The sequence below is a fragment of the Cryptomeria japonica genome, chromosome 7 (genome assembly GCF_030272615.1).
Source record: "Cryptomeria japonica chromosome 7, Sugi_1.0, whole genome shotgun sequence".
NCBI classification, from domain to species: domain Eukaryota; kingdom Viridiplantae; phylum Streptophyta; class Pinopsida; order Cupressales; family Cupressaceae; genus Cryptomeria; species Cryptomeria japonica.
In genome coordinates this window covers 604,613,761-604,902,118 of record NC_081411.1, presented here as the reverse complement: position 1 = coordinate 604,902,118, position 288,358 = coordinate 604,613,761, and the positions used below count along the sequence as shown (strand labels likewise).

The following is a 288,358-nucleotide window of genomic DNA, read 5'->3' as shown; positions in this document are numbered from 1 at the left end:
TAGGGTTTATGATTTAATGATTTATTGGAGGAATAAAATAAAAAGGGGCACACTTTGGTTAAAGAGCCCAATTTTATGATGTGGGGATTGACGAAATATGACTTTAGATTTAATTAATTAAATACTTAAAAGAGATTAGAAATGCAGGATGCAAAACACACTAAGGCGAGTGCTAAACCAAGCATGGAATTGTACCACCCTAGCAAGGGTATACAATTTATGACGTTGCAATTGTCTTACACAAGGTTACACACACAAGATGTTCCCGATACCAGCCACACCTTTGCATTTTCATTTCATGTCTTACATAGGTTGTTGCATACTCTAAACCAAAGAAAAAAAACTCTTATATGTGATTCTTAACACCTGAAACCAAACATAACTTGCACAGACGCACGAGGGTGAGTGGAACTAGCAAAATGCAACTAGGCTATTCCTACTCTACTCCCCAACATGAATCGTGTAGAAAAACACATCTAGAATGTGTATCCATGTTTCTTCCTTTCTTCTCATGAGCTCATAGATTTTCTATTTGTAGTTCATGGATGATGTGTGCTCTTGCTCTTTTCATGTGATCACTTGTGTTCTTAAGATGACAGGTTCAAGAATGATAAGTTGTTGAGACACTGTTGGGTGAATATTTTGTCACTAGCATACTAATGACAAAATATATAATTAACACACAGCTATGTTGAGAAATTAATCTCTCCTCTCAGGAAGGGGAGGTTCCCTTTGAAATTTATTCTCTAATTAACAAGAAACTAAAATCTGTGGATAAGTTTCGGGCATAAAACTCTCTTTTTTCAGAGTTTATGTATTGTCCCTCCACTTGTTACAATTATCTATCACTTATGATACTCGAAGAAATGAACAAACTAATTCTAACAATTATACCCGAACTTCAATCAAGAAGCACAAAGTCTTTCTTAAATGCAATTCTAGCTAAACTAATGATTACAAATGATAAGAAATTTAACTTGCAGCTCAAAGTCTTCAAGTGTAATTTCCCAATACTTAAAACTAAAAGGAATAGAAACAATACAAAGCCTACCACTAATCACTTAACATGAGAAAATTTCCCAAATATATTGTTAGCTCAAAGTCTACTCAACACACTTGGAAATCTCTTTCAATAACATAGACAAATTTTCCACAAAATTTTAATATATATAAGAAAGATTGTCAGAAGTAAACATAGGAGTAATTCCAATCACAACCACAATCTTCTACTCACTCAAAGTTGAGGTCTAATGGATTGCTTTCTTATATTACTTTGAATCCAATTTTACATCCAAAAAGCTCAAAGTCTTAGTTGGCACAAAATTTTGGCAGAGTTTTGCTAAGCATATAAAAGATAAATATTTACAAATGAGGGTCCTCTATATATAGGAGAGGAAAGGAGAAAAATGTGGGCACAGTTGACTAATTCAACAGCATAGTCCCACTTGACTACAACTACAGCATAAAGGGAATATGCAGCTGCGAGAAAACTTACAACATCTAAAAATGCAACTACATTAAAAATGCATCTACATGAAAAACTAAGTGTCAATGTGACACTTTATTCATTCTCTTCCTCATTCTTTTTTAAATTCTTCAAACTTAGCCAAGATAGATTTCGTCTCAACTTCATTTGGCAGGGCGATGGAACTTGATATGGCATTGATCCAGAATATGGCATCTCTGGTCTTCACATGCTGCTTCTTTCCATCCTTGAGCAAAGAGGCAAGCAACTCTAAACCAACCTGTATTTCAAGAAGTTTATCAAAGGCGTTTAGAGTGAAGTCTTGCTCTATCCAACGTGAGATTAGAGAGTGGAATTCCTGAATGATGGTATCACTTGAGACCAATTGTTGATTATCCTTACCACATAGGAAGCAAGGGATATCAGCTATTCTTGCTGAAATTTGATCAATATTAGTATCACAACTCTTGATCTCACCTTCAAGATCAGTGACCATATGCTTGATCAATTTATTTATGTGTGCTACTAAAGACAAAACTTGAATATACTTCCCTCTTGTTTCTAGCACTTTATTTTCTACAAGGAAATCAATGTCAAAGTCCTCCATCTTTCTCCACATCTGCATGTTTCTTTCATTCTCATCTATCTCTTGTGTGAAAGTGGTTTTGATTCCTTGTATTTGAATTTGCATGATTTCAAAGTCTTTCAACACATTGATAGTTGAATCTAGGAGGAGTGAGCCTTCAGATTTCAACCTTTCAATCCATTGATCCACCACTCGACCCTTAACCTCCACTTGTTCCATTCTTTTGAGTGCTTATGTATCAACGAATGAAACAATTGGTTCTACCTGTTAAGAGTTCTGGGTCACTTTGATCAAAACATTGGTTAGTTGCTCACACTTTTCCTTCAATTTCATCTTTTCATCACGTTCTTCATCAAGTCTTCTCATGATAGCCTCATTCGTAGCTCTTGAATCCTGCTTCACGCTCTCATGATTTTCTTCCCCAAGCTCGATAGTTTGAACTGTATAATCTGCAGGTTGAATGTTCTCTTTGGTTTTACCTGCAGCTGGCACAATCACTTCAACACATTTTATTTTACTTACAGGATCAACCAGCACCCTTGATATTGTCTTTGACTTCTTGGCCACCTTTGCCTTCGAACGAGCTAACTGTTTGAAGTCGAAGTCATCTGGTGAGACAACTTGCTTCTTCCTTTTTGGTGCCACTATGTCTAACCAAGGAGGTAAGACTAATTGTGTGGTTGGAGTAGTGACCCCCACTTGTGTAACCGCAGGCAAACTAGTAGGTGGCTAACTGGAAGATACTGTTGTTGTTGATGGTCCCACTTGTACTAAGGTCATTGTAGTAATAGGCATTTTAGAAGTAGTTACAAATGGAATTGTAGAAACTGATGCTGGTGGTGGCAGCAACATAGAAGTTGGTAAGACATTAATTGTCCCAACTGTTGTATCTACCGGTGGCGTTGATGTAATAACAGAAGTTGTTGTTGCAGAAATCACAATTGTGCTCACTAGGGGTGGATTTTCTGTAATGGTAGCAAAAGTAGGTAGACTTACTACCTGTTGCTCCTGAGTAACATGTTCCATGGCTTTAGTAAAATCCAAGATTGATGACTCAGTCATGGAAGTTGGAATGTCATCAAATCTAGGAATGCTAGAAAGAGTAACAAATTCTTCATTGCCACCCTCTTGATCTTGTTCATCATTCAACTCAATATTTTCTCCTTCTTTGTCATGTTCTTGCACCTCTTCATCAGAATCAGAGTCAATGGAATGAATCACAATGCGAGTTGATGATGATGTTTGAGAGGTGGTAGGAGTAGAACTTTCTCCTCGTTCCTGTTCTTCTCCATTATGAGGAATTTCTCCCTCTTATTGTTCTTATTCTTCTTCCTCAGTTCGATCAAGCCCTTGGGTTGATTCTTGTTGCACGGACATGGAGGAAGATTCCCCTTCTTCAGGCCTTTTACCTTTGAATTTGAATTTAGGTGCCTTCCCTTTAGATTTTGGTGGTGAAACCCGTGGTGGGGAAACCTGGTTATCTTCCTTATTCTTGGTTCTTACTTTTGAAGTCTTCCCCACTGGACCATCATTATCTTCCTCGCCAGAGCTAGCAGGAATTGATTTCATCCGGATTCCCTTCTTCAGTAGCCATTGGTTTGTATTTTCCATGATAGGCACAAACCTCTTTGAAATTGATTTGCTTTCTTTCTTTGACCATTGATTAGAGGTAAGGAAGTATCAACAATTTTCCACTCATAGTAGACAAGGTCCACTATATCACTTGTATCCTCCATGGTGTCTGGGATCTTGGCCAAGTCCAAGTTCTCTATTTGCTCTAATGTAAGATGACTGTAGTCCATCCTTCTTGTATCTTCATCACTTTTGCAATCTGCCCAGACATCTTCAAGCCTATGCACATGTACATAACTCCTTTTGATTTTTCTTCTCATGTTACGAAAAAACAAAGTTCTCTCGAGCTTTGAACCTCCTCATTGTGACCCATAACATTTCATTCTCCATGTTCTCAGCCTTTGGCATGGATACCAGCCAATAGACTTAGGCCATTTGAGACCTGTCTTATGAGCAGAAGCTTGTCTCGCATGTATATGTACCAATTGACGACACAGTTCCATGAGGACAATCTTATTTGATGGGTACTGAGGCAACATGAATGATTCACGTTTGAAGCATCCAATGCGGATATATGTAAATGTAGGAAATTATAAGAAAACACAACCAAAAGAAGACACCAAGTCATATGCTGCTTCTGAAATTCTCTCCTTGTGCAGATTCTTATCAAACAAACATCTCCACACAGCGAAGAAGGCATCATTGACTCTGCGGAAATGAGACTTCTGATTATTGATGGTTAACTGATCAAAATATTCACCCAACAGACATTATGATATCGAGGTCTCTTAGACTAGTTGACTTGAGGTCTTATTTTTGGTTTTTAGCTTTTGCATGTTGTGTTTCTTTTTGTCTTTTGTCTTTTTGTCTTTTGTCTTTTTGTCTTTGTTTGAATTTGTTTGCCTTTTTGTTTTTGACTTATTTTTTGTGCCCTTGCATGCGATTGAGTGAGTTAAGATCCTAACATTGAAGGCTTGGTTTATGAAAATTAGTGATGTCTTATACTGCTTGTGATTGTGCTCCTAATTTCTCCTCTCTTTCATCTCTTCATCTACTTTATCGAGAGTATTTGCATAGGATCATACTCTCATTAAAGTGGGGGCTTAATATAGTGTCGTAAATTATCACCGCACCAATTTACACCTCATGTTTGTGCCCCTACTTTAGTGTGTCCTATTCTCATCACCTATTTAGATTCGTTTTATGTCCATCCTTTAGTTATGATGCCATGAACACCCATTGATGGATTCCCTGGTGGGGTGCCCTTCTCCCTGAGGATTCATTTTCATCCCTTCTTGAGTGTCATGGTCCCTCTTAGTGGGACCCAAATTTCAAATAGGGCAGGGGTCATATCTCTCATGTGGGAATTCATCTTTGTGGCTTTGCATGACCGTTGGAGGTTGTCCTGATTGGTAATTTATCTAGATAACCCTATATAAAGACATTTGATCAACCTAATTTCATCTATCCGGTCTAAGTCTCCATCTACATTCAACCCAAAGCATTCATTATCAAGCATTTTTAGAGATCTTCAAGGTTGCATATTCTCATTCAATCATTGTGGAGCAAAATTACATCATTCATATGCAAGTATGTGTGTGCGATTGGGGATTGTCATGTTCATGAAATTTCATACAAAATATGTGATTACATTCAAGAAGAAAATCATCATCATCAACAGTTACAGATCTGAGGTATATTTTTCCATTGTTTATTTCAGTATTTGCATTGTTTCATTCAAAGTTAATTCCTAAACCATGGTTTGACTTAGGCAAAACTCTATTCGCAACCATTTTCCCCTTTTCACTATGTGCGGGAATAGTTTCAGAGCTACGTTTTAGAGGTATGATTGGATTCACAAAGACAAACAAGTTCCCTTTTGGACGAGGAAAATTTAGGAGGACCATGGCGACCACCACCACAGTCCCGACAATTTAGGTCGAATTTCAAGGAGCGGGTCCGAATCATATTCCTTTGACCAAATCTAGGTTTGTGGCTCTATGTGATAATTTTAGCTCATTGTTTATGCTCAATCTCTTTAACTGTTGTTTATGCTGGATCCTTTTAGAATAGTAGGGCTGAATCGACTGGTTCAACTGCGACTTATGATTCGGATCAACAGAAGCAACAGCCTAATCTTAAACCTATACTACTGGGGTTATATCTCTAACTGGAAGGGATGCTGGTCAAGAGATGGATGGTGGTGCTGAAACGACTGAAGCAACAGAAACAACTGTCTCTCTTGGCTCTGCTCTATCCACATATTTAGCCTAATTTCAGCATCTTCAATAATTTGACACAATTCAATCTAAGGAGGAAAAAGAGCCCAATCAAAAGGGCCTAGAATCAGATCGAAATCTAGGTCTATTAGGCTTAGGTCTATCAAATTGCTATCTCCTCCTTAATGTATGATCCCTAAGAAAAATTGGTGGTTTTAAATGCATTTTATGGTGAAACCCTAATTTTCCACCATTATAATATGTATATCAAAATCTGATCTTATTCCCTTCGATCTATCTTCTATTTTAGAACCCTACTTCTTGATTTTCCAATTTTCTCCTTATTTAATGAGATCTAATTCCACTTCCTATTTGATGTCCTTCTCCAAGAATAGACTTGCCCTTTATATTCCTAATGAAGGGATGAAGAGTCACCATTCTTCACAAAGGGCACAATTCCCTCATGTGACGTGTCCCTTGATGCAAACCTCTACTCTTTCCTAAACACTGTTAGGTTTATTTAATTAATATGTTATTTGATAATTATTACCCCCTCTCTATCTTTGTCGGCCCCTATATTGAAATTTGGTTATATTTTATTTTTATTTTGTTATGTTTTTTGGTTAGCCCTACATGAGTTTTATGGCTATGATTTATTTCAATGGGCTAAAATTTAGCGAGAGTATGACACCAGGTTATCCATTTACCTTGCAAACCACTATCATTACCATATATAGAGGTTGCGATTTGAGTTAGGGACATGACACGAGGTCTGTTTTGTCTTAATATTTTATCTATAAAATTTTCCCTACAAAACCCTCATATGAAAGCCCATTTCATGAAACCCTTTTGATCCAACTTTTTTCAAACCCCAAATCTAAAACAAACCCATTAATAATAAACCAAGTACCCTCATATCTACAATAAAACAACTTGAAAATGTGTTCCATACCTTTTAATGTCTCATATATTTCTTTCATAGCCATGACTTCAACTTTGCACCAAATCCACTCAAGCTAGGGTTATAACACAAAATCCAACCATGAAAGCTTTGTTACCACTTGTTAGGAGATAATGCAACATTACTCAATTCATTTAATTCATTTCCTACATAACCTATGAGATAAAATCATGAATACAAGCTTACAAAAGAAGCATCATACCAAGATCAAATAGACATGTCATAAGATAACACAAGATACACTTAGGAAAACCCTAAAGAGAGAAACGCTCCATCTTATAATTCAACAATAAAGTAATACAAAACACTTACAAAGTTACAATGAATACATTTGAAACATCAAGCCTCTCCATGCATTCTCTATGTATTCTCCAGGTGTCCAAGCATGAATCCACATATCCCATGTCAATGTGCTTCACATATGCAGTCCTCAGAAAGACTCAATAATATGACAATCCACTTACCTGAATCACTAAACACGTGCTTGCTTCTATAGACATAAGCTGACACAAATAAAACCAAGGGGTAAAGTAAAACCATGTGAATGTAATGCCATTAACCCCTCATTTAATATTGGATACTAAGCTTTTACTTTATTAATATTTCCTCAATATTAAATTAAATACATTCTCCCAATATGAGACCCCACATTAAATAAATTTTCCAATGTTGCATACAACACATAATTGGCCCCAAGAATGTTAACTCCTAGCTAAAATGCACATAAATCTAGGTCCCCCTAGGTGCACCACACGTAATAATAAATTAAATATTATAAAAATTATGTGAAGTGTACAACACATTAACTCGACAATTTTTAGGAGACTCATATTGCAAATTTGGAGGATTATTTTGAGGACATTAATCTCCTCTTCATTGATATCCACGTTATCATTGTTGACCTGTCATCATTACCTTTGGAGCTTGTTCTACATCAGCCTTCACATGATTTTTGATTGACATCATCTCATTGCAACATGTGGACATTTGAGCAGTATTCAAGGCCATTCATCATTTGGATTTGGATTCACTATTTATTTAGCTTATGTGAATGGCTTCTTCAATCACTAATGGATTTGTTTCTTTCATAAGGGAGAAATATTCTTTTTTGGCTTCTCCAATCACCAAAGGGTCTATTTATTCCTAAGGGAATAATTGATGTTTGCAGTTAGTGGATCATATTATGTCTTTCAACATAGGGGCTACTTCTTTATGGGGGATTTGTATCCTCATTTTATCTCTTATTAGGGGAGCATCCATTGTACTTATGTGACAAAAGCAATTCTTGGGGGGTCACATTGAGCCCCCCTTTCCTTCTTTCACTAGTACATATTTATTTCATTTTTCTCTCTTTTGGAGAGGAATTTTTCCCATCAGATTTTCTCCCTTTTTCGATTGTGAGAGATCTATGTGTTTGTACATAGGTACCTCATCATTCCAAGTAGTTGGGACCCATTCATGCATCCATTATTGCATTCATCATTAGTTTTTTAGCTTCTCCCTTAGTTGAACTTAAAGAAGGGGTATTAGAGTAAAATAGATAATCACCCAATAAATTAATTAATCAACAATTAATTAATTAGTTCCCCTTTTTACCTTATTACACTTAAGCTACACTTATGAGTGTTTTTCTTATTTTTGGTCATGTTGTCTCATAGCATAGGATAAGGAAACTTGTCATGATCTAATTTAATCCTTGCCTAGGGTTTCATCTAGGGTATCCTTTTTCCTTTTATTGGCACTCATTATTGTACATTATAATCATATAATCCATTTATCCAATACAATAGCTCAATCATGTTGTTTTTTTGGATCAATTCTCTTCTAAAGTTTTCATAGTGCAATCAATGACTTTTTTCTCTCTAGATGTGATAAGCATTTTGGTTGCAGGTGATTCTAGGGAATTGTGGGGTTCACTATAAACTCCAACATTTATCCTCTCTAAGTTATTACCAAAGCCTTGAAGCATGTAGGAAAAAAATCAATAAACTTATAAGCTAACAAGATGAGCTTGAGAGTCATCCAAAGTTCCTTGAGTTCAATACCCATAGGATCAAACATATTGTTCCTCCTTTAAGAAACATCAAAATTTAGGTGCATCCACACAAAAGCTTGTTGACCTCAAATGCTATATACAGATGTTGTAGATTAATGTGTAACCTTCTAAACCCTATCTAGAAACCATAATGAACTAGAAATGCAAACTATAAATATCCCCCTTGTTAGTGAATACAAGCAATTAGGCTTATCTTGGGTAACCCATTGTCTAAAGCCTATGCCAAGAGAAGCCTACAACCAAATGCCTAGTTTGGAGGGCAAGAATATTCACAAGGAGATGCACATGTGCAATCATATTCTACTTTTATGGAGGAATTTAGTTTGAAACATATGGATGAAGTTTTTTATTAGTTCCTTAAGTGGGGGTGCTAAAAAATGGCTTGGTAATTTTCCAAGTTATCACTTTTCTTCACGGGACAACCTTATTTCAACTTTTATTAAGGAATATACTTGTGGTACTAACCCTTCTCTTCTTGCCCAAGAGTTAGAAAATATCAAAAGGCAAGATGTATAGCCAATTTTAATTTTTTTTGTCAAAGGTTTGTGGATACACTGTCTTGCATATCTAGGGAGGATAGACCTAAGGAAAATGCATGCATTGATTTATTGTGAGGCTTTATAGTTGGGTTCAATTTTGTCACCCAATGAATCTAAACCTACAATTATAAACCAATTTTTTGGGTGGGCAAAAAATTTTCAAGCATCATATGTTATGGTTTTGAAATCTTTAAGTGTTGATAATGAAGTGGTAGTTTTAAATAAGCAACTTGAAGGTATATCTAGTCTCAACGATGCTCATGTAGAGCAAGCTACAAGTGAGTGTTCCAAAGAGGCTAAAAAATGTGCTTCTACATTTCATGGTAGTCATGTCAATGAAGAGAGGGATACATGCATAAACATTTAGCTTGATAGAGTTATTTTCAATAATGATAATGCTGACGTGTGCACAAATGTTCAATCAAAGGAATAAGAACATAGCTGCTTGTTTGATGTTCTTCTAAGCTTTATCTCCAATAATGATTTTAATACTAATGAAGACCCTTAATAGACTTTTTCTTATCCCTATGGAGTGATAATAACCCTCTAAACCACACCCCAAACCTTCCTCACATGTAAAAACCTATCTCCGCCTCATTTTTCATCCTTTGGTAGGACCACAAGTACTCATATCCCTTGAATCCACACTTTTTTTTCACCCAAATACTTACCTTTTCGAACCCAAAAATCTTAATTTGCCTCCAAATTAAAAAGGGGTTGGAGAAAGAGTTTAAAGAGATAGAGTATAGAAGGACTTAAGGTATCGAATGAGACCACCCCATAGTCAGGTTACAATCCTCATTGTAACATCCTACACCTAGCCTTGGACCACACACATCCAAGCTTACCTCATCTAAATGTTGAATCAACTTGAGGATCCCTTATGCACCAATTTTAGACATTGGAAGTGAATGTCAAAGGTGCAAGTAAATCAACTAGTTGCAATAGGTTTTAGAAAATCACATATGACACCATCGCACTTGTACAAGACTTCAACATGCCCAAAAGATGCTAATACATGAAACCAAACATGACTACTTCAACTAGTTTCCCAAAAAAATGATAATAACACACAAAAATCTAAAGTTGATGCCAATAGTATTGCCTTCTTCCCTCATTCCTATTAGAAAGCAAATAATTCGAACTATACAAAATAGTCATGCATTTTTTTCCTCCCTTATTTGTCTTGATTTTCTATTCTAATGCTATCTCAATTGTATAGTTTCAATTATGTTGAAATCTAAAACATATTGTTAAACATTGCTTGTCATTATTATTATTAAGATGTTAAAAGAAAAGGAAACTACATTTTAATTGAAAAGTAGACCTTAGGATTCTTATGGTTAGTCAAGAGTGTAATATGCTCATCTTTTCTAAAAGTATAATTGAGTTTTGTAAAGGTTAGGGACCTTCAATCTCCATTGGTCAAGAACCTTCAATCTCCTTCTTGTTCCCTTGTAGCTACTCGATTGCTTCTATCTAGCCATTTGAAGGGAAGTTATAGTCTATTGATGCCATCAATGCCAAGGTGCATTCTAATGGATGGACATATGTTGCCAAGGGATGGGTCATATTTTAGCAAGTCTGACACAAAAAAACATTGAATTTCTTATTTTCATACTTTTATTTTCTAATTAATTGGTGGATCAATGACCTTTGTTTGAATTCAATGAGTTTAGGGACACAAATATTTTTTGTGCTTGGAGGTGTTTGACACTAGGTTGAGACCTTAAAATTTATTTTTGTCAGATTAACTACCACTTTAATTCTACAATTTCAAACTATCGCTACTTGAATTCTATGTTCTGTTTCTTTTTATGCACAACTACTTTATTTCTTGTTTGAATCTAGAATAAAAATTTATGTTACTATTTTGTATTGATGCTATAAGTTAAAGTTCTTGTGAACCTAACATAAGCCACACAATGGGCATTACTATTCTTGATACATAGCATAGACAATGATAGCATACACATCTTTCTCATTACTGGGAATATAATGACTACTTTCTTCTTGGGGAAGGCTTCAATTCTGAAGTATTCAATGAACCAACTAGTAAGATATCCTTAAAATTTGCACTTAATCATTGTTGTGTTTGACCATCCATCCATATATCATATACTCTTACAACTTCAAATAGTTTGTTTCTTACATAGTTTCTTCTACAAGTGATTCCCTTTTGTTCATATATTCATGTTCTTGTGCCCTCAACTTATGTGCTCTACTTGCAAATTAGCATTTCATGTAGAGAAGCAAAAATCTCCAAAAAAATACCAATTATTCTCGATTTTTTGCGAATTTGTCTTGCAAATGATTTTTTTCCTCCGAAAAATATAGTTTTTTTTTTAAATGTTGACTGCAATTTTCAACAATTTTTTTCATTAAATTGCATCTAAAACCTTAATCAATATCCTGCCAACTTGTAAAACCTTTGAAACTTATGAAATGATGAAATATTTTATGAATAGTGTAGTTGTGCAATATTTTTAGGGCACAACTATAAACGGGACCTCGTTGGGACATGCATAGAAGGCACAACTATTGAAAATTTGCAAGGAGTTGAGAAGCAATGCCTATGAGTCAATGGTAGGCAATTTTTCGTTGTAACACTACTACAAATACATTATATAACTTCACACCATATAAATAGTATTTACACAAAATTCAACCAGTGCATACAACTAGGTGAATGAATCGTTAAATATAGTTTTCAATGTGCACATCACAAGTATATTTCAATTTAAATTAACAATATAAAAAACATATATATATATATATATATATATATCTGTGTGTGTGTGTGTGTGTTTTCTCTTTTGTTTGTTTGTATATTTATAATTTATAGTTTTATTTTTATATTTGATTTTACTAATTTTTTATTTCCTTTTTTAGCTTTCTTTTTGTCTTTTCACCTTTCTTGGTTTTTAGTCTTTTTTTTTTTTACATACATACATACATCCATACATCCATACATATATGTATATGTATATGTATACTTATATGTATTTTTTTTCTCATCTGTTTGTTGGTTTATATATAATTTTTAATGTTTTTTTATTCTTGTTTATATATGTATGTATGTATGTATGTATGTATGTACTTACATACATACATATACGTATATGTATATTTTCTCTCGTTTGTGTGTGTGTACACATATACATATACATATACATACATATACTTATGTATATGTATATTTTCTCATATGTATATGTATATGTATGCATATGCATACATATATATATACATACATATATATACATACTTATATTCTCTCATTTGTTTGTTTGTATATATTTGATTTTTTATTTTTATTTATTTTAATATTTGCTATTAAAAAAATTTATTTCCTTATTTAGCTTTCTTGTTTTTTAAGCTCTTTTTATTTCTTTTGCATTATTAGTTTTTAATTTTTTAACTTAGTTGTTTACAATTGTTTTCCTTCTTTTGTTGTAGTCTTGTGTTTCTTTGTCTCCTTTCCTCCTCGTTCCTTGTACATCCTCCCAAACACCCCCCTCCCCCCTCAAATACCCCTTAAGTGAGCCTTTGTTTGCAATTTATTTTTTACATCTCTTGACACTCTCTTTCATCCTGATGATGGATCACAGAGTATGATCTGAAACGTTGATGCAAAAAAGATATACACAATCAAATCCAAAAACAACTTACTTCTTTTAAGATAAAAAACGTCAAATCTATCTTATTTTGGTTGAGTTTTCATCCAAAGAGAGAGTATTTTAATTTTATGACAAACAAATGGTCAATATTCCAAGGTTACATCTTTGTTCGCTATTCTTACTTCATATTTTGTGTCTACTATTCTTACTTCATATTTTATGACAAGCAAATGGTCAATATTCCAAGGTTACATCTTTGTTCGCAATTTATTTTTTACATCTCTTGACACTCTCTTTCATCCTGATGATGGATCACAGAGTATGATCTGAAACGTTGATGCAAAAAAAGATATACACAATCAAACCCAAAAACAGCTTACTTTTTTTAATATAAAAAACGTCAAATCTATCTTATTTTGGTTGAGTTTCCATCCAAAGAGATAATATTTTAATTTTATGATAAGAAAATGGTCAATATTCCAAGGTTACATCTTTGTTCGCTATGCTTACTTCATATTTTGTGTCTACTTTATCATAATATAATTTTATGTATATTTTAGATGCTAGGATTTTTGTCAATACTGTCACTACGTTATCACACGTGATTTAATTTTATGTCTACTTCTTATCTAAGTTGAATATTATTTGATTTTCAATATGAACATCATAATGATCTTTCAGTTTAAACTAACAAGATAAAAACATTAAATCTATTTTATTTTGGTGAGGCTTCCATCCAAAAAAAGTATTTTACTATTATGATAGTTGAACGGTCTATATTCTAAGGTTATATTTTAGCTCATTGTCTACTTCATATTTTATTTCTACCTTATCATGGTTTAATTTTGTGTCTACTACTATCTTGATTTTTTGCACAGTTAAATTGTTATTATGAAAATCGGTTGGTTATTTGGTCCAAACAACATTTGATGGTCTGTCTTTTCCTGTAGTGGTAGCCTTGTAAATTAGTTCTCTAAAAATAAATAATTCATACTCTTGGCTAAATGGCTTGAATTTAATGCTAATTTAGTCTCTCTATCATGTCATTGCTTTGCTTGATGAATATAACAATGCTAGAATTTCATTTTTTAACAGTCTCATTACTAGAAGTGAAGAGGTAATCTTATGTGTAGGTCATCTTTATCTTCATAACATTTTATCGTTCTCTCAAGTTGTAGTAGAAAAACCCTCGGCTGAATAAAAACATCAACTTAATGTTAATATGTAACCTAGTATTGCACCAAGTTGTCCAATCTTTGTTATGCCAAAATCTTGGTCATTGTAATTTTGTATGCTTATTTTGAATTATGCATATCTATCCTAAAATGTGTTTTGTGTTTATCTTCTACTTCTACTTATGAGTTAGTACTTTGACTAAATTTGAAGGTTTGGTTTAATAGCAAAGCTTTGGAATATGACTTTGTTTCGTACCTTGAATATTTGAAAATGCATAATTCATGCCCATTTGACTCTACCTATTATGAGAAATTGTTTATCTTTTATTGATTGATTAGATTTTTATTTGGACGATATATTCTTTGAAAATTCCTACTTGAAAATTTCACAATAATAAAATGTTTTTTTCTTTTATCTTACTAGGATGTAAACATGTTTATGAGGTCTTACTAAGTTTCTCGAGTTTGTTATGATCTATGATTAAATATTATTTTGATATTAATAATAATTTGGAATGCAGTGTTGTGACATTTTACCATCCAGAAATTTTGATTGATATTGACATCTCCACACCTCTTACTAGGGATGCAGTTCTCATGGTTGGAAATAGACCATGGAGTCAATTACTAAATTGTGAGGTCCTCCCCTTTCAACACTTGTTCATGAATTGTTCTCTCTTGCATCAAAAAGGCTTTGCTACTTGGTGGAAGGACGCTAATGGTGATCACTTGTTTGTCTAGGCTACCAATTCTTCTTATGATCACACTCCTCCCAGACTGTTGATGGGCCTCTTGTTGGTATGACCTATGCATGCCCTTTGGTCCCTGTTAGAGAAACTCCTACCCAATGCATGCTTCCTACTTTGTATGTTGCCCATATTCAACCCCGACCTTTAGTGACCAGTTATTTGTGGGGGTTTCCCTGTTGACTTGGTCAACACCTCCTTCGGGATTTGCGACATGTGCTTCCTCCCACCTCCTATGGATCCTTGTCTAGCTCGAGCTTTTGGCATAACGACAGTGGTGATTCCAACAAGTGGTATCAAAACGCTGGGTTACGGGTTCGAATCCCAGGAGGCCTCCTTCATTCTATCAGTGTGAAACCCTCAGTCGAAGCTGAGGAGGAGATTGTTGACTTGATCAGCACCTCCTTCGAGATTCGCAACATGTGCTTCCTCCTGCCCCTCGTGGATCCTTGTCTCTGGCCGCTCTCCCGTTCGTTGACAGCTCGAGCTTTTGGCATAACAACAACGGTGATTCCAACAGTCCCCTCATGGTTCCCCTTGTATTGGTGTTCCAAATGATAGTATTGATTGGGTTGTTGTTAGTCAATGGAGGAATGGTCCTTCCTCTTCTCCCCAAACTCTTCCCCGAATTGTGTGCATGAGTCCTACCCACTATTGATGTTGGTTGCTTGTAGCCTATAAGTGGTTTGTTCATGGCCTAGGTATTGTTATAAGTGGTTGGTTAATGGCTTGTGTTTCTTTACCTTTAGAGTTTTTTATTGTAAAGTGCTAGTACCCTAGTTTCTTGTTATTAATCAAAAACATTTTACCATCCATTTTACCAATATTTACTCACTTATTCATTTACCAATGTTTACTCACTTATCATTCATTGAACCGTTTTATTGTTATCTTAGCAATAACTTTATTAACTCCATACAGAACTTTCGTACACTGCACTCTACTATTTTAGACATACTTCTCATCTGGACAATTCATGAGCTAAATTCACTATTCTAGACAGTTCATGAGCTAAACTATCTAATTTATTTGTTCTCTATATCCCTATACTATGGAAATGTGTTTAAATTTAAAAACAAGTAGCTTTTGTCTCTTTTTCGAACATATATATATATATAATACGATTTTTTCGTGTTTAACGTATAGGAATGTCGAATGATAAAGACTTCATAGTAATTTCGCAAATATTTCATTTAGAGGAACGGTAAATAAATAGGTTGTCATTTTCAGCAACTCGGACACAAACGAACTTATCAATAGAAGTAGCCATCAATTATAAAGTTCACTGTTTAAAATAAAGCCCTCCTCTTTTGTGTCCAACACATACGTAAGAAGTTGAAGGAGACATGTAAGAGACTGGGAACTACGCTCTTTGCAAACATGTTTCAGTTCATTATAAATAAAATAGGTCCTCATATCGTTATCCATACATTTTCCAATCCATATCTAGACATCATTTGAAATTATATTTTTAGGTATGTTGCATATGTATTCATCGCAGCATTTTTTTCCATGTATATAGGGATGGTATTATTAGAGACTATAAGTTATCGGCATCTGGCATAACTTGGAGATTGGGTGAGCAGATTTGATTCATTTTGAAGGCTCATGCATGAGTACATATTTACAAGTAAATTTTCAGGTATGTTACATATGAATTCATCACAGTATTTTTTTTCATGTATATTGGGTTGGTGTTATTAGAGTCTATAAGAAATTGACATCTGTGATTGACTTAGAGATTCAGCGAGCAGATATGATTGGTTTCGAAGGCTCATGCATGAGCACAAAAGCACAAACGAAGTAGCATCAGAATACAATTTAAGTTTCAAGGCTTTTAAGATATCAAAAGAACTAGTCACTCACAGAAGTTAGTAATGGATTGCAAAGGTTCAGCTATCTATCCTTGTTTTGTTGGGTCTCCTAAAAAAGAGTTAAAAAGAAGACGTACCAATCAACGTACTAGACTTTTTAGATTCTTGATCGTGAGATGTATATTACGATAAATTTTTAATCTTGAAAATACTGCCAAAATGTTAAACTAGGATGTGTTCTATCACTATGCATGTTCTTCCAAGTTCTTTCGAAACACATTCTCTTCTATAATCAAGCTAAAAGTAATTTATAACTAGTTTTGGAAACACGGCTTGATTCGACAACACTATCAGGATACTCATATCTTGTTAAATACCGTTGTATTGTAGTATATTTATAACCAAGGGGTAATCATAGCTGATAAGCAAAATCAATGTATGTAACAAGATTGTAAATAGATGTCGAGACATTCAACCATCTGTGAACATGCTAGAACAACCCAAACTTGTTATTGAAAATAATTTAGTATAAACATAAGTTGCACTACAGAAAATTTCACTAAGATGCACAAGGCACCATCTCAGGTAGAGTGTGAAAGGATAAACTGAGCTTAAAATTTAACTATATAAAAGCAGAGTTTCTGTGTATTGTACAACTTTGACAAAAGCACGGTCCTCAAAAATCTTGGTATAGCCTATGGTCATCACAACTTGGCAATGTGGCTCTCTAAAATTGATGAAATGAGATCTTCTCTTGACTGTGAGCGCCGACTCTGCAGCCGTGTTTGACTTCTATGAGGTGTCCAGATGGTTCCAGAATCATTTTGTAACTGCCCCAAATTACTGTTTGAGAAATAATCTCCAATGGATGTAGGTGACTGATGCATTCCAGAATCAATGTGCTGGGCACTTCCACCTGCAAGGGTCTGTCCGAGTCCAAATGGCTGCTGACCTGAAGACGTTGAAGGACTAAGGGGAATCTTTATTCTTCCATCAGCTGAGGATGATAAAGATAAGAATAATGGTCACAATAGAAAATAGAATGTGTTAGAATCAGACAACAGAACTCTAGCAACATTAGTGCCATATGCATTTGACTGCATCAAAACTTCCCAGACAGCATCAAAAGTAATCGAGCAATCCACATAAGCAATATCATAGTTAAGAAATATGGCACATAAACATTAGCATCATGGTTTACTCGTCTCCTCCAAAATAGTAACCCAGCATAAGTGAGTTTGACATTTTCCTTACCTTTTCCTGTTTTGAATATTCACAGATAGGATGTCCCACAAAAGTAATATTTTTTTTTTTTTTTCACATTATGTTGGGACTAAAATTCAATTACAATCACCAATCATGAAAATACAACAATCTGCAACGGTTTGTAATTATTATTAAGTACTTATGATCTATTTCAGAGACATGACAATATGCAATAGGATAAATATATCAAAAGCAAAAATCTTGTCCAAAACTGATGTTGGGATAAGAATCTGGACTAGTTACCAAAACAAATTTCTATCTTGCTCACTGAGCTTTAAGAACTAAGCATATTGTCAATAAAAGGAAGAAGCTTCTCCAGTAGACACTTGCTGGGAACAACATTACAACACAAAAATAAGAAGAAGAAAAAAAAGGACAAAACGGGAAATTTTTCCCCAGACTCAACTATGCTATATATAGAGAACCATAATTTGCACAAAAACAATTCTATATATATAACCATAATTTGCAAAAACACAATTCTATGTATATAACCATAACTTACACAAAAAAATTGAAGGATAGAGAAAACAGCCTTTTTAAATATTTTTTAAGCATTCCCTGACCTGTGCATTCTGTATTCAGATTGGGTATGTCTAATTCTGGATGGACCCAGCCTGGTTTACCTTGGGTAAATCCACGGATATGGAAGAACCAGGTAACGTAGTAGATATCAGTGGTTAGTTTTTTAGTTGCAATAATGTGACCGTCTCCACTGTCAATGAGTTGTTGAATATGACAAAAATATACCTCAACAATGTTACTGATTCAACAGAACAAAAGCCCAGATCACTGTCCAATTTGAACCAGGTCCAGGTACTGAAATGGTGCACCAGCGGGGCCATCCAGGGTCCTCTCAAAATGGCCTGGATTCAATCTATTGGGATTAAAGTGTCTCAACCTTAGAGTCCTAACATGTTGAATTATTATTTAATTGTTGCATAAATGATTTATCCTAAGTTATTAACTTCCCTAGTTATCATTCACTTGTGGGTGCTCTTGGTGAGGTGGCATCCTACATGGCAAGTGATGAGATGGCATATTCCTTATTTTTCAGGAAGTTGGCACCCACTAAGAAATGTTTTGGAGAGATATTGTCATATATTTTCATTTTGGAGTAGAAATTAATTTGGCAATTTCCTATGTTGACTAAAGAGTCTTGGTCTTCAATTTCTATTATGTATTGGAGTTGTATTTTAGCTATTGGCATTTATGGCGGAGTTCACTTTTGACAAGTGGTGTGAGGTAAGTGTTGTGACGTATTCACACATCGCCCCATTGCAAATGGGGACCCCTACTCTTTGTTTTCTAGGGTTTGTTTTCTTGGTCTTTTAGGTTCTGGGCTACTAGTCTTTGCATTGAAGGGTCACTAGGGGGCTCATTAGGATAGCAGGCTATACTTGAGTCAGGTTGATCTCCTCAAGAGGTCAGGTCAATTGAGTGATTAGGGGTTATTTAGATCATTCCTAGGGTGTTTTTTGTGTACTATCCAGTCGCACTTCAAGTTGCTAAATCAAACCTTGGTTGAATGCATAATGTCCTCCTAGGTCACATCCCTTACATCAAGGGCAGATCGAATTTGCCTTGAGAAGTCTGGAATGTCATCCTGATCCTCAAATGTCCTGAAATCTGGCTAAGTCTGGAATGTCATCCTGATCCTCAAATTTGACTAAGTCTGGAAAATTGAAGAATCCTCCAAAAACTAGATTTTGCATTATAACTCCTGGAGGTCCGAAACCACTCTCAAACATCCTGACAATATATATGGAATATAACTTAAAGTATAAGAAAAAATATAACTTAAAGTATATGAATCCTGACAAAGAGGCTAAAATGTCAAATTTCGCTCCTGACCCTTCCAAAGGGTCCGGAGCGAAATTTCACAAAGGACCTAAGATTTCACCTAAGTCATTGGTCGGTTGGATTGATTTGCAAGGATATGGAAGGAAATGCATCAAAAGGTTGAGTCTAAGGCGAAGTCAAGCCAATTTCAAGGTGAATTAAGCCTAGAATAGGAATTTCTCTCCTGACCCTTCCAAAGGATCCAGAGCGAATTCCTCTATAGGACACTCTACATTGCCCAAAACTATGAATTAATCCATGTCCCAGGTATTATTGAAGGCAATTCACTTGTTTGGATGAAGAAATGTGGGAGATGAAGTCAAAATTTGAGCCTAAGGGTGAATTTCACTCCTGACCCTTCCAAAGGGTTCAAAGCGAAATTCTTGTAAGACCCTATTTCTTCACAAAATCTTGAACTAAATGCCAATTCAAGGAGCAAATTCACTTGATCATGATAGGAGGAGGCCTGAGAAGTTATATCCAAGCCAAGGAAAGGAGAAAGGAAGTGAGAAATGAGCCTAAAATGAAAATTTTGCTCCTGACCCTTCCAAAGGGTCCAGAGCGAAATTCACATATCCTCTATGTTGCTACTTGTTATGGCCAAGTTTTTTGACTTCTGGGGAATGGATGGAAGGACTTTGATGTGTTCTAGCCTTTGAAAGGTGGATTGAGGCGATGGAATAGTGAAAATCAACCCAAAATAAGAATTTCACTTCTGACCCTTCCAAAGGGTCCAAAGCGAAATCCTCAATTTGACACTCTATTTTGCGTAAGACATTGAAATGTGAGGATTTTGAGCTAAGCGGATGGCAAATAGACTTGATTGTGGTGAGGAAAGGTGAGTTTGATCAAGTTTGAAGGTGGATTGAAGGGAAGAAGTGTGAAATCAACCTAGAACAAGAATTTCGCTCCTGACCCTTCAAAAGGGTCTAGAGCGAAATTCTCCATAAGCACTATTTTCTTCCTTGTTTTGACCAAAAGCCTTGTTCCTTGGACATAATGGGAGTAAATTGACATGTTTTTGCCTTTTGAAGTGATAGAAATTAAAGAAGATAAAGGATTTTGTCCAAGATAATGAATTTCGCTCCTGACCCTTCCAAAGGGTCCAGAGTGAAATTCTTGAAAACACCTATTTTCTCTTTAGATGAGGTCCAAACCTTGGTTCCTATGGCGTGGTTGAAGGTGGCGTGATGTATTTTTGCTTTGCAAGATGAATTGAAGTTAAGGAAATGAAGGATCAAGTCTAAAACTTGAATTTCACTCCTGACCCTTCCAAAGGGTCCAAAGCGAAATTCTCAAAATCTCTTTTTTCTTCAAATTTTGTGTCAAGACAAACGTTGATCAAGGTGAATTGAACTTGAAGATACCCCTAGGCATGCCTTTGAATAGCTTGTGACCACCAAATGTGAAGGAATTGAGTTAAAACTTGAATTTCGCTCCTGACCCTTCCAAAGGGTCCAGAGCGAAATTCTCTATAGGTCATGTCCTTGGCCATGATTTGGAGCGAATTTCTCCTTTCAGGCCTTCTTAGGGGTCAAACAAGTGTTGCCTTCATGAGAGAGGGATCCAAAGATGAGAGTCCAGGTAGAAGAAAGTGAGAAGGATAGAGCTAAGTGAGAGAAATCAAGCAAATCATGAATTTCGCTCCTGACCCTTCCAAAGGGTCCAAAGCAAAATTCCCAAAATCACCTAATTTGCTCATGATGGAGGCTAAGATATGGATTCCTAGGCCTTGGTGGAGAGAAGACTAGTTATGAGATCATGATGGGAGGAGGTTTGAAGGTTAAGTCTAGGATTCGGAAATGTTGTAGGAAATGGTCTAATTGAGCAAAATAGAAAAAATCGCTCTTGACCCTTCCAAAGGGTCCAGAGCGAAATTCTTATAGGGCTTGTACCTGGGGAGAATCCTAAAGCAAATTCCATTTTGATCCCTTTTTGTTAATGATTTGAGGTAAAAAATGCTATGACCAAGATAAATATATCATGTGTGCTTAATTATCTTTTGGTTTGTTTTGCAGATGGAAGAAGGTCAGGACAAGGACAACCTATTCCAGTCCCATCATCATCAAGGACACTCCAAATGCATGGAGCAAGACTTCAAGTGTTCGAGAAAAGCATTGGGAGATTTCTAGTGTTCAAGGAGTTCTAAGCTATCCTCAGACTCCATTCTACCACATAAAGGAACCACATGATGACAGACAAGAATGACCTTACCAACACTTCAAGGCGAGGTATGCTACCGGAGAAAGAAAACTTGACAGTAAGGAAGCCTCATCAAGCACATAGAGAATCAAGGAGTGCATCTTTCTTCGCATCAAGGACAGAGGAGGATCAACCAAGATACAAACGTCAGACAAGGTAGCATCCAAGTCATTTTTCCTCCAGTCGGATTGGTCCACCTTAGCATGTCTAGATTCAATGTACCTATTTTATCGGGGACGGCACTAACTTCGATGTACCTACCCCTACTTCCTATTAGTCCTCACTCCTTGAATGTAATTTTCTCATTGGCTAAGGAAGTTTGTTATAACAAACCCTAATTAGGGTTTCTATCTTGTAATCCTAGCCATTGATTCTAAGTCAATCAGAACCGTCAATTTGTAAAGGGCTCTCTATATAAAGCCCTGGCTCTTCATTTGTGAAGGTTAATAGTTAGGAGTTAGCAAAAGAGAGATAGTCAACAATTAGTAGCTCAATAGTAGATAGCATTTTTAGAGTAGAGTAGAAAGAGAAGGCAAAGATTGTTGTCAAGACATTGTTGCAAAAGACATGTAAACTTCATTGAAGAAATGGTGAATTCTATGTGTCGAATCTACAATTTGCATGGTCTCTATACTTCTCAAATTTAATTTCATGTTATTAGATGAATGGAAGGAATTTGTATGATCAATGGTGAAATTTGTATATACATACTACTAGCGGTTTGTGGATTGCAAACTTGCCTTGCGTAGTCAACTGGAATCATTCAGCTTAAAGCTTAACTCCAATTATTGCTTCTTCATCGATATGCATCAACTTGACAGTGTCTATGCTTGTAGAGGTGATTTGAACATCATAAAGTCCTTAGAAGATCGCACTAGCCTTGTGGAGATGATCATAGCATGTCAAAGCAAGACTTAGTTAGAGTTTCATCAAAGGTTATCCATTGCTCCTACATTCTTAGTGTTAGAATTAGATCCCTCTCCAACCCTTATCCTTTTTTCCTTTTTAAAAAATCAAGGATCAGTAAAGACCCACATTCCAGTGATATCCAAAGTAAATTAGACGCTCAGGTCATCAAATGTAAGTCCCCTTGTGATTCCAGCAAAATCACATCATACTGCAAGAGCTTATCCACAAGTAGAGAACCTACATACAAGAACCTTGGAGTTGCCTCGATTGATCCTTCGGCGAAATCTTCAGCATTCGGGGAAACTTTGTTCAAGAGAGGATAAGATACCTTGGTATTTTATTCTATGTTCGCATGTGCATAAAAGACACATCAACAGTAAGGAAAGCACCTATTCCTGGTCATAAAAATTTTATATGCTGTATTTACATTGTATTTGGCAAGATGAGCATTATTGATGAGATAAGTGTTGTTGCCTTGGAAGTTGCTATGAGCAACGTGTCATGGGATTAGCAAGATGTTGTTTATGACACAAATTACCTCTTAGCCATTGAAGATGGTTTTGGAAACCATGGGTGCCTACCTCTTTGTGTTGAACTCTCTCTCTCTATATATATATATGTTGATACCTTCGCTGATTTATGAGAGGTGATGAGTTCATTTCATAGGGGTTATGCTATCAGATTTTCTCCACAATGGAACAAAATGTAAATCTCTATGTAAAGGCTTCGAGCTTGAAAATGTATTGTAACTTATTGTTGAATAATACATTGGCTCGATGATTTGGAGTGTGGGGTTTTTTATCCGAAAGGGTTTTCTCCGCGTATATTTGTGTTTTTTCTCTTTTGTCTCATTCTTCTTGTTTTATGATTTTGAAGTATTAAATCTATATGCCATAATACTGCTGAAATTTTCTTAAATCTGTAAATTGCAATCACTTTCCTCGGTTTTAATAGTGGGAAATTAACTGTCTGTTTCCGCTTTTATAGCATAGTAGTATGTGCTAGTATCAGTTTGTTGGAATCTATTTTGAAGAATCATTGGATATTTGATGTGCATACTGATCTTAGATGGCTTTCTGGGATGCCCTTATTTCCCTTCAATTGGTATCTAAGCTTTGTTCCATGATTATCATGGTGCTTCTGGTTCTGGATATTTCTTCTATTAAGATTTCTTAGCTTAAAAAACTTGAGAAAATTTGTTTTAAAAGAATTGGCTGATGATTATGATTAATCCTTTGATAAGTGGACGTCTTGCAGTTGATTTAGTTTTTTAGGAGACAGCAGGCATTTTTGAAGGATGGCAAAGATGAAATTTCGTGAAGTTGATCATGTGCTTTCATTTAATATGATATTGATCTAGAGCTCCTGTTTGACAGCATTATAACCCTAATGCATGGTGGTGATGTTACATTTCATGGTTGTGGGCAGCAAAGTTTTCATGTTGGGTGTTTGTTTTACGCTCCCTAGCAATATGAAGAAACTTGGGGTTGTCCAAACTATGGTGTAAATGTGTTTATATTGGGTGATTGTTTTAGTCCCTAATATTGCAAGGCATTGTTTCATTATCCCCGAATGCATGGAGGCTACGGAGTTGATCATTAAATGATTTGGAAGCTTCTCGAATAGCCTATCTCCCTTGGGTGCATGTACTGGTGGTGGTTGTGGAGTTGGCCTAAAAATGGGCATGGAGTTCTTGAACTACTTTTTACTTATGGATGGTTGTACTTGCATGGCTTAGATTCATGTTCCTTGGATCTAAAAGTTTTAAAGATTTTTCTATTCAAAAATCTATGGTGATGCTCATCTATGATAGTTCTATTGTTCTGGTTTAACCTTTTTTGGTGTTTTCAAACTTTTGAGTCTTCCAGATGTGAAGTGGGTATGGGTGTGCATGGGTGTTCTCAAACACAGTGGTTTTTTAGGTTTTACATGGTGTTTTCAGACTTTTGAGTCTTCCAGATGTGAAGTGGGTATGGGTGTGCATGGGTGTTCTCAAACACAATGGTTTTGTAGGTTTTATATGTTCAAGAAAAACTTGTGGTTTTGTGGATGTACTAAAGAGCTATTTTCTAGACCCTAGTTTCTTTGGGGTAGCTTTGGATGACATAGTTGCAACTCTACATGTATGCTTTGAGCACAGTGAGAGGAAGTGTGATGCTTTCTTTGCATGGAGATGTTGGTATGTGATTAGTCCCTTAGCATTTTTGTGGTGATGCTTGATGGATTCCTAGACTATGGTACTTGATGTGGACATAATTGGCAAATTGGGTATGTTCTTGATTCAGTTTTTGAGTGAGTCATGTTATCTACATGATTGTTCTCTTCGAAGACTGGAATTTGCAATTTATTGATGCGAGAGTGAATTTGCATATTTATCTACGAGTTATGCAGTATTCAGTTGCAATGGAATAACTCGGATGTGGATTATCTATATCAATGAGGTCTGATTCGGTGTTTATGTGGACTTGTTAGCTAGCCTTGTCTGTGGTCACTTGTGCATTGGTGTGGTTGCTTTTAAGATAAGAGGATGGATGATAAGTGAGTGCCTAAATAGTCAATTATGGGGTCCTGTAGCATGGTGTATTTCCTTGGTTGGAGATCTTGGTTTCACTTGGTGTGATTAGTTGTACACTTGTATATATGAACTTGGTAGATTTTCAAATTTGGGAGATGGTGTGTCATGATGCTTGGAGAGCTCAGTACCATGGTTCAATGGGAGCTTTAGCAGTGACTGTGTATTCATCATGTGGTGATGGATGATCTTCTTTAGTGATGCAAATGGTTTGGAGGGATTCTTAGATCTTGTTGCTGCAGAAGGATTCTTTCACCTTTGCATGTACATTATTTTAGGATGGATAACATCTCGAGGCCATGAAGGAATCTTGGAGTTTTTGGTTGAGGTGTTAATGGTGCTTGAAGGTTTTGATGGTTTAGAGTATGTTGGTATTATGTCATAGTATACTCGTGATTGCACATTAGTTTTGGCATGATATATTGCTCTTGAGACCGTGGTATGTTCACTTGGCACATGTGATCTCCTAGGAGGGGATGGTTGGATCACAATGTCATGATGGGTTCCTAACTCTGTAGTTGGTGCTTGACAAGGGTCTAGCGGGTTCTCTTTGTATTGGTTGCATTGGTCACATTTCTTGGAGCTTCATGAGAGTGCATAGATGCTTTTAGAGTTTAACATGGATTGATCATTTGTTGGTACTCATAGATGCATGGAGACTTAGGTGAGGTTGTAGTTCTCTTGAGATGAGAGACATGTGCTTAGATAGTTGCTCTTTATGAGATTTCAACCAAAAGTCCGAGGAGTCTGAACCTTGGTTGGACACGAGATCAATAGAGACCTATGAGGAGATTGTTCTTGGATGAGTCATGTTGACCTGGATATCTTGGAGAAGCATTCTCATCCCCCACTCTTGGTCTATTTGGTGGTTTTATCACTTCATAGGTATTGCTAATTATTTCTCTCAAGTGCTTTATGTTTTTATTTCATATTCATGGATCTTGAGCTATAGTCGGATGGTTTTGGATGATTCATTGTGAGAGATGGACATCATAGTTATCTCATTGGTATGTGTTTTCTTTTATAATGATCATAGGGGATGGTAGGGGGCTGATTTCCTGAAATGGGAAATGGAGTAGTTTGATCTTCTTTGAGAGTCTTACATCCATATAGATACATGGTATATATGTTATCTTTGATCTCTTGAGGTTGAATAGGTTTGTATGTTGCTATGGATTTTCTCTTGGGGTTGTGAAGGAGATCATACTTGACAAAATTTGCATTTAGAGGTGTATGTAGAGGGCCATGCTAAATGCTTATGATTTGCAAGTTCTCTCTTTGGTCTTGGTTATTTTCCTGGATGTTTGGCTTTGCATAATATTGTTTTTTGAGATCTTAAGACGGAGCTATGGTGATCACTATTTTGCGGTCATGTGTTGTCACTTGTACTTTATTGTTTTTTGGTGATGACATGGAGGTTCCTCTATCTCTTTCCTTTGTTGGATGTGGAGAACTTGGGAGAGTTGTGGAGACTCGTTGGGAGAGATGTTTTTTGTAGCAGTTTTGTTTGTAGGATGTGCATATCTTTGTGAATGGGTCCTTGGTACTACATGGTTACAATTTCTTTGGGTTGTGATTGGTAGACTTAGTATGCCTTTGATCTTTTAAATTTGACATTACCCATGCAGTGGGAGTTTTTGGATGTGTTTGGTCTTCGTTGAGTCATTTGGACATGAAGTTTGTGGTTGCAGTATATGGGTTAGTTATGCTGGTGCCATGAGTTTACTGATGTCAAATACCTTTGAGATATGTGTGATTGGATGGGTTCGCACTTGTTGTGGGTGCTATATTTCAATCCTGTGGGTTTTATCAGTTGGATGAGAGCAGTCATTTTGGTTGTTGTTCTAGTTGATGTTCCATCTTGTTTTTTGGAGGATTTCTTTGTAGTTGTGCTCAATTACGAGCTTTGAAGTTGATGTTTTTTCTTCTATATAGCTCGCGAGCACAATGGAGTGGTGGCAGTATCGTGTAACCTTTGTTATCACTGGAATCTTATGCTTGTGTTCTTTGGATTGGTGTCTCAACGGAGCGCGAGAACATGTTTGACATTTGTGTGGCTTTATGGATGGTTGTGATTATGTAGTTTCATCATTTTGGCTCCTAAGAAGTTGATGTTGTAGACTCTTGATAGGTCCTCGACAAGTGGGAGAATGTTGGGATGAAAGTGTCTCAACCTTAGAGTCCTAACATGTTGAATTATTTAGTTAATTGTTGCATAATTGATTTATCCTAATTTATTAACTTCCTAAGTTATCATTCACTTTGTGGGACCTCTTGGTGAGGTGGCATCCTACATGGCAAGTGATGCAATGGCATATTCCCTATTTTTTATGAAGTTGGCACCCACTTGGAAGATGCTATGTGGAAGATATTGTCATATATTTTCATGTTGTAGTAGAAATTGATTTGGCAATTTCCTATTTTGACTAAAAGTCTTAGTTTTCAATTTCTATTATGTATTGGAGTTGTATTTTAGCAATTGAAATTTATGGTGGAGTTCACTTTTGACAAGTGGTGTGAGGTAAGGAAGGCACCTATTCTTGGTCATAGTAATTTCATATGTTATACTTCCATTGTACTTGACAAGATGACCGATATGGATGAGATAGGTGTTGTTGCCTTGGAAGTTGCTATGAGCAATGTGTCATGGGATTAGCAAGATGTTGTTTATGACAAGTTACCTCTTAGGCATTGAAGATGGTTTTGGAAACCATGGGTGCCTACATCTTTGTGTTGAGCTCTATATATATGTTGATGGCTTAGCTGATTTATGAGAGGAAAGGAGTTCATTTCACAAGGGTTATGCTATCGAATTTTCTCCAGGATGGAACAAGATGTAAATCTCCATGTGAAGGTTCAGAGCCTGAAAATGTATTGTAACTTATTGTTGAATAATACATTGGCTAAATGTTTTGGAGCGTGGAGGTTTTTATCCAAAGGGTTTTCCCCACATATATCTATGTTTTTCTCTTCAATCTCGTTCTTCTTGTTTTATGATTTTGAAGTATTAAATCTATATGTGGTAATGCTGCTGAAATTTTCTTGGATCTGTAAATTGCAATCACTTTCCTCTGAGGTTTTAATAGTGGGAAATAAACTATGTTTGTTTCCGCTTTTATGGTATAGTAGTATGTGCTTGTATCAGTTTGTTGGAATCTATTTTGAAGAATCATTGGATACTTGATGTGCATACTGATCTTAGATGGCTTTCTGGGATGCCCTTATTTCCCTTCACAATCAGAACAAACCCAGGCATACCTGCAATTTTAAAATGTGATAAAAAAAATGGCAGCATATGTTTATGATATTAGAATTTAGAGTTGCGTCTTTGTTGTCTATACTCATTATTTTTTTAAATAAGGCCAGCTTTGGTTTTGTTAAACTTGACTCACCTTTCCTAGTAATCGGGGATCAAACTTTGAAAGATGTAATAAGTGGGAATAAGTATTTGCACCTTCAACTTGGATTTAATGGCGAAGATGGGTGTTTTAAAAATGAGTGCTTCCTTCTTAATGGGGCACAGCTACAAGAATTAGAAAGGCAATATGTATATATTTCTGATTTTATATATTCTTTTATTGGACAAACCCAACCCCAAAAAATGTAGATACATCCACATACAAAAACCTGAAGCAGTAATTTAGTACCTCAAAATAGTTTTGTGCACAAAATGCAGAATTCTTGGTCAGTTAGATTATATTCTGATTCTTACAATGTATCTCCATTGCTCCCAATGAATGACTCACAAATCAGCAAGTCATATGCTCAACTGAGCTGCTCCACAAGCTGTGAGGGAAGCAGTTTTATACTCCACTTCATGTTTAATATGTTTTGTATAATTTGCATATTTCACACTCGTTAAATACTGTACACCTTGCCATGATAGCAAGGTCCAAGTAGCACTTGCATCCCCCCGGCTGGGATTATCAGGGCTAATCTCCCCATGAGGGGGTTTGTAGGTGGGAGCTAACAAGGAAACTTTTTAGGCAACTATGGGCAGTTTTTTCCCATGGTTTTATATCCATCATATTGTAATACCACTTAGCAGTTTCCTGCATCGGTGTTCTTATAAATACTCGCACGGATTGGAATTTCAACGAGTCTAAATATCATACTGTATTGTTAACGGTTGAATTAATTTTGAGCGCTATTTTTGCTAGCTTTTTCCCTGAACAGATTTCCAAGAGTACACTCACTTGTTATATTTGTGAGTATGCCCTTGTTTCTTTCTGATGCATTTAAGATTTTGTTACTTCTGTTTCTCCTGTTTAGGTTTATTGGTATTTTTCTCTTCACTTCATTGGAGGAATGAGAATTGTATATTGCTTTTTGCTACCTCATTGAACAAATCGTGTTCCCAGGCCACAAGCATGCCCAATTGCAGATTTCCTATCATTTGTTGAACCCAAAGAAGCAAAAATTGTTTGGGGAAAAAATCGGCAAATCAAAAGTATTAAGGCTTTTTGAAAAAATCAGAATTTACTCAGGAAAAAATCGGGAATATAAAATATATGTTATAATAAATTATTATTATTTTATAATTAGTATTATTATATAATTATAATAATAATATATTACTTTATTGTTAGAATATAAATTTTAAAAAATGAAATCTAAACTTAATAAAAGTTGAAAGGTTAAAAAAAACTGATGTGGACAAGGTCAACGCTTTGCCGCACGATTGTTACCTTCACTACACCATTAGCAATTCCAGGGGAAGAGAGCAGTGATAAAGTTATTCCAGGGCGGATGCATTCTGCTGCACTCAAAGCATTCATAATAACTGAAAATCCAGCCCTGTAATTCTCCATGTCAGCCGTAATTCTTACTCTAGAGGAAGGCTTATATATTTTGCTGGCACTGAGATGTTTGTGGTTAGAGATAAAAAATTGTAAATAAAAAAATTTCCACAATCACTGCCATCTTTTTTTAAACCCTAGTCTAGAAAAATTGAGGGTTCTTTGGGTTTTTTTTTTGCAGGTTTGTGCAGACTGTTTTGGCCTTTTTTTGCCCTTTTTTGGTGATTATTGCATGATTTTATCACTATCTAAACGTAAAAAATCTTTGACCAGATGGTCAACGACTTTTTTGCAAATCGCAACTATTTCAGGGAAAAAATCACCTACCCTCATGACTTGCAATTATAAGCGATTTTTTGCAGACTTGCTATTTTGGACTTGAAACTGCCCAATCAAGAATCAGTGAAACAAACAAGCTGAAATTGAAAACGACCAACTATACCAAATGCCAAACTCTATTGTGTCTTGTACATAATTGATAATTCATTTTATTGCTGTCCATCGTCCCATCTTTGGTTCACACATGAACCAGTACAGCTCACAGCAACACAGATCAGACCTTGCAGCTGTGAGGTATATCAAGTTGCCCACCAACTTCAGAAAAGTTGACTCGTGGGTCTCTTAAGAATCACTGTTGGCTGGTAAGTTCAAACCAGCCTACAGATGCCACTTACCCTCATGCATCTAAACTTTCTTCAACAAATTTCTGGGATACTTCATTTGAGAAATAAAAATTCTATTATTAGTCTGTCAAAACTTTATTCCTATACAGTGATAAAAGACAGCTTAATCTATCATGTCAAAACTAGAGCAAAAAACTGACCTTGCCTGCAGATATGCACTAATCTTGTTCCATGTGATGAATATGTCATCCACAAAGGAAATTTGACTATCACCTGAATTCATGACATATTGATTTGGATGGAAGGGCATTTTATGAATCCTGAACTAATAAGATGGAGGTTGATTTTGATACACAAAGCTCATGGAGCCAACTTCAAACTTTAAAGAGATATGACTAGCTTAAAAATGAGAGATTCTTTGCCTGCAGCTTGGAATCCTTGCAGCGGAGTCATATATGCTGCCACCAAATACCCATTGAGGCATACGAAAATCTCATGAGATATTGTTTCTCACTGTAGGTACTTAGAAATTCACAAAAACATTTGTGATATTTTGGCTTAAAAAAGTGGTCAAACAATATTTTGGCCAAAATATTCCTAATGCAATCCAAGAAGATCCAATATTAGCATTTTTAACTCATTCCGCTATGAGACTTTTAAGATTGTGCTCTGCAATTTTGGAATTGTCTTCAGAGGAGAAAACCCCATAAAAATTGTCTTCATCTAAGTTACCAGTCTGGATTCATCTTAAAGGTTCAAGTACATCCATACAGCCAAAAAATAGAGCAATATATATATATATATATTTGCAGCCTTCACAAATAAATTAAGTTCATCATATCACACATAGCGCATGTATATAACAAACAAAACCACCATAAAAATTAAAAATACTAGAATGTCATGATAGGTATTCATTATCAATATTACAATAATGAATTCGGCAATCAGCCTCACATGGTCCTCCATAAAGATCATCATCATCATTAACATTAGATGCTGTAGGTAGAACAGAAGAACTACAAAGAGTGCTAGTAGCAATCACCCTATAAGTATGGTGGCTATCATACTCAAAAAATGAAGACTGTTGAGCAGCAGAAGCTTCTAAGATAGTCTGATTTAGCTCTACATACTTGTAGTCATTTGTTTGTGTGAAGAAAATGCGAGTTGGAGTGCATGTACATTATCTCCTCTATCTTAGTCAATTACAATCGGTTGCACTTTACTGAATAAATGAATATGGACTCCAATTCTGCCCAAATGAAGACAAACTAACAACTTATTGAGGCAAAGTTAGATAGTCGTTGGTAAACAAATTTGTCACTGTGAAAGCTTCTTCAAAAATGACCCTATTTGCCCTGCGAGCAGTGACAAATGTTCCAACAGTTGGAGAGATTGCGGTGAAACCACAATCTTCCTCTGCATTTGAGAGGGGCAGCTCCCTCGTATGATGGAGGTATTTGATATTTTTGTGTACTTTTAACATGAAAGTACAAAAAGGAGAGAAAACTAAACTAAAACAAGGTGAATAACAGAAACCCCAATGGTAGACATACGAACACCAAATAGGATTTCACAAATGATGACATATACAAAATACAAAGGGGGTTTAAGCACAAAATATGTCTGATATGCAATGACAAAAGAAGGATAACAAATCTCAACATATGAGGAAATAGGTTATCTTATCACATTCAAACCAAGATACCAGGGTATGACTGTGTTTCATCATATACATATATCATTTGATCTGAAGATCGATATATGATGAAACACAGTCATACCCTGGTATCTTGGTTTGAATGTGATAAGATAACCTATTTCCTCGTATGTTGAGATTTGTTATCTTTCTTTTGTCATTGCATATTGTTGTGACGTATTCACACATTGCCCCATTGCAAATGGGGACCCCTACTTTTTTTGCTTTCTGGGGTTTGCTTTCTAGATGTTTAGGGTTTGTCTGTTAGCCATTGAATTTTGAGTGTCGCCAGGGGATCAATAGGATGGTAGGTTTTGCTTGAGCCAGGGGAGTCAGCAGGTGCTCCAGGTTAGGGTTTCTTTGAGAGTCTTCCTTAGGGCCTGGTTTTGCTCTTGTTGCTAATTGTGTCTTGCTTTGTGAGTGGGTATCATTCTTGAAGGTTCGAGCTAGGTCAAGTTGGTGAGTGATGAAGTCTGGAATGTCATCTTGATCTTCAAATGCCCTGAAATTTGGCTAAGTCTGGAATGCCCTGATCCTGAAATTTGGCTGTCTGGAATGTCCTGATCCTGAAATTTGACTAAGTCTGGAAAACTGAAGAATCCTCCAAAAACTAGATTTTGCAATATAACTCCTGGAGGTCCGAAACCACTCTCAAACATCCTGGAAGTATATATGGAATATAACTTAAAGGATTATACTTAAATGTTATATTCCATAAAATGATCCTGACGGAGAGTCCAAAATGTCAAATTTCGCTCTTGACCCTTCCAAAGGGTCCAGAGCGAAATTCTCCATAAGACATTCTACTTTGACCAAAACCTACAACTAACGCATTCCCAAGCTTGAATGAAGGTAAAGCGCTTGTTTGAATGAAGAAATGTGAAAATGAAGTCAAGATCTTGACCAAGAATAGGGATTTCGCTCCTGACCCTTCCAAAGGGTCCAGAGCGAAAATCCTTGAAGACCTCAAATTCTCACTTATCAAGGCCAAATTTCTAGTTCCTAAGGCATGTTTGAAGGTATTTTTGAATGTTCTAGCCTTGTCAAGATTGCAAGATGAAGGATTTTAGTCAAGAAATTGAATTTCGCTCCTGACCCTTCCAAAGGGTCCAGAGCGAAATTCTTCATCTACCTATTTCCTCCTTGTGTCAAGTCAAGACTTAGAGTCCTAAGGCATAGTTGGGATGGAAGGATGTTATTTAGCCTTGCAAGATAGATTGGAGTGAAGAAGATGAAGGATCAAGCTTAACACTTGAATTTCGCTCCTGACCCTTCCAAAGGGTCTAGAGCGAAATTCCCAAAATCACCTAGTTTGCCCATGAGGAAGGTCAAGTTGTGGACTCCTAGCCTTTGGTGAGGAGAAGGATAGCGTATGCTTGCCTTGGAAGACATTTTGGAGTAGAGAAATGATGGAATTTGTCCAAAAATGCAAAATTCGCTCCTGACCCTTCCAGAGGGTCCAAGGCGAAATCTTTTGAAACTACTATTTTTCACCTTGTTTGGGCCAGGTGAGGAGCTGGTTGTGAGGTGACGTTGAAAAGAGGTCCAAGTTGGCCAGGAATGCTAATTTCGCTCCTGACCCTTCCAGAGGGTCCAAGGCAAAATTCTTATAGGGCCTGTCCCTGGAAAGAGTCTTGAACTAACTTCATTTTAATATCATTTGATGATGATTTAAGGTGTGAAATACTATGTTGAAATGAATTTATTATGTCCTTAATCATCTTTTGATTTGTTTTTGCAGATGAAAGAAGATCAAGCCGAGACAAGGACGACCTTCTCCAGTCCAGCATCAACAAGGACGGCCTTCTCCAGTCCAGCATCAACAAGGACGACCTCTTCCAGTCCAGCATTTGAAGGAAAGGTACACCATGCATCCTACACATCAAAGACAAAGGAGGTTAAAGAAAGGGTTCGTTGAAGAAGCACACAATTCCAGAAGAGTTAATTAAAGTTAGCTTCTCAGCATCATCAAATTGAGCATCTACCAAGTTACAAGTGTCAGACAAGGTGGCATCCCAGTCATCACTCCTCCAGTCCGATTGGTCCACCTCAGTGTGTCCAGATTCAATGTACCTGACTCATTGGAGATGGCACAAACTTCGATGTACCTACCCCCGTTCTCTATTGGTCGAATATTCCAAAGAAGACATGTGTCCAAATAATGCAATTATTGCATTGGCCAGAATTGAATTTGTTGTAACAAACCCTAATTAGGGTTTTCATTGTAAAATCTCGGCCATTGATCTCAAGTTGATCTAAGCCATTGAATTGTATCGAGGGCGCTATATAAGTCCTGGCTTCTCACTTGTAAAGGCTAATAGTTAGTCAATGGTTAGCTAATAGACAATAGTGAGAAAATAGTTGATAGTCTGTGAATAGGTAGTTGAATAGCAAATAGAATAGCAATTAGAGTAGACTAGGAAGAGAAGACAAGACATTGTTGCCTTAATTGTAAAGACTTCTTTTTCATTGAAGACATGGTGAAATATGTTGTTTCGTTGCAATATGCATGGTCTCTTGTTGAATCTTCATTTTAGATGATAGATAATTAAATTGAATGAAAGAAGTTGTTGAATGCACCTGTGTGGAATCCGTCTAATCCATACCACTAGCCTCTTACTGATTGTAAGCGCGCCCTGCGTGGTCAACTGGCATAAAATGAGCTTAATCTCAAGTCGTTACACGTCTATTGTTCATGCATTAACTTGAATGATGATCAGTATCTGATGGTGTCCGATTTGAATGTATTTGAAGCATACCCCAGAAGATCGCACTGAGTTGGTGTTGAATTGTTCAACCTGATGGTGAGACCCAGCCCAGTAGGACTCCACCTAGTCGTTCATCCATCTTCTCGCATTCTAGGTAGTAGAGTAGACTTTCTGAACCCTGCATCTTTTGTCATTTGTTTGTCTTCCAGTTAGTTAATAGGACTTGTGATTCCAGCAAATCAGACGTTTAGGTCATTGAGTGTAAGTCCCCTTGTGATTCCAGCAAATCACATCATACCGCGAAGAGCTTATCCACATGTAGAGATCCTACATAACAAAACCTTGGAGTTACTCCGATTGATCCTTCAGCGAGATCTTCAGCAGTCGGGAACTTTGTTCAAGAGAGGATAAGATACTTCGGTATTTTATTCTGTGTTTGGTCGTGTACAAAATACACATCAACACATATCAAACATATTTTGTGCTTATACCCCTTTTGTATTTTGTATATGTCATCTTTGTGAAATCTTATTTGGTGTTCGTATGTCTACCGTTGGGGTTTCTGTTATTCACCTTGTTTTAGTTTAGTTTTCTCTCCTTTTTGTACTTTCAGGTTAAAAGTACACAAAAATATCAAATACATCTATCATATGAGGGAGCTGCCCCTCTCAAATGCAGAGGAAGATTGTGGTTTCACCGCAATCTCTCCAACTATTGGAACATTTGTCACTGTCATTTTTGAAGAAGCTTTCGCAGTGACAAATCTGTTTACCAACGACTATCTATCTTTGCCTCAATAAGTTGTTAGTTTGTCTTCATTTGGGCAGAACTGGAGTCCATATTCATTTATTCAGTAAAGTGCAACCGATTATAATTTAACATACGAGAAATTGATGATGATAATTGAGAAGCACATTCAAGACATTCAAATTAAATGCATTCTTGATTATTCTTTTATTTCATGACCATACCATTTCTTTTCATAATGGGAAGGCTTGTACGATGGCATGAATGATTCTTTTGCATTCATACATTGTATATTTCATCAATCATATTTTGAAGAATATTTGTATTTGTAGACGTATAAATCTGACTACTTTCCTAAGTGAATATTTAATATTCATTTTAACCCTATTCCTCCTATTAATTAAATTCTATTTAATTAATTTCTTCACATTCATCTATTTGATTAAATAAATTACTCAATTTATTTAATTAAGTTCACCTAAGCCTTTTCTAGCCTTTAATTAAATAAATCACTTTATTTAATGAATTCCCCTTTCTCCCTTTTTAATTAAATTTACATTGAATTAAATTGATCCTTGCAAATAAATAAATCTAATTTATTTATTAAATCCCCCACTTGTATTTATGCAAGTTGCATCTATTTAATTGAAATAAAGTAATTTTATTTTAATTAAAATCATTTTTCCTCCACTTGCATTTTCCTACATCTCTCACTTGCCTCCTTAACCCCCTTCTAGATTCTTCTAATCACTTCCAATTTAGCCTAATCCATCTCCTAAATAATGTCACAATCCTAAGCAAAGGGAAGTCACTTCTCAAAGTCTCTCCAATCTTTGAAAACCATTAAAGGCTTTATGTCCTCAACAAGTTAACCCTCAAAGTCTTCTAAACCATTTAAGGCTCTTACATAACCATTAATGGTTAACTCAACCTTCTTGCATGATTAAAGACTTTCTCTCTAACTCAACCCTCATCTAACCCAAGGGTCTCATCAAGCATTCATGGCTTTAACCTTGGTTATCCCTTTAACCCTTGCACAAGAGTTTACCCCTTGGGTAAAAGCTTTATTCAATGGATAACCCTAGTCTAACCTTAACCCTTACCTCCTAAGGTAACCTTCATGTCTTCTCAAGCATTTAATGCTTCTTTCATCTCCTCTCAAGCAACCTCTTGTTGACAATTTTCACCATTTCATTGGTGAAAATTGTGAACATGGATTGATTAACTTTCAATCCTGGCCCTTGTTAAGATTATCCAATCTTGACCATCCATTGCCCTATTTTTCCTATAAATAGAGCTCTCTTTCTCTCATTTTGATATCCAAGTTTTATGCATCTAACTTATAGTCATTTTACTAAGCATCTAGCCTCTCTTTGTTAAATCACACTAAGCATTTAGAAGCATTTTCAATATCATAGCATATCCATGTTAGACTAGCATATCTTGTTAGGATAGGATTACTAATCTTTATCATAGCATCATATTCATACTAGTTTAAATCATTCTAGTTTCAATATCATACATGTTGTAGGAATGCATTCATGCTTATAAACAAACATCACTCGTTCTTGGAGTTTTCATTCCTAAGCCACTTTGCTCAGTGATCTGAGAGCAATAGTGAGAGCATAGGAATCTTGTGAGATAGAGAACAATGGGACACCCCTTGGGAAGTTGAGCTATTCAATATAGCTCCTATAACTTGCACCAAGAGTCTCATTGGTGTGTGGACCCTTTGAAACTCGACTTTCACATTTATGTCGCCATCATTTTCCGCACACAGTATCCATGCACAAAATATTGTCTAAACATGTCCTCTCAATGGCATAACTAGATCTTCTGACCAAGCGTGAGATTAACACATGTCATGCTGACATAGGTATCATATCCAAATGGCAAGTTGGTTAAAAAGTGGTGTGCATTTGCAACCCATGCTTCTTCCTTCTTCTTGGATTCACTTGCATTATAGTTTAATGATCAACTATGGATGTAATTCAATAACTATTACTCATGTGATTAAAGTATGTGCACCCATCTTCCACTAAAATAGAACACAAACAAAATGGTTCGAGAGTCCATTAATTCAAAGATCTTGATAGCTCCACTGCAAAATCCATTTTGCATAAGTCATGTTTCAACATTTTGCATTGCATGCCTATAGAAGCATTTCCAACTATAACCTTTGACGAAAATCCCGAATTCTATTATGCTTTGGTGGACGTTCATACCACATAAGAAGCTAGAGAAGGTTGTGGCGTTTGAATTTACATCTACCAATTTGCATTTGCTAGATATTTTCTAAAGTCCTTGTTGCGAATCTTGCAAACATTGCATTCCGTGAGATTACATCTCTTTCAAGGCATTCTGTCAAACAAGTTTGGTGTTGGAATGAGCTTTATGTTGGCCATTGCATTTGATTGAGAGTTTCTTAAATCATTCACCAAACATAATTTGTTCAAATTCCTGTGATCATTGCCTACTTTGTGTCAAATAATTTATGTGACATGGCTATGTTTCAAAACTTCGTAAGGCTAATCATCAGGCCATGATACAACATTCCATCAAGATATTTTATCAAACACTCTAAGTTTTCATTTTGGCACAAACTGGGAGCATGCTAGTAGAAGACGAGGGGCTTTCTTTAATAGCAACCAAGTGCATTTTTGAAACAATTCTATCATGTATGCAACCTGCAATCATGGCATTCCATTCCTTATAATGATATCTCTTTAAGGTACCCTGTGAAACAATCCAAGAGCTTCCACATTTTGCATGCCCATTGCAAAGAATTTTTAACTATAATATCTGGTAGTCTTGCCTTCCGTTATGTCTTGATGGGTGCCCATAACCTGCTTCCAAGTTGCCCACCTTATGTGACGCATTTTCTTGCAAATTTCTAAAGCCTTTTCAACACGTACAAATTTTGTGCAATCCCTTAATCATTGCGCTGTGAAGCAAAATCTCTTTAAGATATTCTACAAAACAATTTTGGAGCCTTAAGTCTCTTCTTACACATTGTGCATGCATGTCTTCCATAACCGCAGAGATTGGTGGGATTGGTTTTACAACTAACAATGTTATTAGCTTAGATTTGCTTCGTATTGTATGCTTTTCCCATTTGAGACCTTCAAATGCATTCTATGTTTCTAAGTCGGTTATAATAACTAACTTACGTATCACCTTCTTGATTGCTAACACAAACTCACTGATTCCCAACAACTCCTCCTCATTCGATGGATTGATGATCACCCACAACTCCATCGACATTTTGTTCAACTTTCACAACTTGCTCAAATTGCCGATGTACAAGTTATAATAACTAAATTTTTTTAATGAATGAGAATACATCGATGTCTTTCAAAACAATGAGAAGGAACTAGCTAAGTTGTCGATAAATGTGGATGGTGGAATGACTGGGTCTTCTCAAGCCAATCTTCATCTCATCGGTAACTTTTGAAAGTGCCACAAGTTGTCGATATTTGAATGGATAACGAACCCAGGTGCGTCTTCGCTCCATCGGTGATTTGTGAAAGCGCCACAACTCGCCGATATAAACATTATGACCCTGCTTACTCCTTATTATCATTCACTTAGCATGTGGTATGTTGGTGTTTTCGCTATCATTCCAAAGTCACCGATAGAATACAAATTTGTTTTTGTTTCAAGATCATATTGGTGTTTGGAGAAGGTTAAACAAATCACCGGTAAAGTGTGTTGAATTCTACCAACAACTTGCCTCTAGACCAATGCAGGAGGTCCTTTGTAAACCAACTTGCCAATGGATCAATAGAATCACGAATCTTAATTGCTTATTCTGCGCTTCAAAGAAGGTGATGTGTCGGTTATAAGAACTACCTTGTTCTCATGCCATTGGCATTTTAAATCACTTAAGCAACTAAGTAAAGAGGTTGATTGATATTTCATCACCGACATTTCAAATATTTGATAAATCATAGAAGATGACCAATGTGATGCATTTGTATCAGTAAAGAGGTAGCTTTGGCCACTTTGACAATTACTTTGAAAGGCTGAAATAAACATATTATCATTCCTTTATTGCCACCTTAGCCATCTCCCCAAGTATCATAGGATCCAACTTTTGATTGTCAATATGGATGCAAAATACCTTTACCGAGTAACTTGGGAATTAAATTTGAAATCTTCCATTTTGCAAGTAATCAACAAGATGAGCATCAGTCATTTTGACACTTTGAAGTGAGTGATCAAAATAGATGTTACCATGGATAGTAATGGGTATTGATTTTCACATAATTTTTTATGCTTGTGATCACATGGGAATGCCATAAAATCCCCTTTGTCAATGCTTCAAAACCATTTGAGTCATTTCTTGATATGAAAAATGAGTATCATCCATTACCTTTGTTTTGCCAACATGATCAATTACAAAGCCAAATTTCGATCACTTTGAGGGCTTTGACTAGAGCGAAGGATGGCCCTTCCTTGAACTATTATACCTTCCAAAGTGAATTGAATCAACAATGACCATTTGAAGATTGATGAAGACAATGAAAGCCATGGGAAACATGTGCGAGTATCTTTTGACAACCATAATTGACTTGTGAAAGCTTTCAATGGTCAACAATATTTATCATTTTGAAACGAAAAGTTAAAATTTTCACCATTTCAAAGATGGAGCAAACAATAGTCAAAATTATAAATGAAACTAAAAATTTGAACCAAAAATATTTCAAAATAAAAAGAATTCAAATAAAGATAGTTTTAAATAAAAAAACTAAAAAATTTACATGCGATAAAACTTTGATTCCAAGAGACTATTGGTGTTGAAATGTTTGACAACGGAGGTACCACCAATTGTGAACATCCTCCTTATACTTGTTACAAAGAGTGGAAATCCTATGACCATTGGAGCATACAAAATCAGCAAATTCATAAGATTTAAGTCGAGGAAGAATCTAGCAAATGTCAACTTGCACCCTTCATTGACTTCTATAATTATGAATGGTGCAAGCCTCCTCAACAAAAACAAATCTCAATGTTGTAATATTTTAAAGTCAATGCAAAAGCAAGATGTAGTAGGGTTGTCATTTTGATCCATTACTCAACAAGACTTGTATCTATTTAAAGAAAAAAATTCAAAATCTTGTTCTTTCTCATTTATGATGGTCCTTATTTTCTCAATCATTGAATCAATCCAATTATAGACCTCTCTCAAACATAGCTTATTCATGTTAGTTGAATAGATTATACTCAAGATGGACTCAGTAAAAATAATTTATTCCACACAATCCAACAAGTCTCATCTAGAATCATCTACTTAATGTTTGTTGCCCTTTAGCTATTGGTTTGCCTCCATGCAAAGCAAAGTTAGCTAATTACTGTGCTAAAAAGTGTCCCTTGCACCTTCACAAGTCATTGTAAGATGATTCTATTGGAAAAAAATTGGGTTTCAAACTCATTCAAAAATTTAAAACGAAGGGAAAAATACTATATAGTTGTTATATAGTTGTTATCTTTAATATCTCCAATTCCAAGAATGGTTTAAAAAGCCCTATGATGTATGGTAGTTAGTGAAGAACATTTGGATCTCTTTGGCCTTACATACACCTATTTGATCCAATCAACTTTGTTGCCCATATTTTGTAACAAAAGATTGAGCGAGTTGAGAGCACAAGGTAACCAAAAGTGTGTGAATAACATGCCTCAACTGACAAACAACCTAATCGCTCTACATTTTTTCATTTGTCCATTATGACTTGAACAAGTCTCATCTAGAATCATCTACTTAATGTTTGTTGACCTTTAGCTATTGGTTTGCCTCCATGCAAAGCAAAGTTAGCTAATGACTGTGCTAAAAAGTGTCCCTTGCACCTTCACAAGTCATTGTAAGATGATTCTATTGGAAAAAAATTGGGTTTCAAAACTCATTCAAAAATTTAAAACGAAGGGAAAAATACTATATAGTTGTTATATAGTTGTTATCTTTAATATCTCCAATTCCAAGAATGGTTTAAAAAGCCCTATGATGTATGGTAGTTAGTGAAGAACATTTGGATCTCTTTGGCCTTACATACACCTATTTGATCCAATCAACTTTGTTGCCCATATTTTGTAACAAAAGATTGAGCGAGTTGAGAGCACAAGGTAACCAAAAGTGTGTGAATAACATGCCTCAACTGACAAACAACCTAATCGCTCTACATTTTTTCATTTGTCCATTATGATTTGAACAATGTTACTAAGCCCCACTTTATGAGAATGTCAACAATAAATTGTGCATCATTTGTCCATTCCTCACAGTCCACAACCTTTCAAAGCTTTGGCCTTGTTGATTTACAATGTCAACAATAAAATGTACATCATTTATCCACTCCTCACAATCCACAACCTTCAAAAGCTTTGGCCTTGTTTATTTACAAGTTGAAACTACTACAATAAAATTTTCAGGAAGTGTATGCAAATCTAAAAAAAATTAATTAACAAGGATTACCATATGATAAATATTATGTGATTGCAAAATCAACAATAAGGAATAAATCAACAAACCATAAATGATACAAGATTTACATGGAGAAACCCTTTTAAGAAAAAATTCCACAAGAGAGAGGACAAGTATGTATTAATTTTAAAAGTAGAGATAACTGCACACACTAACACTCTGAACTCTGAAAACACTCATGCACCCATAAAATAAACTTATAAAACTACCATCTCATGCCTCCAAAATATAGAGGAATGGGAGAGGAATACCACAGATGGTTTTTCAAAATAATGTACTATTAAACCATGGTAAAATACAAAATCTCTCACATACAAAATGAAAACGTTTTTCTAAGTATAGTAAAAGCAGCTCCCAATGAGCCATGAATAGAAAAAATAACCTCCATACTAATAATAGATGGCATCTTCAACTTGTAACTCCTCCATAATGGCCCATATCCCAAGGCAGGCATCCAAAATCATCTCCCAACTCATATGAAACCCACCAATAACATTCAAGATACCCCACTACTCAATTCTCATGCCCAAGTTGAGAGATTTACTAAATGTAGCTTTGTACTGCCACAGCCAACTCCCCCTTCATGAACGCACTAAAATGTTAAAACCTACTATCAAGATTCTAAGAGAATAGAAATTACAAATTAATTTTTCAATAACAGCTTGTGTTGGAGACAAATGAATAATAGATAAGATTGCAAGGTAAATGTCACCATGATCCTAACAAGCCCTTTAAGGGCCACTACAATCACATTGATCAAGGAACAACTTTTGGCATCCCTTTATCCAGTGAAAGTAATGACTATAGTGAATCTTTTACAAGTTTCACTTCATTTGCCAATAAACTATTATGCACCTTCTCAAACCTAGGCCCTTGTACCTTTTAAGAGCATCATTAAATTTCATCATTTCTTTCCAATACAATTAGCAAACAACAATCAAATTATAGATTCCAACACTTTAGAAACCAATGCCCTTTTCATAACAAATACTATACAATTATGGAGTGTGCCTATCAGTATGTGTCAGATGCAGATTAAGACGCTTCACACTGTAATCAGAATTTTCATTATGAAAATGTAGTTTTGTTTTCAGATGCAGAATCTGCTGTTATCAAACATGTCAAAGCCCACCAAAATGGAAAAAGAAAAATGAAATAGAAAGTGAAAGCATAAATCTACTTATGGTTACAAATGAAAAAAATTGTTGGAAGTTGAGAGATTCCCGTTCAACAAAATGAAGTGACATATGGATCCAGCGATATATAGGCAGCTTGATAAGTGAATGAACAGAAAAATGACTAAACCAAGTAAACCCTTTGAACAAAAACAGATGCTAAAAACATATCTTTGAAATAAGCATGTCCCTGAAGGATTTCTCTACTTTCTGATGTCCTATACTATGAAAGACTAGTACAGAACTGTTGAAGATAAAAACAATTAGTAAATGAACTTACCAGAACGTCCTGCAGAAACTCCATTGCTAGAAGGACTGCGTGATTGGAAGCGGAAAGGTGATGGAATCTTGGGGATGGGACTGCTGCTTGAAGTGTAATGTCCAAAAAGAGGTAAATGCGGTTTACGCCATAACCTCAAAATCCATTTGCGGGTGCAAGACACAGCAAACATGATGATAATAAGAAATATGATGAACACAGCCATTAGAGTAGTTAGACCTAGAAAAAAATGGTCATTTTTAAATATGTAAAGCCTAGCCTGGCTTCTTGTTCTCATCTTTCCTGAGAACAAAGGTCCAGCTTCTAGTAATGCAGCACCTAAAGTCCAAGTAATACTGCCAGACCCAACAACTACTTGTTGATTCTTCAAATGTAAACCATCTCTTAGGAGTGATACCACATATGGTGCACGAAAACAATATTGTTCTATGAAAGGCTGTTTAACTACACTCCGCTCAGCATCATGCCAGGTTTTCTTGCAGAATGACCTACCTCTCTCTATTACTTCATCAAGTGTTGCATCAGAAGATAGGTTAAAAAACTTGTACACAACAAAGAATCCTGACATTGCGTAGAATTGGCCCTGAGGTTGTGGCTGATTCTTATTGAGAGCACAAGGGTATTGCTTGCAATCTATTCCTGCAATCGATTGTGATGATTCAGACGCATTGACAGTGGATTTTGCTAGTGATTCACATTTTTCCCAGTTGGGACTACCAATTAACTCGATAACCACTTGAGAACCTTTGCCATTCATGTCCTTTCCACTGACCAAGGGACTTCCATCTTGATGCAGTAAAGAACACTGTGAACACAAGTATTTCTGGATGTAACCAAAATGTAAGCAAGGATGATGGAGCTGCAGTTGACCGTCAATTATTTTCCGTCTGTGAACATTTGAAAATTGTCTAAGCAGCAGGACAACTGACCTCTCAAAAGCATCATTCAAGCCATAACCAGAAAGAGAATATGCATTAAGATGGTAGTCCATTGCTCCAATACTCAGATTTAAACCATTACCACCTTGTACTGACTCTTTTGCCTCAAATGTGACCTGTAGGGATGAGCCCCCTAAGTCAAGTGCACCAAATGTTTCTTGCACTGGAAATTTTCCCAATCTATTCTTATTATAATTAAGAGCTACCCATCCATAGTAAGCCTCTTCTTCCCCAGTAATTATTCTAACCCAGCTTCTTCGACACATAAATGAAGATTCTTCTAGTATTGACCATGCTTTATCAAGAATCCATTCTGAATCAGTAGTTTGCAACCTGCGAAGCCCTGCTGTAGCCAATAGGAAAAGAGGACTGTTTCTATGAGCATGAGCTGGTATTTGCTTCTCTGCCCATCGAAGCAGTGGTTCTATGGCTGTCCTCAATCCTGATTCATTATGTAGTAATTTATCAAAACCAGGCTCAGTTTCCATGCGATGATAGGCACGACCATTTTGCTGACCTGTCTTGCTATCAACCAATTGGGGAAATGGATGTAACACCATAGGGAGCTTTCCATGATCCTTACCATCATTCTGAACCCATTCATACACATGAATTCGGGTACCAGTACTCCCACAGTCCAAAACAATAGAAAACTGTGAAGCCTCGGTTCTCCAATAAGATCTTAACCGTCCAGAACCTAAAAAAATCAGAGTAAGAAGTATGAAAAAAAGTGAAAACCCCACAGCCATCTTTAGCCATCTTCGACTTTTCACTGAGGTTGAAGACAAAGCCTTTTCCTTTGAAAAACTACTGGCTCCCAAATTCCCTTCCCTTAACAACTGCAATGGTGAAGGTTTTGACCGAAGCACGCCAGCACCAACTCCCAGAGCTAAATCTGTTTCCTCTGTACTGACTTTGCGATAAGTTGAAAAATCTTGGAGAGATGATGAAAGTCGCAAACCGCCTGTCCTTCCACGGCCAGCCCATGCAGACCTAAAGGGAGAACCCAATGGTGGCAATGTAGAAGTTGAAACAGGAGATCCAGAAGATGATGATGGCGAGAAATGACTCAAAGTTGCAGCAAAAACTGCAGCCACTCGATCAAGCCCCATTCAAACTTTATTCTCTACTTATGTGCCTTTCCAAGGCAGACTGAATTTAGAACTGTCAATACTCAGATCATTGCTTATATCAACGTACAACTCCTCCATCAAGCCATACGGTATAACATAATACAAAAAGCTACATATCATTTCAACATGGAGAACTTTTATACTGCATTACACCCGTTGCAACTGGGATGACCTGAATCCTGATAAAGCCAATAAATGTAATACTAAAATCATTTAGTTTTTAAATATGCAATAATGTGTTTCAAAAGTACCATGTATTACATCAAATTTAAAATGAGCTTTCATTCTTATCAAATATATGGTTAGACCCTATTGCCAACCACTGTTAACAGAAAGGCAGAAAAGAAGGAATAAAATGCACTCAGATACATGATCCTATAAAAGACCGATTTGAAATCCTTCTCACCCTTCTAAGTTTGATAGTAATTATGTTCCAATCGTGCTTTTGTGCAAGACTATAAGACAAGGTGTAAGGTGATTCTGAACAAGCCTCAGAAGCATTCTCATTTGAGGCAATATATACTAAATATTTCACACTTTTATAGACATTTGGTTACATTGCAGATATGCCTGGACCTGTTTTGTAAATGTTCATATATAATGTAATTGACATTTGCAACTGAAACAAACAAAAACTTGTCAGTTTCCCCATGATTCAGAACCATTGAAAATAGCAAAATCGTTGGCCATCCGTCATAGTATATGTCAGATACTACCAAAAATTCAAATGAAGCCTCGTCATATGTCTTCTTCATTTAGATCTTCTAGATCTATCATGCAAACAATTCATTCCTCTCCAAAAGAGGACTTGAGTAAATGACCAAATATAGCACCATGGTTGCCAAAAATGCAAAGCCTTGAAACACTAGATGTAAAGCAAAATAGTAAGGGAATTCGATCGACAAAAATATATTCTTCTCAAAATGCCAGTCTTTTGCTACAAAACAATAGACCGTATTAAAAAGACAATAAAATGCTTTGGTTTTCTAGCCAAAAAGTGCAAAACTTAGAAACAAAACTCAGGCATCTAAACAGATTTATAACTGGTGTCTGAACTTCTCCAACATCATAAGAACTAAAATAGGTAATTAAATCTACGTTAGGGATTCGATATGTAAGCAGAAGATGATGCACATAAATATGCCAAACTCTTATAATAATAAAATTTCCTACTTAATGTACAAAAATAATCCCATATAATAAAGAGATGACACCATAGGACGAGAGAAATGGAAAAATCATTGTCAGAAATGAAAGTTGTAGGCTAAATCCCCAAATCAAAAATGCCGGATTTGACTTGAAATGGTTTTGAGTAGCCCAAGAACCGAGTTGATACCCCTGTAAATGCAGTTTTTGACTTCCTCCCCATAGGCTATTTCTAAGAGATTGATATTTTCATGAAGCAAAAGCCTGCTAGTGAGAGGATGTTACTCCATTATGTGACCCAAGTTAAAATGTCATTTACGTTCAAAAACTTTGTTAAATGCACAAATTGATCAAAACATTGCAAAATGCCTACAACAAAATTGATAGGTTTAACTTTTTAACACGTACCACACATCACCATTGATCAATTTCCCATTCTCGTCACAACCAAATAAACTGAAAGCAAACAATTGTATCACGTGATAAACTTCACAATATTTGCAAACTGTATTGAAAACTTCGATACCACAGATCGAGAAAACCTGCAAAAATTCCAGCAAAAACGAGACAAAAAAGGCAAAACAAGCTTCTTCGGCATCAAATTTTGAATTTCTGATACACATTTACCGTTACTCACATGAATTGGAACCTAAATTGCATGAGCTACAGAGCATAATAACCTAGGGCACAATAAGAATGACTACGCCTCAACTCCGGCTGGCAATAGCCGTGCATAACAACAGAAATTAATCTAAGGGAATTTCTGATCCAAGTTAATATAAGGGGATCAACCCTCCCAAAGAAGCAACATTGTTCTAAACATCCAACCCTATCGATAACTGTATCATATGGGGCGACGTATACCAATGGGCCTCGTAGAAATTCAAACAATCTGATTAAAAACCACATTTGAACAAATAAATACAATCCCACACGAAAGAAATTCGCATTCTCAACTAAAACTCAAAAAACATAACCCGACCTTAAATCTAAGAAAAACCAAAACCAAAAGTTCAAACCCTAGATCAGACTCACCTGATGCCGAACGCTGCAACTATCATTTTCCTTTAGTCTGATCATGACGCCACTTTTGCTGTGAACAAAAATTGCTGGGGCGCAACATCAGCGCCCCAGCGATTCGAACTTGCGTAAACTCTCCGCCCTATATGCTCTGTAAACAGGTTCCCCACAATTCTCTTCTCTTCTCCTCGGAAATTTTTTCAGGCCTTGAAAAAAGCGTGTTGCAGCTTTTACTCGATTGATTGTTTATCAAATTAATTTACTACAATGGTTAAATTCTAACAGCATTTAGAGTTTTGTGTAATAATTAATATGTGTTTCAGAATTAGAATTATTGTCTGACTCGGTATGCTCGTATTTATAGTGTGCTCAAACGAGGCCACGTGGAAGACAGTGTTCAAACGTTAAGCCAGTCAAATTCCGCGGATACCTAACGTTATACTGGTGGCGTCGACTCATTCCCCTTATTCCCATTGCCTGGTAACTTTGAAACTTGGAATAGAATACAAGAGAATTATAGCTATGTGTTTTTTTTTATAATTAAAAAAAAAAACTATGTGCTTTTTTAGATTCATGTTTCAGATAAGGTCAAGGATAGTTTATTTATTTATTTAAGTGTTGATCTTCGATTATTCAATTTGATAATGATTTTTTTTGTTTTAATAGATTTTGAAATGAAATTGTTGTTAAATTACTTGTGTATTTAGTTTATTGGATGTTATTGTGAGTCTTATATTCTAAATAAAAATGTTTTTTTTTTTCATTTTCATTATTTCAATTATGCAATCTATACAAATTATCTTCTCCTACTTTTTTTGGCTTTTTCCATCTACTTGTTTCACTTCAAAGAGGATGCAAGTTATTCCTTAACTAAGCTGGAATTTTTGCTCTCGAAGAGACATTGACCTCTAAATAAGGCATTTTCCTGCATAGACTTGTGAAAGTTATCTACAACAACTATTTTATTTATTTGTCGTTATTAGAACAAGCATTTAAGTGAATGTGTCATTTAGTCATCCACTTGTAGTTTTGCTTCATCTGTGACTTCTTTATTTTGCTCAAAACGTCTTTAAAGACAATATTAAACCATTGATTTGCTTTTGTTTGCCCAATTTTTTTCAAGTTTTTTAAAAGATGCATCATAGCAATGGCTTCAATAGGAACTATACCTATTCTAACAAGAAGAATATCATAGGGGACTGGAGTTTTTCATTTGAATTTTCTTCTAATTATGCATTTGTGGATTTCCCCTATTTGCAAATATTTGGTATTTAAATATTGCTTGCCCATATTTCACACCCATAAAGTACCACCATAATTACTAGTATCCAAAATAAAGTATGAAACTTTTTTAATTGCACAACTTGTTTCTTTGCTTCTATTTTGAAGGGCAAAAAGTACTCTCGATGCTTCCAATTTTTTATTTCTTTTCTAGCAAGATTTCCAACAAGCTTATTGTTAAAGTCAATCTCAAGGTATTTAAATTTTGTTGCTTCATATAGAATACATCATTCAAAATAAAAATTGAACTGGCTCTTTTTTCTTTCTGTTAGAGAAGGCCATGATCTTAATCTTACTCTTGCTACTATTAACTTGCATACCCATATATTTGCAAAAGTTTTCAAGGATAAATTAGTGTTCGTGTAACCCTTGAGTGGACCTAACAATCAAAATAAGATCAATAGAGTACAAAAGAAGCTTGACAACATATTCCCATAGAACACCATCTTCACCTTTCAAAATCAACCATTCTTCAAGTTTGTTGATATAGGCTAAAAGGTGTAGGAGAAAATAGGCAACCTTACTTAACTCTAATGTTGCTCCTAAAACTTTCTAAAGCACCTACCGGAGTTAAATTTTTTACCTAATCTTCTTCACAAATCCTATGGATGTCCACTATAAATTATAATGGGATCATATCAAGATCCTTCATTCTACAACATAACTTATTCCTAAGAAACATGTCAAAATTCTTCTTCACATCAAAAAAACAGCAATAAACACCCTTTTTTCATACCAAAAATTTTCAATGGTATACCTCTTTGATTCCATGATCAACTATTAAGTGCTTTAGAATGATTTATTTTCTTGTCCTTTTGCTTTCTTTTTTTCGATTTGTACATTTTATGCTCAACCATGTTTCCAAACAACTTTGCAAACAAAGGTTTAACCATGATGACCTCCAATATTTGAAAGGATTATTAACATTCCCTCTTAAAAAGGGTATTGTTAAGTTGGCAATCCAATATCTTGGAAACTCTTGTTGAATGATATTGTTGAAAATTTTCACAATTTGAGGGGTGATGATTTTCATTCTCAATTTAAGATATTCTATTAGGTGATTCAATGTAAAGACATCTAATGAAAAACTAAAATATTAGGTAGCAAGGAAGATAACAATCCTCTATGGCTTACTAAATATAAAAATCACCAATGGTCTAGGTGTTAAGTGCATAATGGGGATTTTAACCATTTTTTTGAAGAATTAATTGTTAGATGTGGCGCTTTTGATTTAATTATTTGCAATGGTTCAAGTAGATTGAAGAGCTCCATAAACTACGTGTTTTTTATTTTATCCTTAAGATTAGGTTATAAGTGTGATCTGGTATCTAGTTTTTTAATTATAGCTTTTCTATTGTTCAAGATTGATAATCACAAGATATGATAGTTATCAATGGTATGAAAAATTAAAGGTTTATTTTTTGTAACATCCTTCATTGTGGACCCTTTTCAAAGAAAATATTTTGATAACAAAAAAGAAGAGCCTAAAGGTGTCATCAAATGGTTGATAGATACATACTTTTTTAGGACTCTTTAAATGTAATGTATAGCCCACACTCTATAGTGAATCTTGTTAATCTATCAATACTTAATTTATATTATATTTAATAACATTATATTAGAAAGAGCAATTAATGCTACTTTTCAAAATGGATAGTCAATATCTTACAAATGGACTAGTCTACTATAATATAGACTAAAATTATGAATTATGAATCATGAATAATTAATTTAATTGGATGGATAAGATGTATATAGGGAGGTATTCTAATCCTCTTCATAGAACCTGTAGGTATCCTCTTTAAATGGTAGTGGGATACCAAGATCCTTCATTCTACAATATAACATGTTTCTAAGAATCATGTCAAAAGCCTTCTTGACATCAAAAAATAGCAATAAGAATCTTGTTTCTCATACCAAAAATTTTCAAGGTTATGCCTTCAATTTGATTCTATGGTTAATTATTAAGTGTTTTGGCTTGATTTATTTGTTTTTGAATAAGGAACAAACAAGTTTTGAGGGAACCCGAAACCTTATAAGGCAAGTTTTGAAGGGACCCAAAACCCAGTACAAGAAAGAAACGCTGCCATAAAGATGAGCATCAAACAACAGGCAACCCACACCAAGCAGATTAGGAAAATCAACAATAATAAACCATCTGCACCATAAGGAAGCCCAAAAAAATCCCAACAACTCACCTTAAATAAGGTTAATGAGTTTTACATTGGCTCCCAAAACCAGCAATAAAGAAGGCATCAACAAATTATTAGCATTCCTACAGCCAAGACCCATAAACAAGCCCAAAAAAATCCCAACAACTCACCTTAAATAAGGTTAATGAGTTTTACATTGGCTCCCAAAAATAGCAATAAAGAAGGCATCAACAAATTATTAGCATTCCTACAGCCAAGACCCATAAACAGGGCAGCAAAAGCCCCATGTTTATAAAAAAAAAAAAATTATATCAGCATTCCTGCAGCCAAGACCCATTTATTTGTTTTCCCTTTTTATAAATGTCTTTTTTAATTTTGTCCACTTGTAAATTTTATGTTCAGCCATGCTTCTAAACAAATCTAAAAACAAAGCTATAATCATAATGGTCTAGTAGTTGGAAGTATTGTTAGCATCCCCACTTTTATAAAGGGTATTGCTAAGTTGGTAATCCAATCTCTTGGAAACTCAAATTGAATGATATTGCTAAGGATTTTCACAATGTGAGGTGTGAGGATTTTCATCCCCCATTTAATGTATTATATTAGGTGATTTCAATGCAAGGACATCTACTGAAAAAACTAACATACTATGTAACAAGAAGGATAACAATCTTATGTGGCTTACTAAATATAAAAATCACCAATAGTTAAGGTGTTAAGTGAGTAATGGGAATATTAACCATTTTTGCAAAGAATTAATTGCTCTTTGTGGCACTTTTGATTTGATTATTTGCAATGGTACAAGTAGATGGAAGAGCTCCATAAACTATACATGTGTGGTTTTGTCCTTAAGATTGGGTTATAAGTGTGATCTAATATCTAGCTTTCAAGCTATATTTTTTGTATTGCTCAAGATTGATATAATCATGAGATATGATAAATATTAATGGTATGAAAACTCAAAAGTTTCAATTGTCGTAACATCCTTCATTGTGGACCCTTTTTTAATAAAATATTTCAATAACTAAAAAAATTACCTAAAGATATCATCAAATGGTCGATATGTACATATTTTTTTAAGAGTCTTTTAATATAATGCCTAGCTCTCATTTTATAACAAATCTTGTTGATCTATGAATACTTAATTTCTATACAATATTCAATGACATTATATTAGAGCTTGAACAATTAATTTTATTTTTTTAAATGGATAGTCAATGTCTTACAAATAGATTAATCTAATATAATATAATCACTTGTAATAGTAAAATTTGGAACTAGGGTTTCACCAAGTAGGATAAGACCACTAATTAACCAAATTAGCTAATACATTGAAAGAGGGTTGAACCTAATAGATATAGGCTCAATCCAAATAAGGAAAGGGTTGAAATTCTGATTAGATTCATCGATTAGGGTTGTGTTCCCTCTTTCTTGATTGAAATGGATTTGTAATTGTAAAATTAGGGCAAAATGAGGGATAATTGAGGTAAATTGATAGAAACACTAATCTAAAAATATCCCATGGAGCCACCAGCTGAGATCTAGGAAAAAGAAGATGCTTAGAACTTATTCCCAGAAGTTTGGCCTGATTTTTTGAGACTAGGTAGCACTGCCTTGGTCCTTTGAATTTTTGTCGTTGAAAGTTGAACCTATTCGTCACTGTTGATACTGCCAAAATTCTTGAGTATAACTCATGCACATAGAAAGAAAGGGAAAGATGAACTGTGGATAGGGGTTTGCCTAAGTCAAACCCTGATTTAGGAATTAACCTTGATGAAATAAGACATATTGAAATAAAGGTTAAGGATATATACCTCAGATCTTCAACTGTTGATGATGATGCAATGCTCTTTGAACGTAATCACAAATATTGAATGTAATGGCCTAACAAACACATTAACATAAAAAACCCTAATCACACACACACATGCTTGTATGAAGATTGATGTAACTTTTCTCCACAATGCTTGAAGGATGAAACGTAGCCTTGAATCTTTAAGAATGCTTGATGATGAATGCCTCATAGATGCACAAATAATTGGGTATATGATTGATGTCAAAATGAATTGATTGGATATCTTTATTTAGGGTTCCCTAGGGAAAAAAATTTGATTAAGCTAACCTCCAACAGTCATGTGTAGCCCCGGGAATCAAATGTTATTGGGGAGATATAGCACCTACCCCATTTCAAATTGGGTCCTTTTTGAGAGACCAGGGCGTCCCGCATCCTAGTCCTTCTACAAATAGGACCAAAATAAGTAGCCAAAGGGGATGGTATCCCATGATAGGACCCACCAAAGGGTGTTCATGACATCAAAGTTGGAAAATAGGGTCAAATCAGACCTAGAGAGGGGATGGTGATAAGAGACGCAAAAGTAGGAGTACAAACATGAGGTGTAAATTGAACCGGTTATAATTTACGGTGCTACATTTATCCCCACTTTAATGGGAGTATGAGCCTACGCAAATGCTTATGGTAAAGTAGAAAGACGAGAGAGAGAGAGAGAGAGAGAGAGAGAGAGAGAGAGAGAGAGAGAGAGAGAGAGAGAGAGAGAGAGAGAGAGAGAGAAGACATCACTAATTTCAAGGAACCAAGCCCCCAATCTTAGGATCGTAACTCACACAATCAAATGCAAGGACACACAAAACAAACATAAAAAGATAAACAAAGACAAAAGACACAAAAATTCTCCAAGTCAACTAGTTGAGGGTTAGTGCAGGATCATGGGGGGCCAAAAAGTGGCGATGTGAAAAAAATAGCCTTCTCCACTTGCCTAAAAACACAAAAATTCATGTTGACTTTTTGCTTGGCCTGGGTGTCAATACACCTTGGCATGGTAAACACCTAAGCAAATCGAATATTTGATTTTTATTTGTAATTTTAAATTAAAAAATAAATTATATAATATATAATGTAATATAATTATATAATATATAATATATAATATATTATTATATTATATTATATATTATATAATACATAATACATAATATAATATTCGATTATAAAATATTATATTATATTATATAATAATATATTATATATTATATTATTATATTATATATTATATTATTATATTATATATTATATTATTATATTATATAATACATATAATGTAATAATATATCATACAATTATATAATATAATAATATATTATATTAACCCGTTAATGGGTCTTTGGGGGTTGCTCCTTTGTCAGATATAGGGGAGGTCATATGGGAACCACCTAGTAAAGAGTGGATAAAGGTCAATTTTGATGGTGCTTCTAGAGGAAATCCGGGAATCTGAGGTGTTGGGGTAGTGGCGAGGGATGATAACGGATCTATCCTCTTCAAAGGAGCACAACACTTGCAAGATGGTATGAATAACGAAGTGAAGGTTCAGGCGACACTTCTAGCAACTGAGTTGGCTTTAAATATGAAAGTCCAACGACTGCATTTGGAAGGAGACTCTCAAGTAGTCATTAACACAATTGCTAAAGGCAACACTCCATGCTGGAAATTAAACTGTTGGGTGTCTATTATCCGAGAGAAACTCAAATCATTTTGTGGAATTTTGTGTCTCCCATGTCAGGTGAGGAGCAAATGCAGTGGCAAATTTGCTCTCTAATATTGGTTGTGATATGGATAGTTATATGGCCAAGTGGTGGAAAGGAGATGGAAGACTGTGGAGGTGGTCTTAAATGCAGTCTTAGGAATTCGCAGCCTACAATATGCAAGCAAAGGAAATTTTTTGGCAAGTACACCATGCAAGCTGGCGCTTGCTCTTTGAAAGTGGTAGTTATACATGACAGGTCGCACGTTTTAGAGAGGGTGGCGGATGGCAGCAAATCTTTTGTGCAATCTCATGGCTTTTACGTCATCACTCCTGCATTTATTACTCATCCCAAATGATGGCAGAGGAATTTATTTCCTTTTGGTTTGCGAGCTAGGGGCTGTGTTTTTTTTTAATTGATGCAATACTTTGTGGCTCTTATGACAATGTTATTGCAGAAGCTGGAGCGATTTCACTCTGCAGGTGATCATGGAAGCAAACTTCACCCTGGGCACAGATAAGAAATTGGTGCCATTCCTGGGCAAAGTGACGGAGAAGAGGATGCAGGGACTCTTCCGTTACAAGGCGGAGAAGCTGCGGAGTGGGGCTTGCCTCATGCTTGCAGAAGAGGTGGTGTATATCCATTATTGCTACTAGACGAATATGGAGGTGTACTCCTTTATTCTGGCATGTGCATGCGAATTTGAGCTGGAGGTGGAGAAAATCATACTCACATTGACCAAACTGATTGATGGGGAGTACTTGATCAACCTCGACTCACTTATGGAGTGGGTTGTGCCTCGATTAGGCATTTGCATCAAGGAGGGAGATGATGAGGAGGAGTTGTTGCCTTTTGTCCGTGGGCCGGAGGATGACATATAGGAACAATATCGTGAACGTGCTCACATTGGATGGGAAGCTATGAAGCTACGTGTAAAACTAATTAGGGCAAATGAAGTCTTGAAGGATTTAAAGGTGGTTGCACAGATGGAGGTCGGTAGGGAGCTGAGAGACAGGTTTGAGGAAGGTCGGGCTTTTCAGTTGCTGGCGAGCTTGGAAGGTGACCCCGACTTCGAATGTTTGGATTGCATCCCAAAGATGAAACGTGAAGCAGCAAGGGGTAAAGCTCCGGTCGACAAGGTGGATGGGGAGAAGGAGAACCAGAGTGAGAGCGAGTGAGTGGTCATTTGGCCATTTGGCCATTGTTTTTTATATGCTTTACTAAATCACTGTTAATAGTAGCTTTTAAAACTATATTTCTGTAATATTTGGTTGGTGGGAGAAGCACTGGACTGGTTCATTTTTTGGCTTGCATAGGTTGTATTGTTGTGGGTAGTTTGGGGGTTTTTGTTTACTGCATGTAAATGGTTTATGGGAGATGGTATCTATGTATGTTTTTAAATTATGCATTAATATAATACAAAAACTATTACCGATCAAAAAAATAAAATATTATATTAATATATTATATATATTATATATATTATATATATTATATCATAATATAATAATATATTATATAATATATAATATATTATTATATTATATTATATTATATAATATATTATTATATTATATTATATTATATTATATATTATATAATATATTATTATATTATATTATATATTATATAATATAATAATATATTATTATATTATATAATATATTATTATATTATATAATATATTATTATATTATATAATATATTATTATATTATATAATATAATGTTATTTTAAAATAATTTAAGTATAAAAATCGGATATCCGATTTTGTGAGACAATATATTTGGACTGTGACAGCCCATGAGTTATTTTTAACCCATGGGCTACATGATTTTTGGGAATCTGATATCCGATTGGATTCGATATCCGGTTTTTTGCCTAAAAATTGCTAAAAAATACATTGAAAGGTAAGATTTTTATTGTTTTCAATCATTTTCATTCAATTTTTTTAATTTTTTTTTAATGTTTATTTGTTTTTTCATTGAAAATATGGTTTTTTTTATGAAAACTAGGTTTTTTTAAATCAAATACAAAATTGTTTAAATTTGTTAACTAAATTCAATTGTTTACATTCAGGTAGGTTAAAAATGGGGGATAACAGTGAAAACATTAATCAACCATAACCGCAACAACCAAACCCTCCTTTGTCAAACCCCCCCTCAATTCAGGATTTAATTGCACAGAATTTGAACGAGTTGAGGGGGATTGCAGATGTATATCGTAGGATCCCTCGCCTAAACCCAATGTTTGATCCTCTCACATCGATCATAAAGAATATGGAAACCATGATTGAGAAGCACAATGTCGCCCTTTTGTGGCAAGATTCTATGAGGGAACAATATGCAAATGGCTTGTCCTATAAGGAGATCAAGGATCTTGAGATATCCAAAGCCGCTATCGCCTCATTGTTTGTGAATCCCCGCACTGGTCAACCTGTAGACCCCAAAAAAACAAAACTTTCTATTAAATGGTGCACAAATGATGGTATTGTGAGAAACTTTTGGGATCGTTGGTGGATGGTTTTCGACAAACCACCCAACAACAATCTTGATGTCCCCTTCTACTTCATAAAAAAATTGCATGTTGAGTTTGTTTTAGGAAAACATGTGAACTACTTTGACATCCAACCTTTCCAGGGTGTGGGTTTAGGTATGCCCCAAAATAGACCTGGGGCAGTCAGAGTAGTCCAGGGCCCATATGTCCCCCCTCCTCCTGTTGATCCCCCACCTCCAGTGCAGCATCCATATATCATTTGTGAGGCAACATCACGGACCATATTGTCTATTCACTCTTTGAGTAGCCTTTTGGTTTGTCAGGCTGAGTCAGTAGCTCAGCCTACTTTTGATGGTAGCGGTGCATCCGACGGCGCTGACACGTCATCCTCGGCTCCACACATTTGTGTGCCCCATAGTTGTGTCATGTGTGGGCACGTATGCTTGGGTCCATTTGGACGGCCTGTTGATCCTCCTGCAGACAGTGCAGATTATGAGGTGCATGAGATGCATGATACACCAGATGTTATGACACAGACTGGAGGATACCCTAGGGAGTCCTTGCATGCTAGAGGCGAGGAGGCACCGTCATCATACATTGATGATGTAGTGGTAAGATTTGTATTTTCACAGTTCATGTTATATTTTAAATGAATATTTATAATCTAGATAATATTAAGTACTAATTTTTATTTACATGCTCTATTTAACAGTTGATGATCGAGGAGGAGTTGACACAGATTCAAGAGGGCACCTAGACAGCCATTTCATTTGGCCTTGATAGCTTGATGATACATATAATATTGCACCTACTCGTTTGTATTTTATTGCACATACATGTTCATCATTTATATTGGTATTAATTAGATTATGTAGTAACTTGCATGTATATCTTATTTTACTCTTGTAGGGCACAAGCAGCACGAGTGCGGGGTAGTGCGATTTACGATCTGGTAGTCAGTTGGAGACAAGGGAAAGGTACTTGAATGCAAATATGATTGAATGAATAGTTTAAATAACTTATAGTGATTATACACGTCTAGACATAGATTGATAGGTTCGTATACTTGTTGTGTATATGTACAGAGAATTCTTGGCTTCCCATCCTTGTTGACTACACCCAGTATACCTGAAGATGATGAAGAAGAAGAGATGCCTCAAGTACATGTGTGTTTATTTTATTTTGTGTTTAGTAGATATAATTTGTTATTTTTAGTGACAATTATATGCTAACTTGTATCAATGTCATGTTTGTGAACATATGTAGGTTGTGTATGAAAATATTGAAAACATGCCTCCTCTACCAAAGACATACATCAAGAGTCCTGCAAAGCCGAAGATAAAATGTGGAGATGAGGTAAACAAGAATAGTTCAATTATAGTTCATTTTTATGTTAACTTTTTGAATGTGAGTTATATAATATAACTAATCTTAATCGTGGTTTGTTTTTTCTTGTGTAGGATCCTTTAGAGCCGAGTAGTGCAGTGAAGAGGATCGATTTTGATGATCCATCATCAGCTTAAGATGTTATAGATAGTTTTGGGATGCTTACATGTCTAGTTGGCATGTATATTTTGTATATGGACATACATTCACGTATATAGACATACATTTCGTTTGAGTTGGCGTTTATGCCATATTTGTGTATGGACATACACTTGTAATCATTTGACATTTTCATATATACAGAAGTTGACATTTGATCATATAAATTGTTGCTCATATGTGCATGGTGTTATCATGGAAATCTTTAATCTTCAATCCAATAATTAACAATGGCTAGTAATGGTTATTTAATGAACAATACAATCCATTTCATTTCATCGTAAGTGTTGTTTGTATAATGAACAATAAAATTCATTTAATGAACAATACAATACAATTCATTTAATGAACAATACTTGATACAATTCATTATTACCCTATGCATTCTCCTATTTTTCTCCCACATTCAGTCGAACGCTCGGGGTCATACCCTACCGGTGTCGTCCCTTGAGCACCCTAAGTGCTAAAAATTATCAAAATTTGATGGGCCCTAACTCAGAATCCGTGGCACCTGCGAACAGTCCATTTGAACCTATAGGTCCATAAGAGGGGTCCCTACAAAAGCCTATCTCGGTTTTTCAAGTTTCCCTACGGTTTTATCAGGGCATCATTTTTTCGGTTGGCAAAAAAATTGTCAGTCTCATTCAATCAAATGTTGTCGCGTGGCCAATTTCTCATTCTGCTCATCGTGATAATGAACTGTCGGCTCCAACATGTCCAGTTAGGCATTATTACCCTATGCATTCTCCTATTTCCCCCCCCACTTGGTCGAATGCTCGGGGTCATACCCTACTGGCATCGTCCCTTGAGCACCCTAAGTGCTAAAAATTGTCAAACTTTGGCGGGCCCTAACTCGGAATTCGTGGCACCTGCAAATGATCTGTTTGAACCTATGGGTCCACGAGAGGGGTCCCTACAAAATCCTATCTCACTTTTTCAATTTTCCCTACGATTTTATTAGGGCATCATTTTTTCGGTTGGCAAAAAAATCGTTAGTCTCATTCAATCAAATCTTGTCGCGTGGCCAATTTCTTGTTCTGCTTGTCGTGATAATGAATTGTCGGCTCCGACATGTCCTGTATATGGTGAAAATGGATAACAATAATAATGATATTGAAAGGCTAAATGAATCCAACCACAAAAACCCTAGCCTAACAACAACAAAGATCCACCATAACATATGAAGATTACCTGAGACAATGCAAATCAAATGAAATCACAAAGATTATACCATCACATGTCCAATAGGGTTTGGATCTCCATTCTTCCTATCTCCATTGATCTTGCTTGATATATTTGCTCTCAGATTTTATGTGCACAAGAGCTCAACAAAGAATGGAATGTGGTTGCAAGTAGGATCGTAGTGTAGTCAAGTGCATAAGTTAATTCCTTAGACTCAGTGATTAGGATGCTTGATTAGGGTTTGATAATGAAGGAAGCATCTCCTTATATAGAAGACACTATATGAAATGGAGGGATAAGATTGAGAGGTGTAAAAAGAGGTCGGCTATGATTAGAGGGTAGGTAAAAGAAATAATAAAATAATGAAAGGGGTAGGTAGTGTATGAATTAAGAGATGAATGGCATGTGTCATAGGTAGAAAAGGTTAATGAATTAATTAAACAAATAAAGATTTATTTAATTAATAGAAGAATAGGGATCAATTAAATAAATAAAATATTTATTTAATTTAGGAAAAGGATAATTTAAATAAATAAATGTATTTATTTAAATGAGAAATAAGGCTAGAAGAGGATAAATGAATTAATTAAATAAATAAAGATTTATTTAATTAATAGAAGAATTAGGCTTAGATAATTAAATAAATAAAGTATTTATTTAATTAGACATGACAATTTTAGGTGTCTACATTTTGCCTCTCTTTGAGACAATGCGGCTTGTCCGTTGTTTCAAAGAAGATAAGATGAACTGATACAGAGTTGCCCCAGGATGGGAATAATATGCCCCCTCGAGAGATTGGATGAAAATGTCTAAAAAGATTGCAGACAATCTCTCGATAAGAAAGATAGGCTAGAATGGATTGACCGGATAAAGTGACAAAGTCACGGGATAAAGAAGACTGACTCGGGAAACGAAGGCTAGGGGTAGTCTATAAGATAGACCACGAGGGAAAATACATCCTCATTGTCATCTACACATCCACGAGAGCATATTGCAGAGTGAAAATAGAGCAGCAGCAGTTAGCAGCGATGGCTTTCACTCACAGATTCGACCGTGTTCGCCAATTCCAGAGGCCAACAGAGGCAGGAGAGCCGGTAAGTACCACCAAACCTCCTCGTACTTTGATGCATTTAATTTTGTAATTAATGCATGCTAGGTAGAGCAATAAATGCGCTTAGACTAAGGTCCAAAAAAGTCCAAAAATGTTTAGGCGCGTCTGCGTTGGTGCCAGGCGCATCTGTGTTCGCTAGGCGCGTCTGTGTTTGTGCCAGGCGCGTCTATGTCTGGACCCACGTCTGTGTCAATTGCGGCCACATCTGCGATGTTCAGGCGCGTTTGTGCCAAGAAGGCATGTCTGTGCATCCCAGGCGCGTCTATGCAGAGTATAGGCACGTCTGTGTCAAGCAGGTGCGTCTGTGTTTTTCAGGCGCGTCTATGCAGTCTTTGAGCGCGTTTATGTCATTTAAGCGCGTTTGCGTTTGAAAAGTATGAATTTGCATCTTCTAGGTCAAATCGACAGTTCTGTGATGAACATACGCTGTCGATTGGATAAGCTGCTAAGAGGATACACTCAAGCAGGTCCTCGAGGAAGACTAGAATAGATCAAGGCACTTTGTGATGAACAGTGAGTACCAAGATAGAGTACTTTGTGATGAACAGGGAGTACTGAAATATGAGCAGCACTTTGTGATGAACAGAGAGTGCAAATGTGAGTAACACTTTGTGATGAACAGTGAGTGTCACACGCGTAGTACTTTGTGATGAACAAGGAGTACTACTAGAATAAATAGCAACACTTTGTGATGAACAGTGAGTGTCACTAGGGTAGATAGCAAGATGCATTTAGATAAAAAGTAGCATTTTGTGATGAACAATGAATGCCACTATGACTGACATGATTGATTTGCTTGACTGCAGGAGTATTTGCCGATGCTAGAGTCACGGGAGAGATTCCCGTCTACTCAGAGGTTGCGACCTGAGCTGACAGCCGAGGAGTGAGCTGCTATCGAGGAGATGGGATTGAGACATGTGCTTTATGTGCCTGAGTTTTGGGCGAACATGGGTTTGCTGACTGCACTAGTTGAGAGATGGCACTCTGAGACGTGCATGTTTCATCTACCGATGGGTGAGATGATAGTCACCCTGGAGGATGTCTACAGGATATTGAGGATACTGATCGATGGGGAGCTGATCCCATACAATCAAGATGGCGACAGAGAGGCCCTGAGACGAGTATTCCAGGACCCTGGACTGGAGATGAGGGCAGGACACGTGGCATGGGACACCATGACAGCCACAGGGTTAGCATTGCCGACAGTGATAGGAGGAGCTATCAGTGGGTTCCTGTGTCCGGATAGGGCGACACGGGGGTTGGCTATGGGCTGGGGAGGAGCACTGGAGACGCTGGTGACACAGCACACCAGATATGCTTGGGGACCATGTGTGCTGGCCCATTTGTATTATGAGCTTCATCAGTTTGTTTATCATGGATCAGTGGGATTGGGCTGTGGAGTTACATTGCTGCAGGTATGGGCCTATGAGCATCTGCCGATTACCCGACTGATACACTTCAGGGGCAGGGGACATGGACGCAGCTTTGTACATTTGTATGATATGATCACATCGCAGCCATGGATTGGCAGGCTAGAGTATTGGCGGCGAGTGATAGACGATATTGATGAGGTCATATGGAGACCATATCTGGGCTGCGAGCAGTGGGAGGATGACGCAATTGAGTTGCCGTACACCTTCCGGAGCAGGTACCTAATTGGGCGGACGCCCTATGTGCTAGAGAGACAGCTTGTAGACGGGATTGGCTGACAGTTTGGCCGGATTCAGAGGATGCCCGGGGTTCAGGCATGTATGCCCATACAGTTAGAGATTAGGCACAGTTTGGGCCGTTGCTGTCGTATGATCAGGCAATGACACAGCTGGTGGAGATGATACCTCTACCCTGGGACATGTGGCCAGAGATCGAGGACACCGACATGGATGCCGAGTATACAGCTTATTGGGTAGAGCATCCGTTCCCACGATTGACAGATCCAGGAGAGGCATTGGAGGGTGATGGGGGGGAGATGATGATGATGGTGGAGGTGATGGGGGCAGAGGCCGACGAAGGAGGAGGGGAGTAGTTGGAGAGAGGTAGGTTGCACCTCGGAGGGAGGGTGGAGAGGAGAGGCAGGCTCGGGTGGTGAGGGGTCACGGTGGATTGCCTTTACAGGTGCCAGCAGCACAGGGTCCCAGGCAGGTACAGATATAGGGACAGGGACAGAGACAGGTACCAGTACAAGCACCAATACAGGTATAGGTACAGGCACAGGGGCAGGCACCCGCAGAGGGGGAGCCACAGGCAGAGGCAGAGGGGGTGGACCCAGTAGAGGATGAGCTGCTAGATCTGAGGGAGATCTGCTAGGGCCAGGCAGATGAGATTCAGGAGCTAGAGAGGGAGAGGGATCGGCTCAGGACGAGGCTCAGAGATACTGAGCGGGAGCGGGATCAGGCTATCCGGCACTATACAGAGGCTGAGACAGCATTGAGGGCAGGGAGACAGGCAGCTGAGGATACAAGGGCAGGATACGCTTATGTCCTGCGGGCAGGAGAGGAGATAGCCTACTGGAGGGACCTCTACTATGGTGTAGTGCCAGCAGATCAGCGGGCGAGGAGCTTCCATAGACCGTCGCGTACAGCGACAGCTACGGGAGGGAGTCGGAGGAGACAGGCATCGAGTGATGGGGTTATGGGTCCTCCACCACCACCAGATAGAGGGGACAGGCGGGATGATCCTGGGGCGGGTCCTTCAGGGGCTCAGATTCCACCGAGGCCAGGCGGCTCCGAGGGAGGGAGTTCATCATAGCCATAAAGGGCTCCCTTTGTATCAGTTTTGTACCATTTTTGTATTGTAGACACCTGCGGGTGCTTTTGTAGCCATATGATTTTGACATCATTGTATCATGACACTTTTATATATATATGAGATGATTCATTTTTGCGGCAGCTATATGCATGCGTACCTATGTGATGAGATGTTCTTATGTGATGTTTGTTTATGAGATGGATGCAAATATGTATATGATGCAATGCAGTATTTTTGTTCTTTTATGTTTTAAAATGTTATGCATGATGCAAATGTGAATGTATGTAATGCAAATGAATATGATAATGTAAATGTAAATTGTAATTTGTGCTAACAGCTGTTGTGTGCAGGATGTGATGCAGTTGTGATATCTATATGTATGTATGAAATACTTATATGTGGTAATGCAGGTATAACTATATGACATGCAAATGTTTTTGGTGTGTCATTATACTCAGTCATGTGATAATAGGCTACGCGGACTCGAGAAGGACGATGGAAGTCAATCAAGAAAGGGGGATGGAAGACAGAAGATATGAAAGTGAAAGAGCTTCTTGTGCGTTATCACCATTGAGCTTTATTATGGCAAGTAGGTTATGACAATCGAGGCATATGTTCGACCCAAAAAGTCATTGTACCTGTTTGCATGGAGATAAGACAGTCACAAACAAGGAATGCCCCAGTTCACACTAGACTCATAGTGTCCTCATATCCTTGGACAAGTCATAGCATTGCTAAGAGATAATCCACAGACAACAAACACAAATAGGTGATGATATCCCATCCTCGCCTTTCTAGTCAAAGACATCCTGGAGATAGAATCTCTAGTCAGAGACATCCCGGAAAAGCTAAAAGACATGTCACCCAAAAAAATAAAATCAAAAGAAAACCAAGACTCGACACCAACATCCAACATCCACTGTAGTCCTCAAGTTTAGTGTCTCTTGTCACTTGTATAAGTCTTATTTGATTGTGGTCACAATGTTTACTTTCACAAAAAGGATAGATAGCACTGAACCATAATGTTGTCTGAGTCTGTTGAAAGATTTGATTTGTTGAAGTCCATTATTGCTACTATGTCTCATCTGAAACTGACTGAATCCATGAAATTGATACGTTATTGCGGAGAAGACGAAACTTTATTGCGGATCTATGATGCAAATGTTGCTTTATTGCGGATTGTGCGCGGATAGACTGAAGGAAGCTAGAAGAAACTGTACTCCTCGAAACATGTGATGTTCTCAGTTCCACACCCATTACTAGACGTAGGATTTGCCCTAGCCACAGATAGGATCTGATTTATTATGGATGGAAAGGGAGGTTTATTATGAATGGCGAACCAATCTTGGGTAGATCAATAACAAGCCATGATGGGAATGGGTAAGTTTATTATGAATGAATAAGTTGTGAGTGTGTGCAAAGTGAATGGATGAAAGTGAATCCTGAAGGAGGGAGGAGCAATGTCTCTACGCATGGCGCTGGTGACCTAGTTTTCACCATGGTACTTGCCCAGGGCGCCACCGAAGTGGTTTTCACCGTTGGACGAAATTATTTTTCTTTACTTTTTTTGATTTTTCAATGTTGTTTGTGTCACAAGGCGCCTGTTTGCCAGGTTTTCACCAAGTAATGATTTTTTTGTTTTATAAATTTTTTTTTGCATTTTTGAATTAGGATATTCCGAAGAGCTATGTGTAGAACCTGCGAAGGTGCATGCTGTTAATAGGATCCTCCAAAGGTTCACCTTCTGTAGTTGAAAGCCGATATGCACCAGATCCATATGTTGCTGTAATAATGTAGGGACCAAGCCAATTTGGTTCGAACTTGCCCTTCTTCTCTCTGTCTTGTTGATTTTTAGGATTTTCTCTAAGAACTAAGTCACCCACCTCAAATGTGTGAGGCTTGACCTTGTGATTGTAGTTGCGACTCATTCATTGTTGGTAAGCCTTGAGATGACTAAAAGTAGTTTGTCTTCGTTCATCCAGTAGTTCCAGCTCTTGTAAGCGAGAGACCCTATAGTCTTCATCACTGATGATGTTTTTCAAAGAAACCCGTAAAGAGGGTAGCTCGACCTCAATAGGCAAGATAGCTTCAACGCCATAGACAAGTGAATAGGGTGTAGCTCCTGTAGGTGTGCAGACACTTGTGCGGTAGGCCCAAAGTGCAGGATTAAGTTGGATATGCCAATTACGACCAACATCGTCGACTGTCTTCTTTAAGATTTTAAGGATTGTTTTGTTAGACGCCTCGGCTTGGCCATTACCTTGGGGGTAGTATGGTGTGGAGAAATGATGGGAAATATGAAAGCGGTCACAGAGTTCACGAACATCCTGATTTTTGAAAGGACGTCCGTTATCAGTGATAATGGAAACAAGAATACTGTATCGGCAAATGATATAGTTAAGGATGAATGTAGCAATCTGTTTTCCAGTAACTTGTGTGAGAGGCACGACTTCAATCCATTATGTAAAATACTCTGTGGCAGTGATAATGAATTTATGACCATTGGAAGAAGGAGGGTGAATCTTGCCTATGAGATTGAGTCCCCACTGACAAAAGGGCCAAGGAGACGCAAGTGGTTGAAGTTCTTGTGCTGGCGCATGTATGAGATCTCCATGAATTTGACATTGCTTACATTTCTTGACAAATTGATATGAGTCTTTCTCCATATTGGGCTAGTAATATCCAGTCCTGATGAGTTTCTTGGCCAAGGTAGGACCACTAGCATGTGGACCACATATCCCTTCATGCACTTCCCGTAACGCAATCTGAGCTTCGTCGCTTTCTAAACATCTAAGAAGAGTGCCATCTAGACCTTGTCGGTATAGGATATCAGCTAAAATGACATATCGAGAGGATTGGCGAATGAAAGTGCGTCATTGGTTATTTGATAGATCAAGAGGTAAAGTATTGTCACGTAGGTATGTGAAAATGGACCCATATAACTGGGATTCGGGACTGACAACACATAGCGTCTCAGTAGGCATGATCTCATATGAAGGGACCAAAAGGTTATCCACCAAGAACTCATAGCGGGTCTCGTGTGGAGGTAGATTGATCAATGAAGCAATTGTAGCCATGGCATCTGCGGCGCGATTCTGCTCTCTTGGTATCTGCTCAAAGTCTATCTTTGTGAAATGTTGTTTCAGATCATCCACCATTTGTTTATAAGGCATTAATTTTTCATTTTTTGTTTGGTAATCATTAGTGGCTTAACGAATAACAAGTTGGGAATCCCCAAAAACACGAAGTTCCTGGATCTTCCATTGGACTGCAATTCGTAATCTTGTTGTTAATGCCTCATACTCCGCTATATTGTTAGTGCAAAGAAATGATAAGCGGTATGATTTTGGTATAGAATCTCCTTAAGGAGTTATAAAGAGGATGCCAGCTCCTGCCCCATGCTGTGTGTATGAGCCGTCAAAGTACAGTTGCCATGGCTTTGCATGTGACATTGTCAAAATGGATTCATCTGGAAATTCGGAACTTAGAGGAACATCATCTATCATGGGAGCATCTGCTAATTGATCTACGATGGCTTGTCCTTTTATTGCTTTTCTGTCCACATACTCGATGTCGAATTCACTCAGGATCATTACCCATTTGGCCAGTCACCCAGTAAGTGTTGCTTTATTGAGAAGGTATCTCAATGGGTCTATTCTTGCAACTAACTTAGTCTTATGAGTGAGCATGTAATGTCGTAATTTCTGCGAAGCAAAGACCACGGCGAGACATGCGCGCTCAATTGGTGTGTAGTTTAGCTCATATCCTACCAATGTGCGACTGATATAGTATATTGCTTTTTCCTTGCCTTCAGCACTTTGTTGCGCTAAGAGTGCCCCCAGTGTTGTTGGAGTAGCTGATATGTATAGTAACAGAGGCTGATCTAGAACTGGTGGCATCAGAACTGGCGGATTTAGAAGATAATCTTTGAGCATTTGGAAAGCCTGTTGACAGTTATCATCCCATTTGAATTTGATATTTTTATGTAGCAGGTGTTGAAACGGATTACACTTATCTGCCAGTTGTGCTATGAATCTTCAGATGGACTGAAGTCTGCCTTGTAAGGATCGAAGTTGACTGATATTTCTTGGTGGTTGCATTTCCAAGATGGCTTTAACTTTTGTTGGATCAACTTCAATTCCTCTTTTGGATACAATGAATCCTAGGAGCTTCCCGAAGGTTACTCCAAAGACACATTTCTTGGGGTTTAATCTTACTTTGTATTTTTCCAACCGATCAAAGGCAACTGAAAGTATGTCTAAATGTGTATTTCTATCTATTGATTTGACCAAGAGGTCATCGACATAGTCTTCCACAGTTACGTGCATGAGATCATGAAATATAGTAGTCATGGCTCTTTGATATGTAGCACCTGCATTCTTTAGCTCGAAAGGCATGACATTCCAACAGAAAGTTCCCCATGGACAAGTAAATGATGTTTTGTGTTGATCCTCGGGTGTGATCCTTATTTGATTATAACCAGAGAATCCATCCATTAATGATAACATTTCATGACCTGCTGTGAGATCAACAATCAAGTCAATATTTGGTAATGGGAAGTCATCCTTTGGACAAGCTTTGTTGATGTCTCTGAAATCTGTGCAAATTATGATGCTGCGATCTAGTTTACTAACAGATACCAAGTTGGAGATCCATTCAGGATAATCAATTGGGCGTATGAATCCAACATCGAGTAATTTCTCAAGTTCTGCTTTGACTAGTAATGCCACTTGTGGATGCATTTTTCTTAATTTCTGTTTTACTGGTTTTGCCCCCGGTTTGACTGTCAGATGATGCATTACCAAATCCAGATCCAATCCAGGCATATCAGCGTATGACCAGGCGAAGTTGATTTGTCGCTCTTTGAAGAAACTTATGAATTTTGACCTTTCAGACTCTGTCAGTGATTGAGCTAGGAATATGTTGTGTGGAACCTCTTTTGTACCAATGTTTGTTTTGATAGTCTCCTCTACCAACATGGATGACTTTTCCTCGTATGATGCTGGGAGAATGTCGAGCCTTCCATCTTCGGGTGCCTCAGAGAGGTTTTCGCCCTCAGATACATCCTTTCTTTTTACTTTTTTGGGGTCAGACAGCGCCACAGTGTGGTTTTCGCCACAAGACCCTTGATTTGTTCTTATTTTCACATTTTTGCGACTGGAAGGTCCGACACCCTCACCAAAATATGCCACGCTATTGAGTTCTATAGTGTATCCCGCTTTATGGTCTCTAGGGGGAAGATCATCTCTTATGCCCAGATAGTCAATAAAAGCTTCATCGTTTTGGAATGTGTCAAACTGTGCAGGTCCTTCATGATCCCAGTCAATGAGTTGGTGGTGAACAAGGGGAAGGTCGTTAATGTCTTCGAAGTTAGCGGGGCTAAGAGTGAATATGTGGTTATATTCGGGTATGTCAAGGTAATTATCGAGGTCATCGATGGCACTCTCCTCATCAGTCTCGATCACGGGCGAATCCAAATTATCATCACTAGTAGCGCATTCTGGGACAGGTGTTCTCATCCTATGTGATTTCAACCTAGAACCTTGAGACAAGGACTGTGTGGAATCCTCATGGGTTGTTTCTTGACCAACTCTGAATTTGTTATAAAACTCCTCCTCTTCCGTGGGTTCACCTGGCTCTCTGAATGTCTCCGTGAGCTCGTAGTCACTGGAAGACTTGTCGGAACCCCATTCCCATTCGTTGGAATCTGTGGAATAGCGATTCTCTTGTTGAATTTTGGCAGCTTTGATTTGTAAGGCTTCTTCTGTCCTTTGGGTGTGGACCTTGGAAGTTAAGAAACCAAGTCCTTTCGAGCGTTCCTTCTTGAAAGTCAAGTCATGTTGTAAAGGTTCAATGATGCCTTCCTTTCGTAATCCCAGAGGGCTTTTTCCATCACACCCGAATTTTTGTAGAATTTTGAAGCCTTTGCCATATTTCTCACATGGTAGATTGATGTGGTCTTGTGTTTCCTCTTCATTGTCCCTGAAAAGCATTTGGTATAAATCTTCCTCTTCTAGTTCACCCCATCTTTGAAAGGTAGTAGGGTCCCATTTGAGCATCATGATGGAGATTTGTTTGTTAGGATGTGGTCTCCCATATTCTTTTGGGGAACTCATGACTTGTCTTAAGTACATGGTCTGATTGAAAGTATATTTCCCCATGCCTTTGTCCTGAAACCTGCCTTTAAGCTCACCTTGTTTTGATGTCGAAGGTTTTAATGACTCAGGATCAATGTATGCGGAGGAGGAACAACCTCACGATTACTGGGAATGATGGTCTCAGTCTTTGATTTCAGGTTATTGCAGTATATGAATGGATTAGGATCACCGTTAACTATTACTTCCACTCCATTATGAGGAAACTTAATGCATTGATGATATGTGGATGGGACTGCCCTCATTTCATGGATCCAAGGACGTCCTAGCAATATGTTATAAGTGAGATTTAAATCCAGGACTTGACAAACCACATCCTTTGTAACTGGCCCAACTCTGAGAGGTAAAATGACTGTACCCTTGGATGAACGCTCTTCATCATCATATGCTTTAATGGTGATTTTGTTTGTAGAATTCACAACTTTATCAGAATATCCCAATAGTGTAATAGTGCTTAATGTGCAAATGTTTAGACCTGCTCCTCCATCTATCAAGACTCATTTTATTCGATGTTTGTGAATGAAGGCTTCAATGTGTAATGGTGCATTATGTGGCTGACTTACGGAGGTGTCATCGGCTTCTGTGAAAGTAAGTGAATGTGGAACGGAAAGGTATCCCACCATGGCTTGAAACTGGTCCACGTTTAGATCAGTAGGAACAGCAGTATCTCTCAAGATTTTGTCAAGAATGGCTTTATGTGCGGGAGATATGCGTAATAGCTCAAGGATTGAAATGAGCGCGGGTGTCTTCCCTAGTTGTTCTACAAGGTCATACTCAGGTTTGGTTGATGAAGAAGCGGTGTTTTTAGTTGGAGCACCTTGCAAAGTGATTTTACCTCAATGAGTTGTGACATTACATTCAGAGGTAGGTTCTGAAGAAGATCTAGCACCTTTTAGGACAATCCTGGGTCTCTGAGTAGAATTCTCAGATGCTTTGTCCTTGATGATAATGGTAGAGACATAATTGTCCATCGAGATGTGATTGATAGTTGAATCATAGTTATAGGATGCTCTGGTATAATTAGTTTGATCCTCTATGGCTTTAGCTTTTCCTTTGTCATGTTTTGGGAATGGTTCCTTAAACATCTCATGTTCTTGATTAGACGAATGTCCCTCAATCTCAATGTCACCTCTATCAATGAGATCTTGTATGATGTTCTTTAGTCGATGACAATTTCCTGTCTTATGACCTTTGCTCTTATGAAATTCACAATATTCATCATCATTCCACCAATTTGGTTTAACCTTTGGTTCATATGGAGGAAAATCTGGAACTGTGATTACCTTGTTTGCCACTAGCTTCTTGAAGACTGACTCAAGTGGTTCTCCTAATGGAGTGTACTTCCTTCGTGATCTGGAAGTTGTTTGAGTATTCACTTGATTGTTTGTAGAACTTGATCCTGAAAAGATGACTTTAGGTCGTACTATATTTGCATCAACAACACCATCATTGACTGTGTTCTTGTTTTTATTCCAAAATCTTGGCTTATCTTTTCCTTTAAAGTCATCTTTGTTTTCCTTGAATATCTTAATGACTCCTTGTTCAATTAGGACCTTCTCTGTCACTAAGCCTTTTTCAATAACATCCTTGAAGGTGGACAAACAAGCTTTTCTTAGATCATAGCCAATGTCTTTGTTAACATTTTGGGTGAACATTTCTACCATTTGTTTTTGTGGAATTTCACAAGAGCATCTGCTGGCTAGATTTCTCCATCTTTGTAAGAATGATGCAAAAGACTCTCCCTCTTTTTGCTTGGTGTTGCACAAAGTAGTGACTGATATGTCTGTCTCTATATTGTAGGAGAAATGTTGAATAAATGCCTCTGCTAAGTCACCCCATGACTTAATTCCAGGTGGAAGTTGGGAGAACCATTCCATAGCTTGATCACCTAAGCTCTGTGGGAATAATCTCATCAAATATGTCTCTTCTACTGCTACCTTAATGCAAGCTATGAAAAACTGTCTTATGTGTGCCTTAGGATCCCCTTTTCCTCTATACTTATCAAATTTAGGCGTCACAAAGTGTGTAGGAAATGGAGGCATTGGAATGCTCTTGTCAAATGGATAAGGACATATGTCTCTCATTGTGTATGTTGGCTTCGGTGTATTTATGTCCTCCATTTTCTTTTGTAAGTCCTTGATTTGTTGCTCCAAATTGCTCTTAGGTGGAGATCGACTTCTTGGACCATACCCCATGCTTGAGGCACCAATTGGAGGAGGAGCATGTTGCATATATGGATGATATTGATCATACACATGTTCATATGGAGGAGGTCTATAATGATGCTGTGTATATGGACCACTTGGTATAGATTCATGTTGAGGAACACCATATCTATTTTGTGCATGTATACCATACTCTACAGGCATGTCATGTTCTATTGTATTGCCCCCAAATTTGACACGGGGTTTCCTTGTGTCCAAATTTTGAGCATGCCTTTGAATATCCCATTGCTTTGGTGGTTGATCCTTAGCATTGATATGTGATTGAGCATATTTTTCTCCATAAGACTTCCATAATGGTCTGCGAAGGTGAGTATCATATGTTTGACCATGTGTATGTGGGATCTTTGGTTTTTGAAGCAAAGCTGATGGTGATTCAGGTACCATATGTGGTCCTCTATTTTCTCCACTATTAGGTCTCCTTTGATCCATGTTGGAGTGAGGTTGTTGCAAAGGTTGATTTTCCATTATTTGAGACATGTGAAAATCATGAGGTATCTTGGCTCCACTTTGTGCCATCATTTGTAAAAAGTATTGTCTATCCCTTCTCATTATTTCCTCAACCAATCGATTGAAATGGGGATTCATAATCGATTCTTCCACATCTGCTGAATGTACTGAAAATTTGTCCATATTGTCATTGTGTGTAGCATTGTTGTTTATAGTGTCCATGTTCTCAACATTTGGAATGTTTCTATAGGCATCCATGTCAGGTAATGTAGTATGATCAGAATTGAAAAAGATCTCATTGTCATACTCATAAGAACTCATGTTTGCGGACTCTTGAGCCTCTTTAGCTTCTCTCCTAGATTTTTGAAGACGGGTTTCAACCATGAACTAGGTATTGACCAAGATGTGTGAGACTAGATGAAAAATGGAAAGAGTATGGAAGACCAAGAGTTGGATGAAATGTAAATGAATCTGAAGTGTACTTGCAATGTCCAAAGTATAAGACCAAGTATGTATGTAGTAGAGTAGGTGTGACTTCCAAAGAGAGGATAGTTTCTCTTGATGAGGTAAGTTAACCTTGACTCTAAGTAAGACCAAATGAGACCCAAAGGTAAGAAAACTTGATGAGGGACCACTTAGCAAAGTGTTGTTGTATGTAGTGTGTTGACAAAGTATGATGAGGACAAGGAAGTGACCTTTTGACTCAAGTTTAGACAATTGTGAATGTAATGCTAAATGTGAAGCAATGATGGATTTTGTGAGACCCAAGGACAGGTTGAATGCTAGATGAAACCCTGGAGAAATGACCTAGGAAGCTCAAGAATTTTGAAACTAACTATGTTTGTTTGCTGGACTGTAACAGCTTTTCAATTCTGGACACAGACGCTGCTTTGTTTAACACAGACGTGTTTCTGAGATTTTTGCAAAGTGTAATGTTGATTGTTGGAACACAGACGCGATTCTGCCCTTCACAGACGCGGTTATACAACGTAGACACTATTATATCTGACACAGACGCGGTTTCCTGACGCAGACGCTATTATGTTCGACACAGATGCATTTCTGTAAAATTTGTGCAATTTTTTCCTATCTGTGAAGTCATTTTGTTGTGACCAAATCCGACTGTTTGATTGATTTTCATGACAAGAGGACACAGTGTTGATGAAGACCCAATGTTTGCAAGTGTCTAGACTCAAAATGACTCTAAGAAAAGTGTGGTGTTTGATGTAAAAATGTTTTACATACACTTGAAGACACAAAAGACACAATGTTTTGCTGTTTGGTCTTGAATGTTTTGAATGTTTAACATAAGTCAAGCACAATTCTTATGGCTGGCCAAGACAATAGTTGTTGATCCCACATGGGGTTTTACCCCCGAGGCTACGCTATTCAGAGCGGATACTTAGATGCTTGACCTCACTGGCTCCACCCTCGGCACTCACTTCTCGGGTCAGCCAAGCATTAGTCCCCACGAAAACTCCCCGTGGCGAACTTTGTATCTCTACTAAGAACCGTATGTGTGTGGGCCGCTACCAGAGGTCCGACCTCCTACCCCAACAACTAGAAGGATTTGGGCCTCTAAAACAAAATGGTGCTAGTAAGGGCATTCGCTCGTGTGGCCATACATGCAGCACTTTCAGCTCTGTAAATACAGAAGGCTCCTAGCCGGCAGGGGTTACGCCCTACAAGTGATCAAATAAATTTGATCAAACGGGTTTATGGGGAGACATAGTGTCGGTATGAACTAATCAGCACACGTTATTCATAGTTTTCACCATGAATACATTTGTTTATAGTGGTTCAGATGAGGTGGGTTTTCCTCGCTACCACTTGGGTCGTTCTCTTCTCACTAGTAGTCCTAATGACCACACGGGAAGACAGGCCCTCTAAAGATTAAATAAAAAGAGCCTATTGCTCAAGACACAAAAGACAATAATTCAATTTTAGTGCACCAATGAAAGTGTTTGCTAGTCTATGAAAACAAGACACACAATAAAAATCCAAAAACCCTTGCCAAGGACCTGCAACAAAGAGTTGTTAGTAGTTTGGATTGTTTCAAATGATCACCCCTTCCTGCAAGCACACAAGTTAGGTAAATTTTAAATCCAAAAGACTTTGTGAAAATAGGGGCCTTCAACCAAACGATTTAGCCTTCAAGACAAGCTGCACCAATTTCATTAGCTAGATCCGAAAATGTTAGCTCAAAATAAACCAGATCTGAAACCCTAAATGCAAAATCCGAAAAACTGAATCAATGCAAATCAAAAATTTTGAAACTGATAAACATAGACGCGGTTACCCTCAACACAGACGCGACTGGGTAACACAGACGCGGTTCTGTGAGACACAGACGCGGTTCTGTGAGACACAGACGTGGCTATAGAAGACAAACGCGTCTTCTGGACACAGACGCGGCCAAAACCAACGCAGATGCGACTTTACAACACAGACGCGTTTTCCTGAAACCTGCAAAAATAAAATAATGCTAGAGCACAGACGCGGATCCAATTGTCGCAGACACGCCAGAAAATCAAAAACGCGATCCGAAAGTACGCAGATGCAGAAATATCAAAAAATATTGTCGAAAACGTCAGATCTGCAACTTCAAAATACAAAATCTGCAACAAGATGTTAAATGCAAAAGGGACAAGAGTCCCACCGGGCGTGCCAAAATGTATATGGTGAAAATGGATAACAATAATAACGATATTGAAAGGCTAAATGAATCCAACCACAAAAACCCTAGCCTAACAACAACAAAGATCCACCATAACATATGAAGATTACCTAAGACAATGCAAATCAAACGAAATCACAAAGATTATACCATCACATGTCCAATAGGGTTTGGATCTCCATTCTTCCTATCTCCATTGATCTTGCTTGATATATTTGCTCTCAGATTTTATGTGCACAAGAGCTCAACAAAGAATGGAATGTGGTTGCAAGTAGGATCATAGTGTAGTCAAGTGCATAAGTTAATTCCTTAGACTCAGTGATTAGGATGCTTGATTAGAGTTTGATAATGAAGGAAACATCTCCTTATATAGAAGACACTATATGAAATGGAGGGATAAGATTGAGAGGTGTAAAAAGAGGTCGGCTATGATTAGAGGGTAGGTAAAAGAAATAATAAAATAATGAAAGGGGTAGGTAGCGTATGAATTAAGAGATGAATGACATGTGTCATAGGTAGAAAAGGTTAATGAATTAATTAAATAAATAAATATTTATTTAATTAATAGAAGAATAGGGATCAATTAAATAAATAAAATATTTATTTAATTTAGGAAAAGGATAATTTAAATAAATAAATGTATTTATTTAAATGAGAAATAAGGCTAGAAGAGGATAAATGAATTAATTAAATAAATACAGATTTATTTAATTAATAGAAGAATTAGGCTTAGATAATTAAATAAATAAAGTATTTATTTAATTAGACATGACAATTTTAGGTGTCTACATGTCCAATTAGGCATTATTACCCTATGCATTCTCCTATTTCCCCCCCCACTCGGTCGAACGCTCGGGGTCATACCCTACCGGTGTAGTCCCTTGAGCACCCTAAGTGCTAAAAATTGTCAAACTTTGACGAGCCCTAACTCAGAATCCGTGGCACCTATGAATAGTCCATTTGAACCTACGGATCCACAAAAGGGGTCCCTACAAAATCCTATCTTGGTTTTTCAATTTTCCCTATGGTTTTATTAGGGAAGCATTTTTCGATTGGCGAAAAAATTGTCAGTCTCATTCAATCGAATGTTGTCACGTGACCAATTTCTCGTTATGCTCGTCGTGATAACGAACCATCAACTTTGACATGTCCAGTTAGGCATTATTACCCTATGCATTCTCCTATTTGTCCCCCACACTTAGTTGAATGCTCGAGGTCATAACCTACCAGCGTCGTCCCTTGAGCACCCTAAGTGCTAAAAATTGTCAAACTTTGACGGGCCCTAACTCAGAATTTGTGGCACCTGCGAATGATCTGTTTGAACCTATGGGTCCACGAGAGGGGTCCCTACAAAATCCTATCTAGTTTTTCAAGTTTCCCTATGGTTTTATTAGGGAAGCATTTTTCGGTTGGCAAAAAAATCGTCAGTCTCATTCAATCGAAAGTTGTCGCATGGCCAATTTCTCGTTCTATTCGTCGTGATAACAAACCATCAGCTCCGACATGTCCAATTAGGCATTATTACCCTATGCATGCTCCTATTTTGGCCCCCCACGTGGTCGAACGCTCGAGGTCACACCCTACCGACGTCATCCCTTGAGCACCCTAAGTGCTAAAAAATTGTCAAACTTTGATGGCCCCTACCTCGAAATTTGTGGCACCTATGAACGATTTGTTTGAACCTACGGGTCCATGAGAGGGGTCCCTACAAAAGTATATCTCAGTTTTTCAAGTTTCCCTTAAGTTCTATTAGGGCAGCATTTTTTCAGTTGGCGAAAAAATCGTCACTCATTCAATCGAATGTTGTCGCATGACCAATTTCTTGTTCTGCTCGTCGTGATAATGAACCGTCGGCTCTTACATGTCCAGTTAGGCATTATTACCTTATGCGTGCTCCTATTTTTCCCCCCACTTGGTTGAATGCTCGGGGTCAATATTTCCATGTATTGTATACACATAATTACCATTACACTTGTGTGTGACATCCATGAAGGGATATGCAAACACGATTTTTTTCATTATCAATACAACTACACCAATGTACTCATGTACATATACATCGTATATCATCAATATAACTAAACCAATTTGCTCATGGACATTGTATATCATCATAACAAATTTACATCAATTCACATCCATATACAAATACAACATCCCACTTCATCTGCATCAGACATCCTCATGTCCTAAGAGAAAAGCTTATGTACAACAATGCTTGCATATAAATGAAGAGTAAAATAAGTAACCTTTTTATGCGGAATGAATGTGCTACAAGAAACAAATTATAACACTTAATACAAATTATTTTGTCAGATTATAAATAGATCATTTGAAACATTTTTAAGACATACAAAATTGTATAATTACGAAACTTACCAGTTTCTCTGCAAAGTATACAAGCATAACTTTGAAGAAAGATGCATGTTGATTAAATCCCTTCTCACTGGTTTTCTCTGCATGGTTGAAGACGATGGTAGATATGGTCATTTCTAAATAGAAATACATTCACTTGACTTAGTGTTTATATGTACAAAATTTAATCTCATTAATTCACAAAGGAATATATACCATCACCAAGAGAGGGTCTTGTCAACGTTGAATGATCTAGCATGAACCTGTACTTTTAAGAATTGTTAGTCTACACATAAAATGCATGGATGAACATAAAGGCTTTATGATAATCACTTCAACTGAAATGCATGATAATAAATGAAAAGGTGGGATTATATACCATAAAAATACGTCCCTTCAAATTATATCAACTGAACCCACTATGTTGATGCAAAAATCATAATGTGATACTGTTGTATATCATCAAAAAAGACCTGCATGAGCATAAAGGTTTTGTGATAATTATATCATCAAAAATTGTCAAATACTGTTGTCTAATAACAAAAATTGTAAAGCTCGACAAATGCATGATAATAAGTCATGTTGCAAAAATATGTCCCTTCCAATTACATCGAGTGTACCCGCCATGTGCATGCAAAAACCGTGTTGCCAAAAAAAATGTTCATCAATAGACCTGCATTTTGAACACATCCTTAATATACACGTAACAAACTTGAATATTAAGGTTTAATGGTCATTGTTTGAAATTAAATGCATGATAAAAAAAAGTAAGGCACCATTAAAAACCTACTACTCAAGTATGCATGAAGGGTCATCTCTTTGCTTAAGAGTATCCTATATTGCTTCATGATCAGCAGTAGTCACTGTCCATAGCTCTTTGGTCTTCGGTTTTTCTTGATGCTTCAAAAACTTGACATTTGTAGCTATAATAAGGTGTGAATACATTATAATGGTTTTGTGTCTCTCATAGTCTTCAAATGCAAGTATGCCATTCTTTCTAATCATGTATGTTCGCAACCAAGTTCCCACAACAACTGAACTTGTAGGATATGTGAACCCATCATCATCTGTCACTGGTTGTATTAGCTTTTGTTTTCCCTATACACATCGTGCCAACCAATATTCTGATCTCTCTTCATTCCCTTGCGGTGTAACAATTGCAAAAACATGCCCTGGTTGTACAAGATATAATAAACGGTCATACTCAAGTGAACTTTCCATGTCATCATTTGACAAGAATATTGTTTGAGATAAAGGAGTTATATATTGGTTAACCCACGTATCAACTCACTCACTTGACTCGCAATGATCCCAATCACACCGAACACAACTCTGACAAAAACAAGCCAACGCTCGTGTCCAAATGGTCCATGTACTTGCATATGAGCTGAGAAATGAATGAAATCTTTGAAGAATCTTTAATTGTTTGACAATCCAATCTATCTCCCATTGTGCTCTCCTCAACCAACCAAAAGAATCTAGTCACTGCTGAATCAAAAGTACCTCCATGTGATAATGTTGAACTACACCAATCAACAATAGAACGTGCATCAAAGAAATTTGCACCTGAAATCCTCAATTGCTTCTTAACTAGAGCTCTCTTCAAACATGCACCTGCTCCATCATGCTCCCCCCTCCCATGCCCCGCCTAAAAAAAAACACCAAATATGAGGTATACGCCTCTCTACATGCATTCTACTCAACCAATAGAACATACAGGTATTCTTGAATTGACCCGTACAATTATCTGACCATATGATATGTCGATCAATTGTAATATCTTTCTCATGTAAGAACTCAAAAAAAATCTCGAAAGAATGTTGCACATACTCAGAGGAGTGTGATCTATCATCACTCATATAAAAATGATACTCCCTGATTATCTTCCTATCCTCTTCTGTACTATCAGGAGCATGTCTATATGTAATGTGAATAAAAATAGAAATCTGGATTGAATTGTAGTACTGAGATTGTACCCCATTCTATGGTTGCAATGTATAGTTCTCTGCAAAATCAACTACCGATACAATAGTGCCAATCGAGAAAGTGTTCTTACACATCCTGAACTGTTGATCCAACTACTGAGACCTATGGGTGTGCCTTGCATACTTGTAAAAAATATTTTCCTTAAAATCCAAAATAAAATCAGCAATACTCACTTCTCTTGAGACTAATTAGCATCTAGAACCTTCACCTCCACTCTTCAAAGTTTATTTCACTGTCTCATATTTTTTTTCTCAACATAATTCTTTCCAAACTCGTGTTTGTTGCCCTCATGAAAACATGAAACAAACTTTGACAACCGACCACATTTTGATCACTTCTCATTCAAACAATCATTGCTATAGAAACAACAACCATCATCTCTAGGGCATAAAAATAGATCTTGCAAGTCTCTTGATGATTTTAGAAATAGCATTGCACCACACTCCTACAACATCTCATTAGTATGAATCATAGAACGAATACGACATAAAATTTTATGGTACATTGAAAACTCCACATGGTACTTGCAACAACAAGCATTAACACGTGGAATCCTCCCACCAAAAGCCCATGTATCTTGTTGAAGTGGATCATCAAGTATTTGTCTTCATGCAAGTGCTCTATCCAAAGTTTTATGGTTTATGTTAAAATCAGCACAAGTTTGTCTCATTTGACGAGCCTTCCTCAATTGATGGCTTACTAAGGAGGTTGTAATCACTCTTCGAGTGACTCTCTTATCTCTTTCTTTGGTATTCTTTCCAATAAAATTGAGAGCGTCAAATAGATTTTTGGCAATAATAGAATTTCTCTCCATCTTCTTGTTCATACAAATCTTCAATTTATTTAGAAATGGTCTCATCTTTATCATCTTTAGCAATTGAAAAAAGAGTTGTCATTGCTCGGTCAATGTCTTATTGCTAAAATTTTGGTCGAAAAGTTGTGTAGCCCACAACCAAACGGTTCTTGTTGACCTCTTGCCTTCAAGATTCGCAATAATGTTCTCATCAATTTTAGGTAACCATTTTGGGGTTCTTGAAGGTCTTGGATTTGGAATTTGTCTTTCATCCATGAGAGGGTCTTCATTTCTAAAGTAATTAGGTGTTACATATTGTTCACTTGGTTGAGCAATTCCACCTTCAATGTCAAAGTTTTCCACATTTTCACCTCCAATGTCAAAATTTTCCACATGTTCACCTCGAATGTCAAAATTTTCCACATGTTCACCTCCTATGTCAAAATTTTCCACATGTTGAGCATTTTCATTATCACTTTCAACATTTTAAAAATTTTCACTTTCAAAATCGACATTTCCATTTTCAATAACTCGTGACACATTTTAAAATTCAATTTCCTCTTCAGTTGAAGTAACCTTAGCAATATTTAACATACCTTGTCTTCTCCTCCTATGACCTTCTCTGTCTCTTTCTCTCTACGCTTCAATTTGGTCATTTGAAAGTTTTCTTTTGTGTTTAGACTTTCGACGACTACTACTCCCCATTTACCTCCACAAAGATGCTCCTAAATGATTGAAAATGTAAGATTTGACTTTAAGAATCTCTCAAAAGCACAAATTTGTCTCAACCTGTCTGAAAACTCGTGATCGTCGATAGAAAAAAAAAATGCAGGCTGTGGGCCATTGGAATCCACAAAATGGCCCACAAGGCTCTTTTTTATTTACAAAAATCAGACATCTGATTATATTGGATATCCAATTTTAATGTATAAATTTGTGGTCCCAATTTTATTTGTTGTTGCCACCTTTTTGTTTACCTTTACCACATTAATGGCAATGGCAGAAATCAAATATTTGATAAAATCCGATATCCGATTTATTACTCCTTATGTGTGTGTGTGTGTGTGTGTGTGTGAGAGAGAGAGAGAGAGAGAGAGAGAGAGAGATTAGGGGTCATATGGTGTCCTAAGGGGTTGTAGGACACAATATGACCCCTATGGACACCATAAGACCCATAACGACCCAATATGGTGTCATAAGAGGTCATATGTTGTCCTTAGGGGTTATATTGTGTCCTAAGACCCCTTAGGACACCATATGACCCCTTAAGACACCAAATTGTGTCGTTAGGGATCATATGGTGTCCTAAGGGATCGTAGGACACAATATGACCCCTTAGGACACCATAGGACCCGTAACGACCCAATTTGGTGTCATAAGGGGTCATATCTTGTCCTTAGGGGTCATATTGTGTCCCATGACCCATTAGGACACAATATGACCCATAATGAGACAATTTGGTGTCTTAAGGTGTCATATGGTGTCCTAAGGGGTCATAGGACACAATATGACCCCTTAGGACACCATAGGACCCATAACGACCCAATATGGTGTCATAAGGGGTCGTATGTTGTCCTTAGGGGTCATATTGTGTCCTACGACCCCTTAAGGCACCATATGACCCCTAACGACACAATTTGGTGTCTTAAGGGGTCATATAGTGTCCTAAGGGGCCATAGGACACAATATGACCCCTATGGACACCATAGGACCCATAATGACCCAATAGGGTGTCATAAGAGGTCGTATGTTGTCCTTAGGGGTCATATTTTGTCCTATGACTTCTTAGGACACCATATGACCCCTAACGACACAATTTGGTGTCTTAAGGGGTCATATGGTCTCCTAAGGTGTCGTAGAACACAACATGACCCCTATGGACACCATAGGACCCATAACGACCCAATATGGTGTCATAAGAGGTTGCATGTTATCCTTAGGGGTCATATGGTGCCCCATGACCCCTTAGGACACCATATGATCCATAACAACATAATTTGGTGTCTTAAGGGGTCATATGGTGTCCTAAGGGGTCGTAGGACACAATATGACCCCTTGGGACACCATATGACCCCTTAAGACACCAAATTGTATCGTTAGGGGTCATATGGTGTCCTAAGGGGTTGTATGTTGTCCTTAGGGGTCATATTGTGTCCCATGACCCATTAGGACACAATATGACCCCTTAGGACACCATATTACCCTTAACGATGCCATGTGGTTTCATAAAGGGGTCGTATGTTGTCCTTAGGGGTCATATGGTGTCCCATGACCCCTTAGGACACCATATGACCCATAACGACACAATTTAGTGTCTTAAGGGGTCATATGGTGTCCTGAGGGGTTGTAGGACACAATATGACCCCTTATGACACCATATGACCCCTTAAGACATCAAATTATGTCGTTAGAGGTCATATAGTGTCCTAAGGGGTCATATAGTGTTGTATGTTGTCCTTAGGGGTCATATCGTGTCCTATGACCCCTTAGGACACCATATGACCCCCAACGACACGATTGGGTGTCTTAAGAGGTCATATGGTGTCCTAAGGGGTCATAGGACACAATATGACCCCTATGGACACCATAGGACCCATAACGACCCAATATGGTGTCATAAGAGGTCATATGTTGTCCTTAGGGGTCATATTGTGTCCTATGACCCCTTAGGACACCATATGACCCCTAACGACACAATTTGGTGTCTTAAGGGGTCATATGGTGTCCTAAGGGGTCGTAGGACACAATACGACCCCTATGGATACCATAGGACCCATAACAACCCAATATGGTGTCACAAGAGGTCGTATGTTGTCCTCGGGGGTCATATGGTGTCCCATGACCCCTCAGGACATAATATGACCCATAACGACACAATTTGGTGTCTTAAGGGGTCATATGGTGTCCAGGGATAACTTTAAGAAACCACCCCCTGGGCAACTGTGTAAAATCCTGGCGAATCAGACATTATTTTCGGGGGGAAGTTTTCATATGGATGGTGACATTTTTTTAAAAAATAGGACAAAAAATTATTTTGTATTGGCGATTTTTTTCTAGAGTACAAAAATTCCATAAATTTATGGTGAATTATACCTTGTTGTATGGGGAAAATATATATTGTAGGAGGCGAATAATTTTTGTTAAAAGGAACAAATATATAATTGTATGGGCGAAAATTTTTACTCCAAAGGAAAAATTATTAAAATGTATTGGCAATTTTTATCCATCGCTTGAAAATTATTGAATTTGTTTTGGCGAATATTTTGTTATTTATGGAAAAATATATAATTTATTGGCGATTTCATGAATTCATTGCCATTAATAGACAAGGCACATCACATCACATCAGTACATCACATTGAGTCTGGAGTCCGGAGTCCAAACTCTGCACGATGTATCAATAAGCATGGCCCCTGTGACACATGAAAGGTGAGACATACCTAAAATCCATCAATGATTTTAAACCGTTCAATGATTGTAGATCAATGGTTGAAGTTTTATTTCGGCCCAATTTTCTGAAGAGAACATAGCTCACTAGAAAGTGCTCGGAATGGAATTGGATTCAATAGACACATATCAAATGTCACGAATCACGATTGATAATTTCGGTCATTTAATATATATCTATTCACTTACTGCAATCCACTCTGTCCCCATGACTTCCAATGTGGTACTTGCCAACTTGGTACTGGTTTATAGTTGTTTTCAATTTCGCACACTCGTGCATTTATGGGAAAGATTTGCAGAGATACGAGAGAATTAAAAAAATTTAAAGCAATTAATACGGTTAGAGAAGTAATTATTACAATCAAGAGCTTCAATTATTTATATACAATCTCTGCTTCTTTCATCTTCAATTAGCCTTTGCCATTTGGTAGATAAATCATTGGAGTTCACGGTATTTAAATTCTTCCTCTGGTTTAGGTTTATAGGCCCAGGTTATTTAATTTGTTAATCTATTTTCTCAAGATGGATACTCCCATCCGCTTAAGAAGCATTTCTACAGAGGACCAGAGGGCCTTTCTGGGTTCCGTTAGAGACCCAACCCTCCAATCAGTCTACAAGGAGGTTGGGTCGTTCACCAATGAGGCTGTGTGGATGGTGTTGGGCAAAGAGTTTATGCAAAATGAAAAATAGATACCGTGTTAACACGTACATTACATCCTAGTTCTTAGCGTCTCTTCTGGACCTCGGAGGAGACAAGGTGGATATGTTGATGTTGTTGAGGAAGGTTTTTAAGGAAGACTTCCTTGGAGATGACATTATTGTTGTCATCCTTGCAGAAGTAGGGGTGGGGATCCCTTGGGCGATTGAATTATCCAAGCTTCTCCTCCCCGACCAAACAGTGCCAGTGGCCAGGCAACCGTTTCTCCTGAACCTAAATGCGGAGCACTTGACACGTCACAGGAAATGGGCGCGGATTGGCAGAGACTTCCTCCAGAAATGGTTGCTCCTGGACTACTTTCCAAACTACATATGGCTTGAAGAATTCTCTCAACTTATGTTGTCCGAAGAATTCTACATGGAAGGAGGGCCAGATTCTTAGGGCAAAGTTGTAAACCATGCACTACCTGTGCCCTAGCCTCGCCCCCCTGGGCCGAGGGCCCTCATTTTGGCTTTTAAGTTTTTGAGGGACTCAAGTCTCAAACGTAAAAATTGTAAATTTCCAAAGCATAAATATTAATGATAATTTTTCAAATTTCAGTTTATTTCAGTTTGCCTCTCAGAGTCTTATGGATATAAAAATGCTTTCTATAATTCTATTTCAATTTTATTAATGAAATTTTTTCAAATGCTTTTTGTCTATGAGCTACGTTATTTCAATATTTTGTTAAACAATGGAAATAAATTTAATATTGTGATCTTTTTTATGTAATGCTTCATCCTCTGTATTTAATATATAAAAAATAAAATGCAGCTCGTTCCACTAATTATTTGTACATTGATTATGGTTGATTATAATTTTATAAATATATATAAAAAAGAAGTTTATCTCATGAAAAACAAGTGAATTAAAACTAAAACTCCAACTTACTTGTTGTTGAAGTTTTGAACTAGTGCATGCGTGGGTTGGCAACTTGGTACTTGGTACATGCTATGATTTATAGTTAAGATTTTGTCATAATGAAGAAATTTGAGACATTTATGAAGGGTAGATGGGATTGCTTTCATGGAAGCAAACCAAGGGCAAGGATGTCCCAACTTCACACAAAATTGATCTGAAGTAGGATTTAGGAATGATAGCAAAAATCACATCTAAGCACTTAGTACCAACCTTAACAGGAACTGGAAGAGTACTAGAACCTATAGTAGGACAAGAGAAACCATCTAAGATCTTAACCACTAAATCAAATTTATCATATCAATATGTTACTTCATGCAATTGTAACAATGTAAAGTATAAAGATGTTCTTAACTTATTACATTCACATACATGTTGGATCAATCATCAATGAGAACCCCTCATGAGAGTATGTCTTTGATCTTTGTAGGTGATATATAGACTTATAGTGGGCCATCAGGTGTTTCAAATTTCAATTTCCAATAGTCTCACTAGGATCAAAGGTAATGCATATTGCATAGGTCCTTAGGAGGTGCAGGTTTATCGATAAGATTCACCACATTATTTATCAATAAAATTATATTAAATTAAAATTTATATTAAACTAAATTTATGTTGAACTTTTATATATATTTTTAGTCTTTATTTATTTATTAAATTAAAATTTATATTACACTAAATTTATGTTGAACTTTTATATATATTTTAAAACTATTTTTAAAAATTATATATCGTAAACATATTTTTAATTTTTTTTTTAAAACTTTAAATTAATATTTTATATTTAATATTGAATGTTTTCGTTTTTATATTAAACTTTTACCTTTCAAACTGTATATCAAAATTTATATTTTTATTTAGTTATTTGTTTTATTCTAGAAACTAAATTTCATGTTCTATATTATTTTTGAATTTCATATTTTTACAAATAATATTAACATTATATTTACTAGTCATCTCAAACTATTGCAAATGCACATCTTTAAATGTCTCTTATTATGGGACCGACGACATCTAACAATAGGTACCATCGACGATCGTCCGTTGGATGAGCAAAGATAAACGACTTACGGTGGATTTTGGCACGGATGTGGTAAGTGAACACAGTTGTGAGAACTTCGCCCGAAATTGAACATTTTAAATTTAATTAAATATAATTAAGTCTATAAAGCTCTTTTTCGGGCGGAAGTTTAAAATGATTAAACAAACTTAAAAAATAGTCCCGAAAAGTGACACAAGTATGGTGACAATGGCAGAAGTCATGGGACCCACGACATTTGATGATAGGTACCATCATCCGTTGGATAAGTAACGATCAATGACTTAAGGTGGATTTCAACACGAATGTGGTAAGTGAACACTTTTGTGAGAACTTCGCCCGGAATTGAACGTTTTAAATTTAATTAAATATTGTAGACACCCAAAATTGTCATGTCTAATTAAATAAATATTTTATTTATTTAATTATCTAAGCTTAATTCTTCTATTAATTAAATAAATCTTTATTTATTTAATTAATTCATTTATCCTCTTCTAGCCTTATTTCTCATTTAAATAAATACATTTATTTATTTAAATTATCCTTTTCCTAAATTAAATAAATATCTTATTTATTTAATTATCCCACTTCTTCTATTAATTAAATAAATCTTTATTTATTTAATTAATTCATTAACCTTTTCTACCCATGACACATGTCATTCATCTCTTAATTCCTACACTACCTACCCCTTTCATTATTTTATTTCTTTTACCTACCCTCTAATCATAGCCGACCTCCTTTTACACCTCTCAATCTTATCCCTCCATTTCATATAGTGTCTTCTATATAAGGAGATGCTTCCTTCATTATCAAACCCTAATCAATCATTCTAATCAACCTAACTACTTGATCAATTGACTACTTGGCATATGCGATCCTACTTGCAACTACATTCCGTTCTTTGTTGAGCTCTTGTGCATATAAAATCTGAGAGCAAATATATCAAGCAAGATCAATGGAGATAGGAAGAATGGAGATCCAAACCCTATTGGACATGTGATGGTATAATCTTTGTGATTTTGTTTGATTTGCATTGTCTTAGGTAATCTTCATATGTTATGGTGGATCTTTGTTGTTGTTAAGCTAGGGTTTTGTGGTTGAATTCATTTAGTCTTTCAATATCATTATTATTGTTATCCATTTTCACCATATACATTTTGGCACGCCCGGTGGGACTCTTTTCCCTTTTGCATTTAACATCCTTGTTGCAGATTTTGTGTTTTGAAGTTGCAGATCTGACGTTTTCGACAACATTTTGATATTCCCGCGTCTACGCACTTTCGGATCACGTTTTTGATTTTCTGGCACGTCTGCGACATCTGGAATCACGTTTGTGTTATTGGCAGTATTTTATTTTGTAGGTTCCGGGAAAGCGCGTTTGTGTTATTAAGTCGCGTATGTGGTGTTTTTAGCCGCGTCTATGTCCTGAGATCGCGTTTGCGTTTTGGAGCTGCGTTTGTGTCTCACAGAACCACGTCTGCGTCACAAAGTCGCGTCTGTGTCAAGGGTAATCGTGTCTATGTTTACTGATTTCAAATTTTGGGTTTATTGATTCAGTTTTGGATTTTGCATTTAGGGTTTTAGATCTGGTTTATTTTGCACTAAGATTTTTAGATCTAGCTAACGAAATTGGTGCAGCTTGTCTTGAAAGCAAAATCGTTTGGTTGAAGGCCCCTATTTTCACAAAGTCTTTTGGATTTAAAATTTACCTAACTTGCGTGCTTGCAGGAAGGGGTGATCATTTCAAACAATCCAAACTACTAACAACTCTTTGTTGCAGGTCCTTGGCAAGGGTTTTTGGATTTTTATTGTGTGCCTTGTTTTCATAGACTAGCAAACACTTCAATTGGTGCACTAAAATTGAATCATTGTCTTTTGTGTCTTGAGCAATACGCTCTTTTTGTTTAATCTTTAGAGGGCCTGTCTTCCCGTGTGGTCATTAGGACTACTAGTGAGAAGAGAACGACCCAAGTGGTAGCGAGGAAAACCCACCTCTTCCGAACCACTATAAACAACTGTATTCATGGTGAAAACTATGAATAACGTGTGCTGATTAGTTCATACCGACACTATGTCTCCCCATAAACCCGTTTGATCAAATTTATTTGATCAGTTGTAGGGCGTAACCCCTACCGACTGGGAGCCTTCTGTATTTACAGAGCTGAAAGTGCCGCATGTATGGCCACATGAGCGGATGCCCTTACTAGCACCTTTTTGTTTTAGAAGCCCAAATCCTTCTAGTTGTTGGGGCAGGAGGTCGGACCTTTGGTAGCGGCCCACACACATACGGTTCTTAGTAGAGATACAAAGTTCGCCATGGGGAGTTTTCATGGGAACTGATGCTTGGCTGACTCGAGAAGTGAGTGCCGAGGGTGGAGCCAGTGAGGTCAAGCATCTAAGTATCCGCTCTGAATAACGTAGCCTCGGGGGTAAAACCCCATGTGGGATCAACAACTATTGTCTTGGCCAGCCATAAGAATTTTGCTTGACTTATTTTAAACATTCAAAACATTCAAGACCAAACAACAAAACATTGTGTCTTTTGTGTCTTCAAGTGTATGCAAAACATTTTTACATCAAACAACACACTTTTATTGGAGTCAGTTTTGAGTCTAGACACTTGCAAACATTGGGTCTTCATCAACACTGTGTCCTCTTGTCACGAAAAACAGTCAAACAGTTAGATTTGGTTGCAACAAAATGACTTCACAGATTGGAAAAAATTGCACAAATTTTGCAGAAACGCGTCTGTGTCTGACATAATAGCGTCTGTGTTGTATAACCGCGTCTGTGAAGGACAGAAACGTGTCTATGTTCCCAGAATCAACATTGCAATTTGCACAAAATCTTAGAGGCGCGTTTGTGTTGAACAGAGCCACGTTTGTGTCAGGAAACCGTGTCTATGAAGTATACAGGCGCGTCTGTGTTCAGAATTGAAAAAACTTTTACAGTCCAACAAACAAACACAGTCAGTTTCAGAATTCTTGAGCTTCCTAGGTCATTTCTCTAGGGTTTCATTTAGCATTCAACCTATCTTTGGGTCTCACAAAATCCATCATTGCTTCACATCTCACTTTACATTCACAATTGTCTAAACTTGAATCAAAAGGTCACTTGCTTGTCCTCACTATTATTTGTCAACACACTACATACAACAACACTTTGCTAAGTGGTCCCTCATCAAGGTTTCTTACCTTTGGGTCTCATTTGGTCTTACTTAGAGTCAAGGTCAACTTACCTCATCAAGAGAAACTATCCTCTCTTTGGAAGTCACACCTACTCTACTACATACATACTTGGTCTTACACTTTGGACATTGCAAGTACACCTCAGATTCATTTACATTCCATCCAACTCTTGGTCTTCCATACTTTTTCCATTTTCATCTAGTCTCATACATCTTGGTTAATACCTAGTTCATGGTTGAAACCCGTCTTCAAAAATCTAGGAGAGAAACTAAAGAGGCTCAAGAGTCCGCAAACATGAATGTCTATGAGTATGACAATGATGTCTTTTTCAATACTGATCATAACACATTACCTGACATGGATGTCTATAGAAACATTCCAAATGTTGAGAATATGGACACTACAAACAACAACGATACACACAATGACAATATGGACAACTTTTCCGTACATTCAGTAGATGTGGAAGAATCTATTATGAATCCCCATTTCAATCGATTGGTTGAGGAAATAATGAGGAGGGATAGACAATAATTCTTACAAATGATGGCACAAAGTGGAGCCAAAATACCTCATGATTTTGACATGTCTCAAATAATGGAAAATCGACCTTTGCAACAAACTCACTCCAACATGGATCAAAGAAGGCCTAATAGTGGAGGCAATAGAGGACCACATATGGTACCTGAATCACCATCTTCTTTGTTTCAAAAACTAGAGGTCCCACACACACATGGTCAAGCATATGATACTCACCTTCATAGACCATTATGGAAGTCTTATGCAGACAGATATGCTCAATCACATACCAATGCTAAGGATCAACCACCAAAGCAATTGGATATTCAAAGGCATGCTCAAAATTTGGACACAAGGAAACCCCGTGTCAAATTTGGGGGCAACACATTAGAACATGACATGCCTGTAGAGTATGGGATACATGGACAAAATAGATATGGTGTTCCTCAACATGAATCTATACCAAGTAGTCCATATATGCAGCATCATTACAGACCTCCTCCATATGAACATGTGTATGATCAATATCATCCATATATGCAACATGCTCCTCCTCCAATTGGTGCCTCAAGCATGGGGTATGGTCCAAGAAGTCGATCTCCACCTAAGAGCAATTTGGAGCAACAAATCAGGGACTTACAAAAGAAAATGGAGGACATAAATACACCGAAGCCAACATACACAATGAGAGACATATGTCCTTATCCATTTGACAAGAGCATTCCAATGCCTCCTTTTCCTACACACTTTGTGATGCCTAAATTTGATAAGTATAGAGGAAAAGGGGATCCTAAGGCACACATAAGACAGTTTTTCATAGCTTGCATTGAGGTAGCTTCAGAAGAGACATATTTGATGAGATTATTTCCACAGAGCCTAGGTGATCAAGCTATGGAATGGTTCTCCCAACTTCCACTTGGCATTAAGTCATGGGGTGACTTAGCAGAGGCATTTATTCAACATTTCTCCTACAATATAGAGACATACATATCAGTCACTACTTTGTGCAACACCAAGCAAAAAGAGGGAGAGTCTTTTGCATCATTTTTACAAAGATGGAGGAATCTAGCTAGCAGATGCTCTTGTGAAATTCCACAAAAACAAATGGTAGAAATGTTCACCCAAAATGTTAACAAAGACATTGGCTATGATCTAAGGAAAGCTTGTTTGTCCACCTTCAAGGACGTTATTGAAAAAGGCTTAGTGACAGAAAAGGTCCTAATTGAACAAGGAGTCATTAAGATATTCAAGGAAAACAAAGATGACTTTAAAGGAAAAGACAAGCCAAGATTTTGGAATAAAAACAAGAACACATTCAATGATGGTGTTGTTGACGCCAACATAGTGCAACCCAAATTCAACTTCCAGATCACGAAGGAAGTACACTCCATTGGGAGAACCACTTGAGTCAGTCTTCAAAAAGCTAGTGGCAAACAAGGTAATCACAGTTCCAGATTTTCCTCCATATGAACCAAAGGTTAAACCAAATTGATGGAATGATGATGAGTATTGTGAATTTCATAAGAGCAAGGGCCATAAGACAGGAAATTGTCATCGACTGAAGAACATCATACAAGATCTCATTGATAGAGGTGACATTGAGATTGAAGGACACTCATCCAATCAAGAGCATGAGATGTTTAAAGAACCATTCCCAAAACATGACAAGGGAAAAGCTAAAGCCACAGAGGATCAAACCAACTATACCAGAGCATCCTACAACTATGATTCAACTATCAATCACATCTCGATGGACAATTATGTCTCTACCATTATCATCAAGGACAAAACATCTGAGAATTCTACCCGGAGACCCAGGATTGTCCTAAAAGGTGTTGGATCTTCTTCCGAACCTACCTCGGAATGTAATGTCACAACCTGCTAAGGTAAAATCACTTTGCAAGGTGCTCCAACTAAAAACACTGCTTCCTCATCAACCAAGCCTAAGTATGACCTTGTAGAACAATTAGGGAAGACACCCACACTCATCTCCATCCTTGAGCTATTACGCATATCCCCCGCTCATAAAGCCATTCTTGACAAAATCTTGAGAGATACTACCGTTCCTACTGATCTGAACGTGGACCAGTTTCAAGCCATGGTGGGATACCTTTCCGTTCCACATTCACTTACATTCATAGAAGCCGATGACACCTCCGTAAATTAGCCACATAATGCACCTTTACACATTGAAACCTTCATACACAAACATCAAATAAAACGAGTCCTAATAGATGGAGGAGCAGGTCTGAACATTTGTACATTGAGCACTATTAAACAATTGGGATATTCTGATAAAGTTGTGAATTCTACAAACAAAATTACCATCAAAGCATATGATGATGAAGAGCGTTCATCCAAGGGCACAGTCACCTTACCTCTCAGAGTTGGGCCAGTTACAAAGGATGTGGTTTGTCAAGTCCTAGATCTAGATCTCACATACAACATACTCTTGGGACGTCCATGGATTCATGAGATGAGTGCAGTCCCTTCTACATATCATCGATGTATCAAGTTTCCACACAATGGAGTTGAAGTGACCATCAAAGTGGATCCAAATCCATTCATATATTGCAACAATCTGCAACCTAGATCAGAAATAACAATACCAGTCAATCGAGAAGCTATTCCTTCATCAGCATATGTTGATCCAGAATCCTTAAAAGCTTCTACATCAAAGCAAACAGTGCTAAAAGAAAAGTTAAAGATTAAAGACATGGGATGTGGTGAGTATATCTTTCATGTTGATCAACTCCCACTATCTCCTAAGGTATTCAGTCGACAGGAACAACCTACAAACAATTTGCAATGCCAAGGAATTGGGTGTGAACCACCTAGTGTTGTGGCTACTAAGTCTGAATGCAAATCTCCTCTAGTGGTGCAAGCATCTCTTGATATCAATAGTCCTAAGAGTGGTTCCAGCGAAGAATCTATTGAGCGTATTGGCATCCCTCTTGAGAACTCACATAGCTTTACCATTTCATCCACTCATTCCATTTCCACTCCACTTCCAAACTTGGATCAACAAGAATCAGAAAAGCCCTTACTCATTGAGGATCACAAATCAAGCTTTGAAAAGAAAAATCTAAAAGTCAAAACTAAAGAAAATTCCTTCAGTCCAAATCAAAATCAAAATCTATTGGACTCTGCAAAAATCAAAGTTAAGGATAAAAATCCTATGAAGCAAAAAGAGCAAGAGTTGATCTCCCCTAATATCAAAATAACTGGGGGCAAAAGTTCTAAAATTTTAAATCAAAAAGCATACTTGTTGATCCTAAGTCTCCATCATGCTATCCTACTTTCACTTCTTTTCGCAATCATAACCCTTCATCACTCATCTAATTGTTCCACAAATCCTTTCCCTTCCGGTGATACATCATGGACCTTTAATGGAGCTTCCTCGAAGGACTTTGTTATCAGGGATGCCCAAACTTCTTCAGGTGACACACATATGGGTAAACGTAGTCCACACACTAGTAATTCTATCTCAGTTCCTTTACCAAGGAAGAAAGACACTTAAGCTACACATGATTCAGTCAAGGAACAATGCAGTTACAATCACAAAGTCAAGCCTTGCACATTTGAGGTAGGGGACTTAGTTCTCAGAGAAAATCCTAAAAATCAGCAAGACAGAGAGAAGAAGGGCAAGTTTGAACCAAATTGGCTTGGTCCTTACATCATTACAGAAGCATATGGATTTGGGGCATATTAGCTCTCAACTACAGAAGGTGAACCTTTGGAGGATCTTATCAACAACATGCACCTTCGCAGGTTTTACACATAGCTCTTCAAAGTATCCTAATTCAAAAAATACAAAAAAATTCAAAAAAATTTCAAAAATACAAAAAAAATTATAAAACAAAAAATCGTTACTTGGTGAAAACCTGGCAAACAGGTGCCTTGTGACATAAAAAACATTGAAAAATCGAAAAAAGTAAAGAGAAATAATTTTGTCCAACGGTGAAAACCACTTTGGTGGCGCCCTGGGCAAGTACCATGGTGAAAACTGGGTCACCAGCACCATGTGTAGAGACATTGCTCCTCCCTCCTTTAGGATTCACTTTCACCCTTTCACTTTGCACACACTCACGACCAATTCATCCATAATAAACTTACCCATTCCCATCATGGCTTGTTATTGATCTACCCAAGATTGGTTAGCCATTCATAATAAACCTTCCTTTTCACTCCCTTTCCATCCATAATAAATCAGATCCTATCTGTGGCTAAGACAAATCCTATGTCTAGTGATGGGTGTGGAACTGAGAACATCACATGTTTCGAGGAGTACAGTTTCTTCCAGCTTCCTTCAGTCTGTTCGTGCACAATCCGCAATAAAGCAACATTTGCATCACAAATCCGCAATAAAGTTTCATCTTCTCCGCAATAAAGTATCAGTTTCATGGATTCAGTCAGTTTTAGATGAGACATAGCAACAATGGGCTTCAACAAATCAAATCTTTCAACAGACTCAGACAACATATGGTTCAGTGCTATCTATCCTTTCTGTGAAAGTAAACATTGTGACCACAATCAAATAAGACTTATTCACGTGACAACAGACACTAAATTTGAGGACTACAGTGGATGTTGGTGTCGAGTCTTGGTTTTCTTTAGATTTTATCTTTTGGTGACATGTCTTTTAGCTTTTTCGGGATGTCTCTGACTAGAGATTCTATCTCCAGGATGTCTTTGACTAGAAAGGCGAGGATGGGGTATCGTCACCTATTTGTATTTGCTATATGTGGATTGTCTCTTAGTAATGCTATGACTTGTCCAAGGATATGAGCACACTGTGAGTCTAGTATGAACTGGGGCATTCCTTGTTTGTGATTGTCTTATCTCCATGCAAACAGGTACAATGACTTTCTGGGTCAAACATATGCCTCGATTGTCATAACCTACTTGCCATAATAAAGCTCAATGATGATAACGCACAAGAAGCTCTTTCACTTTCATATCTTCTGTCTTCTGTCCCCCTTTCTTGATTGACTTCCATCGTCCTTCTCGAGTCCGCGTAGCCTGCTATCACATGACTGAGTATAATGACACACCAAAAACATTTGCATTTCATGTAGTTGCACCTGCATTACCATATATAAGCATTTCATACATACAAATAGATATCACAACTGCATCACATCCTGCACACAACACCTATTAGCACAATTTACAATTGCATTATCATATTCATCTGCATTACATACATTCACATTTGCATCATGTATACACATATAAAACATAAAAGAAAAAAATATTGCATTGCATTATGTACATATTTGCATCCATATCATAAGCATCACATAAGAACATCTCATCACATAGGTACACATGCATATAGCTGCCGCAAAGATGAATCATCTCATATATATATAAAAGTGTCATAATACAATGATGTCCAAAAATCATATGGCTACAATCACCCGAAGGTGTCTGCATCATCATACAAAAATGGTACAATACTGATACATAGGGAGCCCTCTATGGCTATGATGAACTCCCTCCCTCGGAGCCGCTAGCCTCAATGGAATCTGAGCCCCTGAAGGACCCGCCCCAGGATCATCCCTCCTGTCCCCTCTATCTGGTGGTGGTGGAGGACCCATAACCCCACCACTCGATGCTTGTCTCCTCCGGCTCCCTCCCGTAGCTGTCACTGTCCGCGATGGTCTATGGAAGCTCCTCGCCTGCTGATCCGCTGGCACTGCACCATAATAGAGATCCCGCCAGTAGGAAATCTCCTCCCCGACCCGCAGAACGTAAGCATATCCTGCCCCTGTGTCATCTGTCTGTCCCTGGCAGATCTCCCTCAGCTCCATCAGTTCATCCTCCTCTGCGTCAGCCCCCTGTGGCTCCCCCTGTAAGGGTGCCTGCCCTTGTGCCTGTGCCTGTACTGGTACCTTTCCCTGTATCTGTCCCTGTCCCTGTACCTGCACTTGTCTGGGACCCTGTGCTGCTGGCACCTGTAGCGACAATCCACCGCGACCTCTCACCACCTGAGCCTGCCTCTCCTCTCCACCCTCCCATGGTGCAACCCTCCTCTCTCCAACTGCTCCCCTCCTCCTCCGTCGGCCTTTGCCCCCATCAGCTCCACCATCATCATCATCCCCACCACCATCTCCATCTAATGGCTCTCCCAAATCCGTCAAGCGTGGGAATGGATGCTCAGCCCAGTATGTTGTGTACTTGACATCCATGCTGACATCCTCAATGTCTGGCCACATGTCCCAGGGTAGTGGCATCATCTCTACAAGCTATGTAACAGCCTGATCATATGATAATAGGGGCCCAAACTGTGCCTGATCTCTCACAGTTCGTGCATACATGCTTGAGCCTCGTGGCATCCACTGGATCCTGCCAAACTGCCTGCCAACCCTATCCACTAGCTGCCTCTCCAGCACATAGGGCGTCCGCCCAATCAGGTACCTGCTCCAGAAGGTGTAGGCCAGCTCAACCGCATTGTCCTCCCACTGCTCGCATCCCAGGTATGGCCTCCATATGACCATATCGATGTCATCAATCACCCACCGCTAGTGCTCTAGCCTGCCAATCCGTGGCTGCGATGTGATCATGTCGTATAGGTGAACAAAACTGCGTCCATGACCTCTACCTTTGAAGTGAATCGGTCTCGTCACTGGCAAATGCTCATAAGCCGACACCTACAACAATGTCACCCCATAGCCCAATCCCACTGATCCGTGGTATACAAACTGATGCAGCTCATAGTACAGGTGTGCCAGCACACATGGTCCCTAGGCATATCTGGTGTGTTGTGTCACAAGTGTCTCCAGTGCACCTCCCCAGCCTACAGCCAACCCCCGTGTCGCCCTATCCAGACACAGGAACCCACTGATCGCCCCTCCTATAACTGCTGGCAACGCTAACCCTGTAGCTATCATAGATCCCACGCCACGTGTCCATCCCTCATCTCCAGTCCTGGGTCCTGGAACACTCGTCTCAAGGCCTCCCTGTCTCCATCTCGATCGTATGGGATCAGCTCCCCATCAATCGGTATCCTCAAGATCCTATATACATCCTCGAGGGTGACTGTCATCTCCCCCATCGGCAAATGAAATGTACATGTCTCAGAGTGCCATCTCTCCGCCAGCGCAGTCAATAGTCCCATGTTCATCTGAAACTCAGGCACATACAAAACATGTCTCAATCCCATAGCCTCGATAGCAACTCGCTCCTCGGCTATCAGCTCAGGTCGCAATCTCTGAGTCAATGGGAATCTCTCCCATGACTCCAGCATAGGCAAATACTCCTACAGTCAAGCAAATCAATCATGTCAGTCATAGTGGCATTCCCTGTTTATCACAAAATGATACTTTTTATCTAAATGCATATGGCTATCTACCCTAGCGACACTCACTGTTCATCACCAAGTGTTGCTATTTATCCTAGTGGTACTCCCTGTTCATCACAAAGTTCTACGTGTGTGGCACTCCCTGTTCATCACAAAGTGTTACTCACATTTGCACTCACTGTTCATCACAAACTGCTGCTCATATTTTAGTACTCCCTGTTCATCACAAAGTACTATATCTTGGTACTCACTATTCATCACAAAGTGCCTTGATCTATTTTAGTCTTCCCTAGAGGACCTTCTTGAGTGTATCCTCTCAGCAGCTTATCTAATCGACAGCGTATGTTCATCACAGAACTGTCGATTTGACCTAGAAAACGCAAATTCACATTTTTTGGACACAAACGCGCTTGCCTGACATAAACGCGCTTAAAGACTGCACAGACGCACCTGAAAAACACAGACGCGCCTGACCAACACAAACGTGCTTATGCTCTGCACAGACGTGCTTGGGCGACATAGACATGCCTTCTTGGCATAGACGTGCCTACACATCACAAACGTGGCCGCATTTGGCACAGATGCGGTTTCAAACACAGATGCGCCTGGCACAAACACAGACGCGTCTGGCACCAACGTAGATGCACCTGGACGTTTTTGGATATTTTTTGGATCCTATTCTAAGCGCATTTATTTCCCTATCTACCATGCATTAATGACAACAATAAATGCATCAAAGTACGAGGAGGTTTGGCGGTACTTACCGACTCTCCTGCCTCTGCTGGCCTCTGAAATCGGCGAATTCGGTCGAATCTGTGAACGAAGGCCATCGCTGCTGACTGCTACTGCTCTATTTTCGCTCTGCACTATGCTCTCGTGGATGTGTATATGACAATGAGGATGTATTTTCCCTCGTGGTCTATCTTATAGACTACCCCTAGCCCTCATTCCCCGAGTCAGTCTTCATTATCCCGTGACTCTGTCACTTTATCCGGTCAGTTCATTCTCGCCTTTCTTTCTTATCAAGATATTGTCTGCAATCTTTTCAGACATTTTCATCCAATCTCTCGAGGGGGCATATCATTCCCATCTTGGGGCAACTCTGTATCAGTTCATCTTATCTTCTTTGAAACAACGCGACAAACCGCATTGTCTCAAAGAAGGGCAAAATGTAGACACCCAAAATTGTCATGTCTAATTAAATAAATATTTTATTTATTTAATTATCTAAGCTTAATTCTTCTATTAATTAAATAAATCTTTATTTATTTAATTAATTCATTTATCCTCTTCTAGCCTTATTTCTCATTTAAATAAATACATTTATTTATTTAAATTATCCTTTTCCTAAATTAAATAAATATCTTATTTATTCAATTATCCCACTTCTTCTATTAATTAAATAAATCTTTATTTATTTAATTAATTCATTAACCTTTTCTACCCATGACACATGTCATTCATCTCTTAATTCCTACACTACCTACCCCTTTCATTATTTTATTATTTCTTTTACCTACCCTCTAATCATAGCCGACCTCCTTTTACACCTCTCAATCTTATCCCTCCATTTCATATAGTGTCTTCTATATAAGGAGATGCTTCCTTCATTATCAAACCCTAATCAATCATTCTAATCAACCTAACTACTTGATCAATTGACTACTTGGCATATGCGATCCTACTTGCAACCACATTCCATTCTTTGTTGAGCTCTTGTGCATATAAAATCTGAGAGCAAATATATCAAGCAAGATCAATGGAGATAGGAAGAATGGAGATCCAAACCCTATTGGACATGTGATGGTATAATCTTTGTGATTTCGTTTGATTTGCATTGTCTTAGGTAATCTTCATATGTTATGGTGGATCTTTGTTGTTGTTAAGCTAGGGTTTTGTGGTTGAATTCATTTAGCCTTTCAATATCGTTATTATTGTTATCCATTTTCACCATATACAAATATAATTAAGTCTATAAAGCTCTTTTTCGGGAGGAAGTTTAAAATGATTAAACAAACTTAAAAAACAATTGCGAAAAGTGACACGAGTATGGTGACGTGCTCGAAAAATGGCAGAAGTCATGGGACTCACGACATCTGACAACAGGTACCATCGTCCGTTGGATGAGCAAAGCTCAATGACTTAGGGTGGATTTCAGCCCGAATGTGGGAAGTGAACACATTTGTGAGAACTTTGCCCGAAATAGAACGTTTTAAAATTAATTAAGTATAATTAAGTTTATAAAGCTTTTTTTCGGGCAGAAGTTTAAAATAATTAAACAGACTTGAAAAACAGTCTCGAAAAGTGACACGAGTATGGTGATGTGCCCGAAAAATGGCAGAAGTCATGGGACCCACGACATTTGACAACATTTACCATCGTTCGTTGGATGAGCAAAGATCAACGACTTAGGGTGGATTTCGGCCCGAATGTGGGAAGTGAACACATTTGTGAGAACTTCACTCGGAATTGAACGTTTGACATTTAATGTCCTCAGAATTTAGATTGAAGTAATGAATGTTTTGTTCTTCGGCATCGAATAATTAATAATAATTAATAAAACTACAACATGATTCTAGATATTTTGCCCTTTAGGTATTACTTTTGTACTTTTCAGAGTTTTCAAAATAAGAGACTCATAAATCATAATCGTATTTCATTTCATGGACAAACCAGTAAATCAAGGGAGATTCAGAAACAACTACTAGATTGAGGAATGCAAGTTGCAACAAAGACTGTATGCTCCAATCTAGTCAAATAGAAATTTCGGGTAAAATCTATAACACCTACATCCCGCCTTTTTTTCTTTTTTTAATCTCATGGTCCAATTTGAGGGTTAGCATTTTCAGGTTTCTATCTAGCATTATTTTGAATTATTAACAATAACAATGATGGGGGAAATGGGAACAATAGTTCAACAGAAAGCCAAGTGAAAAACAAAATGTACCTAACCGAGCTAGTTAAAACACTAGGTTTCACTGATGAATACCATGATATTTATGACCCTGCTATCCATGGTGAAAAGCGTATCATAGATATTAGATATGCATTGTCTAGTAAGGCGGCATATGCAACCAGGGCAAAATTTACTATTTTCAACCCAATGTTAAAACAAAGAACAAATAAAATCACATCGTGGGATGCTGGATTGGGAAGCATGGTGTTACTTGAAGTATTCCCTTGCCCTAATTTTGTCATGCTATGCGCCGAAAATTATAATGAAGATAAAAAAACAATTTTCAATAAAAATACAAAAGAGGAAATTCTATCCATAAACGAGGGAGAATTTGCTCGTTTGTTGAACCTAGGATTTGAAGCCCAAAACTCAACCATCCAAATTGACCTAGGAAAGCTGGCAGGGAATTATGAGAGTCTCGATCCAAGTCGCGGAGAGTCATTTATCAAAGCTCTAATAAAGAGTGGTATTCTGTTGGATCAGAATCATAAGCCTCCTTATGATTCTAAAATTTTTGTTCCATGGGTTGGGGATACTATTTCCTTGCTGTCGTTTTGCCTAGGATTGGAAAATGATAGGGAAGTGGGTGCAAGCCTTCTTGAAATGATTTATAATATCCATTGTGTAGGTCAGCCAATAAGATATAATTTTATTGAGAACATTGTTTAATCCATGAAAAAACAATTACTAATGATCAAAAAAGGTTCCTGTAAGACATTTAGGTTCTCATCCTACTTGTGCTATCTCCTTCTATCCAGGTATCGTGCAATATTCGAGACCAACAAGCTTCAAATTGTGAACTATAAGATTGATGAGAAGATTGGGAATATAACAGAGTGTACAATATATGAATGGACACCAAAGATAAGGATGCATGATAACATAAAGAACTACAACCATTTTGTAGACTTCTTTTTGGCACCAATGTATAATGAAATTACAAGAACTCCAATGCCTGGGTTGCATGTGTCTTGTAGAGATTGCATTCAACTTGGAAGTCAAATAGAATTGGCTAACTGGTTCTTCATGGAAGAATTCACTGTGTTAAGGTTTTACAGATTGGTAGTAAAACCATACAGACTTCTAATACATGTGACAGATAGGGTATTTGCATTGGAGTATGTACGACAATTGGAGAGCATAGATAGGCACTTCCATGGTCAGCAAAAGAAGAGCATATTTCCTTCCTTGCCTTTCTCATGTGGAGGGTTCACATTTGAGAGAAAAGAATTCAATGTGGCACATGATTTTTTGACAGTTTTTAACTTTGGTGATGAGAGTCTCTGGCAATATGATCCAATCGGTGTAGTTCAAGCAAGGCTTAAGAAAAATGGGAACTCTTCAGCGTTATGTCAACATGAAAGTAAACCATTGCTAGAAAAGCTTAGAAATATGGACTCCTGGGACGAGGTTAAAAAAGAGGGAGAAAATTGTAGCTAACAATAACATTTCAATAGAAGAAATTTCATCATAAATTATGGCATTGCACACACAAAGGACAACAGAGGAGGGCCAGGGCATCCAAAATAGGAGGTCCTACAATTTCTACCTAAAATCTGCTAATCTGTCTAAGAAATCTATTCCTAAATCAATTCTGCAAGAATGTAAAGAGAGTTTTTGGACTCAAACCAAAATAAATGATTTTTGGACTATGAGGAAGAATCTCGGTGAACCAAAGACCAATGTAGAATTTGAGACCATCGATGAGGATGGAGAGTTTAGCAAATTGTGGAATATGGAGCATCCCACAACAACATATGACAGGAGTGAAGATGATGATGATTATGAGTTTGAACCCACTCTAACAACTACTACAGTCCCTAAAATATTAGGTGTAGTCAATGAGTCCATGAAAGAAAAATATAGCAAAGGGGCAAACATTGTGGAAAAAATTGGTTTTGAAGGTGGTGGTCTATGTGCCAGAGGAGAGGGCATTTGGTATCCACTTCAGGTACAACCTCCATCAGAGTCAAAATCAAAAGCTCCTATTAAACAAGTCATTGGACTTGATTCTTCAGATTCATCATGGGTAGATACTACTCATTACCCTCGGGGTCCACCTACATTTGTTTCAGGTTCAAATCCACAACCACCACCACATCATCGTATTTCCATTGGTGGTGAATCAAGTGCCACTGCCACAGGTGGGGAATCTGGGGATAGTATTCCCATTATTGTTTAGCCAAGTGACGCTGTGATTGGTGGGGTTGGCATGGGTACTACTACTGATACTAGTTATCTTGTTGTTGGACAAGGGCTACAACAAAATATGTCACGCAAGAGGCCACTAGTGGTAGATACTAATACTATTCAAAATCCTATATCAAGTGCCACTGACACTACAAAACAATCATTTGTAGCTTCACATCACACACCTAAAAAGATTATGAAAACTACACATGAAAGTGTCAGTGGGAGTGGGACAGGATCAAGAATTGTTGTTGGTAATCCTAATCAAGCATTAGTTAAAACCACAGGAATAAGTGGAACTGGAGCCTCTGGTATTCCTATGTCACCTTTCAAACATTCAATTGCTTTAGCAAGCCCAAATTTTCAATTTTGTGATTACTATGAAAAATATGAACACACAACAAAAGAAAATAAAGAAAAAAAGAAAGCATTTCATAAGGTTTCCCTAACTGAAGTTTTAAATGAACAACCTGCAAGGAACAGGGTATTTCCAACATATGACCCACAAAAAGATATGATGGAGTTCATGGTTGTTATGCCCCCGACCCTAATTAAAGATAAAAATCCACCACACAGTCCCTCTGAATTTCAAGTTAGCACCCTCCAAATGGATTTTTTCAAAGTACATAATGTGGACAAAATTAGTGTGTCAAAAAGGACCAACAAAGTGGTCTACACTTCACCGCTAAAGGTGGAGAGAGAAAAAAAAAAAACTGGAGAAACAAATAGAAAAGTTACAGGCAGATCTGACAAACGAAAAATCAAGGAGGAAAGCAGCAGATAACAAGTGCAATGATTTACAGAAAAGGATAAAAAATTTGGGCTCTACAGTAGAAATTGCAGAGCAGGAGAAGATGGATGTAGAATTGAAGGACCTAAGTGAAAAAATGGCTAAAAACAGTAAAAAAAATTGATGATGAAAAAACCAGTTTTCAAAAATTATACAAAAGTTATGAGTCTGCTGCTGCCGAAATGAGAAAAATGCAGGGCCTATTGGATCTTGGGAAGGAAAAAGAAAAACATTTGCAAGAGGAAGTAGAGGAAGAAAGAAAACAATGTGCACAAATGAAAGAAGACATGCACAATGCAAATGATAAAATAAAAACTTTGGAGGATAGATTGAAAGATAATATGAAAAATACAACGAAGTATATACAAGAAAACATTTGGCGGCAAATAATGCAAAGGAGTGACAAGTTGTGTGAATGGTTTGAATTGAATGAAAGTCTGAGAGTAATTTATATGAAAATCAAAGGGCACTTTGAGAAGAGCATACATGTTTATTCAAAAGAGGATATGGCAAAAAGGTTCTGCAAGTAGTCTACAGTTCTAGTGACAACTACTTGGCATCCAAGGGAATTAAGAGCCGCATTGATGCCACAGTTAAGACATCATCTATCATTCAAAAATGCCAGAAACTAAGTGAAACATCAGAAGTTATGGAAAATTGTGGAAAAAAGATATTTAAGCTGCAAGAAAAGAAAAATAATTTGATTAAACTTGGTTTGCCTAAGACTGTTGACCCATCAAATAAATTCATTGGAAAAGAAGCTTACAAAAAAAGCATGGAGATAAAAATGAAGTCTGATTTAGACTTGCTTCCTAAGGACACAACTCCCCAAAGCTTTCTGGAATTCATCCAACCATTTACAACTCTAAATTCGGTATTGGATGAAATAGTGATTTCAAGTCAATCTTCTAAATATGGAATGTTGACGAAGTTGCAGTTGACTTTCCATAGTTTACAGAATATTGACCTTCCATTAGACGAAGAGTGGAGCACCCTACAAAAACTGGCACAAAAATCTTAAGAATCATAGTATGTATTGCACAATTTTCTTCTTTTACTCTTAATTTCAAGGTTTTATGTTTTTTCTGTTTGGAATTTGGCATCGCTTGAAATAACTTTGTTTCGTGAATAGAAAAAAACCAGCACTTGCTATTGCTATTTTGCTAATGTAGCCTATGAATCTATGATGCATAGTGCAAAAATTTAGCCAGTAAATTTGTATTCTCAAATTCTCCCTTACTTTAACATTTATGCATTTCTCTATTTCTGATTACTAGGTTTTAGGCACTGCTATTATCTATATTTAATTTGTCATGGCATGAATTAATATTCAATTTTAAACTCTATTTTTTGAATAGGAGACATCAGACATGTAGCAGATGTTAAATTGCTAATATGGTCTGTGATGGCCATATAAATCTGTGCTGAGTTTGTGATTTTGATGTTGAGTCTTCACATGTTGCAAACTTGCAATTCGACCTGAAGCTATTGTTGCTCCCTTGTTTCTATAAGAGGGAATTCAGGGTCATTTGCAAAGGGTTCTGAAACTTTGTATTCACTTTTGCATGGACATTGGAGAATCACACAGGAGATATTGTTGCTCTCTTGTTTCTATAAAAGGGAATTCAGGGTCATTTGCAAAGGGTTCTGAAACTTTGTATTCACTTTTGCAATTTGCATGGAGAATCACACAGATTGGTGTATTACTATTGAATGAATTGTATCATATGGTTCTGAAATGTATCACATAGATTTGAGACTCAAACATGTCTAAATAAACAATAAACATCTCTATATCAATAAACACATTATGGTCTTTTTTTTATTATGCTATTTTAAATCTGGAAATAGAAAGTTGAAAAATACAATTACAAATCAATATTATATTCTAATTGCAAAAAGTAATATGCTTTTGTAATATGAATGATGAGATACATTAATAAGATTAATAAATACCAATCTCTTACAGTTGCCATTCATCCTCATCAAATTCAGAGCTTTCTTGATTCTTGTTTGTGGTTTCTTCACTCTGAGTCTTCATACCTTCGCTGAACTGCATCTCAATGCTACTAGTAGGTCTAGTACATGAGACAATAGTCCCACTGGTACTTTGGTTTGAAGTGTTGCCCAAACCTCTTCTTTCACATTTGGACCTCCAGATTTGCAGTGCCCTATCGTAAGGAAAAGTGTGGACATCATTCCTAGATGTATAGAGCCTCAAGCAATTTTCCAATTTTTTGTCTAGTTTGTTTCTTAGCTTTGATTTTAGGAACCCCAAAGCACTGAAAACTCTCTCATCTTCCACTGAACCCAATATCATGGTAAGACATAAATCAACAAGCTTCAAATATTCTGGCAATGAATCACGCAACACTGAGTTCTCAGCTATAGTTTTCCAAAGCCTTGTTACTGATCCCTCTTCGCGGGGGCTATCCATTTTTCCACATTGTTCTCTCATAGTGTATGCAAAATGAGATGATTTCTCTCGAAGATGAGTTTCTTCTAATATTCCATTTATAGTTACTCCATTCAATTCTCTGGATATGCAAAATTGTTTTATCAAAATCAGTAGCTTACTTCGAAAATCAGATGCAATGTTGAGGCTCCAATAATGAGGAAACACAATAGACATGGCTTCGAGAAGGTTGTCAGGAGGGAATTTGCTTCTAATTTGTGAGGAAAGATCATACGCAATTTTCTTCACATAAGTAGTTACAGTTTCAACAATCTTGTCGAAATTTTCCCTTATAACTCTTGCTAGTTGCTTCTTGGGGCGCTTTCCTAGTTCCTCGGGGTCGATCGTGGCATAGAAGTGCATTGGTATCTCAACTCCCCATACATTGGCACATACCTCCCCGTCTGCACCAATTTGTAAAAAGTTATCAGGATTGTTCAAATCTATGAGTGTCTGCCACTTAACAATTTTTTCATCAGATAGTGTTGGTTGATTTCGATAGAGATTGTTGAGGGTCATGCATGTCATCTTACGCAGCATAGCATATTCTACAATATATAGAGCTCTTTTTTGGGCATCCTTCATAATATTCCTCATTTCCTCTAGCATGGGCATAAGAGCTGCTAAATTTAAGAGTGTCTCTAAATTACTTAACCTCCGAAGAAGGTCAGGAAATTTTGGTTGATCTAATTCGTCGCGAGTTGTGTGAAATAGTCCAATCAAGGATGGATATTCTGAAAACACTCGATGCGCTGGACCATCCAAAGAGATCCATCTGGTATCATTATCCTTGAGAAGCTTGTTCCCATCAGTTATTCCATCAGCAAAGTGTTGAAATTCCATAAATCGCTTGGGACTTCAACAGAAGTGTGAGTAGAGCTCTCTGATTAAAATTTCAATTTTTTTAACCAAAGCAAACTTGCTCACAATTCCAAAAGCTAGATTCATTATGTGAGCCATGCAGTGAATTGCAGTAATGTACGGTGCAAATGAAGTTTCAATCTTTGTACAAAGACCGTTCCTGTGACCTTGCATTACTGAAGCTCCATCTACTCCAACACAAACCAATTTTTTGGCTACCGCCATGTCATCCATACCTCCATATTCAATTAAACTTCTCTTTACTAGTTGAAATAAATTTTCCGCTGTCGCACTCTCCTTCATTTTAGCAATAGATAGTCGATGAGGTTGGTGGGTATGATTCTCTATAGCATAAACATGCATGCATACCCATGAAGTATTGTCTACTGTTGTAACTTCGTCTAAAGAAAATGCAATAAAGTTTGACTTTCTTATTTTTTGCTTTACATCTTCTTTTTCAACCTCAGCAAGACAACTTGCCCATTCCCATCCACTATTTACTGACCAGTGTCTATTAGGATAGTTAGGAACTTTCAAAAAGTGTAATAAACCACTAATTGATGGGAAATCTGTCATAGCATGCCCTCTGCTCAAAATATAAAAAACAATGTTTAACTGAACAACTTTTCCCAGTTGTTCTATTTTCATTGCTTTTCCAAAGATAGCTTCAATAGAACCTTTAACTTCAACAAGATTCATCTGTATTTTCTCATAAAATAATACTCTTTGACATTCCTCACATTCTTACATTCCTCCTTTGTTTTCTATCTTATCACTGATTTTTCAACCCCGTCTATCATTTGTTTTTCATAAACTTTACCCATATGCTATTCTATGGTGTCGAATTTTAGTTGCAACCTAATTTTCTTGTTATGTTTCCAAGTGCAAATCTTACACCTGCATTCTATTGGAGGCTCGCCTTCAATTGGATTCTCCACTGGTTCAATGAATGGATAGTTTGATGCCCAATTAATTTGAAAATTCCTCACTGACATATCCCACTCCCGATCCTTTTTTGATTATGGTTCACCCTTTTTTGATATGGCTTTTCTTTTCCCCTTCTGTGTGTTATCATCAATGGTATTATCACCCAAGTTGATTATATCATTCCGGCTAACTTGGGCATCTACCAGATAATCTTCTTCAAGATCATCCTGATCTGAGATATCAGGTTTGCCGCCATCTCCAACATGCGGTGTAGGTGGCGAATTTTATACTTGTACTTGTGATGATGTACCTCCCCGGTTTTCACCATAATCTTTTCCAATGCCAAAGTATGAAGAAAACGTTCTTCTTTTTGTTGGCCTCTCATGGCCTTCCCCACATTCAGGTTTCCTACCCCTCTTCCTATTTGACATCTCCAACGAAATAAAGGTTGCCAAAAAAATATCAATTTTTTGAAGAAGCAATAATAGACTATAATGTATAATATATGTTTCATTGGCCCTACGACCTACAATCTAGATGTCTGGGGTCTGAATGTCCCCCTTGAGTCCTGACTACTTGGCACTGATGGGTTGCCAATGAATAAAAATGAACTCAACAATGCAAACAAATATAGATAAATTTAGAATAATATTATAACACTTCAAAAATATGATCGGTCACCTTTAGGTCACTAGCAGTCGCCAATGCAGTCAACAACAATGATTTTCCTTGGTCTGAAACTTCGCTATTGATCAGAATTCAGAGCCTAAAACCCAGCAGATTGTGTTGAGATAGATCTGATCTTTGCATGTATTTATACCAATCCTTATATGGCAAATTCCATGGGAATTTTATATGGTATACAAATATTTGGCGAATCCCGCGTAACTATAACATGACATGTAATTTTTGATGCGATTATAGGTCATCCAAATACGACTTATGTAATTTTCAAGGCTATTATAGGTCATCCAAATAATTGGCAAATACAATAGAGTTGGCAAAAGTTGGGGTGAATGGAGATACGCGTTGACAAGATGTCAGGCGAATTGGGTCCTCCTGGCTAACAAATCTTCACATGCCTATAGGCGAATTATGGTCGTCTATTAAGGCAACCTCAGAGAGTGTAGGCGAAAAAATTAAATTTATCGTGTGTCCACCGTATATTGTATTGGTGAAATCATCGCATAGAAACATTTAATTGCATAAAACATATGGTGATTGGGCCATGACTTTGACGAAAATTGATAATGTTTTGGTGACATGGCCACCCCCAGTCAGTACAAAATATTTGCCATTTCCCAGGTTGCCGACGTGAAAAATTCTCCATTGGTGAATATTCACCACTAAAGTAATATATGATGGTGTCCTAAGGGGTCATAGGACACAATATGACCCCTTAGGACACCATAGGACCCATAACGACCCAATATGGTATCATAAGGGGTCGTATGTTGTCCTTAGGGGTCATATGGTGTCCCATGACCCCTTAGGACACAATATGACCCATAACGATGATATTTGGTGTCTTAAGGGTCATATATTGTCCTAAGGGGGCATAGGACATAATATGACCCCTTAGGACACCATAGGATCCATAACGACCCAATATGGTGTCTTAAGGGGTCATATGGTGTCCTAAGGGGTCGTAGGATATAATATGACCCCTTAGGACACCATATGACCCCTAACGACACCATATGGTGTCATAAGGGGTCATATGACCCATAACAACATTATATAGAGTCGTAAAGGGTCATATTGTGTCCTAAGGGGTCATATGTTGTCTTAAAGGGGTCATGCGACACAATATGACCCCTTAGAATACAATATGACCCATAACGACACAATTTGGTGTCTTAAGGGGTTATATGGTGTCCTAAGGGGTTGTAGGACACAATATGATCTTTTAGGACACCATAGGACCCATACTATCTCTCTCCCTCTCCCCTAATCTCTCTATCTCTCTCTCCCTTCCCTCTCCCCATCTCTCTCTCCCTCCACCCTCCCCATCTCTCTATCTCTCTCTCTCTCTCTATATATATATATATCCTCCTCTCTCTCTCTCTCTCTCTCTCTCTCTCTCTCTCTCCCTAATATCATATACTAATTTATTTATAAATTAATATATTAAAATATTATATATTAATATATTAATAAACAATAGATTAATTATGTGCAAATTTAGTTAGTGAATTTACTTATTAAAATCGGATATTCGATTTTTGTTGTAGAATTTTCAAATTTCAAATTTTGGCTTGGGAATGCTTTGGGATTTGGCTTGGAAGTGACAAGCCTAGAAAGTCAACTGAAAAAAAGTGTTTTTCAGGTATTCCTTGATTTTCCAAACTTTACACTGGTGGCTGATGACTTTTTTTGTAGCCAAAATTGATATAACGGAAAGGGTTTTATAAGGACGTTCTCAACTTTCCAACAATATAAGGCTTGTCTTATTTCGACTTTAATAAATAATTATTATTTATTTTCTAATTGAATTCTTACAATAGTCCTGATTGATAGACTGATTGAAAAACATTCATAACTTTCAAACGGTATAACATTTTTTGAATCCAAAACATGCATCACATCCTATGCTTCGTCTACTATAGGGAAAAATTTTATAAAAAAAAAATTCATAAGGTTTTGACCAAGTTAAGGTGGTCAGACGTAGGAGTTTCTGAATTTCTGAAAATCTGTAGTAAAATAAATAATTATTTACTTTATAAAAAATTATAAAAAAATATGTGTCACATCCGAACATGAGTCTAATACTTATATTTTAAATATTATAAAAAAATATTATGATTTGATTGTGATTAGGGTGGTCAGACATACGTCTACTTCTTATCTTTTTCCTGAAATTTTAGTACCACTGCATTGAAATTTAAAATTTTCATTAAATAGGATTTTTTTTTTCAAAAAACAACTAGTAGCTTAGAAACTAAATTCAATTTTCTATAGATTATCTTCTTACATATTTTAAAAATAATGTTCACAACTTACTCAAATGCCTTGACTGCTAATATCATTCTCAGAATGTATCATAAGAATACAAGTGATCACGTAAAAAGAGAAAGAGCCTGCATCAAATGATGAACCATAATCCACCAATAGAAAAGCTATGAGCTCATGGAGAAGAGAAAAGAGAGGACATGGATGCCATGGGATATCAAGTTGTGTTATGCTAGGTGGTCTATATTGGGGAGGAGAGTCAGAAAAGTCTAGTTGTGTTTCAATGCTAGTTCCACTCATCCTGCTGCATATGTTATTGTCAAGTTTCAAGAGTTAAGCATCTCGTATAAAACTTCTCTTTGTATAGTTTCAAGCATGCAACAACCTGTATAAGACATAAAATAAAAATACAAATGTGTATGGTTTCGAGAACATCTCGTATAAAACTTTGTTTTGTCTAGTTTCAAGACTGTGTGCCCCGTATAAGATATATATGTAGCGTCCTAAATTGTTCTCACCTACAATTTTATTCTCACTTAGGCCTCACTTAGGTGTTTAATCTTCCAAGGCCTAATTGTAACACTGATTCTTCTCACACCACTCATTTACCTTACATTTTCACCAAATTTTCCAACTTAGCCCTCAATTTGGAAGTCATAATTTTCAAGACTAGGATGTATCACGCCTTGATCCCAAATCAATTACAAGACATACCACATCCTAGTCCTAAATAAGTACCAAGGTTTATATGCCATAGGCCTCCTAATCTGACCCCAAATTGCCCCCCTCTAACAGTCACCTTTGATGAGCAGGAAAACTAGCCCCATGTCAGCTTGTTGTGGAAATTCAATCAAATTTTAAACAAGAAAGTATAAAAGGAGGTCTACCCCTCTCATTTTAAACTTAATCCAGAAATTCAAGATCTCAATTACACTCTAGCAAATTCAAGCAAGCAAGCAATCGGTATTCTATCAAGCATTGGAGATGAAATTCATGTTCTATGATTTGTGAAGACAACCTACATGAAACCCTAATTCTGTTCTAGAGATAAACAAAACTTCATAAAAGGTATATCATTAGTGTTTCATTCATTCTTAGCCTTTTCCTCAAAAGGAAAGTATTTTACTGCAATCTTTCATTTACATTTTTAAATCAATTTCATGGTTATTTCCAGAACTAGGGTTTGACCTAAGGCAAACCCCTATTCCCAACATATTTCCTCTTTTATTGTGTAGGAACAAGTACAGAGCTACATTCAGAAGGATCGACAAGATTCACAAAGATGAATAGGTTCAACTTTTAATGGTGAGAAATTTGGAGGACCATGGTGAATTGACACTACTTGGTCTCGAAAAATTAGACTGAACTTCTAAGAACATATCTAAAACATCTTCTTCTGCTCAGATCCAGGTTGGTGGCTTCATACGATATCTGTAGCTCACTATTTCTATTAGATTGCTTCAATAGTTCATTATCTTTCCCTAATCTTCAACAATTCAATTCAATTTAGGGAGGATAGAGCCCTATCAAAGGAGCCTGTAATCTTATCATAATCTTGGTTTATCAAGGCTAGATCTATTAGAATCCTCTCCTCCTTAATGCAATTGGTTAATTAGAAAATTTAGCAGTTTTATTATCTTAATTTAACCCTAACCCTAATTTTACACCAATACATTTTGGTGAACCTAACTTCTTGCACCTCAATTTTTTATTTGTGTTCTCGTATGTGATTGTTTATGCATTTTCAATTTCAAAATTACTTAAATTTTTTATTTTGAATTGAATTACATAAATTTAGAGTTTAATTTCACAAAAACCCTAATTTATAATTCTAAATTTAATCTTGTGGGTTGCATAATTTTGATTCATTATCTCATATCCGATTGTTTATATATTTTTAAATTCAAATTTACACTCATAGATCTCTTTTTAAATTGAATTAATCTCTTTCAAATTCATAATTCAAATTGCTTAATTGATTGGTTAATCAATCATTTTTACAAAAAAAATGCATTGTTTAATTGCAATTTTTAATTTGTGCATTCAAATTTTCCTCCTTTGTGCATGAGTTTTGTTACCATTAGTCCCACCTACAATATTCCCGTGAGAAGAAATTGTAGAATTAAGGCTTCCCAAGGTTTAATTACTAAGGACATGAAGCCTAATTTGGATAACTTATTTCATGAGAATGTTGGTGCTTCCTCCAACCCAACAAATGATGTTATTTATCCCCATTCTCTTCATATTTCTCATGATGAGGATGAATCACTAACTAGGGTTAGTATTGGTGCCAATTGGAGAAGATTGACAATGAATTTAAAAATCTTCAACAATGGATGAGTAAAAAATACCTGGAAAGTGAGGTAATCCCATTGATTGAAGGATTAAAAGGAATGGTGCAAAGTGATAAAATTGGTGTTGATTTGTTGTGTGGCCTTTCTCATATTGTTGACACTAATATCATGCCTATCAAAAGTTGTGTTTAAGTCCTTGGTTACTTTCAACCCACTAGTCAAGCTAATCATTGCATTCCTATGTCTACATCCTTGCTTAGTGTGCCTGCATTTGCATCTTCTATCATGACTACTTCTACACAAAATGAAACAATAATCCTACACATTTTATTCATGGGGGCAATATTTTTAATCAATATTCTTACATACCTCCTTCTGTGAGTCATCCATTTGTATCCCAATCATCTCCCATACCCACATATCATAGCATTCCACCTTCTTATTCACAATCTCCACCTACGTACAACAATGTTACTCCTCCATCACAATCCAATATGTCCAATTTCAATCCATCCACCAAAGTAGCCATTAATAACCTAGCCCAAACCGTTACATCCCTATAATAAAAATTGTCTTCCATTACCCAATCCAAGCTTAATGTTCCCACATATGATGTAGTGAGCCCATTATCTGATGACATTGTTTGATTTGTCCCTCCTATGCATATGAAAGTCCCTCAATTAGATTTGTACAATGAAAAAGGTGATCCCTCAACTCATGTGAATGCATTTCAAAATTTGTGTAGTGATTTTGCTCATGACCAAAGACTTATGACTAAATTGTTTACTCGAACCTTGAGGGATAAAGTTTTGCAATGGTATTATTCTTTGTCTCCTTATTCTATTACATCATTTCAAAAATTAGCTAATGCTTTCATTCAACAATTTCACAATAATATTGGTCCTAAAATTACTTTGACTGATTTGATTCATTGTAAGAAAGGAGTTAAAGAGAAAGGGATTGATTTTATTGGTAGATATAAACATTTGTATTCTCAAATTGCTTATTCTATGCTTGATCACGATGTTCAAAGAATTTTTATTGCCACTTTACAAAAATACATTAGGGATAAGCTTCTATTTTTTGAGTTTCCTTCATTTATGCAATTGTGTGCGGTGCTTCATAATTATCAGCTTCAAGTGAGTCAATTTGAATCATCTCCTTCAATGGCTCTGGTTGATAAGAATGAGAGTGCTCAAAAATATTTTGTGAAGTTTAAACCAAACAAAGGAAACATAAAGATAAACAACATCAACACTCAAGTGGTAGCCACGACATCAGGTGTGGCCCCTTTATCCAAATACTTTAGAAAAGAATTTACTCCTCTTTCTGAGTTTTTGCATAGTATAATATCGATATTGATAAATAATAATGTGTTGAAACTTCCTCCCATCAATCCAATTGAAACCTCCAAATGTTTGTCATCCTATCATGATCCCAAAGCCTTTTGCCAATATCACCATTAACTTGTCCATAATACTAAGAAATGTTATACATTGAGGAGTAGGATTCAAGACTTCATCGATACTAATACCATATCTATAGCTGACATGAATGACAAAGGAAACAGATCTGTAGCTCCTCCTAATCAAAATCTCCAAATCTTCACCAATCTTTTCCTTCCCACTATACTAATGTTGTTGAGTCTAAGTCTCTTGCCTTCTCTCCCAATGACCTTGGCATCGAGTCTAATTATGTTGTGAATCTTGTTGACAAATCTACACCTCCTAAGGGCCTATTCATTACCTTTGATCATAGTGAAACTATTGTTGCACCTAATGGCTGATTGTATATCACTACGAAGATCAAAGACAAACTCTCACGATGAGTGCTCATTGATATAGTGTGTATGGTGAATGTGATCATTGAAGAATATCTTCACATTTTACAGTTGTATCAAGTAACATATGATAAATTTGATGTTATGGTTAAGGTGTATGATGGTTTCTCTTGCCCTACTATTGGTTCTATTACTCTACCCGTTGAGGTTGGTACTAAGTGCTTAGATGTGAATTTTGTTATCATTATTACATCAGATCAAATTTGTGTGAAGTTGGGACATCCTTGGCTCTCTTCCATGAAAGTAATCCCTTCTACCATTCATAAATGTTTAAAATTCCCTCATAATGGCCCACTATCATAACAATTAATCATAACATGTATCAACCCATGATGAAGCATGGTAATTTCACCCTTGATTACTTTTGGCCTAAACAAATTGATCCTCTCAATCCTCGAACTGATGCCCTTTTTCTATCTTATCAAAAGTGGAAATAAGAGGGGTATGTCCCCACAGCGCAATGACAGTTGCGAAGCCTTGTGGATAGGGCGGTCCTTGGTTCGAGTCCCTGCTCTCCTGTGCTCCTGGCTGGTGATGTGACGTGCGTACGATCGCGGTCAAAATTGATGGTCAAAGGGGTGTTGATGCCCGTTAATGTTTACAGACATAGTGAAGGTTTAGTTCGAGGTGCTAAGGCCTTGACTCAGGTCACAGCCAGCCGAGCAATACGGTGGAGCAGCTGACGGAGAACCAACATGGAGAGATAAGGAGACTTACGGAGAGATAAGGTGGCCCGAGCTTCGTGGATGGAGAGATAAGGTGGTGTTGTGATTAATGGAGTGATAAGGAGTTCTTTCTCGTGGGCAACAAGGTGGAGTGATAAGGAGATTGGAGTGATAAGGAGAGGAAAAATGGAGAGATAAGGGGAGAACAGAGTGATAAGGAGAAATATTTGTGAGGAGTGATAAGGAGAAATGTTTGTGAGAACCACACTGGAGGTGTTGATACCTCATTACAATGTACTTAGGGATGGGGTCCCCCTTTGTGGCCCCACTGGTTCAAGCTCTAGTCAAAAGTAGTCACCGATCAAAAAAAAAAAAAAAAGTGGAAATAAGAGATGATCTTATCTTTGAGTAATCCTAGAGACCCTAGACCTATTCCTCCTCCCCGTGACAGACCTAGTATCCTTCCCACACCTTCTATTCCTCCTATATATCCCACAATTTCACCTCCTATGTCTTACAAAGGAAAGTGCTTAGCATCTTCTATGTCTCAACCTAATGTGGCTTATCTCGTTCCTTCTCCTTCAAAATAAGAAAATAAACATATGTCCATTGATCCTCAACCTTCACAACACTTGGCTAAAACTAAAAGAAATCGTTGTGCAAGAGAACACGGACAAAGACGTTGTACCAAGGATCATGAACTTCCTTCCCAAACCATTTCCTCCCCGAAGACTCCAAATATTTACTTGGTCCCATTTGCCCAACCTTTGCCTAACCCTAGGGAGGAAGTTCAACGTAAATCACCAACATTAAAAATGCTTAAGAAAAATGATGGTTCCCGCTCCTTTCATGTTAGAGATCCCATTTTTATTAATCTAGATGATGAAATGGATGATGTTGTTGTTCATGCTAACAATGTTGATTCTAATGATTATGATGATATATATGAGCCTATTGATGCTAATCATGATTTATCTTCATATTTTTCAAAAGCAATAGTTCCCTAGCTCCTAGTGAAAAACAAAGTGACTCATCATTAGAGCATGGTCCTTATTTGGAACTTGCAATATCTCTATCTACCATTCTTGAAGTTTCTTCTCTTGCATCTTGTCTACCTCCCCAAAATAATTTTCAATAAGTTGGGAGGCAGATGATTTGCTTGATTAGCTTCATTCGTATCATAGATCCTCTATTGCTTGTCCGTAATGTGTTTCCCCCATGATGTGTTTTTGTGTTGTGTTAGGTTCTCTTTAGATGACCCTTGTTACTCCGTTGGTATGAGGTAATAAAGAGGTTGAATCTATTGTGTCATTCTTCTATTTGTATCTACATTCTTCTATTTGTTGTCCATTGTGTTGTCTACTTGGGGACGATGCAAAATGTTGAGATCTCTTTTGGTCTCTTCCATGTTGACTCAAAAGATACATGTTCCCTTCTTCCATTGTTATTGTAGTTCTACTACCTTTGGGGGATGAGGTCAATTCAATACAAATATCTTTGATATACATTATTTATTATAAGAGAATATTGACCCTAGAATTAGTGGATCCCTTATAATGTGTTTTGTGACCATTATCCTTTGTTTTTGCTTTCTTGGTGGCATCTCATCTTGGTAACATGCTTGTATTTTGGATGCATGCTACCTTAAATAAATTGATCTCAACAAGGCGTATGCAATCGCTTTAATCTGGGGGCATACACTCCGCTCAATGTTACACTTTATGCACACACCATGACATGTTTTGATACTCAAGTTACTTTGAAAACTGAGTCTTTTGCTTTGTAATTTGGTGTTTTTCTTTTTATTGACTCATACTAAGCAAATATTACTAGGCCAACAATCATGTGATCTCTCTCTTTCCTCTTTCTTATGATGTCCCTTTTCTCTTGATATTGGAGTAGTAAGACCCTAAAGTCCCTAAGGGCTTAGTGTGTCTTGTCTCTGATGTCTTGATGAAAGTTTTCAATGTAGACCTTTGTACTTAACTGTAAGTATACTTATTCTCATACTCCCGCTAAAGTGGGGGCTAAATGTAGCATCCAGAATCATATTCACCTATAATTTTGTCCTCACTTAGGCCTCACTTTGGAATTATATCCTCCAAGGCCTAATTGCAACACTTATTCTACTCACACCACTCATTTACCTCACATTTTTACCAAATTTTCCAACTTAGTCCTTTGTTTGGAAGTCCTAATTTGTAGGGCCTGGATGTAACATGCCCTGGTCCCAAATTAGGACCAGGTGGTACCATGCCCTGGTCCTAAATCAAGACCAAGGTGTATATGCCTTGGGCCTCCTAATCTAGCCTCAAATTAGCCCCCTTTGATGATCACCTTTGGTGACCGGGAAATCTAGCCCCGTGTTGGTCTGTTGTGGAAATTCAATCGGATTTTCAATAAGAAAGTATAAGAGGAGGTCTACCCCTCTCATTTTATACGTAATCCAAAAATTCAAGATCTCAATTACACTCTAGAAAATTCAAGCAAGCAAGCAATTAGTCTTCCATCAAGCATTGGAGCAAAAGTGAAGTCAATATTCAAGCATTGGAGATGACATTAATGTTCTATATTTTATGAAGACAACCTACATGAAACCCTAATTCCTTTGTGGAGACAAACAAAACTTCTTAAACAGTATATCATTAGAATTTCATTCATTCTTAGCCTTTCCCTCAAAAGGAAAGTATTTTACTGTAGTCTTTTATTTACATTTTCAAATCAATTTCATGGTTAATTCCAAAACCAGGATTTGACCTAAGGCAAACCGCTATTCCCAACATATTTCACATTTTAATTATGTAGGAATAGGTATAGAGTTGCATTCAGGAGGATTGATGGGATTCATAGAGACGAACAGGTTCAACTTTCAATGACGAGAAATTCGACAGACCATAGCGAATTGATACTACCCAGTCCTAAAAAATTAGGCAGAACTTCTAGGAACATATCCAAAACATCTTCTTATGCTTAGATCTAGGTTGATGGCTCCATATGACATCTGTAGCTCATTGTTTCTATCAGATTGCTTTAATAGTTTATTATCTTGCCCTAATATTCAATAATTCAATTCAATTCAAGGAGGATAGAGCCCTATCAAAGGAGCCTGGAATCTAATCAGAATCTTGGTCTATCATGGCTAGATCTATTAGATTCCTCTCCTACTTAATTTAATTGGTTAATTAGGACATTTAGTGGTTTTATTATCTTAATTAACTCTAACCCTAATTTTACACTATTACAATATATAAATGTTATGTCTAGCTTCGAGCATGAAGCATCTCATATAAGACTTTATTTTGTCTGGTTTCAAGTTTGACCACCCCATATAAGACATGAAAAATATAGTACAAAGAGGGCATTATGCTATCCCTCCCCCCTTAAGATGTCAACATAGTCCTATGTTGATGTCTTAAGGAAGCTAGAAACTAGGATACACACCTTCAACACCAAGAAGACATCATTTTAGGCAATAATGTTCATAAATCCAAGCTAAAGAGGCATTTACTCTTATAAGAAAGGACAAGATAGTTGAAAAAGAGATATCTTCCAATAAGTGTAAAGGGAATACTTGGAGGGGAAGATATCTTTGATCAAAATACATCTACCTCCAAGAGGAGTTCTTGAACAAAAAAATCATCATCGACCAAAAGAGAGGAAGGAGAACAAGAATGCATACCTGATGAGGAGGTATAGTAGGAAGGTTAGTCTTCTTTGAGGTTGGTGGGCTTTTGTTCTCAATGTACTTCCCAAATCAATCCCTAGGCACAAATGGGATTCTTCTAAACCTTTCTCCTACCTCCTCCTCTCTATTCAACACTGCTTGCACCCTATTGTATTGGACATCACTCCTCCTTACCTTCCATGCTAAGGCATTCAAGCCTAAAATGAGGTCCTCTTGAGTGTCACCAAAAATGAACAAGTTTGGTTGTCCAACTGGCTGAATCTCCTCTCTTCCAGGAATGGGCAACTGTTGGAGAACCATGGTTTACCTAATCTTATTTGCTCCTTTAAGGATTTAAATCATATTAATCTATTGAATGAGCATCTGGATAGGTCTGTAAGGTAAGATGACTGTCCTTCACTTCTCAAGAATGGAAATTTCTCAATTGGATGCAAAGAACGTAGGGTTACTCAAAGCAACTTTCTAGGTGCAAAAGGTCAATTTGATCAAATGACTCAATACAAGGCTTTGGATATTGTAGTAGGGTGTCTCAAGTCTCTACTCATCAATTTTGATGATTTGAAACAACCAATTGCTTCCCCTTCCTTACCGATTTCATGAATTGGTCAAATTTTCTCCAAAAAGGCTACTAGAATTAGCCCTAGTTTTTAATGAAAATTGTTCACCCTGCTCAACCTGCTAAACTTCATGACAAACCCTTGGAGATGTGGTCATTTGATGTTGAAAGCTCAAGGATTTTTTCTATGGCAAGTACTGTACGGACTGTTTTAGTGCTGTCCCACAAAATAGGCACCTTTCAAGGGTTTTTGAAAGTTTTAGTGAGGGTTTGCAATTTACAAATTTTCTTCATGATCTAGGCCAACTTAAATGCTTCAATCCTTGCTTTAACATATGCCAAACACCTCCAAAGATTCAAAACTTATCTTCTAATATTGTCATTATATCAAACAAGTGCCACACTGCTGCCCTTACACAGAAAAACAGTCTAGATGACTGGGACAACAACTTTTCAAGGTTTTACATGCATTTCCAACATTGGTTAAGCAAATACAATGAAGGTTTAACAAATATAGAAGAAAAAATGCCTTGTTAGAAGTTGTAACACCCTGCAATACAATTTGGAAAAGAGTTTTATTGTGACTGTTGTTCCTTCATCCGCCTACACTGCACTTTGACTGCATTAAACTGTTACAACTGTCCTTCTTGGTTTTTATTACTCCTTCACTCTATTTCTGGCCTGCAAACAGGTGTTAATGGCATGATATAATAATGCACATAACCTCTCCAAAGGCTTGTAAGTTTGAACATTCAAAAGGGTGCCACAAAGTATGACAACATTATATTGCAGTGACAAAGAGCACACTGTTTTAGGATCCTTATTTAGGTCCTTTACAAACAACTTGTGTAACTTGTCATCTCAACATTGAAACCACTTGCAAATACATTTTCATGATGCAAGAAAGAGGAATACATCATTCCATACTACCTATTTAGAGAGGTTGGCAATGAGGATCTAAAAATGAAACAACGACTCACTGTTTTGCAGTCCGTTTTTCACCTTTGCCTCTTGCATCCAACCAAGTCATGAGAGAGACAAGGATGGTAAAGTATAATGCTGAATCTTTCCAACTTGATTCTCCTTCAACATTTCAAAGGTACAGTGTTATGAACAGCAAAGTACCATTCAAACAAATTTGAGAATACCCAAGCCAAGTTGCTCACTTCACACACTTGCCATGGGCTTACAAACACTTGTGCATTGCTAGAAAAGAAAAATGGATGTATGGTACAATATGTAAAGATCCAACAAATTCCCTCAAAGCCATGGAAGAAGAAACTTTGAAGAAATTAGTTGGACCATGAATGATCTTCCATTGGAACCACAAAACAATGCCTTTTTCAAGAGCACTTCAAACAAAACTTGTTCCAAACCCCAAGAAATGATCAGAGATCACTACTCAAACATCAAGAGAGAAAAAAACCAATCAAAAATAGGAGTAGTACGGACTCATGGAGCCATGGTACGGACTGTACTCTCAAAAGTGCAGAAAACTAGTTAAAAACTCACAAAAATGAGAGCAAAATAAGTATTTTTCTTAATTTTCGAAAATGAACAACCCATACAATGATTGGAACATGGTTTATATACATGTGCCAACTTTTTGAAGCCTTTTTATGGATAGGTACAGGCTGGAACTAACCAAAACCACCAAAAACCACTTTTTTGACACTTTTTACAACTTTTTGACAACTTTTGTTGCTCAAAAATTGCATTTTGACTTCCGGTGACTTGGCACTCAAACCAATGACTCAAAATCATTTAGAAACACTAAATAAACATGATCCAATTCCTTTCAAGGCTTTACAACATAAAAAATTCAAAAATGCTCATTTGGACCCAAAATTGACAATTTTTGGCCCACTGAGCAAAAACCAAAAATCTTGGAGACTCTTAAACAAAATGAGTTCCAAACCTCATTACACCACAAAAAAAACCTATTAAACCTACTAGAAGCATAAAATAAACACACATGCTTAATTTTCAACAAAATGCTATACCTACTGTGATTTGAGCATTCAGGTGCTCAGGTGCTCCTGCACCATACTCCCCTAAGGACAAAGAAGTCATGTGACTCCTTTGGGCAGTAAAGAAAGAGGAATTCCAGCTTTGAGAAAGTCACTTTCAGGTATCCAAGTGGCTTCAGAAACTGGTTTATCCTTCCACTTGATAAGATGCTCCATGTAGGTATGATGTCTTGTCTTCTTGATGATTCTTGAATCTAGTACCTGCTGAGGAAGGGGAGTAGAAGAAGAGGGGAGAGAAAGATCAGAAAGGGAATGAGAAAGATCTGAAACTCTTTGTGAATCTGTTGGTAGCTCCCCTTTGAATGGCACCAAATCTGCAACATTGAAAATAGGAGACATAGAAACTTCATTAGGCAAATCAACTTTGTAAGCATTATGGCCATATTTAGCCAAGATTTTGCATGGTCCTACTCTTCGCATTTGTAACTTAGTAGGCACTCCTTTCTGTAACCGTGACTTGTTGAGATGGACCATCACATAATCACCCACTGAAAATTGAACATCTCTTTTTGAAGCATCAACTCTCTCCTTAACTTTTTGAGTAGTTTCCTGTAAAGACTTCTGTACCTGCTCATGAATTTCTTTCATAGACTGTGCCATATCTCTTCTGTACCACTCACTTGCTGCAAATTAGTTACATCATTTAACTCAAAAACACCTCTAGGATGCATTCCATAAACAATCTGAAATGGGCTCTTACCAGTGGATCTGTTTACACTGTCATTGTATGCAAACTCTGCCTGATGGATGAGTTGATCCCAACTTTGCCCATATTCTTTGGTAAGACATCTGAGTAGGTTACCCAATGTTCTGTTCACCACTTCTGTTTGACCATCTATCTGTGGATGGTAAGCTGAGCCAAAAGACAAGTTAGTACCCAATTTCTTCCATAAAGTTTTCCAAAAATGACCCAAAAACTTAGCATCTCTATCAGATACAATACTGGATGGCAAACCATGAATTCTTACAACTTCCTTAAAGAAAAGAAAAGCAATGTGACTAGCATCATTAGTAGTTTTGCAAGGTATGAAATGTGCCATTTTACTGAATCTGTCAACAACCACAAAAATACTATCACATCCTGTTTTTGTTTTGGGCAAACCTACCACAAAATCCATACTGATGCAATCCCAAGGCCTAGAAGGTATGGGAAGAGGCTGATACAAACCAGCATTAGAGCTAGTACCCTTGGCTTTCTGACATACCATGCATTGCTCAACATATTTCCTGACATCTGCCTGCATCTTAGGCCAAAAATAGTGCCTCTGAACCAATTCCAAAGTCTTATTAAGACCAAAGTGACCACTCAAGCAACCATTGTGCTTTTCCTGTATCAGATTCTCCCTCATTGAACCTTTTGGCACACACAGCTGTCCACCCCTGAATAACAATCCATTCTGCAAAGTATAGTCAACATATTCACTATGAAAAGTATTCTGAAAATCTTGACACACCTTGTAAATATCAGCAAAATCAGAATCATGTGGATATAAATCCTTAAAACATTCTATACCAATACTTCTAATCTGAATTTCTTGAACAGTAAGTAACCTTCTACTCAATGCATCGGCTACTTTATTGCACTGTCCTTTCTTATGCTTCAAAGTAAAGGTATATGCTTGCAAAGACTCTACCCATTTAACATGTCTGTGACTAAGCTTATCCTGTGAATTGAGAAAACTAAGTGCCTGGTTGTCAGTGTAAACCACAAATTCTTTAGGAAGAAGGTAATGCCTCCATTTTCTAAGTGCCTGAACCAAAGCATACATTTCAAGATCATATGAAGAATATTTCTTCTTAGCATCATTAAGCTTTTCACTGAAAAATGCAACACGTCTATTATCCTGACTCAAAACAACACCAATAGCAATATTACTTGCATCACACTCTAAGGTAAACAATTTGTCAAAACTAGGTAGAATCAACACTGGTTGGGTAGCAACTCTGACTTTCAACAATTCAAATCCCCTGTTGGCTGCTTCTGTCCATTGAAATTTCACTTTCACACCACCCTTAATGGTTTCTAACATAGGTGCACATATTTCACTGAAACCTCTAATGAACTTCCTATAAAATTGAGCAAGTCCATGAAAACTCCTGACATCACTAGCATTCTTAGGGGTTGGCCAATTAACTATGGCTTCTACCTTATCTGGATCCATCTTCAAATCACCCCCTGAAACAACAAAACCCAAATAGACCAGCTCTTGCTTAAGGAAATCACATTTTTCTAGGTTGATAGTAAGTTGTTCATCATTCAATCTTTGTAAGACAATCTGCAAATGTTGGAGGTGTTCTTCCTTGGTTTGACTGAAAATTAAGATGTCATCAAGGTACACAACTACAACCCTGCCTATGAAGTCATGTAACACCTCATTCACCAATCTCATGAATGTACTGGGTGCATTTGTTAACCCAAATGGCATGACTGGCCATTCATACAACCCCTCATTTGTCTTGAAAGCTATTTTCCATTCATCTCCCTCTTTGATGCGGATTTGATGATAACCACTTTTTAGGTCTATCTTACTGAAATATTTTGCTCCCCCTAAACAATCCATAAGATCTTCTATCCTAGGGATGGGGAATCTATACCTGATTGTGATCCTGTTTATTGCTCTTGAATCTGTACAAAGTCTCCAAGCCCCACCTTTCTTAGGTGCTAACACTGTGGGTACTGCACATGGACTAATACTTTTTCTAATCATTCCTTGGTCTAATAGCTCTTGGATTTGTCTTGCCACTTCCTGATTTTGTTCAGGTGTCATTTTGTAAGCAGCTTTGTTTGGTAAGGATGCACCTGGGATGAAGTCTATTTGGTGACTAATGGCTCTCTGAGGATGTAGAGAGGTTGGTTGACCATCATTAACAATTGACTTAAACTGATCTAGAAGTTGCTGCACCTCATATGGGATTTCTATCTTCTTTTCTTTCTTTTCATCAACTAGTTTCGTTACTAATTGTAAAGCGGAAAAATCGAACCCTAGTTGTTCTCCCCTCCCCAACTCCAAGGAGAGAGAAGGGAGAGTCCCTAGGGTTGATGGTTTTCACTTGGGAGAGACTTTACATTCAAAAGAGGGGTTGAAACCCACAAGATCCAATCCCACGCAATGCAAGATTGGATTCTATATGAGTTTCAAGGGTTAAGACATCAAGGATAACCTCTTTTGTAAAGAAATGTAGATAGAAAGATTGAACTAGGAATGCATGTAAAGTAGGAAAGATTCACTTATAAACAGAGATAGGAATATGATATGAAGCTGCGGACCTGGAATTAGCAGTAAAATGTCGAGACGGTGCTGTTCTGCAAATTTGAGCAAAAGTTGACGTGACGATGGCGCCCGGTGTGCACACGGTCCTCCGAAAAATCCGCGAAACGAAGGGGGATCTGTTCATCTCTGCACAAGGATTCCAGATCTTCAATTACAGCCGCGTACCTGCAACCTTGTTGTAAGAATGTTTGTATTCTTACATGCGAAGGTGTAATTTATGTAGTATGTAATGTGTTGTAAGTGATCTCCTCTTCAATGGTTGAATCCTTGTCTTGAATGCAACACTTAGCCTTGAATGGAGACTTAGAATGATCAATTGCTTGAAGGAATGCTTGAATGCTTGAATGCTTGAATGTTTGAATATCATTTCCGCCTTGCTCACCTATGTCCTCCTCCCTTTTTGAGAGAGGAAATGTAGTTTATATACTTGTCAATTAGGGCTGATAGATTGATTTTCCCGACCTTAGGCCGACCAGGAAATGTTATTTTCCAATTTGCAAACTTAAAGACCCGAAGCCCCATAAGAAACCGGGCCCAAAATAGGGCCAGGGACCAGGGCGCTGGGCGCCATGGTCCCACCTCCCGGGACAACAGGGTGCAAGGAGGATCAGGCCAGGGTGCTGAGAAATGCAGTTTTTGATGTCATGAACAAGTTTTGGGGTCTCCATTCAGGTTCCATGTTGCATCGCCATCGTGAAGACCCAAATGCAGTTAAAATTGCAAGTGTCGCAATTTTAGGACGCTACATTTAGCCCCCACTTTAGCGGGAGTATAAGCGTACGCCAATACTTCCGGTAAAGTACAAGGAAACAACATTGAAAAACTTTCACCACGTCAAGGAGGCAAGATACACCAAGCCCCCAGTGGACTAAGGATCTTACGACTTCGATTGACAAAGTAAAGGGGAAGATCACGAGGGAGAACCATGACTGTCAGTAGTAAGGTTCCCTCACTATGAGTCATGCAAGAAAGATATCAAAAATTTTCAAGGCAAAGCTAAATTTGTCAAGAAATTTTCAAATATCTTGAAAAGATATGGACGGGATGTATGCCCCCCTACGTTAAAGTGATTGCACACGCCTCACCGGGGGTGATTGCTTTAAGGTAGTGATACATATAAGAAATGAGAAGGGAAAGGAGCATGTTATCACAAGGATTTAGCCCCCAAGTGTGAGATAAACCCAAGGATAATAGACACAAAACACAAAGCACAAGGTGACTTCGCTTTCCTCGGGGTCAGTATGCTATATGATAATTCATGTATATCATATGTATGTATGCATAATTGTTATTCATTCCCCAATCAAGGAAGGTCACCTAGAAGAAGGGAACACATGTGTCTTTTGAGTCAACATGAGAGAGACCAAGAGATCTCAATGCTTTGCATCGTCCTCAAGTAGACAACACTAAGGACAACAAATAGAAGAATGAAAATAACACATAGAAGAAGTAACAAAAGAGAGGGGGAGAGAATCTGCTATGCTAATGAAACTAGTCTAGCACGTCATCTACCCCCCGATCTTGCTGATCAATATTTCGGGAAGGTAGGAAACACGCTAGAGGAGGAACATCCAACACAACAGATGGAGCTATCACAAGATCCAAACAAGGGCTATGTTCATATCCCAAGCCACGGTGTTCTTGTCTAGGAGCTAGGATAAGTGCTTTAGAAAATGCGTTAGATAAATGGTTATCAACATCAACATATTCATATTCACTATTAGAATGAACAAGAGTAACATTTGCATCATGAATAACATTTTCATCTATATCATCATCAAGATTTATAAAAATAGGATCTTTAACTCGCACCGGATCAAGACCATCATGCATCTTATGTTTAGGAGATTTCGGCTCAATCGTCGGCTGAGGAGAAAATGGAATAATACTGGCTGAAGGTGTTTTTGGGGATTGCAAAGTTTGAGAAGCAGCTGCCTGAGCTCTAAGACGACGCTTTCGTCGGCGTTCACGTGCAGAACGATTTCGTCTAGTCTTAGTAGGAAGTTGAGAAGATTGAGGAGGAGGAATGTTCTCATCCTTATCACTTGGGTGTTTAGGTTGTGGTCTCTTAGGTTGAATAATAGGAGAAGAGGAAGGTTTCTTCTCTCCATAAGAGGAAGGAGGAGGAACTGCTCCATATAAAGGAAGAATATTTGGTTTAGGAAGGAGACCAAGTCCATCATGACGAGGAGGTATAGGTCTACTTTTGGGAAGTTTATTAGATATAGGCATAGTCACATCCATCGGAATGGGTTGGGAATCTTCTTGAGGAAAGACATTAGTTTTATCTTTCAAAGGAAGAACTTCCTTCTCAAGAACAATAGGAATGTCAAGTTTGGGTGTTCTAGGTTCACTTAGAGAAAGGATCATATCTTTTTTCCACTTTTGATAAGATTTGAAAAGATGATCACTTCGCGGTGGAAGAGATTGGAATTGTTTAGGCCAAAAGTAATCAAAAGGAACGCTAGGAGTTCTTTCAGTTGGTTTAAAGAGACTATGATTGATAGTAACAACTTCACCATTATGGGGAAATTTCAAACACTTGTGAATAGGAGAAGCAATAGCTTTCATGGAAGATAGCCAAGGATAGCCTAGCTTCACACGAAATTGTTCAGATGATGGAATAATAGCAAAGTCCACATCAAGGGATTTGTTATGGACCTCAATAGGTAATGTAATAGAACCAATTGAAGGAGAAGAAAATGCATCAAATAATTTCACAACCACATTTGTTTCGTCATAGATCACTTGATTCAATTGCAAAGTAAAAAGAAATTCTTCAGTAATGACATTTACCATGCAAGAAGGATCAATAAGCACTCCACGACAAGTTGTATTTTTGACTTTTGCAACTATATATAAAGGATCATCAGGTGCCCTGATAGTTTCACTGGAATCAAATGTGATGGAAGGTTCTTTAGGGATTTTCTGCTGTTCCACAAAGTTAATCACATTCGGAGTCATAGACACGAGATCATCAGGTGAGACAGAGGAATCAGTAGTATCAATCGCATTAGAGGTATGAGAAGGCAATGGATCAGTGAAAATCTGAAGATTTTGGTTAGGAGGAGCTGCAGATGTGTTGCCTTTATCATTCACACCAGAAACAGAGATAGTATTATTATCAGTCAAATCTTGAATTTTAGCCTTTAAAGCATAACATTTTTCAGTATCATGCCCAAGATGACGATGAAATTGACAAAAAGATTTGTTATCAAAATAGGGCGAATTAATCTTTGCAGGATCTATTTGCCTTATAGGAGGAAGAGTAAGCACATTTTGTTCCAATAACTTATTCATAATACTATGCAATGATTCATTCAAAGGAGTAAACTTTCTTTCTTTCTTGAAAAACTTAGAAATAGGAGGCACACCTGATGCTGCATTCACATTGTTGTTGATGATGTTTTCATTGAATTTAATTGACTCTTTGTTCGGTTTAAACTTCCCAAATGGTTGTTGACTGCTATCACCCTTATCACTCGGAGCCATAGGATGTGATTGTTCCATTTGACTCACAGTCAGTTGATAATTGTGAAGAGTTGCGCACAACTGTTGGAAAGAAGTAAACTCAGAAAACAGGAGTTTTTCTCTAATATCTTTTTGTAAATTAGAAATAAAGATTCTTTGAATATCATTGTCGGGCACTGGAAAAGAAATTTGAGCATACAAATGCTTATATCTACCAATGAAATCAGTCACTTTTTCTTTAACACCTTGTTTACAATGCATTAAATCAATCAAAGTAACTTTAGGACTTATATTGTTTTGAAATTGTTGAATAAAAGCATTTGCAAGTTGTTCGAAAGAAGTAATAGAATAAGAAGGCAACAAGCAATACCATTGTAGGGCTTTGTCTCTTAATGTTCTAGTAAACAGTTTTGCAAGCAACCTTTGGTCATAAGAAAAATCGGTACATATTGTTTGAAATGTCTTAACATGTGTTAGAGGATCACCCTTACCATTATAAAGCTCTAAATGTGGAATTTCAACATGTTTAGGGGGGATAGCTCGAACAATGTCAAGAGAAAGTGGGCTCACAACATCAAATGTGGGCACACTAAACTTAGATTGATTCATAGAGGCAATTTGTTGCTGTAAAGAAGAGACAGTTTGTGCAAGATTGTTAATGGTCGCTTCAGTCGAAGAGTTCATATTAGACGTGTTAGATTGTGATGGAGGTGTTATGTTATTGAAAGAAGGTAGAGAGTAAGGTGGTGGGACACTATGATAGTTAGTCATAGGAGATGATTGGAAGGGAGGAACACTACAAGGAGGAATGGAATGGTTAAATGAATTGCCCCCTTGCGTCATGTTCATTTGTGGTGATATAATAGGAACACTCATTGAAGGAATGAAAGAAGAAGTCGGATTGAATGAAGGAAGAGGGTTGATTGAAGAAGAGGGATTGCCCCCATGACTAGTGATCATAGGAGGAATGTCTTGTGTTGAAGTAGTCATTATGTTTGATGTAAAAGTAGGTATACTAGCAATAGGAGTTGTCAAAGGAATAGAATGATTGACTTGAGTAGGAGGTTGTGTATAACCTAAGGTTTCGGCACAACTTTTCATAGGCGTCACATTCGAATCCACAATGTGTGCAATACCCTGCAAAATATCAATTCCATTCTTATCACTTTGAACCATACGTTTTAGACCCTCAATTAAGGAAAGGGCTTCACTATCAGGGTATTCTTGAGACATCCATTGTCGAAAATCATCAAATTGGTTATCCAATTTTGAAAGTTGTTCTACAGAAACCTCATGGAGAGCTTCTTCATCATTAAGAGGATTGGAGGAATTACCCATGTCCTCATTAAAAAGGCCATTCAAATTAGGTTCCATCTCCTTGGTAATTACACCTTGGAAAGACTTAATTCTAAGGCTTCGTCTAACGGGAATAGTGTAAGTAGGGCTTATTATCGTAAAACTCATGCACTAAAGAGAGAGAGAAGATTTTGAATTTTAGAGGTAGCAAATTTCAATAAAATCAGCCAATCTCCTAGATTTAAGCTGTTAAATACAATCAGGACAATCTCCCGAAATTTCGGAAAAAATGTCCGGGACCGTGGCGCTTGGAGTGCACACGGTCCTCGCAAATTTTTTCGAAATTTTCAGGGATGAAAGTAATGATGATTTTAAAGCTAATCTGAAAAAATTGAGTGATTTTACGATCTGTAGATAGGCCAAATTAAAGTTGCAATCTCAAAATTGAACCCTACCAAGATTGTTGAAAAATGTAAAATTTGAATTTTGAAAAAGAGAGGGAAACTGAAATTTTGAATTTTATGATTTTAGAGGGAATGCTGAAAGCAATGCAAGTTTTGAAATTTAGAAGTTGACTCGATTTCATGCAAAATTCGAATTTGAAAGTGGAAATCAAGGTTGTTGCAATTAAACACTTAATTTCAAAAGTCACAAACTGCAAAAATTTGAATAAAACACTGAAATTTTGAATGAATGCTAACACACTTTTCAGATTTAGGACTGTAAGAAACACAATTTTGATATGAATTTCAATTTCAACAATTTTTGAATGATTAGAATCCTCAATCCAAGCAATCGCTAGACCAACTTTGATTTTAATTTTGAAAGTGTTAAATTTGATAAAATCAGCCAAAATTCTGGATTTTAGCAGAAAAATACAGTAAGATCTAGCTCCCAAAATTTCGGAAAAAATGTCGGGGACGATGGCGCTCGGGGTGCACACGGTCCTCGCAACTTTTTTCCAAATTTTCAGGGATGAAAGATATTGTGATTTTATTGCGGAATCCAAAGTTACAACCAATTTGGAGGTGTTTTGATCAGTCAAATTATCAGTCAAAGGTTGAATCAAGAGGGTTTTAAAAATTAGGGTTTTGACACTTAACCACTTAATTTTCAAAATTAAAGCACAAATATGAATTGACAATTTGCAATAGAAGGGTAGATATGAAACAAGCATTAACAATTAAACATTCCACAAGTTTAATTACTTAAAAAGAAAATTTTAGGGTTTTTATGCAATCAACCTCTAAAATTTGCAAAAGATCAAACATGGAAATATAATTAGGAAAGCAAAATTTTCAGATCTAACCATGAATAATCAGAATGAGGATGTTCATGTCGGGTTCACCAAAATGTAAAGTGGAAAAATCGAACCCTAGTTGTTCTCCCCTCCCCAACTCCAAGGAGAGAGAAGGGAGAGTCCCTAGGGTTGATGGTTTTCACTTGGGAGAGAATTTACATTCAAAAGAGGGGTTGAAACCCACAAGATCCAATCCCACGCAATGCAAGATTGGATTCTATATGAGTTTCAAGGGTTAAGACATCAAGGATACCCTCTTTTGTAAAGAAATGTAGATAGAAAGATTGAACTAGGAATGCATGTAAAGTAGGAAAGATTCACTTATAAACAGAGATAGGAATATGATATGAAGCTGCGGACCTGGAATTAGCAGTAAAATGTCGAGACGGTGCTGTTCTGCAAATTTGAGCAAAAGTTGACGGGATGATGGCGCCCGGCGTGCACATGGTCCTCCGAAAAATCCACGAAACGAAGGGGGATCTGTTCGTCTCTGCACAAGGATTCCAGATCTTCAATTACAGCCGCGTACCTGCAACCTTGTTGTAAGAATGTTTGTATTCTTACATGCGAAGGTGTAATGTATGTAGTATGTAATGTGTTGTAAGTGATCTCCTCTTCAATGGTTGAATCCTTGTCTTGAATGCAACACTTAGCCTTGAATGGAGACTTAGAATGATCAATTGCTTGAAGGAATGCTTGAATGCTTGAATGCTTGAATGTTTGAATATCGTTTCCGCCTTGCTCACCTATGTCCTCCTCCCTTTTTGAGAGAGGAAATGTAGTTTATATACTTGTCAATTAGGGTTGATAGATTGATTTTCCCGACCTTAGGCTGACCAGGAAATGTTATTTTCCAATTTGCAAACTTAAAGACCCGAAGCCCCATAAGAAACCGGGCCCAAAATAGGGCCAGGGACCAGGGCGCTGGGCGCCATGGTCCCACCTCCCGAGACAACAGGGTGCAAGGAGGATCAGGCCAGGGTGCTGAGAAATGCAGTTTTTGATGTCATGAACAAGTTTTGGGGTCTCCATTCAGGTTCCGTGTTGCATCGCCATTGTGAAGACCCAAATGCAGTCAAAATTGCAAGTGTCACAATTTTAGGACGCTACACTAATGCAAAACCTATGCCATCACCTTCTTTTAAGGTATGAATGAACTCTTTTTCACCAACTAACAAAGTGTTGGGAACTTGTGGTTTACTGCCCTCACTTCCTTCATTAATGGACTAAATTTTATAGTTGATACCATTCTTGAAAAATGAGCATGAGTTCTTTTCTCCATCATATTGTGCTTTCCTGTCAAATTGCCAAGGTCTTCCTAAAAGCAAATGACAAGCATCCATAGGTAGTATATCACACAAAATCTTATCTTGGTACTCACCTATGTTAAACTCTACCCATGTTTGTTCACTCACCAATACATGCTGCCCTTTTTCCAACCATGTGACTTTGTAGGGCTCATTGTGCTGTATTCTAGGTAGATGAAGTTTTGTAGCAGCTTCTTTTGATATGATGTTATCAGTTGATCCAGAGTCAATGATAAATTTGCACACCTTTCCTTGGATCTTACATTTGATCCTGAAAAGAGCTTTCCTTTGAGACATATCTTTCTGGGATGGCTCTTTCATGAGGGTCCTCCTGATCATGAGGTTTTCCCCTTCTTTTGATGGTAGACACCTTTGATTTGGTGTGGTTTCCTCTTGCACAAAATGGACTCTCTTATCACCTCCTTGAGATGAGCTTGGCTTTTCTGGGCATCTATATGCTGGATGGCCTAGTTTCTGACAGTTGTAACACTTCATTGTGGAGAAGTATGAACTTCTTCCAGGTCCATTAGATCTACCCCTTCCTAGGTTCCCTGATCCCCTACCCCTATAGTTGGGTCTGCTCTGAGAATCCCCTCTTTTCTCAATAAGCTTAGACTCTCCTTGGGACCTATGATCTGTGTATCTTCCCCCAAAACTGCCTCTATGACTGCCTCTGTTTCCTCTGCCTCTGCCTCTACCATTATGTTCTTGTTTCTTCTTGTTTCTCTCTTCTACCTTCAATGCTAATTGATAACACTTCTGTAATGTGTTGGGACACCATAGGCTTAACTCTTCCTGAATACTCCATCTTAACCCATTGAGATACCTAGCTACTCTGACATTTTCATCTTCTTGTACCTTAGATCTAAGGCTTAGTTTTTGGAATTCTTCAGTGTAACTACTGACATCTAGGTCTTTCTGTCTCAAGTTTTGTCTCTTCCTATGCAACTAGATTTCATAATCTTCTGGCATGTAGGTGTCTTTGATTTTAGTTACCATTGTCTTCCAGGTGGTTATGGGTTTCTTTCCCTCTTTCACCCTTTCTCTTGGATGAATTTCCACCAAGTTAATGCTGCCCCTCTCATTCTAGATTTGGCTACCTTCACTTTCTGTGCTTCAGTAATGCCATCACATTCAAAGTGATTCTCTAGACCCTCTATCCACTCCATTAGTGCTTCTGGTTCCATCTTACCACTAAAAAGGGACAATCCATCTAGGGCCTTTCCAGTCAAAGCTTTCAAAGCTTGTAAAAAGGTTTCTTGTTCTTTATCCAAGATTGGATCAGGTTCTGGGATTTCTTCCTCTAAGGTTTCCTTCTTATCTTCAGCACTTTCTACTCTCTCACTGACTTCTTCAGTCTTGACTTCTACTTGGTTCAACTTTCTTTCAAGTTGTTGTAATCTTTCCCTAAGGAGTCTATTTTCTTCACCCTGATCCTCCATCCTCTTTGCTAACTCTGCATTGGTCACCATGTTGTCAGTGTTGTCTCCCACTGACTCACTACCAGACATATGCTAATCTCTCAACCCAAATCTGAATTGGCTCTGATACCACTATGATGAGGAGGTATAGTAGGAAGGTTAGTCTTCTTTGAGGTTGGTGGGCTTTTGTTCTCAATGTACTTCCCAAATCAATCCCTAGGCACAAATGGGATTCTTCTAAACCTTTCTCCTACCTCCTCCTCTATATTAAACACTTCTTGCACCCTATTGTATTGGACATCACTCCTCCTTACCTTCCATGCTAAGGCATTCAAGTCTGAAATGAGGTCCTCTTGAGTGTCACCAAAAATGAACAAGTTTGGTTGTCCAACTGGCTGAATCTCCTCTCTTCCAGGAATGGGCAACTGTTGGAGAACCATGGTTTACCTAATCTTATTTGCTCCTTTAAGGATTTCAATCATATTAATCTATTGATTGAGCATCTGGACAGGTCTGTAAGGTAAGATGACTGTCCTTCACTTCTCAAGAGTGGAAATTTCTCAATTGGATGCAAAGAACGTAGGGTTACTTAAAGCAACTTTCTAGGTGTAAAAGGTCAATTTGATCAAATGACTCAATACAAGGCTTTGGATATTGTAGTAGGGTGTCTCAGGTCTCTACTCATCAATTTTGATGATTTGAAACAACCAATTGCTTCCCCTTCCTTACCGATTTCATGAATTGGTCAAATTTTCTCCAAAAAGGCTACTAGAATTAGCCCTAGTTTTTAATGAAAATTGTTCACCCTGCTCAACCTGCTAAACTTCATGATAAACCCTTGGAGATGTGGTCATTTGATGTTGAAAGTTCAAGGATTTTTTCTATGGCAAGTACTGTACGGACTGTTTTAGTGCTGTCCCACAAAATAGGCACTTTTCAAGGGTTTTTGAAAGTTTTAGTGAGGGTTTGCAATTTACAAGTTTTCTTCATGATACTAGGCCAACTTAAATGCTTCAATCCTTGATTTAACATATTCCAAACACCTCCAAAGATTCAAAACTTATCTTCTAATATTGTCATTATATCAAACAAGTGCCACACTGCTGCCCTTACACAGAAAAACAGTCTAGATGACTGGGACAGCAGCTTTTCAAGGTTTTACATGCATTTCCAACATTGGTTAAGCAAATACAATGAAGGTTTAACAAATATAGAAGCAAAAATGCCTTGTTAGAAGTTGTAACACCCTGCAATACAATTTGGAAAAGAGTTTTATTGTGACTGTTGTTCCTTCATCCGCCTACACTGCACTTTGACTGCATTAAATTGTTACAACTGTCCTTCTTGGTTTTTATTACTCCTTCACTCTATTTCTGGCCTGCAAACAGGTGTTAATGGCATGATATAATAATGCACATAACCTCTCCAAAGGCTTGTAAGTTTGAACATTCAAAAGGGTGCCACAAAGTATGACAACATTATATTGCAGTGACAAAGAGCACACTGTTTTAGGATCCTTATTTAGGTCCTTTACAAACAACTTGTGTAACTTGTCATCTCAACATTGAAACCACTTTCAAATACATTTTCATGATGCAAGAAAGAGGAATACATCATTCCATACTACCTATTTAGAGAGGTTGGCAATGAGGATCTAACAATGAAACAGTGACTCACTGTTTTGCAGTCCGTTTTTCACCTTTGCCTCTTGCATCCAACCAAGTCATGAGAGAGACAAGGATGGTAAAGTATAATGCTGACTCTTGCCAACTTGATTCTCCTTGAACATTTCAAAGGTACAGTGTTATGAACAACAAAGTACCATTCAAACAAATTTGAGAATACCCAAGCCAAGTTGCTCACTTCACACACTTGCCATGGGCTTACAAACACTTGTGCATTGCTAGAAAAGAAAAATGGATGTATGGTACAATATGTACAGATCCAAAAAATTCCCTCAAAGCCATGGAAGAAGAAACTTTGAAGAAATTAGTTGGACCATGAATGATCTTCCATTGGAACCACAAAACAATGCCTTTCTCAAGAGCACTTCAGACAAAACTTGTTCCAAACCTCAAGAAATGATCAGAGATCACTACTCAAACATCAAGAGAGAAAAAAACCAATCAAAAACAGGAGTAGTACGGACTCATGGAGCCATGGTACGGACTGTACTCTCAAAAGTGCAGAAAACTAGTAAAAAACTCACAAAAATGAGAGCAAAATAAGTATTTTTCTTAATTTTCCAAAATGAACAACCCATACAATGATTGGAACATGGTTTATATACATGTTACAACTTTTTGAAGCCCTTGTATGGATAGGTACAGGTTGGAACTAACCAAAACCACGAAAAACCACTTTTTTGACACTTTTTACAACTTTTTGACAACTTTTGTTGCTCAAAAATTGCATTTTGACTTCTGATGACTTGGCACTCAAACCAACGTCTCAACATCATTTAGAAACACTAAATAAACATGCTCCAATTCCTTTCAAGGCTTTACAACATAAAAAATTCAAAAATGCTCATTTGGACCCAAAATTGACAATTTTTGGCCCACTGAGCAAAAACCAAAAATCTTGGAGACTCTTAAACAAAATGAGTTCCAAACCTCATTACACCACAAAACAAACCTATTAAACCTACTAGAAGAATAAAATAAACACACATGCTTAATTTTTAACAAAATGCTATACCTGCTGTGATTTGAGCATTCAGGTGCTCAGGTGCTCCTGTACCAATACCTTTCGCCTATTTCTAAGTGAAAGGGATTCTTGATGAAGGATGACATACTTTTGACCCCAAGTGAAGGGTTTGTTTAAAATAGATGTACACTTCTAAGTGAAGGGTAAAGGATACACACCTCTTGCATAAGAGAGAATCCTTGAGAATACAAAAACTTCACACAAGGAATGACATCATACTGTAGGCAAACATCACTCAACAAAGGAAAAGTGGATCCTTAGAAAGGATAGGAGAAATCAATGCCCCCAAAGCATAGGGGTCCAAAAAGAAGGATTACACGACCTCCAAGGAGAGATTTATTCATAAGAGACGTATTGTTTCAAGAAAGGAATAGGTCCTACCCAAGGAACACCCATGTACTCGTATTAAGGATAATTCTATAGAAGAAAGGACATCATATTATGAAAAATGAAACTCATAAAAGAAAAGGTGAATCCTTAGAAAGAGGAAAGGGATAGAAAATTTTTCTTTCCCCCCAAGCATAGAGACAAGAATAAATAGACTATTATATTTCTCAATAAGTATGATTGCACCTAAAATTGTACCACTGTGAATGGGAATGAGCCCCCAATAGGTAGACTAACAATGTCACATAGTGAGGAGCAACATAATAGGAACATGAATGTTATTTGAAATGATAATAAGAAATATGCCATTCAATGTTAAATGTTACTTTTATTATACCTAAATCAATATATTATTATATTTTAATTTGAAAAGATTGACATTCACTAGTAGAATGGCCATGGATTTGATGATAATTGCAAAATGTAGATTTTTCAAGATGTTGTCTATGTTTTCTTCTTCGTTTAGACCAAAGAAGAGAAATTAAATTGGCGTGAAGGAGGTCAGACAAAAAATTATCTTGTTGTAATGCCATATTGGAATAAGAAGACATGAACTCACTAGACAATGGAGGAGGGGATGCCAACAAAGGAGTACTTTGGAAACCTAGACCTTCTTTGGAAAAGTGCGATGTAGATTTCTTATGATCATCAAAATTTTGTTGCACATATCCTAAACCATGTCCATTATATCCATGTGTAGATGTTGAAATTTTTAGAGGAAAAAATTTATTCTTAGTATCAAAATATATAGATCCCCCATCATTATCAAGACATGTGTTGGAAGGAGAAGTGGGAATTGATTTAGAAGAAGCTTGGATAAAAGACACATAGGGCTCCTTCAAGGCTTCATTCTTAGATTGAGGGATCTTAAACCCATTGAAGGAGGGTGTAAAGTATAATGTACCCAAATTCCTTGCTAAGGAAGAATCATTGATAGAAGATTGTGTTGTGGAAGGAATCATAGTATTAAAGGGAGAGATACATCCCAATTCATCATGAATGAAATGATAAGGATTAGGATCAACCTTTATTGTGTGAAGTTCATTGTTATATATGAATTTAATTGTATGATGAAGGGTAGAAGGAATTTATTTCATAGCATGAATCCATGGTCTACCTAGGTAAGGTTATAATTAAGATGGTTGGGCATGGAATGAATAGGAGTAGGTAAAGCTATGGGTCATACTTTGATAGGTAATATGACCATACCAAGTGACTCTCTAGGAACATTATCAAAACCATGAACACAAAGAGTATCTAGTTGAATAAAAGAATAATCCCAATAAATCTTATCCAATAAGTCAACACAACAAATGTTAAGTGTTGACCCATTACCAATTAAAGTACCTCTTATCTTTTGTTCATAAATACAAGGAGTAATCATAAGGGTATCATCTCTATTTTTAACCTCTATAAAAGGCAACTAATCTTGTGAGAATGTAATATCATTTGATTTAGAAGAAGGATGAGGAACCACCCTTTGTAAGGCTTCTTGGATCAACTTATGATGTGAAGGTGAAGGTTGAATCAAATCCCAAAGGGAGATCTTAGCTAAGATATCATGGAGTTTCTCAACAAGATTAGGTTCCCTATCAACATGTTTATTGGGATGAAGGGGGGAAGGAAGGGAAGTGAGAAGAACATTGGGAAGTGAGAAGAACAATTTGGAGAAGAACAATGGAAACAATTGGTGAACCTGATGTGAACCCGCCTACTGATATGATTTTCTAATTTTCTAGATTTGCAGGTCCGTATAGAAAATGGAGTGAGTGATTAACATCGCAAAAATTCACAATTGAAAATATTAATTCACAATTGATGTCATTATGATTTGCATTTGACATCATTTCGATTTGCAATTGCTTAAACTAATGCGCAATTGTAGGCTTAACCCATAATTTTATTTTTGATGCCGTTTTGGCTTTAAATCCATTTGCAAGATTAACCCATCAATCTTTCATGATTTTGGAAAAGTTTATTTTTAGACGTGAAATGTTTCTAACTCCATGGCAGACAAGGTAACTTTCAAAATTTTAGGTGCAAGGAGGAGGAAACAACACAACAGACAGCTAAAAGCCTATCAAAGGCTTATCAAAGTAGAAAGACAATTTTGAGAATTTGAAGAGGGAGAGCCCATGGTTTTATACCGTCAAACCATAAATAAAATCCTAGACAAATTCAATAATTATGATGATATCACAGTAATGGGTAACCTCATTTGGAATGACTTCATTGAAAGCAAAAAATTCTCCCTTTCGTCTTTTTCTACCATTTAGAATTTTTTCAAAGTTGCAGGTTTTAACTAATGTGCAATTGACTTGACAATAATTCGCATTTTCTTATATAGAAATTCATAATTGCTATTATGTCAATTCACATTTTATTAGATATCACTTCACAATTGCATAAAGGTTAATTCGTAATTGATAGGATAGGTTAGATAGATTTTGTTTTGATTCTTCTATCATTTTCTATCAATTTTCTTTCTGTTTTTGCAAACAGAAAATTTGTAACCGAGAAGAAAAATTAGGTTGGAGAGCCCACCATGTGCTAACAATATTTGATTTCTTTGGAGGGGTAGTTTAGACAAACATTCTATTTTGGTGCTTTCAAAAAGAATAATACAAAACTCACCATTGCAATATTGGCTAAAATTAACACCATGTATTTTGGAGCAACATCTCCAATAGTTAGAAAATTTTGTGATTAAGGTTAAAAAGAATTGTTGTTCTTTGTGTCTGTGAGGTGATAGGTATATTCTCTCCCCTTTCCTGGGTGATCAAAAAGCCAGACCCACCTCTTTTATGCTTTCTTTCAATTCTACATTAGGATAAAACCCTTAGAAGGGTTGCCTCCCAAGTAGCCCATAAGACCAAGTGAGAGGGAATGACCTAAAGTGGCAATGACTAAAGCCAAGTAATCCAAGCCACTATAAAATAAATGTTTTTGCAATGAAAAATGTAAGCAACGGGTGCTAGAATGGCATAGCGATGATTAAATTCGCCCGATCTATGCCCACTCGAACAAAAGCCTGATTAAACGCCTTAGAAATTAGAAGCCCAACTAAGTCAGTAACAAAACACTTTATTATCATAGTGCAAGGGTGGGGAAGAATCTACCTCCAAGACACTCACCATATATCTCCTAGTATAACAGGCCAATTGAGGAGCGATCTTCTTTGGCTTAATTCCCAGACAAAGGCAAAAAAATGAGCGCACCTTAGGTTGTGACAAGGCTGTTTGAGCTGATGGAGTATCAAACTATGGGCTGTGATAATACTTGTGACCTTTTGACCTTAGGAGAGTATGCTTGATGTGCTATCGAATTGCCAAAATACTATCGAAAACAAAATGGGGTCTTAAAAAATATCTCAACATTCATGAGGATTTGAAAAAGTCCCTTAAACAAGTGCTCTCTTTGTTTAGTTTAGATTGTTTTCTTTGCTTGCTATTGTGTCTTTGCAACATCAACATCAACATCAACAAGATAAAAAATCCTCAACAAAGTCAAGTTTCAACATCAACAAGATCAAACCTCTCAACAAAGTCAAGTTTCAATATTAACAAGATCAAAACCCTGTAGCAAACAAGCTTGTCAAAGTCAACAAATCAATCAAACATTGCAACATTCTAGAAATGGAGGAAATATATTAAAGGTGAATAATTCATCCCTTCCATTCCTATTCCATCACCATCCATAGAAACCTTAGCTCAACAGATCAAGACTTTACAACAACAAATGATAGACATGACTAGTCCTAACAACCATAGGGGTTGGCTAGAAAAAATGATGAGATAAGTGATAACCACAAGGGAATCAATATCAGGACAATCTTCTTCTTCTTGTGAGACCATTAAAACATGTCAACCTTCATTCTTTGACAAAATCATTCCTACCTCAGTTCAACCAACATTAGAGTCATGTCAACCTTCTTTCAATCCAACATATCAAACATACCAATCACATCAACCCAACATTCAAACTCCTTTCAACCAAAACCAAAAATCTTTCAACCCAAACCAAAACTCTTTCAACCACAATAAAACCTCTTTCAACCCAAATCAAACCTCTTTCAACCAATACCAAAACCCTTTCATTCAAAATCCAACCTTTTTCAACCAAACCCAAAACCCTTTCAACCAAAATCCAACCTCTTTCAACCAAAATCAAATCCCATTCAACCAAAATCCAAATCAATCATATCTATCCACCATTTCATCATCCTTTGAAGTTACACAAGAGTAGTCCACACCATCTTTATCCAATAACACAATCTCCCAAAGGCTACCCACAATACAAATCCAATTTAATCCAAGTCATGATGCTAGTCCTATCCATGCTTCAAAAATTCAAGATCCAATGCCTCCATCTATTCTATTTACAAGAAAACCCACTTTAGAGAGTCTCATTCAAACTCCTTCCTCGTGTCAAGAGGATGATCCAAAATCAGAAGTAATGAGCCATGAAATAAATCAAGATCAAGAAAAATCCCTTCCATCCTACCCAATTTTTGATCAAGATCCCACCTATCAAGAATCTTATGATGATCCCCTCAATATTTTTTATTCCACTCATATTAACACCCTTGTTTCTCAAGAGCAAGCTGTACTTTCAAGTCCCATCCAACATCCACCTCTCAAGCAAGATGAGGAAATCTCATTCATCCTTCCTAATAATCTCTTTCCAAGTCAAGATCAAAGAATCCCTTCACCTTCATTTTCCTAAACAAGATCCCATTATTTCTCCAGATCTTGATCAAGATCCCTCCATCCCTTCATTTCCATGTCATAATCCTCCATTTATCTCACAAGATTCCCTCTCAAATTAATCTACCATTTCTCCTAGTCTCCCTCATGATCTCAATACCTCTACAGAAGTTGTTCATGAACCCCTCATCAATCCAAATCATACTACATAGGGCAACTTGTCAACAATTGTATGTGTGCGATCATCAAATGCCAATGTAGTGACAAAAACAATCATGACACCTGCTAATATCACAACTTTGAAACCAAAATCTATTTGCCTCATACACCCGCACTCGAAAGACTAGGGGCAAGAAAATTTACCACAACTGGATTTTTTTTAAAATAAGAAGGCTATAGTTGAATTCATGGATACTAGAGTGAGATTTCCCTTTGATGATCCACAAAATCCAAAAACTGAGGAAGTCAACATTGTAGATGTCGAACATGAAAACCCAGTTGAATATCTTATTGAAAAAGACAGCTTTATCCAACTCTTCAAACAAAGACCAATGAACTATTTACATAAAATTCATACCAACCCAATAACAACATCCACCTTAAGAGAAATTACATCTAAGGGATGGGTTAGTTTAAATTTCATTACATCGCATATTTGCATTTCAAATTGCATAACATATAGCTGCATATCATTATTGCTTTCTCATATAGTTGCATTAATAAAACAAGCGGATTGTCTAAGTCATTCACCTGTCTGCACTGAAGGGAGAGAAGGTGGTCTCATATCCTAGATACTTGTCCATGAAGTATTTAGGAGACTTTACTCATTCATCTTCAATGTCACTTTGTGATTGAGCTTTATCCATGGTTGTGTAGAAGTTTCACTATTAAGCCTTGTTACCCAAAATCTATCAATTGCTATATCTCACACATTAACCAATGCTCTAAGTCATTACAGATACCTAGCTACCATTGTAATCGTCATACCCAAGTAGGTGTCATTACTTACAAGTCAAGGCAAGAAAATAAAAAAGAAAAGTTATGCCAAATATCCATCTCAAGGCAAAATAACACATATATAACTGAAATATCATACAAAAAAGTGCAATAAAGCTTGACTAAGGGAATATATGAATAAATCCATCAGGGCTATGGACACCTACTGACAACTGAGTAATATTCAAGAGATTACAGTGTATAACCTCGTCGGAGCCCTAAAAACTTGCCGACAACGAGGCTCTATCTGGGATGCTTTTGAAGCCAGAATAACTCATGCAGCTAGCCACATAGGATTCCAAGGGTCTTTCTGTTAGGATAACTGGTGGACAACTGAGAGGGGGGGGGGGTGAATTAGTTGTCAATAGATTATATTAATCAAACCACTTAATAACCTTTAACTGGAGCACATAAACATTGAATATCGAAATAGCAGAAAGAGATACCGATAAACAATAAAACTTAAGAATGAAAAAGAGAATTAACACAATGCAACCATACCACATAAGACCATGATTTGTAAGTGTAAAACACGGTAAAGGGAAAAACCATGGTGGGAAGCCTACCCACAGTCAGATGATACTTTTGTAGAAAGTATGTGATACAACAAGGGGCCTGCACATGTAGGAAGGCACATTGCCTATAGCGTACTTCTCATTACAAAGGAGTCTCATTGACTACTGAGAGGTTATAACCGTCTCAAGATAATTGGACGACAATCCAGAAGAATGAACTGCCAGAGATAGCATCTACCATGCCTGATTATAGTCTCGGTTAAGCTCAATAATGGAGGCCTTTGACCTCTTACTTAAACCCAATTCGATCACCTATGATCAACCATATCTCCTTCGCATATGGTATTTCATTCCACGATCATGAACATATTTCATTCCCATACCATTACAATCTACAATGAGAACTTACATCAATTTATACAAGCCTTAAGGCCTAAACCAGTTAGGTCAGCCACCTAAAAGATATTACAATAAGATCATAACATACATCCATATTACAATGATATGCCATGTCGACTTAAGACCAAAACAACATTAATCAATCCATAAATCATCCCAACGTGTAGAGAACATGCTAACATGATATTGGTCCATAACCTAGATAGGCAACGGACCTAATCTGGGTTGACCATGCCAAAGTGATGTCTCCAATCAGTCGAGGCACGATCAAGGATTACCTTCTGCATCCTGAATTCCATCTAGAAGCCACTCCAACATCACTTGTGCATTCTGTCAAAGATTCTCAGTAAAAGCTCTGTCGGTTAAACCTTAAATCTTTACCGGTAACACAAGATCTTCTACTGGTAACCAAAACTTGTCTGTCGGTAACCAACCATAATAGCTAGTGTTGACATTAATGACAAAACATCAATGCAACACATAATCAATTCCTCCATATTGCCAAAAATCTCCCCCTTTGGCATTGATGGCAACACTAGATGTGAAAAAGAAAACATCTAAGTGACAAGAAGTGCCAAACATTTCTCATAGAAGATATAACAATGAAAGACTGAAAAATCACAGCAACTCCCCCTGAGGAGTGCAATCCAATTTGAAAAATGATCTGAATCTCTCTTCCATAAACATTATTTTTCACATATAACTCTCCCCCTTTGACATCAATGCCAAAGATATGACATAGATATCAAAATTCTATGAATCTCAAAGCTGACTACTCCCCCTAAGTAGTAGCACCACTACTTCAACCTGGAGCAAAGGATAAAGTTGATAATGCATACTAGACTAATGGTATGCTCCATCAATTAAGTTTATGCCAAAGGGGTAGATACCCCTAACCTGTCTCTCAAATACTCAAATGATTCCTTAGACAATGATTTAGTGAATATATTTGCAATCTATTCTTTAGTGTTCACATAAACCAATTTGACTTCCTTTTCTTCCACCTTGCCCTTCAAAAAGTTATATTTTATTGATATGTGCTTAGTCTTAGAGTGAAATACCAGATTCTTAGACATGTCAATAGCTGCAGAGTTATCACAATAGATAACTACCGGTTCACTATAATTTACCTTGATATCCTTCAACATTTGCTTCATCCACAAGACTTGAGTGCAATTAGGTGTCGCTGCAACATATTCAGCTTCTGTAGTAGATAAAGAAATGCATGACTATTTTTTGTTGATCCATGAAACCAATTTATTTCCAAGAAAGAAAGCTCCACTAGAAGTGATCTTCCTTTCATCAGTATCTCCTGCCCAATCTGAATCTGTATATGCACATAAAGTGAAGTTATCATCTCTAGAATACCATAAGCCATATTTTGTTGTTCCTTGCAAATATCAAAATATCCTCTTTACTGCATATTCATGATTTTCTTTAGGATTAATTTGATATCTTGAAACTATACTTAGTGCATTCATAATATCTGGTCTAGTCTGAGTTAGATATAACAAGCCACCAATCATAGACTTATACCTTGTCAGATTTACTGGTGCAAATATATCTTTGATAGATAATTTTTCACTTGTCACCATAGGAGTACTTACCGGTTTGGAATTATCCATACCAAACTTATTCAACAATTCCCTTAGATACTTAGTTTGACAGATAAAAATGCCTTTGTCAGTTTGAGTAATCTGCAAACCTAAGAAAAATCTCATCTCACCAATCATTGACATTTCAAATTCAGTCTTCATATTATTGGAGAATTCCATGCACAATTTATCTTCACCTCCAAAAATGATATCATCAACAAATACTTCAATAATCAGAATATCATCATCAGTGATCTTATCATATAAATTACTGTCAGCACTGCCTTTAGTAAAACCAAGCTTCAAAAGATATTTATCCAACCTTGCATACGAAGCTCTAGGAGCTTGTTTCAATCCATATAATGCTTTCCTTAACCTGCAAACCATATCTTTATCATCTGTCAGTGAAAATCCATCAGACTGCTCAATGTATACCTCTTCCTCAAGTTCACCATTCAAGAATGCACATTTAACATCCATTTGATAGACCTTATAGTTCTTATATGCTACATAGGCAAGAAATAGTCTAACAACTTCAATTATAGCTACGGGTGCAAATGTCTCACCATAATCAATTCCTTCCATTTGAGAATATCCTTTACAAACCAGTCTAGCCTTGTTTCTTATAACTTGACCATCCTCATTTAGTTTATTCCTAAAAACCCATTTAGTTCCAATAACATTCTTATTTTTAGGCCGGGGAATTAAAGTCCAAGCGTTATTCTTCTCTATCTGATCTAATTCATCTTCCATAGCCTTTAACCAATGTTTATCTTTACAAGATTCAATAACAGATGCCGGTTCAATTTGAGAAATAAGACATACCTCTTCATTTGCCAGTCTTCTTCTTGTCATAACTCCCTTGTTCCTATCTCCAATGATTTGATCTTCAGAGTGATTTCACCTTACATACCTTGGTGTCTTTTGAACTTCAGGTTCACTGTTTTGATCATCAGTCACAGTTGAGTTTTTTGATTGTATTGGTGTAATTGTCTCAGTGTCTTGTTCCAGTTGAGGCATTGCCGGTTCAGTTATGATTATTTCCACTGCCAGTTCCCTATCATATGATATAGATCAATTTTTGTATTGCTCATCCACTTTCACATTTGCGCTCTCCACAATTTTCTGCAATCTTTTGTTGTAACATCTATATGCTTTGCTCCGAATTAAATATCCAAGAAACATCCCTTCATCACATCTAGAATCAAACTTACCAATTGAATCATCCCTTTTGATATAACATTTACTTCCAAAAATTCTGAAATATTTAACAATAGGTGTATGTCCAAACCATAATTCATAAGGGGTCTTACCGGTTTCACCTTTGATGTGAACTCTGTTGAATGTGTAGACTGCTATACTCATTGCTTCTCTCCAATAGATGTGAGGCAATTTGGCTTCCATCATCATGGTTCTTGTTGCATCCAAAATAGTTCTATTCTTCCTTTCCACTACTCCATTTTGCTGAGGAGTCCGGGGTGGAGATAACTATCTCCTAATTCCATTTGTCTCACTATAACTATTAAATTCATGAGAAGTGAACTCACTGCCTTGATCTGATCTCAGACATTTGATTTTGAATCCAGTTTTTGTTTCCACCTTTGCTTTAAAGATCTTGAATTTCTCAAAATCTTCAGACTTGTCCCTTAGAAAAGTCACCCACATCATTCTAGAATAATCATCAATTATCAGCATGAAATACCTATCACCTTGAAAGCTCCTGGTCCTTGCTAGACCACATAAGTCAATATGAATCAAATCAAGCACATCATTAGATTTATCATGTATGCTCTATAAAGAAGTTCTAACTTGCTTTCCCAATTGACATTCCTTACATACCAGATTATGAGGCTTTATAATCTTAGGTATATCTCTAACTGCCTTTGTTGAACTGATCTTAAAAATACAATCAAAATTAAAATGACACAACCTCTTATGCCATAACCAACTCTCATCAATATGAGCAATCAAATATGTCTTATTACCAGTGTTCAAGTGAAAGATATTACCTCCAGTCTGAGTACCAGTTACAATCTCCAAACCAGTTTTGTTAATGATTTTGCATTTTCTATCTTTAAATTGAAGTTGGAATCCCTTGTCCACCAATTGACCAACACTTAAAAGATTATACTTTAAACCTTCTATGTAATAGACATTATCAGTATTATGCTTGTCATCTAGAGAAATAGTACCTCTATGTTTCATCATACATGCTTTGTCATCCCCAAATTTGACTTGACCACCATTGTATTCTTATAGGGACAAAAAAATTCTTTTATCTCCAGTCATATGATGTGAGCATCCACTATCAATTACCCATTCATCCTTGTCTTCAACTTTTGCTGCCAGGGCCTTTTCTTCATTCTTGATAACCGGTTTTGGTTCATCTTCCTTTAAGGCATAGAACACCCATTCCTTTCCATTGCCAGATCCACTAGTAGATTTTGTTGTCGGTTCATCCTTAGAGTCATCACTTACTCCTTCCTTATCCGCTATGTAGCATTGTTTGTTTTTCTTGAATCTATATCTGTTCTGATTAGGCTTAAATGATTTCTTAACTCTTTCTTCAAATCTTGCATTCCTTTCAGGACATCTAGATGCAAAATGACAAATCTTATTACATGCAAAACATTTAAAAGGTGCTTTACCTTCATACTTACTTCATGTCGATCCTTTAGGTACTCTTCTAGCAAATAATACTTCAAGTTTCTCAAATTCTTCATCCTCTTTCCTCATATCTTCCAATTCCTTTGCATATAGGGCTTTCCAATCACTTTTGCTGGTGGATGATGATGCATGAAAAGCAAGTTCAGACTTTGCAGCTCTAGAGGGTCCAAATTCTTCAAGCTCAAAAGAAGATAATTTCCCAATCAAAATGTCTCTGTTAACTGAAGTGTTTGCCATTGTTCTCAATTCATTAATTGTAGTCGCCTTCATCTTGTAAGCTGGTGGAAGGGCTCTCAATACTTTAGAAACTATTTCATCTTCACTTAGAGATCCTCCACAACATTGAATTCCCATGACAATCTCATTTACTCTTTTCATAAATGTAGCAATTTTTTCATTATTTTCCATCTTCAAGTTCTCATATCTTACCCGGTAACCATCAAGTTTAGAAATTTTGACAGTAGGATCACCTTCATTCAGAGTTTGTAATTTATCCCACATAACCTTTGTCGATGATTTATCAGTCAATCCCATGATTTGCTAATCAGTAAGTGCACACAAGAGGGCTTCTCTAGCTCTGCAATCATTTTCAATATTCTTGTCCAAGTCTGCAGGAGTAGGATTGCCAGATGATGGATCATAAGGTGTATAACCTTTCTCAGTGATCTCCCAAATATCCTTGCCAAGACATCTAAGATGAGTCTCCATTTAGATTTTCCATATCCCATAATTTGTTCCATCAAGCTTAGGGATTTCTCTTTTGAAAATAGTTGCCATAGGATCTACCTCAAGCGGTTAAGCTTCTGCAAAAGAGGACCAAAGATTTGATACCAATTGTTAGGATAACCGGTGGACAACTGAGAGGTGGGGGGGGGGGGGGTGAATCAGTTGCCAATAGATTATATTAATCAAACCACTTAATAACCTTTAACCAGAGCACATAAACATTGAATACTGGAATGACATAAATAGATACCGACAAGCAATAAAACTTAAGAATGAAACAAAGAATTAACACAATGCAACCATACCACATAACACCATGATTTGTACGTTGAAAACTCGATAAAGGGAAATACCACGGTGGGAGGCCTACCCACAGTCAGATGATACTTCTGCAGAAAACATGTGATACAATAAGGGGTCTGCACATGCAGGAAGGCACACTGCCTAGAGCATACTTCTCATTACAATGGAGTCTCACTAACTACAAAGAGGTTATAACCACCTCAAGATAATTTGACAACAATCTAGAATAATGAACTGCCAGAGATAACATCTACCATGCCTGATTACAGTCCTAGTTAAGCTCAATACCAGAGGCCTTTGACCTCTTACTTAAACCCAATTTGATTACCTATGATTGACCAGATCTCCTTCGCATATGATCTTTCATTCCACGACCATAGACATATTTCATTCCCATACCATTACAATCTACAATGAGATCTTACATCAATTTATACAAACCCTAAGGCCTAAACTAATTAGGTCGGCCACCTAAAAGATATTACAATAAGATCATTACATACATCCATATTACAATGATATGCCATGTCATCTTAAGACCAAAACAACATTAACCAATCATAAATCATCCCGGTAATGTGTAGAGAACACGTTAACATGATACTGGTCCATAACCTAGATAGGCACCGAACCTAAGATGGGTGCCAAAGCGATGTCTCCAATCAGTCAAGGCACAATCACCTTCTGCATCCTAAATTCCATCTAGAAGCCGCTCCAACACCACTTGTGCATTCTGTCAAAGATTCTCAGTAAAAGCTCTGCCGGTTAAACCTTAAACCTTTATCGGTAACACAAGATCTTCTATCGGTAACCAACCATAACAACTAGTGTTGACATCAATGACAAAACATCAATCCAACACATAATCAATTCCTCCATATTTCCAACACTTCGATGGTTATAAGAGTTGGAATGAACTCAAGTGCACACACACAGGCAAAAGGGGATCAAAGTTTTCTACGCCTCCATTCATAAATCTTGAATACATAGTGTGTTAAGATTAGATGATCTAAAGTCTTCTGAGAATGGATTGAGTCCCTATCTCTAAAACATTTCACAACTTTAATTCAATCACTACACTTCAGAATGAAAGACGCATATACTCACCCTTGTTTGATTAGGAACTGCATCTTCATCTTGGATCTTGCACTAGCATGACTCATAAAAAATTCATTGTCTCCATATGCATCATCATGATATCATCATAGGTCTACATACTTGGGGGCATAACTGAAAAAATCCTAAAAATTGTAAAGAGTCCTGAAAAAATCTTAAAAATCAGAAAATGATCTCGAACGAAATCAATAAAAAACATTCAGATAAAATCTTCAAAAATCCAAAAACATTTGTGAAACACAAAATCCTAAAAAAATCAGATTGTAGTGTCATAAAATTGTGACCCTTGCAATTTTTGATCATATTAGGGTCCTCATGCACGCGATTCGAATCCTTAGGCATGATTGGAGACCGAAGACTTGCTCGACACCTGAGAACTGCATCTTGTTTGCCCTCCGTATTTCCTAAACTATATCCTATCCTAGAAAAAAGGGCAGGATAGGGGCGTGGCACCCCTATCCCCTACCCTATTTTGGGGCAGGGCCCTTCAAATTATGCTTTTGTAGTTGTGCATTGAGTGGGAAAAATCCCCCAGTGTCAGCCTGCAATGGAAAATCATTCAATTATCCCTAATTGACAAGTATATAAGTTGCATTGGTCCTCTTATTTGCATAAGTTCAATGATCAGAAAATTTGGATAAGCGATAAGGCGAGAATAAGTTCAAGCATTCAAGCATTCCTTTCCAACATTGAGCATTCTCAAGTCTCCCTTCAAGGATAGGTGTTGCATTCAAGTCAAGGATTCAACCATTGAAGAGGAGATTCATTCCAACATTCAACTTCATACAAGCAATTCTATCAACATTTCTATCACAACCTCCTTTGAGGTGACTTACATTTTAGTCTTTCATTTACATTTACTTGCAAGTACTTTCTTTCATCATTTGGTTAATTCCAAAATTGGGGTTTGACCAGAAGGAAAATCCCTAATCCCAACACTTTTCCCTCTCTTTTTAATGTGTAGGTTGTAGGTGTGCAACTGTACTTTCAGATTTGGACTCCATTTGCAGAGGCAGAAAAACCCTTTTTGTTTCGTGGATTTTTCGGAGGACCGTGTACACTCCTGCCACGGTTTGAGCAACTTCTTCTCAAATTCATAGGGCAGCTTCATCTTGACATATTATTGCCAGAGCCAGGTGCAACACTTCATCCTATGCTTCTATCTCGAGTTATAATAAGATCTTTGTCACTTTTCCACTTGGTCATAACTACACAATTCAATCAATTCAAATCTCATTCCAAAAGAGAGGATTAACTTACTATCACTTAGAATTCAATCTCCTTTTCTAGAGGTTGAATCTAGTGGATTTTCCCTCCTCTTCTAATGTTATGCGTGAAAAGTGTTTGAAGGGAAATCCGAAGTGAAACTTTCATCTCTCCTTGGAAGGAAGAAAAGCTTTCCACTAGATCTCATCCATTCACCCTTTTTCAACATTACATTTTGGTGAACCCTATGTTTTACATGCTTTATTCTGAAAACCATTGCATATTTTTCATTTGCAAGTTTAATTTTTATGCAAACTTAGTGGTTAATTCATTCAAAACCCTAGTTTTTAAAATTGAAATTGAACTTGTGGTTTGCAAAAATTGCTTGTTATTGTCTTAGATCTGAAAATTACTTTGTTTGTCAAATTCAATTTCTTCATTGCCTTGTTCAATTTGCAAATCAAATTCACAAAATTAAGAGGTTAATTGTCAAAACCTTATTTTTAAAAAATCATCTTGAAATTGTGCAAAAATTGAATTTTCATTTAATTTTCAGGTTTGTGACTGTTTTCAGATTTATCTTCTATCCTACAATTCAAATTTTCAATTTCCCTCCTTTTTCAAAATTCAAAATTTCAAAAATTAAGTGGCTAAGCCACAAAACTCTAATTTTCAAAATTAACTGGATTTTGTACGAATTTCAATCAATTTCATTCAAATTCAGAATTCTAAAACATTCTCCAAGGTGTCCGTCCCCTTTAGGTGTGACCCTTTTCAAATTTGCAGTCCAATTCCTCTTTTTTCTTCAAAACCTAATAGGGTCCTATTTCCACATTTGAACCTTAATTTTGCCTATCTCGAAATCGTAAAATTTGCCATTTTTTTGGGCTTATCTTTAAAATCATCGTAATATTCATCCCTAAAAGTTTTGAAAAAAATTGGTCTGACCATGTGCATTCCCGCCATGGTCCTCGGCTTTTTTCCCGAAATTTCGAGAGACTACTATGACTGCATTTAATAACCTAAATCCAGAAGATTAGATGGATTTGTCAAATTTTTATCCCTCTAACATCAAAAATACCTCCAAAATTCAACATTTTAAATTTCAAGATTTTTTTTTAAATTAAGAGGTTAATTATAATCTGCCCTGATCTTAATAATTTTGTTTTTGTTAATTTTAAAATTAAGTGGTATCCCCTTGGCCCTAATTTTAAAATTCCAATTTCCTTTCATTTATCATCACACTTATTTTTGGAAATTCTGTCATTATCTTCCTCCAACAAAGTTCAAATTGTTTAATCATTATTTTCTTAAATTTTGCATTACTCAATTTTGTAAGCTTTGTTCAAAATTCAAAATTTCAATTTTCCCTCTAGTGCACGAGTTTCACCACTATTAGTCCTACCTACACTATCCCCGTTAGACGAAGCATTAGAATTAAGGCCTCCCAAGGTTTAATTACTAAGGACATGGAGCCTAATTTGGGTGACTTATTTAATGAGGATAATGCTAATGCTTCCCATCGTAATCATGAGCCCATTTATCCCATTTATGAATCCCATGATGAACATGAAGAAGCTTTGACTAGAGTTTCCATAGATCAACTTTTAAAATTGGACAATCAATCTGATAACTTTCAACAATGGATGTCCCAATAATACCCTAATAGTGAAGCTCTTCTATTAATTAAAGGCCTTAAACACATGATTCAAAGTGATAAGAATGTAATTAATATATTGCGTGGCATTGCTCATATTATTGATTCTAATGTCATGCCTATCATGATTTGTGCTGAGAGCTTAGGTTATTCACAACCGTCAAATCAAATCAATTCTTCTATTCCTTTGACCACTTCAATGGCTAGTATTCCTACTTCCACTTCAAAAATCATGGCTACATCAACTCAAAATGTCATTCCTACAACCATTGGTCATGGGGGCAATCCCTCTTCTTCATTTAATCCTCCATCTTTACCTATGTATTTCATAAGTATTCCTATTATCCCACAACCAATCCATGTGACACAAAGGGGGCAATTCATTCAACAATTTTGTTCCTCCTTTAAGTGCCCCGTTTCCTACGCAATCATCACCTATGCCTACTTATCATAATGTTCCACCACCTTATTCTCAATGCATGCCTTCCTTCAATGACATCACACCACCTTCTCAATCAACCATGTCTAACATCAATTCTTCTACCAAAGCAGCCATTAACAATCTTGCTCAAACCGTATCTTCCTTACAACAACAAATTGCTTCTATGAGTCAATCCAAGTTTAGTGTGCCCACCTTACAAGGGGGCAATTCATTCAACAATTTTGTTCCTCCTTTAAGTGCCCTGTTTCCTACGCAATCATCACCTATGCCTACTTATCATAATGTCCCACCACCTTATTCTCAATGCATGCCTTCCTTCAATAACATCACACCACCTTCTCAATCAACCATGTTTAACATCAATTCTTCTACTGAAGCAACCATTAACAATCTTGCTCAAACTGTGTCTTCCTTACAACAACAAATTGCTTCTATGAGTCAATCCAAGTTTAGTGTGCCTACCTTTGATGTTGCGAGCCCACTTTCTCTTGATATTGTTAAATCCGTGCAACCTAAGCATGTTGAGGTCCCTCAATTAGAACTCTATAATGGAAAAGGTGATCCTCTCACACATGTCAAAACATTTCAAACCTTGTGTACTAATTTTGCTTATGATCAAAGATTGCTTGCGAAATTGTTTACAAGAACATTAAGAGATAAGGGTTTACAATGGTATTGATCTTTGTCTTCTTATTCCATCACGTCTTTTCAACAACTAGAAAATGCTTTCATTTAACAATTTCAAAATAACTTTGGTCCTAAAATCACATTGACTGGTTTAATGCATTCTAAACAAGGTGTTAAAGAAAAAGTGTCTGGTTTCATTGGTACATACAAGCATTTGTGTGCTCAAATTTCTTTTCATGTACCTGATAATGATATTCAACTAATTTTCATTTCTAATTTGCAAAAAGATATCGGGGAAAAGCTTATTTTGTCTGAGTTTACTTCCTTTCCGCAGTTGTGCGCAACACTCCACAATTATCAACTGGTTGTGAGTCAAATGGAGCAATCTACTTCTATGGCCCTGAGTGATTAGGGGGAGATTGTTCAACAACCATTTGCAAAATTTAAACCAACAAAAATCTTCATCAAGTTCAATGATACAATCAACAATAACAATGTGAATGCTACAACAGGTGTGTCTTCTATTTCTTAATTTTTCAAAAATGAAAGAGAGTTTACTCCTTTGAGTGAATCTTTACATAGTATTATATCTCAATTGTTGCAAAGAAATGTTATCAAACTTCCTCCTATAAAACAAGTTGATCCTTCTAAACTTGCATCCCCTTATTTTGATAACAATTCCTTTTGTCAATTTCATCGTCAGCCTGGTCATGATGTTGAGAAATGTTTTGCATTGAAAAGTAAGATTAAAGATTTGATTGATAACAATAATATATATATGGTGGGTGTGAATGATAAGGGAAATAAATCGGTAGCTCCTCCTAATCAAAATCTTAAATTTTTTACTGATCCTTTGCCTTCTCATACCTCTAACGTGATTGAGACTGAGTATACTTCTTTCTCCTATGAGGAATTCAATTCTATGATTCCGAACTTGGTAAATGTGGTAGAAAGATAAGATACACCTAAGGATTCTTGTATTACATTTGACCCTAGTGAGACCATTAGAGCACCTGATGGCCCTTTATACATAGTTGTGAAGGTTAAGGATATCCCTTGCCGTGGTGCTCTTTTTGATCCCTCTTGCATGGTTAACATTATCACTGAGGAGTATCTTTTCACTTTACAATTGCATAAACCAAACCAATATATGATTCCTCTAATGTAGTTGTGAAGTAATTTGATGGATTATCTTGTCCTACCATTGGCTCTATCACCCTTCTTGTTGAAGTTCATGCTAAATCCATGGATGTTGACTTTGTTATCATACCCTCTTCCGAGAAATTCTGTGTGAAATTGGGCTATCCTTGGCTATCTTACATGAAGGATTTTTCTTCTCCAGTCCATAAGTGTTTGAAATTTCCTCACAATGGAGATATCTAAACCATGAACCATAGCTTATTTTTTCCATCCGAAAGAAGCCCTAGTGTTCCTATTGATTTCTTTTGGCCTAAGCAATTTCAATCTCTTCGATCAAGGAGCAATTCTCTTTTTCAATCTTATCAAAAATGGAAGAAAGATACGATCCTATCCTTAAGTCAACCTAGATACCCAATAATTAACATTCTTATCATACTTGAAGATGAATTTTTTCCCCTCACGGATAGAACTAATCTCCATCCTAAGGAAGATCTTCAATCTATTCCTATAGATGTGACTATGCCTTCTCCTAACAAGAACAACACTGTTCCTCCTAAGGTTAGACTTATACCTCCTCCTCATGAAGGACTTGGTCTTCTTCCTACACCTAATATTCCTCCTTTATATGGCGCAGTTCCACCTCCTTCCTCTTATAGAGAGAAGAGGCCTGCTTCTCCTCTTGTCCAACCTAAAATACCTCAACCTAAACCTTCAACCATGAAAGAGAAAAATGTTCCTACTTTTTCAAATGTTCCTCCTCCTTCTTAGCCTTCCACTAAGACTCGACAAAATCATTGTGCGAGAGAACACTGACGAAGATGTCATGTTCGAGCTTGTGCAGTTGTCCTTCAAACTATTCCATCTCCTAAAACTCCAACAATTGACATGATTCCCTTTTCTCCTAAGCAAGATGTTCAACCTACATCTCCAAATCATAAGTTGCACAAAACATGTCACGACTTTACTCCTATTCGTGTTTGTGTTCCTCTTTTTCTAAATTTTGATGAAGAAATGAGTGAACATGTTATTCATGATTGCAATACAACTCCTAATGCTACTGATAGTGATTATGAATATGTTGATGTGGACAGGCATTTATCAACTGAATTTTCAAAAACCCTAATCCTAGCTCCTAGAATCGAACAAAGTGACTTACCACATGAGCATAGTCCTTGTTTGGATCTCGTGATAGCTCCATCTGTTGTGCTTGATGTCGCTCCTCTGGCATAATGCTTGCCTTCCTAAAATAGTGATCAACAAGATCGGGAGGCGGATGTCATGCTAGATTAGCAATATTAGCACTATAGATATTCTCTTTGTCTCCTTTCTTTCTCTTGTGTGACCATTCTTCTATGCGTATCCCTGTTCTTCTATTTTTCCCTCAATGTCTACTTGAGGATGATGCAAAGCATTGAGATCTCTTTTGGTCTCTTTCATGTTGACTCAAAAGACATCCTCTCTTCCCTTTCTTCTAAGGTGGTGTCCTTTCTTTGGGGAATGATGATTATTACATGCACATATACATATATGATATACATGAGTTATCATACAACATACTGACCTCGAGGAAAGCGAAACTACCCCGTGCTTTGTGTTTTATGTCCATTATCCTTGGCTTTATTCCTTGATTGGGGGCTAAATCCTTGCGATAACGTGCTCCCTCTCTTCTCTCTCTCTCTTGGGTGTATCCTACCTTAAAAAAATCACTCCCGATAAGGTGTGCGTGATCGCTTTAATGTGGGGGCATACACTCCTCTCATATTTTCCTTTTTGATACTTAGAATTATTTAGTGAACTTGGCTTTGCTTCATAATTTGGTATCTTTTTCGTGACTCATTGTGAGGGGAACCTTGCTACTTGCAGTCACAGTTTTCCCTTCTTGATCTTCCCTTTTACTTTGTCAATCAAAGTTGTAAGATCCTTAGTCCACTGGGGGCTTGGTGCATCTTGCCTCCTTGATGTGGTAGAAGTCTTTCAATCTTGTTTCCTTGTACTTTACCGATAGTATTGGCATACACTTATACTCCCGCTAAAGTGGGGGCTAAATGTAGTGTTATAAAATTGTGACCCTTGCAATTATCGACCACATTAGGGTTATCACGCATGCGATTCAAATCCCTAGGCCTGATTGGAGACCAGAGACTTGCTCGACACTTGAGAACTGCATCTTGCTTGCCCTCCACATTGCCTAAATTGCATCATGTCCTGGAAAAAAGGACAGGACAGGGGCGTGGCACCCCTGACCCCCATAGGAAAGGGGCATGGTGCCCCTTTCCCCTACCCCATTTTGGGGCAGGTTCCTTCAAATTGTGCTTTGGTGGTTGTGCATTGAGCAGGAAAACTCTCCCAGTGTCGGCCTGTGACGAAAAATCAACTAATCAGCCCTAATTGACAAGTATATAAGTTGCATTTGCCCTCTCATTTGCATAAGTTCAACGATCAAAAAAGTTGGATAAGCGACAAGGCGGACATAAGTTCAAGCATTCAAGCATTCCTTTCTAGCATTGAGCATTCTCAAGTCTCCCTTCAAAGATAGGTGTTGCATTCAAGTCAAGGATTCAACCATTGAAGAGGAGATTCATTCTAACATTCAACTTCATACAAGCAATTCTATCAACATTTCTATCACAACCTCCCTTGAGGTGACTTAAATTTTAGTCTTTCATTTATATTTACTTGCAAGTACTTTCTTTCATCATTTGGTTAATTCCTAAACTGGGGTTTGACCAGAAGGCAAACCCCCAATCCCAACACTTTTCCCTCTCTTTTTTGTGTGTAGGTTGTAGATGCGCAACTGTACTTTTCGATTTGGACTCCATTTGCAGAGGCGAAAAAACCCTTTTCATTTCGTGGATTTTTTGGAGGGCCGTGTACACTCCCACCATTGTCCAGGCAAATTTTTCTCAAATTCACAGGGTGGCTTCGTCTTGACATATTATTGCCAGATCCAGGTGCACAACTTCATCCTATGCTTCTATCTCGAGTTATAATCAGATCTTTGTCACTTTTCCACTTGGTCATAAGTACACAATTCAAATCTCATTCCAGAAGAGGGGATTAACTTACCATCACTCAGAATTTAATCTCCTTTTCTAGAGGTTGAATCTAGTGTATTTCCCCCCTCTTCTCATGTAATACGTGAAAAGTGATAGAAGGGAAATACGAAGTGAAACTTTCATCTCTCCTCAGAGGGAAGAAAATATTTCCTCTAGATCTCATTCATTCACCCTTTTTCAACATTACACACATAAAGTCTTTAAAAAACCCTAAAAATCAGAAAAAGATCCTGAACAAATACCAAAAACAATCGAAAAATAACAAAATAAAAAAACATCGAAAAAGATCCTGGAAAAAGAATTAAAAATAAAAAAATCAACCAAAAAAATGCAATAACATGTCTCATAAGAATCAAACACTCTAGCAAATATCCAACAAACACTTCACATGAAGTTCGCAAAGGATAAAACTATCTAATCAAAATTTGCAACCAAGTTAATCAAACTATCTTATCAATCGACAACTATCCATATCAAAGTGATCATTATCTTGTCTTAAACAAAAGATGATACACTTGAAATCAGATAGATCAGTCTTAAATGGGGTCTGCAACTTTATGAAACCAAACATTATCAACCATCACATCAAACAATCACATAAAGGCACATATCAGTATGGCTACCAGATTTTTGTCCTAGTCAACCTTTATCTTTTTATCAATTGGTGATCAATCATGTTACTATGCTACTCAAGGATGTCCACACGTGACTAGAGGAGCTGTGATGGGCATGATATTTTTATTTATTTGTTGTTTGTGGTGTGAACCAATGAAGTTTTGGGGCAATAGTTCCAGTGGGTGTCTATGATTGGTACGTTCATTCGGCAAGTATCCTATGCAAAATTGAAGTTGGGGATATCTATGCTTGTGACTATCGCACATACCTCAACCACTAGCGTTATTCCCAGAATGGAGGGTTCATTCCTTCTTTGCTACGTGTTTGTTCTTTGCAATGAGATATCTATACATCTTGGTTCCTTATACCCTGGTGTACTAAGCTTTATTGTTACATAATAAGGCTCAATGGTGATAATGTGTTGCACTATGAATAAAGGCAAAGAAGAGTATTCATCACCATCATTCACTATCATCATCAATCATATCATTTCATTTTCTCATCTCATCATGTTGATTCTATCTCAAAGATCATTTTCTCATCTAACATATTATACTCTCAATGAGTTCATTTCAATTTCTACTCATATATTTCTAATTCCATCTCAAATCATTGCCTCATATCAACTATTCTATCTATCAATCAATTATTCTTCACTTTCATCATATTTTGATCTATCAATTGTCTTATATAGGATTAGTCCTTCTGAAACCAGACACGATCATCTATCATTTGTCTTATACAGGATGTATCCTTCCTGAAACCAGACATTTTGATCTTTTTGGCCTTATACAGGATGCGTCCTTCCTGAAACCAGACTTTATCTTAATCAAATCAATCAGATAAATATCATCAATCCTATCAATCCTATCATTCAGTCAATCTTCAAATCATTCTAACCATTTATTCTATCTAATCAAACCCATTCATGTCATAAGTTAATTATTCTTCATCTTTCATCTAACATTCTTCTTCTTTTGAGAGATCATTCATTCCTTTAATGCACAAACAATCTCTCGAGGGGGCATTATACCCTAATGTCACCGGGGCATACTGGGACATAAATTTTTGTTTTCTTTGAAACAATGTCGTTTTTACATTGTGTCAAAAAGGGGCAAATGTAGATACTGAAAAATGTCTTTTTCATCATGTACTAATTATTCATCCTAATTAATTAAGTAATTCTTTAATTATTTAATTAAGCTAACTATTTTTCTAAACTGACTCAATCATCACATTCAACATTTCTAATTATTGAATTTCTATTCTTTAATTAATTAATCATTTAACCCCTTTCTCAAATATTAATTAAATACTATTTATTTAATTAATTATGATTAATTCCCTTAATTAAATAATATTTATTATTTAATTAATTTCATTTCTAATGTTTAAATAATTTCATCTAAATTATTTAAATTAATTAATTTATTCCTCCAAATTCCCCAAATTCAAATTTCAAATAATTTCATCTAATTCCAAATCATCAAATTCATATTTCCCCAAATGTGAATTTCAGTTAATTTCAATTAATTCCAAATCATCAAATTCACATTTCACCAAATTTGAATTTCAGTTAATTTCATGTGCATTTCAGCATTTGAAAGTCCAAATTCAACTTCAAAATCCTACAACACATGTTGAAAATCATAACTGATTGATGAAATCAATTTACTAATCAGTTAACTCAGTTAACTCTTCAATCACCCCTTTCAGTCCAAATCAACCTTTTCTGACTGATCAATCAATCCATTCAATCATCTACTTGTAGACACCTAAAATTAATTAAATTAATATTTAATTAATTTAACCCTATCAACATAATTAATTAATTTAATTGTGTTATCCTTATTCCTCCCAGAATTAATTAAACCTAATTTAATTAATCTTGTCACTATTGTCCAATAATTAATTTATCAAATAAATTAACTATTCCCCTATTCTTCCAAAGTCCCTTCCAATAATTATTTCCTCTAAACCCACTCAATTAATTAATTCTAATTAATTAACCTAGTCATGTGATTCCTACAAATCACTTTTCCTAATCCCACTCAACCTAATTAATCATTCTAGAATCTCTCATAATCCCACTTATCATTATCCCTCAATTTTTAATTCCGAATCATATCACATCAACATTGAGTCTCTCAAAGAAATTCAAATTTCTTTGAATCCCTCAATGCATCCTTATTTTGGAATTTTTAATTCCTTATTTTTAATTCAAATTTCTCCCTCCTTTTCCTAAGGAATTTTATATTCCTATTTATTTTCCCAAGGCACCCTTGATCCATGCCTTCTATCTCAAATCAATCTCAACCCTCCATAAGGAAATCAATCTTGACCCTCCATTGGCCTCCTCCAATCTATAAATTGGAGCCTCTTCTGCTCACAAAGGGTTCATCTTCTTCATAGCATCCTCATTCTGCTTCTATCCTCTTCTATCTTCTATTATCATGCCATCATAATGTCTTCATGATCCTCTATCCAATCCTCTTCTAATCCAAATCCTCATCTATCACAATCCTATCCAATAATCCACTTACCTTGTTGAGCATTTGGAGAACATTCCACATCCATCAAGAAGGAGCCCATCCAATCAAGTTGAAGAGAGGTGCTATTCAACTTCACCGAAGGCTCAATCCGAGGGAGAGGTAAAATAGTAAGGTATAAATGGTTATTCTTTGTGTTTTATGTGTTTTGTTTGAATACTAGCCATTAATCATGCATTGCTCATTTTCACCTCTTCATTTTGGCATGCTCGGTGGGACCCACATCCCTTAATTTAATGTTTTTATGAGTTTTTTGTAATTTTAGATCGCAGATTATCGCTTCAATGTGTTTGTCTGCACAACAATGCACCCGCCTCACTGGTTCAGTGCGTCCGCAGGAAAAACAGTGCGGGCGATTCAAATTTGAATCTTTTGGCCACCTTTTCTGCAGGTTTTCGGTAAATCAGTGCATATGCAGGCGAAACATCGCCTTCGCACGCACCAAAACATGTGTGCTTAGTATAAAAATCTTCTTGCCATTTTTTTAAAAAAAAACTATCAATCAACGCGTGCGCAGGTGAAACAACGCCTTCGCACACGCCAAAACACGTGCGTAGTCAAAATATCATAAAAAACTACAAAATAGTGCTTGCGCACGTGATTCAACGCAAGCACCTCTGAATCAGCGCGAGCGACTACAAAACAACGTGAGCACCACGGGTTCAGTGCGTGCGTTTAGGTAAAAAAACTAGTTTTCGTAAAACGGGCATAACGTTTCGCTCAAGTGTCGGATTTAAAAAAATTAAAATGCGTTGGAAAGGGGATTCAAAGATCTAAAATGGGTTTTTATATTTTTCATATCGGTTTTAAAAAATTATTTTAACACGTGCAAAGTCAACCCTTTCTTTTTGAACTTTAGATTTCCATATTTTTAGCATATAAAATCAGTTTCTATCAAACTTTTTTTTGAAATCACTTAGAAAATCATAAGAAAGCTGATTTTTCAATCTTTTTTTTTTGGCTAATCATCTCGTGTTTACAATTTCTTTTCTTTCGAGTGCCCAAGATCAAGTATCAAAAACTACTAATCAAGTGGTTTTGCAGGTTGCCTAGGAGGTTCAAACAAACATTGTGTTTTTTATTTATTAGGCACCTAGATCTAATTAGGGGGTAAAATAATCTTGTGTTTTCCTTATCTTGAAGAGTCAAAGGGTAGGAGAGTATGCTCTTTCCTATTTAGGCAATAAAAAATCTAGACCCTTTTGGTCTTTTCTAGGAATATTTCTTGTGTTACCCTTAGCAGGCTTGCCCTCCCGAGTTGCTCTTAGAGCTGGTGAAAGGGGAACGACCCAAGTGAGTACATCCAAACCTGGGGTTCCCAACTCACTATAATAAATAGGCCATTGAGATTGAAAGATTCAATGGTTGGGGCTATTTGAGAGTTCACTCTCACATTGGGTGTTTAGTAGGATCCTAGAGATCTCAATCATGCTTGCGTGACTACTAAGTTCTTGGTGCTTCGTTGGGCTATAGGCCTCAATTGCGCTTGCACAACAATGAAGGGTAGTTCCTAAAGAGAAATCATACTTAACACCTTGTGCTTAGTGGCCCAAAACCTTCTAGTAATTGGTGCAGGAGGTCGGACCTCCAAAGCCACCCATATTTTTATGACCCTTAGTAGAGACACAAAGTTCGCCATGAGGATTTTTCATGGGAATTGATGCTTGGCTGCCCCGGATAAGTGAGTGCCATGGAGGGGAGCCAGTGGGGTCAAGCATCTAAGTATCTGCTTTGGGTAAGCGTAGCTGGGAAACCAATTGGGATCCATTGACTATTGTCTTTTCTCACCATAGGATATGTTGTGAAGGAGCATGAGTGTCTTTTGAGTCTAAATTCTTTTGACCATTGTGTTTTCTTTAGTTGACATCTCTTGCCAACTCCATCCCCCACAACCAATCAATCATCCCTCTTTCCAAATTCCATCTTGTCATCATCAAATCTTTAATCCATTTCTATCTATCCAAGAAATTCTCCAATCCCCAAACCACTTTCATCCATTCATCCTCCCTCAACCAATATTTTTGTCCAAATCATTCATCTGACTTTGGGTAGCCTCCCCCTTTATTCTTCCTATTATCTATCCGTTCTTCCATAATCATTCTCCCTCTAATCCAATCACATCTCCAAAATCCCAACCAATCAAATCCATCCATCTTCCTAATCCGGTTATCCAATCCTCCATCAAGCAATCATCCAATCAAATCAAATCTAATCTAATCCAATTCAATCCAATCCAATCCAATCCAATCCAATCCAATCAAGTCCTAATCTAAGGACCAATCTAATCAAATCAAGTCCTAATCCAAGGACTAATCCAATCAAAATCCAATCAAATCTAATCCATCATCATTCCAAGCCAAGTCCTAATCCTCATCTTCATTTAACATCATCTTCATAATCTTTCCCCTCCCAAACATATTCATCCAATTCCAATCTAATCCTTCACTCTCAACATGACTACCTAGAATTTCGAAGCTTGGTATGAGAAGATGCTCATGGAAGTTCATGAACCTGCCTACCAAGTTAATCCCATTATCTCCCACTCGTCTATCATACCTTCATCCATCCCATCTCAACACATTACACCCAATCCCAATCTATACCATGTATCTTATCCTTCCTCTACCTTCGACAAGAGAAATCCATCTTATTCCCCATCCGTATATCCATCTTATTCCCCATCCATATCTCCATATTATCCCTCATCCACATACTCCTCTAATCCGATATGTATACCTCCATCTACATCCCAATCCCCATCCTTCTACAATGCATTCATTACCTCTACTGCCCATCCAAATCCTTTACTCCATAGTCCTCCAATCATTAATCCTAATTCCCCAATCCATTATCCTAATCCTCCATCCAATCCTAATCCTCCATCCAATCCCAATCCTCCATCTAATCCTAATACTTCAAAATCCATATTGTCCACATCCTCCAAATCCATTATCCATAATCTTATCCAAGACATGCTAGCAAAGGAGACAAAATCCTCACCTCAAAGCAAAAAGACCAAGTCTCCTCAAGTCCTCCATCCACCCCAATCACCTCCACCTCAAAATAAATCACAATCCCCCACACTTCATGATACCCCCATTTCCCCATCTACTCACATCAAAGCTTCCATATCTTCCTCCATCACATAATCCCCACAAGTCCAAACATGTCAAAAGCTTGTTCCAAAGCATGCTAGCATAAAATCCTCTCCATCTCACGATGTATCTCCCTCCACTCCCTCTAATGATCCCATCTCCTCTACTTACTTTCATGATCATATGATTCCTCTATCATCGCATGATCCTCTTCCATCCCATGATCCAATCACCCCTACCACTCCGTCTCATGATACCCTCCCTAGTCAAGATCAAAGTATCCTTTCATCTCCATGTCATGATCCCAATCCATATAAAGATCCTAATCTTCCTTCCACATCTCATTCCCCTCAAAATGGACTCACATCTTGTTTCCAAAATAATAAGGTTCCTCAAGCTAATGCTCAAGATGTTGGTACATCCCCTATTCCTCTTAAATCCAAATTTCCTTCATACAAATCAAAATCCCGTTATCCCCCATCATCCAAATCCATTTTGGGACCCTATATTCCAAAGCTAAATCCTCCATTCCTTCCATCCATTTTGGGTCCTTACATCCCTCCATCCACTATCCCTAAGAAAGATCAACAAAGGCACAAATCATTGAATGCCTCCGAACACGCTCCTTCCATCATCCCACCATCCATAAAATCCTTAAGTCATTCATCCTCATGCACCCATCCTATCATTCTTGGAAGCAATTTGGATGCCCAATCTAAAAAGCATAAAGTTCAAAATCCACAAAAACCAAAGGATCAACATGTCCCCTCAAAACGACATGCTCCAAAGAAAAATATGATCTGAAAGAAAGAAAAATAAGCCACAAAGGCCCCAAAAGAAAAAATCAAAAACTATGTGGATTCCCAAAGAGGCAATACATCCCAAAGCAAAATCAAAATTGGCATCCAACTTGCTAATCCAAAAGCTCCATATGTCCTCCATCTTCAAAATCCATTTTGGGTCCTTATGTCCCAAAATCCACCATCCCAACTCCATCATCCCCTTCTTCTATTTTGGGTCATCATTTCCCAAAATCCACACTTTATCCCCCATCTAATTCAAGACACTCTCCCCCACTACTCCACCACCCTTCAAGGTGTGTGCCAATGTTGATCTTCCACAAATTCTTCAAAACCCCATCCATTATCCACCATCCATTTTTCACAATCCCATTCCGTTAATCCAATCCTTTCCAAATCCTTATCTTCCATCCCGTATCCATGTAATCTCCCCAATTATTGTTACCAACATCTATGAGCATACCTCCAGTTCAAAGAAATACTAAGGGATACCATCTATGGAACTAGATGCTTGAGTCCTCCCTTCCTCTTTCATGCATCCACTATCTTCCATATCCACTCATCCTCATCCTTATCCATCCAAACTATTCCAAAAAATAAAAAAATAAAAAAATAAAAAAAATAAAAAAATCAAGAAAAAAAAGAAAAAAAAAGAAAAAAAATTATTTCATCCAATGGTGAAAACCACTTCTTGTGGCGCTTTGGATAAGTACCATGATGAAAACTTGGCAAACAAGCATCATGTGTAATCCCCTCATCCTCTTGCACTTTACGCTTGGGGGCAAGCTTCATCCATGCAATCGGCCCATCCATCTGCATCCTATCGAAGTCCATTCTCCTTTCCTATCTTTGATCTTGACTATCCTATCCATATCCTGCATCTCATATCCCTCATCCTATCAAATTGAATCCTCCATTCCTATCTTTTGTCTTGATCATATAAGAGGAAAAGTAATGTATATGCATGCATTCTTTGGAGCATTCAAGCCTTAATCCTCTACCATCCATATCAATTACACATTATCCTTCAAACTCATACATCTTTATCCACCATCCTTACATCCTTAATTCCACTACCTCTAGTGTGGGGCATTGCACTCCTTTGCAACATAGTCCTTGGGTCTCCATAACCCTACCCTCCATCCTTCATTCCTCCATTTCCTATCCATCCACTTGATCCATCTATCCAAACAATAACTCCCTCCTTCCATTCGTCCATCCTCTTACCAATCCTTGGTTCTCCCTTGTCATTGGTTCCATTCAATCAAATTCTATCCACCAATCCACCCCATCCAATCCAATTTCTAATCCAATTCTATCTTATCCAGTCATATTCTCCATCTCTTCCAATTTACTCAATAATCCCATCCCCAATCCAATCCTACTCAATCATCCATTCCCCTTTTCATCCTATCTAATCATTTATCCTTCTTCCAATCCTATCCAATCCATCAAACTGATCTTTCCCCATCTACCTGAGCTTGCACTAACTTGTGCCTAATCCAAGTACCCATCCATACTTTTCTAATCAAATCTAAGTGGCAATCCTCTCATCTGCTGATCTTTCATATCCAGCTTGTCTTTTGTCATCCATCAATCTATCCACACCCTGCCCATCGGGATGAATCCTTCCCATGTTTGGCAATTCATCCAAATCCATCACCTACCCATCAGGACGCCTCCTTCTCTAGTTCGACAGTTTATCCAAATCCATGTCCTACTCTTGGCAAGAGATGTAAGTTGGTCATGTGCATATTGTTTGCATGCTTGAGCTTCTCACTTTGTTTTCATCTCGTGTCCTAGGACTATACTTGTTCAGGACTGCCTTGATCATCCTATATCTTGGTATGTCTTGGCTGGTATATAATGGGGCATATTTTTCATGGCATGGTGTGTTTGAAGGTATTCCTTGTATGAACCGACAACCCTGCATTAGTGTTTATCAACACTTGCATGATTGTGTGCAAGGAATTCCTATTTGACTAAGCGTCAGTCCATGCCTCGGATCTTCATATCATCCTGGTTCTTATAATCAGCGGTGTAGACTATTCATGGCAATATCAAATCTAGGTTTTCTCTCTATACTTTCTCAACAAGAAATCCAATCCATTTATCATTTCTTTGTCTCATTTAATTCACAACACTCCAACCCATCCTAGTTCCCTCTTTCATTATCTTCATCCTTTCATCACTTATTCTTCTAATTCCTTTCGAGAGCACACCCATGTTCTTCAAACCCACATGTCCTCTCGAGGGGGCATACAACTACTTCCTTGTCATCTTTCCTCCTTGTCATTCTTCCTCATCTCATGACTGGGGCATCGTGCTACTAGTCCTTATCCTTTTCTTCCACTATATTTTATTCTTCTTTGATATAACATCATTTCATGACGCTATATCAAAGAGGGGCAAAATGTAGACACCTAAAATTAATTAAATTAATATTTAATTAATTTAAGCCTATCAACATAATTAATTAATTTAATTGTGTTATCCTTATTCCTCTCAGAATTAATTAAATTAAATTTAATTAATCTTGTCACTATTGTCTAGAATCTCTCATAATCCCACTTATCATTATCCCTCAATTTTTGATTCCCACTCATGTCACATCAACATTGAGTCTCTCAAAGAAATTCAAATTTCTTTGAATCCCTCAATGCATCCTTATTTTGGAATTTTTAATTCCTCATTTTGAATTCAAATTTCTCCCTCTTTTTCCCAAGGAATTTTATATTCCTGTTTATTTTCCCAAGACACCTTTGATCCATGCCTTCTATCTCAAATCAATCTCAACCCTCCATAAGGAAATCAATCTTGGCCCTCCATTGGCCTCCTCCAATCAATAAATTGGAGCCTCTTCTCCTCACAAAGGGATCATCTTCTTCATAGCATCCTCATTCTACTTCTCTCCTCTTCTATCTTCTATTATCATGTCATCACAATGCCTTCATGATCCTCTATCCAATCCTCTTCTAATCCAAATCCTCATCTATCTATCACAATCCTATCCAATAATCCACTTACCTTGTTGAGTATTTGGAGAGTATTCCACATCCATCAAGAAGGAGCCCATCCAATCAAGTTGAAGAGAGGTGCTATTCAACTTCACCAAAGGCTCAATCTGAGGGAGAGGTAAAATAGTAAGGTATAAATGGTTATTCTTTGTGTTTTATGTGTTTTATTTGAATACTAGCCATTAATCCTGCATTGCTCATTTTCACCTCTTTACTACTCAATCTATCTAGTTGACTACTCAATCAAATGAGTTAACAAGTCAATCAAATGAGTTAACAAGTCAATCAATCTGAGTTAACAAATCAATCAACTTTGTTAACTGATCAATCTAAATCACTTATCTATCAATCATAAATTGAGTTCAAAATCCCTCCCCATCTCTCATGAAAATCTATATAAACAACATCAAATTCTCAAATCAATCTAGAATCATAGAATCTAGAATAAGATCACACTCTTCAAAGCAATTACTAATCTATGCAAGAATTTCAGTGCAATACCTGAGAGCCACCCGCACAATTTCGAAGAAGAACAATGGAAGCCACAATGCAGGATGAGGGAGTTTCATTTATTTGAATTTATTCTTATCTTGTGTTAATTCTATTGGTTTATGTTTGATTGTATTTGATTAGTTAAAAGATTTGTGATCGTCTTTACCCCCTAATCAGATTTATAATTTTATTATGATATTCAAGCAAGAGTACAACCACATTTTTGTTCTAGTTGCCTTTCCATATCACCTCTTTCACATATGTATTTTTCAATTTTTAGGATATTGGGAGGTTTTTTGGGCTTAGGCTTCTCATAAATAGAAACATGAATCATATTGAATTGATTAGGCTATTTAATCTCCAAGGATACATATTTAGGAGGGAGAGAATCAAGAAAATTGTTAATGATATCATCTTCTTACTCCAAGGTATCTTTATGGGTAAGACAAGCTCTAAGAGAAGGACAAACATAACTCATTAATGCTTTATCTCTAGTGGAAAATTCATTGAAATGAAAAGAGGGTATCGTGACACTATCATCCATTTGAACCAAATGATCCTCATGGGGGAGGCACATTTTAGGAGAAAAATGAACATCATTCTTCAAAGATTCATCCTTAAAAGGGTGAGTTTTGAAAGAAGTGTTTATAACCTCTTCTTGCATCAATGTTCTCTCATTGGTACAACCAAATTTGGGAGAGGATAAATCAATGTCCATCAATACTTTTTCTCTAGGAGAGGTACCATGTATGGAAGGTAAGGTAACATTAAGGAAGGTGTTTATGATATCATCCTCTTCCTTTAGGACATCCTTATGGGAGAGGCACATTTTAGGAGAAAGATCAACATCATTCCTCAAAACTTCATCCTTAGAAGGAAGACTTTTGAAAGAAGTGTTAATGATTTCTTTTGGCACTAAAATGTCCTCATGGGTAGGAGGATCCTTAGGAGAGGGATAGAGTGAAACAAGGGAGGCTAATCCATTATCACATCTATGAAATAAATGTATCATGGAACTAACTAAATGAAAAAAAATGACAACAATTTGGTTTTTCAAATGATAACATATACAAAATGTATGATAAAAAGAAATAACAAAACTTACAATTTTTATGATTTTTTCACTAATGAAAGTACATAAACAATGATTGAATGCATCTAAATTTGAACCAACATGTCATAACAATAAGATTTGAAAATGTAATTGAAAAATTATACAACCCACAAGTCAATTTTAGAGTAAAAATTAGGATTTTTGTGAATTTAACCTCTAAATTTATGTAATTCAATTGAAAATAAAAACTAAGAGTGCAAGTTTGAATTTTAAAATGCATACAAAATCAGATCTGAGATAAGAAAATTAGAATTAAGCATGAAATATTTCAGGTTCACCAAAATGTAATGGTGTAATTTGGAACTAGGGTTTCACCAAGTAGGATAAGACCGTTGATTAACCTAATTAACCAATACATTGAAAGAGGAGTAAACCTAATAGATATAGCCTCAAAACAAATAAGGAAAGGGTTGAAATTTTGATTAGATTCATTGGTTAGGGGTTTGTTCCCTCTTTCTAGATTGAAATGGATTTGTAATTGTAAAGTTAGGGCAAAATGAGGGATAATTGAGGTAAATTGATAGAAACAGTAAGCTATAGATGTCCCATGGAGCCACCAAATGAGATCTGGGAAAAAGAAGATGTTTGGCTTAATTTTTCAGGATCAGGTAGCACAGATCTGCCCTGGTCCAATTTTTTTGCCATCAAAAGCTGAACCTATTCGTCACTGTTGACACTCATGCCGAAATTCTCAAGTACAACTCCTGCACGTATTTCCTGCACACAAAAATAAAGGGAAAGATGTTGGGGATAGGGGTTTTCATAAGTCAAACCCCAATTTAGGAATTAACCCTGAATGAAATAATGCAAATACTAAAATAAATGTTAAGGATATATACCTTAGATTTATAATTATTGATGATGATGCAATGCTCTTTGAATATAATCACAAATGTTGAATGTAATGGCATGATAAACACATGAACATGAAAAATCCTAATCACACACACATGCTTGCATGAAGATTGATGTAACTATGCTCCTTAATGCTTGGAGGATTAAATGCAACCTTGAATCTTTGAGAATGCTTGATGATGAATGCCTCATCAATGCATGAATAGTAAGGTATGTGATTGATGCCAAAATGAATTTATAGGATGTCTTTATATAGGGTTTCCTAGTGAATTTTTGATTAGGGCGACCTCCAACTACCATGTGTAGCCTTGGGAATCCAATGCTATTAGAGAGATATAGCACCTATCCCCTTTCAAATTGGGGCCCATTTGAGAGGGACTAGGGCATTCTATGCCTCAGTCCTTCTACAAACAAGACCAAAATAAGTAGCCAGGGGGGAGGATATCTCATGATAGGACCCACCAAATGATGTTCATGACATCAAAGTTGAAAATTAGGATCAAATCAAACCTAGATAGTGGATGGGGATAGGACACGATAAAGTAGGAGCACAAACATGAGTTGTAAATTGGACTAGTTACAGTTTACGATGCTGCATAATTAAAATTGTGAAACATGAATATTTAATTGAATTAAATATACAAAAATTACATAAGAAATTGGCTCATTATTTGATTTTCATCATTTGAGTACACATACATGCTCAAAATTAGTTTTTGATTATATTAGGTCTACATACAAATATCTTACTACATATCTCTATGGAAGGCTAACCTTTACAAAATTTGATATTAAGTAAATTGCTTTGAAGGAATCAATAATTCTTCTATTTAATGAAAAATACACCTCATAAATATCAAACATTTATGGAAGTCTTTTCCTTAAGCTAAAGCTCTCATTTTGACACATGTGGAAAGGGTGTTGGGAAATATATCATATATTTTTGTCACAATTAACCCTGAATAAAATAATATATTAGTAACCTTTATGTTCCAAATCCCAGTTCTATTCTAAATTAAAAAATAAAGTGTCTTGATAAAAAGCTATGAGAAAGAAACACAAATCAAAGCCTAAACACCAAGTTTTTAAGGAACCAAAGGCAAAAGAATACATGTGAGAATATGTTGAAGTAGGATAGTTGGAGTTCCTCAACAAATTGAGGGAAGATGATGAAAGTTTGGTTGAAGATTTCATACAAAATTTATACCCAATTTTATCCATTGTTTAGGGCAATGAAATTAATGTTTTTTCAATATCCTTAAGGTAGGAGATGACATCTTTCATTCAAAAACTTATTATGAAGGGTTGCTTCAATTTTTGTGTTTTGACTCCAAACTAGATCCTAAGTACATAATGAGTAAAGGAATAGTTAAGGATGTGGACATACTTAATTTATCATGGCCCTAGGCAACTATAGTTTTGTGGTAAATGAAACTGTTCACATGTGATGGGTAATATGGTATGGTATTAGGGTTTAATATAAGGCTCTTTACCCACCTGAAGCATGGACCAACCAAGCTCGAGTGTTTGGTTCATCTTATTATCTTTTTGTATATTTATCACCAAAGTATGGTTGTAAAGCATAAGTTGATTGGTAGCCATCATGATTTGATTTAATTAATAATCAAACACCATTTCCTAGAAACTTTATGGCTAGACCATATGGTCAATTTTTATAGGAAAAACCTAAAAATAAGAAGAAAACCCATCCTACAGTCACTTTGGATCTTCTTATCTCACAAAGTATATATACTCAAACCCCTAAAAGGGATAGGGAAATTAAACACATAGTTTTAAAGCCATATACTACTTGTAAGACTATAATAAGAAGAACTAAAATAGTAATAGAGTTCAATTAGTACCAACGTCGTTTATTACTAAGAGGAAACATTAGAGTAGATAAAATTAAAAATAGACTACTTCCAAAATCAATTACTATTGACTTAGAGCAAGTTGAAAATATTGCCACATCTATACCATCCCCAATAGAGGTTGAGTCTACACCTTCCCTAGGTAGAACACATAGGAATAAGCATACGAGATTAGTTCTCCAACTAGAGAAAGATAAGCATCACGCCAATGTGATAAAATTTTAGGAAGCCTATTGGAGGGTCACACTTACCATTTTTCTTAAAAACACCCATCCAACCCTCCACCTATTTTATAATATGAGAAAAATCTTATGGGGTGAATATTAATGAATAAGGCCCTGTAGATGCTCCCAAGGAGGAGGAGGCTCAACCATTTTTGGAAGAAGAGTTTCCATAAACCTTGATGGTTGAGGAATTAGATAACTCCTCTAGAGCAGAGACACAATAGATTAGGCATGCCTTTGCAACTTACAAATTAGAAACATTACTACAATTAATAAAAAACAATCGAAGATTCTTTAAAAAATATATATCATCAAGTGAGAGGGATTTGGATAAAATCACCCAATAAGTATCTTAAGAAAAGGAGGAACAAAATTGTATCATTCTCCATCTTCAACATGCTCCAAAATAGAAAAGAAAACAAAGAAAAAAGAAAGATGTTTAAATTTTAGTTCTTACATAGTAGGTACAAGAAAAGGTATGCTTGGTTTTTAAGGCAAGAGAAGCTCTTTTATCTTGTTGATGCCCATTAGGTACTAATGATCTTTATATTTAGGAACTTTTTTTTGAAATAGAGTCTCATGAGTCTTAATTGTAATTGTCTCTATGATTTTGAAGATGATAAAACATTTTTACACATACTTCAAGAGAAAATTAAATAAAATGATATGTTGTGCAATTTTGCCAACATGGATATCTACTTGGACATTGTAATACCTTTATGCTTCACTTGTATATTGGAGAAGTGTAGCTAAAAACTGTTGTTTCACATTTAAAATATCAAATAATATGGGAGGAGTGGTTAGTAGATCCTTACAATGTAAATTATGTTAGGCCCAATATGGAAAGCTAATGTACTAAGAGGGGAGGGGTGAATCAGTACTTCAAATCCTTTTATCAACAATATCTTTATTGTTATGCATAAACCAAAAATTGCTGTAACATAACATAAAGCTAAAACAAATGAGTAACAATCATACATGATTCACTCCATAACACATATATTTTGGTTACGCAAAAACTCTTGGTTAGAGAGAAAAACTGCGGTGGGGATTGCACCCACAACTTCACTACTACAATAATAAAGAGTGCGTGGTTAGAGCTACATATTTAGCTATTTCTGATAGCTTACCCTGTTAGGAGTAACAAGATCTGTTAGATCTACCTTGCTAAAGGATTTTACAACACTATATAAATGCTGCACCTGGTTAAAGGATTTACAATTTATAGACTTGATTAGAGTCTTTTACCCTGTTAAAGGTTTCTCTTACAACTTCAAAATATTACAATAAGATTTTACAAATATTTGCAACTTTACATCTGAAATGCTGTAGCAGATTCTATGTGCTCAAATTAAGATTACCTTGCCTATAGCATACCTCGGTAACTCATAAAGTAACTCGGTAAACCCTTCTGTTTACTCTGTTCTTTGACTGTTCTCTGATAACCTTCTTGGTGACCTCTGTGTCTCTGTAACAGTCATAATACTTTGTGATTTCTCATGTATCACATAAGTCTTGCTTCATACACATATGCACACACATTTCTCTCATTCACATATATCTCTAACCCTAAATTCATGCTGTATAAATAGATCTCTTATGTCGGTGATCTGATTCATTGCTTTGATCTTACAAACATGATTTCTCGAATAAATAACCATGCAAAATATTTCATTGGTTAGATGACCTCAAAATTATACAAAATCTATATGTGCAATTTCCAATGCGATAATGGTTCTATGTGCCTTGATCTTGTAACACATTTTCATATGTGTGTCCAGGTTCAACGAATTTGGTAACACGTTTCACTCGGTGTATATCAACTCGGTGTATTATCTTTACTGCTCGGTAGACATGAAATAACACTCGGTAGACAGCTCGGTGTATACTGGGCTTTGTGACTGTTTTCCTTCTGTAACCGACTAGATTGTTCATATCGACTAAATATTTCGGTAGTGGTAATCGACTAGAGTATATAGAATGACTTTGTATATAAAACTAATGGCAATTTGATAAATAGTAACAATCTCCCCTTTTGACATTAGTTGAGATGTTTGACAAAACTACTTTCAAAGTCATTATTCAAAAATCTGTATACTTTACAAAATTTGACTAAACATACAGTATATACATTAGTCAATGAAATAGTATAATCAAATATACTCCCCTTATCAATATGCTGTACAAAACTCTGATTATGTGTGTTCGGTGATCAATACTCTGTAATCACTATTCTTTCCTCTGTCCACTGCTCGGTTCACTGCTCTTGGATACTCTGCTTATTCTGCTCGGTATAATCCCCCTGTATACTACACTCCGGTTGTTTGATACTTTGAATACTATACACTCCCCCTGTGTACTTTGATGATATACTCCCCCTTTTTGACAAACATCAAAATTTAGTTACCATTTGGAGGTGGCAACTGATCAAAAATGGATTTGTACTTTGTCTTGGCTTCAGTGAGAGCGACAGAGAGTGCATCCTTTACACTGTCCATTAAAGAATTCTGTGCAGTAATATCAGCCAATAATGAAATTAAGCCATCTAAAGTGCTTCCCTCTTGTGTAGTAGAGAGGTAAGTGGCTCGGTTTAGCTGTTCTTGAACGGATGAAAGATGAGGAAGGAATAATGTTTGAAGTGTCATTATGTCCATCCTAATCTTGTGTTCTTCATTCCTCAGTTCCAATTGTTGAGCCATGAGCAGTTGGAGCTTAGTATAAAAATTCTAAACTAAATTGGGCTTGGGGGTCAACTTATTTGAGAGATTGGTGATCTCTTTCTCAATTGCTTCTATTTTATCTTAATGTCCTTAAGGAATAAAGAAAATGTGCAGAGTTTCTGAAATAATGAAAGAATGTGCTTGAGTTGAGGGGACAACTCAGCAATAAATTTGACAAGTTTTACCTTGCCAACAACAATGGATTTCTGTACTTCCTCTATCATTTTGGCAGTTAGCTCCTTGTCTTTTAGTTTGCTCAAGTATTCAGATGCATCTACTCCAGATGTCTCAATCTGATTTAGGAGTTCATCCAATTGAATATGGATGACTGCATCGGTTGATACTGTAGCTGAAGGTAGCATATCTGATGGTAAGGTCTTTACCTTCTAAAGTACTTTATTCTTCTTTTGTATGGCCAGTTGCTTCTCATGTTCGGCCTTTGCTTTGCATAGTTCATCGAATTCAGTGAGTGCTTGCCCTTTGAATTTGGAGATGTCTACATTGGGCAACACTATCGGTTTTGATAAATCAATTTTGAAACTATGCTTTTTCAACTTCTTTTCTTTACCTTTCACTGGGTGAACCACTACAATAGCTTGAGAGGCTTGAGGACCCTTGCAAGGTTGCTTGGTAGAGACAACACTTTCCTCGGTTTCTTTAGCCTCGATAGTGTCCTTCGGTGTCTCGGTGCTTGATGTCTCAGCTGTAACATTTCCCATGCTAGAAGGTGCTTGAGAGGTTTGTTCTTGTGAAGTACCTTTTGCTGTAGACTTTTGACCTTCGGTGCCTTCACCTGTATCCTGAGGAGCTTCGGTTGTAGCAGGTTGATTGATCGGTGGGTAAGGCTGAACTTGTTCCAAAACAGATTCATTGGAGACAAGTTTTGCATAAGCATTGCCTTCTATCATTTCTTGTTCAGGTGCCTCTGTATCCATGATATCTTCATCTATTTGAATGGTGTTAGCAGCGTCTTGCTTGGTGATGTCAGGCTCTTGGTCGGTGACATCGACTATTTCCACTATAGATTGTTCACCAACATTCTTTCTTTGAAAGATGTCCTTCCATTGCTCTTTTGTTCCTTCTCCACTTCTATATACAGGCCATTCATCAATTTCAAGGCTTTTTGTTTTACTGTAAATTGTGTTTGGTTGTTTGTCAGATGTTCTTTTATTTCATCAACCGACATATCAGGAAAGAGATGCACCAGACTTCTTTCTCTAATTTGTTTCTCTGAGTCTAGGGCATATTGCCATCTGGTTTCAATATGTGCATATAATTCCTTAGGAATAGAATTACATACTTCTAATGGGACCACTCAGAATTTTAGAAGTGTGCAAATGATAGCTTCTTCAATTTGCCTCTTTTCATCAGCAGATCTGGATTCATATTTGACAAATCTAAATCCACCAAATCCACCATATTCCTTTAGATTATTACAAAAAATTTCTACACTATGTACATCTACCTTCTGGCTTTTCACAATCTGAAATTTACTTGCATCTTCAGATTCGGTATCACTCGACTCTTTTGGCAAAATGAGTCTCTGAGTAGATTTCTTGTAAGTTCTAGTTACCTTAGGAACAACAACAGTCTTTTGTTTCTTACTTGGTGATGCAGCAGATGCCCTTGTGTTAGGTCTCTTTGTTGGAGGGGTCGGTAGGGCCATTGAAGTGTCTTGTTTCTTTCTCTTCAACACTTTTCCCTTAGGCAATTCGGTGCTAAGTGTTATGGCTGCTTCTTGGGCTTCTATCTCGTCTTCGGTGATGGCTAGAATGCCTTTGATAGGTGTGGAGGAAGACTCTTCTCCGAATTTCTTAGTTAATGCCTTAATCATCTTTGATGCCTTCCTTGTAGCTTTGGGTACTACAATGCTCATCTTTACTTCTTCTTTCACCTCTTCATAGGTTCCATACCTCAGCTCGGTAGCATGCCTTGGTAGTGTTAGAAATACATCGATTTGCTGTTGTGTGATATCAAAATCAATCTCGTAACCCATAGGTGACAAAGATTGAGTCCTCGGTTCCACAACATTCACATAACAGTAATCGGTGTTGACCTTAAAACATATTTCATCTTTGTATTTTTCTACCAGCTGTGGTGGAATCCGGTACCTGTTATGCATTTTCTCTTGGAACTTGCTGAAGTAATCATCCATTATATCATTAAAGTTATCACCTAACTTCTTGATGAAGTCATTGATCTGATGGGTGATTGGTCGGTGTAGTTCCCAAACAACTTTACCGACTGTTGGAAAAAACTTCTCAAAGTAGAAAAACATACATACAAGTAGTGATCCAAATTTTAGAGTATTTGCCAAGTTGTTCTTCTTCGGCTTCCTGATTGTGTTTAGATTTTCAAACAAGTTCTTCAACAATACTTCACACAAGTCAATTTTCATGCCTTTCTTAACAATTTTGTATGCTAAGTCCACTGCTGCACAGGGTACACTATTTTCCCTTGCCGATTGGAAGAAATAGTAACCAATTACTCTAATGGCAAATTTGAGTTCAGGATCAGTGACATTGTTCAACTTCAGACCTCTGCAATTAGATTCTACTCTAGTCAAACTGATCAATTCCTTCTGTGATATCATTTTTCTGTGCTCGGGCATGATCATAGATAGGATAACCGGTGATTAGATGAATGATTTCTTTAGTGATCTTAAACGGTTTCTCTTGTAGCCACATGAAATCATCATGCACTCTGCTTAGTACAAACTTGACCCACTGGGGTTTGAACACATGAGGATAGGTTAGGGCTTTAGTCAATCCCTTGATTTTGATATGCTCATACTTGCTATCCATTTTACCATATGTGCACAATTCATCATATGCATCTTTGATCTCAACATGACCAAGTTCTTCAACACGACATTTTGTGAAGAATATCACATCCTCGACTAACAAGACTCGATCCGGGATGAGTGAAAAGGCAGTTTTGTCATCCGGTTCAAATGCAATTTTGGGAGTCAAAGAGTATTTTAGTGAGGGCTTCTCTACATTCTTGACAACAATGGGGTCTTGGATCTTAGGTGCCATTTTGATTTCAAATAAAAATTGACACAGGAACCTTAGGGTTTGAGAACTTTAACAAACGATAGATGCTTCACACTCAGCAGATAATAACAACTTAATGATTTCGGTAAACCAGCTTAGCAATGCGATGAGATTTGATGTAAATACCTTAGTTTTTGCTTTGAAGATGGTTTGATCGCCTTGATTCACTCTACTCTGCTTCTCAAAAACTTGGTGAATGAAAATGACCGCAAAAAACCTTTAAGTACTCAAAAATACCTTATCGGGCTCCATGCAAGTTAGGTCAAAGACATTAAATGCACTCAGTTCACTTAACTTTCTTTCCCTTTTTGTGCTTTAATCGAGTAACCAAATTTCCTTCATATACCGACTTGACAAGCTTCCTGAATTCACCAACTTGACAGATTTCCTGTAAAGTGCTCCAAAAGACTTTGATAGAATTTCAAACATACTACTACATCTTACTATGCAGATTTTGAATTCAGTACATACTAAAATAGGAATTGTTTAAGATTTAACCTTGTGAGAATGCAGTCCCTTCATACCTTTACCGATTAATTTGGAGTGGGAGCACCTAACTCGGTAGGTAAGGTGCTTTCTTTATTTGACACAATTTCCTTCTTTCTCCAAATCATCTTTAATTTCTCTTTTATTTCCTCAATGTCTTCTCTAGGTTGATCTCTGCAATCTCCAACCAAGTGTCCAACTTTGTGACAATGAAAACATGCCATACTAGGATTTCTCCATGATCTTCAGTTATTCATTCCAAACCTTATAAAGTAGTTGGCACTTATATGTCCATATCTTCCACAACATTCACACCATATCCTTGTATTGTAATCCCATGGTACTGCAAAATATTGTCGGTAAGGATCTGTGTGAGTTCGGTAACCTCTAGTATTTGCTTGGTGTGCAGACCACATGTGGTTCTTTTGCTTAAACCAACACTTTCGGTACTATGTCCATATCTATTGTAGTTTTTACAAAACCCTTTTAATTTTGCCTTCTGATAATTATTAATAGACTTTGTCCTACATTGATTAGATGTGTGACCATATTTATTGCAATTGTAACAATAACCATTGGTCTTAGTGGCATTCAGTTGCTTACCTTTTCTGGTTTGACACATGTTGGCAGTATGACCTTGATTTCCACAGTAGTAGCAAATAGGCTTCTTCCTTTTGATGTTATTCCTTTTTCTAGCTTGTTTTGATGATTCTCCTTTCTCGGTAGTGCAGATTCCCTTCTCGGTAGAGTCTTTTCCTTTGTAACTGAGTCCTCCTTCTTTGTAGGGTCGTCTTGTGTTCAGTTGCTCATCCAACATATTTGATGCTTCATAACTCTTCTTCAATGTTTCCTTGGATTTCTTCTCTGTTTCAAGTTCATTGCTCAACCTTGATACTTCAAGTTTCAATGCTTGATTCTCATCATCTTTCAGATTTGCTTCATGATGTGCATAACCTAGTTGATCTGTCATATTTTGTTGAACCCCAGTCAACCTTATGATTTCATCATCCTTATCAGATACTAAAGCTTCAAGTTGTTGTTTCTCTCTTTCTAGATCTCTTACTTTGTCCTCGGTTGTCCTCAATGCATCAATATTTTCAGTCATCTGTGTACTGAAATGTTCATGTTCTCTTTTCATTGCTCTTAGTTGATCAGCGAGTGCTTTGTTCTTTTCTTTCAATTGTCCAATAATTTCTTCAGTCTCTTCAGACATACTATTCTCAGATGATGTCTCAATTTGTTCCACTAACTCTTGAGAGTCCTGCAAATCATTAGATAATCTTCTTCTCACTTTCAGAGATTTTTGCATTTGCCTTTGCATGTCTGCAATCACTTGATTAACATGATCCAATTCTTCTTGCAGATACACAATCCTCCGAGATTGTTTGTAGCCTTCCATTGATAAGATCTTTCTCTTTAGGCAGTTAAACCCTTTTCCAAGATTCAAGCTCTGATACGAATTGTTAGGCCCAATATGGAAAGCTAATGTACTAAGAGGGGAGGGGTGAATCAGTACTTCAAATCCTTTTATCAACAATATCTTTACTGTTATGCATAAACCAAAAACTACTGTAACATAACATAAAGCTAAAACAAATGAGTAACAATCATACATGATTCACTCCATAACACATATATTTTGGTTACGCAGAAACTCTTGGTTAGAGAGAAAAACTGCGGTGGGGATGTCACCCACAACTTCACTACTACAATAATAAAGAGTGCTCAGTTAGAGATACATATTTAGCTATTTCTGATAGCTTACCCTATTAGGAGTAACAAGATCTATTAGATCTACCTTGCTAAAGGATTTTACAACACTATATAAATGCTACACCTGGTTAGAGGATTTACAATTTATAGACTTGATTAGAGTCTTTTACCCTGTTAAAGGTTTCTCTTACAACTTCAAAATATTACAATAAGATTTTACAAATATCTACAACTTTACATCTGAAATGCTGTAGCAGATTCTATGTGCTCAAAATAAGATTACCTTGCCTATAGCATACCTCGATAACTCATAAAGTAACTCGGTAAACCCTTCTGTTTACTCTGTTCTTTGGCTATTCTCTGATAACCTTCTCGGTGACCTCTGTGTCTCTGTAACAGTCATAATACTCTGTGATTTCTCATGTATCACATAAGTCTTGCTTCATACACATATGCACACACATTTCTCTCATTCACATATATCTCTAACCCTAAATTCATGCTGTATAAATGGATTTCTTATGTCAGTGATCTGATTCATTGCTTCGATCTTACAAACATGATTTCTCGAATAAATAACCATGCAAAATATTTCATTGTTTAGATGACCTCAAAATTATACAAAATCTATATGTGCAATTTCCAATGCGATAACGGTTCTATGTGCCTCGATCTTGTAACACGTTTTCATATGTGTGTCCAGGTTCAACGAATCTAGTAACATATTTCACTTGGTGTATATCAACTTGGTGTATTATCTTTACTGCTTGGTAGACATGAAATAACACTCGGTAGACAGCTCGGTGTATACTGGGCTTTGTGACTGTTTTCCTTCTGTAACTGATTAGACTGTTCATACCGACTAAATATTTCGGTAGTGGTAACAGACTAGAGTATATAGAATGACTTTGTATATAAAACTAATGGCAATTTGATAAGTAGTAACAAATTATAATTGTTCTCTTAACAAAATATGAATATCCAAACGATAGGGGTTTTCCCATTACTTTATCCTTTAATGTGTCTAAACCTAGCATCACATCTCACTGTGTTAAAAAATTACTCCATAATATTTCATGTTTTCATATCATGAGGGGTATCTTCTAGTTTCCACTAAAATGGCTTGCATAGATAAGTGGTAAATACCACCCAAGCATTCAAACAGGAGAGAGATAATCTCTTCTACTAACTTGAGCTAGAGTCTCAAACTAGCCTACAGACTTATTGTAGTGTCCCTCCTTGTATCATCTTTTGATTTATGCATTGTTAGACTTGCTTAGACTCTATGATGATGTTTTTATTGATGCTTATGACTTTATTTATATCTCAGATGTTATTTTCATGATGCTAGACATATCTTGGACTATTATGATGATGGATTAATATTTGATGACTTATATGCACTTATTATTATTCCTGGATGGATCATATTGTTATCAGATTATGATGGCATCTTGATTATGCTAACCCTATTATATGATCATATTGATTGAATTGATGCTATGATGGTTGCGATTGTCTTACTAGTGTATTCGTGATAGCGACAATGTCATACCACTCATCACGAGCATGATATGATGTTGCGATTCTCTATCACTTGTCTAGTAATTTATGATATATTATTGTGTACGTTGTATCATGGTTATTTGTGATTGCAGGGTTGCAAGTACCAGACATCGACTCCACCCAGTTTCATAGGTCTGAGTGTGTCTCTATTCCAATGGCAAGTTGTTGGAGACGGCATGAGTTCCCTCTATAAACTCTAGGCTTAAGTTGTCATCCTTGTTAGCTAGCATCGTGGCTTGAGTCGGTGGTTAGAGTCTTGTGCTATGATGTTCGACCCAATGTTGGGTTGCCTTGAGGTGTTGTGAGTATTTGATTATGTGATTAATTAATATTGGATTCATATAATTTATTAATGTTAAATTAAATTAATTTATGGTATAGTTTAGATATTTAATTATTATTGGTAATTTATTGTTGAGGTTTAATATTTATTAATGTTTTATTGGTTTATATTTATTTAGTTGATTTAATGATTTGTTGTTTAATTGGTTATTCATTTATGATTTGATGTTTATTGGATATTTATTTATTTAATGTTTAATTATTTTATTTATGGAGTTTTGGATTTATTATTTTATACATTATTTGTGGCATTTATTTATATTGCCTTGATTTATCTATTGGGCTTTGATTTATTATTTATCTATTATTGGTTATTATTTTATTATATTCTTTTGTTATTATTTAGTCTTACCTAGCCCGTATTACTATTGGTTGAGATTTGGGGGTAAGTAAATAATAATATTTTATATTCTTACCTCGAATTTGGGAAGGGGGATTGGTATGAAATATAGTATTTTGCATTATTCTGATTGGCCGATTCTATTGCATAGATATTGAATGTATTATTATTTATTTGGATTCTTGTGCGATTGCCAGGGTTGGCTTCCTAAAGTTTTTCTGCGATTTTGGAGATTGTTGCATTGTTGGATTTTGATTTGGTTGGAGCTTGGGGATTTTGGATTGCTCTTCTTCAAATTTCTTTACCATAACTTCTATTCCTTCAGGTTGGAGATTTCTCTTCCTTCTTCACATTTTGAATTAAAAAGATCTGTCTGCTTTGTGTCTAGAAAAGTTACTTGTCGGGCTGGGAATTGATAATGTGCAATAAAATATTTACATGGTTGATGGAAATATTATCAGTGTCCACATCCTCACCTAAAACAATCATTACAGATTTGGCATTTTCTCTTGGTTTACCCCCATTTGCTACAAACCTGACACTACGCACCATCTCTAACTACTCTTCTCCTTTCATGTACTCCATTCCACTCCTTCCAACCCCCATCTCTATTGGTCTTCATCCTGCCATTGAATGATGGTTTATTGCGGTGACCATAACCACCATGAAACCCTCACCCTCCACCACTCCATCCAATCTTATTAGTCGCTGAAGAAAGCCCACACTCTCATGCGTTGTGGGCAAATGCATAACAACTAGGGGACCGATGCCATCTATGAGGAATACCGTTGCAACTAAAATACCCTACAGAAGCCCTAAGTGTGGGAGGAAACTATGACATTGTCGCTTTTTGCTAAAAAAATTATTATAATTATATTATTAATATTATTATAATATAATAATAATAATATAATATAACATAATATAATAATAAAAATAATATAATAATTATGTTAAGAAGGATATCCTTATCCATTGATTTACAATGTATTATTTAATATTTTAAAGATTTTTTATATTTTTGGGAGTATCTTTATCCATATCATTTTTATTCTTTTTAAATATAACATAGTTTTATTAATATTGATAAAATAATATAACATCTAACTTTTTTAATATTGATAAAATATTTATAATTTGAATTGATAAAATATTTATAATTTGACACATTAATAGGTCTCGAAGGGTTAATCTTTCTCTTCAGGTAGTGAGACTCTCTCATTGGATCCCTTTGGAACTAGGTTGGATAAAAATTAACTTTGATGGGGCATCTCGAAGAAATTTGGGACATTCTAGTGGAGGTTGTTTAGCCAAGGACTGTAATGGAGTTACTATTGCTAGACGCAAGCAGTGTTTGGCCTCGAGTACCAATAATGAAGCTGAGGCAAAAGCGACCTTCTTGGTGATTCAAGTGGCGAAGAAGATAGGTGTGGAAAAAATCCATCTGGAAGGAGACTCCCAAGTAATAACGCAGGCCATAATCAGGGGAGAAACTCAAAATTGGAAGATCAACAAAGAGATTCAATGGATTAGAAATCAACTCAACACTTTTCATGGCTTCAAGGTATCCCATGTCTTTAGAGAAGGGGATATTGATGCTGGTGTGTGCGCCAACTAAACCTTTGACTTGCAAGTTGGCAAATTAATTTTGGACACACACCACCCCAACGGTTAGATCATGGAGTGGTTTAAATTTGCCTTGTAGGCAATGCCTAGAATTGTGATTTGATCAATGAAATGGTGCCGCACATAGGAAATAAATGTAGGTCAGACATAGTATGACAATTTCCCACTTTGGATGCACAAAGATATGTAATCTTTCTGACTCTTAGGTGATTGGTGAGTTTAAACAAGACATCCACAATGGACCAAATCGACGCGTAGATTTGTACCTCTTGCATGCGATCGCTTGCAGTGCCATTTTCATTAAACACTGTTAGCCTTGAAAGGATTATATGCATTTACTACTCCCCTACCAAGGATGATGAGGTGGTAAAGGCTTGGATTCTCATACAAGCCATAGATTTATGAAGGAGAAGGATAATAACTATATACGGTTTTTACCAATTAGTTGTTTGCATTTCAACTTTGTGATTTTCTGGCACGAGAGAGAATGGAGCCCAACTTCTCATTTCAAGCTTCGAGATCGATGGTGCCATTTTGGGGGCAAATCTTGGATGAAAGGTTGGCGAATATCTTCTGTTTTGAGGAGAAAAAATTCCTCACCAGGGTCAAGATCTTTTTTGGTGAAGAATACCTACGAGGGAAATTCAAGTATCAAACCAATGCTAGAATAGCATCCATGTTTGTGATTTGGTGTTTTGAACTTGAAAATAAAGAGTGGGTTGAATGGATTATGTGTGGTTGTGTCTGCGAGGAGTGGTGTGGAGGATTTGATAGCCTCCTGAGGATGATGTGATGGTGCAGGGTTTGTTTTCTCAAATGGGTCTTGGCTTCATGTTAGCGAATTAAGGCCTCCCCTTCGTCCATACCTCCTGTAATGTCCTAAAATTGCACCCCTTGCAATTTTTGACTGCATTTGGGTCTCCACCTTAGTGTTTGCGCCCCTCGACCTAATTGGAGACCTTGCCTGCACCTTGATCATGCCCCACATTAGGGCATGACTAGGGCGTGGCGCCTTGGTCCCCATTCCTGGTCCCCCTTAATGGGAACCTATCTTGGACCCCTCTCCCTAACCTATCTCAAATTTGAAGGAAAGCCCCCTCGAAGTCAGCTCATATAAAAAAATCAATCAATTAATCCTATAGGCAAGTATATAACAGGGATTTCCCCTCTCATTTAAACATCCACAACCATCCAAATCATTATCAAGCATTAGAGCATTCAAGAGATCAAGCATTCAAGAGCAATTGAGCATTTTTAGTCTTCCTTCAAGCTTTGAAGCAACAGTAGAGTCAATATTTCAAGCATTGAAGAGGAGATCATCATTCTAATCCATGAAATCATAATTCCATGTGGAGGCAAGGAAAACTTCACAAGGAGGTATAAGCATTTCATTTTTAAGCAATTCAATATCCCCTCAAAGAGGAGGATTTCTACTTTCAGTTATTTCAATTACATTATTTCAACCACTTGGCTAATTCCAAAACTGGGGTTTGACCTTAAGGCTAACCCCTATTCCCAACACATTTCCCTTTCCTTCTATGTGCAAAAAGTAGGTGCACAATTGTACTTCTGAATTTAAGCTTTATTTGCAGAGATGGAAAAACCCTTTTCAACGTGCGAGAAGTTCAAAGGACTGATAGGAGGGTGAATTGGTTTGGACACATGGTCCCTGCAACTTTTGGTAGATTTTGCAGAGAAACTCCAAATCATCTCAAACTTCTTAGATCTAGGTGCACGATGAAATTTTGAATTTGTAGCTCGATGTTTTGTCATGCTTTGTCTTCATTTCCAACACTTAGTCTTAATTCAATTAGTCAACTTACAAAAGAGGGTCAATTACATTCCAAACATAACCAATCTACTTAGTATTCAATTGTTGCATCATTTAGGATTGGATCTAGTGGATTCATCCCCCTCTTTTGAATGTAAAGTCTCCCCAAGTGAAAATTGAGCTTAGTGGATTCTCCTTTCCCCGTGGTGAATTTGCTAAGCTCCCAATTTTTCGCTTTACATTTTGGTGAACCTGACGTGAACACCCTTAATTCTAATTTTTGTTTTCAGATTTGATTTTATACAATTTAAAATTCAAATTTTCAATTACAAGTTTAATTTCCTTGCATTTTTCAAAAAATTAAGGTTAAATTCACAAAAAAACCCTATTTTTTTAGATTCAAAATTGAGCTTGTGATTTTTCTAAATTGGATTGATTGTTTTAGATATGAGAACTCTTCAATTTTACAATTCAAATTTTCATTTGCATGTTCAATTTTTAATTTTTTTAAAAATTAAGTGGTTAAATAAAAAAAACCCTAATTTTTAATTTTAAAATTGAACTTGTGGATTGTGTAGATCTTGAACTTATTTTCAAATTTGGGTCCTTGCTTCAATTTCAAAATTCACTTTCCCTCCTTACAACATTCAAATTTTCAAATTTAAATTTTTAAAATTAAGCGGTTTATGCAGCAAACCCTAATTTTTAAAAATTAAATTAATCTTGTGCAATTTCAAATTTTTCTTTAAGCATTTAATTGACTCAATTAAATCTAAAGGCTCTTGTTGTACTTATAAACATCATAAAATTTGGCCCTTAAGTGTTCCCTTTTTTTCAATTAATCATCTTCTCGAACAACCTGAGTGTGTCCTATTTCAACCTTCAAGGCTCATTTTCGCATATCTAGACATCTCCAATTCCCATATCATTCTAGAATTTGCATTAAAATCACAATATATTGCTTCCTTAAAAATTTGGTAAAAAGTTGGTCGAATCAAGTAGGTACCTACTTGGTCCCGACTTTTTTCTCCTCAAATTTCGGGAGCTTGTTTTTACTATATTTTACTGCTCAATTCCAAAGATTTGTGAAACTTTATTGATCTTAGGTTGCCCTAGGATCGAAAACAAATATGAATTTCAACAATTTCCATTTTCAAATTAATTTTTAAAATTAAGTGGTTAATTACATATACCCTAATTTTTAAAATAAAATTGATTTCTCCAATTTTTCAACATTCCAAAATTTCAAATTTTAAGATTAAGAGGTTAGATTTGGACAGCCCTAATTTTAAATTTAATCTCCCCTCCTTTCAGTTTTAAATTTTTTAAAATTAAGAGGTCATTTTCAGCCCTAATTTTAAATTTAAATCTCTATCTTCTAAGGGATAATTTCAAATTTAAATTAAGAGGTTATTTTAGCAAAGCCCTTATTTTAAATTTCAAATTCCTAAGAGATTTCCTTATTCTTTCAATCATTTTTCATTCTAAAATTCAAATTCCTTCCTTAATGCGTGAGTTTTACTACTATTAGTCCTACTTATAGTATCCCCATAAGGAGAAGTAGAATTTAGGCTGCCCAAGGTTTAATTACTAAGGAAATGGAGCCTAATTTGGCTAGCTTTTTCAATGAGGATATTGCTGGTTCTTCCAATCCTACAGATATTCCTATTTATCCTCTTGATAATTCTCATGATGTGGAGGAATCACTAACTAGGTATCCGTTGACCAATTGGGGAAGATGGACAATCAATTTGACAATCTTCAACAATGGATGAGTCAAGAATACCCGTAAAGTGAAGCTCTCCCATTGATTGAAGGATTAAAAACAATGATTCAAAGTGATAAACATGGTATCTTGCGTGGTATTTCTCATATTGTTGATTCTAATATCATGCCTATGAAGAGTTGTGTTGAAAACCAAGGTTATACACAACCTCCTAGTCAATTTAATCATTCCATTCCTTTAACAACTCCTATGACTAGTGTGCCTACCTTCACATCAAACATCATGGCTACCTCTACACAAAATGTCATACCTACAAATGTTAGTCATGGGGGCAATACCTCTTCTTTCATTTCTCCTATAATGAGTGCTCCCCTTGTTACCCAATCACACTCACCACCTATAAATGTTAGTCAAGGGGGCAAAGTTCCTTTAATCAAAATTCCTTCATTCTTCCTATGAGTCTTCCATGTGTTACCCAACCTTCTCCATTACCTACTTATCATAGTGTCCCACCTCCTTATTCTCAATCTCTTCCTTCATTCTACAATGTTACTCCTCCCTCTCAATCCAACATGTCTAATTTTAATCCTTCTATTGAAGCTACAATCAATAGTCTAGCCCAAATATTGTCTTCCTTACAACAACAAATAGCTTCTATGAATCAATCCAAGTATAATGTGCCCACATTTGATGTAGCGAGCCCATTATCTAATGAAATTGTTAGAGCCGTCCCTACTAAACATTTAGAAGTCCCTCAATTGGAACTTTATAATGGAAAAGGTGATCCCTTAACTCATGTTAAAACATTCCAAACTTTGTGTAGTGACTTTGCTCATGATCAAAGATTGTTAGCGAAATTTTTTACTAGATGAAGGGATAGAGCTTTACGACGGTATTGTTCTTTGCCTTCTTATTCTATTACTTCTTTTCAACAGCTAGCTAATGATTTTATTCAATAATTTCACAATAACATTGGTTCTAAAGTTACTTTAACTGATTTGATGCACTGTAAACAAGGTGTTAAAGAAAAAGTTGTGCATAGTACTTCACAATTATCAACTGATTGTGAGTCAATTGGAACAATCGTCTCCTTCCATGGCTCTGAGTGATAAGGGTGATAGTGCTCAACAACCATTTGCGAAGTTCAAACCAAACAAATGATTCATCAAATTTAATGACAACAACAACAACAATCAACTGGTAGGTGCTACAGGTGTTCCTCCTTTGCCTAAATACTTTAAAAGAGAAAAACAATTTACTCCTTTGAATGAATCTTTGCATAGCATTATGTATCAGTTAATACAAAGGAATGCATTGAAACTTCCCCAAATCAAACTAATTGATCCATCTAAGACCACATCACCTTACTTTGATGCGAAATCCTTTTGTCAATGCCATCGTTAGCTGGTCATGATACTGAAAAATTATTTTCATTAAGAAGTAGGATTCAAGAATTGATTGATTACAATACCATGTTTGTGGCAAGTGTGAATGATAAAGGAAACAAATCCGCAGCTCCTCCTAATCAAAATCTTTAGATTTTTACTGATCCTTTACCATCCCATTCCACTAATGTGATTGAGACTGATCATATTGCTTTCTCTCCCAATGATGTTGGCCTTGAATCTAACAATGTGGTGAACCTTGTAGACAAACAAGAACCTCCTAAGGATTTGTGCATCACATTTGATCCTAGTGAGACCATTAAAGCACCCGATGGCCCATTATACATAAGTGCGAAAATCAAAGGCATACCCTCTAGAGGAGTGCTTATTGATCCTGCTTGCATGGTTAATGTGATAATTGAATAATTTCTTTATACTTTGGAATTGCATCAAGTGATATTTGATCATACTGATGTGGTAGTTAAAGTTTTTGATGACTTCTCTTGTCCTGCTATTGGTTCTATCACACTTCTTATTGATGTTGGCACTAAATGCTTAGATGTTCAATCTGATATCATTCCCACATCCGATCAAATTCATATGAAGTTGGGACATCCTTGGCTCTCTTCCATGAAAGCGATCGCTTCTACTATTCATAAATGTTTGAAATTTCCTCATAATGATAAAATCATAAATGTTAATCATAGCATATATCAACCTACAATGAGGTATGGAGATGTTTGTTTTGATTATTTTTGGTCCAAATGATTCCAACATCTTCAACCTAGAAGTGATGCTCTCTTTAGATCATATCAAAAGTGGAAAAATGAAATGACTTTATCCTTTAGTAAACCTAGAAATCCAACACTTTACATTACTCTTGATGATCATATACCCCTTCTCGAGGATAAGATTATTCTTCCTCCTAAGGAAATAAATAATCTTCTTCTCGAAAAGGCACCTGGTTATTCTCCTAAAGAGATGAGTATCCTTTCTCCTAAGAAAAGAGATATTATTCTTCCTAAAGAAGAATCTATTCCTTCTCCTATGGATGAGTCTACTCCTCCTCCCAAAGGTAGAAAAACTCTTCCTTCTAAACATCAATCTATTCCTCCTAAGGCTAGACCTATCCCTCCTCCTCATGATGAACCCGATATCCTTCCTACACCTCCCATTCCTCCTTTATATGGTGTGGTTCCTCCTCCTTCATCTTATAGAGAAAAGCGACCACGCTCTTCTATTGTACAACCTAAAAGACCTCAACCCATTCATCCTTCCCTAAAAGAAGAGATGAAGCCTATATCTGATGTACCTAAACTTCTTCAACCTTCAGCCAAAACTAGACGAAACTGTTGTGTGAGAGAACACCAACGGAGACGTCGTGCTAGAGCTCGTGAAGTTTCTTCCCAAACCATTTCTTCTCCTAAAACACCAATTGTTGACATGATTCCATTTTATCCTAAACAAGATGTTCAACCTAATTCTCCAAGATGCAAAATGCTAAAAAAAATGATGGTTCAAGTTCTATTCCTATTAGAGCTCCTATTTTTATTAATCTTGATGAAGAAATAGGTGAGAATTTTGTTAATGATGAAAATGTTGATTCTAATATTTCTAATGATGAATATGAATATGTTGATGTTGACAATGATTTATCTACACAATTTTCAAAAGCATTAATCCTAGCTCCTAGCAACGAACAAAGTGACTCAGCATTAGAGCATGGTCCTTGTTTGGAACTTGTGGTAGCTCCATCTATTGTGCTTGATGTGGCTCCTCTTTCATGTTGTCCACCTTCCCAAAATAATGATCAGCAAGATCGGGGGGAGGACGACATGCTTGATTAGCTTGATTAGCACCATAGATTCTCTCTCTCTCACTCCTCTCTTGCTTATTTGTGACATTCTTCTATTTGTTGTCCCTAGTGTTGTCTACTTGAGGATGATGCAAAGCGTTGAGATCCCTTTTGGTCTCTTCCATGTTGACTCAAAAGACACATGTGTTCCCTTCTTCCACGGTGATTTCCTTTCTTTGGGGGATGAGGATAATTATATGCATATATATAAATGATATACATGAGTTATCATAAAAAGCATACTGACTCCAAATTTAGGTGAAACTACCTCGTGTTTTGTGCTTTGTATTCATTATCCTTTGATTTATCCTCTCTTGGGGGATAAATTAATGTGATAACGTGCATGTCTTCTTTGGGTGTATCCTACCTTAAAGCAATTTCTCCCGACAAGGCGTGTGCAATTGCTTTAACGTGGGGGCATACACTCCGATCATGATTCTCTCTTTTGTCACTTAGAGTTACTTAGCAAACTTTGTCTTTGCTTTGTAATTTTTGGTGCTTTTTCTTTTCATTCATGACTCATAGTAAGAGAACCTTACTAGTTGTAGTCATGGTTCTCTCTTTCTCTCTCATGATCTTTCCTTTTACCTTATCGTTGAAGTCATAAGATCCTAAAGTCTACTGGGGGCTCGATGAATCTTGCATCTTTGACGTGGTGAAAGTCTTTCAATCTGAACTACCGTGAGTATTTGTGTAAGCTCATACTCCTACTAAAGTGGGGGCTAAATGCAACATCCCAAAATTGCACCCCTTGCAATTTTTGACTGCATTTGGGTCTCCACCTTAGTATTTGCGCCCCTCGGCCTGATTGGAGACCTGATTATGCTCACACATATCAAAAACCTCATGCAACTCAATGATGCACCTTGCCTACACCTTGATCCTGCCCCAAATTAGGGCAGGACCAGGGCATGGCGCCCTAGTCCCCCTTAATGGGGACCTATCTTGGACCCCTCTCCCTGACCTATCTCAGATTTGAAGCGGGAAAATCCCCCTATGTTGGCTCATGTCGAAAAATCAGTCAATTAATCCTATAGACAAGTATATAAGAGGGATTTCCCCTCTCATTTGAACATCCACGACCATCCACAATCATTATCAATAATCTGAGCATTCAAGAGATCAAACATTCAAGAATAATTGAACATTTTCAGTCTTCCTTCAAGCTTGGGAGCAACAATGAAGTCAATATTTCAAGCATTGAAGAGGAGATCATCATTCTAATCCATGAAATCATAATTCCATGTGGAGACAAGCAAAAATTCACAAGGAGGTATAAGCATTTCATTTTTAAGAAATTCAACATCCCCTCAAAGAGGAGGATTTCTACTTTCAATCATTTCAATTACATTATTTCAACCACTTGGTTAATTTCAAAATTGGGGTTTGACCTAAAGATAAACCCCTATTACCAACACATTTCCCTTTCCTTCTGTGTGCAAAGGGGGACCTGGTTCGGACACACGGTCCCTACAACTTTTGGCAGATTTCGCAGAGCAGCTTTGAATCATCTCAAATTTCTCAGATCCAGGTGCATGACGAAATCCCGAATTTGTAGCTCGCTGTTTTCTCATGCTTTGTCTTCATTTCTAACACTTAGTCTTAATTCAATTAGTCAACTTACAAAAGAGGGTCAATTACATTCCAAAAACAACCAATCTACTTAGTATTAAGTCCTTGCATCATTTAGGATTGGATCTAGTGGATACATCCCCCTCTTTTAAATGTAAACTCTCCCCAAGTGAAAATTGAGCTTAGTGGAATCTCCTTTCCTCGTGGTAAATTTTCTAAGCTCCCAATTTTCTGCTTTACACCTCCTTTGGAGCACAAACTTCAACAAGGAGGTCCGTCATGCATCTATGCAAATAGGTATGCATGGGGTCAAGGAATATCTAAAGATGTGGGAGAGCCAGGAGTTGAAACTAGAGATGGAGAAATGGAGTTCGTGTGAGGCGAAATTCTCTCACTCGGGTGGGTCTACATCCACCAAACGTAAGCGTGGATGTCCGAGGGATTCAAAGAAGAAGCAATGTTGTCGAAATCTGTGGATTGGATTCCCACCCAAGGACAATGATGACATTGAAGACTCGGAGGAGCAGATGGAGAACCTGTTGGTGATACCAGTGGGAAAGGCAAGGGAATTGTCACTGCTGCTTAATGTACCATGATTATTAGTTTTGGTATATATCTAAAAAAAATATTCTACTTTATTTTATAAAGCATTCTAAAGACATATAAGATCATTATGTAGGGATAGGGGAAGCTTATCTTTTTGACTTAGTATATATAGCGAGGGGGAGAGTATGTTTAAAACTTTGTTTATGCTTCAATATGTGTTTTTTTTGGACACGTTGAAGATGTAATGTTTTTTTTTTGTTTGATAACAGGCCGAAGCCAGAATAGAAACTCTAAGTGAGAAGATGTAATGTTTTTGATTTCGTAATACAATACCATTAACTGATAAAAAATAAATAAATTATAATTTAAAAATATGAATTTAATTTAAAATGAATAGATTAAAAAAAATATTTATATAAAAAAAATGAGCGTCAATTTAAATTACATAGAGTTTTTATTGACTAAATACTAACATACTTATCTTTAGAGGAATATAGATAAAGTACACCCAAAGCTATATATTTGTTGATTATTCCACTTAAATTTTTTAATTTTTTTTTGATCGATACTTAAATTTTCTAATATTATATCATTATTATATTAGGATATTAAATTATTAATAAAATATGTATATTATTATATTTAAATATCTTCTTATTATAATATTATAATATTTTTATATGTCTATTAAACTATTTACAAAAAAAAAAAGCTTTTAGTACAAAATTAAGTTGACGAAGGTTACTCCCCTTACAAATCCAAACACACAACAACAAAGAAATGAATAAAAAATGTAAGGAAGGAAACACTTGCTCTCTATTATTTGAATGAAATGAAATTACAACATTTAGAAAATAACATGCTATAGTCACATTGGTTTTCATTACAATAATCTATAAGGTAGAGTTACAATTTGCACTATGAAAGTATCCTTTGTAACCCTTGTTGGTCTTCTTTATATAAGGAAGTTTAACCACTCTAGAATGTTCTAGAAAGTCTAACTCCCCCTTTTTGAGGCTGATCACTTTTACATCATTTTTTTGTATATTGGAATATGTCAAGAATATGTTTAGAATGGGTTTTGGTATTCATCCGAATATTTCAATTTTTTTAATTTTTTCTTCCAAAGTAGCGCAACTTCTGGAGGCCATATCTTTTGATCTAGGAACCTAATTAAGCCCCCCCTTTTTTTTAAATTGAAGATCTCAAAGAGATCTACACCATGCTTTCCCTAGATCAAGATTTGATTAAATTTTCGTCGAGGTCCCATTTGATCATTTAAAGGTCCAAAATTCAAGTTGAATATTTTTATAAGATTTTTGACCCTTGAAACATTATTATCTACCAAACGATACATTTCTGTGGTCATTATATTTTTCCACTTTGCTTATTGGGGTTAGTTTTTAGGTTCATACATGCATAAATACAAGCTTACTAAAATAGTAATATTAATAATAGGTCTTCAACCTAATAATATTAATATAGATATCTTAAATATATCTATAAGAAAGTTGCTAAAAGCTCTCCTATAACTAATATAATGTTGCAAGAGCTAGGGCTCTATCTCTCAAATCTACATGTTGAATTGTGTAGGAGTGGGGAATAGGAAAGCTAAAAATAGACATAATTTTCCAAAATGTCTAAGTAGCACCTAGGATGCACCTTTATTTGTATATATTAATTAATTGAAAATTAAAAAACTATAATTTTCAAAAATGACTATCCAATAGAATGATCTTGATGTGACCATTTTTTCATTTATTAAATAAATTAAAAATCACAAGAAAGTTATTTTAAGATTTTTAATTTATGAATGAATAACCATTTCCATAATTTTCTGTTAAAACATAATCATTTTAAACTTTACTTTGTTGTTCCCCATTGTTGATAATCTTCAAGGAAGCCTTAAAATTTAAAGCTCCTCGAAATGCAATTTAAAGTTTTCATTTTGCAGTTCTCGATTTGTGATTCGAGGCCCCAAGATTTAGATTAGAGAATGGATTGAGTCACAATGCAATATTTATCCAGTGAGCATATTGGATAAACATTGCCTTGTGGGTCACAAGAAATATTTTCATTGTCAGGATAGTAGGTTTGGCTTAAATAACACATTCTAAGTTTTGAGTTGTTTATATATCTTATCTAAAATTATTCTAAAATCATATTAATAAGTAGTAGGTCCTATTAATTTTTTTTTCAATTTCATACGAGCCATCTAAACGAGTCAAGTCAAAAGTTTATATAATTTCAGAGCCACCTAAACAAGTCAAAAACTTATATAATTTCAAAGCCACCTAAACAAGTCAAAAAATTATATAATTTCAAAACCATGGCTTAAATAACACATTCTAAGTTTTGAGTTGTTTAGATTTCTCATCTAAAATTATTCTAAAACCATATTAATAAGTAGTACTTAAACGAGTCAAGTCAAAAGCTAATATAATTTCAGAACTACCTAAACAAGTCAAAAACTTATATAATTTCAAAGCCGCCTAAACAAGTAAAAAACTTATATAATTTCAAAGCCATCTAAACAAGTCAAAAATTAATATAATTTCAAAGCCACCTAAACAAGTCAAAACCCACTTTAAAGTCTTAAATTAGTATTTCTTCAGACAAATCACCTAAACAAATCAAAACCAGCTTTAAACCTAAACTTGATAATAATACTATGTTAATATAAACATATTAATTTATTGATAAAATAACTATATATTGATTTATTGATAAAATAACTATATATTAATTTATTGATAAAATAACTGTTTATATTCAAATCTAAATGTAGAATGAATCCTGTCAATCAGAATTAAGCTACATGAACATCGTCCAGACAACTTTATTTTCATATCAGTCTCGTCCATCCATTACTAAGTTCAAAGAGATTAAATTTAGCTCATAAGTATAGTCGTCCCTTGGAAGATTCATTCCTTATAGGAACAAGAAAATATAGATTATACATTCCAACAGTTTTAATAGTGAAACTTCAATAACCTACAATATTTAATAAGTTTTATGAATAAGTTTTTAATTGTTGAAGATGTTTTATAAGCATCTCTTAAATATTAGGAAAAGTCTATAGTTCAAGTGTGTTATTGTTCACTAATTCTATTAGTTCTTGTCATTTATTTCATTTGTGGTGTATTTGTCAATTTTATCTGCTATTCATTTAGCTAGTTTAAGTATTGATACTTAGTTCATGTGAACATCAAAAATGCTATTTCTGGATTTGATTGTGTTCAAGATTTTTGTATTAACATTTGGTATCACACTTTGGGATCCATCATTAAGATGAAGAGGGTTGAAGGAGTGTGATTCAAAGTGTTGATACAAAAATCTTGAACACAATTGAATCCAGAAACAACATTCTCTTGATATTATAAATTATAGAAATCTCTCATCGCTGATCACGTTTGATTAAAAAAAAACAAATTAGAATATTGAATACTGCCATGGATAGATTTTGCTAGAAAAAAAGAAATCTGATTTTGAATTGAATTGTTTTACTGTTTTAAATATTGTAGTTACTGTGGATCATTCTTTTGGCATCTTGCTCTGCCTTGATTATTCAGTCCCTAGCAGCCAACTTGGGGGTTGCTACAGGTCAGTTCCATCTTTGCAATTATTTAAGAAATTATGCTTCTTTTGGTCATTGTCTCAAAATCCAAATGGTCTATTTGCCCCCCCAAAAAACAAAAAAAACCTTATTATTTGATTGCCAATATTGCAGGCAAGCACCTTGCTCAACACTGCAGAATAGAATACCCAAGATTAGTGGGTTATGTACTATGGGTGCTAGCAGAAGTAGCTATAATTTCATCAGATATTCCTGAAGGTCAATTTCTAAGCTCATATATGCTGGATGACCTAAATCAATCAATAAATTTAATGTATGAAGAGTGGGGACAGAGTTTTTTTTGCTTTAAATCTGTGTTTTTCTCTAATCTATTTATGTTCTTGTTAAAAATTCTCTATACTGTTGGTGCGCTGTTAATGGCTTATTGATGGTCTGTTTTGTTCTTTTTGCGTGACATTTTGTTTTAAAGGGTTCAGCACCTTAGTTTTCTGTTTATATAATAAAAAACATTTATTATTTTAGATTGATTTTGTTGTTTGACTATTGGAAGTTGGAAGGAATTTTGCATTCAATTGGCAGACTCATTGGGCTATCCCTGCAGAAAATGCCTCCCAAATGAAATAGATGTTCAAGAGTATACTGTGCCTATGGGTTTTTCCCATGCATTTATATGTGTGCTTTGTTTCTGACTAATTATTGCCCTGCTGGTTGAATACTTTTATCAGTTGTTGGAACAGCTTTTGCACTCACCATGCTATTTAACATACCTGTATGGGGAGGGGGGGTTCTAACAGGATTTAGCACACTTATTATACTGGCACTACAGTGATATGGGGTAGCCATATTTTCTACTCAATTGAGTTTTCATATATTCATATGAAAATCTTGAAAAGGTCTGTGTTAATACATATAAATTTTGAGATTGCAGATCAGAAAATTGGAGTCTGTAATAGCTATTCTATTATTTACAATGGCCGGCTGCTTCTTTGTGGAACTAGGTAGTACACAGAAGTTTTGAAGGGGATGTTTGTACCTCAGTTGAGAGGAAATGGAGCAACTGGTCTTTCCATATCTCTTCTCGGTGCCTTAGTTATGTCGTATGATACATTCTTTTACTAGTACCAAAGTTCTCAGACTTGGACTCGGCTCTGACTCGGCAAGGCTGATTCGACTCGTGACTCGGCTCGGACTCGGCAATGACTCGGCAACGACTCGGCAAAATAAGAAAACCCTTGAAATTTAGAGATTTTTAACGATTTAAAACTTGTTTCATACACCCATTATTGAATTAAGCTTAAAGACACTATAACATCATCAAATAGAAGCTAATTTGATCACATACATAAACATACATCCATCACATGCGTAGAAATGTAAATTGTAGTTGAAGGAATTAGAAAACATAGATATATCGAGTTATAAATGTTGTCCAATATATATAAAATCCATGACTTCAAATGTTCCCAAACATATATGTAACTCTAAAGTGTAAACAAAAACAAGTCTATGGCTCAGGCTCTGGCTCAGCCTCGTCTATCTGCCTCCTAGAAAGGCATCTAAGGTAGGTCCTGGATGACTGAGTAGCCATAGTCTCTGCCTGTGATGTGCCAGTCTGAGTAGCCATAGTTGTGCCTGATCGTGCTCTATCCTCCTCCTCTGCCATAGCCACAGCCTCAGCCTTTCTGTCTGCCTGGTCAACCCACTCAAGGTCCTCATTAGTGAAGGCTGGATCGGTGGACTTAGTGAGCCAATCGGACTGTAGTGTTGCCCCAATGTGATTTGTGCAAGCTTTTTACCTCTTCCTCTCAGCTGGTTGCAAAACTATGGCTTCCTATTTTTCCAGTGTTCCACGGGCGTTGGGGACGAGGGGACGCGTTTCCAGGATGGGGGGACCAAGGGCCTAAGTTTGGGGACGGCAAGGGGATGGCGACGGGGGGATGGCGGGGTGGTGGTGCTGATATAGTTATACATATACATATAGTATTTGAAAAACTAGTTTTGAAAAGATGTATGACACTATTATAGTATAAGAATTACATTGTCAAATGAGACTATAGGAAATTTGAAATACTAAATCTAAATACCAATTACCAAGATTTCTAAGTTGTGTTGTTATATGGAGCCTAATCAGACTCGTAGGTTAGATTTTCCCTACTTCTATTGGCGCGGTTTCCCCCTATATTTTTCAACGGGGGTTTGGGGGCAGCGCCCCCAAGTTGGGGTCAAGGGGCAGGGGCAGCGCCCCGCGAGGCCAAAAAATCATTAAAAAATGTTATGTTTTTTTTTTTAATTTTTTTACTGCACTGTTTTAAGTGACTCTGGCCGGGCCATGACCCTCAGACTCGGTGAGTCAGGGAGTGACTCGTTGACTCGGTGAGTCAGGCGAGTCAGGCGAGTCACGCCCCCTGACCCGTCCGAGCCCGGGTCAAGGTCACCGTGACCTGGCAGGGGTCACCCGGCCCGTTGACTCGCGTGACTCGCCGCGAGTCACGGAACTCTGACTAGTACTACTAAACTTCTCTTGGTTGGACATTAAGATAAACAGATTCAAAACTCATTGGCTTTTGAATTCTTAGGCACAATATGTTTCTTCATTCAGCCCTGGTTCTTTTGAGGAAATTACCTCATTCTGTTTCTGGAATCAATGTGAGTTGGTCTATAGGAAATAACTATGGATGTTTTTTTGTGTGGCTATGTACATAGATGTTGTTAGATTTAATGATAAACTTGCTATACAGTTAGTATGTAGATACAATCTCATGGAAAGTGCATTCACTCTATGTGTTGGCGTGCATGATCAACATTGCTGTCATTTCTTTGTGTGGAGCAATGTGTAACTCTCCCACGCTATCTAGTGAAAACAAGCACAACTGTGGTGACTTGGACCTCACTAAATCATCATTTCTATTAAAAGTAAGTTGGTTACAAACATTTTTCTTCTTTAACTTACTCTTCACTTCATTTTTTTTAAATGTTAGGAATTTCTGTTAAAAGTAAGTTGGTTACAAACATTTTTCTTCTTTAACTTACTCTTCACTTCATTTTTTTAAAATGTTGGAATCAATACCTAACACACTGTTATAACTTCTGTTCGTATGAACTGCCCTCCACTTATGCAGGATAAATCTAGAGAATCAAATCTGTCACTATCATCCATATTGTCCAACAACTTGACTGTCCAATCTACCCTTGAAAACTAATAACTCCAATTTATTTCCAAACTTTCTTTCCTAATTTAATTTAATTTTAATTTTTTTTTTGTCTCTACCTTATTTCCAAACAGCTTTGCAGGATTGGACATTGATTTGGATTGAAATGCAATATATTTGATAATCATGTCATGCATACTTAATCATTTTTTGTCATATTCTTTACACTTAGGATGACAACTAACTACAGGATCACTGCCATCCAAAAGCTTATATTATATTTTCACATTTAAGGTGACAAGAAATTGCAGACCCTGGAATTGCTTGATCTAATTATGAAGTCATCCTAATTATGGTTATAAAATTGGCTCTATCATCTACCAGCATGCTCTAGGAAAGTGGAGCTCAAAGGTCTTTTCCATCGCCTTGCTAGTATGAAGTCATCCTAATTATGGTTATAAAATTGGCTCTATCATCTACCAACATGCTCTAGGAAAGTGGAGCTCAAAGGTCTTTTCCATCGCCTTGCTAGCCTCAGGGCAGAGCTCACCTATCACAGGAACATATGCTGGGCAAGATCATAGTTGAATCTTATCTTGCTGTCTGTTTTCGAATTAGGGTTTTTTTAGGTAAGGGTCAAGTTTATTTTAGTTTAGACAATGATTAATGATATAAAATTTTTACAATTTATAAATTTGTTTGCTGCAGTTTTTGGGATAGATTGTATAAGTTTTTTCTTTATCAATGTTTTGGATCACATTCCGTGATCTATTATGAAGATGTTAGACAATGATTTTTATTATCAAAATTTGTAAAATATGAGTTTGTAAGGATTTCTGGACCTAAAACTGAAGCCATAGCTTCGTAATCTTATGACACGGTGCATTGCAATCATTCCAAGTTTAGTGGTGTCTGCCATTAGCGGTTCTTCTGGTGCTGGAAATCTAATAATTATTTCCTCGGTAAAATAAAATCCTGATCAAAACAGTTCATTGAATAAATGGGCACAATTCTATTCCATGAGAACAGATTAATACTTTTTACTTTCTATCATCTTAATCGTTTCTAATTATTTTCTTGCCCAAACTAATGCCAACCAAGTTCATTTGTCTCTACAGATGATCCTGTCATTTGATTTACCATTTGTGCTGATCCCACTGCCGAAGTTTACTGGAAGTAAGGCCAAGATGGGTTCTCACAAGAATTCAATTACTGTAAGTCAAGACTGCATAGAAACTTTTTTCAAACTTAGACAAAGCTATCAAATGTTCATTTTTCACTTCATTTTTTTTTCTTGGCTGAATGTACTGTACATACTTTTATATTCAAAATATAACATCTGAGTCAACTGTGTATGTTTTTGTGTGACATTTTGGATCATATATCGCAATCCATTATGGGAAAGAGGATTGGATGAAAACCCAACAATGCTAAACCTTGAGGGACGTTCCTTCATTGTGCTAGTGGGTGTGTATCTGAACCAGGGATTCGCCTGAATCTCCTGGTGCGAGTATATATACAATTAATTTCAGAATGTTGAGTGTGATCTGAAATGTTCATACAAAACTATACACAATTGATTTCAGAAACAATATTTAGAATTCTATGTTTTTACAGATCACAATAATTACCCGAGGTCTTGGACTTTGTATCATAGGAATCAACATGTACTACGGTATTACAGCTTTTGTGGGTTGGTTAGTCCATAATAATCGACCTAAGGCAGAGTCTGTATTGATAGGATTAATTGAAGTTCCAGCCATTGTATTGTATGTATTGGGGATTGCATATTTAGCCTCCAGGCCACTGAAAAAGGTGACTTATGTGGCATCAGAGGAAGTTTCGGTATAAATTTAATTTGCCAGATAACAATTTTTATCACTGTTTAATAATATTGCATATTCCAAAATATGTTGCCATTTGAGCCAGATTTATATACTGGCCCACTCTAATTCTATCACCACTTACACAATAATGGTCATAAAATATTTGTTAGCTATGGTCGTAAACTATTTAATGCATGTTTCAATTCTCTAAGATTAGTAACAAACCAATTTGTATAATGTCCAATTCTTTAATTACATTATGCATCTATATTCATATCCTAGTTGTGTCTTTAATCTTATAATAAAAGTTGTGAGTTATTGATATGCTGCCTTCTGTCATTTTTCCAACCTGAGATTATATCGCAATATCCCTTCATATAGAAAACCTATTGTAGGCTCCCTTCTCAAGTCATGATAGTGTAAAACTGTGCCAAGTGTAAGGTCCGCAAAGCATAAGCCTATGGCTTGGTGACATCCAAACGTGGTGGTTTTCAATTGGATCACATATTTTTTTTCATCATAGGATGAAAATCATAGTTCATCTCAAATATCTCAAATTTGTCAGAGTGCAACATCTCTATATGTGGAACCTCATTATTATGGGTCCACGTTTCTTCTCTAGACAATAAAGTTAGAGTATTAAAGCTATGAGATTTTTACAATTCATGTTATGTTTTGATGAAATTTTCTAGATTCGATTGTGTGTATTTTTTTCTATTAACGTTTCGAATCACTCCGTGATTCATCATCAGGATGAAAAGAATTCCAAAGATAGGAAAGATATCGAGTTGCAGATTTGAGATAGAATAAAAAGAGATGTGGGGTAGGGGAGAGCACGAGGATCAAAGAAGATAAAAAATAGACAAAAAAAAAAAAAAGAAAAAAAAAAGAAAAGAAAGAACCAAGGAGGAAAAACCAACGGGACAAGGAGACCACCTAAAGGTTGGATGACAAAAAACCTCTGGAATAACTACCCAAAGAAAAAGAGTAAAGAAAAGGCTAGTAACACATACGTGCCTATAAAAAACAAAAATGAGAACAAATAAATGAAAAAACTAAACAGATCTATACACATCCAAAATAATAAACATATAAATACATAAAATTAGATACATATCTATACACATACAAACCTACATAAAAACAAAAATGAGAACAAAGGAATGTATATATATATATAAGTAAGAGAATGCTAAAACAAACAACCACACAAATAGATGAAAAAACAAACACAGGAAAAATAAAAAGAAAATTTCATAAGAAGTTAGAGTATGTCACAAGAGTTTGAGTCACATGTGTCACAATATCACGAACCATTTTTGTATTGCAGGTTGATGAGGTTGAGATATCTTGCATCTGTGATACCATGAAATGACGACATGTGTCCCATATAAAGGTTTTTCTTGTTGCATTTAATTGAATTTTCAAATGCATCAAATGGTTGTGACATCTATAGATTTGTTGAGATCAATGATCAATATCCAAAGTTGGAGAATGGGTACATGCAGTCGCCTACCTCATGTGTATGAGCTTTAATGGTGAATTTGGTTGATATCTATAAGTTTTCATTGATATTTTTGAGATAATTGCATTTGTGTAGAATATGAAGAAAACTAAAGTGTGAAATATTTGTAGAATTTGAGTTGATCAAGCATTTATAGGAGCAATTTATGCTTTTCAATAACATCATGAATAAGTAAAAATTATTAGTCTAATGTTAGAATTTCTATTTGTAAAAGGTAATTCTAGTCTCCTAAGATTTAGTTGTTAAGGAATAGATTGTTTGAAGTCTTTGAATTTGTTAAATATCATAGAAAAAGAAAGAAGAATTTTCAAATTTTTTTGAGAACCCTAGCTCTATTAAATTTTGAAACCCTAACCCTATAAGGATGGTTGAAACTTCTAGAGGAGTTAAAAAGGGGGTTGGAAGAGGATATTATGACTTAATTGCCCTAATAATATAAAAGGGAAATGGATGCCTAGGGCTTGAGAATTCTATCATATAGAATTATGGATAAGAACAAGGTTTGCTTAGATGCTATTATCCCAATTTATGTGTGGGTTCTATTTAGGTAGAGATTTGAAACAAATGTATAGACATTACATTTGTGAACAACATTTGGAGATTAGACTTGGGGAGATTCATAATTATAAAGTTTTTATATTAGGACAATGGCCAAATATTTTTATAAATATAGACTTTATTATCTTATTAATATTCATAGTCTTAACTAACTATTTCACTTCGAGGTGAATCATGCCTACATCCTTAATATAATAGGTAATATTAATGGTCATATGGGAAAAGTGAGGACACACATAAAAATATATTCTCTAGCCAGAGACTTCAACTCAATAAGACCAAATTAGGCCTTGAGTCACTTATTTAAAATCATAGCACACCCAGAATATTGATCGAGGGTTTCTCTATAAGTCTAAAAATATTTTGTACCCTTCCCAAAATCTTGAACAACTTGCTAGGTTCAATACCATAAAAGAATTTTGAAAATACTTAAAGACCTTGTACCTTTCTTAGGTTTTGGTCATCCTACTAGGTACAAGTCCAATCCCCCCTAAGGATTCTTTTGAGTAATTAGTAGAGTACCATATTTTATCTTGGTATTTATATTTAATATTTTTTATTCCCTTAAATCAAGGATTTTCTTGAATTATTAAATCTTGTATTATTAATCAAGCTATTATAATATTTATTAGACACAACCTAAACCCCATCTCTAAACAAACAAGTATTGGGAACATCCTTCATTTCTCATACTACCTACATACCCTTCTTTCAAACATGATCAATGTATAAAATATGTTGTTCACTTTCAAACATGATCAATGTATGAAATATGTTGTTCAATTTTTTACTTTAATTTTGATGTGAAATGTTGTGACTATGCAACCATTTCTAGAGCCCTGCTACCCATGAAGGGGAGCAATAATCATAAATAAATAGTCATCATGGATATTTATTGTTCTTCAAATCAACTAATACCTAGTTTTAAAATAATGTCACCCTTGAAACCATTGTAAAATGAAGTTTCATTCTCATGATTGAGCTTTATATGAGTCACAAATAATAAAATAAATAAATATGTGAAAGCCTATAATATCATACAAGGAGATTTCTAATTTTGAAGTAGTATGCTTTTTTCATTTAATTAATATCTTTAGATTATTGATCCAAGAGAGATTACCCATCCCTTGGACTTATTATCAACAAGATGTCCTTTAATTTTTCTTGGTGATTGAAAGGGACAATGCTACAAATGTTGTAGTTTTGTTAGGCTGCAGATGTACTAGCTCAAGCATAGTGATATTAATTGTAATTGTGGGCCAGATTGATACCAAACACTTGCAATTTTGGTTTCAATTTCTTGATTAAATTTTTTTCACTAATTATTTTTAAAGTAAACTATATTAAAACTAATTGCTAAGAATGAAACCAATCACTTTTATAAGATACAATTTAACTTTAATACTAATTTCAAATAGAAAACTATTTTAAAAGTAAACACTAACTAACAATTTATTATTTAATTCTTATGGAAAATAAATTTATCTAATTTTATTTGATAAATACAAGCTAAATACTTTTAAATAAAATAAAAAATAATCACACAATTAAAATTTATCTATTTCATTTCTTAAAAAATATTCTTTTTTTTGGTTTTGAAAAATAAATGTTCAATTATTTTACCAAACATAACTAATGAGATCAACTAGTTTCTTTACTTTATGAAAAATAAATTTATCTAATTCAAACTTTTATAAGGAAATATAAATTAATAGTGTACAATTTAAAGTTTATTTAATACTAATTGATTTAAACGAAACTTTTTTCTAGGGTAAAAATTCAATTAAAAATATCTGTTTATCTAATTAAATAATTTTAGTATATGTTTTCCAAAATTTTCTTAATTAGAATTTAGAGCAATTAAATCTATTTTTTTAGCTTTCATACTAATATTCATTATCAATTGAAAATTAAATTTCATATAATTAGAAAATATCAAGATAAATCCTTAACTCATATATAAGATAAATTATAACCTTATATTAGAATAATATATATATGTTATAAAGGTATGACTCTTAATAACATTATGTTGAAAGTCTAATAATTTTTTTTTGTTTCATTTCATTTTTTTTCGGATTTGATCGTTTGAGATTTTTTGTTACTAACATTTTAGATCTAACACCATGATCCATTATCAGAGTGAGATGAAAAGAGAAACCAGAAAATAAGATATTAACAGACTAAAATAGATCCTATTTCCTCACGATCAAATCCAAAGAATACTAAGAAATTATGCTTTATTTCGTCTTGGGAGTCTAGTAGATTGTTAATTACAAACCATATTAAATGCTACTCACTCTCCCAACGTAGAATTTAATTGACCCCTTCTTGGAGATGATAAAATTTCTCTATCTAAAGTAGCCATTGGTAAGATCGACTTCAAACTTCTTTAGGTACCAAATATTATGATGCTCGAATTAGGGATTTTCATAAGATAAGATAATTTTTTTCATTTATTTTTTAATAGAAAAGAACTGGATGAAAAGTTGAAAGCGGTAGAATATAATTATTGTTTTTCTTTTATTAACTAGTAAATGTTTAAAGGGATCATTATGTTAATTAGTATTTTAATATACATAATACAAAAACATATATGTAATTATTTTATTTGTTTATTATTGAAATAAAATATAATGACTCTTTGAAAATATTTAAAAGGTGATAATAAATGAGTAAATCAATTAGAGATAAATAATTGTAATGGCAAAAATTATAAACTTATATGCTTTTATTAATCCTACAAGTGGTATGTTTTTGCATGAAATTCTACTCAATACATTACATTATCATGCTTCCATCATCATCCATCCCTCCAAAAATTGGTTCTTATTTATGACAAAAGGATAAGGATGCCCATTAAACTATAATTTCTTGAAGTTATTAAATTTGATCTTCAACTTATTTTTATTTTTGCAAATTTTGGGGGCCATTTTAAATGTAAAACCCTAACTAAACCCTAATTGATTTTTAAATATTATTTTTTAGATTTTTTAACATAAAAAATAATCTTAATATTCAACCTTAACTACATCTACCTAAAACATGGATAGATATTTTTGATACTTAAGTGATTTTTAGATAGATGTGTAAGTATTTTTTATCGACAATCATAATAAATTATATAGTCATCTTAACATATATAATTAGACCGAACTGTTGGACCTGTTCGAGTTCCTTGCGGATGATTGGACCAGATTGCTGCTTTCCCAGCACATGGAGACTAGAAAAAATGAATAATGGGTGCCTATCTCCATTTTTGCTTATGGTTTCGTTGCTGGATCTGCTGGATCCTGGTTTCGTTTAATTTCCTCATCAGCCCTGCGTGGCTTTTTAAGACTCTTGTTATTTCCAGGTACTACCGTAAGAACAATATGCTTATTACTATGGTTAGTTGGTTTAGTGTTGGTTTCTTTGTGGATATCTGCATTTTCAGATTTTACATGGACTGAGGTGACGTCATGAAGGACCTGTTCGAGTTCCTTGCGGATGATTGGATCAGACTGCTACTTTCCTAGCACATGGAGACTAGAAAAAATGAATAATGGGTGCCTTTCTCCATTTTTACTTATGGTTTCGTTGCTGGATCTGTTGGATCCTAGTTTTGTTTAATTTCCTCATCAGCCCTGCGTGGCTTTTTAAGACTCTTTTTATTTCCATGTATTGTCGTAAGAACAATATGCTTATTACTAGGGTTAGTTGGTTTAGTGTTGGTTTCTTTGTGGATATCTGCATTTTTCAGATTTTACATGGACTGAGGTGACATCATGAAGGACCTATTCGAGTTCCTTGCAGATGATTGGACCAAACTGCTGCTTTCCCAACACATGGAGACTAGAAAAAATGAATAATGGGCGTCTTTCTCCATTTTTGCTTATGGTTTCATTATTGGATCTGCTGGATCTTGGTTTTGTTTAATTTCCTCATCAGCCCTGTGTGGCTTTTTAAGATTTTACATGGACAAGATTGCCATCAATCTTGTGAAGTTCTATAATAGTAGGTGGAATATGTTTTTGATAGTTAAGATAGGGATTGGCTGATACTCTGCCATTTGGTTGTTGTTAATGTGCTGATAATCCTCTCTTTGAGACTTGCTTTGTACTCTGGGCTAGCCCCCTAGTTTTGGCTGCTTTTTTATCAAAAACATATATAATATTATTATTATTTTATTATATATATGATTTGATAGTTTAAGATATTTTTAAAAATTTAAAGAAAAATAAAATAAATTATTTTTTGCAAAAGCTTTTATATATTTAAAATAAATAAATGACACAAAGCTAATTTATTTATTATCCAAATCTTAATAAATTATTTATTTTTCTTATGAATACAAATTATTTGATAGTTTTAGATATTTTTTAAAATTTAAACAAAAACAAAATAAATTATTTATTATAAAAGTATTTTATTAACTTAACCTAAATAAATGACACAAAATTTATTTATTTATTTTATTCTAACAAAAAACAAAAAAAATGCATTTAAGAAACAAAGCCCATGTGAACAACAAAAACAAAAAAATGATTCATTTAAATGTTTATATCTATATTTATTATTAAATACTATGTTTAAAATATTAATACTTGGTATTTAAATGATTTCAAAATTAAAATAAAAGGTAGGAGTTTTTATTAATAGACTCACACTCTTACACTTCACTACTTGTTGTCATTGTAATATGCCCCTAAGACCTAATGACACAAATTTAGTTTATTTTACTTTATAGCTAATCTAAACAAATGATAGAAATTTTTATGTATTTATTTATCTTATTTTATTTTTATTATATATATTATATTCTATAATAGTGATTAAGTGCAATAATCACCTTTAGTATAATTATATTATTTATGTATCATCTCTCTCTTTCTCTTTATTTTTTCTTTCTCTATTCTTCCAGCCCTCTTTTTATGCCCCCCCCCTCTCTCTCTCTCTCACACACATACCATGTTTCTTGCTCCCTATTTCTATCTCTATATCTCTCTCACTCACACACAAACTTTCTATTTCTCCATCCCTATCTCTATCTCTCTATCTCTATCTTTATTTCTCACTCTTCCCCTTTCTATCTATTTCTTCAAATATCCCCTCACCCTCTCTATCTATATCTCATTATCTAGATATCTCTCTTATTCATCCGACCTCTCCCTATCTCTCTTTCTCTCTCCTTCTCTATATGTATATATCTACCTCTATCTACTTCTCTCTCTCTCTCTCTCTCTCTCTCTCTCTCTCTCTCTCTCTATATATATATATATATATATATATATATATATATATATATATATATCACCTCCTATATCTTTACCTTTCTATCTCTCCATCTCCCCCTCGCTCAATATCTCTAGGTCTTTCTATCTCTATTTCTCCATATCCCTCTTACTCTCCCCTTCTAGACATCTTTTCCTCTCTATATATTTATCTCTCTTGCCTCTTCTATCAACACTATTGACAAGAACTTGACACATTGTGTCCCTTGTCATTTATTGTTTATCTTGAACTAAGTAACCATATTTTGTTTCATGGATTGAAATTCAAGGTGTCTAGGTTTCCTATTTCTATCTTCTAATTATTAATGTCCTTTTTAATTTTCAAAATATTTATTTAAATATTTGATTAATCTAAACTAATTCAAATAATCTTTTAAAATAATTTTCTTTGTGTGATAGATTTAATTAATACTAATTCTTTTGAAAATTAATAGATTATACTCATTTCTTTTGCATAAAAATTAACTTAATATTCTATTTACTTTTACAATATAAATTTATCTAATTCTAAATGCTACTAATTTCTTGAAGATTTATTTTGTAAATTAAACTAAATTTAAATATCCTATTTATGTTTGGAATAACTAATTCTAAATACATTAATCTAACTGATTCTAAATGTTAAAAAAAATAGCTATACTAATTTCTTAAAGATTACTTTTGGAAAATAAATATATCTTAACTTTTAACCAACTTCAAATGTCACTAATAAATTAATATATATATATATATATATATACCAACTTCTTGAATGTTTTTGATTAAGTAAAAACAGGTTTTAAGGGACCCGAAACCCAATTACATTACGAAAGATGAGCAAGAAAGAGACGAAACAAAACAACTGCAAAAGACCAGCACAAAAACCAGCAGCTAAGAAAAAGACAACAAGAAGCCAACAAGAAGTTGGTGCCAAACCCAACATTACAAATCAATTGAAAACTTTAATAGACTCCTCAGCATTCTGAACCAAGAGCATCATCGCCTTGGTCGCTTCCCTCAGATCGTTGCTTTCCTGTCTCAGTTGGCTATCTTTCACTTTGGTCTCCATCCCAGTAGTGTTCTGCCTTGTTCTACGCCTGGGAATCTAGTGGGTGGAGCTGGAAGTTGGTACATCTTCAATGATTACCAGATTCTTATCCTATTTTTTCTTTTCCAAATGATCCACCAAAGCATTCATGTTCTGTGATGAAACTTTTAGGACCTGGAGACTATGGTTCATGAAGCTATTCAGAGCCTTCTCGGTGCGGGCAACCCAGGTGTTGATGTTGTCTTTATCCTCCTCAGCCTGTTCTTTCAAAATTTTGATAACATCCTCTAGGTGTTTCAAATCCCCTTTAATTAGGTCTTTTTCCTGCCAATCCTCCATCTCGATTTCCTCCTCAGCTTCACTGGTTTCCGTCTCATCATTCTTTTTCCCAGAGTTTGTATCCCTAACCAGCTTATTTATCTTGTTTTCCAGATCCCTCAGTTTACTTTGCATACTAGTGATGTTGTCAACATTCCATTTCTGGAAGTTGAAGGACTCCAGAGTATAGTTACAAGCGGTATTCAAGATAGTGTTCGCAGAATCCCTACCCTGTTAAGTGCCCACAGAGTTAGGATTGTCATCCTCCTTAGAATTTAGAGCAACATTCCTATTGTCCGAGCCCATAGGGTTAGAGTGAGGGTTTTCAGAGTTACCCCCTTCATCCTCTTCACCAACATTCTCATCCTTTTTTTGTGGGTAGGGGCATTAGGCTAATCCTCTTCTGAATCAGAATCTTTGCAGCTCTCAAAGATATGAGCATTAGTGATCAGGGGATCATCTTTGGTTGCCCTAGCCTTGTCCTTCAAATGTTCATAAATAAGCAATATGAGCCCCTGATGGGCTATAGGGTAAGAGTTAGGCTTTTTAGTGTGATCAGCAAGACTCTTATTCAGAGAGGATGCTAAATAAAAAGGCAAGGATATTTTAGCCCCATGACGGAAGTGGTTCAGAATAGCAAAGTGATAGTTATAGATTTTAGTGAATCTACCGTCAATAGTGAGATACTCCATTAAAACCCTTAAAACTTTTTGCCAAAAGGGCTTTACCTGCTGGGGAATGTAGTAGGAGATGTTGTCTTTCTTCACAAGCTTGCCCTTCTCATCCTCCGATTTCGGGAAGTTTTTGAACGCTTCAGCTGCATACTTCCAGTCTCTATAGAATTTAGTACCTTCCTTTTGAAGGCCCATGACCTCTGCAACCAGGTTCTCATCAATTCTCCATATCTCCCTGAACAAGGTGACTCTGTTATTACTCCAGCCTCTGGCAAAACCATGTGACACAGAATTTTTGCTTCAGTGAAGCTTTTCCATATAGTCAGTAAAGCCATATTAGTGAAGCCTTCTCCAGACTTTTCGTTCACTCTTCCAGTTTTTGCATCCTGGGGGCTCGTTCCTATTTAAGTTACCACCCATTTTGAGCTCCAAGTAGAAATACCAACAACTATAATTCTCAGTTCATAGATGAAACCCCAAATGCTTGTAATTTCTGGAGTTACAGAACAAAGACTCTTTCATTGTTTTGAAACTAATGTTTATGGCCGCACAAACCCATCATTTATTTTTATAATCTTCCTCAAGCATATGATCATGGAAATGATGCCAAAAATCACTCATTAACTAACAGTTAATCCGCCCCCAAAATCTGTCTTTGGAATTCGTTCCCCAAAATATAATCATGACTTTAACTTGCCCCATTGATACGATCAAAATATAATTGCTCTTTAACCTCCCTTTTAGAATGAGTTTCTCCAATATATTTAACATCATTCTCTAAATTGACTCCTTCATTTGCTAAGAGATCCGCAACCTTATTGCCTTCTCTTAGAGTATGAGTTATGCAAATACAAACATAGTTATTTAACAAATTTTTAGCACTTTTAACTAAGTTAGTAATATTCCAAGAGATAGAGCTTGTACCTTTGAGGGCTTGGATGATGTTTAAGGAGTCCCCTTCTAGCCAAATTTTTTTAAATTTGAATCCCTGAGCAAGCTGAAGGCTTTTTAACCTGGCCAGAGCTTCGGCCATGTGATTATTTTGGATCCCAAAAGGAGAAGCAAAAGCTGCAATGGAGACTCCTTGAGCATTTCTAATAACTCCTCCACCACCTGGCTTCCCAGGGTTGCCCTTAGCTGCCCCATCGAAATTCACCTTTATCCAATCATGATTAGGAAAGTGCCAAACAATATTATCTCTCCTATTCTTATTGTCAGATCTGTAGACTTTATGTATTAGGTTCCATTCAGTGAGGATATATCTTTCCATATAATTCATATCAGTAACAAACCATTGCTTATTATTCTTGTGAGGAATATTGATGTTCTCTTTTATAGCCCTGCAGATTTTTTCAAACACCACCTGAGAGTTACACTTAGCTTCCCTAAATATTCTGTTATTTCTTTCTTTCCAAATGCCCCAACAAATCATGGGGAGGGTCAAAGACCAAAGGTTCTTGATGAGCTGGCATTTGGTGAGGAAATTCCATTGCCCGATAATATCCTTGATACTCTTGTTCATAACCCAATTAACTTTCCATTTCTCCCACATCTTACACCAAATTTCCTAGGTAAAGGAGCAGTGAAAAAAGAGATGATCAACTGATTCTTCCTCTTTCTTGCATAGCTCGCATCTATTAGGGAATTTGAAACCTCTTCAGACCAAATTGTCAAGAGTAAGGGTACTATTATGAGAAGCAAGCCAAAAAAAGATATTGACTTTAGGGATCATAATGTTGTTCCAAACTTTACTCCAAATGGGATTACTGGTCTGAGAAAAAGTGTTTTTATAGGCTGAAGCAACCGTAAATTCACCTCTAGGATTACTTTTCTAGAGAAAAACATCATCATAGTCTTTGTTAGGGGAAAAGGACAACAACTCCTTCTGGAGTAAGGAAAATCTAGAATGTATAACATCAAGCCTCACCCATTTGTCCTTCTTCCAGTAGTCACACACCATAAGCCCAAACCTCCTTTTACATTCCTCAATAATTTGACTATTGCCTTGATCATAAAGAGCTTCATTCTTCATCCAAGGGTCCTCCCAAAACCTTATTTTGTCGCCTTTTCCTAGGACCCATCCAGCTCTAGCTTTGGCCACTTTTATGGATTTGATAATACTATTCCAAATGAAGGCTCCAACAGGAATGTCTTTAGAATTAAGGACCCTCTGGATTGGCTGATTCTAAATAGATTTATCAAACCATATTTGATTCCAATCTTTCTTGGTATCATAAGCTCTCCATAATTGTTTTGCTAGAAGAGCTTTGTTAAAGGTTTTTAGAGCTTTAATCCCCAACCCTCCTTTGTTATTTGGTCTACAAACTTTGTCCCAAGCAACCAAGGATATCCTCTTTTTTTCTTCAACTCCCGACCATATAAATCTCTTCTGGATTCTTTCCAATGCTTCAGCAAATTTAGCCGGGATACCAAATAAGCTGAGGGCATAAACAAGGAGGTTCTGGAGTGTAGCTTGAAGGAGCTGCAATTTCCCAGCTTGAGATAAAATGGAACCTTTCCACCCAGCTAGTTTTTTGTTGAGTTTATCAATAAGCATGTTCCAAAAGGAATTTGGGGGATTTAAACCCAAGGGAAGGCCTAGATAGGTGGAAGGGAGCATGTCCACCTTGCACCCAATAATTTTAGCAATTTTCTGTTGTCTTATGACTGGAGTATTCATGATATATATAGCTGATTTGTCCCAATTGACTTGCTGACCGGTAGCCAAAGCATAGGAATTAAGAGTAGTTTTGAAGGCCTCAGCCTCCCTAACAGAAGAATATCCCATGAGGATAGTATCATCAACAAACTATTGATGAGAACAAAAAACATTAGCAGAGGAAGGTTGATGACCTTTGATGGTTTCCAACTTCTTGAATGTTACCCTTTTAATTTGGATTTAATTATTAATAGATTGACTAATTTTTAATTGTCATTGATAAATTAAAGCATATTTTTTGAAATCTACTTTTGCAATTGTAATGTATGAAAATAGAACTGGGTAGGACTAAGACCAAGATCCACTTTGATACAAACATTAGAACATGAAATCACCTAAAGGAGTGATCATATTTGACTAACTCTTGTAGAAGAGAGTCAAATGACAGTTCTAGGGTTTCTATTCCATTACTGCTTTGGAAAGTGAATAAACTATGGAAACTGGTTGAAGAAATGTAAAACTATGACTCAAGTATGAAGTAAATGAACACTTATGTTGCAATTAGTAATTGATAAACCTATAGAAATATTTTAATAGACACAAAAATGGATGGGAAATCTGACTGTGTACCTATAAATACAATCTTGAGCCAAATATGAAGGATCGAGATGCCTAGAGCACCATGGTCTACTAATTTCTAGACAAGATTTGAGAATCTGCTTCCTGAGACTAAGATTGATATATCTACCAAGTTTGGGGGGAAACCTAAGGACAAGGGCACCCTAAGTGCCCTGGCCTAGACAGGGGCACTCTAAGTGCCCTAGTTTGGACAGGGGCACCCCAAGCACCCTTGTCCTAGAAAACCAGGTCCAAATTCTAATAATGGGTCTATATCAGTCTGCTAAAGATCTCTTGAGCTTCGTGTCTCCATTAGCAACCAATACCTACACACAAGAGGAGAGAAAGGATGTTGCATGAATAGGGGTTTGCCTAGGTCAAACCTTGGGTTTGGAATTATCCCTAATTGAAATGTAAATTGAACTTGAATTGAATTAAAAATATCAGAGAGAAGAGGTCATTTCCATGTAACTCAACAACTTACAATGATAGCTCCAACCATAATGACTGCAACAATGGATTTAAAACTCAGAATGATAGCCTTAGAATCTGAGATAGTTCTTTTGGTATTAGGGCACAAAGAGAAGAGAAATAAATGCAAAGATTAAATCATTGTCTGAACCTATTAATTGTCATTAGTGCAGATTGAATGGAGGACATTGCTATCCATAGTGATATTCAAGAATACAAGACTGCATGAGAACCAATAATAGTATACACCAAAGATACAGTTCAAAAGTTTGAGATAAATATATGAATAAGGGTAGTAAAAAGATTCACCTCAACCACAATTCTATTTATTAGTGGGACAGTCTTATTGATCCAATTAGCAATCACTTGTGCATTCAAATGACAGTAAAGAGTTGACTTGGAGGCCCCATAGTAAAGAATAGTCAATAATAGTCATTTACAAAGTAGATACAGTGCCATCGAATTGAAATAATAAACAACTTTCCAAGATGCAGTAAAGAAGACATAATTCATAATAGAACCATGAAGTTGCAACCACTGTTATAGTGTGAGGGTGAAAAAAATGAAATAACAGTCATAGCCCTTGCATGGCAACCTTACAACAAAAGAGAAAAGAGTAGATCCGCAAAAAAGATAAACTTACCACACATCCCTGGAGAATTTCTTCATGCAAATCATCAGTAATAGGAGGAATGACAGAATTTTTGATGCTCCTCATGGCGGCTAGGGTTTCATGGTGGCAGCTTCAGAGAAGCAACAAAGAGAAATTAAGATCAAATGCTTTCATTTGTTTTGATTAGGGTTCCCAAACCTTAATAGGGTTTGATGAATACAAATGTTGTTTATTTTCTTTTCATATTGGCCATGGTTTTTATTTATTTGACCTTTGTATTTCTCTTAAAGTGTTTGATTAACACTTATATGAATGTTGGTCAAATAGGTCCTTTAGGGTTATTTTAAAAACTCCTTTATTCCTTGCATTTTTTTCCAAAAGATTGTAAAACTTTATTAAAAGTGATGAAATACATCACTTTAATAATTGTTATTTATCATTGTAAAGTGGGGTATATTGCTTTTTTTTGAAAATCATGAGTCTCATAGGAGTAAATTTAAGCTTTGATGCTTGGGTTGTATTTAGGAGATAACTGAGGTTATTTTGCAAACATGAGGAGCAAAAGTAGGTGATTTGGACACCTATTTGTCAGTTTGAGTCTAGGAGATATTGGAGCTTTTGTAAACATGGGAGTAAAATTAGGTGATTTGTTCACCTAATTGGTACTTTAGTTTCAGTTCGAGAGTCCTAGTAGGTTAAGGTTCAGTCAAGGAGGAATTTTAGGCACTTAACTACCTATTTCAGCCAGTTACATCCCTATTTTTAGGGGATTTTCGGTTGCATTCGACCCCAAGGAGTTGTGTTCAATTTAGCAACTCTTTATGTAGTTTGAGAGGAGTTCACTTTCAGTTAGGAGCCCGATTTTTAGGGAAGATGACATCACATCAGTTTTGGAGCCAAAATTCAAAATTTAAATTTTGGAGGCCTTTTTTATAAGTCATTCTTTCTCACTCAAAAAAAAAGTTTTGAGTTTGTACCTGTAGTGGCAACAGGCTTTCAGATTTCTATAACTCATTCCTTATGAATATTTCATATTTTCATGAACAATATTCAAATTTTGTGATGAAAAAGACTCCTTTTCAATAAAAGATGGTTCCTTCTCCTATATCGATGTTCAAAATATTGTTGTGGATGTTTTTGATGAAATAGTTGTGATTGTTGTTCAATAATCCTTCATTTTATCTTTTTTCCTTCAATGTTCAGTTCATGGTATAGCATGCTATAGTGAATGTCTATGATTGTGTAAGTTATTATGTTGTATCAAAATTGTGAGAAACATCATTTGTTATCCTTTTGTGAATAGTAGGAAGTTAACTTTTCATAAGAATCATTTTTGCAAGCATGCATTATGGAGTTGTGAGTATTTTTAGTTTCATTGTTGGATTGTTGTGAGTTCAATATCAAAGCAAGTCATTTTTAGTTATTGGTGGATCACCTTTTTTTCCGTAGTAGTTTCATTTATGCATATCCTTTTATCCCTTTTATCAAGTCAATATTTCAAGTAGTTTAGGTGATCTAAAATGAAGCCGACCTATAATCTAGAGGTCTACTCTCGCAATATGATACCCACAACCTGAGAGTAGTCCCATGTTTCATGGGATTGTAGGTATTTCATATTTGCATCAGGTGCAAATCCCCATGACAACAATTATCTTTTATCCTAGCAAGCTTTCTCATCTTTTACATTTCTACAAACTTCATCAACAACATTTGTTTATCACATTTTCTGCTCTAGCTCTAGTAGTTATAACTCAACCTATCCTAATAGGACAATGACTGGATTCTATCAATCTAACACATCCATTTATCACATTTTCAACCTACCTTGCTCCTATTCTTGCATTGCAAACACATATGTATTGATACTTGACACATACGCACTGAGAAATCACATACATAGTTTTATGCTACATATACGTGTTGAAACACATAAACATGCTACTTCTAACCACATACCCGTTGAAAAACCATACACATGTTGTTATCACAGATACACAGTATTGCAGGACAAAAATTCACTTTTGTCCCATACACACTTTTACAACACATATACGCACCATCACATCATATATGCACTTTTACATAACCTATACATGTTTTCAATCAAAACCTATATTGTTGCATTTTTAGCTACCTGACCTTTGGGCCATATTTATGGTACAATAAATGCTTAATACCAAGAAAGTAACAATGCACTTACTAGCTCTCTGTACTAATTTGGCTTGTCATGTCATCACACTCGCTCAAACTTGTGTATCGTTCGGCCATCGCTTTGCTTCTTTGCGCTCTGCTGCTTTGCTCTTATCTACACTCCGATCTCTAAAAGTGATGGATGCAAGTGAAGATATTTTTATGATGGAACACAAATGGACCAATGAGAGGGGGGGTGAATTAGTGATAATTAAAACTTGAACTTTCTAAACAATCAAATATTTGGTAACAAAAGGCAATAAACTATAAGCAGAAACATTAGACACATTCATACACACAAGGAAACCACACAACACATGATATATGAGGAAAACCCAGGGTGGGAAAAAACCTATGAGAAATGATGCTAGAGTCTATTGCTCTAATCCAACCTCACAATGGAAATATTTTGGTTACAACATTTATGGGCACCAACCCAAAGGAGAACCAACCCCCTATCTGAGCACCAACTCAGATGATTACAATGAGTAAATTTTTAATTACAATTAAGAACCATGTTACAAATGAGATTTTGTAACTCACAATTAATTTTTTGCACTTGAGATTGACTTGATTAATTTCTGCTCACAAAATATATCCTTTTCTCTCTAGTCTCTTTTATCAATCTCTATCCTCTACTCTTTGTCGTCTCCTTATCTCTACATACAACTCTCTGATATCTGCTTGATTCAATCCTCTTTCTCTGCCCCACTCTATGTGAATAACCTTCCATGTTATCTACCTCGACTCTACACTCTCTAGTCTTTGGTCTTCACTATTCACTTCTACTCTCTTCTCTATCTACTTTTTGCTCTCAGTTATTTTCTTCTAAGTCTCAGTCCTTTGTCTTCTCTCTACTTTACTCAGTGTGTATAACCCACTACATTTTCTACATTTAGTTCTTTTCTATACTTCTCTATTCTTTGTTGTATTCTCAATAACACATCCTTTTCTGTACGCCTCTATGTAATGCAGATGTTCTATATTTGCCTCTACATGCTCTGTATTCTATACTCTATTTTGCATAGTCTATTTTTGCTTATCTTCTTCTCCTTTCTACACACCACCTCTGCCTTGCTCACTTCTCTACTATGCCAACATTATGTATAGAATTTAAAATCACTCTTCTGCACCTCCCTCTTCACTTCTCTGATTTGTAACTCATTCTGTGTGTTTAAGCTCCTCACACCAATCTTACTTCATAACCTCACCCCAACTATGCTTACTATCTCCACCACCATTCACTTGATGTTCAATAAGAATGCATTTGAGGTTTATACTTAGTCCTCTATTGTTCTTCTCTTTTCTTTTGCTTTCGATTGCCTCTTATCTCCTCTTCACCTTCTAATCATTCTGCATGCAATCTTTTGTAGTGTTATGCCTGCATTGCCATCATGTTATGCGCACCTACTGAAACAACTTCTCTGACACCCTCTACTTTACTCTCTATTTTGTAACCTCTATTTTTTCATAGCTTCTTCACTTGCATGCCTCAACTCTCTCTAATGCAATCAACTACTACCTATATCTCCTAACTTTACTTCTTGGTCAACTGTGTATCCCAAAGGTTTTCCCTCTAAAAGGGAAATTCAAAAATAAATAATTCCAGCTACAAAATAATATTTCATGTCTCTTCTTCTTAGTCTGTGGTTGTCCAAATTAAATGACTCTTTCCTTCTTTTCTCAGTAATCTCTGTAGTTTGATTTGACTTTGCATACAACTCCCATTTTGAGAATATATTTTCAACTACAACTCTGCCCATCATTTACTCCTTTTCTTGTTTGTTGTGTAGAATAAAAAATCTCCTTTGATACATATGCTCTTAGCTTCATGGACTAGTCAAATATTTTGTACACATAGCATTAGCATGACACTCAACCACATGGTCAATGGTGGGACCCATCAACATATCCCTATGCTCACAAATGGTCCACATGTAGAAGAAATCCACATTGAACTCACGGGCGGCGTGTTGAGCTCACGTATCTCATAGTCTGACTAACACTATGTGTTATGTGCTTATCACAATTTTGCAGACACCTTGGTCCACACAAATAGTTGATCCATGAAACAATGAAATTGTGTGTTATGCACGTATTATAGTTTCACAACTCCCTTTGGTCAACACTAAGAGTTGACTTCAAAATAGTGATAGCATTCTCTAGGTACTATGCACTGTCATCATTTCACAATTACCCTAGTCTACACAATTTGTTGACCTGCGAAATAGCGAAAACATTCTTTGCATGTTATGCACTTCTCTTTTATAGTTTTGCAGCTACCCTAGGTAACGCAATCTGTTGACCCGCAAAATAGCAATAACGATAAACATGGTGTGTTATGCTATCCTTGTAATAGTGTGCAACTAATGATGTGTATTATGCATTATTGCGACTGCACTTATTCTGAGTTAGACTAGTTTGCTTGATGCCTTCACCACTCTATGACTTGTGTCTTCTTTGTCCAATTGCAAGTCTCGATAAAAAACTCCATGCTTGTTTTCTCTATCTACTCTATGGAATTTGATTATACTTTGATTGTCTTCAACTTGCTCACATACAAAATAATCTGCTCAACTTGCTTTCATGATACAACACAATATCAACCAAACTGATCTTCCTCTGAAATACTCATCCTCCTGCATCTTGTCCAATGAATGTCTTTGCAAGCCTTCTCATCTTTGACTAGTTGGTGTAAAGCTATCACTTCTCTTTCAAGATGCACTTGCTCTCTGTGCACTCATCATCTCTACATCTCTGTCCACTGCATCTTCTCAATTGTTGACATCAATGATCATTTAATGCCAACACCTTAGCCCATGCTCTTAATTATAGGTGTTGTAACCCTAATTTGGATGTGATGACCTCTAGTAGTCTTCATGATCCCTTGTGCTTCCCTCTTAGCCCATCTTTTGCCATTTTTACCTGCGCATGTTCCTGTCTAGTGTTTCCTATCTTCTTATTGAGAGATTGTTTGTTTTTTTGCATTTTTTTAGCCAATCTCTCAAGGGGGAATTCTACCATCCTTATCTAGGGCAACTTTTTGTATTAGTGAATTAATATTCTTTGAAACAATGCGATAAAAAGCATTGTCTAAAAGAAGGAAAAAATGTAGACACCTAAAATTGTCCTAACCTAATTAAATAAATATTTTTATTTATTTAATTATTCCCTTTTAATCTATTAATTAAATGAATATTTATTTATTTATTTAATTAGTTCACCTAACCTTTTCTTGGCCCCTTATTATATCCTAATTTAAATAAATATTTTTATTTATTTAATTTATGTGGCCCCTCCTGTTATTAATGAAATATATCTCTATTTATTTAATTAACTTATTTAGCCTTTTCTTTCCATGACAAGTGGCATTCATCTCTTAATTTATCCCTAACCACCTCCCCTTTATTTTTTTTATTTTCTCTACCTACCCTTCAATCCTAGCCAACCATTTATCTTCCTACCTCTTAATCTCAACCCTCTGTTTTTAGGATGTTCTCTATAAGAGATGCTTCCTCCTCTCTCTTTCCATAAATCAAGTTCAAACATACCTACACTTTACCAAATTTCCTACTTCAAGCTACATCATCACAACCACTATCCATTCGCCATTGAGCTCTTGTGCAAGAAAACAAATCTGCGAGAAAACATACTAAACAAGATCAATGAAGATATGAAAGCAATGGATATCAAAACCATTGATTATGTAAATGGTATTATTTGATTGAGTTCATGATTTTACATGTTTCATGGTTTGTCATTGATGTTAATTAGATTTGATTGTAGGTTTAGGGTTTTGTGGTTGAATCTTGTTTGGATTTACAATATTAGGAGTTCAAATTTGACATAAACATTTAGTCTTCTTTTTTGTCTAATCTTAAGGTTGTTGTGATTAGTGTATTTGAGTGTTTTAATTTGTTATTGCATTTCATTTTGAGCTCACTTTTTACTGCATGCATTCTATCATGCCTAGTGGGACCCACTTTGTAGGTCTCTTTTAATCTCTTTTTGTTGTTTAGTGTTTTTAAGTCTACAGGTCATAGATAGGTGGATAGTCCTATGCTTTGACAAATGCACTTGTAGGTTGGTGGATTTGTTAGTTGAAACTCCCAAGCGACAGATAAATATTTTAACAGATTTGCACTGTGTTTAGGCAAAAAAACTCTATAAACGAGCCTATTTGACATATTCAACCAGAGGATATACTCTGTTCATAGGCTGATACAAACCCTATGAAATGATAGATTCACAAAAATGGTAAAATTTGACCATTGCATATTTCTAGTGGATTTACTTTTATTTTTAGCTAATTTATTTTGATTTTAGCGAATTTTCTTTCCTATTAGCAGATATGTTTTTAGTTTAGCAAATTTACTTTTAGTTTATTAGATTTGCTTCTAGTTAGCAAATTTGTTTCCACTTTAGCAGATTTGATATTCATATATTTTCTAAAATATTTATTTTGACCTATTTTTCACTTATATGCTAACATCTTTTTGTTGTGATTGATCTAATCAATCTGTGTAGCTTGTTTTTCTTGTCAAAGACCCCTCACTACCTACTAACTCTTTATTTTCACAAGACCAAAAATTAGAAAAGAGGGAGCAAAAATAAAAAAATATTGATAGTTTGTTGTAGGGGTAATATAGGGAGTGTTTTTCATTTTCTAGTATAGGTCACACTTCTATTTTACAAGATAACCTATGACTGTCTTTTATATCTTTTACACTTGCACATTTTTCTTGGGTGGTCCTAATATTACATATGTGTATCCTCTCCCCTCACCTTCATAGACCTTGGGTGAAGAAAAAAATGTAATAATGCCCTCCTTTTCTTTTTAGTAGGAGGTCTGATTAGAGATTTCATCATCCTAGGGTTCAACCTCAAGTGGTATTTTCCTTTAGGCTACTATGAAAATAAGGCAATGGAAAAATCCATAGCTTTAGTGCCTATAATCGATGCATGTAGTGTCCTACAGGGTAAGGTACCTAAGGGCCTTACTGGATTGAGCTAAAGTCTTAAGTGGTTTACCATTGTAGCATGTGTCTAGGTGTCCCCAAATTGCGACTAAACACCTTGTTTTAGTAACCCACCTTTTGATTGAGATAATTGCAATGATTCATAGTGCAAGGGTGTAGCGTTGCACCCTATAGTTACTCACCATATACATCCATGAGCATAGAGATAGGAATCCCTAGGTAATAAGTCACTTGTGGCTTCAAAGAAGAGGGTGATTGGGTCATGCTTCCTATACTAGAGTCCCCTATCTATCATGCTTGAGTGGAGCGTTATAGTCATGGGCCTTGTTTCATTACAATTTAGCCAAACTCTTTAGAGTGTACATCACATCTGATATGTTTTCTCTTGTGTTTTACCAGTGGAGATCTGGGCTTTGAGGATCTTGCCTTGCCTTATACCTTTTTTTTAGAGTTACAAAGTGCATGTTATGTTTTATCTCACATCTATATCATTTTAAAAAAATAGTCCAGTCCGATTAGTCTAGTGGATTCATAGTGTTGTCTATAAAGTATGCCCAATTTTTTGATAAGGGTGCCTTGACTATCAACAAATTTACGTATAAGCAATCAATGTTTCTCTAGAGGATATGCTTTTATGTCTAGTAGAATTGCATTCTTGTTTAATGAGTAGAAAACACACTTAGTGTAGTCACTATTCATTCGTCTAAGGGAAGCACTCCGTCATCTGGTCGATTTGCTATTTTGTCTAATAGATTTGTCATTAGGGGTCCTAGACAATATGCTCTAGTATATTTACATCTATAAGTCTAGTGGATTTGTTGTTTTGTCTAGTGGATTCACTAGTTTATTTCAATGGATCTGCATCCTAGATTAGTGAATTCGAGTATTTAGATTGACGAATTAACCATAATATGTGGTAGATTTGCACTTGCAGTCCAACGGATTTGTGTTCACCTGATTAATTGTATAATCATTTTTTGGTCCAAAAGTTCCTCCTCTCTTACAAATAGTCTTTTTCATTCTATAGGGTTGTTAATATCATCTAATTGCTAGGTTCTTCTTATGTGTACATCGCACCACCCCATCATCTCATTGTTGGTTCCTTCTAGTGCCCAATTTCATGTATACGAGTTGAGACACCTCCTATATCTTAATTTACCAATCATATCTTTTTGTTTACTTATTCCCAAGTAATCATATCCATCTGTATTTGCCACATCACCTTGGCCAAGAGGTTTGGTTGACATTAAATATCTCATCACCTAAGTCCATAAGTATGTCTTAGGTGATAATCCCACCTATCTTGGTATCCATTAGGTGTTTCAACTTGTTGATGTGGATTTTGAGATCACTCAACTTGATAAAATTTTATAATTTATTTACTTGAAAGATTAAGAAAACCTCAATCCCAAGGCTCAAAACGTCTTTACTTGACCCTATGTAATTTACTTAATAAGCATGCAACAATTGTTTTACAAGGGGATTCAAGATAGTTCACTAGAATTTACAGTTGATTTATAAGTTCTAGAGTATTTATTTCAATTTATCTATCTTTGAACAATTAGTAATAGAAGAAAAGAACATGAAAATGAAATAAATCCTTATCTATTTGTTAGTTTCATAGTCTAATGGTCTTCTAAAAATGATTCAAATGGAAAAGAACAAATTTTGTAAACAATTATAAAGTTCTCACAATTATTCACAAAACTGTACGATCTTTAAAAGTAAATTGCTATTGACAAAGAAAGGGACATAACACACCATAAATGCTGCATATAGTTATAAATTACTTCATCAAAATAGTGATTTACAAGTAAGATTTTCATCATTAATTGACCTTAAGCTTTACCAAATCAACTATTTGCAAAGAAAGAAAACTAACTAAGACAACTATTGTAGTATGAGAATCAAGAAACAAAGTCTCTGAAACACCAGGGCTTGCTCAAGTCTACAACTCTTAAACATAATGAAAATAGAGGCTCGGTGTTGCTTTTATAGCACAATCATATACTAAAACAAAATTTATAGCTTGCTGACGTGTAAGAACTTTTACATCTTTGTCTAAGTCAACTCTTTGCTTCCTCTGTATTGGATTAAGTAGCCTTTTGTTTCTTCAATAAATAATTTTCAAAAATTGTCAATACTCAGACTACCTCATCATTTGGACCTTTCCATAACAAGCGAATTAAGTTCTTGAACTCAACAAATGCTCCATAGGGGCTCTGTATCCTATTATGCTAGACTACCATTCTTGTCGTACTCCTTTACTAGTGTTTGCAATTATCTGATAGACATCAGATAATTTGTGGGTCATTGTACTTTATAGGTGTTGGACATTGTTGCTATTAGGATATGTTGTTGTCATTGATATCAACATATTCCTATGATTTACTGCTCCGATGATTGCAGATTGGTTTATTAGGATCATGGTTTGGTGTATGGAGTATTTCTAGTATCATTATATCTTTTTGTATTGGTTTTGGTAATTCGGGAAGATTAATTGATCATATCATATGATCCAGTTTGCAGTTTAGTATTTCTGATTAGTGCTTTGTAGAGTTCGGTATTTCCTCTGGTATATTTTAGTGTGATCAGATCTTGAGTTGAGTTGGGAGATTGTTTGGGATGGTCTTGTGTATCTTCATTTCAGATGGTTCATGATTTGGTTCTCTACAATTTATCTTTCTTTGTGATAGATGTTGTTGTTTGAGTACTCTTGAGTTTCAGATGTTGATCGATGAAGATTTGATAAGTGGTGTTGGTGCAACTATTACAGATGATTATAACGTGCTTGCTAGTGTTTCCTAATTATGTCCTATTTGTTTTGATGAACCATTTTGATCATTGTGTGAGTTTTTGGTGATTTTGTTGAACCGGTGATGTTCTTCGTGTTATGCAGTATTCTTGGTGGTGTAGAGTGTTGCGGTTGATCTTGGTGTGATTTCTGGCAGTGTTGTGTATTTGGAGATTTGATTTAAGTCCATGTTATATCATGTATATCATTATATTGGTCCGCTGGTTGATCTTTGTATAGGTGTTTGTAATCTTGTAATTGTGTGTTGAGGGTTTAGCCGACCTTGTTGGCAAGGTTGATGAATTGTATAAATAGGTGGCATAGTCATATAATTTAGGTGTTGAGGTTGTGTCTGCATTATCAGAGAATGGTGTATGTGTGAACAAGGGATTCATCTTTTAGTGTGGTGTATTGAGTAGAGATTGGTGTAGAGAAGAAAAATGTGCTTAACCAGAACTGTCATCAGGCATTTGCAGATGTTATTATTACAGTTCATTCCTTCCAAATTTTAGTTTGAATCTTGTTGTAAGTCAATGAGCCTTCCCTGAGGGTTGTAGCCTTCTAGGTTATTGTATCTTGATTTATGAGATCTAGGCAGTGTGCCTAAATGTTGGTGCATTCCCCATTGTAATTATTTTCACATACTACTATAGAGTATCATCTTATTGTGGGTAGGTTCCCACCGTGGTTTTTCCCTTAACTGGGTTTTCCACGTCAAAATCTTGGTGTTGTGTGTTCTGCTGTCAATTTACTTATCTTTATTGTTACTGCAGTTTATCAGATTTGTATTTGTGGTTGAGTTTGTTGATTTGGTAAAAAATGATTCACTCCCCCTCTCAATTTTCTCTCATTGTTGGTGCCAATAATTGGTATCAAAGCTAGATCCTCTGGAAGAAGCTTAACTGCTTGAGGAGATCCAGGATGGCAACTAGAGGAGTTATCTTTAAGAAGGAGAGTCTGAGCTTTGATGGAAGTAATTATGCTATATGGAAGAACCATATGGAGGTGCACTTGAGATGTCTTAGAGAAGATTACTAGAAGATTACAAAGAATGCCTATTATGTTCCTCCGAATGGACAGTTACTGTTGATGAGATCAAGTAAGCTGAAAATAACATTAGAGCTAAGGAAGCATTGCTGAGCACCATGACTGGTTCAGAAACGACTAATGTGATGGGACTTCAGACCGCACATGAAATTTGGGAGAAGATTGAGACCTTGTATGAAGGAGATAAACAAGTAAACGTTGCTAAGTTGTAGAGTTTGAAAGGGAAGTATGGGAGAAGATGAGAACATAAATTCCTTTATGGCTAAAGTAAATGAGCTTGTCCTAGGTATCAGATGTGCCGGTGGAACCCTCGAAGAAGATGAAATTGTTGCTAAGGTGCTGAGTTCATTACCTCCTGCTTACAAACATAAGGTAGCCGCTATTTATGAGATCCAGAGTGTGACTACTGTGACAAGAGACATGTTGGTTGGAAAGATTGCTGCATTTGAACTAAGCAAATTTGGTGAATCAAATGGAAAGTCTAAGACAATATTTAGAGCATCTATATCCAAAAAGTAGAAATATGATCCCGATGAATGTAGAATATCCAGATATGAAAGAGAGAGAAGATAAATGGAAGAGCAAGAAAGATAATTGGATGATCTTGAAGCATTGATTGCCCAAAGATTTCCTAAGGGAGCCAATAAGTATGATGGAAAATTGCCAGGGAAATATTTCTCTTGCAATAAGATAAGACACTTTTCTTCTAGATTCCCAGAGAGAATGTCTAAATATGATAGCCATAATAAATTTGATAAGCATGATAGGAATGATAGATATGAGAAGAATGAAAAGTATGATAAGCCTTACAAGCCTAACCATAAGTATAAGCATTAGAAGAATTGTTATTATACTGCTGATGAAGGTGTTATAGATGAAGAATCAAAAGGATATGAAGTTGTGTTTATTGCTATCAAAGAAGATGGACTGGTACCTATTGATTCTACAAGCTGCACTATTGAGGAGAGAGCCTTAGTTGCTAAAGTTGAAGAAAAGATGAATGGGTGATTGCCAGTGGCTGTTCACATCACATGATTGGTGATAAAAGCAAATTTATGAGTATAGAAAGATATAATGGTGGAATAGTAAGATTTGGAGATGACAAAGCCTGTGTGATTTGTGGTAGAGGTTCTATTTCCTTTGATGGTAAGCATAACACTGATGATGTCTTGTATGTTGAATGTTTGAAGCATAATCTTTTAAGTGTTGGACATATGGTTGACAAAGGTTATGATTTACAATTAAAGAATGAAAAATACAAGATCTTAAATACCTCCGATATAGAGATTGCATCTGGAACTAAGACTGAAGGTAATATCTTTCATTTGAATCCTGGTGAGAAAATTTGTTTGATTTCTCAGATTGATGAAAGTTGGTTGTGGCATAGGAGAATGCATCATGTTAATTTTGATTCAATTATTAACATCAATTCTACACAAGCTATTAGAGATTTGCCTAAAATTGTTAAGCCTGCTAATCCAGTATGTAAAGAATGTCAAATGGGTAAGAAAAACAAGATTTCTTTCAAGAGTAAGAAGAATACATCTGATGGATTGCTAGATCTTGTGCATAACGACCTATGTGGACCTACAAATGTTAGAAGTATGTAGGGTGACATATTTTTATGTTACTGATTGATGATTATTTCAAAATCATGTGGGTTGTCTTTTTGAAGGAGAAATCAGAAGCATTAGATAAATTCAAGATATTTAAAGCAAAGGTTGAGACTGAGACATGATCAAAGGTGAAATGTCTGAGATTTGACAAAGGAGGATAATTTTGTTCTAGTGAGTTTGATTCATTCTATGAGAAGCATGGGATTAGAAGACAACTATCTACTCCTAGAACCCCACAACAGAATGGAGTTGTTGAAAGGAAGAATGGAACTGTCTTGGATGCTACAAGGGCTATCATGATTAAAGGGAATGTTCCGAATATCTATTGGAGAGAAGTTGTTAGCACTGTTGTTTACACATTCAACCAAGTGCATATAATAGGTGATATAGGTAAGACTCCTTATAAGCTATGGTTTGTTCATGTTCCTACTGTGAGATATTTCAGAATTTTTGGTAGCAAGTGTTATATCAAGAGAGATGAGGATATAGGAAAGTTTGATGCAAGAAGTGATGAAGGAATTTTCTTGGGATATTCAACAAAGAGAAAATCCTACTGTTGCTACAATTAGAAACTGAGAAAGATAGTAGAAAGTGAAAATGTGAAGGTTGATGAGAACTGTGGAAAAGAATTCAGAGCATGTGGATACGATGATGGTTAGAATATTGTTCTAACACCTATTCAGACTGAAGAATTGAAGCAGAATGATTTGGTGGAGATAGTTAATCCAGATATTGTTGTTGCCATTGGAGAGGTACAGGAACCTGAAAGTTAGAATAATCAGAAGACTCAAAGGTATGTAAGATTGAATCACTTTAAAAATTAGATTATTGGTGATAAAAATAAAGGTGTGATCTACTAGAAGAAGGCTAGCTACTAAAGAGGTATATTTGATTTCCAAAATTGAACCTAAAGATGTTATTGAGGCTTGCAAAGATGACAATTGGATAAGGGATATGAAAGAAGAATTAGATCAGATTGAAAAGAATAACACATGGGAACTTGTGCCTAGACCTAAAGATAAGAGTGTAATTGATACTGGGTATTCAGGAACAAATTGAATGAAGCTGGTGAAGTTGTCAGAAATAAAGAAAGATTGGTATGCAAAGGATATTCAAAAAAGGAAGGGATTGATTATGAGGAGACTTTTACTCTGATAGCTAGACTTGAAGCTATAAGACTATTGCTTGCATATGCTGCATATAAGGATTTTAAGGTATATCAGATGGATGTCAAGTCAACCTTTTTGAATGGTGATCTTGAGGAAGAAGTCTAGATTGAGCAACCTGATGGATTTTCATTATCAGATGATGGAGACATGGTATGCAAACTGAAGAAATCTCTTTATGGATTGAAACAAGCCTCTAGAGCCTAGTATGCTAGATTGGATAAGTAGTTGCTGAAATTAGGATTTAATAAAGGTAATATTGATAGTAACCTGTATTTCAAGATTAAGAATGATAACATATTGATTGTTGAAGTTTTTGTTGATGATATTATCTTTGGAGGAGATGATAACTTGAGTATGAAGTTTTCCAGTGATATGCATAAAGAATTTGAGATGTCTATGATAGGATAGATGAAATTTTTCTTAGGTTTGTAGATTTCACAAACTGGAAAAGGTATTTTTATATCTCAAACTAAATATATGAAAGAATTATTGAAGAAGTTTGGGTTAGAATACTCCAAACCAGTTGGAACTCCTATGTGTCTGGCTGTAAATTATCTAAAAATGACAAATATATGAATGCTAATCAGTCTTTATATAGATCTATGGTTGGTGGACTACTATACTTAACTTTAGACTAGACCGAACATTATGCATGCTGTACGCATGGATGCTAGATATCAAGCTGATTTGAAAGAGAGTCATGTCACTGTTGTAAAGAGGATATTCAGATACTTGAAAGGAACTGTGGATTATGGTTTGTGGTATCTAAGGAATGATGATTCATTTTATGTGCTTACACTGATGCTGATTGGGCTAGTGATGTTGATGACCAGAAGATTACCTCTGGTGGTGCATTCTTTTTGGGTAAGAAATTGGTTTCATGGGTGAGTAAGAAATAGGATTTAATATCCTTATCTACTACTGAAGCTGAGTACATTGTTGCTGCTAGTAACTACACTCAGGTAGTTTGGATGAAGAAAATGTTGAAGGATATAAGAGTTATCTATGCCGAGCCTACTGTTATATTTTGTGATAATTCCAATACTATTAATATGTCAAAGAATCCGGTGCAACATTCAAAGACTAAACATGTATCAAATAAATATCCTTTCTTGAGAGAAAAAGTCAGTGAAGAGCAAGTGAAGCTAGAGTATGTGTATACAAAGGAACAAATTGTTGATATTTTCACTAAGCTTTTGACTGCAGATACGTTTGTCTATTTGAGAGACAAGTTAGGGGTATCTATCCCTCTTGATGGGAAGTAGAAGCATTGAGTTGCATCAATCGGGTAGACTTCACAGTCTTATCTTTTGTCCGTATTGATGACTTTATGCCGCTTCTTTAATGGAGTAGTCTATTTGAGGTTGGATTTGTTATATGTTTTAGGGGGAGAGAATCATGTTTTTTTAGTCAAAGAGGGAGAGTAAGTTTGGTTTTCTATTTTGCGAATCTTTGGCATTGTTTTCAAAGGTGGAGAGAAGCATGTGAAAAACTGTTTTATGTACTTGATCTTAGGGGGATTTTGTTGGAGATTATTCTTTCTTTACATTGATTGTTTTTCACATCCATATGTTGCCATCAATGCCAAAGGGGGAGATTGTTGGACATTGCTTCTTCTAGGTTATGTTGTTGTCATTGATGTCAACATATTCCTATGATTTACTGCTCCGATGATTACAGATTGGTTTATTGGGATCATGGTTTGGTGTATGGAGTATTTATAATATCATTATATCTTTCTGTATTGGTTGGTGATCCAGGAAGCTTAATTGATCATATCATATCATTCGGTTTGCATTTTGGTTTTTCTAATCAATGCTTTGTAGAGTTTGGTATTTCCTCTGGTATATTCTAGTGTGATAATATCTTGAGCTGAGTTTTTGGGAGATTGTTTGGGATGGTATTGTGTATCTTAATTTTAGATGGTTTGTGATTTAGTGCTCCACAAATTATGTTTCTTCATGACAGTTGTTGTTGTTTGAGTACTCTTGAGTTTCAGATGTTGATCGATGAAGATTTGATAAGTGGTGTTGGTGCAGCTGTTACAAATGATTATAATGTGATTGCTAGTGTTTCCTAATTGTGTCCTATTTGTTTTGATGAATTGCATTGATCACTGTGAGAGTTTTTGGTGATTTTTTTTGAACCGGTGATTATCTTCATGTTATGTGGTATTCCTGGTGGTGTAGCGTGTTGCGATCGGTCTTAGCATGATTTTCAGTGGTGTTGCATATATTGAGATTTGATTTAGGTCCATGTTATATCATGTATTTAATTATATTGGTCCGGTGGTCAATCTTTGTATCGTTTGATGTAATCTTGTAATTGTGTGTTGAGAGTTTTGCCGACCTTGTTGTCAAGGTTGATGAATTGTATAAATAGGTGGTATAGTCATGTAATTTAGGTGTTGAGGTTATGTCTGCATTATCAAAGAATGGTGTATATGAGAACAAAGGATTCATCTTTCGGTGTGGTGTATTGAGAAAAGACTGGTGTAGAGCAGACAAATGTGCTTAACCGAAACTGTCATCAGGCATTTTCAGATGCTATTATTGCAGTTCATTCCTTTCATATTGTTGTCTGAATCTTGTTGTAAGTGAGCGAGAATTCCCCGAGAGTTGCAGCCTTCTGGGTTATTGTATCTTGAGATATGAGCTCTAGGCAGTGTGCCTAAATGCTGGTGCATTCCCCTTATTTTCACATACTACTTTAGAGTATCATCTTATTGTGGGTAGGTTCCCACTATGGTTTTTCCCTTAACCGGGTTTTCCATGTCAAAATCTTGGTGTTGTGTGTTGTGCTATCAACTTTCTTATCTTTATTGTTACTACAATTTATTAGATTTATATTTATGGTTGAGTTTGTTGATCTGGTGAGAACTGATTCACCCCCCCCCTCTCAGTTTTCTCTCATTTTTGTTGCCAACAATAGGGCCAGTTAGTATTTTGTTCTTGATGTCTTCAAATGCCAACATTATCCCCTTATCTCCTAAATAGATGGCATCCTCAATCAATATTTCCATCAAAATCTATATGTGTCCCATTTTGTCCTTGAATTTCGATAGCATCTCTTTCATTATTTTGCAATTTAGTCATTTCTTCTCACAATCAGTCTATTTGCCACATGTTCAATGTTATCCATGACCTAATTTCACCCATTTATTCTGATTTCATTATTTTTCACTCAACAAGTTCATCTAAAAACATGTCTTCCATCTCCCATAATCTGATGGCTTCCATTTAGACCCACTCCAGTAGTTCTTCACATCTATTTTGTGCTAAGATTATTCTCCTAAACAATTTTGTCTAGCAAAAATATATTGAAATAATTGTTTGTAATTAAGACTTAGCCTGAGTCAGAGCTTCATTTATCCATTCGTCTACCAACTCTTCCTTTTTCTTCAATGTGCTCACCGCGTCTACTTCTTCCTTTGACATTAGCACTAGGTGTTGTGGAATTGCCCATAGAGTCGCCCCAAGTTTAATAATTCCTATAATAAACTGCACTAGCTTCTCTATTTGGCTTCTTTTTTCTCTTGAAGCTTCTTTTGGTCTCTCTACAATCTATCTTCTACAATGGCTATTCCCTCCTTGGTGATCCTAGCACCCTCAAACCTTGAAGGTCTACTTAGCTAAACTATCATAATTTGGTAATCCCGAGCAGTTAGCTCCTCAACATCCTTATCTGTTGTTATTTCTGGAATGTGTAACTCTTGCTCTCCTTTAGGGTTGAGGCATGTAGTGTATCTAACCTTCAACTTTCTTCTTTTCTTCACACTAGGGGGTTTTGCTAGCAAAGTATTAAAATCTAAAGGCACCACTTCTATGTTCTCTCTAGGTAATTTGTTACTGCAACAAATCAAGAATGTTCCCACTTTCTATACTAGCTAGGAATTTTATTTTGTGTGATGTTCCCCTTCTTTCTTCATATTCTTTTCTATCCATCCTTTGCTCATTTCGTTGAGTTGTATTCTCCTCCGCAATCTCTTCAGTATCTTTCCTCAATTATCATCCTCAAGTTTTTCCACATCCCAATGAGTATATCCCAATTCCTAATTTGGACCGCTATCCACTATTTCCATTAGGACCTCTTGTTTCCTAATTTCCTCATTAGGAGCAATCTCTTTGGTGTTATTCTTTTTTCCCACTTTATATTCTCTTGCGGGAATTCTTGTGTTTCCATCTTTAGGACTTTTTGTGTTTCTAGATTTAGACTTTTCTCTTGCTCCATATCACCTGGGATCTATTTCTCTTTTTCTTCCAAATCCCGCATATCTTCCATCCTTGGCACTTGTTCTTCTTTCCCAATTTGGTTGAAATTTTTTCCTACAAAATCCTCTTCACTCTACTCTAAATTGATCAAGTTTTCCTTTGCATGTAGTGGAACTTGGCTTTCTTCGTTTCTCAATTCCTCACCATCAGGTTCAACAGACTAGTTGTCATCTATATTTATGAACTTAGCCACTAGGATTCTACTAGTAGTTTCTTTAAGTGCAACATGATCTTCTGAGTTTGCTTCTCAAGGTGATTTTCCATTTTATAACCTACTCCAAACCTCTCTCAGATTTCCTTTATTGAATTTCACAAGAAATTGATTCAATTCTTGATAAAACTTTTCTCGCGAAGCATCCTCTTCAGGTATATTCAATACACCTGCCAGAGTACTTAGAGTGTTGTCTATAAAGGGAGGTGAAATAAATAACTGTGTTGCGAGCTAAGAAGTAGTTGCAAGTATAGCCCATAATATTGGTTCCCAGGGCCCTTTATCCTCCATAACTTTAATGGATTTCAACGTTGATTCTTCTACACTCCCACTCCCTTGATCTTGGGGTTCCGCAATTTTCCTTTGTGCTACTTGATTTAAATCAGCATTTGTATTTACCACTTCAAATCCTTCCTAGCAAGCCTTTGGATCTTTTGCCAAGGTTTCAAGATCTATTATCTTAGTCATATCAATATTCCTCTTATGTATTAAAAAACAATCATATTCATCATTGTCTTTTCCTTTCCTTTTCCTCTTTGAAGTGATTTTTCATCACTGCTTTCTCAACTCCACTTTATATTCTTCTATCCACCTCTGCGTTTCTCTCAAGATTGGCTGATTTAATTTCTCCAGAGACACTATTTCGGGATCATTGGGTTGTGTCTTAGGCACAAGTCTATCCTCTACTTTATCAGATACATTAATCAAACCTCAAAATATCCTCATCGTCATCCACTGTTTGAGGTGGTACGCTAGTTTTGTCCTATCTAGCCTGTGTGTCCACAACTACCATAGGGTTAGCCTTTGATACTTACTCTTTCTTACTTGCATTGCATTCTTACAACCTATCCAATAATCCTCCATATCAGAGACATGATTTACTTTCCTAGAAAAGAATGCCTTTATCTTCCCCAGGGGATTATAATCCTTCCGCTTGTAATGAAAATAAGACAAATGTCTGGCCAATAAATCTTCCTTGGCATTTCTCACATTCTATAATGCCCAGCATATAAAATCTCTCATTTTCATTGGGAACTTGAATCCTAACCCGCAGTGAGAATTTAAGTATGCATCATGGAATTCTAGCATCTGTCTGCAAAATTCTGTTAACCATGCCCACGTGGAAGGGTATCTAGGTAATTTAAAGGGTTTAATTAAGAATCCCCATGCTCTTAGATAGGATCAAGTACAAAATTGAATATACTATCCATCAAAATATTTAATCGTCATCTTGTACCTCATCTGGTACTCTATCCCCTACTCTCCCTTCTAACTCTCTTGTGACTTTTATTATAAAACAATCATTCACTTCCTTATAGTACAACATAGCTTGATCTCTTTCGAGCTAGGGGTATTAGTTGTATACCATGGTCTGAACCCAAAATACCTGCAGTATTTAAACCCTATATATTTGCAGTGATAGCACATGCATACACCACATAAGGAGATATGAAGAAACTCCAAGATGGCTATTCAACAAAGTTATATATTGAATCACTAATGAATTGAGATCAATCAAAGGAATCCCTATCCATTCTGATTCTCTATATGTAAACAAACATCTATTCTTTGATTTTATTGCTAACCTCCAATCCTACAATCCTACTTAGAAAGGTTATGGTTGCATATAGTCAAGGATGCATGTCTTGCCTCAACACCAGCTTTGGTAATTTTGATAGTACTCTTCCTTATTTTTTGACATACCACTGCTCCCTCATAGCTTTTTCACAAGCTTCTCTAGCATCATTGAATTGCTTGAGCTCCCATCCTACTAATTAGGGATGTGGGTATAGGTATCCCCAACAATTCTATAATCCCTTGCGGCGTTAGGTCCACATATACCTTGTTGTTTTTAATTACCTGTTGTTGATCGATATTGTTATAATGAAGACATTGCATCACCAACTCATGAGCTTCTGCAATGCCAAGAAACCCTGCAGCTTGCACTAATCCACTTTTTCCCAAATTCTTCATTTCATCTGTAGCTATAGGTTCCCTTATTCGATCAATCAAATCCCCAAGAGTGAAATCGCTTAGGAGCATATCTATGTAAAAACTTCCTTGGGGTATCACTTATGTCAATTTCCACTCGAACTCTCATCTAAAATACGTCTTCTTAGTACCCATGCTTTCGGCTTCTATACTTCCTAATGAAATTTGACAATTATCGCTACACAGAGTACTAATTTTTCTAAAATAAACAAACTTTATCATCGAAACAACATCTTTCCAGTACCTGAATTATACATTAGGTTAAGTTTTGGGCACTTACCTGCATTACTATTAGAATCACCTTCCGAGGCTAAGTAGGGTATGAGTTGGGATGTCTTTAATACTTTCATGTAATCCCACTTGCAATTTACCTGTTACAACCTTGCTTGCATATTTAATTTTACCATTGCATTATTTTCACAATAAAGCATTGAAAAAATTAGTTACAGTTCAACAATGAGACATTCACTCTATTTTCATAATAGAAAAACCTTAAATTACAGATAGTGGTTTCAAAAGATAAATTCAATGGTTCTTTCAATGTATCATGTACATCTTCGTTAGAATGTAACTTCTTCAGTGATTGTGATACGTGTCCTGGTTCGGCTTCATTCTTTCCTCAAAATCCTCACCCGATTTTACTGCATCCTTTTGTGGGCTTCATATTGCAGGCTTAGGACTGTTTTGTTGAATATTTCAATTGCGTTCCTTAATTTCATATTTTTCTAAGTCTCTCATTCCCCGCTAAAGGTTCCTTAATAAATCTTTTCCAAAATATTCCCGCATTCCCGCATTTTGAGCTATTTAATTCTTTCTCATTTGATCTTGCATGTAGCGATTCCATTCTAATCATATCTCTTTCAACATGTTTCACTTTCACAATGATGGAATAAAGAGCTCTCCACTTCCCCACTCATGACTTAATAATACCCTTTTTGTAGACTGCGAGTAATATTGTGTTTCGATCTTCTTACTACATATAAAGTTTTCTAAAATGAACTTCACTTCTTCCCACTTCCTGCGATTGGCATTGAACTTCAACTCTTGGGATTTTAAGTCTCACTTCGAAAAATTAATTGGGTCCTCATTCTGTGATACAAATGGGGAATGTTGTGGACGAAGAAAACAACTTGCCACCCTTCAAAATCAACCAGAAAATCTTGGCTTTAGCCATAAAGAGAATTTATGTCCACCGTATGTGAGATGCACCTGGAAAAATTTCTCATGTACTTGAACTAACATTAAATTTAGTTGTTGTAGTAACATTTGGTTTCTCATTTGTGTGCATGTGATTCCTTCCTTTCTCTAAAGAACTATCAGTGAGGTAGTAATTTACCAAGCTGCCTGATTTAATCTTTCCTTTCAACCAACCTTGGATAGAGCCTTACTGATAGTTGAACGTCTATAGCTCCGGTAAGGTTATCTCTGCCACTATTCCTAGCCATTGCTCGACTGCCAGTTAGACGCCTATAGCCCCGATGGAGTTCTGGATGCCCTTCTTTTTTTGAATATATCTTTGGAGCTCATTTCATTCTGCACAAATCAGTAGATATAGCATTAAGCGCATTTCTTTTTTAGCCTTTTGGCTTTATTGAAGGTTGAATAGGGTAGCGGTAGCAAAGATGATATTTTAATTTTTCACTTGATAAGTCACTAGCCCTACTGATAACACCTTCAATAAACACTTAAATTATTAAATTATTTGTAATATATTAAGTACCCATCTTTTTCCATGCTGTCTAAGTCTTTAAGAAGAATGTGGTTTATAGTGTAGCTTTCACTTGGATCCCCAAATACTTGGACAAAAATTTACTTCATGGAAAAAGCCATAGATTTTTTGATTAATTTTAAAGAGCACCAAGAATTTACTCATTTATTATCACCAACTGGTGACAAAAAAAACCTAATTAATGCAAATTAAAGCCTTTTTAACCCTTCGAGGCTGACAAACCTGTGCGAAATCATGTGAAATCCCTTGAAGTAATCCTTTCTTTCTAGGAATTAATTAAACATTGCATCAACTTTTTATATGAGCATATTGGAGCTGTAATCAACTTGTCATTCTTTTCTCTTTGCTTTCAGACCATACTTCTTAACATCACTCAATCGGTTCCTTGGGATTTGATGATACTCAATTTGGAAACTTTTTCTTACCTTCAACGAGACATTCATTAATGGCTCCTGTGGCTAGACTGATTATTTATACCCCGTCTCCCTCGTGATTTTTCATAGCTTCTCAAAAAATTTAGAGTGAATTATTCCTGCATTGATGGCTAGGGAACTGTCTCCCATGGTAGATAGTGACATCTACTTAACTAGCAATATGCGTCAATTGGCTTTTTTAGGCTATATAACTTGCCAGTGTTTACACCGTGTCTGTATGCTTCACGATATTTAGGGTGCAAACTTGGTGGAAAAATCAATCAAGTAGATTTTGGGTCATGAATTCTTGTCATCCACCACTAGGTATAGGCTTAATTTTGATATTGCATCCTGTTTTGTGGCATCTCTGCTAGACTTGGGTGAGGATAAGGATATAGTTTCTGACCTTTGCACCTATCTTCTCCATAAGGATTTCATGGGGGGTTTAGACATAATTCTAGAAGTAGCTCTACCTGGCTATGGTATTCCTATGCCTTAGGATATTGGAGACTTTTAGATTTCTCCTAACCTCGTTCCTATATATGAGTTCATTGGCGGTTTCTGAAACAATACCATACAAGATCACCGGGAGCGTTCATGATGGGCCTGCCATTTCCTTAAACAATATTCTTGTCTTATACCTGACGTTGGAGAATTTGAAAAAAACAACTTCATTATGTGGACTCTTCTTCTAGACCGAGGTGACAATTGAAGAAAATCTCCGTTACTTTTTGTCTGTGTTTATCACACCCATGCCTCAATTTTTTGGCCTTTTAGAATATCACCAATGTACAGTGCCGCTAAAAGTGACTCATGCTTGATATGTACATTTGTCATATACTATAAATGAATATCTATACAATATTGTGCTTAATTTGTTTTCTTGAGTTGTGGTTTCATCTCTACATGTATGCTTGGTCAATCAAATTTAATTAATTTTCTCTTTTGCATTTTAACTTTATGATGGATAGAGCATATTTACACTGCTTACGAAGTGTTCTTTAAACTTCACTAATGACGTCCTATGACTACTATTCATATGATCCATAACAAAATACTTCTGTGACCTGACTAACATTTTATACAGTATTTACAATCGATTGACAATTTGGATTTAAAAACAATTCTTTAGAAATTTCTTGTTAATGGGTAAAGGTAGTGTTTCTCCCTTGAGGGTGGCTAATCTAAATGTATTTTTGCCCAGAATTTTTAAAATCTGGTTGGACCAGACCATGTGGATGGTGGCTAATCTAAATGTATTTTTGCCCAGAATTTTTAAAATCTGGTTGGACCAGACCATGTGGGTGCAAAACTTTCCTAGGGGGCCTTTTCCCTGTTGAGATTTTTCATGATATAAGACTAAACTAAATCCACAATATGGAATTTTTTTTACTTTAGCTCTCTTATCAAACCACCTTTTCACTATGGCCTAATGTTTGTTCATACATTCAATATATTTATCCCTCTTTTCATTCAAATTCAAAAGTTGGACCAACCGAGCTTCCTATTTGTTCTCAAACCCTATAAACTCTTAGATAAACTATAACACTAGTGTCTTCAAATTTATAGGCAACATTGGTCCCATATACCAAATGATATGGAAAATTTCCTAGACTACTTTTTACTTGAGTTTGATTGGCCCATAAAGCGTATTTAAGCATATCATGCCACCCACTAAGGTTTTTGTCTAATAGTTTCTTAAATAATATCAATTAGGTTCTTATTTGCAGACTCTGCTAGGTAATAATTGGATGATAATCTTAAAATAATTCCTAGTTCAAATACTCAATTAGAAAATTTTAAAGATGAAAAACCAAGGCCGTTATCACATACCAGGAAATGTGGTGTGTCGAAGTGAGTGATAAGGTTTTCTTCTAAAAATTGAATAACGACCTCAGTTGTGCAAAATCTGAAAGCTCTTGCTTCGGACCATCTCGTGCAATAATCTATCATTTTCAGGATATACCTATGTCCCACTGACGAGGGCAAATCAATCATTTTGATGAAGTCCATGCCCCACTATGAAAAAGGTCTCATTTTTGCTATTGGTTGCAATGGTTTTGCGTATCTCCCTTTATCCACAAGAACTTGACATGCATGACAATGTTGAATATGTTGGTATACATCTTGAAAAATGGTGGGCTAGTAGTACCCTTCCCTAAGAATTGCATGAGTAGTAGCCAAATTTTCTCCGTGCCCCATACCAAATTTGTCATGGAACTCATGAAGAATATTTTGGGCTTCATCTTTATTCACACATCTTAGATATATTACCACATGGTCTCTGCAGAATAACTTCCCATTCTTTATCATGTAATTTTTATGTTTAATCTTAATGCTCTCTGATGTGATCTATTTATATAATCAGTAACTTCTGCCCGTAACCAACAAATGCATAATGTCCTTGTACCATTCCTCTTGAGACTCCTCATTTAAAATATACTACTGGCAGACTAGATGTGGATTAGTTTTTGCTATGGCTTACATCAAGGCTTTCCCTCTAACAAACTTCATGGGAACAATATCTATATCAAATTCCTACAAGATAGTTATCCATTTGGCTCTTCGGTCTCCCAGTTCATTTTGCATCAGAAGTGTCTTTATTGAAGCATCTGGTACTATGGCTATAACTTTACTCCTTAAGATGTAATGCCTAAACTTCTTCACAACTTCGACTAGCGTATATGCATGCTTTTCAATAGTAATATATCTCAGCTCCACATGCTTAAAAGGACAACTCATAAAAGAAATTGGTTTTTCTTTTTTCAATTCCACCTTTTGGGTTAACATTGCTGCACAGGGGTGTTATGAGGTGAATAAGTAAATATAAAAAGGTTTACTATAGTTTGGGCTAGACAATACTGGTGTATCTACTATAGCAATCTTAATATTTTCAAATGCTTCTCAGGCTTCTCTAGTCCATTCTATTTTGGCCCCTCTTTTTAGCATAGCGTTTAAAGGTTGTACTATTTCCTCAAAGCCTGTTATAAACTTGTAGACAAAGTTAATCTTTCTAAAATAGGACTTTAGCTCTTTTTTACTGTTTGGTAGTTGAAGTTTCATCAAAGCACTAATTCTTTTGCGATCAATTGAAATTTCAGCTTATGATATAATATGCCCTAACAACTTCCCTTCGGTACTCCAAACATACACTTTTTTGGATTCAAAGACATCCTGAATTGTTCACATTTATTTAACACTTTCCTTAGGTCTTGCACATGAGTAGACCTATCTTTGGAAATGATAGTCAAATCATCCATGTATATTATAATTTATTTGCCAATTACATATCTGAACACAATATCCATAGCTCTTTGAAACATGTCTCCTACATTTATCAAACTAAATGGCATTTGTCTATAAGCAAAATTTCCCCATTTAGTAGTAAATGCGGTTTTAAATCTGTCTTGTTTCTCTACAATGACTGTAGCCCGAAAATCCATCTAAGAATGAAATCATTTGCGATCCATTGACTATTTGTAACACTTCTTCTAAAGATGGCAGCAACTAATTCTCCTTTTCTGATTCTCTATTAAGGTTTTGAAATCTACATACAACCTTATGTCTATGTTCTTTTTGCGGGCTGGGACCAAATTTGCTACCCAAGTCGAATGTCAAACGGAGAATATGATCCTCATAGACAGTAAATTTTACACTTCCTTCTGAATCAAAGGTTCTATTAGGGCATTAATTGGTCATTGTTTCTGTTTGAAAGGCTTAGTGTTTGGTTTTGGGGGAATTGTAGGAGTAATAATAGATGTATCATACATATTCAAATATTCATATGTCCATGCAATTACATGTATATAATCTTTTAATGCCTAGTCTATATCTTCCCTCTCTTTCTTACTGCAAACTTTTCCTATCAACACATTTCACGGATCCTCTGTAATTTCCAAATTGTATGGCTCACATTTATCTCCCTATGTCTTTGGTAAATCTCTTTGCTTTAGTATCTGATCTGCATCAAATAGTCTTTTCCAATTCTATTATTCCTTTGGGAATATCATTACTCTTTAGGACATTAAGAAATTCCCGTCCCGTTTCTTCTTCTTGCGGATCAATTTCATTGATGATCTATGCTTTGAATATCCTAGAATTAGCAATAAATTCCACAATATGCTGATCATCCTCAAACACTTGTAATTTCTACACATTATCAGGTATCGAGGGAACTGGGACTAATTCCACTATGAATTTTAATTTAGATGACGCTAATGGCTCTTATGAACTAGCTGCTATAGCTAGTGCATCAAATGCATCAAAAATTTCTATCAAATCCCACACCCTATGTCTATAGCTAATCGGTCTCTTGTAATGACATATGTATTGCTTCTACACTCGTTTAACCACTAGTTTTGAATCTCCCATCACCTTCAATATTTAGAATCTTTTCTGTAATGCCAACAAAAGACCATGTATTAGAGCCTCATATTCTGTTACATTATGTGCACATTGGAATTGTAGTATGTATGTGACTAAGGATGATTTTCCTTGCAGACTAATTAACTCAACTTTGATTCCAATGCCTTGTTTAGAATTTGACCCATCATACTTCAACATCCAAATACCATCATCCCTTTTTGTGGGTGATGCCTCAGTTTCATCCTTCAACGTACATTCTTCGGGCTTAGAGACATTTTCTTGGGTTCCAAGGACTTTTTCCTCATCCACTTTCTTAAGCTTGTCTTTTATGTTGGACTTTACTGAACTAGAAAGATCAACTTATTCAGAAATATTTCCATTCTTACTTTTCTCATTCTCCAAAATGGTTAGGCACAATGAATATTGACTCTCTGGGTGTTTAGCTTTGTGTATTCTACACCAATTCGGCAGCAACATAGATTCTAAAGGTATCCCTTGCCTTTTACATTTGACCGCTTCTTGGTATGTCAATCATGTGAACACACTCAACATATCTTTCTCCTCATTAGAATATCCCTTATCTGATTCTATCAATACATTGGTATAAGGTAACATTTTCACCTAAGACCCTAGACTGCAAGTGCACATCTCATCAATCTGCACAGTTGACTATTTGATACTGTAAACTCTTGGTTCAACTTCAATATGTAATACTTTATTTTCCTAATTATAATTGATGACCATAAACTTCATCCTAGGTTTAGATTCAATCCTAATCTGATTCAGTACCCCTTTCTACATATGAGAAAAGTTTGTATGTATGTACCCCTTTTTTTCCTTTGTAGATAGCAACATGGGCTTCTGTTGTGGGCATATCTCACTTTTTTTTACCATAAAATTTTCTTTATGGACCTTCTCCTTACTTTCCACTTTCTCGTTTTCTATCTAATCTTACAATCCTTTAAGAAAAGAACTCTTAATGATAGGTCTTCCTAATGATGCTTCTTTAGTTCAGGAAATTAAGAATTTGGTGTCTAATAATTCCCCTCTGAATGTTGAAATTAATATGGCTAATGAATCTTCCTTAGGGAATAGTAATCCATCAGAGGTTGTCCCAGTTATTATGCCAGATGAGAATCTGGTTCAGCAAGTAAATGATATTTTTAACAATCATGCACATGAGATGGATGCGGGTATTACTGATAGAGTTGTTTGTTCAATTGAGAATGATTTGGGGGGTATAAACTTGACCCTTCCAATTTTGGAATCTGCTAATCCTTTTGCGGTTTTGGCTGCAACAGAATTGGGTTTTGAAGATAATCCAATTATCTTGGCTTCTCCAAATTCATGCAAGAGTTTACCAATTGTCCAAACAACTCTGGTTTTCTCACCATCAGTGGTTTCTCCTGGGAGAGGTAGGCCTCCAAATAATCTTAAGACTCAAATGGAAATTGATGCTGGAATTCAAAAGACTTTGTCCCTTTCTCCTGCTAGTGGGCAAGGGAGGCATTCGGTCTCTCTTGGTAGGCCTAATAAAACATGCCTAAGTCCTGTAAGTGTAAAAAGAAAGAGGAGTAAAAGATCTATGACTAGTCCTCCTGTGACAAGGTTAGGGGTTGTGAAACATAATTTGCAAGGTTTCTTTGGGGAAAGCGAAAATTCTCCGACTAATGGGAAGAGGGGAGCTTTGGCCTCCCCTCGAGGACAATGAGAATTATTTCTTGGAATGTTAGGGGCTTAAATGCCCCTAACAAGAGACGCTTAATTAAGTCCCAGATGGACTTATTTAAGTGTGATATTTTTATGTTGCAAGAAATAAAGTTGTCAAAGGAGTCTGTTGATTCGGTTTTTTCATCTTGGAGAAGGTGGAATTTTCTTTCTTCTCCTTCTTGTGGTGCTTCAGGAGGTTTGGCACTGCTTTGGAATAATTATAATATTGAGATACAGTTAGCGGCATCTGCTACAAATTGGATATTGACTTTAGTTATAAGCAAGATTTCGAAGGTTAAATTCTGGCTTTTTAATATTTATGCCCCGTCAGGAATTCAGGGGAAGAGTAAGTTATGGGGTGAATTAAAGAGTATTTCTTCTCCCTTAAGACATGGTTCCTTTATTATCTTTGGGGGTGATTTTAATGCTATCACTGATTTAGATGAGAAAAGAGGAGGTGTTTTCCCTAATAAAAAGATTATGGATGACTTTGGGGATTTCATTTCTAATATGAGCCTTTTTGATTGTAAGTCTCAAAATGGGGTTTTCACATGGACAAACATGAGAAGGGATTTTTCTCAGATTGCTGAGAGATTAGATCAATTTTTGTTATCTAAGAATTGGATTTGATTCAGATTTTGAATTCTTTTCCTCTATTCTACCGATTTCGGGTTTTGATCACTTTCCAATTTCCCTATCAATTATTGAGGATAGGGCTTCTTTAAAGTCTTCATTTAAATTTGAGCCCATGTGGTTTAGGGATTCTTCCTTTTTGCCTCTACTTATTAAATGGTGGAATTCTGCTCCTTTCTATTTTGGGTCCCGTATGTTTCAAATTTCTAAGAAGTTAAATTATTTGAAATTGAATATTAGGGAATGGAATATCTCGCATTTTAAGATCATTTTTCAGGAGAAACAAAGGATTCAAGATATGATTGAGTGTCTTAATACTCATGTGCTTCAACATGGTATGGTGCCACAAGTTTTTGATGAATTGAAGTCACTAAACTTATAGCTTGAGGAGGTGTTAGCTAGAGAGGAAATCTATTGGAGGCAAAAATCTAGAGAGTTACAGATGGTGATAAGAACACAAAATTTTTTCATTCTTCAACTAAGATTAAAAGATGTAAGAATAGGATATCTTGTATTCAGTGTCAGAATGAGAATTTATTGACAGAGCCAGAGGATATTACTTCAGAGGCAGTTAGGTTTTTTAAGTCATTATTATCTTCGGAAAATGGAAATCTCAGCAATGATATTATATCTAATATTCCTCCTTTAGTATCTTTGGAAGACAATAAGATGTTGATGTCTCCCTTTTCCTTAGAAGAAGTTAAGAGTGCTATTTTTTCCATGAATCCGAATAAAGCTCCGGGACTAGATGGTTTTACTCCTTTATTTTTTCAGAAATGTTGGGATTTTGTGGGAAATGATGTTTTATTGGCTCTCGAGGAAGCTAGGAGAAATAGGTCTATTTTAAAAGAACTTAATACTACAATGATTGCAATTATTCCTAAAAAAGAGGATACTAAGACTTTTGCTGACTTCCGCCCCATTGCTTTATGTAACACTTTGTACAAGATATTTACGAAGGCAATTTCCCTTAGGTTGGCAAAAATTCTACCTAGGATCATTTCATTGGAGCAAGGTGGTTTTGTTCCTGGAAGGGAGACAACAGAGGGTGCAATTGTAGCACATGAGGTGCTTCATTCTATTTCCACCCAAAGAACACTGACCATGATACTTAAACTAGACATGATGAAGGCTTATGATAGAGTAGAGTGGGGGGCTTTATGTGTTGTTCTTGAGAAGTTAGGTTTTTCCAAAGCCTGGGTCAAATAGATTCGTGCATGTATTTATTCTGCAAGATTCTCTATTTTAATTAATGGTTCTCCTTGTGGTTTTTTCTCTTCCACCAGGGGTTTGAGATAGGGAGATCCCCTTTCTCCCTTTTTGTTTATTCTCCTAGCTGAAACCTTTAGTTGGGCTATTAGGGCTGCTAAAGTGGGGGGGCTTTGGAAAGGTATAAGGATTCATAATATTCCCCAATGTATTTCTCATTGTCTCTTTGCAGATGATACTCTGTTATTTGGACATGCTTCGTTAGTTGAGGCAAAAGTGATTAAAGGAATAATACAAAATTATGCATCGTTTTCTGGTCAGAAAGTGAATGGTGATAAATCAAAGATTTTCTTCCTTAATACATCACAACTAGTTCAACATAGGTTGCAATCCTTTTGGGGATTTGAGACTAGAAATCTTCCATGTACTTACCTTGGGATTCCTTTCTTTGTTAAACAGGATAAGATTGGTTTTTGGGATAAGATTATTTTAGTCATTTCTAAAAGAATTCTCTCATGGAACCATACATGGTTAACTTTGGCGGGTAAAATTGTTCTCATCAAGTCTGTTTTGAATGCTATTCCCATATATCTCATGTCTATTTTGAAGTCTCCAAAAGCAGTTATTGTTAGTTTACAGGATACCCTTAGAGATTTTCTTTGGAACAATAATAAAGATGGCAAGAAAAAATTCCCTTTAGTTGCGTGGGATAAGGTATGTTTGCCTAAGGAACTTGGGGGAACAGGAATTTGGAGTCTAGAGAATCAAAATTTAGCCTTAGGTGCTAAGTTGGTTTGGAATTTATATGATAAGCCTAGCTCCTTATGGGCACAGATTATGTTTGCCAAATATTTAAATAATGGACTGAGAGAGTACATTTTTAAAGTCTCAAATTTGCCTTCGGGTTCTGCCATTTGGAATTTCCTTTGTAAATGTAGATCAATTATTTTGCCTCATCTCTCATGGATTGTTCACAATGGTAGAAAGGTCAAATTTTGGGATGAAGTATGGAATGGATACACACCTTTAGTGAATATTAGGGATTGGTCTCCTCTGATCACTATTCTTTCCTCCCTTTGGGGTATTTTTGTAGTAGATTATTTTGAAATTGTAACTAGTGGACCCCTTAAGCTAGCTAGATGGAAGTCGATTAATTTCTTAGATGTTGATCAAAGTATGAAATTAGATTTTGAGAAGATTTTGGGGGATAGAATTGTATTTCTTTCTGATTTTGAGGATGACCTTATTTGGACAAAGAATATTTCTGGTAAGTACACTGTTAAAGATGGTTACAACTCTCTTATTGTTGCTAAAGATTTGTCATCCCGACCTTATAAGTTGTTTTGGCATTCGGCTTGTCTTCCTAAAGCTGGAGCCTTTGCTTGGTTGGTAGTTCAGGATAGAGTCCTTACAGGTATGCGACTTGATAGGCTTGGTATTACTGCTATTTTCCCTTGTGTCCTTTGCGACAAAAATTTGGAATCTTCTTCACACTTGTTCCTACATTGTGATTATGCTTATGAATGTTGGTAGTGGTTGTTTGAGAAGTTAAATATATCCTTCGTTATTGGTAAGGATCTCATTTCCCATTTTAGATCTTGGCTCTTTATGTTTTCCTCATCTTTTTATGCATGCCTTTGGATCATATCTCCATCTATTGTGATTTGGAATATTTGGCTAGAGCGGAACAATAGGATATTAAAAAAACAAGTTCTCTTGTGTCTGAGGTTCTATTAAAAATTGAGTCTTCAATATCTGAGGTTGCTTTGTTGTTTATTTATAAGAATTTGGACAATCTTACTTCTTTTTCGCACTGGGATAGTAGAGTTACTAGAGCTTGGAAGATGTTGTCAGTTTTACCCTCTCATGGTTCAATTTTGAAAAAGAATGATGCAATAGGTAAGAGATGCTCTGCTAGATGGAAACCTCCTCCGAAGTGGCACTTTAAACTGAATTTTGATGGGACCTCTCATGGTAACCCTGGGCCTGCTGGGGTAGGCATGGTAATTTATGATCACAATGCAAATTTTATTCGAGCTAAGTGTCATGCTATTGGTTTTAAAACTAACAATTATGTGGAATTTCATGCTTTGTCTTTTGGATTGGATATGGCAATCTCTTTGGGAATTAAGGACTTAATAATTGAAGGTGATTCTATGATGATTATTCAATGTGTTATGAAAAAGAAATCAAATTGTTGGAATTTGCGGTATATACTTGATCTAATTTTACAAAAATTAGAATTGTTTGAATCTTTTTTGTTATCCCATTGTTACAAAGAAGTTAATAAGATTGCAGATTATTTGGCAAATTTAGCCATTGATAGCAATGCTAATCAGTGAGAGGCGGGTTTTGAAAAAATTCCTTCTAGGGTATGGGAAGGTTTGCAATAATAGTTATGTGATTTTCTTGAGTAATGTTGATGTAAAATTTTATGATGATAATTATTCGCGCTTTCCCCTTTCATTTCAAGTATTCATGTTTATTGTCTGGAGGAGTGTTCAAGCTCATGGTATTTGATACAATAGTGTTTTTCCAAAGGTTTTCTGATACTTTCTTTTTTGGCAGGAAGGTTTTTGGCTCATGGGATTTGCCACAGGGCTTTGGAAAATTCTGTCTTCTTCCATTGAAAGAAACTGTGGAGTCTACATTTGAAAATTATATGGGCTCTATGTAAAACTGATGTTATATGTGTTGTGACCGCATTTTGTATGTGGTTTTGCACGGGGTGTATAAACTGATCTGCTAGATACTATAGGTTTATTTTATGAGCTGTGACTAGAGGTTTTCTTCCGAGGGTTCTCTCCTCTGGTATGCTCTTTGAATCCTGTGTAAAAAATAAAATAAAAAAATATTAATAAAAAAGTTTAGTGGAATAATCCACTTTTATTGAAAAAAAATAAAATAATTTTGTTGACAACAAACTCACCTTCACTTTCTTGATTTCTTCCGCGAGATAACCTATCAGTTGTTCTGCACTAGGATCATTAGTTTTGACTTTTGTCTTAGCATTTTTCAATACTACAGGGGTCTTATAGGCTTCATTATCTTTAGGAGGCTCAGGCAGATTGCTAGATTGAGGGTTGGGAGGTGTATGATAATTATTCGGAGGCACTGAAGTAGTCAAAGGTTCCTTAGGTTTATTGTATGCTTTAATCCATAAATTATAAGTTTTCCTTTTCCTATACTGCCATGTAGTATATACTTCCTTAGCTTCTGACTGGAAAGAATCTTCTCACAAAAAAAGAAATACATAGGACCCTACTACTAATGCAAAGCATTCTCCACTATCTCGTGTACTCCTTGCGGCTAGAATGCTGTGGTTTAACACTCCCAATGGTTTCACATAGCTTTCTAAGAGTAAGGCTATGTCGTAACTAGTAGGAACAATTTCCCTACATGAATTTTTTTCATTAGGTTCCTTAGTATGAGGCACAACCATGACTTTTGATTGAAAAATATCTGTTGCAATCTTAAACTGTGGGCAGTCTTTTTTTGCATGAATACCTATGTTATGAATTCTGCACCAATCACTCAATGCACATTCTACTAAATTTATCCTTGCAAGTTGATTATTTTCTCCTTGTGGAGGAGTATGTTTGGTTTAGTATTCTAGGGCCTCAAAGGTCTATTTGAGTTATATCTTTGCTGCGAATTATAATTTCCTTGATTAGTATTCCTATTTATATAATTTTGGCTCCCCAGGTTAGATACCTTCATAGTCAACTTTCTCAACATCTCAACATCTCTTTGATTTCATTTTTATTATTACTATTGTCTCGATCATTAGGCTTGGGAGCTTGTGAGAAAAAAGAACCTCCATTGGCCGTGATTTCAATAATAGCTGGTCCAGGGTGCAGAACCATGGCTTTGCTATTATTTGAAACTGTATGATTTTGAAATGTGGTTTGGGAAGATACATTTGGCCTAATGCTTTGTAAAGGTACAACTGGTGTTGTTGGAATCACCATAGGTTGTACCATCTGATGATTTGACCCAGTGACTGGGTCGTATTTGATTTTCCTCATTTCTTTATTCACACTTATGGATTTAACATAAGCTTTAGACAAATTTGTTGTCGTAGAAACTTTCCTAGTCACAAACATTGAAGTTAGGGGATCTAAGGCTGCATAATAAAAGGATAAGGTTACAGGTTCAACTAAAGTGTATGGAGCCTCAAGCTTTGAGTATGCTCTATGGAATCTATCATTAAAAAGACTTATAGGGTTCATGTTTTTCTCAGTGAATTAACGTGAACTAGTGATATAGAGTTGCAGGATCTATAGGGGCTTTAAATCTTGAGAGAAAAGCATTCTCTAATAGATCCCAAGAAGTTATTTTTTTAATATTCTAGATCATTTACAAATATTTTTCTCATACAAGCATCAACTTGAGACCATTACATGACACTAATATTTGCTCATATCGAGCAACCACAACCATGATACTAATACCAGCTCATTTCGAGCAACCACACTAGAGTCAACCTATAGAAGACCAAGAGTCACAAATTAGAATCCACTAATTAGAAACCACCATTAGCTCATTTCAAGCAACCAGACTAGAATCAACTTATGGAAGACCAAGAGACAAATTAGAATCCACTTATTAGAAATCACCTAGAAGCCAACTGTGGAAGACTAAGAGACACAACATTGAATTCCATATCAGATGTCCCTTAGGGATTTTATCTTTGATCTCCATAATGAGATCTCAATGCTTTAACCAATAGAACACAACCCCCTGGACATCCCAAGAAGTTATTGATCTTGTAGGTGGGTTAATATACCAAATATATGCATCATCACTTAAAGGGAATGGGAACAGACTACAAACAACATCTTCATGTTGAATCCTTGATCTCCCACACATATCCTTGAAGATACAAAGCTGTTGCTCAACATTGCTATGAATTTGAAACTTAGGACACAATTTATCTAGGATTTTTGGTAGATTGTGATAATTGGAGAACATAATAGGCAAATTAGCATTGAATAAATACATAGGTTAGGGTGGAGGTGGTAATTATACCTAGTTGACTAGATTATTGTGATTTGGGGATAAAACTTTGTTATAAGATCCAAGAACAAGACCAATTGAATTATCTCTAGGCCTTTGGTAATTTCTTTTGTCAGGTAATTCAACAAATTAAAAAACAAGATCATAAGACCTATACCTACTACTCTCCTATACTCCAACTTAAGTTGACTAAATTATCCAGAGAAACTAAATTTCAACCCTCTTTCTAGTGCTTAAATCTGTTGATCTGGAATCTAAGTTCACTTCGCTTGATAAACTTTCATAGTTTATTTACTTGAAAGATTAAGAAAACCTCAATCCCAAAGATCGAGACATCTTTACATGACCTTGTGTCATTCACTCAATAATCATGCATCAACTATTTTACGAGGGGATTCCATATAGTTTAATAGAATTTACAGATGATTTTTAAACTTTAGAGTATTTCTTTCAATTTATATCTCTTTGAGCAATCAAAAATAGAAGAAAAGAACATGAATATGAAATAAATACTTATCTATGGGTTAGTTTCATAGTCTAATGCTCTTCTAAAATAATTGAAATGGCAAAGAAATTTTTTTGCAAACAATCAGAACATTCTCACAATTATTCACAAAACTGTGCAATCTTTAAAAGAAGATTGCTATTGACAATGAAAGGGACATAACACCAGAAATGTTACACAAAGTTATATATTCCTTCATCAAAACAATGATTTACAATCATATTTCCATCATCAATTGGCCTTAAGATTTACCAAATCAACTATTTGCAAAGAAAGAACACTAACTGAGACAACAATTATACTATGAGAATCAAGAAACAGAGTCTCTAAAACACCAAAGCTTTCTCAAGTCTACAACTCTCAAACATAATGAAAACAGAGGCCTGGTTTTTATTTTATAGCACCATTATATACTAAAACAAAATTCCTAGCTAGCTAACATGAAAGAAGTTTTACATATTTGACTAAGTCAACTCTTGGCTTCCTCTATACTGGATTCACTAGCCTTTTGTTTCTTCAACAAATACCTTTCAAAAACTACCAACACTCGGACTTCCTCATCATTTGCACAACTTTCCATAGTGAATGAATTAAGTTCTTGAACTTGACACATGCTCCATAGGGGCTCTTTGTCATGTCCCCTTTCTAGAGTGGACATCAGAGACAGAGGAGTTGTCCTATCATTGGAGTCTCGTAGGCTAGTAGAGGTTGATTGGGACTCATTCAATGCATATAGTGATTGGATTTTGGCTTTACAGGCAGTTTGAGGACCATTTGGAGCAGTTCCTTGATTTTAGGGAGATTCCTTATTTTTTAGGAGATTGTGGCAGTTCCCATATTGGAGGTTCCACAGGACCATGTCATGGTTTCAATTTCAGGAAGTTTGGGTGTGTTTCCTAGTTTCTAGGAGCATCCCTAGATTTTAGGGATGGGACTGCCAGTTAGTTCAACTTTTCCCACATCGGTCACAGATAGGTGACAAAGTTATATTCATGATTGTTTGGTCATTTTGGGCTATTATTGGATATCTGGAGATATTTTAATATATTTAAATATTTCCTAAGTTTGCGATTAAATAAATTAAAATAAGGCTATGTATTTAGTCATTTCAGAGTAATAAGGGATTTCTGGCTTCATTTGGGTTGATATGCCTATGTGTTATAGCCCGTTGGAAAGTTCTTGAACATTGCCACATGATTCTCACCTTCCGGGGTCTTTTTGGATGCCTAAAGCTATTTATTTGCAATTTAGTGTTATTTTCCTATAGTTGACGCCATAATTAGAAAATAACACTCTTTTCATAATGCACCAACTTTACTCCCTTTTAGGGTTTGGCTTGGAAAGGAAAGGAGATATAAGGAAATAAAAACCAAATTGTTCATTATATTTTTACACAATCAAACTTATTTTTGTGAATTAGCTCTGAGTGGGCGATTCTTCATCTGGGACGCAAACCCCAAGATCTGGACTGGCTGGGACGTAGCCCTCAGCAGTTATTGGCATTGGATTCTTCAGGCAGAGTACATTGTTGACAGAGATTGGGTACACCATTCTTCATTGTGGATTTAGGTTGCAGAGTAACGGTTTTAGCATGGCAGATTGATTTTTCAGCTTGGGCGTGATCCTTGTAGCCTTAGGGCCGCCATTTGTAGCAGGTACATCCCACGTGGAATGTAAGGAATGCATGTATTCAGCCTTAGAGGTATTCTTAATTTATGATCACTATTCACCTTTCAGTTTGGCATCATTGTTGGATGTAAGTTCCTTGGATCTGCATTGGAATTATTATTTGGTTTTACAAATCAACAATTTGTCTGGTACAACTTGTAGCAATTCTGAATTTGGCTGTATGTTCTTATTTATTTTTAGTCTCCTTCATGTCTACTGTCCATTATTCATTACTTGTTTGAAAACTATCAAAAAACACAAAAAGAAACAAACCTTCTACAACTTCTGTCTATTCTCTAAAACCATCAAAGGAATCATAGGAAAATATAGTTTATTAATTTAAAAACTACAACAGATCAGCAAGGGGATCCATCAGGGATCTTTCACTCTATATCCTATTCTACCAGACTAACATTCTTGTTGTACTCCTTTACCAGTGTTTGTGTTTATCTATTGTCTCTTAAAATTTGCAAGTCATTGTACTTTGTAGGGTCAGATAGTCTTTTGTTCTAGATGTCTTCAAATTCTAACATTATCCCTTCTCCTAAATAGATGGAATCCTCAATCAATCTTTCCATCAAAATCTGTATAAGTGTCGCATTTTATCCTTGAATTTTGGTAGCATCTCTTTCAATGTTTTTTAATTTAGTTGTTCCTTCCTGCAATCATTCTATTTGCTATGTGTTTAATGTTATCCATGACCTCATTTCACTCATTTGTTTTGATTTCATTATTCCCCACCGAACAATTTTTTCTATGGATATGTCTTCCATCTCCTACAATCTGATGGCTTCTATTTCCACCCGCTCTAGTAGTTCTTCACATCTATTTTTTGCTCAAATTATTCCCCTAATCAATTTTTTCTAGGAAAAATATCTTGAAACCACAGTTTGTAATAAACACTTAGCCTAAGATAGAGATTCATTTATCCATTCATCTACCAACTCTGCCTTGTGCTTCAATGTGCTAACCATGTCTGCTTCTTCCTTTGACATTAGCACTGGGTGTTGTGGAATTGCCTGCAAAGTCACCCCACATTGAATAATTCCTCTAATAAATTTCACCAGATGCTCTATTTGGCTTTTTTTTTCTCTTTAATCTACTTTTGGTCTCTCCACAATCTGTCTTTGGTAATGGTTATACCCTCCTTGGTGATCCTAGCACCCTCAAATATTGAAGGTCCTGTTGTAATTTGGTAATCTTGAGAAGTTAGTTCCTCAACATCCTTATCTACTACGGGTTTCACAATGTGCAACTCTTAATCTCCTTTAGGATTAAGGCATACACCATATCCAACCTTCGACTTTCTTCTTTTCTTCACACTAGGCATTTCCACTAGAAAACTATTAAAATCTAAAGGCACTAGTTCTATGTTCTCCCTAGGTAATGTTTGCTATTGTAGCCAATCAGGAATGTTCCTACTCTTTTTACTAGCTAAGAATTTTATTTTGCGTGATGTTTCCCTTCATTCTTCATATTCTTGTCTATCCATCCTTTTCTCATTTCCTTGAGTTGTATTCTCCTATGTAGTCACTTAAATATCTTTTCCTCGATTATCATCCTCAGTTTTTTCCACATCCTAATGAGTGTTTCTTGATTCTTGATTTGGTTTTCTATTTTCTATTTCCATCAGGACCTCTTGTTGCCTAATTTCCCCATTAGGAGCAATCTCTTCGGTTTTATTCTCTTTTCCCACTTGATATTCCTCCCACGAGACTTTTGACGTTTTCTCCTATAGGGATTTTTGTGTTTTTGGATTTAGATTTTTCTCTTGCTTCATATTATGTATGATCTATTTCTATTTTTTATTTTGAGGCCCATATTTCTTCCTTCCTTGGAATTTGGGCTTCTTGCCCACTTTGGCTGAGAGTTTGGCCCATGAACTCCTCTTCACTCTGCTCTAAATTGAGCAAATTTTCCTTTGCATGCAAAGGAATTTGGCTTTCTTCTTTTCTCAATTTCTCACCTTCGATTTCTACAAACTCGTCATCGTCTATATTTATGAACTTAGCACTGTGATTTTACTAGTAGCTTCTTTTAGTGCTGCAAAATCATCTTAGCTTGCTTCTCATAGGGATTTTCCCTTTTCTAACCTACTTCGCACCTCCTCCAGATTCCCTTCATTGAATTTCACAAGCACTCGATTCAATTCTTGATAGAAATTTTCATGGGAAGCATCCTCTTCAGTTATATTCAACACACCTACCAAAGTACTTATAGCATTGTTTATAGAGGGAGGTGAAACAAATAATTGTGTTGTGGGCTGAGAAGCAATGACTGGTATAGCTTGTAATATTTGTTCCTGTGGCCCTTTATCTTGCAAAGATTTAATAAATTCCAACGTTGATGCTTCTACATTCCTACTCCATCAATCTTGGGGTTCCACAATTTTACTTCGTACTGCCTGATTTAAATCAACATCTATAGTTACTATGCTAACTCCTTCCTAGCAGGCCTCTGGATCTTTGGTGAAGATTCTAGGATCTATTATCTTGGTCATATCAATATTCCTCTTATGTATTAAGAAATCATCATATTCATCATTGTCCTTTCCTTTCCTTTTCCTCTTTAAGGTAATTTTTTGTCCCTACTTTCTCAACTCCACTTTTTATTCTTCTACCCACCTCTACACTATTTTGGGATCATTAGGTTGCAACATGGGAATAGGTCTATCCTCTACTTTATCAGTTACATAATCAGGCCTCAAAATTCCCTCATCATCATCCATTATTTGATGTGGTACCTCAATTCCTGTCCTATCTATCCCAAGTTTCTGTAGCTATCATAGGGTTAGCCTTTGATATTTCCTCTTTCTTACTTTCTTTTCATTCTTACAATCTATCCAATAATCCTCCGTATCAGGGACATGCCTCTATTGAATAGGGATCGTCTGCTGCCTCCGTATCAGGGACATGATTTACTTTCCTAGTAATATATGCTTTTATCTTCCCCATGGGATCATAATCCTTCCGCTTTACTAAAAATAGGAAAAAATTCTAGCCAATAAATCTTCCTTGGGCTTTCTCGCATTCTGTAATGCCCCACATACAAACTCTCCCATTTTCATTAGGAACTTGAATCCTTACTTGCACTAAGAATTTAAGTATGCATCATGGAATTCTAACATTGTTTTCAAAATTCTATTAACCATGCCCATGTGGAAGGGTATTTGGGTAATTTGAATGGTTGACCTAAAAAATCCTTGTGTTCTTAGATAGGACCAAGTTGAAAATTGAATATACCATCCACCAAAATATTTAATCACATCCTATACCTACTCTGGTACTCTAATTCCTACTTTCCTTTCTAACTCCCTTGTGAGTTTCATTATAAAACAATCACTCACTTCCTTATAGTACAACATAGTTTGATCTCTTTCAAGCTAGGGGTAGTAGTTGTATACCAGATTCTTACCATGGTCTGAACCTAGAATACCTACATTATTTAAACCCTATATATTTGCCTTGTTAGCAAATGTATACGCCACATAAGAAGACATGAAGAAACTCCAAGATGGTTGTTCAACAATTTTATACATTGAATCACTAATGAATTGAGCCCAATCAGAGGACCCGTTATGCCTTTTGATGATGATCTGTATATAAGTAAACATCCATTCATGCAATTGCCCACTAAATTCCAACCTTGCAATCCTTCTTATAAAGTTTATGGCTACATACACTTCAGGATGCATGCCCTGCCTCAACACTAGCTTTGGTAATTTTGATATTACTCTTCCTTATTTTCTGACATACCACTTCTCCCTCTTAGTTTCTTGACAAGCTTCTCTAGCATCATTGAATACAATTTCTGCTTGAGATCTCTTCCTATTAATTAGGGATGTGAGTATAGGTATCCCCAACAATTTTATAATCCCTTGTAGCATCAGGTCCACATATTCCTTGTTGTTTTTAATTACCTATCATTGATCGACATTGTAGCACTAAAGATATTGCTTCATGAACTCATGAGCTTTTGCAATGATAGGAAACCTTGCAGCTTGCACTAATCCAATTTTCCCCAAATTATTCCTTTCATCGATTGCTATAAGTTCCCATATTTGGCCGATCAAATTCCCAAGATTGCAATTGCCTAGTTGCGTATCTATGTACAACCTTCCTTGGAGTATCACCCATGTCAATTTCCACTTGAAATTTCATATAAAATACACCTTCCTAGTACCCATGCTTTCATCTTCTATACTTCCTAATGAAATTTCACAATTACCGCTATATGCACTACTAATTTGCTAAAATAAATGAACTTTATCATCGAAACAACAAATTTCCAGTACCAGAATTACTCATGAGATTATGTTCTGGGCACTTACCCGCATCACTATTAGAATCACCTTCTAAGGTTGAGTAAGGTACAAGCTACAGTGTCTCTAGTGCTTTCATGTAATCTTGCTTGCAATTTATGTGTTACAACCTTGCTTGCCTATTTAATTTTATCGTTGCATTTTTTTTTTCAATAAAGTGTTGCACAAATTAGCTACAACTCAACAATGAGGCATTCACTCTAGTTTCATAATTGAAAAACCCTAAATTATGGATAGTGGTTTCAAAGGAAAAATCCAACAGTTCTTTCAATGTATCCCGTACACCTTCGTCAAGAATGTAAGTTCTCCAGTGATTTTGATGCATGTCCCCCTTCGGCTTCATCCTTTCCTCCAGATCCTCACCTGATTTTACTCCATCCTTTTGCAGGCTTTGCATCATGGGCTTAGGAAATTCTGTTAAATATTTTAATAGTATTCCTCTCTCTCACATTTTCCTAAGACTCCTCTTCCCAGCTAAATAATCCTAAATGAATCTTTTTCAAAATCTTCCTACATTCCTGCATTATGAGCTATTTAATTCTTTCTTGTTTGATCTTGCTGGTTGTGAGTCCATTCTAATCATATCTCCTTTGACATGTTTCACTTTTGCAATGATGGAATCAAGAGGTCTCCACTTCCTCACTCATGACTTAATTGTCCCCTTTTTGTGGACTATGAGCAATATTGTGTTTTGATCTTCTTACTAAATATAGAGTTTTCTGAAATGAACTTCACATCTTTGCACTTCCTGTGTTAGGTATTTCACTTTAAATATTTTGCTCCCCTCTTGGGCTTTTAATCTTAAAATATTAAGTAGGTCCCCATTCTGTGATACAAATGGGGCATGTTGTTTACAAACACAACTCATGTCCAATTTTTAGGTAATCCTTGGCATCATTTACCATCTTAGTAGTGATCAATAGCTCTGTCCCTAGTATTTCACGTCCATCATTTTTCATTTGTCCATCTTTTCATGTCCCCTCAAACCTATTCTTCAAAGACAAAAATTATGGATCAATAGTCTAATATCCCCACCTCCTCAGGTGTCACACCTAATCTATTAGTAGAGCAAGTTCAGGTTGAGAAATTTTGGGTTGATCATCCTAAGGTTTGTACCTCGTACTCTATTGAGGCTTTTCAGTTCAATAATACCACCATGATTAGTCATATCATAGGCAAAAACCGGTAGGTTATTTTAGCCAATCTATATTTCAGGGTGCCACTTTGCTAGTGGGATATAATCCAATAGTGGAACCACCTACAACTTTAAACCCAACCCCTCCTTTTCATGTTTCTTCAGAGGGTAATAGTGTCATAACATAGATATTGGATCTTGGTATGTCATCCACCTAGTTAATCACTTCCTTACCACAACACACACAACCCATTGGTACATAGGTTTTTGTCCATACCATGTCACAACAACCATGTATAACTATAGTCAGTATGACCTCAGTGACACAACCCACATCACAATTCACATCACAAGTGCTTACATAAGTTTTGGCACATAGTGTGCCCCCATCCCTAGGAAAAATATTTTTATTTGGATGTCCTCTACTTGGCCTACTTATATAGCCCCCATCATTCCTTACTAGTTGCTTAACATCCCACCACCACCACCTTCATTTGCACACCCTCATCTATCCACCCAATGATTTTCTTGAAATCGTTGCTCACATAAAATATGTCCATATCACAATTTATCTCCCATAGTGGATTACCCCTATTTTGTAATCCACTTATATCTCATAATCCATGAAAGCTCCCCCATCATCTATGTTTAACCTCTCACAATCAGTGGTTATTAGACTAGGAGTCCTTGTTCAAAAACTAGTCTTGGGGCATCAGCTTGTACAAACCACCCAAAAAGCATCACATGCCATGGTACAGTTCACTGAACCAACCCCATTGATCAGTCAACCTAGATCACAAAATCTGCACTAGCTTATGTGAATTATCTCACTATGACCACCTCTATAGTTTCCTCTCAAAGCACATATGTACCTTTAAGAAACACAACTATGTACTAACTGTACAATAGGAAATCATATTTTTATTCACCTAATCCTCCACAACAACAACACCAGTCCTTTTATCAAACTCCTACCACTCCTTTTCAGCCACCACTCTCATCATATGCTCAACCACAACCTACCTACCAACCACCTCAACAAAAATCTCAACCCTAGTTCGCATACCAATAATCTCAACAACAACCTATGTCTCAATAGGTTTAATCACTCACACAACATACATATCATTATCTTCATCACAAAACTATATATCAATAGGTTATATCACAACAACAACCCCCCTACCATCAACAAAAATCTCATCCGATGCATGCTTATGAATAGGGTGTTAGGATAACCAACGGAGAACTGAGAGGGGGGGGCGGGGAAATCAGTTGTCAACTGATTATAAAAATTTAAGCTCACAAAACCTTTTACCAGAATGCATAAACCAAATACCAGAATAGCAGATATAATAGTTAAGCACAAACATAAATCATAGAACAATTACCAACCCATAATATAGAACACCATGATTTGTATGTAGAAAACCCTGTAAAGGGAAAAACCACGGTGGGAAGCCTCCCACAATTAGATTATACTTCTGTAGTAAGTATGTGATTACAATAAGAGGGGCTTGCACATGCAAGAGGGCCAACAACATAGAGCGCACTGCTCATCACAAAAGGAGCCTCATTGACTACAAAAGAAATCTAGACTACAATCCAAAAAGATAAATGAACTGCAAGAATAGCATCTCCTATGCTTGAGTACAGTTCCAGTTAAGCTCAATACCAGAGGTCTTAAACCTCTTACACAAACCTAGTTCAATCACCTATGATCAACCAAAACCTTTGCATATGATTACAACTTTATTTGCACACAAATAATCCCATAACCTTAATCCCATAACCTTAATCCCATAACCTTAATCCCATGATCTACAAAGAGATCTTACATCATATTTATACCAACTCAAGACCTAAACAATTAGGTTGACCACCTAAAAGATAATACAATAAATTCGTTACAAAATCTCATAAACCAATGATAAACCAAGTTGGCCTAAGAACGAAACAACAAAAACCAAACAATAAATCCAACCGGTAACGCATCGGGAGCATCAACCAACACGTTGCATAAACCGGTCCATAACCTAACAGAATAACCACCGAACCTAAAATAGGTCGCCATAAGACAAATGAAACACCATCGATCAACTGGAACATGAACATGATAACCATCAACATCCTGATAACCTTCTAGAAGCCACACCAACCACTTATCGGATTCATCAAAAGATCTTCAACAAAGCTCTGTTGGTAAAACCCTTACCGGTAACCAAAAGGCTTACTAGAATGAATGATAGCTTCTGGATCATCAAATCCTGAACCAACTGAACGTGATACACATCAAGAGCACATGAATAACTACTCCAAACCAATTCCACAAGCTGGAACATATCCCCGGTATGTTCATCACAATCCAACCACACTAACGGAACCCAATAAACAACAAAACAACTAGTGTTGACATCAGTGACAATTATCAATGCAACACATAATCAATTCCTCCAAATTGCCAACAATATCCCCCTTTGGCATTGATGGCAACACTAGATGTGAAAAACATCCAAGTGCCAAGAAATGCCAAACAAGTCTCCCCCAAAGGAAGACATCCAACAATCTCCCCAAAATTATAAGACAATGAAGTTCTGAACCAACAGACAAAACTCCCCTTGTGAAAGATATCCCCGTTAAGCTCTATTTTTGACATAAATATCTGTCCCCCTTTGACATCAATGCCAAAAATGTGACATAAACATCAAAGAAAAATCATAAATCCTCTGAACCACATAGCCGACTACTCCCCCTGAGTAGTAGCACCAACACATCAATCTAGAATGAATGATAGTTCTGATAATGCATGCCAGACTGATTCCAATCAGCATCACTCAAGTCTCTACCAGAGGGGTAAAAACTCCCAATCTGTCTCTAAAGTACTCAAATGATTCCTTAAGAAAAGGTTTAGTGAAGATATCTGCAATTTTTTCTTTAGTGATCACATAAACGAGTCCGAATTCATTTGCTTCTACCTTCTCCTTCAGAAAATTATACTTGATAGAAATGCACTTAGTCTTAGAATGAAATACTAGATTCTTTGATATGTTAGTAGCAACAAAGTTATCACAGTGAATAACTACCGGTTCATTGCAATCTACCCTTATATCCTTCAACATTTTCTTCATCCATAGAACTTGTGTATAGTTAGTAGCAGTAACAACATACTCAGCTTCAATAATAGGTAGAGAAGTACATGACTGTTTCTTGTTGATCCATGAAACAAGTTTCTTTCCAAGAAAGAAAGCTCCACCAGATGCGCTTTTCCGATCATCAACATCTCCAGCACAGTCTGCATATAAACTGCATCAAGTCCAACCCATTTATTCTCCTTCCAATAATTATAGACCATAGAACCATACCTCCTTTTACATTCTTTAATGAAATGGCTGCAATTCTGGTTAAAAAGTGGCTCATCTTTAATCCAGACATCCTCCCAAAATCTGATTTTATTTCCTTTGCCAAGGACCCATCCAGCTCCAACTTTAGCAACTTTAATAGATTTGATCATACTATTCTATATAAAAGATCCTGCAGGGACATCTTCAGAATAGATAAGAGAATGAATGGGTTGATTTTGTATGTATTTATCAAACCACACCCTACTCCAATCTTTCTTAATACCATATTGCCTCCAAACCTGTTTAGCTAAAATCAACCCATTCATTCTCTTCTCTATTCTGAAGATGTCCCTGCAAGATCTTTTATATGGAATAGTATGATCAAATCTATTAAAGTTGCTTTTGTATGTATTTATCAAACCACACCCTACTTCAATCTTTCTTAATACCATATGCCCTCCAAATTTGTTTAATAAGTAACAGGGGGTTAGGTATTAAATCTCTCAAACCTTTCAACCAAAGCAATCCTTTTCTTATCTTCCACACCAGACCAAATAAATCTTTTCTGAATTCTTTCTAAAGCTTCAACAAATTTGACCGGTATACTAAACAAGGTAAGACCATAAATAGGTAGATTCTGAAGAGTGGCTTGAAGAAGCTGAAGCTTACCAGCTTGTGATAGCATAGAGCCTTTCCAACCTGCCAATTTTTTGTTAAGCTTATCAATTAAAGAATTCTAGAAAGAGTTTGGAGGAGTCAAACCAAGAGGGAGACCCAAATAAGTAGAGGGGAGCAGCTCAACCTTACAGCCAATTATGTTAGCAATCCTCTACTGCCTCAATAATGGGGTATTGATGAAGTAAATAACATATTTCTCCCAATTAACCTGCTGTCCAAAATCAAGGGAATAAGATCTAAGAGCACCTTTGAAGGCAGAAGCTTCACTAACAGAAGAATATCCCAATAGTATTGTATCATCAACAAACTATTGATGTGTGCAGAAGAGGGTTGCAACCCTTTGATGGTTCTATTCTTTTTCAAATTTTGAATCAATCTGCTCAAACATTCCACCAAAATAGTGAAAAGAATAGGTGAAATAGGATCTCCTTGCCTAAGTCCCCTTGAAGATTTAAAAAATCTGGACTGAGATCCATTCATAAGTATAGAGAAATTTGGTGTAGATATCAACTCTGTAGTGATTTTAATAACCTTCTCATCAAATCCAAAGGCCTCCATGATCCTAAAAAGAACCTACCATTCAACCCTATCATAGGATTTTTCCAAATCCAACTATATGAGAAATCCCTCTTTGTTTACAGCATTAAGAGAGTGAATATTCTCATGCACAAGAATTATAGAGTCCAAAATCTGCATGCTTGGGATAAATCCTTTTTGCTCCTCAGAGATAACAAGGGGAAGAACAACCAGCAATCTAGAAGTCAGGACTTTTGAGAATATCTTGTAAAAAGAATTACAAAGACTTATTGGCCTAAACTTACCCATAGAATCAACTCCAGCCACCTTAAGAATTAGAGCAATGAAAGTGTTGGCATTTTTGATGATTATGTTGTGATTGTCATTGATGGACACACACTTGCTATGAGATCACTTTTTGTATGTATGAGTTAAAGCTCAACCAGTATTTGTTCCAACCGGTATGATGTATTATAGTCTTTAGACTATCGGTGTTTTGCAGAAAGTGTTTACCGATCTGAAGCGGTATGGAGATCCCAAGCGGTACGAAGGAACGAAGCGGCACAACTCATATTTCCCAGTCTTCATTTTTGTCAAACCGACAACCAATATTTTCCTTTAACCGGTATTTTGTTTGAACCGGTAATACTGTATGATGAGTTACCAACCGGCATTTTGCGATGAGTTACCATCCACTGACTGTTTTGCGGTGCCGACACTCTGGTGGTGCTTTTTGTGTCGTGTTATCAAATATGTCTAGATGCATTGAACCTAGGAAATTGTATTGTAATCCTATTGGACCGACATGAAATCAGATTCCTTTATAAGGACATCATGTCTAGGGTTTTAGGTTGTTGCTAGGGTTTAAGGTGGTTGATGAGTTTTTGTAAGTGTGATTATAGACGAGAAGTTCATATCTGTGAGAGAAGACAGAGTGTGAATGTGTTGAAGACTGAAGTAATGCTAGAATGCATTAGGAACGAGCTATCAAGGATCTAACCAAGCAATCTGTGCTATTTGTTAGATCACTCACTTGTTGATTACTCACATCTTTGACAAGTTTGAAGCCCTTAGCTGGGTAGGCCCAAAAAGCCTTTTGTAAATCCTCTAACAAGGTGGTTCACATCTGTGGATCTAAAATCCTCTAGCAAGGTAGTCTTTAATCAGACTTATCTCCTAACAGAGATTGAGATTCCTAATAGGATCTGTTCTGGTAAAGAACATTGTATGACCTTAACCGGTCTGACCTTAACCGATCTAGTTCCTATTCTGGAGATAGTTACTTGTGAGTTTCATCTCACCGTGGTTTTTCCCATTTGGGTTTCCATGTCAAAATCTCTTGTGTTATGGTGATTGTACTTCTGTGGGTGAATGCATTATTTGCATTTGATTTGCATGTGTGCTAACCGGTTTGTTCGCTAAACTATTTTACTGGTTTACTACTAGACTAGTAAAGTGTTTAAGTACAGTGATTTTTTGCATACTAATTCACCCCCCCCTCTTAGTATTCATTAATTGGTATCAGAGCCACCCTTTCTATAAGTTTAACCACTTGGAAAGAGATATGGGCGAATACATTGTGAGGGAACTTACTCATCGGCTCACTCAGTCTGAGCAAGCCTATGATGATCTTATGGTCAAATATAAGGCCTCTCAGGAAAAAAGGAGAGAACATGTTGAAAATTGATGGAGCTAACTGAAAATAGTTCCTCTGATGAAGCGGACATGGAAGCCCTAATTCAAGAAGTAGAAAAGCTGAATGAATCCAATTCCAACCTAAGAAAGGAGTTGGAAGGACTGACTATTCGAATGTGCCAAGAGCTTGAGAACCGGAGGAAAGTTGAAGATCTGGTAAAAGACAAAGATCATGAAATCTCCAAACTAAAGCAAGAGATCAGTGCCCTAACCGCTTAGCTCCATGCGAGCAAAGTGGAAAAGGAAGACATGCAAGGAGAACAAAACATGGCTACTTCTGAGAATGCAACCTTGAAGGAATCCAATGCTACTATTTCCAAAGAACTCACTGAGTCAAAGGAAATACTTGCCAAATTCAATAAGAGTGTGAGATTTTGCCAAGATCAAGAGGCAATGGAAAGCAAAAATAAGAGAGACAAAATATATGATAGAAATAAATTGTATTCTATCAAGATGAAAATAATGATCATCTGGATCATCAATCATTGTTACATACAATGAATATGAGCCTCCTTATATAGGCAAGGCTATATGGATATGTGAGCATACAAACATGACATGTGGCTCAATAAGAATCAAGGGTAGGTAAGAAATAGGTGTGGGTAGGTAGGAGAAACAATATAATATTCCACATGAGGTGGATTACCCACTGAATGTGGAGTGTAACAACAAGATCACACCATAAAAGGTGGAAATTCTCCTACACACACTATCCCAATGTGGCACAAACACCCAAGTGTCTCATACCCAAACTACTATGAAATGCATGTACCTAAGTAAACTTAAGTAAGGTGTAATAATATCCAAGATGAATAATTATTTACACCAACACCCCCCCTTAAGTGCAACTTAGGGGAATGCACTAAAGTCTACAATGCAACTAAGCAATACAAGATGGGTCCCGGCTACGAGGCCATGTTAGGTACCCATGTACAAATGCAAATGCATGAAAACCAATGGAAGGAAAATCTCTCACAAAGCGGGGAAAGAGAGAAAAACCCAATGGGAAAAAACCCTCCCCCAAAAGAGAGATGAAAACTAGATACAAAGAACTCTCATAGAAGTATGTGAAGGACAAAACCCCATGAGGAAAAAGTCCTCCCATATGAGAGAAGAAGAAGAGAGAATAGGAAGGCCCCCCTCAATGTGGAATCTGCACCAATGATAGAAGCTCGAAGATGAATGAAGAAATTGCTCCACGAACATCAAACCACGTTCCTCCCCTTAGGAAGAAACAAAACCAAAGGTGTATCCAAAAAGTCTCACCAACCATGAAGGGAAGATGAAGCAAAAATACTCATGATGAAAGGAATCGCTGAAAACTGCTCAAGTGTCCCCATGTCAATGCTGAAAGTAACCTCCTCCAAAGGTGGTAAACTGTGCCACACTTCTAAAAAGGGAACTCCAAGAGCTAGTGGAGATGAATGTAGAACAATATCCAAAGACTCATATGTCTCCTCAAAAGATAAAGAAACCTCCTCCAAGTGTTGTACAAAAGTATCCACGATCATGTCAACCTCTAAAGATTGATCATGTAGAGAATGCACAAGAGGGTCAAAGTTATCCCTTGCAACAATCAAAGGAGGATCATCTTCATCAAAGAAAAGATGAATGTCATGAATGGTGTCTCCCAAATCTGCAATGTAGGAGTCCACAAACAAACCTGCAATGTCTGTCAAGTAGGCGTCCCAATCAACTAAAGCTGGAAGACATGAAATATCCTGCTGCAAAGAATCATAAGAAGGCAAAATTGTCACACTAGTTGCATCATCAGGTGCAATAGGTGGTGTGATATCAATAGAAGGAGATGAAATGCAAGGCTCAAGAATGGGGTCACATGTGAGAATCCCCAGGTTCAAATGCCCAAAGTTCTCAAAATTTGAATCATCAACATAGGAAGAACCAACCTTATCAATAGGACCAAAATCTGAAAAAGAGCACAACTGAGATGCATTATCAACCACCCCAGTCGCAATGATAGATCCACTCTCCAAGTCTCTAATGATAACTGAATCAGGTGTGAACTCCATAGTTTTCCTAGTTGTCCCATGTGTGATTTGATAGATGGAAAGAAGATTATTTGTCAAGTGGGGTACACACAACACATCATTGAAGGAGTTATCCCCAATGGAAATAGATCCTTTCCCAATCACATCCATGTATGTATGATTACCCATCAAAATCTATGGCATGTGGCAAGGCTCAAATGTAGAAAACATAGATTGCAAAGATGCCATATGATGAGAAGCCCCTGAATCTAGAAGCCATCTCCCTAAATCATGACTTGTAGTAGCATAAAGAGCTTGTCCCTTTCCTTTATTTGTCCCAAAAGAGTGATCCTTTCCTTTATCCTTGGAAGAATAAGCTGATGTAGACATTCTAGAAGGTAGTGTTAGGCCCAATATGGAAAGCTAATGTACTGAGAGGGGAGGAGTGAATCAGTACTCCAAAACTTTTCTTCAATAATAACTTTACTGTTATGCATAAACAGAATAGTGCAGTAACATAAAATAAAGTTAAAACAAATAGATAACGATCATACATGATTCACTCCATAACACATATATTTTGGTTACGCAGAAACTCTTGGTTAGAGAGAAAAATTGTGGTGGGGATGGCACCCACAACTTCACTACTGCAATAATAAAGAATGATCGATTAGAGCTACATTTAGCTATTTGTGATAGCTTACCCTATTAGGAGTAACAAGATCTGTTAGATCTACCTTGCTAAAGGATTTTACAACATTTATTCTGAATGCTGCACCTGGTTAGAGGCTTTACAATTTATAGACTTGATTAGAGTCTTTTACCCTATTAAAGGTTTCTCTTTCAACTTCACAATATTACAATAAAATCATTACAAATATCTGCAACTTTACATCTGAAATGTTATAGCAGATTCTATATACTCAGAATAGATTACCTTGCTTATAGCATACCTCGGTAACCCATATAGTAACTCGGTAAACCCTTTTGTTTACTCTGTTATTTGACTATTCTCTGAAAACCTTCTCGGTGACCTCTATGTCTCTGTAACAATCTTCTTACACATACATATACACCCTTAACTCATGTTGTATAAATAGATCTCTTAAAATGGTGATCCAATTCATTGCTTCGATCTTACAAACAAGATTCCTCGAATGAATAACTAAACAAAATATTTGATTGGTTAGATTGATCTCGTAATCATACAAAATCTTCTAGTGCAATTTCCAATGTAATAACAGTTAGATGTGCCTCGATCTTGTAACATGTTTTCATATGCATGTCAAGGTTCAATGTATCTGGTAACACGTTTCACTCGGTGAATATCAACTCGGTGTGTCATCTTTACTACTCGGTAGACATAAAAAGATACTCGGTAGCCAGCTCGGTGTGTACTGCGTTCTATGACTGCTTTCTGCTATAATCGACTAGACTGTGCATACTGACTTCTCTATGTATACCAACTGCGTGATTCGATAGTGCTAATCGACTAGAGTATATAGTATGACTTTGAATATAAAAACTAATGACAACTATATAAGTAGTAACAATCTCCCCCTTTGACATTAGTTGAGATGTTTGACAAAAACTACTTTCAAAGTCATAACTCAAAAATCTATATACTTTGCAAAATGACTATACTAGACAATATATACAATAGTCAATGAAATAGTATAATCAGATATACTCCCCTTATCATTATACTATACATAACTCTGATTTTGCATGCTCGGTTCTATGCTTGTGTGCTCTGCTTGCTCTGCATACTCTGTTTGGTATAGTCCCCCTGTATACTATACTCCGAATATTGTATCAAAACTGTATCACAAAAACTATATCACTCCCTCAATATATTATATTACTCCCCTTATATAGTATCACTCCCCCTTTTTGACAAACATCAAAAACTTAATTTCCATCCGGGGGTGGTAACTGATCAAAAATAGATTTATACTTCTTCTGGGCGTCGGTGAGAGTGATAGATAGTGCATCCTTTACACTTTCCATTAAATAAGTTTGTGCTTGAATATCAGCCAATAGGGATATTAAGCCATCAAGAGTGCTTCCCTCTTGTGTAGTAGATAGGTGTGTAGCTCGGTTAATCTGTTCTTTAACTAGTGAGAGATGAGGAAGAAATAATGTCTGGAGTGTCATTATATCCATCCTGATCTTATGTTCTTCATTTTTGAGTTCTAACTATTGAGCCATGAGCTGTTGAAGCTTTGTATAAAAATTCTGAACTGAATTGGGCTCAGTGGTCAACTTAGTTGAGAGATCGGTGATCTCTTTCTCAATTGCATCAGTTTTATTCTTGATATCTTTAATGAATATAGAAAATGTGCAAAGTTTCTGAAATAAATAAAGAATATGCTTGAGTTGAGGGGACAACTCAGCAATGAATTTGACAAGCTTGACTTTTCCAATAGCTAGAGCTTTTTGTACCTCTTCTATCATTTTTGCAGTAAGCTCTTTGTCTTTTAGGTTTCTCAAGTACTCAGGTACATCAACTCCAGATGTTTCTATTTGATTAAGGAGTTCATCTAGTTGAATATGGATGACTGCATCGGTTGACACTTTAGCTGTAGGTAGCATATCGGTCAGTAGTGTCTTCACCTTCTGAAGTACTTTATTCTTCTTTTGAATGGCCATCTGTTTTTCTTGTTCGGCCTTTGCTTTGCATAGTTCACCGAAATCAATAAGTACTTGCCCCTTTAATTTTGAAATATCCACATTGGGCAACACTATTGGTTTAGATAAATCAACTTTGAAACTATGCTTTTTCACCTTCTTCTCTTTACCTCTGGTTGGTTGGAACAAGACAATGGCTTGAGAGGCTTGTAGACCTTCAGTAGTTTGCTTGGTGGAGGCAACACTTTGCTCAGTTCCTGTAGCCATTGTGGTGTCCTTTGGTGTCTCGGTACTGGGTGTCTCAGCTGTAACATTTTTAGTGCTTAACGATGCTTGAGAGGTCTTTTCTTGAGTTGTACCTTCTGCTGCTTTAGACTGGTGACCTTCGGTGCCTTGTGTTGTATCCTTAGGAGCTTCGGTAGAGATAGGTGGTTTGATCGACGGGTAAGGCTGGACTTGTTCTAAAATGGATTCACTAGATACAAGTTTTGCATATGTTGTGCCTTCGATCATTTCCTGCTTCGGTGCTTCTGCATCCATGACATCTTCATCAATTTGAATAGTGTCAGTCGTGTCTTGCTTGGTAGCATCAGGACCTTGCTCGGTGACATCAGGATCTTGTTCGGTGACATCAACAATTTCAACTTGAGATTGTTCACCGACATCCTTAGTTTTGAAGATTTCCTACCATTTTGCTTTTGTCTCATTCTCTACATTAATATATAGCCCATTCATCAATTTTAAGGCTCTTTATTTGACAAGAAATTTAGAATTGTAGGTTGTCAAATGCTCCTTTATTTCTGCTACAGACATATCAGGAAATAGATGGAGTAGACTTCTTTCTCTAATTTGTTTCTTTGAGTCCATTGCATATTTCCACCTATTATCAATATGCAAGTAAAGTTCATTCGGAAGTGACTTTACTAGTTCTAATGGAGCTAGCCAAAGCTTTAGAAGTGTGCAGATGACAACTAATTCAATTTGTCTCTTCTCATCATTATTCCTAGTCTCATACTTGACATATCTAAATCCTGCAAATCCACCATATTCTTTTATATTGGCACAAAAGTTTTCAACACTGAATATTTACCTTCTTGCTTTTTACAATCTGGAATTTGTTTGCATCATCGGATTTTGTATCACTAGACTCTTTTGCCAGAATGAGTCTCTGAGTAGATTTCTTGTAGGTCTTGGTTACCTTGGGAGCAGTAACATTCTTTTGTCTCTTACTCGGTGATGCAGCTGATGCTCTAGTGTTAGGTCTCTTTGTTGGTGGAGTCAGTAGGGCCTTTGAACTGTCAAGTTTCTTTCTTTTCAATACTTTACCCTTAGACAATTCGGTGCTCAATGTTATTGCTGCCTCTTGAGCTTCTGATTCCACTTCGGTGATGGCAAGATTGCCTTTGATAGGTGTAGAGGAAGATTCTTCTCCGAATTTCATAGATAAAACCTTTATCATCTTTGTAGCCTTTCTTGTAGCTTTGGGCACTACAATGCTCATTTTTACTTTTTCCTTAACTTCTTCAAAAGTTCCATATCTTAGCTCAGTAGCATGCCTTGGTAATGTGAGATATGCATCAATTTGCTGTTGTGTGATATGAAAGTCAATCTCGTAACCCATTGGTGGCAAGAATTGAGTCCTTGGTTCCACAACATTCACATAACAGTAATCAGTGTCTACCTCAAAGCATATATCATCCTTATATTTCTCTACTAGCTGTGGTGGAATCCGGTACCTATTGTGCATCTTCTCTTGAAATTTGTTGAAGTAGTCATCCATTATATCATTGAAATTATCTCCCAATTTCTTGATAAGATTATTAATTTGATGGGTGATTGGTTGGTGTAGCTCCCAAACTACTTTACCAACTGAGGGAAAGAACTTCTTAAAGTAGAAAAACATGCATACAAGAAGTGAACCAAACTTCAGTGTATTTGCCAAGTTGTTCTTTTTCGGCTTCCTTATTGTGTTCAGGTTCTCAAACAAGTTCTTCAGTAACACTTCACATAAATCAAATTTTATTCCCTTTTTCACTATTTTATAGGCTAAGTCAACTACAGCACAGGGTACACTGTTTTCCCTTGCAGATTGGAAGAAACAGTAACCAATTACTCTAATTGCAAACTTAAGTTTTGCATCGGTGACATTATTCAGTTTCAGTCCTTGGTAATTAGATTCTACTCTAGTTAAAGTGATTAACTCCTTCTATGATATCATCTTCTATGCTCGTGCATGGTCATAGATAGGATACCTGGTGATCACATGAATGATTTCCTTGGTGATTTTGAATGGTTTCTCTTCTAGCCACATGAAATCATCATGAACTCTGCTCAAAACAAACATAACCCACTGGGGTTTGAACACACAAGGGTAGGTTAGGGCTTCAGTCAATCCTTTGATTCTGATGTGTTCATACTTGCTATCCATTTTTCTATTGGTACATAGCTCATCATATGTGTCACTAATCTCAACATGACTGAGTTCTTCAACACGACATTTGGTGAGGAATCTAACATCTTCGACTAACAAGACTCGATCCAGGATGAGTGAAAAGGCAGTTTTGTCATCCGGTTTAGAGGCGACTTTAGGAGTCAAAGTGTATTTCAGTGAAGGCTTCTCGACATTCTTGACAACTATGGGATCTTGGATCTTGGGTGCCATTTGTAAATTTCAGATAAAACTAGCAAACTATCCTTAGGGTTTGACGGTTTACAAACGGTAGACGCTTCACATTCAGTAGATAATAGCAATTTGACAAGATCGGTAAACTAGCTTAACAGTGATGAGATTTGATGTAAATACCTTGGATTTTCTCTGAATGAAGTTTTGATCACCTTGATTTGCTCTACTCTACTCTCTCGAAAACTTGGTGAATGAAAATGACCGTGAAAATACTTTTAAATACACAAAATACCTTATCGGGCTCCGTGCAAGTTAGGTCAAAAACATTAAATGCACTCGGTTTACCTTTAACCGATTTGCTCTCGTTTTTCATTTTAACCGAGTAACCAAATTTCCTTCATTTACCGACTTGACAGGCTCCCTGTATTCACCGACTTGACAGGTTTCCTGTAAAGTACTTTTGATAGAATTTCAAACTTACTAATGCATCTTAACTATGCAGATTTTGAATTTTGTACATAATCGAATAGGAACTGTTATGATTTTAACCTTTAGAGAATGCAGTCCCTTCATACCTTTTTTGATTAATTTGGAATAGGTGCACCTAACTCGGTAGGTAAGGTGCTTTCTTCATTTGACACAATTTCCTTCTTTTTCCAAATCATCTTTAATTTTTCTTTTATTTCTTCAGTGTCTCCTCTAGGTTGATCTCTGCAATCTCCAGCTAAATGTCCAACTTTGTGACAATGAAAACATGCCATACCAGGATTTCTCCATGATATTCGGTTATTCATTCCAAACCTTATAAAATAGTTGGCACTAATATGTCCATATCTTCCACAACATTCACATCATATCCTTGTATTGTAATCCCATGGTACTGCTGCATATTATCGGTAAGGATTTGTGTGAGTTCGGTAACCTCTAGTGTTTTCTCGGTGTGCAGACCACATGTGGTTCTTTTTCTTAAGCCAGCACTTCTCAGTACTATGTCCATACTTATTGCAGTTTCTACAAAACCCTTTGAATTTTGCTTTCTGATAGTTGTTAACAGACTTTGTCCTAAATTGATTAAATGTGTGACCATATTTTTTGTAATTGTAACAATAATCATTGGACTTAGAGATATTCGGTTGCTTACCTTTTCTGATTTGGCACATGTTGGCAATATGACCTTGATTTCCATAGTAGTAGAAAATAGGCTTCTTCCTTTTGATGTTATCCCTGTTTCCAGCTTGCTTTGATGATTCTCCTCTCTCGGTAGTATGAATTCCTTTCTTGGTAGAGTCTTTTCCTTTCTTTGGATTTATTCTCTGTTTCAAGTTCATAAGTCAACCTTGATACTTCAAGTTTCAATGTTTGATTCTCATCATTCTTTAGAATTGCTTCATGATGTGCATAACCTAGTTGATCTGTCATATTTTGTTGAATCCTAGTCAACCTTATGATTTCATCATTCTTATCAGATACTAAGACTTCAAGTTGTTGTTTCTCTCTCTGTAGATCTCTTGCTTTATCCTCAGCTGTCTTCAATGCATCTAGATTTTCAGTCATCTGTGTACTGAAATGTTCATGTTCTCTTTTCATTGCTTTTAGTTGATCAAACAATGCTTTGTTCTTTTCTTTCAACACTCCAATCATTTCTTTAGTCTCTTCAGATATACTATTCTCAGATGATGTCTCAATTTGTTCCACTAACTCTTGAGAATCCTGCAAGTCATCAGATAATCTTCTTCTTACTTTCAGAGATTATTGCATTTGCCTTTGCATGTCTGCAATCACTTGATTAGCAAGATCCAACTCTTCTTGCAGATATACAATCCTCCGAGATTGTTTATAGCCTTCCATTGATAAGATCTTTCTCTTTAGGTAGTTAAACCCCTTTCCAAGATTCAAGCTTTGATACCAATTGTTAGGCCCAATATGGAAAGCTAATGTACTGAGAGGGGAGGGGTGAATCAATACTCCAAAACTTTTCTTCAATAATAACTTTACTATTATGCATAAACAGAATAGTGCAGTAACATAAAATAAAGTTAAAACAAATAGATAACAATCATACATGATTCACTCCATAACACATATATTTTGGTTATGCAAAAACTTTTGGTTAGAGAGAAAAACTACGGTGGGGATGGCACCCACAACTTCACTACTGCAATAATAAAGAATGCTCGGTTAGAGCTACATTTAGCTATTTGTGATAGCTTACCTTGTTAGGAGTAACAAGATCTGTTAGATCTACCTTGCTAAAGGATTTTACAACATTTATTTTGAATGTTGCACTTGGTTAGAGGCTTTACAATTTATAGACTTGATTAGATTCTTTTACCCTGTTAAAGGTTTCTCTTTCAACTTCACAATATTACAATAAAATCATTACAAATATCTGCAACTTTACATCTAAAATGTTATAGCAGATTCTATGTGCTCAGAATAGATTACCTTGCTTATAGCATACCTCGGTAACCCATATAGTAACTTGGTAAACCCTTCTGTTTACTCTGTTCTTCGATTGTTCTCTGAAAACCTTCTCGGTGACCTCTGTGTCTCTATAACAGTATTCTTACACATACATATACACCCTTAACTCATGCTGTATAAATAGATCTCTTAAAATAGTGATCCAATTCATTGCTTCAATCTTACAAACAAGATTCCTCGAATGAATAACTAAACAAAATATTTGATTGGTTAGATTGATCTCGTAATCATACACAATCTTCTAGTGCAATTTCCAATGTAATAACGGTTAGATGTGCCTCAATCTTGTAACACATTTTCATATGCATGTCCAAGTTCAATATATCTGGTAACATGTTTCACTCAGTGAATATCAACTCAGTGTGTCATCTTTATTGCTCGGTAGACATAAAAAGATACTCGGTAGCCAACTTGGTGTGTACTACGTTTTGTGACTGCTTGCTGCTGTAACCGACTAGACTGTGCATACCGACTTCTCTGTGTATACCGACTGCATGATTCGGTAGTGCTAACTGGCTAGAGTATATACTATGACTTTGAATATAAAAACTAATGACAACTAGATAAGTAGTAATAGGTAGGTTGATTCTATTCTTCTCAAGAAGATTCTTCAACTCATTAGTATCCTTCTTATAACAATGATGTTCATCATGTCCTGACTTCTTGCAATATCCACAAAAAAGATTATCCTTATATGATTTTTTCTTAGGTGAGAATGGTGAATCACCTGGATGTGGAGAGGAAGATTGTGCTCCATCTTGTTGTGGTTTAAACTTAGGTTGCTTTTGATTCTTGCCTTTTCCTTGATTACTTTGATTCCCTTTGTTAGCCACCAAAGCTTGTGACTTTGAAGATTTGAGAATCCCCATCGTGGTCAACTTAGATTTCTCAAGTATCAACATCTCCGTGAATGAATCAAATGAGGGAGAAGTGTATGAGGAACCTTGATCTAACCTATGAGTGTGAAAGCTATATACAAAGGCTGCATACTCTGAAGGAAGCTTATCCAACAAGTTATAAACTAATTGAGCATCCTTTTTGTCAATTCCACAATCCTTTAGCTTTGCTCTTAGCTCAGTTGCTTTTGTGATATAATCTTGGATTGTATCAAAATCCTTGGGATCCAAAGTTGTGAGTTCACTATCAAGCTTGTAGCCCTTAATCTCATCAACTTGACCATATAATTTCTTAAAAATATCCCAAGCCTCTTTAATTGTTGTACACTTATCAATGTGAAAAATGAGGTCATCTGATACATACTTTCTAAGAGTTCCAAGTGCCATAGCATTCTTAGTAAGCCATTCAATTTGAGCATTAGGATTAGCCTTAGGATCAGGTGGTGCTGTAATAGTTTCATTTACATAATGAATGAGTCCTTTTTCCATTAGTTTACTCCATGCCTTAATTTTCCATGATGCATAATTATGAGGAGTTAAAAGTGGAAATTTAGGAGAACCCATAGCACCAAAATGAAAAAAACACAAGATAGAGAGGCACAATCACACAAGACACCCCCCCCAAAATACTCAATCAAGAAATCCCCCCAAAATGGTGATTTTGGCACTTTATACTTAGTGCGTATACAATGGGCCACTTGCAAAACAAGGAAAAGTGGACTTCTGATTTCAATTTACAACTTCTCAAAATGAGATCTAAGAGACTTCAACAAATACTGCTAGTGAACTAAACTGAGATCCAAGCAAAATGCAAGTACCAAATATGCCAAAAATGGTCAAATACTGAAAGTACAATTTTTACTTAAAATCACTACAAACAGATAGCAGATTATGAAAGTAGACGAAAAATTATGCACTTTCAAAAAAAATGGCACCTGAAAAGGAGTCCATATGAGCCCAAATGAAGCCTCCAAAGTTGTAAAAATTGGGATTTTATGATTTCCAAAAAACCTGTATCCAAAAATTAGAAAAATCCTACACCACTATACAGATCATGAAATTCTACCCCAAAACAAAAAAAAATTGCTCGAAAAAACAAGTCCGGATGAGTGAGATATCGCTATTTGAAAAATGCCTGCAAAATTATAATTTCTGGAAAATTTCCGCCGCAGCGTCAAACTTCAAATGCCTCTAGATTTGGCCTCCAAAATCTGATTTGGATGAAACAAAAGGAAAAATTGACTTTCTTGGACCTCCTAAATCCAATGGTGACCTCAGATTTGACCCATCAAGCTTTAATAAAAACCTGCAATAGAAATCTCCAAAATGCAAACCCCAAATTTCTCTCAATTAGCAAACCAATGGCACTCTAATGGCTCTGATACCATGTGAGATTTTGCCAAGATCAAGAGGCAATGGAAAGCACAAATAAGAGAGACAAAATATATGATAGAAATAAATTGTATTCTATCAAGATGAAAATAGTGATCAACTGGATCATCAATCAGTGTTACATACAATGAATATGAGCCTCCTTATATAGGCAAGACTATATGGATATGTGAGCACACAAACATGACATGTGGCTCAATAAGAAACAAGGGTAGGTAAGAAATAGGTGTGGGTAGGTAGGAGAAACAATATAATATTCCACATGAGGTGGATCACCCATTGAATGTGGAGTGTAACAACAAGATCACACCATAAAAGGTGGAAATTCTCCTACACACACTATCCCAATGTGGCACAAACACCCAAGTGTCTCATACCCAAACTACTATGAAATGCATGTACCTAAGTAAACTTAAGTAAGGTGTAATAATATCCAAGATGAATAATTATTTACACCAACAAAGAGTACTATCAAGCTAGAACAGAAGCTTGAATCAACTAAACTGGTAAATAATACCAATGGACTTGGTTTCTCTGATTATGAGAAAGGTGAGACCTATGGAACAAAAGATGGAGCATCAAAGAAACAACCGACATCAAAGGATAAAGGTAAGCAAAAGTTTAAACCTGTTTGTTTTAACTATCTCAAGGAAGGATACACTGCTAATGTATGTAGAAGTAAGGCTTACAATAATTTTCCTTATTTTCTAAATGATAAGCCTAGATCCAATAGATTCAATGGTAATTGTTATGCATGCAACAAGTTTGGGCATAGAGCATTTGAATGCAGGTCTGTCATGCACAATACTGGAAGGTATCCTCAAAGGAATCAAGGAGTTTTTCTTGAACCCTCTGGGAACTGGAACCCAAACCGGCTTAATACCTATAGTCATCAATCAAGTAGCGGTGGCCATAAAGCTGCAACCGGAAGGAGAGAAAATTGTTTTATTTGTCATTGTCATGGTCACACTGCTGCAACATGCAGGAGGAAGAATGGTAACATGAACAATGGACCATGGAGAGCACCTGGAATGGTCTGCTATCATTGCAACAAACCAGGTCACATTGCCAGATTCTGTAGAACAAGAAAGAACATATCGGATGACATACCAATCACTTTGAAAGGAAATATTGATATTGAAACTGTTCAAGTGGATATGAACAAAACCTGGAAAAAGAAACCAGTGGTGTTGCATGAAGAATCGGTTTCTGCACCTAGTGTAGAAATCACGAAACTGACAAACTAAGCATCAAAAAAGCTTAGGGGGAGCAAATGGTGAAATATTTTGAACCCCCGGTTCACACCGGTAAAAGACCTTACCGGTATGAGATACCTATCAGTCGATAGAAGACCAAAAATGGTAAAAGGCAAATTAGGGTTTACGCCCTAATTGTGGAGCATTTATTATGGTAGGTAGAGAACCTTTTTAAAAAGAATTTTCAAATAGTTTCTCACTTATCATTTTTCGATCGAAGAAGTATTTCAAGTGCAGAACAAAGAAAAGCGATTTACACTGCGATTCAAAGAATTTATCAAAAACTTGGAGAAGAATCTAAAGCTATCATCTGTTGAAGGAGTGTAGAACGCAAAGCAGTATTTCAGTAACCGAAGGAGTGTGAAGCGTAGTTCAAGTTGCGAAGCCCTAAATTTCAATCTATAAAGGTATTCTTCAAAATTTTCTGTTTATCATGGCTTTCGCATCACATGATAGCTCTAGTACACCTGCTGATTCTATGGACTTCATTAAACAAAAGTCAAAATACAATGCCCTGTCTCAAGTACCTGTTGGTGTTATACTGGAAGAAGGCATTTCCGATTACATAGACTAGAAAATCAAAGACCTAGGGTCTCTTGTAATCCATTCCCAGCTAAGCTTATTCTGCGGAAAGGATAAGAAGATTAAACTGGAATTCAACATTATGGAAAAGAAGAAACTTCATAATGTACTTTATTTTCTTGAAGAATTTTCAGATGATCACATTCACATTATTCTAAGCAGGGTACACGGTGATAAGATGTACGTACATCGGACACATGATATCACACCTGAAGTGATTCATGCCGTCACCAGTTTCTGTAACATAGGGGAAGTACCAGCCCTAAGGAAGGTCAACAAGACTGAAATGTCCAAGCTCACCGGTTTAGTGAGCGACTCACATGGAATGACCATCAACTCAATCAAGGACGATCTAGTCAAGTATGCCTGCATGGTGATAGGTTACTGGACGTTCTCTGCTAGCAGAATTAATTCTGTCTCTGCTGCAGTAGTAAATACTGCTTACAAGATGATCAAGGAAGATGCATCGTTTGATCTATGCACTTGTATGCAAAGACATCTTATGTTGAATCTTAAGTCGATCAAACAAGACAATGCACTGAGATTTAAGTTCAGAGAACTACTAGTTGGTTTGTTCTTTTACTTCCAAGGCTACTTTCTAGGAGTAGGTGACATTTAGTGGTTTGCCGACCAGCCGGTGACAAAACAAATCAAGGAAAGTCTACAAGAAATTGGAAATGACTATCTGGAAGCACTGAACAAATATTTTGACGAGTTCAGATGCAAGATGAGCCAAAGGATAAGGATATCCAGTGATATAGTCAAAAAGTATGAGGAGGACATCTGCTTCACCATCAAAGTTGATGAATGCATAATGGAGGCTGTTGAGCCCAGACAAGAAGAAGTGGAGCCTATGGGCTATGAGGTAATGTATGATATGTTGGACGGGTATGCTTCTACCCTAATCGCCTCACCCCTTGATCCTAAGGCAAAGAGAACCGACACCTATCTGCAAAGGGTTACACCAGTTGAAGAACCCTTAGAAAAGAAAGGAAAGACAATGCCTTTAGCATCGACACCGGTTACTGCAGCCAATCCCAAAGTGACCAAGCGGTCACCAGCTAAAAAGAAACCGGAAGGTACACCTACCAAAGTCTTTGAAAGGAAGTGGAAGACAAAAAGCAGTACACCGAACTCAGAAGAAGCTGTGTCAGAAGAACCACCTAAGAAGAAGACTAGGCAAATGAAGAAAAAGACAAAGAATGAACCGACAACATCTACACCGATAAATATTGATATTTCTTCTTACAAACCTTTGACACATTGTCAAAGAACTATAAATAATATTAGGAGAAAATTGTTGAATGATTTAATTGATTGTTTTGATGACTTCAATGATAATGAAAAGGAAGAAGTTGAAAAGGAAATCATTAAGTATTTGTGTGTAAATGACTGGTCACCTTCAGAAATTAGATCTGAGACACCAGATTCTTTGTATAATTATTTAGACAACAAATGACACATTGCCATAGAAAAGGAACAGGAAATGAGGGAGGAAATATTTGCTCAATATTTTCCTGATGTATCAAATTCAGAACTTTTCGAAGTTATGAATAAATACAAAGGCCTCTTCTTCATCAAAAGAAGAAGACCCCTGTTACTGGAAGGAAAGGTTCATGAAGTGATAAAAGATACACGTACTCATGCTAAAGAAGCTCTAAAGATGCATCAAGTGGTTGAAGCCAACAGGAAAGCTGAGCAAGGACCAGAAACTGGCAAACCAGATGAGGTGTATAACAGTGAAGGATAACCGGTCACAGAACAAATGGACCCCATTGATGTTGATGCCTTAGATGGTGAAAAAAGTTACTCAGGGTACACCATCAGAGGGAATAGGACAAGAGAAGTAGGCAGAAGAAGAAAAGAAGCAACAAGAAGAAGAGAAGAAGAAATAGGCAGATGAAGAGGATAAGAGACAAAAGGAGGAAAAGAGGAAAGAGGAAGAGGATAAGAAACAAAAGGAGGAAAAGAAGAAAGATGAAGAGGATAAGAGAAGAGAAGAAGAGAAGAAGAAAAAGGAAGAGGAAAAGAAAGAAGAGGAGAAGAAGAGAAGAGAAGAGGAAAATAAGAAACAAGAGGAAGAGAAGAAGAAGAAGGAAGAGGAAAATAAAGAAGAGAAGCGGAAAGAGGAAGAGAAGAAATAGGAAGAGGAGAAGAGAAAGAAGGAAGAGGAGAAGAAGAAGGATGAAGAAGAGAAGAAGAAAAAATAAGAAGAGGAGAGACAAGAAGAAGAGAAAGAAAGAAAGAAGAAGAGGAGCAGAGGAAGGCTTAAGAAGATAAGAAAAAAGCCAAGAACAAGGAAGCAACGGAAAAGAGCACATAGGTGGAGACCCCAACAACAACTGGTAGTTAGGCTAAACTGGCTGACATTACCAGTCCTATTGACCTCCAATCTGCAAATTAATTGGAGCTTCTGCAGAGCATTAAGCTTGCTCAAGAGCGATTGGATGCTCTAAGGAGGAAAAAGGAGGAAGATGTTATCCAAACTGCGGTGGAAACACATACCAGTTTGATACCTGGTACGAACCTTCCCACTACTGATTCCTCACTTGCACAATTGAAGCTCCTATGTATAGTTGTAGAAGACCAGGTGCAAAGCCTAGAAGGGGTCGCAGAAGCAAATGCCAAGAAGGAACATCAAAAGGCTCTGGACACTACCTTGGTGAGAAAGTTAACAGAGCTCCGGTTTGATCTCCAGAAGGCACAAAAGGACATTAGAGATGCAATGAATGAGGGAAATCTACTACTTAGCAAGATTTGTCAACCTCATTTATTTTGTGATAATGTGCTCACTCAGAAGGAAAAACTGCAAACTGATATGCAGTCATTTATTAGCACCTTGAAGATGCCATATGATTGCTTTTCCACATATGGACAAATTGTTCATCGGCTTCAACTCCAGTTTGCAAGACTAGAGGCAGAGATAAGCAATCGGACATGAAATTTGTAGGAACTTCAACTAGCCCTACTGCCAAGACTGCAAATTCTCTAGAAATGCTATCTAAATCTTGATGCCCTAACGGTCACTCAAGAAATGAGCAAGATAGATGCCATGGAAGAACGAGTCTCCCAAATGCAGACAGAGAAAGAGGTGGCTACATCCCTACTTGAGTCATGTTCCTTATCCATGAAGCAATTTTTGCAGGACTTTAAATTAGTTTTTGACAAATTTTACTCTTTACTGTCATAAACACTTATTATTTTAATACTAATGAAACAGGGGTTAGTCTGCAATATTTTTGTCATTGTTGGCAAAGGGGGAGAAGTATATAACTTTTGATGCATACTATGTATACTTTCATGTTATTTCTGTTAAGGAATAATGTAGTATACATTGTATTTTCTACAAAAGGGATAGTGTATATGCTTAGGGGGAGTAATTTTGATTATGGCATATTTTTTGTTGTAAAACACTTAGATGTCAAAATTTTCCCAAGTGTTGCCATCAACGCCAAAGGGGGAGATTGTTGGCATTTTTGATGATTATGTTGTGATTATCATTGATGGACACACACTTGCTATGAGATCACTTTTTGTATGTATGAGTTAAAGCTCAACCGGTATTTGTTCCTATCGGTATGATGTATTATAGTCTTTAGACTATCGGTGTTTTGTAGAAAGTGTTTATTGATCTGAAGCGGTATGGAGGTCCCAAGCAGTTCAAGGATCTCAAGCGGTACGAAGGAACGAAGTGGCACAACTCATATTTCCCAGTCTTCATTTTTGTCAAACCGGCAACTGGTATTTTTCTTTAACTGGTAATTTATTTAAACTGGTAATACTCTGTGATGAGTTACCAACCGACATTTTTGGACGAGTTACCATCCACCGACTGTTTTGTGGTGCCGACACTCTGGCAGTGCTTTTTGTGTCGTGTTACCAAATATGTCTAGATGCATTGAACCTAGGAAATTGTATTGTAATCCTATTGGACCAACATGAAATCAGATTCCTTTATAAGGACATCATGTCTAGGGTTTTAGGTTGTTGCTAGGGTTTAAGGTGGTTGATGAGTTTTTGTAAGTGTGATTAGAGAAGAGAAGTTCATATCTATGAGTGAAGACAAAGTGTGAATGTGTTGAAGATTGAAGTAATGCTGGAATGCATTAGGAATGAGCTATCAAGGATCTAACCAAGTAATCTATGCTATTTGCTAGATCACTCACTTGTTGATTACTCACATCTTTGACAAGTTTGAAGCCCTTAACCGGGTAGGCCCAAAAAGCCTTTTGTAAATCCTCTAACAAGGTGGTTCATATCTGTGGATCTAAAATCCTCTAGCAAGGTAGTCTTTAATCAGACTTATCTCCTAACAGAGATTGAGATTCCTAACAAGATCTATTCTGGTAAAGAACATTGTATGACCTTAACTGGTCTGACCTTAACCAGTCTGGTTCCTATTCTGCAGATAGTTACTTGTGAGTTTCATCTCATCGTGGTTTTTCCCATTTGGGTTTCCACGTCAAAATCTCTTGTGTTATGGTGATTGTGCTTTTGTGGGTGAATGCATTATTTGCTATTTGGTTTGCATGTGTACTAACCGGTTTGTTCGCTAAACTATTTTATTGGTTTACTGCTAGACTAGTAAAGTGTTTAAGTACAGTGATTTTTTGCATACTAATTCACCCGCCCCTCTTAGTATTCATCAGAAAGTAGAGTTGATTTGTTTAAGAATTCTTCTGGAACCAAAGAATTATTTGACAAAATTGGCCATATCATCCCCAATAATGTGCCAATATTCCTGAAAGAAAAACATTGGGAAGCCGTTTGGGCCCGGAGCCTTATCCCCTTGAAAAGAGAAAACAAATTTTTTAATTTCATTAACTGAAGGGATAAAAAATAATATCTTATTCTGATTAGGTCCAATAATCTTAGGAATATTATCAACCAACTCTTGCTATTTAACAATGTCAATTTCCTTGCTACCTATCAGGAGGTTAGAGAAGAACCTTACAACTTCATCACCTATGTCATCATCTTTGACAAGAATTTTGTTAGCAACAATTAATCTGGAAATTCTGCTAGCTGCTTTATGCTTCATTGATGTCATATGAAAGAATTTAGTATGTCTATCACCAGCTTCTAACCAAATAGCCCTAGATCTCTGCCTCCAATAAATTTATTCTCTTCATATAGTGTTGTGTAATTTGGCTAGAACCTCATCTTCTTTAGCCTTGGGGAACTTCTTATAACCATCTTCCTGAATTGAGTTTTGAATCTATTCTAATTCCTCCTTAAGCTTCCTCTTAGATTCAAAAATATCTCCAAAAACCTTTTTGTTCCAAATCTTAATGTTGTCTTTGGTATTTCTTAAATTTTTAGCAACTTTGAACATGGTAGATCCATCCACAATGATATTCCACCATTTGGCAATGGAAGTTTCCAAAGAAGGGTGTGAAATCCACATTTTTTCAAACAGGAATGGAAAACAATGTTTGCCCTTAATAGAGTCAACAACAAAATAAATGGGATAATGGTCCGATCCTATTCTGTTAATAACAGACAGAGAGCATATATACTTAAGGACCCAGTCAGGAGTGATAAGGGATCTATCTAGCCTTACCTGAATAAGATCTCCTCCATCCTTCGATTAGACCAAGTGTAGGAAGCTTCAGAAAGGTCAACATCAATCAGGGCTTTAGCATTAATGAAGTCCATAAGATCAATCTTTCTATCCAGTTGAGCTTGAGTTCCTCCAAATTTGTCAATCTCTTGCAAAGGGGTGTTGAAATCTCCCATCAACAACCAACTATCCTGGGAGAAAAACCCCCTTTTCTGCTGGATTTTGTCCCAAAACTTACTCCTAGCAGCTTTATAATTTGGAGCATAAATGTTGGTGACCACCCATTCCTATCCTTCAGCAATGCATTTAACTCTCATAGAAATAATATTACCATCTTCATCAATAAGATCTCCATCAATATTTTTCTTATTCCAAAATATGGCCTCTCCATTAGACGCCCCATTAGAACTACTACCACAAACACCCCCCTATTTAAAGAAATTTATTTTTTCAACTTTTTCCTTACTCATTTTAGTTTCCTAAACCAGGATGATGTCTGGCTTATCATCTCTAATAAAATTCCTTAGCACATCCTATTTATGGAGACCATTTAGGCCTTGTATGTTCCAAGAAATTACCTTCATTTGGAAACCTGGGAGTAGGATTCCTGAATGGTTCGCTACCTTCCATCAGCTATATTTTGTTTTCTCTCTTGGTCCCTATGCCACTTCATAGTTTTATGTCCCTACGGGGATTTGGAAAGACCAATATCCACCTTAGACCTGGTTCTACTTTTAACCCCATTAGAACAACCTATTCTCTTGTTTTTCTTTTTTCCCACTCCTATTATCTCTTCATCTTCTTCATCTTTATATGCAAATTGCTTACTATTCCAAGGTTCTCCTTTTCTCTAAGAAGAGGTGGCTGATTCAGTTCCAACACTCTAAAATAAAGAGTTAAGGTTAACCTAGGGCGATCTGAACTGGGTCTTTTTTTCAATGATAACATCTAGACCTTCGACATCCTTTGGACACACTTTATTACTTTCCTTTTCTGTATCTTTCGGAGCCTCATGTTGTGATTCATTTATGTCGCCAATCTCACCATCTTCAAGAATTTCTTCTATACTTACATTTTCTTCCTCCCAAATCCGTAAAACTTCAAATCCATTAATTGTTTTGACTTCAAATACATTATCTTCATCCTTTCTAACCTCCTTCTGAAGAGTATCCTTGAAAGGGCTAGCTTTCCTATCATCCTTTGTTATATCTTTTGAGTTACTAGGAAGTCCACTTCCTCCTTCCACTCTACCCTCCTCATTTTTGTTCATCTTCTCTTTCCAGATTTGTTTAACATGATTGTTATTCTTCTGAGCATTCTTGGGGTTACTACGACAAGCCTTTGCCCAATGTCCAACTTTTTTACAAGAGAAGCACACAAAAGGGAGGGATTCAAACTCTATAACTTGTTCCCACTTCCCTAGCTTGGAATTTATTTTGATTGAGCTAGGAAGGTCCATATTCTGTGAGATATTAACACATATCCTCGCATACACCAGCCTCTTTCATGCTACTATCATAGAATCTATAGCCACAAGCTCCCCGAAGGAGTTAGCAATGTCTGAGAACACATCCTCCAACCAAAATTCAAGTGGCAAACTAGGCAACCACACCCAGACCGACGTAGATTCAAAAAAGGAATCATTGAGCTCCATATTTGGAGACCATTTTGTTAAGGATAAAGAAGATTTCCCAAGCATCCAGGGTCCTCCACTCAGAGCATTTCCAAATCTTCCCCATAGAAGAAGGAAAAGACAAAGAATCCCCTTGACAGGGCTGAGACATCAACCTGTCCTTTCAACCTCCACTTTCTCTTCACAAAAGACCTAACGAATTCAATATTAGGTCTTGGTCCAACAAATTTTCCCACTAGAGAAAAAGCCATTAGAGAAATACTGTGGTCTATGATCACATCTGGTACAACAATAGCTAATCTGCCTATCTTTCTATCAAAAATATCTTCCACAGAGGAAAAAGATGGTTTACCAGTGGGTTTGTTTGCAAATAAGTTGTTCCAGGGTTTGAGAACCTTCACCTCAGTCGTCTTTTCCAGCTCAGCGTTCAAGATCTCGGGACCCAAATTTGAAGAATCTTTAGTATTTTTAAAGTCAAAAGGAGGGTCTTGATGTCGTGGGTCCCCATCCTTTCGATCATCCTCATCATCCATCATAGATCCCAAAGAGACATGTTGTCCTTGAGCTGTAGAGGCAGCAGAACCAGAGGAACCAATTGCGCCATTCCCTCCATTCGCATAATTCAAATTTCCCTCCAGCTGTGCTATTCCCTCCATTTTTGCATAGTGATTTTTAAAGCTCTCTGTTCTATTAAATTCTCTATGAAATTGGGTAAATCTGAATACGGTTTACATTTATGCATGCTTATTATGACATTTTATGGCACGTAAGGTACAATTCAGAATTTCAGGTGCCAGGAGGATGAAGGAACAAAGAAGACAAGCCAGATGCTATCAACAAATCCTAAAGGCAGAAAAGAAGATACAAGATCTAGAGGACCAACCAACCATTGACAGATACAACAACCTAGTTCTCTCATATAGAATAAAATATGATTTTCTTAACATAGAGTGGATGATGAGAGATCTTGCTAGGGCATCATGATTTGTTTTGTAGGTTCCAGATCATAATTAGCTGTCTTTTTTATTTTTTCTTTGGTTTGTCTGTGTGTCATGCAATCACTCTGTTAGGATCACACAATCTCTCTGTTAGGATCACGCAATCACTCTGTTAGAATTATGCAATTGCTTTGTCAAAATCATGCAATCGATCATACAAAATCACACAATCGATCAAGTATTATCATGCATTCATTTTTTTAAATTGTTAATCTTCTATTTTCTGTCGATTTTCTTGGGTTATTGATTATCTGTTTGCAACATATGGCAAATTTATAGAGAGGATTGGATTATTACTGAATCATAAACACTTATGCTCTCACACTTCAGTTTTGGGCTTAAAATAAACCTGGTTAAAATGAACATGCATGTTATCACACTTCAGTTTTGGGCTTAAAATAAACATGGTTAAATTGACATGCATGCATTCACATTTCAATTTGGTGTTTTAAAATTGACATGCACATGCGTATCTCACAACTAAATTTGGGTTTTAAAATGAATATGAATCAGGCCACTCAATAGAATAACTCACACTTCATTTTTTTAAGGGAAAAAACTTTTTATCGTGTTTGGGGTGGACCTACTGTTGCATTAACTACCTTTCCACCCGCCTTCGGAGTCTTGGGAGAAAGGGAGAAGGTGATAACAACACCCAAATTTTTCATTTTAGTAGTGATGGGTATCTTTGACTGGGGATTTCATCACCCCATAGAGGTACTTCGAATTGGGATGTGTTGGGGATATCATCTCTCCTAGTGTACTCTCGAGCATGTTTTTTTAGCCTCTATATAAATATACTGGCCAGGCGGCTAGAGAGTTGAGTGAATTCAATGTATGTTGGGGCCTTCCCTGCATCGATAAGCTCAACTAAA

At 36.3% G+C, this 288,358-nt stretch overlaps 1 protein-coding gene and 1 pseudogene across 1 annotated transcript; one reads left to right on the top strand and one right to left on the bottom strand.

Moving 5' to 3' along the window:
* Positions 1–17,244: 17,244 nt before the first annotated feature.
* Positions 17,245–48,617, bottom strand: LOC131043313 (probable apyrase 7). Its single transcript, XM_057976511.2, has 3 exons — positions 48,303–48,617; positions 44,051–46,300; positions 17,245–17,750 (listed from the first exon to the last, which is right to left on the bottom strand). The coding sequence occupies exons 2-3, from the start codon at positions 46,098–46,100 to the stop codon at positions 17,458–17,460; spliced, it is 2,343 nt and encodes a 780-aa protein (XP_057832494.1). The 5' UTR covers positions 46,101–46,300; positions 48,303–48,617; the 3' UTR covers positions 17,245–17,457.
* Positions 48,618–55,083: 6,466 nt separating this feature from the next.
* LOC131043317 (metal transporter Nramp6-like) lies at positions 55,084–202,520 on the top strand (annotated as a pseudogene).
* The last annotated feature ends 85,838 nt before the right edge of the window (positions 202,521–288,358 follow it).

Coding starts and splice junctions, on each gene's coding strand:
- LOC131043313 (XM_057976511.2), bottom strand. CDS start 46,100: ATGGGGCTTGATCGAGTGGCTGCAGTTTTTGCTGCAACTTTGAGTCAT. Junction 17,751..44,050: donor AGTTTCTGCAGGACGTTCTG/GTAAGTTCATTT, acceptor TATCATCCTCAG/CTGATGGAAGAATAAAGATT.